The sequence below is a fragment of the Psittacula echo genome (assembly GCF_963264785.1).
Source record: "Psittacula echo genome assembly, chromosome: 9".
Classification (NCBI taxonomy): Eukaryota; Metazoa; Chordata; class Aves; order Psittaciformes; family Psittacidae; genus Psittacula; species Psittacula echo.
In genome coordinates, this window is record NC_137745.1 from 20,454,449 (window position 1) to 20,731,604 (window position 277,156).

Consider the following 277,156-nt stretch of genomic DNA (forward strand, 5'->3'; position numbering starts at 1 on the left):
CCCCAGCGAACGGGGCACGCCAGGCTCCAACTGCTGACTAAAGTCTTTGAGAGGTGGAGGTGTTTTGGACACCCCCAGCAGCCGCCAGTGCCTCCCCTCAGCCCCACGAGCTGCAGGAACAGGCAGGGCACAGGTTTTGTCAGTCACAAAAACATCACACGAAGCCTGGTTGCTTTTCTACCTTGATTTACTCTCAGCTCTGACAACCTCTGTCTCTTGGCGGCTCTGACACTGCCGGCCGTGTCTAATGCTGTTGATTTGATAATGTATCTAATCTGGCCTTCCTGAAAACACCCAGTATCTCAGAGCTGCTGTTCTCCTACTTGAACCATCTTCCTTCCTTGTCTTCTTTCTATCTGTCCCAGCTGGGACCAATCTGTCCGGGAAATAGTCCAATTTGCTTCCATCTGATGGGAGCAGATCCCAGCTCTGTTCCCTTCATCTACTCTGGAGTTAAAATCAGCCTGGGTCATTATTCTGAAATCCTTCATTTTCCTCCTCTGCATTTTTGCTGCTGCTTTTCTCCCTCAGCAGAGGCATCGGTGGAAATACCCCTGAACACCTCTTCCTTTGGGGTTTTCAAAGAGCAGCCACCACCCACTTGGTGCCACATGGACATGGGAGGTCTGGACAAGATATCCCTTGCTTTTTAGATCCTCCTGTGGTCTGGGGAGGAGCACCAATGTCCTGTGTTAGATACAACTTTAACAGGTCTGGCCCAGGCCTAAATATCTCAGCAGGCACCCACTGAGGGCCAGGGGCACTTGCCAGATGCAGAGACCCTCGAGCCTGCAGCGTGGTGCCTTCCATCACACACTTCCTGCAGGTGCTGGTCACTGAGTGGGGACACAAGGTCTCTGTTACATGGTGGTGTGTTGCTGAAGGACCTCTTGGTCCATCCACACTCTCTAAACAGGACAGAAAAGGACAGGACAGGGCCTGTCTGAGCTCGCTGTCATCCTGGATGCATGCACCCATGTGCAGCTGAAATGTTCCCAATGAGTGCAAGGGGCCTCTGCACTTTGGTTGCTGTGCTGCGGGCAGAGGACAGGCTCTCGCATCCAAAACGGTCACTGAGCTTTTTCTAACTCAATAGTGGTGAAAAGTGAATCTCTGCTGAATTGTCTAATTTATGGATCCACCAAGTTAATTAAGCATGATTGATAAGCCACTGTCAGAATGAACCATAGCTCAGGCTTATCGTGTGGTCCCCGTTTGTGTGTTTAAAGACTGATAGGAGAGGCAAGAAAAAAATCCAGACAAAAAGATAAGGCTGAAGATGCATGGTGATGTCTTGGAAATTTAATTTAGCAGGGAAAATATCCCTTTTAAAACCGCAGTATTAACTGCTCTTAAGTGAGAGCCATTTGGCCTTCACGTGCTGTAGATGAATTCAGCCAGGTTGCGTCAGAGCTCTGGGGTGCTCGGTGTGTGCCGGCAGCCAGGCTTCTTCCCGGGTGCGCTGGGTGCATAAAATCCACATGATCGCTTTGCATGGGGCTTGTCAACAGAGGCTGCAGCTGGGTTATGAATCACATTAATCTGTTATGTGAGCTGGTTTCACACCAATGTCTCTGGAGGGAAAATGCTGAAAAGCTGGGGGAGGGAGAAGAGGGGACATCAGACACAACCACCCTGGTTCCGGATGGAAATGTTTCTCCCTCTCCACCAGCTAATGAGTAGTCCTAATTTAATAGAATGAAGTGGCCAACATGAAATGTGCATGTTTTGTTTTCACATCCGAGGCTAACATGGCCACAAGTCATAGTCTGAAGTGACTGGGGGTGTTTTCAGTCACACAATCTGACATTTCGCCAAAAGGTCTCTTTTGTCTCTTTTCTGACGTGTGAAAACAAGGGATGCTATTTCTTGTGTGCTGTAAAGCAAAACTGACTTACAGAGTCTGAAGGAGCCATTAAATGGAGGAAACTGAAGAAGGAAAGAAAAATCAAGACCTTTTCCTTCCGGTAATCACAAATACTGGAACTCTAGGGACACTTAATGGAAAATATTTTAGGAAGCACTGGAAAAACTGCCATGGAAATTTCCCAGCCATCATATTGTATCCTACATCCTTTACTGGGATAATTGTGAGAAAAATCAAAGAATCAGGGCATAATTTGGTATTTTTCTTTATTTTGTATTTATTTATTCAGTTGCCATTACTAACAATAAAAATGAAATTACCCACCCCTCGCTCTGAATTCCCTTGACGCTTAGTTAAAGTACACAATTATGTAAAACAGGCAGACTCCCACTGCATGTTATCCTAAGCAGCAAAAGCAGAAACCAAACATAAGCCCCTCCATGGAGACAAATTACTCACCCATCAAAGGAATTACTCACTGTGGACAAGAAGACTTTTACAAGGTTGATTTTTAAGTGTGCAGATGAATGCTGCAGCTGGTAAGAATTCATGAGTCAATGAATCTGCAGCAATGGAAAAGATAAGGAGACGGATTATCTTTTTTTGTTCTAAGTGGAAAGGGTTGTGTTCTGTGCTGCTTGGAAATGCAATGCCCTTTGCTCTTCCTTTCTCAGATCAGGAAGGTGTTCACTCCTGTGTTTAGCTCTAAGCTCACAATTAGCCCTCCTGAAATTAAAAGAATGATTCTTTTTCTTTCCCAGGGTTGCATTGTTTGACATCTTGCAAAGACAACTGCTCTCTGCAAGAGAGCAATGACAGCCAAGCTACAATAGATGCCTTTTTCTCTCTCAGCACTCTGCCCTTTCTCTCCTCCCATGCACAGAGGCAGGGGTCTGTGGCCCACCCTGCAGTGTGGCCAATGTGCGGCTGTTGGCATTTGCCAGCATCAGGATTGATTAACGTGCTGTTGAAAACCATCCCCTCCTGGTCCTGAGCAGCCAGCCTGGCCCCTCAGCTCTTCTCAGCAAATTGTGACTCTGGCCTTGCAGCAGGCAGCTCCCCACAGCAGCCTTCCTGCAATCCTGGTAAACAACGTATGTGAGGATGAGCTGGGGAGGCTGCTTTAAAGGCACTTGCTGCTTTCAAATCCTGGCTCTCGCACCGTGCAGGCCTGCTGTTTTGGCAAGCAGAGCTCACCTGTTGGCAGCTGAGCAGAGGCTGAAATTCAGCGTGTGCGGTGATGGCTGCAGGGTACCGCAGAGTCCCTCTGGGTGAGGGTGATGAGATGCAGCAGCAGCAGAGCACACCTGGGCATCTGGCTGTGTACCTCATGCTGGAGCCTATCCTGTGGCTTGCAGGCGATATTCACAATGTCTGTGTCTGGCACCTTTACTAAGTGCTATGTAGACGTAATGATAACCAAAGCTGTGCTGGGACCTGCTTCCTCGGTTACTTGGCGTTTCCTAAATCCATTCATTCTTCAGTTGCTTCTTCTGAGCTTCCCTCCCCCCTTCCTCTGCAGGCTGTGTCCATGGAGGATGTGCACATGAAAGGAGCGAAGCATTGGCCCCTTAGGGAGGAAGTCGACATTGGCTTTTTTTGTCTGATTGTGGAAAAAAAAGCTCCAGCCAGGAGCTGTTCTGATTAAGTTTTGGTGTAAAACAGATGCAAAGTTTCATGCAACAAGTGGCACAGTGAAACTGATGTATTTTTACATGCTGTCTTTCTCCTTCTCTTGCATGGGATCAGAGTGATTAGATCTGAAGATGATTAAGTGTGAGACCCCAGCACAATAACAACAGTATTGGCCACCAGTTTCCTAATGATTGTCTGGGAGCTGGAGTGCAATATTCCTTTGAAATACAGGCCACAAACAAGCTCTTCCCATATTTTTACTCCCTTTCTATCTTAGAATGAATGAAAACCAGGTTTGCTGTAGTGCCAGATCTGGAATCAGTTAACTCCAAAACCTTACATGAACATTCAGCTGCAAGAGTTCCAAGCAAGGAGAAAGCTAGCGAGTGAAGGAGGTTGGACAATTACACTCATTTGCCTGCCTTGTTTTCATCGAAATAATTTAGGCAGGGCCAACTGTGTTACTTGGATTCTCTAAGGTATAATTTAGGCATGAGATGTTTACAATCAACCTCATTTGCATCAACCGTGAGGAAAACATGGGATCTATTGGATATTTCAACTGCTGGGTTAATTACTAGTTTAACCACTAATATTTATTCAACCTTCTGCATCTCAACAGCCACTGGCCCAGATCCTGCCCCTCTCGCTGCAGTGCTGATGCCGCAGATTTCATACAAGTGGGAGGATTGCGGGACAGGCCCTGTGGGTGCAGGTCTAGCTTTGCAAAGCAGAATCAGTGCCAGAGGTGGGTGTCTAACTGAAAGCCCTAGAAATGTTAGGTCTGCTGGTAGCAAGACACGCTTCTTTTTTGCAGCCCGAGAAATGAGCTTAAACAAAGACACTGTTTACCCCGGGCCAAGCTCTGTCATCCCTGCTAGCAATGACTATTGAACTGCTTAGCAAACAGCTTGATAAAATCAGTGGGATTGTGAGATAGGAAACCTCTGTGTGTGTGAGGAGCTCAGGGACTGGCCCCCAGACTCTCTTGTGAGCACTGCACAGAGAAGTCTAAACACTGCTAAGCAAGGCTAAAATGAGCAATGCAATTGATTGACAGTTTTGATTGAAAACAGAAGTAAGTTTTGCTTCTTTTTTTAAACCCAGGCTTAAATAGACATCACTTAGAAGAAGGACATCGATCGAAAGATAAACCCAGTGCATGAGTGGACCCTGAAGGTGAAAAGAACCATTACGTAGGTTAAAGGAGCCTGCCCTTGTGGGACAAACTGTTCTCTGTGCAAAAGGACAGAGAGCACTGGGAGGGAGATATGAAGATTACGAGGTCAGATTCCAGGTTATGGAAACCTCAGTGGCTCGCTCTGTTTTGGGCATCTCTGAGTGGGTTGCAGGCAACAGCCTAATCAGTGCCGGCTGTGATAGTTTTGGTGCTATTGCACCTCTTCTCCAGGAACTGGCCCAAATGTGTCAGCTAATTCGTATACGCCAGCAGCTTCCTGGGTGGGAAGAAATGTTGGGTATTTAGCTGCCTGGCCTGAAAGGGCTTGCTGGCAGTGAGGAGAAATGCCCCGTATTTCATCGCGCACCCAAAGTCACCAAGTGAAATGCCTGTTTTCCCACCATGAACCCTGACAGACCCTCGGTCACCTCCCCTGGGTGGTGGGGGTGGCCAAGGCTCTCTCTGGGGATGCCAGGCTTGGCCCTGAGCACTTCGGGGCCTCGTGGAGAAGGAGAGAGACAAAACCAGGTCTGGCCCCAGGTATATGTTCTGCTGCTGATCACAGGAGGGAGAACTCAGGTTTGGGTCAGGGAGGACACCAAAGCTGAGGGAACCCACATCTGACCTGACAATGTGAGCGAACCAGGTTTGTCTCTGTTCAGTCCCCACTGAACAAACCCTCCCAACACCTTGTCCCCAGAGGCAGAGGAGCTCAGTGCCCAGGCTGTTGCCTTCCGTGCAGAGCTGGTGCCTGCAGCTCGTTAGTCCTCATTATTGTTAAAGCTCATTATTGCTCTCCCTTCAGGTGAATGCTGTGCAGGGTTGCTGCTATTTCCCTTGCCTTTCCAGGGCTGGGCAGGCCATTTAATTTAATGAAGCTATTGCTCTGCACCTTGTGTAAGCGACTGCATCACTTCCATTGAACTCAGGTAAGATGGCAGAGTTATCTGTATGATTCCTTTTGGCCCTGTGGGGCAGAACAAGCTGAGAAAAGGGAGCTGCCTGTGATAGCCACAACCCCTGAAATACACTGCACATCTAGGTACAAGGTGGTAAGTGATGTGAAAATAGCTGAAAGGCTACTGCTTGGATAGACGGATGGAACAGCTGATGTTCAAGTAACAAATGTACCCCAATCCCTAACTCTGTGGTGTTTACATTTTACAACAGAGTGTTGAGAGGTCATTTTAACTAGTTAGCCTGCTTAGTTACTTTTTCCACTTTCCTCAGCCCTATCAGCAGGTTGCTCTGTTCCTTTTTGCATTGCTACTACTTCTGCTCAGTTTCAGGACCACATTTGCTGGTGGGGGAAGCACTTTGAGTGCCTGTTTTACTGGGTCATCCAGAGAGTCCAAGGAAAAAGCTGGTTTCACTTGTATCAAGATTCATGTGATTGTTTCCATTGGTACCCAGTTTTGTAACTTTGTGTATTTTACATCATTGAGTTTGTGCTGAGCTCCGACGCAGGTACATACATACGCACAGCAGCGCACAGATTGCACAGCGTCTTTGCAGGCTAACCTGAAAGTGCCTGGTAGCTCTGCTTTTCTGATACAAAATTCAAAATGCTGCTGGTACAAGACATTTAAACGTGCTTGCGCACACATCTTTTTCACACATGTATGTGTATGTGTGTGACTTTTAACTTTTGGCTTATCTCTAAGATTGATGAATGTGTTGACTGCATGTGAGTGATGTGCAAACCTTTGAGACTGTTGGGGTCACCAGGGAAATGTCAAGAACGAGATCACACTGTTTACAATATGTCCAAAAATCTACAATGCCAGACGACACCTCACAAGTGACGTTGTAATGAGAGACAGCTATTAGAGTCAATGTAAAACACACGCTGCTGGATGCTGCATGTCAGAGATGGATCTCAGAATTGCAGATAGCAGGCCATTCGAAGACATAGGGATGAAAACATTCCAGGTTTCCTAGTGAAAAGTATTGGGCACATACATTTGTAACTAATGCCTGACAGTAAGTTACTCTGAGAGGCTGACCATGCACCTCTGTTGGAATGCCAGGACGCAGTGCAAGAGCTGGATCTGCCATGTGGAAAGCAGCAAGGTCGAGGAGGGTCTTGTATGTGATGTGTCCTGCCTTGCCCTGGCATGGGTGCTCTGTGGGCAGGGTGACTGCAGGTAGGTCACTGGCGGGGACTGTAGGGGCTGGAGTTCAAGTGGGGACAGTGGACGAGATGAAGGCTATGGTGCTGGAGGATGGGATCGATGGGCCAGGGCTGGGTAAAGAGCAAGGACGATCCCTGATGGTTACCCTGGTGCAGGTGCCTTGCTCGGTTTACTTCTGGGTGTGATAATAACTGCTCAGGAAGGTTTTGGAGATGGTGCTGTCAAGGGCTATCAGAACAAGGCTTGTGGCTGGGGCTGGCTGGTGTTACAAGTCTGAGTTAAAACCAGCAGAGGGTCAGGCCAGCAAAGGCTGTGGGTCAGTGTGACAGATGGGTGCAGAAGCTACGGGATGGCACAAAGGGCTGTGTCTGGCAAGGGCTGGACATGTGGCCCAAGGGCATAGTGATGAGAGGTGACTTGAAGCTGGGGCTGACCTTAGCAGAAGCCCATGGATTCACATGAACCCTGGATCTGGCAGCATTTCCAATCCTCTTCAATCCCCTTGTAAAAGGGGATTGAGGATGGAGGATGGAGTCAGGAGGTGCCACATGGGGTATACAGAGGTTTACTGGTGACAGGCCATGCCAAGCTGAGGGCACAGCTGGAGCTGGGCTGGAGCCAGTGGAGAGATGCTTACAGCTGGACACACCAAATACAGAGGTGACTCAGAGCTCAGTGCAGCACCATATAACTTTTAGGGCAATATGAGATTTTAACCAAAATTCTTAAGATTGTATTAAGATGTACAAAGCAAACAATACTTTTACAATCAACCATGTTTAACCCTTTGACTTCAAAGCACATAATGAGCATCAACACTGAAGCTTCAACAAGCCCACTGAACATGAGAGAGAAGAACACTCAGTGAAACTGCTGAGGTAAGTCAAATTGGTTGGAATTAACAAGGGTAGTGTGGACTGTAATAATATATTTACAGCCTGGTGATTGTTCTCTGGGAAAGAAGGAAAGAAGCTTAAAATCCTATTTAGTTTAAGCTGTATTTTAACTCAGGCAGTTCTTCAGTAGTACACAGTTAATGTAGTCTGTCAAATCCCGCTGACATATTTTGGCAATAGATTTTTCCTCTAATTGAAAGCAATTGTTGTGTTGTAAGTTTTCCCCCTTTCTCATTTGTTTTGCTTAACGAGTAGTGGTGGCCTGTCTGCTTAAGCACGTATTGAGCAACTGCTCACTGGAAAGTTAGCATATTGCAAAGAGTGCAGCACGATCCTGCCTGACTTCATAAGGAGAAATTTCCTCCAGGCTTTGGCAGAGGATGTTTGAACAAAGCTGGTAGGCTCAGCCTTGCTGGTTGTTATTGCAGGGCTTTGGTGGTTGGGTCAGCTATGGCCTTCATGTGTGACTCCTGGGGTAAAACCAGGCTCGTTTCCAATGCAGCCATGCTTTGTTTTGAACAACCAGCATGGCCCCCGCTGTGAATCCCACAAGGGGATGCTCTGCTTTATGTTGCCTTCACTTCCTTTGCTCAGAGCCAAATGCTGCATCCTACACTGCTGGAATGCAGTCAAGATGCACAGCCTGTGCGGACGAGACGTGGCCAGCCCCTGTTGTGTCAGATGCTGCTGCTACTCCAGCAGGAGCTGTCATGTTGTCATGGGATGGGCCTGTGCACTGGGGACTTGTATCCTCCCTCTGCTGTACTCTAGGGAATGTGTCTGTGCTGTTCTTGTAGGACACCAGTCAGGTGCTCAGTCTTGAAACACCTTTTACTTGATGCCCCTCTGAAGCTTGAAGAGGTGTCATGTACCTCATTTTCCTTGGATTTCAGAGCAGGACTGGATGAAACCCTCCTTTACCTCGTAGTCACACCAAGTCTGATCAGCCACCAGAAACCCCTTCAGGCTGGTGCTGGCTAGGACCTGGCTGAAGAAGGGACCTTGTTCTGCCATACATGCCTGCACCCATGCCTACCTGTGATGTCCTAAGGTCTGTATTGTTACAAGGGACAGGTATGGATGGGAGACGGTTAGTGTAGTGAGCTAGAGTTCAAAGGGGACTCACTTCCTCCCTTCTCTATACTCCAGGGAATGCGTCTGGCTGTCCCTGTAGGGCGTCAGTCAGATGCTCGTGTCTTCATCTGACCACTCGCCCCAGCATGTGCTGAATTTCCTGCACCACAGAGCTGGAGATGCATTTTCCTTCACCAGCCATGGGTCCAACCCTGACTGGTGTAAAGCTGGGAGGACTGAGGGCTGAGCCCTTCCTAGGTCTCTAAGGAAAATAAAAGCAATAAGTCGCCAGGGAGATCTGTGGGAACAGGGAACCTGCTGGTTCTGCATTCCTGCTGAGGGCCTGAAACGTGAAAGCTCTCCTTTCCATCTGGGTCAAACCTCAGCACAGGCTGCAAAAGACACTTGTTTTGTTGCCTTGTGATAAACCTCCTACTCTGGAAAATCCTGCCATTATTGTGTCTGAACTTTCACCAGCACCGAATCTGTCATTAACCTAGAAGGAGACCTTTTCATGCTCACATCCTCTATCTGCACAGCTCCTCTCTGGAGGCAAATCCCTCATGGTGAGCGCGTCAGCTGGCTGCATGCTGCAGACAAGGTTATGACTGCATTACATACTCTGAGGCAGCAATGGGAAAGGTTCATCTTTGAAAGTGAAAAGGGGGGAAAAAAGCATGATTTTACTCAGAAAGTGCCTCGGGTCCCCATAAATCCCTCTCATCCTTGTTCAGAGCAGGGCTGGAGGCCAGCAGCAGGGTGGCAGTGGAGCATGCTGTGCCCATGCAATTCGTTCCACAGCCATTTGCAGCAGAGCTGGAGACCACAATGGAGCATGTGTTTAGACTAAGAGACATTTAGGAAGCGACCTTGTCTTAATCTTTCTGCTAAGCACCTAGCAGACTCCCAGTGTGCTAAATCATTAGTGGTAATGGTAATGATGGTCTGGCCTCCTCCACCATGAGCAGTGCCTGCAATACAGATTGACAGCAATAAAATAGGAACTTGGTCCACACTCATCCAAAAGTATACAGAGGATTGTTAATCAGTCTATTTCCAAGCCCTATGTTATTTCTGAGTGCCCTGAAGTGCCTCACTGAGCACTTTGATGCATCCAGCTTGATGACACAAGACACTAACAAATGACTGGATAAAGGCAGGGTGGCAGGCAGCACTGGAGTTCATCAGATGAGTGGGGTGATCAGCGAATGGCTTTTGTTAGGCCAATGATTTCTCTATGTCCAAGTGTTTCTTGGCTCCTTTTCATCTCTGCTTGTGTTTTCCTGGTGCATGGCTCCCCTTTGTTCAGAAACACCGCTCCAGAGAGAGCCCTGTCCTGGATGGCTTTGGGCTGAGACAGGGGAGACCCATCGGGTCCAGTAGGCTTTTGCCAGTCTCTTTCCGTCTTCTCTCAGATAACTGCTAGCTGTCTCTCTCAGCATGGGGAAAAGGCAGTAGTTGGACCCCTGCTCTGATCCAGCAGAGGTACTCAATGGCCACTTTTCATCAGCGCAGGTTTCTGAGAAGGAAAGCGAGCTGCCAAAAGAATTCAAAACACGTGTCTGCTAAGCATTTGTGAATGCACCTTGAGGTCTCCTGCCAACCTGCCCTGCAATCATACAGAAAATGACCCAAATAGCCCACTTAGAGGTGAAGAGTGAAGGAGAGGGAAAGAGGAGGACTGGCTGCTTCGTCAGAGCAGAGGCACCTTGCGACCTGCTGCTGCCCTGGGGTGACTTTTCCTCTGGTGGGTGCCCAGAAGCTCCTCTGTGGTGCCTGGTTCCCAGCAGCTCATCTCTGCAAGGTGGCCGTGGGGGGCAGAGAGGAGCAGTGCTCAGTGCACCAGCCTCCCCAGCGCGCTCAGCGTCACCAGCAAAGACATGGAGCACGCTGCGCTTCTTCCAGGTACCCACTCCAGAGCAGCGCCCCGCATTCCAGGCCCGCAGGCAGCACCTCCCCTCCAGTGCACGCTGAGCGCTGCCGAGCCAAACCCGGCCACCTCCGGCGCCAAGGTGAGCTCCCTTCCCACTGCACAGAGCGCTTTCCGGTGGGTACCTTGCAGATAAACCCCGCTAAATAAGCAGATGTTTATGCTCCCTGTATTAAAGCAGTTAGATCCTGGGTTTTGACAGTGTTGAGTCAATATAACCTGAGTAATGGCATGAGTAACTCATGTTTCCCCTAAAGGGAAACTGTTCTCGTGTAAATATATTTATTAATAATTAAAATGTTTTTGAGTTCTTGTGCACACAGCCCCTCTCCCCCCACAGAGACGTCTGAAAGGCTGTTATCTTTAAACCTGCTGAAGAGCCAAATGGGAAGAGATTCTGGCAGGGAGCGATGGTCTATGGCAGGAGGTGTGTGGTTTAATTTTGACCTTTTTTTAAATTCCTGAACAAAAAATAATGGTGAGATCTGTGTATGAGAGATTTAAAACCCGCCACTACTCCATTAGGAGCATTACCCTGAAATACTCATTGGGGCTTCTAACAGCCCAGATAATAGGGGTGGGGAATAATTTCTGGAAAATTCAAAGCATCTTACCAGAAAATTGTTTCCTAACGACAACAGCAGTAAAATCTTTGTCAAATAACCCTTCAATACCACAAATATTTTGCCTTTAATTGTATCAGTGCAGATAACTGTGGGCATAGGAAATGGGAGTCAGAGCTCCTAGGGGATTTCCTCTGACAAAGCACTGGGTACTTTTGGGTAAGTCACATTTTTCAATGTTCTTTGGCCTATTTTTTTTTTTTAACACAGTATAATCTGGAACCTAATTTGATGTGCCTTAAAAGGCTGATTTTACATGGAAGATGCTCAGCTATCAGAGTAAGCAGCAATAAGAAATCCTAAAATAGGCAGATTAAGAGTTTGGGCTCATGGAGGTTTATTTCTGTGCAATTAAAGACATGATCACATTTAAAAATTGCTAATTTGTAGTTTAAAAACCCCAACAAGCGGGAGTCCCACATTTGAAACCAGTCAGTAAGTCTATTAATTAAGGGTCTGATTAGCACAGACAATGAGTGGCATAGAACGAGAGCCCAGCGTTTAACGCAGCTCAGGTTTTCAGTGGACATGGGGTGGCCAAGGCAGTTGTGTATTAATTACTGATCGGAAGAGGGAGAGGAGTCACGAAGGGGGAGAAGGAAATTGGCAGGTGTAGAAATGAGATTAGACAACAAGAGGATTTTTTCTTTCCAGAGCAGCAGTCGTGCAGAGTCCTCATCAGCCTTGATAGCAAGTTTGTATGGACGAAGATCCATGCCACTGGAAAGGCATGGCAGTAAGGCACAGCGGGGGGACAAGAAGCAGGAGGACAGTGTTCCAGGGCTTGCCTGTGGAGTGTTTCCAGGAGTCATGACCAAATACCAGCCTCAATTTCCCACCCGTATTTTAAATGCTGCTGGCTGTTTGTGGATGGCAAGGTGTCTTCAGGCTCAACCTTTACCAGGGGACCTGTGCCATTATAAGGATGTACTTCTGCAGCTGCATGATGAAATCAAGCCCACGAGCTTCTCCTTTGCCTTCCTCCACCATGTGGGTGCTCCAGCCCAGTCTCTGCTCTTAGTGGAAACTGAGGCTTGAGACAAAGATGCTGTATCTGTATCCTATAACGGCTCCACTTGACTGCCTGCTCTACCATTGCTTCAGATTAAAGCATCCACACAGTACTGAAAGTACATGACCAGGGTATCTGCTGTGTGCTGGAGCCCACCTGTGCCCGCGGGGTCCAAGGGGTCAGATCCCTTCTGGGTGCACTTGAAGGCCACAGCTGCGCTCTCTGTCACGATAGCGTGGCAGGAGGTGAGGGCTAGTCCGGGGAAAGATCTCAGGGCTCTTTGCTTAGCCTGCAAGGCCGTGAGCTGTGTGGGCAGGCAAAGCACCAGCTACAGGGAGCGTGGCCCCGGGCTGTGTCCTGTGCCAGGATGAAACTCACTTTCTCTATATCATCTCAACCTGCAGTGCTCCTCAGCCTCTCAGCGCGTTCCCCTCCATGACGAGGGAGTACGTTCCCATGCCCGCCGAGGAGGGAAGAGCTGCAGCTGATGTGAACTGACACCTTCACCCACACAGGTGGAGCGTTCCCACGCCGACAAGGGCGGGTGGATCTGCGGCTCCGCGCTCTTGGGCGGTTCTCCCTGCGGTGGATTCCCGTAGGTGGAATTTGGGAAAATCATCGCTTCTTTATGTCTTTTTTTTTTTTTCCCTCCACAGTTAAAGAAGAGCCCGTTGGAGGGCAGAGCAGATGCACAGTCCTCGGGTGAGCCGCGCTTTTGGCAGAGCTGCTCTAGGGGTGGAGCCCGGCGCCGGCCGCGCTTTGCCGCCGGCCCGTTCCCTGGGGAGCCGTTTCTGTCCCCCGGGAGGGCGGTGGGGCCGGGGCGACCCTGGGGCCGAGCTGACACCCCCGACATCCGCCGCTACCCTCAAAGGCGCATCCCGCGAAGAGCGCGGCCGCCCAGACGGGACGGGCCCGGTAGCCCACGGCCGTGTCTGTGCTAGGGAAAAGGCGGGGGGACACCCCGTGGGATACCCCCTTGACACCCCCTTTACGTGCTTTGCGTGTTTGCCCTCTGTACGTGCTGCCTGCTCCGGCGCTGCGGAGTCTCCCCGCTCCGGCTGGCTGTGCTGTACTGCCGCTGGAAAGGTGAGTCCTGCACCCTGTCCCGTCCCGTCCCAACCCCCGCCTCCTCCCGCCGGCCCGTTCTGCGCGAAAACGCGAAGGAGGCGGTGGAAAACCCGCAGGAGGCGCGGCCGAGGCGGGGACCGCCGCCCCGCCCGGTGCTGCCCGGTGCGCGGTCAGTTCCCCGCGCTCGCACGACGGGCCAGCACCGGGATCTAGCGAGTACCGGCGAGGGGGCGGGGGTGGGCAGGCGGAGGGAGGGAGGGAGGCGCGATCGCGCCCCGCCGCCCCCCGCCGCGCACCCGCCGCGCACCCGCCGCGGCCGCCACTTCCCGCGGGCGTCGCTCGGCGGCGGGCGCTGCCTCCGCAGGAAGCGGCCCCGCGGCCCGGCCCCTATTGCCGCTCGGCAAAGGGCTCATGCACTCTGCGGCGCGAGCGGTGGGATGGCTCCGGCTCCGGGCCCTGAGCCGCGACCCCCTGCGCTGCTGCCGCTGCTGCTGCTGCTCCTGCTGCTGCTGCCTGGCCGAGCTGCCGGCCTGGAGGTGCAACGCAAGTTCCTCTCGCCCACCCCCACCAACAACTTCGCCCTGGACGGTCCCGGCTCCCGCGTCTACCTGGCGGCCGTGAACCGGCTCTTCCAGCTGTCTGGGGGCGAGCTGGCGCTGGAGGCGGAGGCGGCGGTGGGGCCGGTGCTGGACAGCCCCCTCTGCCACGCACCGCAGCTGCCGCAGGCCTCCTGCGAGCACCCCAAGGTGCTCACCAACAACTACAACAAGATCCTGCAGCCCGACCCCGAGCAGGGTGTCCTCGTCGTCTGCGGCTCCATCTACCAGGGCCTCTGCCAGCTGCGCAGCATGGCCAACATCTCGGCGGTGGCCGTGCGCTTCCCGCCGGGCGGCAGCGACCCAGTCACCGTCTTCCCCAGCATGCTGAACGTGGCGGCCAACCACCCCAACGCCTCCACCGTGGGGCTGGTGCTGCGCCGCGGTGGCGGCGGCGGGGCGCGGCTGCTGGTGGCCGCTACCTACACCGGCTTCGGCAGCCCCTTCTTCCCCCGCAACCGCAGCCTGGAGGACCACCGCTTCGAGAACACGCCAGAAATCGCCATCCGTGCCCTCAACGCCCGCGGAGACCTGGCCAAGCTCTTCACCTTCGACATCAACCCCTCCGACGACAACATCTTCAAGATCAAGCAGGGCGCCAAGGCGCGGCACAAGCTAAGCTTCGTCCGCGCCTTCCTGCAGCGCGGGGCTGCGCCGCCCGCCCGGCGCCCCTACGCGTACCTGGCGCTCAACAGCGAGGCAAACGCGGGCGACAAGGAGAGCCCCTCGCACAGCCTCCTGGCCCGCATCTGCCTGGGCGAGGCGGCCGAGACCACACTCAACGGCAGCGGCGAGACCAAGAAGCTGACCGAGTCCTACATCCAGCTGGGGCTGCGCTGCGGCGGCGTCAGCGACGCCTTCACCCGCCTCGTCTCCGTCTTTCCGGCGCGGGCTGCCTGGAGCAGCCCCGCGGCCCCGGGCCCGGCCCCGCCGCCCCCCGAAGAGCTGCTCTTCGGTGTCTTCGAGCGGGCCGGGGCCGGCGGCGGTGGGGGGCGGCCGCAGTCCGCGCTCTGCGTCTTCCGCTTCGCCGAAATCGAGGAGACGATCCGAGCTGCCCGCAACTCCTGCTTCGTCAGCCCGGCCGCCGGCATGGTCACTGTGCTGGACAGCGTGGTGCAGGGAACCGGCCCGGCCTGCGAGAAGAGGAACATACAGGTATGGGCACCTGCAGGCGAGGGGAGGGGGGACTGGGCGTCCCGGGTAGGGAGACTGCGGGAGGCAGCGGCCCCTTCCCGTCCGGTCCCGTCCCGTTCCTGCTGCTACCGCGCCGCTTCCCTGGGTGGGAGCGCGTCCAGCGACCGAGTGCTCTCCGGTCCCCGTTCCCCGCTCCCCGCTCCGCTCTCTCCGTCCCCCGCGCCGCTTCGTGCTCTCACCGGTCACATCGTCAAAGCCGGGCCGCGGGCTCGTACCGAGCAGAGAACGTGTGTGTGTGCGCTGTGGGGGAGCTCACCCCCCCCGCCGGGGCCGCTGTTGTTCCCACGCCCCGATCCCGGTCACTCGCGGGACGTCTCCCGCGCGGCGCACCGCGCCTGGGACCCCGCCGATCCCTCCGCGGCCGGCCGAGCACACATCGCTGCTTTATTCACCAGCTGCCTTGTTCTGCCGCGTTCAGAGCAGAAGTTTTGCCATTGTTGCCGTTTGTTACCAAGTGACCGTAAACGTGAGATAAAGGCGCCGCTTTTCCCTTTCACTGAAGATACGCGGTCCTTAGGGGGGAAAAAAAGAAGGGAAAAGGGGCTGCTTCAGCTGTGCATTTTTCCCTTCCTCTGGGAAGGAGGCATAACTCAACTCCGTCAAAGATCGTAAAAACATCTGTTTGGTCTTAAAGGCGAGACAGAGTGTTTGAGCTCAGGCTTCCCCGCGCAGTGGCAGCGACACAGAGAAAGGTTTACCATGGTAACCCGAGTGCTCTGTGTGGCATCTCTACACTATGTTCAAATACGTAGCCTTAATGCAGTGGTTCATAGACCTACTCCAGTAAGGTTGAATAGTCTTTCCCCAGTGGCAAAGTGCAAGCTGCCTGACAGCCAGGAAATCTGATAGTTGTCCTGGCTCTTGAGTTAACTCCACAAAGACTTGGGGCATTAAACAAGGGGTGCCCAGTCCTGAAGTCTTGGCATGGTGACTGCTCTCAGAGGCGTCAGGAATGCTGTTTGCAGGACAGGGGGATACCCGCAGTTCTTGTTGGCTGAAACTCCGCACCCTGCAAGTTAGCCCTCAGCCCCGGCAGGGTTGAGCTTCTTTCTACCAGGCAGGTCAAGAGGAGACATTGTGGCTGGGGGTTCTGGAAGGAGCTTTGAGTTACCAGCCTAGCTGTGAGTGCACGTCAATGACAGAAGGACACTCAAGAGAGTAAGGAAAATAATCATGACTAACACCAGCCTATTCATGTTGAAGATACTAAGTGCTATATCCAGTAAGCTATTTAGACAGCTAATTCCCTAAGGACCCCAGGGAGACTCAGTGCAGAAGTGAGATTTCACTCCATCTTTGGGTCTGGCCCATCATGCTGTTGTGCTGTGGAGTGTGCTTGGGGTCCTTATTTCTGTGTGCTCCTGGTAAGATGAGGAAGGTGACCAGAAGTGTGTTGTCAGCTGATGCCACAAAGGCAGCCTGTGGAGGACAGGGGTGAGTGCTAGGTGATACAAGGTTTGAGGAGCCTCACCAGTGCTGTTGGAGTCAGTGGAAACCCTCTGTATTTACCACTGCAGCGAGACAAGGCTGTGAGAAAACCTGTTTACATAAGACAGCAGAATGGCTGGATGGGGAAAACCGTGTTCTAGTCCTGACTGACACTGCTGCTGTGTTGCTGACCTTGAGCCCGTCCTTCAACCCTAGATGCCTCAGTTGCCTGATTTGCTGCATTGCATTTATTACTATTATTCAGAAACACATGTAGCGTAAGATTGCATTTGTAAAGCTGCTTTGCGATCCTTTGATATTAAGTACAGCAGGATATAAATGAAGCATACCATTAATATTTGCTCATGCCTAATATTTCTATGCTTCTCATTTATTTGAAGTATATTCCTCTAAAACCGCTGACCAAGGCTGTTGGGAAGCCTTCCTACCAGTCAGAAGGAGAGCCTTTCAGGTTTTTTGCCTTTTACTTAATCATTAGAATTGCCAGGAAGTTAACAAGCTGTTTCATTTCCAAGTCCCCGAGTGGCAGTGTCAAGAGAAGAGTTCTAATATTGTGTTTCTTTGTACTGTGAAAACCTCACATCAATTTCCACCTTCAAGACAATGAAATACTCTAGTACACTTTGTGTCCAGCCCTGGGAACACAGCAGGAAAATGTATTAAAGCAGCAGCTGCTTTGGTGGAGCAGATCAGTGTGTAGCTGCCTTCCTGTTCTGAGCTCCACTTCTCCACTCGCTAGTGGATTTCCTGGTTGTCTTCAGCCGATGCATCACTGATGGTTGCTCTGGTATTATCAAAAGTGTGCTTTATTGGTTCTGCCTGTGGACTGGGTGGTTGGGTTTTAAGCTCCTTTCGGAAGAAAAAATAAAAACCTAATGATGGCCTGATTCATTCTGAGCTTGCTGGGATGAAGTAGTTGGTTGTTACAAACAGGGAGTGCAGGCTGTTAGGCGTAATGTGGTGTGAAAGGAAAATCATTGCCCCCTTGTGTGCTCTTCTGTCTAATTGAATGCTCCTCTCCTGCAGCACTCGGTTGTGACTCAGTCAGGGAGCTGCAGCACTCACTGCCAGTGATGGGTTTTGGGAGGGTGCCCTCAGCATGCCACCGTCCCCATGGCACTGCTATGGCAGTGCTCGCTGATGAGGGTGCAGGCTCGTTACTCCTCGGCATCATAACACGAGGCTGGCACTGGTAGGAGGGGCTTTGCTCCAGTGCAAGGAGCTCTCTGAGGCAGTTGTGGTCAGTGTGGTGGCAGCCACTTGTTCTGCTCTCGCCGTGAGCACATGGGACTGGCCGTGCAGGGGCTGCGGAGGGTGGCTGGGTCTCCTCTGGCTGGGAGGGGAGCCTGGGTGGCTGGTTGGCCTGTGTCCCCGAGGCTCGGCAAGGGCAGTCACCGGCTCAGCCTGGAAATGGGCCCGTCGCTTTGATGGAAGCACTAACTTGCCGTTAAGCACATGCTTAACAGCTTTGAGAGATGTGGCCAAAATGTGCAGAGGAGGATGGTCTGGATCAGGAGTGGAGACTGGTTGGTTGTTCTCCTTGCGTACTGCTGAAAAGTCACTTACCAAGGAGGTGAATTTGCAGTAGCAGCTTAGGGGAAGGAGGATGTACTGGGGAAGGATTTAGTTTGATTGGGTTCTTGTACTGAAAGTGAGTGGGTGAGCTCTAGGATTGCTTTCCCTCAACAGAAATAGCTTTTTATAATGAATTTTGTGTCAAATACTGGGCTGTCTTTGTAACTCCTGCAGCTAAAATGAAATACTTGCATGGAGTCACTGCTGCGTTTTGCCCACTCGAAGCCTGGGTGGAATTTGGACTCGAGCCCCCAGGAAAGAAAAGGAGTATGAGCTCTCTGTAGCAGACTGTCTTTAACATTGGAAGCAATGCGCTGACAGAGCTTATCAAATCCCAAGGGCACTGAGCGGGTTTACTTCATATTTGAACTGTTCTGCCCCAGCAGGATTAAGGCCCAGTAGGTTTGAAGGTCATGTAGGCTGCGTGGCTGGAGCGTGGTGCAGCTGCAGTATCCACAGCCCTTGCAAAAGCTGAGCAGGCAGGACCCTGTGTCCCTGCCCGCTAGCCCGGGAGGAGTGTGTGGGTGTCCCAGCACCTTCCCCCCCCAATGACACTGAATGTAAAGGTCTGGCTGTTCCTGTGTTGTAGGCAGCCACGCTGCATCACAGCCACATCCCTGCGGAGTGACCCCCCCCAGTACCCTCTCACCACAGCCCCATCTCTGAACCTGATGCGCAGGCACCATTGTGCTGCCCCAACCAGCAGTTGCCTTTTTGGCCAACAACGAGGATGGCTGCCGGGGGATCCCAGCCCTGTTCTCCAGCCCCAGCTGCAGCACGAGGATGAGAGAATGTGGATGTCCAGGCACCTCTGCAAACCTCCCCGCTCTGGGTGTCCGAGCGGTGGCTGACGTGGGGGTCTGAGTTTAACACAGGACAAAATGCACCATGTCATGAACAAGCATGCTTGAGGATGTGCTGAGCTGGTGACCCCATCCCACACGCGAGCTGCGCCCGACTCCTTGTCTGCTGTGGTTTCTATGTCGAGCCCCACGCTGTCTTTCTAAAACCTCCCAGAGAGGTAACTAGGGAAAGTAGACTTTTATTCATTAGACTTCGATTTGCTTGCCAAGGATCTGCATCTCTCTTGGGAAATGTTTTGGGGTCTGCAACTCAAAAAAGGCTGAAAATCCGTTTTGTTTCCTATGCTGAAAAACATAGGGACGGCGGCATGGGATAATCATGCGTTTCAGCGTTAATTCTCGTTTCTGGCTCTTGTGGCTTCATGTCAGATCCTGCATGCTCATTGAGCACAGTGTTTTGTGGTGTAATGATGAGATACCCACCAGTGAGCTTTACTATACCGGGTTGTTAAATAAAATGAACTCCTTGAGTAGGCTGTATAAACAATCTCAGTATATATGTATGCCTGGGCATAGAAATGTGGTTTGCAACTAGGTAGAAAATGTTCCCAAAGAAAAAAACCTCATATACACGTGGGAATATGACAAAGCATCTACTTACTGTCCAAATATACTGTGGCATCTCCGTGGGACTGGGTTTTATAGGAACTGAGTTACTTTGAAGTGCTGGTTTATACCAATTTAGAAATTCCAAACATGAAAACAAATGTGCCTCTAACATTACATCTTCTCAAATAAATCTGGAGGATTAGCCACAGAAAGGAAACTGGGAATTTACACTTAATTTCTGCATTAAAGATGGGGCAGGAGTTCTTGTAGCTGACTTCATTTCTGCTTTTCACAGAACGTGATGTGTTTGGAGTTGCTAGCATGCATCTGAAGGTGCAAATGCTGTTACTGCAAAGCTGCACCGCGTTGTGGCATTGCTATAATCTGTTTTGCTTCTGGATGTTGTACGAGCAGTGGGAGTTGGTGTTTCTCCGAGCCGCTGTCCGAGGGGAGCCTGGGGTGCCCCATATGAGGGGTTCAAGCCACAGCCTGAGCCTTGCCGGACTCTGCAAGACTTTGGGCCCCAACCCAAGTGCTGCGTGCCTGCCCTGTCGCTCACCTGGTATTAGTGGGTCGTGGCCAACTGTTGGGTGTATTTCCTTGGGAATTAACATGGAAGCACAGCCTTCTGCCTGCAGCCACGGCACAGGCAGGCAGCTTCGAGCGGAGAGCAGGAGCCGTGTGAACCTCGTCCTTCCTGGGAAGGCAGGCTCAGCTCTGGGCTGCCATGCCTGGGGCCTTCCCGGTGCTGAGGGCTGGTGCCCTGTGCGGAGCCAGGGAGTCTCCCAGGGAGCAGGTCGGTGCCCCCAAGCCAAAGGTGGGTGGTGGGAACACACCTTACAGGCCCCGGGGCTCGCCCCTGCTTTGCATCTCAAGCTCAAACAGGTCCTAGATTGCAAAGGGAAATTCGGTCAAAGTGGCAAAAGTTTCAGTGCCTGGAAACCAGAAGTTGTGCTGCTGTAGGTGGGAGAATGGAAAGTGGCTCCTGGCGCTGGCAGAGCGCCTGCCAGCTCCGGATGGTGCTGGCTGAGCACTAGGTCCTCCTGCAGGGGGAACTGAGCTCTCCCTTGGGTGTCTGTACAGCCAGGACTGCAGCCGGCTGCACAGATCTTGTCATTCTTGGGAGCTATATGGTCAAGCTGACCTGATCCAGTGAGCTCACCGGATCTCCTGTAACCGAGTAATGGTTTAGGTGGAAAACAGGAAAAGGATCATTTTGGCCAAGTCTAGTGTTGCCCGTGGAAGGTACCTGGCAGCTGGGAGGAAGCTGGAGCATTCTGGAGAGGTGCTCATGTGTTCACACAGAAGCAATTGTATCTCAGGAGCAGGCCCTTCACTCAGCAGGTTTTAACCACTTTTGTTTGTGTAGCCCCAGATGTTTTCCAGGACAGATGTTTCCACACGTGAACACGAAGCTGCTCCATGGGAGCCCCGACAGGAGCCGACAGGAGCCGCAGGGTCTCAGTGGGTGGAAGTGAAGGGATTTGCCAGCTCTTTTCTGAGTTTTCAAAGTTTGTTTTATAGTGACTCAGAGAGAAGATTTGGGCTCAGGGCACCTGGAGAGGTGAATAAGGCACATAGAGATCTTGAGGGGTGCCTGGGGATGCTGTGAAAACAGTGCTGTGCCTTGTAAATCCCAATAGGCACCTATTCAAACTCACAAGCGACTGCTCCGTGGTGATACTCTGGTGTGATGACCTCTTCCAGTAAGTTGTTGGAAACACAATAGGTCTGAGCCCCTGGCTGTGGTAATTTAATGCAAACACCGGGCAAGCTGGAGCCCGCAGCGGTTGGAAGCAATCAATTACAACCACCTGAGCACCACCACACGCTACCTACAGCAGCGTGGCTGCTCCTCCTGGCTCGGGCTCGTGCCTGGCACCCGTGGGGACAGCGTGTGCAGGAGTGTGACCACTCACAACACTCAGGAGCTGATGGATGCAGGTCGGTGTTCCTGACCTGGGCCAGAAATGGCTCCGTGGCCATGGGCACATGGCTGATGCCCAGAGGTGTTACTGCCTGTGCTGTGTGTGCCCCGTGTGCGAAGAGCAGCCCGGCTGTGCCTGTGGTGCTGCTGCAGCCCCGTGCGCTCTCAGGTCTGTTTGGAAACCCTTGGTACTTGCACCAATCTGCGCTGGGGAAGTGTTTCTGCAGCGTTTCACAGGGGCAAGTAGGTGGTCAGAGAATGCCTGATAGGTGCCTTGTCGTTGATTAGATGGTTGGGAGCATCAGCGTTTGAACTGAGGTCCGCAGCACACATACCTAGGGGCCTGGCATGGGGGTGTGAATGACCCTGCATCTGCAGGAGGGATCCTCTTTGCTTGTCTGTTTGGTTTTCTTTTTGTGTTGTTTTGTTTTGTTTGGTTTGGTTTTTTTTCTGGGTTGGTAAATAAGTGATTGCAAGTCCTTATTTTCCAGTTGGGCTCTAACATCTTGCAGCAAGCGGAGGAGGTGGCAGACTTTCTATGGCAATCTCCCCCTTGGAGAGACTGGTAGAATTTATTGACATTTTTGAGCAGAGGGAGCAGTCCTGATTCCTAACATCTGGATAGCAGCTCTGCTAGCAGGCAGCGCTCTGGCGCACCACAGAACAGCTTCAGGACATATCAAACAGCCTGGAGGAGCCCGTTAGATGAGGTGTGCTGATGAGCAGGGCTGGTACCAAAGTCCGTGCTGATTTTCTCTCATTACCTGCCAGGTGTCAGCAGGTCTTGTCAAGTGCGGGGAGTGTATGCTGGCTCCTCCTGCAGATCTGTGCTGGGGGTTGGGACTAGGACATCCCCAGGGATATGGAGGACGCAGGCAACATGGCATCCTACAGCACCAACAGTGCAGTAGTGACCACTCTGCTCTGTGGTCTGAGCAGAGCTGATCTGCTGTTGCCAGCCCCTGTACCTTCCTCTCCAGTTCAGGATGCATTGTTTTTTGGAGGAAGGGACCTACAGATAGTCCCAGGCTTGTAGACAAGGGACAAGAGGCACATAGGCTTGAGGTGTTTCTGTGGTGGGCAATGGGATAGCGGCTGACTTGGGTATTCAGGGTTTTCTCCATATTGGGGGTCTCATTTGGCTGTGCCGTCCTCTGAAGGCATGGCTGGAGTCACACTCCCTGGGTTTGCTGCCATGCTCCTGAGGTTGCTGCTGCGTGGGTGAATGGCAGCCATGGGTGTTGCAGGGCCCAGAGGGAGCTTGGGGCTAGTGGTGGGGCAGGTTGAGTCCAGGCACAAACCCCAGCTCAAGTCTCGGGGCTCAGTGAAGCTGCAGGCTTGTGTTTTGATCTGCTGCACCAAACCCACAGTGGTGGCTGTGCCAGCCAGCAGGACACGGCTGATGGAGGGCAGCAGCGCTCTGGGTGGCTGGGACCAGCTGCTGAAACAAGGCTGCCCAGTTTTTGGGCCTGAACCATTGGAGGGTCTTTGCTTTGACGAGATGCCTGCAGCTTACATATTGCGAGTGGCCCTGGAATACGAATCTTTAGATTCTAATCCAGATGCAAAATTGCCTAAAAGTCTGGATTTTGCAAACATGTACCTCAATTATTTGAAGGAAATTTGGAACTTGTATTTCCATTTCTATCTTATCTCTGTTTAAAGTATTGTGCTGCTTCACACTGCTCCTTTCCGGAGCAAAAGCCCTTCGGCTATTAGATTTTCATCCCACTGTCTGCTGACTGCTGCCAGCATTCAATGGGTTGTGAGCTGCTAGTGGCCAAAAGCCATCTCTGGTGGATCGCCTAATTAAAAGGGGCTATTGAAAACCTGGCATAGTCTAGAAAGTGGCTGTGTGTAGAGTGACCTTTTTAGGAAGAGCTGGGAAAACTACAGTATAATGATGGCACTCGATGAAGAAGGGGAGATGTGAAGGGTGAGTGGATTTTAATGCAATATGAAATAGTTTCCAAGGTTGTTTGACTTGTGAGTCCCTGTCATCCTTCATTACATCTTGTAGAGTCAGATGTCAGCTGCAGGCAGTACAAAGGCACCAGGCTGGTGTGTTCTTACATGTGGTTCCTTGGAGAGCGGTGGACCCAAGTCTGGGAACCAGCTCACGCAAGGAACGGGCTCAGGTCGGGCTTTCAGCAGTCAGTGGCAGGTCATCACATGGAATGGAAACTGTGGTAAAGTCTCTGCTTGAGGGAACAAACACCCGCATCTGGAGAGCAGTGGATACAGGTGATTTCTCCCTCACACATCCTCATTTGGTCTTAATCGCGTACATTCCTGGGGTGAGCAGAATGGTGGGAGGCCGGGATGGGTGTTCCTGTGCATTCCTCCTGGGATCCCACCTGCTCCAGCCGCCTTGGTGCACTGAGGCTCCGTGGCTGCAGGAAGGCTATTTGGGCTCTGTCAAATAAGCTGCTGAAGAAAGGTTTGAAGCTCCGGGGAGGAGCTAGGGTTGCAGTGTTGTGTCCCTGGGATCTCCAAGCTGTAGTGTCAGGTTTTGCTGAGCTTTGCAGCAAGCTGCAAATCTGAGTGGATCTTTGCAAACAGCTTTGGAAACATCAGTTTCTACAAATCTTGGATAAAAATATAAAATGGTAGAGAAATGAAAGGTTTCCATACTTGAACCAAGTAAGAGAGGCCTCAGTTGCTGACTCCAGTAAGACCATTGATTTTTAACAAATTTTGAAATTATTCAAATTATTCAGTTATTGTGATCCGAATTTCCTAGCTGGGGGGGATGAGGTGGGGAGAGAGGACCTCCAAATGTCCCTTCTGCTCAGTTAGTGAGGAAAAAAGGCTTATTTTTAACATTTCCATGCCAAGCTACAGCAGTGGGCTGGGTGCTGGGAGCATTGGTGGTGTTTCTGGATGTTGGCGCCAAAGCTGGTGTGCAGGTGATGTGCATGGTGGTACCCATGGGGACGCCTCTGTAGTGTGGGGCAGCACTGGCATTCAGGGGTGGGGTTTACTAAGGATGCATAAAAGAATAGTAGAGTTCTGCTCATTACCTCAGAGCTTAATTGATTTGGCAGAACTAATGAGGAAAATACAGGAAAACATTTACTATAAACTCCTGCTAAATAAAGCAGATTTGAAGTGACACATGCAAAAGACCGGTTGTGTTCGGTAAGATGTTGTTACTTTAATGGATGCTTTTTTCAGCCCAGGATCACACACATAAGTCTTCGGAGCACTCTGAGCATGTGAAGTGCTAAGTGTTAGGAGCAGCAATAACAAGAAATAACCCCTGAAGACTGAGGAGCCAAACTCACTGTTCACCCAGGGCTCCTCCCTGTGGGAAGGAGTTTGAATAGTTTGAGGTTGGTTACTGAAGCCAAAGCTCAACATCATAAATGAGAAACACAGCTTGAGCGGTGAAAGGGGGTTCTTCCAAGGAAAGAGAAACTAAGAAAAAACAGCCTGAATAAATCAGGCATCTTCCTCAGCAGTTTCAGAAGGACGTGTTAGTTGGGCTTTCAGTGTGGCGTGGGTGTCCCAGGATGAGGCATGCTTGGCTTATCCACTCTTTTCTTGTCCCTGGGGAGCGGGGCAGAGGAGCTGCATTTCCAGTGGGGGCAAATTTAAAGGACATACAAGCTCTTGCTGCTTAAATGCTTGCTGTTTTGACTATGACAACCCCTTTGGAGCCTGTTGTTTGTTAATCCCTCTGGCTGCCCATTCCTGGGGGATTTGATTGTATAATCTGAAGTATTGTATTTAATGCAGGATGAAGGCTAACATAATAAGCTTGACCAGCCTTCCTGGCGGCATGAAGGATGTGCAGTTTCAGTTAAAAGACTGCTGCTTTTCTGTATTCCTGTGCTCTGAGCAGTGCCCGTGCACTCGCATGTGCTGCCTTGGCTCCCTGCAGGGCAAAGCGCTGGTGTGTGCCCGACCCTGGCTTGAGCAGAGCAAGGATGGGGATCCTGTGTGCCAGGGCTGCTGGGCTGGGGGCAGGTGTTCTGGGGGTTGGGCTGTGCAAAGCAGATCCTGCAGGGCTCCTGTTGAAATTGCCCTCAGCTTCCTTTGCCAGTAGCTCGGGCTCAGGGTAAGCACATGGGTAGGGGTTTGAAGAGTGATGGATGGCTGTGAGTCTGGCCGGTTCCTGCAGGAGGAGGTGGCAGAGGAGATCAAGGGGGTAATCACAGTCTAGGTGCAGGCGTCCAACCTCGGTATCACTGCTGGAGCTGAGGGTGGAGCCTCTGGGGACACCTCGGAGCTCTTGCATCCTCCCTAACACCCTGAGGGAAGTGTTACAGATACCCCCTCCCCTTTCCTCCTGCACCTGCAGGACACAGCAGAGGGTGGATGGCCACAGGGAGCCTGTGCATGTTCGAATCGTTGGGCTTTACCCTCACCGTAGCATTGCCTTCAGCCCAGCTGTTCCCTGGTGTTGTCCCAGTCCTTCCCTCTGAGATGGGTTCTGCGGGCAGCACGTCCATATGTGAGGTCTGGCGGGGCTGCCGCTGCTGGAACAGCAGCCAAAGCTTGGGTTTCGTCTGAGATGAGGCACATCGCGGAAAGCATCTTCCGGTGTGCCAAACCCCTCACCTCTGGTGGTTTGAGGTCTGCGGCTGCAGTGGAGGTGAACTTTGCCGCTGGTGCTTCAACACAGCAGCTTGGCCTGACCAGGCTTGGCACTGGAGGTTTGGCAGGAGGTCTGTGCTTTCCAGACTCAACGAAAAGTTTCTCATTTGCTTTCAGGGGCTGGTGGGCTCAGCCTGTGGGTTCAGCTCTGGCCCTGAGTCTGGCTTCAGGCATGTGGTCTGCCAAGCCTGTCGCCTGTAATGGGTGAGCATCTCGACCATCACCGAGAAGTCAGAAATCAGTGCAGGGAAGGACAAGTGGCATGGGCACCCAGGGCTGCCGGGCACCTCGTGCTTTTGACTCTGCAGTTTCTTGTGCAGCACAGAGGAGGTCTAGGGAGGCAAAAAGTCCCAGGAGAACCACTTGTCTGCAGAGCTCTCACTGCACCCGGCCTTCCCCAGTGGCCGTGGTCCTGGGCTCGCCAGTCTGGAGTAGAGAGAGGGAAGAATGTGTTTTATAGGATGTTGAGGAAAAGCTCTCCTGTAAAATAGAAGTGAAGATAAGAGGCTGAAAACCTGCCAGGCATCAGGAGCTTTTTGGCACGGGGTGACATAGCGATGGAGGGAGCAGTGGGTGTGCCGACAGGGCTGTTTCTCAATGTGTGGCTGATGTGCTTTGGGGCTGGTGCTGCTGGCTGTGTTGTGGTGGATGTGCCTGTGACAGGGGAGAAGTTTGACAAGGAATCTGGACATAGCTTTTCATTAGCAATTATTCCTCTTCAGCAAGACATTAACTTTCCCGATTCAGGGCTGGAGGTGATAGTCCCAGCTGCCATCCATCCATGAAGGGGTAAGGTACATGGGACTGCACATGGATCACTGTGGTTTCCCAGGGCATGGACCAACACGGAGATCTGCAGGACAGGTTCTGATGGCTGCTGCTGAGCAGCTCTTGCACACTCAAGAAAGCATCAGCTCCTGTGGATGCTGACGGGTCCCCCACCATCAGTGGGACAGAGCTGATTTACCCCCAGGACTCTGCACTTGCTGTGTTGAGCTGCGTCTGGCCACTGCCATGGAGGGGCTTGGGCAGGCCATGGTCTGTGTTGCCACGGGGCCAGACAGGTTGGGCAGCCCGTTGCTAGTGTCACTGGTGGCTCACAGCTCACCATGAACCAGAACAGGCGCTATTCAAATGTTCAAAACAGAGCAAAACCACCACTTCCTCGCTCAAGGAACTTGTGGTCTAAGGAAGCAGTGAGAGCAGCGTGCAAACCTCATTTTAAGCCTTTTTTTTAAGGACGTCTCATGTGCTGTGGGGGTGCTGATTGCTTCGTTCTTGAGAAAGATTCAGCAAGATTCATTTCATTAGAGGTTCTCAGCCCGAGTGCCTCGACTGGCCAAGAGTGCGCGTTGATTTGCCTCCCATTGCCTTGAAGATACGATGGGAAGTTAAAAGAGCTCTGTGATAATGCCTGCCCTTGCAGCAGCACTACAATTAGAGACCGCTTACGTCTCAAGTGCCTTAACAGTAGAGGCCTCTTCTGAGGATGACATTTTCCTCCAGGCATCCCAAAGAGCCAGTTTCTGACGGCTCTGGTGATGAAGCTGCAGCAGATAAATGCGTGATTGTGTGTACAAACTGCCGGCAGCCACGGCGCTCGGCAGGTCCGGGCTCTGCCTGCATTGGGCTCACGCTCAGGCTGGGCTCTGCTCAACACAGGGAGGACTTGTGCTCCCTGTTTCCATAATGCAGCCGTGCTGCCCTGCCACCAGCTCTCACTCTGCCATGCAATGGTTCCTGTGAATTTTATCCTCTCCCTTCTTTTTTGCTTTGAGTCTATGTCCTGCTGTTGTTTTTTGGGCAGTATCTGAATTATTTTGGCTATTCTCTCTGAAAGCCGAGGTTTCCCTGAGTCATACCTAAATGGTAATAAAAGCCTCTGATGGTTTATGTTGAGGAAGACAGGAGATAAAACTAGAGTCCTTCTACCACAGCCTTTAATGGCCTGGAAATGTCAGTTGTGTGGGAGCAACTGCCAAATTTTGAGCTTATGAAGATGATGGCTAATTCCCACAAATCAACAAGTTTGGAGCAGATTATCGGATGCTGGCTGTGTCATTTTCCCAGGACTCCAGGCATGCTAAGAGCCAGCACTTTAATCCGCTCTGATACGATGCATGAAAGGGGCTGGACTCCCTTTGCACTCTGTGCTGCTCCGGGAAGCTTTCAGCCCCGCTGCACTGGAGTCAGAAAAGCCTTGCTGGAAGCACAAGGTGCAGGGCTTTTGAACTGCAGCCTGCTTTCAGTTCAGAAATAAACTCCACCTTTGCTAAAGAACTATTTTTAAGGTCACAAACACAGGATGCAGAAATCAGTCCGTTTCATGGTTTTCCTGAGTGCTGCCTCACCACTCCTCTTCCTCCTTCTGTTTCCAGCAGACTTCCTTCCCGAGGGGACATCCTGCACGGCTGCCTTTGGGGTGCAGCTCCCGCCTCTGGGAGCTGCAATGGAAATTCTGGGAAATCACTTTTTCTGCTCCTTTTAGGCCTGGGATAAAGAACTGAACTCGTGCTGTGGAAACAGCCGAACTCCTGAGCTCTGATGCAGCTGGAAATCTCTCTCTGTCCCACTTGGTTTGTGCAGTCACAGCTGGGGGTTGATCTGACCAACTCTGCTGTCAGATGTGGCTCCTTGGTTTGAATTCATTGGTGTCCCTGGTGAAATGGTGCAGAATGGCATTCAAGGCCAGGTTGGATGAGGCCTTGGGTGCCATGGTTTAGTGTGAGATGTCCCTGCCCATGGCAGGGGGGTTGGAACTGGATGATCTTAAGGTTCTTTCCAACCCTAACTGTTCTATGATTCTATGATTCTAAATCCTCCCTGTGAGCGGGGGAACACAGTGCGGCCACAGAGCTGCTCTGCCTGTGCTGGCTGCGGGATGTCTCAAGCTTGTGCCTGAGGCCTGAAAGTGCCAGCCAAATGTTTTGCTACAGAAGGATTTGAATCTAGACTCGCCCCATATTTCTGTGAGTTCCGGAGTGTCCAGAGCATGTAGCAGAAAAGTAGCGGCAATACAGTAAATGCCCATGGGGTTGCTTTAAAATGCAGACGATAGAAAGAGATTGGTTTTGAAAGAAAACGCGTTTATGCTTTCCCCACTTCAGGGTAGAATCATAGAATCATAGAATAGTTAGGGTTGGAAAGGACCTTAAGATCATCCAGTTCCAACCCCCCTGCCATGGGCAGGGACACCTCACACTAAACCATGGCACCCAAGGCCTCATCCAACCTGGCCTTGAACACTGCCAAGGATGGAGTATTCACAACCTCCCTGGGCAACCCATTCCAGTGCCTCAGCACCCTCACAGTAAAGAATTTCTTCCTTATATCCAATCTAAACATCTCCTGTTTAAGTTTGAACTCGTTACCCCTTGTCCTGTCACTACAGTCCCTAATGAAGGGTCCATCCCCTGCATCCCTATAGCCCCCTTCAGATACTGGAAGGCTGCTCTGAGGTCTCCATGCAGCCTTCTCTTCTCCAGGCTGAACAGCCCCAACTTTCTCAGCCTGTCTTCATATGGGAGGTGCTCCAGTCCCTGATCATCCTCATGGCTTCCTCTGGACTTGTTCCAACAGTTCCATGTCCTTTTTATGTTGAGGACACCAGAACTGCACACAATGCTCCAAGTGAAGTCTCACGAGAGCAGAGTAGAGGGGCAGGATCATTTCCTTCGACCTGCTGGTCACGCTCCTCTTGATGCAGCCCAGGATACAGTTGGCTTTCTGGGCTGTGAGCACACACTGAAGCCGGCTCATGTTCATTTTCTCATCGACCAACACCCCCAAGTCCTTCTCCACAGGGCTGCTCTGCCCAACCTGTAGCTCTGCTGGGATTGCTCCGACCCAGGTGTAGGACCTTGCACTTGGCATGGTTAAACTTCATCAGGTTGGCATCAGCCCACCTCACAAGCGTGTCAAGGTCCCTCTGGATGGCATCCCTTCCCTCTGGTGTATCAACGGAACCACACAGCTTGGTGTCATCGGCAAACTTGCTGAGGGCGCACTCAATCCCACTGTCCATGTCACCGACAAAGATGTTGAACAAGACTGGTCTCAACACCGATCCCTGAGGGACACCACTCATTACCAGTCTCCAGCCGGACATCGAGCCATTGACCACAACTCTTTGCGTGCGGCCATCCAGCCAGTTCTTTATCCACCGAGTGGTCCACCCATCAAATTGATGTCTCTCCTATTTAGAGACAAAGATGTCATGTGGGACAGTGTCAAAGGCTTTGCGCAAGTCCAGGTAGATGACGTCAACTGCTCTACCCCTGTCCATCAGTTCCATAGCCCCATCATAGAAGGCCACCAAAATGGTCAGGCAGGATTTCCCCTTAGTGAAGCCATGCTGGCTGTCACCAACCACCTTGTTGTTTTTCACGTGCCTTAGCATGCCTTCCAGGAGATTCTGCTCCAAGATTTTGCCAGGCACAGAGGTGAGACTGACTGATTCCTAGTTCCCTGGGTCATCCATTTTCCCATTGTTGAAAATAGGGGTTATATTTCCCTTTTTCCAGGCATCGGGAACTTCACCTGACTGTCATGATTTTTCAAATACGATGAGCAGTGGCTTAGCTACTTCATTTGTGAGCTCCTTCCGGACCCATGGATGGGTTTCATCAGGTCCCATGGACTTGTGTACGTTCAGGTTTTTAAGATGGCCTCTAACCAGATTCTCTCATACAGTGGGCCTAGGGTCATCATTCTCACAGTCCCTTTGTCCACCTTCCACTACTGTAGGGTAGTTTCATTTAAGATAGAGCAAGATTTAACCCATTCCACAAGGAGAAAGCCTTTAATTGTGTTTTCCCAAGCTGTGGTGATTGCCTGCTGTCTGCAGAAGGATGTGACTTGGCAGTATCCTGTTTACTGTAACGTGACAGAATGAAGATGTCCCCTCAGTGTTGTGGTGTACAGAGAGCAGAGCAAAGTGTGTTACCCCACCCTGGGACCCGAGAGAGAGAAACACCATATGTCTCCTGCTGCCTGCCATCGGAAGAGCTGATGTCATTTAAAGAAAGGTGTTTCAGAGGAAGGATGTAAGCGGGTCAAATAAAGCTTAGCCAGTGTTAGAATAGTTACATCCTGTTTACCATGGAAAACACTTGGTGCTGATATTGGCTCTGAAATGCATGATTTATAAGCAGGCAGGCGCGGCAGATAAGGAACTTCCCGTGATCTTGCCCCCTGTGAGAAGAAAGATCTGTGTCTGCTGGCACACCAGTGCCTGTATCGGCTCCGTGGGCAGTTGCTGCAAGAGGAGGTGCTGAGCATCTCTCGGGCTCCCAGGTGGGCCCTGATGTGCCTGAGTTTCCCAGGGGAGGGAGGCTTGTGAGCTTCAGGTGGTTAATACTGGTGAGGGGTAATGAAGAGGGACTAGAGATAATCATTCCCAAGGCAAATAAATAAACCAAGTGCATGTCTGAGGGTCTAGCTGTGAAAGGGACCATTAAATCAGAAACATGAATGGCTTGCTGTGCCCTCTGTATGGTATAAAATAGTTGTGTGGCCCAATTACGGGGGAAAACAGACACACTTAAGAATTTGGGCTGTGATTTTATTTTTTTAATAGGGTGAAATGCCATAAAACTGCAAAATGCATTTAGCAAAGTCCCTTCCATCCACAACACTTGATCCTTTTGTCTTGGTCCCATGTGAACCAGGCTGAAGCTCTGAGCATGTTACCTCCTGCTTGGCACTTGCTTTAGCAGAGGAAGTTTTTCAAATCAGTCTTTGTTGCTCCATGTTTGACGCGATCAGCAGCAGCAGCAGTGGCGCGGGTCTGGTGTCTGCTGGGGCGCAGGGACTGAGAACAGGGTGGTTTTGTGGAGAGGACCCAGTCTGGTGTTTCCGGCAGCATGCTTGCAGCAGGGAAATAAGCCCTGGGTGTGTCTGCAGCATCGTGCTGCCCCTGGGCAGGGGTATAAGCTCTTCTGCAGCACAGGGGAATTTGCTGTGCATGCCATTGCGCAGAGGGTGCTGTGGATGGTGGCCTGTGGGGGCTCCTTTCCTCCCACCTCTTCACTCATGGAGACACAAACCAGTTGCTGCACATGCAGTTTGGGTTTTAGCAAGTTTCCTCCCCATGGTTGCCCAGGGATGTGTTCTCTAGTGTGGGGCACCAACCCCACACATGTCATGGCCAGGAGGGCTGGAAGTGCACCCCAGCCCAGGGTCCATGCAGAGGGGTGATCCTGCCTGGGTTTCACACTCTCGCTGTGAAGCCTGAAGATTTGCCTAATCTTCTAAACCGTATGGAGAGAGGGAAGAGTTGAAGATTTAGTCTGGTTCCATTAATGAAATAATAATGATAATAAGGGAATTAAAATACAGGCCCTTGTGCACTCAGTCCTTGGAGGAGAGACTATGCTAAACAGGCTGGTTGTCAACTTTGGCTTGGTGGAAGCACGTGGTCCAGTTTCTTAACAGATACAGCCTCAAATCCCTGCATTTGTTCTGCTTAAATTAGCACTTCTGATGATTATTTTGGAAGGAATATCCATGTTAGGGCTGAGTTCAGTAAGGCGTGAAATGTGCTTAGTTTTAGGGATGTGGGTTGCAGCCCACCAGTGGTCTTTTGTCTAGAGCTTTGTGTAACCACTTCCTGCAGTCAAGGCCTGAATTTGGTGTGGTCCGGGCAGTCTGCAGGTACCTGCACATCATCCCTGCAGCCGCATGCCCACACTGCAAAGGGTGACAGCCCAGTTGTGGCTTCTCTTAAGATGAGCCTGAAATGACAGTGTAGATGATGTGGTAATGGCCCTTGAAACGTGCCCATCATTTGAACGGCTTCAGCTGTACCCACAGCTCTTCATAAAAGCTGCTGCAGGAGTGACAGCGGGTAAATTGTCGGCAGTGAGACTGTTGTGATGTTCAGACATTGAATCCATTCGCATCGTCTGAGCAGAATTTACAAGGGGAGTCTTGAAGGATTCAGGGCAAGAATGGTCATAAATCTTGGGTGCGTCTCAGCAGGGTAGGAGGAATATGAGGCATCATTCCCGTTTCCAAATGCTGTGGTCATGCAGCAATTGTGCTAATTAATTTAGCACGGTATGGTGAAGTCTGTTGGTTTGCTTCGGGCCAAAGGAGCCAGACGCCTGCCCAGAGACAAGGCTCACAGGTGAGGAGTCCTTAGCAATTGTTCTCTGCCTTTGCCCTTTGGCACCGGCTAGCAAATGGACACGGGTGCCTTGGTACCAGCCTCTGCCCCAGGGCTGAGGGTGGATGGGGTTGGTGGCTTTAGTGTTTCTGGGCAGTTTTGCAGCTGCTGCTCTTCCTTCCATGTCCAACAGTGCAGTGCCGCCTCCTGCCTGACAGCTGCTCCATCCCATTCTGTCCCAGTGGAAGACCAGTGGAAATTTTGCTGTTGACTGCAGTAGCAGCAAGACCAGAGCCAGGTTTTACAGTCCGGAGAGTCGCCAGCACGCTTCCCCCTCCTCCCGTTGGCTCTGGCCTCAGTTACTTCCTCACTCACTTGCAGGGAAATAACATTTTGAGCTTTTATTGGAAAAACCTTTTGCTTCACCTTTTGTTTATAGAATAGAATAGAATAGAATAGAACAGAACATAATAGAATAGTGTGGGTTGGAAAGGACCTTAAGATCATCCAGTTCCAACCCCCCTGCCATGGGCAGGGACACCTCACACTAAACCATGCCACCCAAGGCTTTGTCCAACCTGGCCTTGAACGCTGCCCAGGGATGGAGCATTCACAACCTCCCTTGTTCCAACAGTTCCATGTCCTTTTTATGTTGAGGACACCAGAACTGTGCACAATACTCCAAGTGAGGTCTCACGAGAAGGAAGCTTCTTTGAGAAGGCAGGAGCTGGAGATGGTGTCTGGTCTGCAGCTGAGCACAGCTCCACACGCTCCTGATCCCTGATCCCGAGCGCTGACCTGCAGGAAGGGAGAACCCCGCAGCACTGGGCAGTGTGTGGGACCAGGGCAGGTGGCCCCTGGGAGGGCTCCCGCTTTGGGGGCCGAGAAACCTCCCCTGCAGGCAGCCCTGTGCTGGAGAACAGGACTCTGTTTTGGTGGGAGAGGGGACAAGGAGCCCCCTTGTCTCCTTTCAGCATTGCGCCAGGCTTTTGTGTTGAGGTCTGAGAGTGCTGCTACAGTACATGGGCCTTTGGCTGGAGGATGCCCTTCTAGAGTGCTCCAGCAGTAATCCCCACACTGCCCTGATCCTGCCCCGTAGCATGGGCAAGGGCGGAGCTTTTCCAACAGCTCATCTCCAGCAAAGCCTGGTCTGGATTTGGCTCTGAGGTAGATCTGGGAAGCACAAAGGAGGGTCTATCACAGCTCTTGCTCCTGAATTAACCAGTTACATCTTCCTGTTCCCATGGCTTGGTGGTGAGGAGCCTTCCCTGGGCACAGCAGTGCTGTCAGCTCTGTGCACAGGAAGCCTGGGGCAGTGGTGGTGATGGGGACCCCTTGGTGCCTGCTGCACCCGCTGACACGTGTGTCTCCCGGCAGCTGCAGCCGGAGCAGTTGGACTGTGGAGCAGCTCACCTGCAGCACCCGCTGGCCATCGTCAACCCCGTCACAGCGACCCCCGTGTTCACCTACAGCGGCCTCACAGCCGTGGCCGTGGCCAGTGTCAACAACTACACCGTGGTGTTCCTGGGCACCGCCAGCGGAGGACTCCTGAAGGCAAGTGAAGCCCGGCAGCCACAGCCTGGGGAGGCAGGGCTGGGGGCCGGGCCGGGCCGGGCAGCGGCGGGCGGTGGGCTCTCCTCGGGGCTGTGCAGGGAACATCGCATCCTGTCGGGTTTGTCTGAGCACCCGCTCGCGTTCGGCAATGAAGAAGTAATTGGATGCTGCCGTAACGTGAACAGTGATGCCTGCCGCCTGGCCACCGGTGGCCGTTAATTACTGTTCAAGGCTGTCATGAGAGCAGGATGTTCTTGATGAACTCTATGCTGGTAATGTTATTGTGCAGCATTTAAGTATTGACAGCACTTCTAATAAGTTCTCCCCCGAGCTGATGGGTTTTGAAGGCTCCATGTGGACTGGGGGGAATCACCAAGAGATGCTTCATCTCAGCTGAGTCCAAAGCAGGTGTGAATCCGTGCGTCTGATAGAGTGTCTGTTTTAAACAACGTGCTAAAGGCAATGTAAGGCACTGCAACACCCTGGCTACAGAGCCAAGATGCAAGGCCAGGGTTTCAGCAACTTTAGTCCTTGAAGTTTGCCAAAGAAAGTTTTGATTCCAACATGCCACAACAGTTTGGTGTGCTCTCAGCATCAAAAGTCCATAGAGGGGTGGGGAGAAAAGTGCCCTGGAGCAGAGACATGGCTGATACCTGCTTTGTCCCAGCCTGGGGTGAGTGGTGCATATCGTGAAATATTGGATTGAAATGCTTGGAAAGAAGAAAACTGATCCAATCTCTTCCCTTGAGCCCAAGCGCTCCTGGCAGAAATGTGGGAGCGATCACAAAGAAACCCCCAGCTTTGGTTTCTGCCTGCAGGGGCAGGTAATGCAGCGGGGTGGGAGGGCGCTGGCACCCCGACTGGGTGCAGGGCGGCGGACACACATGCCACACGCAGCGCAGCCCCTGTTCACACAGCGTTAACAGCTCCGCTTCCATTATTATCTCACAGAAAGCAGCCTTATCTGCTGCGCCTCCATTAGGGAGAGGCTCCTGGCTACCCTTTGCTGGGATAATTTGCTCAGATAGCTCTAATCTAATTCTACAACACAGCTGCATAACCAGAAGCCTTTTTACCTCCGGGGCTCCTTGTTATTTGGCATGGGATACAAGATACTTTGCGTGAGTTATCATTCAGATTTGCTGCCTGAGAAAAAACAGCAAAGGAGCAGGAATAGAGCTCAACCAGCTCCTGCCAGCAGTAATTATGGCTGCCAGGGGTAAATATAGGGGATTAATCAGATAGGCTGCAGACGGGCATTGCGTGCAGGCCATTATCAGTGCCACGTCCAGCATGAGAGGAAAAACAGCACTTAGGCAGCAGTGGCCAGGGCATGGTGTGCCAGGGTGTGATGTCCTGGAAGGAGATGGGGGTGGGAAGGGTTTATTCTGGCGAGTCCCCACATGTCTGGAAGTCTGTGGACAAGGTGCTGTGGTGGGGTCACCCAGAGCTTCAGAGCTTCACTGCTCTCGCCAGTGCAGCATGTGTCCTCCCGCAAGAGGACTGCTGGTCTCTGCCCCTCTGCGCTGCTGCTGTGGCTCTCTCCTGGGCCGTAGCCCACAGAGATCCAGGGCAAGTGCCAGCGCAGTGAAAGTGTAGGGTAAATAAGCCCTGAAGGCAGAGGGACCTGGGGACAGGTGCCTAGAAACAGCCAAACATAGAGCAGAGCTCAGCGTGAAGGGAGAGGGTGTGGTCACAGAGCTACAGCGAAGGACACTGGGACTTTGATCATGGGCATCTTGGGTTATCTCAGGCAAATTATTTAGCTTCTGGATAGCCAGTTTCTAAGTGGGGATCATGATAGTTCCTTTCTTTTTCTGCATAGTAGCTTGCAGTGCCTGCATATGGTTCTTAGCAGAGCAAAGCGCTCTGCTTTGAGCTTGGGTTATCTTACTAGGATGTGTTGGTGCTGCTCTAGTGTGAGAATTAATTAATCCTATGTTAATTAATTAATCCAGACTTTAGAGAGCAGAAGCATGCTTGGTCCTTACAATTGCTGCCTTCCCTTGCTGGTAAGGATGTAGGAATTTTCCTCACGCCCTTTCTGGTTCAAACTGAAAAGTGACTGTCACACGAAATTGTGTAGCCCTGTTGTTATTTCCTCTCAGCAATGCCACATTTAATTTGCTGAGTTTTCAAGTCAAATGCCAAGACATTCAGATCTAAAAGGCAGGCTGATGCTTTGCAGCCTCTTCCATCAGTGCCAGCGCTTCAGCTGGTGATTCATGAGGCAAGGTAGGATTTGGCTGTCCTGCGGCAGCTGCCATGGTCTTTGGGATTAGCAGGGATGAAAGCTTCTTTTTGCCAGGAATGACAACACTTACTTTTCAGATAGGCAGGGAGCAGGGGATGCCATGTTGCACAGCCCCGTTGCTGATTTATTGTCCCTGTTTTTTATTAAGCTTGGAAATGCAGTGTTCTTTGTAACAGAAACGCACGTATGTACATGACAAGGGCTGGAGGCTGGTGCCACTTCCATTAGGGCAGGGCAGCACTGCCGCTGGAAGCAGCCGTGCAGTGCCAGAGCTGCAGGGTGCAAGTTTTCCAGCCAGCCTCTCGGACAGAGGCCTTTGCACAGACGGAGCAAGGGCTGCCGCGCTGGTCGTCACCCAGCTCCTGGCCATGGCTGGGGCTTTCTAGACCGCTTAGTGCCTTCCCTGTGGCACAGAGCTGGCTTTTCAGTAAAGCTCCCTGTGTACAGCCTGCAAACTGTGTGTAGAGATTTACAGTGCTTGAAAACGTGGAACACCAATGGATAACACTTTGATTCTTGTTTATAACCAAGGAAAAATAATCTCCTCCCCATAGTGTTTGAAAAATGGTCTCACTGAGTGGCTTCCTCTCACTACAGATTAATCTGGACAGTACCATGAAGGTTATTAGCAGGAGATCCATTTCAGTGGCTTACGGAGAGCCGGTCCACCCTATCATGCAGTTCGACCCATCTGATTCTACCTACCTCTATCTGATGACCTCCTATCAGGTGAGAGCTTCAGTCTCCAGCAGAACAGTCCTTTGAGCACCTCATTTGGTTTAGTGTTCAGCACTCAGCTGGGAGCAGGAAGGGACACTAAAATTTGCTTTCACAGGAACGGGCAGAGTCAGGAAGCTCAGAGCTTTGGGGTGTCAAAGGGCTTTGGGAGGTACCTGTGCCTGTTGTTCTTCTGTGCAGCGTGGGGGTCACAGCGAGCTGACTGGCTTGTCTGGCTTGGCCCTCTTTGTGGTAGCCAGAAGGGTGAAAGCTGTCGAAACTGACCCCACTTAGAGGAGTGCAGAAACAAACAGGGGTTGTTCCTGTATAGGAAGCTGAGAATACGGTGCAGTCTTTAAGAAGGCTTTTAGGGGATCCTACAGACAAAAAGTCTGCCTGTCAGACATGATCCTGGTGGAGGTTTCTGCTCAGCCTGGCGGGCAGGAGGGCTGGATGAGAGAAGGGCTCTCTGTGGAGACTGGGAATGCTGCAGCAGGTAGGAACAGACTGCCTCATCTCCATGAGGTGAGCAGATGAGAGCTGAGCACTCCAGGCACTTGTGGTTTGTCCTGAATTACATTTTAATCTGCCAAACAGATGCAGAACCACAAACGTTATACGTTGCATTTTTGTTTTTCAAGCCCTACCTCCCTGCAGACTGGTCATTACCATTTCACAGAGCCCTTCCGGGGATGCCTCTTTAGCTGATGTTTCAGACTGTCTCAGCTCAGCTCCTGGCTGGGCTGTGCACCTCCTTCAGGCTTGATCAAACACGCAGCGCAGCACTTGTGATGCTCTCCTCTGTCTTTTTCTTTTCCAATAAACCAGATGAGTTAATTTTTCTTTGGTGCAATTAGCATCATAGAATCACAGCATCAGCCATCCTGGGAAGCTCCCCAGGAGCAAAATGGGGTTGGGTTTGGGAGGCTGAGCACAGCAGGGCTGGGGAGCAGGAAGGTGCTGTGGGTACAATGGGGTCAGGCTAAGGAGCGCATGGTTCGTGGTGCACTTGCCTGGTGGGAGCTCAGAGCTCTCAGCACTTCACATTGTCAGTACCAAATGGCTCAGTTTTCCTTCTCAAGTATTTAGGCTTTGCTCCAACTTTTCCTGCCGAGCAAGTCCCCAGAGGTTTCTGATTTCTTTACAAACGAAGGTTTCCAGAGTGGTGTTGCTTTCTGGTCATTATGTAAATAGCCAGATAGCATTCAGCTCTGTCTAGAAGGGAGCTTTCTGCACATCTGTGTGAGAGCATTTCACAGGGAGGGACAAGCTGTGAAAGCTTCTCTGATGCATCGGAAAGGTGTGGTGTGGCTCTCTATAGCCTGTCCATCACACAGCTATGGCCAAGGTGCTGGCTGAAAAGGAGCAGCTCAGCTCAGCGTAGCACAGTGCTGCTGCACACCCTGCGGCAGCAGGGCCTGTCCCTTGGGCATCCTGCCCTGGGGCACCGGCAGCGGGAGCTCCACGAGGGGTGGTCGTTACACAGAGCACCCACCTCTGAGCAGTGTGGGGTGGAGGACGGCAGTGCCAGGGTCTGCTCCTTGTCTGTCCTGTAAGGCTTGGTCCAGGCTGACAGGTAAAGCCCCCTGAGATGCTGGTGGCTCCTCACTCACATGTGGCCCGAATGGCTCATCCCTGGTCAGGTTTCTGTGGTAGTGTAAAGCAGTTGAAAGCAGTTGTGCTGTTGTTGTGCAGATGACACGGGTGAAGGTGGCTGCCTGCAACCAGTACTCAACATGCATGGAGTGCCTGGCTGCTGCAGATGCTTACTGCGGGTGGTGCACGATGGAGACCAGGTAGGATTGGTTGTGTCCCAGTGCTCTTTGATGTGTCCCTTGGTCCTCAAGCCTAGGCAAGAATTTCTGGTGCCTTTTGTATTTCCACACAGTCACACTGCCATTAGTTTTCATCTGTTCCTTATGAAATACATCCTTTTAAAAACAATTGCATCTGGTCTGAAACAGTCAGGATACTTCAGAGCCAGGATTTCAGTGTAGCTGCATTATTATGCTGTAGTCAGCTGTCAGTGCACAGAATATCTTGCAAGCGTCCAACCATGGGACTGAGAGAGCCAACACCCTGTTAGAGACCATCTTTTGCCCTTGCAGTTATCATTTATGAGTAGGAGACACTGCACACTCAAAAGGGGATTTACAGAATTAGACTCCACATTTACAAATTGGAGGTTGGACAAATTGTCACCTTCTCCTCTGCAGTTCTGGGTTCAGCCTGGCCTGTTCTTGCTTACCCTGAGTCCTGGTGCTCTGCTGATGCTGGTGGGAATACATGCTTTTATCATGGCAACCAGACACTTTAAATATAGCAACAAAGCTTTAGGCTTAGCTGCATGGATGGCGGGAAGGGATGTAGGCACAGGATTGTCTCAGGATCTTCCCTCATGAGGAAGTCAACATTTTTATCACCTGTTTTAAACATAATCAACCCCGCATTGTTCCCCTGCAGGTGTTCTCTGCAGCACGAGTGCACCAACTTCACAGGGGCCAACTTCTGGGCAAGCACAAGTGAAGGAGTGCAACAGTGCCCTTCAATGACCATCTTGGAGCCCGAGATTAATATCGACAAAGAGAACCCGGTGCGTTTGATGTGAATACCAGATTAATCCCATGCAGTGTCCTGTAGAGTCATCACCTGCTCTCAGGGCTGATAAATATCCATCCTCCTCCAGCACAGCAACACAGCTCCACACAGCTCGGGTGTGGGTTGTGGGGGTGCTGAGCTCTGGTGTGTGCTACCGAGCCAAGCCAAGGTTCTTGAGTGCCTGGAGGTGACCTCCTGTGCCTCAACAGCCCAGAGGCCCCAGGACACCGGCTGTGGAGCCTGTTGGTGAACAGCATCTAATGCTCCTGCGCTGCACAGTGCAGAGATGCGCAAAATGTCAAAATACAGAGCATTAGCTGCAGACAGCTAAATAAGCTCATCTCTTGGGTTGAATTGTTGCTATTTTTAACAATATCTGAATTATATTTCAAGTGTTTTCATCAAAATATTTTTCATTTAAAGACAGACTCTCTCCTAATGGCAAAAATCTCTCTGTTCCAAAGCTCTCTGCCAGTCCTAGCATGGGGCAATCACTCCTAAGCAGGCAGCTGGGGCAAAGCCCAGACCAGAGCTGGAGAGAGGGATCCCACAGGACCTTTGCACCAGTCCAGCTCCACTTTTGCCATGCAGGAGTGCTGGGCTGAGATCCCCCAGGACTCACCCACCGGCAGCAGGGAAGCCAGGGCTGTGCGCTCTCTGGGCCCCCCTCCTCAAAAGCATTCCCTTTCTGCAAAACTTCCCTCCCTTCCCCTTGGAGGCTGACGGCAGAAAGAAATCCCCACAGCCGCTCGGTCCCTGTGTGTGGTGGAGGATGCTGGCTTGTGGCTGGCCTCCCACAGCCTCCCAGCAGCTTCACCAGCTCCACACCTCCCATCACGTGTCCCTGGTCTGGACTGGTGCAATCTGGGAGGTTCAGGCACTCAGAAGCAGGGGTTAATTTTGTTCTGCTCTTCCTCCTCTTTCTTCTCCCTCCGCAGAGTGTTGGGAGGCAGCGGATGAGGAGCCCAGCCCAGGGACAGAGCGGTTTGTGCAGGCAGCGTGGGTCGAGCAGAGCCTGGGCACTGGGGAGGGCTTAGCCTTTGGGTCCTGCCTCCTCTGAGTGGTCTCCTGAGGAAGCCCTGGACCGTGTTTTCATGCCAGCTACAGTTGTTGGAGCGCATGGTGACAGAGCTCTTACTGTCAAAGCAAGCTTTTGTATGCAGATGGCTTTGAGAGTTCAAAGTGCACCAAATGAAAGAAAATGCTGCCTGAGGACTTGTTTTGCTGTCACTAGCCTAGGAAAAGCTTGGAAAACACTGACAAATTCTAATTATAATTTTCTGTGATAACTGATTTATTTTTTCTCCCATATAGGTCCTGATAATACAAATAAATGGGACTATCCCAAACCTGAATGGAACAAATATTTCATGTGACTATGGAAACAACATCCACACGGTAGCCAGAGTTGCTGGAGATTATGTAAACCAATTTATTTATTGCAGTTTACTTCCACGTGAGAAATATCCAGCATTTCCAGAGGACCAAGGTTTGTAGGGGAAAACAAGCTCAGCTCATTCTCATCACTTCTGTGGATGTAATTTTTCATAGGCTTTTTTTCTTTCTCTGATTGTACGTGCAGATAACACGTACAGGGAAAAAAAGACCCAAGCTGCTTCTGTTTTATAGGGCATATGACTTTAAAGCGTAGGAGTTCCACCGTCTTTAACATGAATTGACAGTATGTCAAATCTATCAATTTTGTTCTAAGCATCAGAATTAAAAAGCCAGTTCATATACTTATTTTATTAAGATTATCTGGTTAGAGCTTCTGCTTTACATTTTGTAAGTACTAAACCAAAAACGTTTTGTCCCTGGGGAAATAATGTTGCTACTTACATTGATATTTTCAATTGTTTATGTTTAATTTCCCCCCTGAACATGTGCTACCTTTCAGGAGAGGTTCTGGAGGAAGAGCAAATGTGTACCTAAAGGCAGCTCAGAAACTCTTAATCCCTTTTATGTGATCAAAAGCCAGACTGAGGTTCTCTAGGATGCCCCAGTTTTCAGATGATACCAAATAGGATGTCCATCTTGAGACTCCTTGGAGCTGCATTACGAGGTGACATGCACCAGCAGATGTGGTTAAAGTCAACCAAGCATTGATGGTCAAGCTGACCAGATCTGATACTGGCATTTAGTGATGGAGACAGCCCCATTCTGTAGCTCCTTCTGAGAAGGGCGATGCTTCATTCCAGACTTGAGTGCTTGTCAAATTTCCATCTTTCAAGCCTGGAGTGAATGCTCTATTGAAGATGGCTGACTTCAGTAGGAGAAGAATTAGCCAGCCCTTTTGAAAATCCCACTTTTCATAGGCAAGTTTATAAAGCTGCATTGTTTTTCTCCCTAGCTATCCAAAGAATGGGGGATCATTAACTGTTCTGTATTGTTGGTTACAGCAATGTCCAAATGAATTTCTGGAATCCAATGGGCTGATTTATTGTACATATTCTGAAAGAGGCATTGTCTCTTGTGCCTGGTGCTTATATGGCAAAATTGCAAAGAAAAAGAAAAAAATTAAGCAATTTTGGGGGATGGGGAGTCAGTGTTAAGTAGCCAAAAAAGGGATTTCCACTCTTCTCTGCGAGTTTGTTGTCATGGGGAAAGTGAGCGGGGTTTTAAAACATGATAACTAACATGTTTTAATTACCACATTTTTTTTTAAATATCATTTAGCACCAACTGTAAGCGAAGGCAATAATGAACTCTGCTAATTAACACTTGCACCACACGCTGGAATTTTCTGCTGAAAGTCGCGATGTTCTTTTCTGGTGAGGGTGATGTAAAGAGTTGATTTAAGAGGGAAGAGCTGGAAGTCAGAGGGCAAAAGATGAATGGTCGAAGCTCAGAAATGCAGCTCGGAGGACGCCCTGGAGAAAACAAATCAGATTTAGCCATTGTTTTCCCAAGGGTCTGTCTTGTCTTCTAAGCGTGAGCATGAGTGAGAGGCTCTTGCAACCCAATATTCTTTGGCTTGTTTCTTTCAGACCACGTGGTTGTCGAAACTGCTCTCCGGGTCAACAGCAAAAACATTATCCGGGCCAATTTCACCATCTACGATTGCAAAAGAACTGGAAACATTTATCCGAAGAGAGCGTAAGTGCCCAGGGTGTGTGGGCAGCGGCTGCACGGCACCGGCGCAATGGAGGTGGATGGAGCGGTTGAGGCCGGACGAGGGTCCCCCCATGGGTGTTAATGGGGGAGTGCAGCCCCCTGGCAGGGGCCTGGGCAGGATTTGGCAGGAGCATTGGGGCTGCACTGCCAGGGATTTACACAGGAGGGTCCTCGCGCCGCCTCGAGCCATCTGGAAGTGTTGGGTTTTCTTGAATGTGAATCATATTTTTATATCCAGCTTGTTCTGTTAACCCTTCGGCAGCGGAGCCGGGCTCCCGGCAGTCCCTGCAGCGGCTGGGGGGTGGTGAGGGAGGGAGGGACGTGTTCCCTCTGCTCTCACCCCTTCCAGCCTTGGGTGGGAGCAGCCATGTACCCCCCATCAGCACAGGGGGCTGAGGGGAGCCAGCTGCAGACATTCATCCACTTTTCAGGAGTGCAACCATGGAGCCTGCCTGCAGGGATGCCCATGTCTTGCCCATCAGCCATCCCATGCCCTGTGCAAACCATGGGCAGAGCCTTCATCAGGCACAGTTGCCTGGCTCCCTGGAGAAGTGGACAAGGGAAAAGAGGGTTTCGGGGAGAAGAGCATATTTTGCTAAGCAGGGGAGGCAGCTCCCAGTCAGCTGGGGCCTGGGGCAGGCGGTGATGACTCCAGAGCCTTCTTCGAGGTCGCACAGGGAACGCGGGACTTGCCCCAGCTCCCAGGGAGAAGAGGAGAGGAAAACCCAGCCCCTGCCATGGGTTTTTCTGGGCACCATTAGAGACTGAACACTGTGTGAAGATCGATCTCATGGCTGAGGTTTGGCTTCCACAAGCAGCCCAAGACCTGCTCTTCTCACTGCACCTTTGCTGTTTCAGGTGCACCAGCTGCCTCTCGACTAGGTGGAAGTGTCACTGGTGCCCCTCCACCTATGCCTGTGTTTCCAACCACTCGCAATGTGACGATGCACTGCAGATGAAAGTAAGGCCACTCAGACTTTGCTGCTCTGGGACACCTTTTGCGGTCGGGTGCTGTTGCTGTGGTTTTCCTTATCCCGGGGATGGGGCAGATGGGTTTGGTGGATGTGGGGCAGCTCTGAGGACAGTGCTGCTTTGCTGCCTGGCTGTGGGCTGCCTCACAGTCTGAAACGCAGTGATACACATCACACTGGCAGAGGCTCAGCCGATGGAGAGCTGAAGGGTCACTTTGGGTGTTGCTCTGTGTGCGCCATGTTTGCAGCACTCCCTGGCAGTGCAGGAGAGTGTGGGGCTGAGGCTGGGCTTGGGCCGTCGTACCTCGAGGTCACCAGCCTGAGCCTCACTTCACCTAATGACCCTGGGGATCTTCAGGCACTGGTGCTCAGCACGGTCCCACTGCTCCTCCTGGCAGCCTCTGAGTCTCCTCCAGCAGCGGCTGGCACGGGCTGGCCACAGCTTGTCCTGGACACCTTTCTCTGCTGGTGCACAGGAGGGGGATGCATGCAGGGCAGGGAAGCTGCGGCAGTGCTGTGCTGTGCCTTGCCGGGAGGCATGTCTGTGTGAGGAGGCTGTCAGCCTGGCTAAAGCATTCAGCTGTCCCGGTACCTTCAGCAGCTCTGTCCCTTGGCTCTTCATCACCTCTCATGTCTGGAGCAATGCCACTGCTTCTCCGCTTCCTGGACAGCTGGGTTTGAGTAACACACCAAGCGTAGCAATACCTTACAGTCCATTTGGCTTTGGCTAGGCTGTTGTGGTACATTAATAATTTGCTGGAGCACCACTGGTGGTGCTCATCTAAAGGATAAAATGGCCGCTTTCCAAATTACACCTTTAATAACCCCGAGGCTCAGTGTGTTCCTGCTTCAGAAATTTAAGTTGAAGTTAATTTAAATAAAATTGGCTTTTTAGCAGTCAGTCTGACATAGATCTAAGCCAAGCTTTTACACTGTAAATTCAATATCCCTTTAGCACTGGTGCTCTGCTCATCTCAGCTCTTCCAGCGTTCCCCATGCCCATCACTGGCACGGATCGGCCCATGTCAGATGTCTCACCCTTGCCCCCTGGGCTGACCCCAAGGCTGGCCCTGGCATCCGCTCCCTCTGGTTTGGGGAAGCACCCTCCACTTTGTCAACTTCCCAGGTTTCAGAAAGCATCTGGTGTTTTCTCTTGCTGTCTGGATGGGTGCTGGGCACTTGAAAACCCTTCCTCATGGCTGCTCCTGGTGAGGGACCCATGTGCTGAGGCTCTGCAGTGTCTGCCCAGTGCCAGGACAAGGAGCTATGCAGGCTCTGGTGATGCTGGGCTCTGGGGGTGCCAGGCTTTGGGGCTTCACATGAGCTGTGGGTCTCGTGCTGCGTGTGCTCCAGGGCCAGCAGCATCAGGGCCACAGGAGGGGCTGGGGACCACCATGGATTAGGAATAGCTGCTTTTCTGCCCAGAGAGAGGACGTGAGGGTCATAAACAAAGGTCTCAAGGAGCCCTGGCTACAGGTAATGAAGAGCTGCACCCAGCCCTCCCATTCCACTCCCATCACCTTGAGCAGACAGCAAGATCCAGGGTTCCCCTCTGGCAGGGATAACTGTGCCTATCTTTGCTTTCTTGCCTCTGATCTCCTCCTCCAGAGATTCAGTTAGGTTGAATGCTGCACCTGGCTTAGGCGCATTCCTGTTTCATCTCTGCCTTTCTTAGCTCTTCCCGCTGGTTTGGTGAGCAGCCGCAGGGAGAGGTGCTCTGTAGCCCTGGAAACATGGTGCCTGGTCCTGCAGTCTGAGCTTTCTGTAAACACACGGTTGCTGGCTGCACCTGAAAACTGGTCCACGAGGAAGCCAGCACCGTACCGGCTTCATCCACAGCATTTTAAACGTTCAGACCCTTTGCCCTGATCCAGACATGAATAATATAATCAGCTCTATTTCTAGCTGCTGATGAACAGCAGGAGAAGGGGCTGCAAGACGACAAGTTAATCAGTCCTCTAAAGTGTATTTATCTAGCAAGCTATGCCAGCTGCTGTGACATGTGAAGACACACCAGGCCATAGGAGCTTTTACATGAATTTTCAGTTGTGACCCTGCTGGTTTTATTTTAACTCTTTTGATTCTCCGAGAGGAGGCTTGTGACTGAAATCTCTCTCCAGTGCTTTGCTTTGTTGTTTTACTTCTCTTATCGTGTGCATCTTTGTTATTTAATCTCCTTGTTCAGGCAGCACCAGCTGTGCTTGGTTAAGATGAGTGTCCTGATAGAAACAAAGCGTGTTTTCCAGAGGAAAATAGGCACTTCCAGATAGCTCCCTGAGCCCTAGCTAAGTCTGGGGGAAGGCAAGAGAGAAGCCTCATGCTCATTGCATGTCCAGCACCAAGGATGTGTCCTGCGGCATCTCGGTGCTAGGAGGGCAGGGCTACCTCTCAGCAGAGCAGCAGCAGCACTGCCATCAGCAGAGTCACAGTGGGGTAACCTTTAATGCAAGTGAGAAGGAAATCTTGCCTGCTGCAAATCATTCTGCATAATGGACCAAATATTTTGTTGTCTTTTACCCCAATGGCTCCACTGTCAGAGGCATTCATCTGAATATACCCTAGGGCAACAGAGAATCTGGCTTCATTTTTGCTGTAGTTTTGTAGTGTGATTTACATCTCATGAGAGAACAGGATGGGCTTGTCATACAGACTTGAATTCTGAGTCAGCTCCAGTATCTGAGCCATCAATTTAAAGTGAGAACAAAAGCAGGGGGACAGATGACCTTTTAAAATCATTTTTCAGCTTCATTTAGGCCTTTAATTTCAGCTGTCTTACTGGTGCAGTCCCCCTGCTGAAGACCCCATAGCTCATTGTACCCTTTCCCCCGCACGCAGATGTGAGCACACGCAGACCCTGCTCACTTCTGCAATGACACTGTGAGGGAGGGACACCCCTGGGCAGGGAAATCTCTGCAGGGGCTTGCAGGAGTGTGTGTTGTGGTGTGTGAGACATCAGCTGCCACCCGGCAGAAGAGGTCACCCTTGCAAATTCACCCTCATAGGCTGCAGTGCCTCCAGCCCTGTCTTCTGATGTTTAAATGCATGTAATGATGGAGCTGCTGAGGAGTGCGTTCACCTGTGAGTACATGTTTTCCAAGGCAAGAAGATGAAGCGCAGCTGGGCATCTGCTCCCCACTGCCCAGGGCCGGGAGCTGCCGATGTCCCAAGCTGGCACAGGCGCCCGGCAGGAGTGAGAGGGGAATTCCTGCTGTGCTGCCCCTGTGGCTGCTGGCCATGGCTATGGATGAGCCCTCCTGGAAACCCAGCCACTGCCATGGCTGTCTGACATGCAGAGAGGTGGATTTTAAGGCAGTGCTATGCTGGGCTGGACTTGGAGCCCTTCTCGAGGAAGGAAGGCTCCATGTGGCATTACTGCTCATTGCATCATGGTGCCATTTTGGTATTTCACTTCCTGGGATTTCAGTGTGATCTGACTTTACAGATGCAGTGAAATTAATCTTATCAAGGGCCCTGGTGTGTCGTCTTGCCTTGTCATTAGGGATGCTAAGCATGCACCCAGCCAACCTCTCTTTTTTTCTCTTATATGTAACAGAAGAAGATTGACTGCCCGCGGATTGTCCCTGCCTTTCTGGAGCCCGTGCCCACGGGAGTGCCTCAGGACATGATGATCACACTGGCTAATGCAACTTTCTCTAAGGTAAATGAGTTCCCAGAGAGATGGGAAGGTTTAGGTGAGCCCAGGCACGCTGGGCATGAGCACCAAAGGGGTTTCAAGTACGAGCTGCTTTCTGCCTGGGGAGCGGGTGATGGGGCCTGTTCCGGTTTGCGTTAGCATCTGGAATCTCTGTACTGACAAAAGACGCTGCTGGAAAGCAGCCACCCTGACGGTGAAGTGAGGTTTGTGCGGCAAAGCTGAAGGGAGACGCTGTTTGTGTCCAGGCATTCTCCAGGGATCTCCCACAGTTTGCGATGGCTTTTCCTATTTCCTGGTAAAAGGAGGTTCTTTTACCCCTTGTAAAACAGTCACTAGAGCAAAATGTTTAGGGGAAATAAAGTTCCTGGTTCCCTTGTGTGTGTTTGCTCGCCACAGAACGTGCCAGTGTTGTGCTCTCCCTGCACTTATGAATGAAGGACAAAGGCTCAGAGAGCCCTGTGCTGGCTCAGCCACTGCTTGGAGCGCAGCATGGAAACACGTTTTAGCTTAACTTCTGCTTGTCACTGCAGAGATCTTTTGGTGAAAAAGCCTTCCTGTGGAATTTTCTGGCATGCAAATTGTGGGAGTGGACATCAAATGGTGCCTTTGGATGTGCATTGCGCTCCAGGAGGAAACAGAAGGAATTTGGGACAGGGAGGCTGGGCACTGGGGAAATACTCAGCTAAGCTCTGGCACTTGTAGAAAGCCACCCTGTGTGATTTTGGGTCAAGTCTTCAGCCCTGCTCGCTGTGCCCTGTGGAGGGTACCTGTACACTGGACAGCCCTGCAGCTCCTCTGGAGGGGATGGAGAAGGTTGGGAATGCTGTGCTGGGGCAGTGGGGATGCTGCCAGGTGCTGCGGAGGCACCACTTCCACCAGACCTCCTGCCCTTTGGCACAGGGGCAGAATGGAGCTCCCCCCGGCTGGGGCTGCTGTCTCCTGCATGGGTCTGGACTCTGGAAGGGAGGATGTGCCTGCCACAATCAGCAAAAAAGGGCGAGAAATCCTTCTTCCTCTGTGGATGCTGGAGGTGCTGAAGAGGAAGCAATACCGCATGTAACCCAGCAGGAAATGAAGTCAGCAGGAAAGGGGCCGAGGCACTGTTCCCAAGGCGGCTGGAGGGGCAGCTCTGACAGGCCGGCTTCCTCCCGGCACCGTCCACAAGCTGTCCCAGGGCATGGAGCAGGATTCCTTCTCCTTTCCTTCCCACAGGAGCTCACGAGCGCTGCCAGAGCTCAGAGCATCTGGGACACGTGTCCTGTGTCCTGGCACCCTGTGTGCTGTGGGGACACTGCCCGGCTGCAGAGCAGCAGCTACTGGGGCACAAGCAATGCACTGGGGGAGGCTTCAGTTTGCCTTCAGGCTCTGTGTGTGTGTTCACTGGGCCAGCAGCTGCCTGCCAGGACTCTGGTGCTTGCTTTCATGTCCTTTATCAGATCTGTCAGCTTTCAAAGGGTGGTTAGACCTCAGTAGTGGTGGAGCATCAACCTGCTTGGAGATAGGATTTTTTCCGGCAGGATGGGGGCACAGCAATGACTCAGGGCAGGATATCATCCTTGTGTTATCAGGAAAACAGTGCAGAAAATCTGCCTTTGAACCTACTCCCAGCTGGGTCCTCATTTGAGTTAGAGATCTGCTCTGTGCAGTTATTGGGAGGAGGAGGAAGGCGGCTTTGAGCCCAAATGATGGACTGATTTGGTCTGGTTTGCGGTAGAGGCGGCTTGGGACCACATTGGCTTTTGGTCTGAGTTGCAGCATAAGCTTTAAACACCCCCGTCCAGTGAAACCTGGGTACCTCATAGCTGGGATTCTGAGAGCATAGCCCAGCCAGGCACATCCCCTGGTCTGTGAGTGCCACGGGTCAGGCACATCTGCATGTGCTGCGTGTCCCTGGCTCCAGGAGCGGCTGCCCCACGCCTGGTTATGACACTTCACAGCAGCACAGCAGGTGAGAGCAAGGGACAGGGTTTAGCTCCACGTGCGATGCTCAGCCTGCAGCAGTTTTGTGTATAGGTGTGTACCAGAGCAGGATTAATTAGACACAGATCCCAGCCCCGTTTCCAGTATCGGGTTCTGATCTATTTGAGTTGAGCACGGTTCAGGTGCTGATGGCAGAAACAAGGTGAAACATGGTGCCTGCCCTCTTGATTGATGAGATGAAGAACAGCACAAAAGTTCTGCTCTTGTCTTCCCTCTCCCAGGAGACAGCCCTGGAATGCCACTTTGGGACCGACAGAACGTTTGAAGCCCGATGGGTGAACTCCTCCGCTGTGGAGTGCGTACACGTGCTGGTGAGTCAGGGGTGCGGCCGTCACCCCATATCCCCTGCGGCTGTCACCCCATATCCCCCACGGAGTGGGGAGGTCTTGCCCCCAAACTCCCACCCGCAGCTGGACGCTGCCTCCCCTTCTCCCTACCTCCACTTCCAGGTGAAATAAGTGCAAACTGGGTTCTCTTTGTGTGTGCTGGTGCTGGAGGGGTGTTCACAGTGCTGAGTGTCCGCTCTGTGGGTATCTGCAGTGGCTCCAGCCCCGGCTCCGCTGGGGTTTGGAGATTGCTGCTTGTTTACCTTTCTAAACAGGCAGAGTTCAGCTCAGGCAAAAAATTTGGCCACCTTTCAGCGTTGCTATTTCTGTAGCTTTTATTCTGAGCTAGGAATTGGCCTGAGAAAATGTGCAGGCACTCACGAAGAGCAGCGTGCGGTTGTGGGAGGGCAAACTGCACCTCTGAAATGCAGCAGTCGTTTGGGCTTCCACCCATGGGAATACTGCGAGTAAAGCAGGAGAGGAGCACTTTCCCACCATGTCACCTGCAAACCTCCATGCTGTAGCTCGGCCCTGGCCAGTCTGTTAGCTTTCCTGTCTGTTCCTACTCAAAATAGCAGCAAGGCCGGGCTCTGCTCCCTGCGGTGTGTGCTGTGCCCAGCGCCCTTCACTGGGACCTCAGCAGAAGCATTAAACCAGAGAACAGCCTTCCCTCTCTTTTTGCTAAAGATGAGACCCTCCTGTACTTAGCAGCGTGGTCAGAGGAGCCTCATGAGGAATGTTAATCCGTATAGTGTGCACATGGAGCCCCCCATTCTACTAGATTTCCTCAGCATTTGTTGTTCTTTCCCTATGTGCAGCTCCACACACCAGAAAAAAGCCATCTCTTCCCAGTGAACCTGCAGCTGAAGGACAGACCAGACAGATTCATCGACAGTCCAGAGATGATGACAGGTCTGAGTTGAAACTATTTTTATTCTGCTCTCATCTGGTCAGCTTGAATGACTCCGAAATCCTGGCAAAGTTTATGGGCTCAGGAGACAGCCCATGGCTCATCTGGGCACAGCTTGGTTCTTCCTGTGCCCAGAGATCAGATGGGAACCCCTGGACACCCAGGTGAAGTTCACAGGCAGTCGAGCTGGAGCTCTGGGACACAGGGAGGTGTGGGGGTCGCCAGCATTGACAGACATTCCTCCCAGAGGACATAGGGATGCGGGAGGCTCTGCCCGGAACGTGGCAGCAAGGCTCAGCCCTCTGGAAAAATTCAGCCTTTTCTCTGTTCCTCCTGTGCTGAGGACGCAGCCTCTGAACACAGCTCACCCCTGGCCAGCGGTTGTGCAAACAGGCGCCTCCCTGCCCGGCCCAAGACAGGGAGTCAAGCCCAGCTGGGTGTTGTTGGTGTCACACCTTAACTGGGTGCTCATGGTGATGCACCAAGCTGGGTGCCGGCTGGGGGCAGCAGCCTGGGGCTCTTTTCCCCCTCAGGAGTGTCAGCAACTGTAGCAGAAGGAACTGATTTACCCTAGGTGCAAATGTGAACTAGCTGCCCAAGGGAAGCTTTTCTTCAGAGGACAGCTGTAATAAATAGGGAGACATTAACACCATCTGCTATTGACCCAGGATAAAAAGGTTTCCCCATAGTAAATCGCAGTGTATAAAGGAGGCTTATCTCACAGAGCATTCCACATTGGTGAAACAGCCTCTGGAATGCCAGCATGGGCAGGCATCAGACATGACTTCCTTGCAGGAGGAAGAGGGTGGCCGTATTTGTGAGATCCAGAGGTAACCCCAAGGCAAGGGGTGGGAGATTAGAGCAGAGCCTGTTGTGATGTGTGAGAGCCTCAGTTCTCCGTGTGGGTGGTGCTGGAAGCAGGAACAGCAGCGGAAGGAGTGCGGGAGGACCCCCCCTCCTCCTGCGTGGAGAAGGAACTCGCTTACACAGGCTCTGCTTGCATCAGTCTGAAATTGCCAGAATATTTGGAGATCCCATGGGACCATTGCATGGCTCCGGCTCCTCCTCGCCTTGATCAGATTGGTGAGAGTGAAATAGAGAGGCTGTCTCGTGAGCAGAGAGAGAGATCTGCTGGGCCCATTGTGAATGTGTGCATCTTTCATACTTCGCTAGTGGAATCACTGTTATTAGTGTTTATTACTTCAATATTTATTAGCATTCATTGTAGACTGTGTTCTGGTAGCCACCGAAAGAACCCCGGCTCGTTGCTGTGGGGTGGAAAACCAACCAGTGCAACTCACTGGGTGGACTCAAGGCAAGGTGAAATAAACTCATTTTTTTGTGGAGATTGGGAGAGTCCCTCGGTGCCGGTGACGTTTCATTAGCGCGAGGACAGGCTGGCTGCTGAGGGCTGAGGGTTCATTAGTGGCTTATGAAGTATCTTGAGATCCTTCTGTGAACAGAAGTGCAAAATGGGGCTGTTTCTTTGTTTTATGTTCTCCTGCAAAGTCTCCTCTGGGGAGCGGGGTGTGAAAACAATGTTTCCTGAGTGTTTCTGGCTGTTTACCTCAGCGGATGCCCGCACTCCAGCGGCAGAAGTCTTTAGGCTGGAGAGGAAATGTAACCTCGGGCACCAGCTAATGAAGAGGTGAAAGCCATGTAGGAAAAAGATGTGGAAGCTGAGCTGAGCAGATCTGAAGGGAGAAGTCAATGAAAGGGGCCCGTGGTCACCAGGGGGAAGGGAAGGAACTGTAAACACTGTACAAAGCTCTGCAGCCATCCAATTTCTGTCAGAGTGTGGAAGCAATGTGATTGCTTTGCTAACAGGATGGAGCCAGCTTTGCCAAGCATCTTCCCATGTGGATGCTGAGAGTTGGAAACATGTAGCATAAATTGACAAAAGGTTCCGAGTTTGGGTGTTGTTTGTTTTTCAAGGGGAAGAAAAAGGAAAAGAAAGTGCTAAATTACATTGCAGTGAGAACAAGCACCCAGTCCTTCTGGGAAATCTTCAGGATGGCAGCCAAGAGCTGCCTCATCTCGCTGTATGTGCAAGCTGCTCTAGAATACACTGGATTTCAGATGTTACTTGAATTAACATGGCTGGGGGGGGACATAGTAGGGGGTATGTTTGACTGCCTCAAGCTAAGCAAAGCCTCAGGCCCAGGAGTTGACACTTACTGTTGTCTCTGGTGGTTTAGTGGAGGTGTACAACTGCGCGACCGGGAGTGCCGACTGTTCCCAGTGCCTGGGGAGGGAGGACCTGGGGCACCGCTGCGTCTGGAGCGAGAGCAGCTCCAGCTGCCGCCTGCACAGCGACAGCCCCCAGCTCTCAGACGCCTGCCCTGCTCCGGAGATTAAGAAGGTGAGACCTGGATGGGACGTGGAGGGCACGAGACGGGTGTGCAGGGGCTGACACCGGCTGTGCCGGCCCCCTGGGGCAGGGGAGGGACCGCGCTTCGTCCCTGGTGGTGGACGGGGTCAAGGCCAGCACTGAGTTATTCACTCAGTTTCTATGCCGTTGAGTCACCCAATGCCAAGGACATCTTGCTGGTGACAAGATCTAGTCTTCATCATGTTAGGGGGAAAAGAGGCAGCACAATTGCAATGTCCTAGAGCTCCTGGGGTTGGTAAAAGCAAGAATAATTTGTAGGGTTGGTGAAGGATTCTTACCAGGAACAGCATTTAATGGAGCGTACCTGAAATGTGAACATAAGCACTATCTCCAGGCATGCTGCTGTGCACTTCTGCCGAGATGAAGAGTGGCAGAGGGACCTTTTGCATTATCATTTTGAAATGAGTTTTATTTAAATTATAGTTGAATGAACAGTTGGTGGGGGCATTTGGACCTGGGGTACTGCTTAGAGGTATGGAATGAGCCAACACATTTGTTCCTGACAAGCAGCACAGAAAATATATAGAGCAAATCTTAAAATGAGCTAGTTAGGAAAGGAGAAGCTGGAGAGTCAAAATCGCTAATGTGAACGTCAAAATGGGCAAGGATATGGGATTTCTGTGTGTAGGAGTAGCTGCTCAAAATCCGGGTGCTGTAACACAGTCTGGAGGGACCGCAGGGTCTCCATCGCCTGCCTGTCTCCTCTCCTCATGGCAAGAGGGGCCTGTCCTGCCCCAGCACGCACCAAGTGTTATCAGCGCCTCGCCAGAAAATAATGGAAGGAAACCAGGGTTCAGGTGGCAGAGGGCCATGGGGCTCTGCCGCTGTTTCCTTAGCTAACAGCAGCTGGTAAATCCAAACCTTCCGGAGTCACGCAAGCAGAGGGGCCCTCGCAAAGCCCTCCTGGAGGGGGCAATGCAGTGGGTGAAGGAGGGCAGGAGCCTGGGGGTGGGTCCTGAGCATCCCTGGCCGGCCACTGCAGTAAAGCATTGTGCTGGCTTTGTATGCCTGTACCTTTGCAAAGGGATCAGACATTTCTGAGTTGGAGGGGCTTGTCTCACCCACTGAACAATGCCGTCACGCTGCTCGATGATGCCCCTCATGCGCTGGAGCAGCATCACACCAGCACTGTCCCCTCACAGCAGTGGGGTGGAACACCAGTACTGTAGGAGATGGATGGGGGACAGCCTTCTTCCACAGTGCGGCTGCAGTGCTGGTGGCCTGGCCGTGCTCCACGCCTCAGGACAGTTTTTGTCTTATTCTTGTCCTGAAGGGTCTTGCTCTGTTCAGAACAACCCTTAGAAATGTGATGACAGGACTCTTCCACACTAGCATCCCTCCTCTGGGTTTGTTTCTGCCCCAACTCCATTCCAAGCCATGGTGTGGAAGGAGTGATATTTCACCCCAGATGTGTCTGCAGCTGGAGCAATCCCCTGACCAAACCCAGCACAGAAGTGCGGTGGCTCCTCGTCAGCAAAGCTGCAGCAAAGGGAGCATGGTGCTGGGGGGAGCAGGAGCGTGAGGAGCAATTCTGTCTTCTTCACGGGGGTCGAGTGGGACGTGGGCACAGGCACAGGGGTGAAGGCAAGAAGCTTCCTGGTGATTCTCCTCTGACCTGTGCCTGGTGCCGCAGATCGAGCCTCTGCATGGGCCGCTGGAGGGGGGCACCCTGCTGACCATCCGCGGGAGGAACCTGGGCCGACGCTTCAGTGACGTCGTGGGCGCCGTGCGGATCGGCAGCGTGCCCTGCGCGCCACTGCCCGCCAGATATGTCGTGTCTGAGGCGTGAGTGTCAGGGTAGCTGCGGGGCCCCTGTCCCCTTTGTGTCCCCTGCCCTTGCTGTCCGGCCCCATCGCTCGCCCTGCTCCTGCCCGGGCGCTGCACCCTGGGCAGGATGGGGATGGGGACCTGCTCCAGGTGGGATGTGGTGCCCTCTGCCAGGCTCAGTGCCGTGGGGTGGCCCCTGTGCCACCAGCAGCACTGCCAGCCTCCCCTTCCCCATGCGCAGGATCGTGTGCCAGACCGGAGAGGCACAGGAGGCGTTTTCGGATGTGGTGACAGTGAACGTGAGCCGGGAAGGGAAGTCCAGGGAGCGGTACTCCTATGTGGTGAGTAGCTGCCTCCTGGATGTTTCTTTGGTGATTCCTGCACCCCTTAAAACAAGCCCATAGCCCCTGCACCCCCAGCTGGCTTTGAAGGAGGATTTGCGACAAACATGTCATGGTCCTCAAGGAGCAGCAGATGCGTCTCCTCACTCGTGGTTACCTGGGAGAGGTCTGGCACATCCAGGCAGGACTGCAGCTGTGGTGTCGTCAGGCACAACCTCAGCCCCATTTCGGCTCCTGCAGAGGTTTTTCCCTCATCCTGGCTGTATCACCCTGTCTCCTGCTATCGACAGGAGATAACTTTTCTTCCTCGTCCTTTGCTAAAGTGCCATTACAACCTGTGAGATTTTTTAAGGCTTTCAAAGTCTCCTTGCTCTGTGTAAGTTAAGTTGTATACCATGGACTCACACATGGACTCCTGCTATTTAGAACTGATTTGTTTTGCTGTAGAGATTGTCTTATTTTTTGCATGCATTCCCAGCATTTCCAGACATCCATGTTCACATCTAGAGTGTCCCAGTGATCCAGCAGTCTGGAGCAAGGTGCCGGGGGGTACAGCCCAGTGACAGACCTTGGGTTCGGGGTCTCTGGTGCGTTGTCACAAGGGTGTGTGCTGACTGGGCACATCACTCGTTGCTGGGCAATCGTCTGGTTGATAAAGTGGAGAAAAGGCTCCAAGAGTGGGAAAGGGCTGGGTGCTCCTTCACAGGCTTTCTCCATGCAAGGAAAAGCCCTTTCAGGAAGCACCTGTAGAAGCAGCAGTGATAAGCAAAGCAACAGGAACAAAAGCCGGTTCCTGAACTGAAACCGGGTCTCTGACAGCTCTGTGCTGGCAGCTCCTGGCAGGCTAAAGGAGAAGGCTGTCCTCCTGGGAGTGAGGAGCCAGTTTCTGCTGGGGAGGCACAGCACAAAGCTGTCTTGTGTCTGTGTATCTCAGCAAAGCTTGGAGAAGAGGTGGGAGAGTGCCCTGCTTTGTGCACATGTGTGGGGAGTGAAGCTGCACGATGCGTAGCTGGTGGTGTGTGCCACACCAAAAGTGGCTCCCACCCCCTTTACAAACTAAGCAACACTCTTTAGTTCTCTTGATTCTCCTCTCGCATATGATGGCATTAAGATGGAGTAGACTACGCCATGCAAGGCTGGTCTCACTGATGCCTGAGCACTGATAGCAATTTATCTGATTTAAAAGACTTTCAGAACTGCCCTTCCAAAGAAGGTTCTTTGTAAAATACCAAATATTGCCTGTGTGCTACAGCTTTGAAGGTCCCCATTAGATGTATCCAGAAGACAGAATTCAGCTGTAATTCTGCTGAGGAGGAGAGGAAAGCGTGATCAACAGACCTCTCCAGAGCATTATAGCAGGCTATGGATGAGCTGAATTTGCCAAAGTGGCGCTGGAGGCAATCGGTGCTGGCAGCACTCAGAGTGCAGTAGCCCTGGCTCTTGCCAAAGGGAAGAGCTGAAGGGCTTTGGGGAACATGAATAATCCTCTCTGCTGTTGTTGTAAGTGCACATTTGAATGCACAGGTTAGGGGCCAAGGGCAGGAGACAGCTGCCTGCAGGCACTCAGAAACACAGATTAACAAAATGAATCCTGTGGAAATGGGTAATGATCAGAAACAACAGAGGAAATGGCTGTAGAGGAGTAAAGCGGTCTGAGTATAGGACAAGGGCAAAGGTAGCTCTTAATAAGGATGTTTGTGGCTGGGATTGACAGGAAAGGGCATCTGCACCCGGTGGACTGGAGCAGCTTATCCCTCCTCAGAACGCCGTGGTGGTTTTGCTCGGTGGCTGCAGCAAGGAGGAGGGGAGCAGCTTCGGCCGGCCCCAGCCTCTGCCTTGCAGTGCTTGACAGGGAATTACCAACTGCCTTATGGAAGCGCCTTGACATAACTCTTCGCTTTTCCCTCGGTGTCCTGCTCACACCCGAGCAGGGCGGTTGCCCAGCAGACTCTCCTGGGGAGCGTGGGGTAGCCGCCGCGAGGGCTCAGCGCTGCATTAGTTATCAAAGCCTCCAGCTCATGAATCTCAGGAAGATTTGCAGGGGCTGCAGAGGCAGATAACACACATGCTAATTTCTGCTGCAAATGGTGAGAGGCAAAGTAACTTCCTATAACCTCCAGAGATTCAGATCTGAAGCTTCCTTAAGGAGGAGTTTGATATTCAATTATGTAGAGCCAGGTGGCTGCCTTCACAGATCTCAAGGCCAACACCCAGCGGGGCTTTAGCAGTATCTTCATATTCAGGAAGAAATGGATCTGGAAGGGCAGAGATGGTGGGAGCTGGGATGAGTGAGAAATTTCTTTTTCTGAGCTGTCGCCATCTCTGGACCTTCTGTTGGAAATCTGGAGGGACTGGTGGGTCTGGGGTCCAGTTGGGCTCATGTCTCATTTATTGCCACAATTTAGGGACCACAGAGAGTCACAGAGGTTTTACATGATCTCACTCCTCAGCACTTGTACTTCTCCCCTTGTTCTGAAACCCTGCCAGTGAAAGCTTTTGCTGTGCTGCTGTATTAGAGCCTGACAGTACTGGATGCTTAAATTTACCGAAGCAATTCCCATGTTCAGTGTGGAGTATCCAGCTGTGAATTTGCCAGGCCAGAAATCAGATGTCCCCTTTGTTTTTAGCTTCCTGTTGTGCAGTCTATAGCTCCCCTCAATGGCCCGAAGGCAGGAGGAACCAGAGTGACCATCAGAGGCAGCAGGCTGGATGTCGGCTCCGAGCTCCGTGTGCTGGTCAATACCTCCAGGCAGTGCACTGACCTCAGGTGGGACTGGGTCTGGGGGCTGGCGCTGACCTAGTGACAAGAGCCAAGTGTTAGGAAGGGTGGCATTGTCCCCAAGGAGGTCAGGAAGAGCTGGGGGGTTGGTGGGGACGCAGGGGGACCACTGCATGCTGCTGCTAAGCCTTGGAACCAGTGCAGCATCCCCAGCAGCCCACTTGGCTGCTGCCTCCATTTCCAGCACCCGTCAGGCTGGTGTTCCCAGAGCAGTGAAGAAAACTCTCCTCCTGTATGTTCCTCTCGTGTCAGTGGTTAGAATTAGGAGTGTGCTCTTTCCCTTTGGCTGGATGGAAACTCAGTCTGGCAGCCTGGGGTGATGAAGGCTGAGATTGCTCGTTAGTAGGCAATTGTAGTTAACAGGGATTGGCGTGTGACTGGGAACTCCTTCTTGCCCATGTCTCCCATCTGCCTTGCTCCTGAGGGGGTGCTCAGGTCCACGGGGCCAGGCTCCGGTGCTCTGCCTGCCCTGGCTCCTTGCAGCTTACCTGGCTTTCCCCATGCAGCCGCAATACCAGCACCATCACCTGCACTATGCCCTCTGCGGAGCTCACTACGGCCGTGCGAGTCTGCGTTCAGTTCGAGAACAAGTCTTGTGCCAGCTACAACATCACCTTCAAGTATGAGAAGAACCCAATTATATCAGACATCAACCCCAAGAAGAGCCAGATCAGGTAAGGTGCCTCCCCCAGCAGACAGCCGAGCTGCCAGGACTTGAGCTTTCCTTTGTGACCTTTGTTGAGATCAGTCCCTTAATTTTTGCTGACTGAAAAGTGAACAGGGCTCTCCCATCAAAGCCTGGACCTAATTGGAGTACCTGGTGTAGGCTGGTGCAGGCAACGCGGGCTTGCCCTGCCTGTGCTTCGAGCCATCCAGATACAGAGTAGATCCTGAGCAAACCCTGTGTCAGGAGACCCTGAAACACAACCAGGAGGCAGGGTATGGTACTGGGGCCCCAGCCACACTATTGTAGCATCCTGACTTCCATTTCAGAGCTGGCACATAACCTGCATCTACCTGCAAAAGAGAGGGTCAGCTCTAGGCTGGCAGGAGAGGGGCTTTCTCAGCCCTTGTACCAGTTGGTAGCTTGCAGATAGGTACAAAAGGGCACCAGAGTGCTCTCAGGGTGCTCCAGTGTGCCCCAGCAGGAGCAGAAGAGATCTCGCACACCAGGGCTCTCCGTAGCTCATTTCAGTGCATTTAGGACATGGTAACTGCACTGTGCACATCTGGTGGGTGCTTTAGGGGGGTTCAGGTGGGGCTGTATGAGACCCTGAGGATTTTTCTTGGCAGTAAAACTGTTGGAGGATAAGCTGAGATTTGTAATTTTGGATTTCAGCTTTCCTCGGTCATGGTATTTCATTTTCAAAGCATGTTGCTTTTAATTTCTTGTCTCTCTGTGGAGCTCTCAGGCTCATGTTCCTTTGGATACCGTGGTGAAATCCCACCTTCCTTGGCTGTGCAGCCTGGGAAACCCAGGGCTGACGAAGAAACCCAAGAGCCCAGTGCCCGATCCTGCAGGACCATGGTGAAGGCAGTGCTCTTGTGACTCTGATGGACTGATCCCCTTGGAGCAAAGCTGTGTCTCGGCATTCCCAAGTGCAGCGCCAAAGATATGGGCTGTGGGAAAGTTAATGACAAGGCACAGCAGTGACTCAGCCAACCTCAGCTCCTCGTAGGCTTGTGAACTGCGCTGAGTGGTGGGAGCGGTATCTGAACACAGAGACAGTGGAAGAATGTCAGTGCCCACATTCACAAAGGAAACCACCAGGGTATTTCTCTGTCACCTTGGTCTGCTTTCTTAGTATTTACAGCAAAATTGCATTCCACTGGGAGCATGACAGCAGTCTCACTCATCAGACTACTTGGTGGCTCATGTAGCCTGACTGCTCTGGTGCCTTGCTGGGCTGTTGAGCATGAGGGGTCATTAACTTGTGTAAAAATTTAGCTAGATCTGATTTCTCTTGCCATGCTGCTAAAATAATCAGTGTAAGCAGAGTTTAAATCAGGACACAAGTGGTAAACTTGTCTGCAGGTGTGACAGGCCCTCAATTAGAAACTCGGATCATAAATGCGTAGTAATACCCCCAGATTTTGGAGAACCTTGGGTTCAAAGTCACTGTGTCTGGAGTGGTCCTCAGATAATAGCATTTGTAAGTCCTGACTTCTGTGGCAGATGCTCTGAATAGGTCAGATGTGATGCGAAGGAAGGGGAAGGTAAATCCAGGTTGTAGTTTCTGCTGTCCAGGGCAGAAATGCAGTGCCAGTTCTCCATCCATTGCCCTGCCTAGCAGAGCATCAGGGTCCTCTCGTCACTGTCATTAGTTGACTGCACATTGAGAGGCCCATGTTTCACATTCCCCAGGCAGCAGATCCAAAACACAAAACAACTTTCACATTCTGATCTAAATCAGAAGTGTCTGGGAGATGCAGGATCCCTCTCAGCCTTAAAGGGGGCTCTTCCCTCTCCAGGATTTACAGTTCTCTGCAGGTTCCTGTGGGGACCTTGAGGGAATATCTCCTGGCCCTTGCTTTGAGGGGTTGCAGGTTCACCTTTTACACCATCAGTGGCCTGGGCAACCTGCTGTGTGCCCCAGCAGGCAGAGGCAGGCTGCTCCTCTGGGGAGTGGGAGTGAGGGGGCAGCTTTCTGCTGCTGGAAGAGGTCCCCACTTTCCACCATAGCAGCCACTGCTCCTCCTTCCTTCCCCGATGTCTTGGTAGCAGTGTGGATGCTTGCCATGAGTAGGAAGAAGACTCTGGCTAACGGGCTACGTTTTCTGCTCACGCACCTGGAAAACATCCCTGGGAAAATGGCAGCAGGGAGACCCAGCCATTGCCCCTCGCTGCTGGGTTGTCTCTGCAGTGACCCTCTCTTTCTTCCCTTCTCCTCAAAGCGGGGGCAGGATCATCACCCTGGAAGGAAGAGGCTTTGAACTGGTCCAGAACGTGTCCATGGTGGTCCGAGGCATCGGCAGAGAGCCAACGGTGGGTGTCCCCCCTGGGTATTGCCCAGTAACCGGGGTGTGAAGCTAAGGCCTTAGCACCTGCTACAAACTGGGCTGGGAGCAGGGCTAGGTGGGAGCACTCAGGATGTCGGGGTTTGATGTGTGTGCTCTCTCCTGCTGTCAGAGCTGCAAGGTTCGCACCGACACCATCATCACCTGCCCCTCTCCTGCTGCCTCCAACATCACTGTGGGGAGCAAGCCTGCACCCGTCGATTTCTATCTCAATGGTCGCCTCTACACTGATGACCGTCCAGCTCTGGATGAGGAGATGTACCCCGAGGAGGCCTTGCACATCAGCAAGTTCAGCCTGGAGTACTATGCTGACCCCCAGTTCTTCACAGCCAAGAAGGAGAAGTGGATCAAGCACCATCCTGGCGAGCCCTTAACCCTGGTTATACATGTGAGAGCATGGCTTTAACAGCTCTGCTTCTTTCGGGGTGTTGCATGCTCCCCCCGCTGGGAAGCTCCTCAGTCCCAAGCACCAGCACTGTCACTGTCCACACAGGCAGGAGAGAGACAGGGGATGGATGAGGATGGGAGAGCCAAGAATGATGCAGGAGCTGGCAGTTCTTGCTCAGTCCACTGCACCTGCATCTCTTCACCAGGAGACACTGCCTGACCTGAGGACGCCCTTTGAGGCATGGTGGCAGAGCTCTGCCTTTGGAGGATGTAGTAGCAAGAAGCTAAATAAAACATTGGATGTATGAAAGAGAATGGTAATGCACTGGCCTGAAATCAGGCAGGTGCTCCAGAAGGTCCTGACAATAGGTATTTATTCTTGCAGAAACAGGTCATACATTCTTCTCTTTTGGCTACTGAATTCAGCTGAGTTAACAGGGAAGTCAGGGTACAGCAATTGAGTGGCTTGGACAATGTGCAACAGTAATTCAAAGGCCATTGTTCACCGCAGGATATCCTCACTGCTTGCAACGTGCTTCAGAAACTCACTCCCCTGTTCTCAGGCTCTGCAGACACATCCCCTGGCTATCTCCTCTGTACATCCTTCCCCTCTCCCAGGTGGGCGCTTAGATCCTTATCTTTGGTGCACAGCAGAGCAGATCAAAAGCAGATTTTTCCAGGTTCCATGAGGGGCTTGCTCGTCCTGTGCCCCATGCTGAGTGAGGAATGGGAAACAGGAAAACGGGGAATGGCCCAGTTCTGGGTTTCCTGTGGAAGGCTGGAAAAATGTCCTTGGTGATGGAGAGTCCTCCCAGGTCTCAAAACCAGCAGGGAATACAGAAAGTAAGGCAGGAAAATCCATTGCAATTGTGACTGCTGCTCTAAAGACTGACATCCTGGTTCTATTTTTGTCATTAGAAAGAACCTGACAGCCTGGGCCTGGAAAGCAACGAGTACCAAGTGAAGATTGGCCTTATCTCATGTGAGATCCAGATTGTTTCAGACAAAGTCATCCACTGCTCTGTCAACGAGTCACTGAGCACCTCGGACAGGCAGCTACCGGTGACGGTGAGTCCCGGAGCCTCCGCACTCTGGGCACAGGCACAGGGGTCCCTGTGCAAACCCGGCCGGGCACGGGGGGGGGGAACACTGCCCCCATGGGAGGGGGACAAAGCACCTCGTCTGGCTGCTCGCTGCTGGGATGCAGGAGCAGCCTGTGCTGAGGCTGCCCCCAGTCATGGAGAGGGGCTGACGACTCCGCATCATGGGCAGTGAGGAGCTGGGCTGTGAGCTGGGGGGATTTTGTCAGCTCTTGTGTAAGGTGCTGTGAGCTCCCGGGCACGCGGGGGATCGTCACTTGCTGTAATTGTCTTTCCACCCCTCATGAGACACGTTTGGGGATTTCCATGCAGCTTTCATCCAGCTGGCCTCCTACAGCCAGCACAGGGGCTACAAGTGGATGTGAGGGTTCACCCTCCCCAGGCTGCAGTAAACCGCTGGAGATGGGTCCCTACTTGTGGCTGGGGAGGACAGGAGGAGTGCACAGGGCTGGAAGGTTTTGTGTTGCTTCCCAGGGAGTGCCATTTGTCACCGTGAAGTGTTTGGTGTTCAGGGCTCTTGTTCCTCTTTGTGTCTGCAGAATTCACAATGCTTTGTTAGTGTCCTTCCCACCGAGGGCTGGACTTACCTGCTCTTCTTGCCCTCAGTTTCCCTCATGTCATCTGCAGCTCATTGCCACACAGGGATGTGACTTTGCCTCTTCATATCTGGAAAGAAAATGCCTTCATCTTCATGGTCTGAGACCCTGCACCCCCCTCCGTGTTTAACTGTGAATGGGTGGGAGCCTGCGGCATGGCAGGGTGAAGGAGGAGGAGGAGGAGGAAGGCTGTGAGGGAGTTGCAGAGGCTGTGGGCTTGTGCTGCCTGGAAGAATGGCATGAAAATGCACCACCAGTTCAGTGACAGGCTCGTCCAGTTTACTGATTACAAGCTGTGGTGTATGAAATTCTGTTGCAAACTGGGAACATGGAAAGGCAGAAGTAGCAGAATTTCCCAAGTCATTTTAATGGAAATTTTAAATAGGGTAATTTTGTTTTTAGTTAGAACTGAGAAACAGGAAAATCCCTTTGGGGAAGAAAAGGAATTTATGAGTTTGCTAGTCTTGGTTTGACATAAAACATTACAGGCAATACCCTAGTAGCTCCTTAGGAAGCAGGAGAATGATACCCAGCCCTAAAGTATCACATAGCTGTTCAGAGTGTACCAGCAGTGAGAGTGCAGCTGAATAATCAACTCTTATTCACGTCTGTGCAGACATATCAGACCTTCATACATGGTTGGAGCTATCTCCTGCTTGCCCCTTCATAGCAGCAGCTGCCTTTATAACACTTGGAGCAGCTTTGATTGCACAGCACAGTGATCCCTACCTGACCTGCAGCCAGGGCAGCAGCCAGGGGCCGCAGATGCAAATTCTTCTGGGGAGCTGAGATGCCTATTGCTGTGACTGCCCAATCTGATCTTGTTTAGATGATAAAGTGCCCATCTGCAGTGGTAAGAACATGGGAAAACAGCCCTTGAAAATGTGTCCCAGTGGTGATCTGTATTGTGACTGTGATTTTGGGTATGGTGATTCTGTGAAGGTCCATGTTAGCAAGTTGCACAGGGCAATAGGAGCTGTCTGTAGGGAAAAGGAGCTGGTGATGAAGATGGGGCTCCTGAGCCTCCCTGTGTTTTGGAAGTCACTTTCAAGCAGCTCTTTTGGGAGTGCAAGAAGTGAGCTGGAGCTTAGTTTTGGTCTGGGTTTGCTGGAGGCACCACCCCAGAAGCCACCAGTGCCAGAGCCCATCTGGGGCTGGTACAAGGGCACATTGGGGCTTGGAGCTGGGGGAGCCAGGCCATGTGTCCAGCACTGGTGGCTGGAGGTGCTGAAGGTTCCCCTGACTTCAGGTGCTGGCAGCCAGTGCTGCCCACATGGGGCTTTCCTTCTTCTCTTGCCCATGGAGGCAGCAGCTCTGGGCAGAGCTCCAGCCTTGTCTGGATGTCTTTGGCTGGCAGCACTGGTGCCCTCACCAGCGCTCCTGAGAGCAAGAGCTGGGATTTCCCGGCAGGTATGGAGCTGTGTGCTACACAGTGCCTGATGCGTGGATGTGGTGGGAAGAACTTTGTCCCAGCTGCTGAGAGCTGGCTTTAATGACAGTGCACCTTTCTGGGAGGTGCTCCATGACACAGATGTAATCAAAAACTGATTCCATCTCTTCCTGACCTCATTTCAGTTTGGGGGGTTTTTTTGGGTTTTTTGGGTTTTTTTTCTCAAGTTTTTCTTGCTTCTCATTCCTCGAGAGAAGTGAAACTCACATTTCCGGAAGCAAAAGACTTGCATGGTCATGAGTTCTCCTTATCAGATGATGCTGTTGCACCCTTTCATCCCAGGGATCTAAAGAGCCATTTATAAACAGCACCAAATAAACTCAGCAGCCTGCCTGTGGTGCGTGTTGGCCTCCTCCCTTCTGCTGATCAGGAGACCGAAGGACTGAGCTCAAGTGATTTGTGCTTGGTGTCACAAGAAGTATGGGTTGGGAGCAGAGCCAGCACTTCTGACACCCAGTCCACTGCTTTAGCCACAAGATCGTTACTCGTCTCTGATCCCATTATTATTTATTTTTATTCTCTTACTTTATTTCAAAAGTAAAACTTTAAAAAAAACAAAACTTTCCCTTACTTGTATTTCAAAGACCTGAAAGTTTCTTTTCCTTCCTTCTCCTGTGTGGCAGCAGTTCTGGTTTTGGAGGAGATCAAAGGCCTTTCAGAGGCGTAACAAAGTCAGATGTTTAGTGCAAGTGGTTTTCTAGTAAAAGCAGTCTAGGCAGCACTCTATGGTACGGTGAGCTCTCTAAGGAAAGGTTGTCTTGTGTTCTGGGGTGGGTTCGGTGGGGCTGTGACATGGGTCCCTGTGGTGGCCTTAGGACAGGCAAAGGTCTGCTGAGTGCTGCCCTGTGGTCCCTCCTTGCTCAACCTCTGAGCTGCTTGGCAACGTGCTGCTCAGCTCCTGCTTTTCCTCCCTCCCTCCCTCTTCCTTTCTAGATCCAAGTTGGAAAGTTCAACTACACAATTGCAATGCTGCACCTTGGGGGAGGAGAGACCGCAATCATCGTCTCCATTGTCATCTGCAGCATCTTGCTGGTTCTGTCTGTTGTAGGTAAGGGAACAAAACAATGAGTTTCTAGGCTGTGCTGGGTTTTTTTCTCTGCATGTAGAGGGGTGAAGATGGCTCACTCACATGTTAAGAAACCTCTGAGTGCTGCAGTTGTGCAGCATCTGAAACTGGTCTGGGCACAAGTATCACTCTTCTTTGTATGGATCAAGCCAGTACCCAGGATCAAAGCTTCCTGCAGCATGGAGCATTTGCTGGCTGAATCCATAGCTCAACTCTGTTACTTGAGCCAGTGATATTTATAAACTTACCCTTTTCCCACAAACACTTTGTAGCTATGATAATACAAAATAGAGTGCGAGAAACTGGTCTTGGACTCATCGTGATGTGAGCAGGGCTTACTCACAGGCATGACTGTCCCAGGCCATCCCAAAGGTCCACCTAGCCCAAGGTCCTGTCATCACTAACAGCCAGCGACAGGCACCTGGCAAAGAGTATGAAGAACAGAGCTAGCATCCATAGCTGCAGACCTGGAGCAGACACAACAGCTTGCCCAGCTCACTGAGAGCTGTGCAACACACCTATGTCCTCTGGCTCAAGCAGCTCCTCATCGCGTGCCCAGCAAACCCTGTGCAGCAGGAATGTGCCAGTTCACAGCAAATGAGGTGTTTCTAATAGGATTTAATTTGTTTTTAATAAAGGTTCTAATGCACAGTATTTATTAAATGCACCACCTGTCATTAGAAACATATTTCTGGTGGCACAGGAAGACTGTCAGACATGAACACTGTAATACAGGTGGTAAACATCTTAAAATCTGTATTCATTAATCAGCTGGAATACATTAATATACAGTTGAGCTGAATGCAGACAGCCCAGACCTAAACTGAAGATGGCAGCTACAGCACAATCATTAAATTCCAGCTGGTTTTACTTATTTACAGATAATCGACTACTGCCTGATCGGATACCAGTCTTGTTGTAGGTGTTAAACCAACACTGGGTTTAGCTTTCTGCATCCATGTCAGCAGAGGACCGCTCTGATCCTAGCTGCAGCTGCTCCTAAGCCCTACTCCAACAGGCTTGTTCCCTTCCTCTTTTCCAGCTCTCTTTGTGTTTTGCACAAAGAGCCGCAGAGCCGAGCGCTACTGGCAGAAAACCCTGCTCCAGATGGAGGAGATGGAGTCACAGATCCGGGAGGAAATCCGCAAAGGTAAGTCACCATGCTGGGTGCCAAGGAGGAGCCAGAACTGGGAGGGAGATGTCGGAATAGCAGCTTGAAGACGTTCACCTTCTACTCAGTAGAAGTTTCTAGAATTATTTATAGGAGAATTTCTGTCATTACCTTTGGGCTTCGGCAGGGTTTGTAAATGAGGCTCAGAGGCTGGACGCGTGACTCTGCTGCTGTCTTGCTGCCTGACTTGGGCAAGCAGGGTTAATGGCCCTTGGCCATGTCAGAGGGTTGCTTGAAGGCCACACTGATTGGTGTGCTCTATGGTTGGGTGCAACAGAAATTGCAGCACGCTGCTGCTAGAGCAGTGGGAGAAGCCACCCAGCATCTGCCTCTGTCCCCGTGGTGCGTGGCTGCAGCACAGGCTGGGGTCCTGCAGGACCAGCGACGGGGCTGTGTTCCTGCAGGCAGGGCTGGCATTCCCTCTGTTGGTGCTGTGGGATGTGCTGTGGAGTGCTGATGGTTAAACCCTGACATCGATCTGGTGCTCACTGAGAAAACCTGCGGCAGCCCGCTCTAGGGAAAGGCTGGAGGAGGCAGAGCTGAGATGTGCCACGTATCTCGGTGCCAGCCTGCTGCTGCCTCAGCTGTTGGCATTTCAGAGCTCTCACCATCTGCGGGTCTCTTTGTGTAAGGTTTTGCGGAGCTGCAGACAGACATGACAGACCTGACCAAGGAGTTAAACCGCAGCCAGGGGATCCCGTTCCTGGAGTACAAGCACTTTGTCACCCGGACATTCTTCCCCAAAGTAAGGCAGTACCGGGTTTCACTGACACCTGATCGCTCCCAGGTCCTTCCTAACCAGATCAGGGCTCTGCTTCCCCTCTGCTATAGGTTTATTACTGTGTAACAAAACAATTCCACTGTTGTATATTTAGTTGTCACGTATTTCAGCCTCAGTTATCATCAAAACTGGAGCCACAGCTCCTGGGTGTGATGCTCGCACATGGCAGGAGGCCTGCGGTGGCTCTGGCTCACCCACTGTATGCTGTTGGACACCCTCTGTGACAAAAGCAGAAGGGACTGGAGACTCCCCCTCGTCCCCAGGGGCTCCAGTGTCACCCCACTCTGTTCGGCTGAGGCTGAATGGTGTATCTGCCATCGGCATTCAGAGAGAAGGGGCTGTTTGTTCCCTGCAGTGTGCCACCAAGCATTCCCTGCTGCTCTGCTGGTCCTCAGGGGCTCATTGAATGCCCCATCTCCCCCTTTCTCTCCTCTCTGTCAAAGGCTGGGTGCCTGGTGCTCCCAGTGGGCACCCCATCAGCGCCCAGTCCCAGTCTGTCTACCCAGAGTCCTCCTCTGGGGCCACACCAGACGCGCCGGTGCCGTAATTCCTGTCATGGGCTGCTCGGCTGCGTCGCTGCGCGCCCTTAACAGCGGCTGTATTTCACCCCTGAGGCAGTTACATTTCAGTGGTGAGGAGTGAGATGATGATTTATGACTGCGGAGTGTTTCATTAGGAGTTATTACTCAGGTTTTTCAGTTATCCAATCTCTACATATCTGCACACTGGAGTCTTCAAGGCTCAGGCTGCTATACGAATGTTAGAGATTTATGCATTTTTCCCATCTGTTTCAAAAGTTACATATGTTAAAACACCCAGTACTCCTCTATTTTGACTTAAGTCTTCTATAATGCTTTCTCTTCTGGGGTTTTTCTAGCTGTCAAATTAGTCTATTTGCAGTCTCCCTACCCTAACAGCCTTGTGTCTGCACACACGTCTGCCTCCCCCAACTCTTGTGGTGTTTGCTTGTTCAAGAGGCTCTTGCAAAGTGTTTAAAGGCTTTGCAAACCATACCAGTGCAGAATGGGTGGTCCTCAGTCCCAATTACATGTCTTTGTCTTGTTCCCTTGCGGTGCACGGCAAGCGAGGATGTCCCCGGCCGGGTGCAGAGCCCTCCCCTAACGCTGTGCTTGGTTGCAGTGTTCCTCACTCTACGAGGAGTGCTACATCCTGCCATCCCAGCAGCTCAGCTCCCAGGTGGGCTCCCAGGTCCAGGAAACTCATCCGCTCCTGGTGGGGGAATGGAAAGTGAGTAACCCACTAACAGAACAAATGCTTTCGAGTGGTTGCTAACTGTAGCCGCGTGTGTTGACAATGCTGGGTATCTTCTTGTGGTGCATGGGAGATGCTTGATCACTCAAAACAATTAACACATACCAGCATTGGATCAGCTTCGGCTGTTTGGAGAAGGCACCTCTGTGGATGTGCTCTCGCATGAAGGAGCGTTGTCCTGAGATCCTCCCCAGCTCTGATGTGGTCTTTTCTCCCTGGGTGTATCGTACTGTGTGTCAGTACTGGGCATAGTTCATCATAAGTCAGATTCCTCCCAAGCAGCACTTGGTTAAAGCTGCTGTTGTCCCAGAGCTGGGTTTCATGTGGACAAGAAGTAGGAATTGAAGGATCAGACGTTGGAAGGGAAATCTGCTTAAAGCAGCTCCAAGTAGATGATGTTGCTGAGGGCCTTGTCCAGCTGTGTCAAGTGTTTTCAAGTATGGAAGTTCCACAGCCTCTTGGGGCCCTGTTCCAGTGTCCAACCACCTTAAAAGTGAAAACTTCCTTCCTTATATTTAATCAGTGTTCTATGCTCCATCTGCTGTCCCTTCCCTCTTGTCCTAGCCCTGTGCCAGCAGAGAAGAGTCTGGCTCTGTCTTCTCTGCCCTCCTATGGGGCAGCTGAAGACTGCAGTAAGATCTCCAATTAGAACTTTTCCTGAAGGCTGTCCAAACCCAGCCCTCTTCACCTCTCCTTGTACACCCAGTAATTGTTTTAGCAGCCCCCAGCTGCTCTTGCTCCACTTTGCCAACATCCTTGTTGTAGTGGGGAGCCCAGAACTGGCCACGGTACTTCAGGTAGCCTCCCAAGTGCTGAGCAGAGAGGAATGGACACTGCCACTGGCAAAGCCCCTGAGCAAGCTGCTTCTGATACAGCTGTGTATCACACATAGTTGTGCCCTCTCCAGGAAAGCAAGCTGCTAGCTTGTGGCAAGCAGAGGGAGTAAGGGGTCTTCAGCTCAGTACCTCCACCTTCAGCAGGGACACCCTTGCAGTCAGGATGGATAAAAGCTGGAGGAAAACAACAACCAGGGGCTTTCTCACTCTGCTTTCTCATTTTTTCTTTAGATCCCTGAAAACTGCAGACCCAATATGGAAGAAGGAATCTCACTGTTCTCCACCTTACTCAACAACAAGCACTTCCTCATTGTGTTTGTCCATGCTCTCGAGCAACAGAAGGACTTCGCTGTTAGAGACAGGTATGAGCTTCAGAACAGAAGACCTGGCAGCCATAGGAAACTGATTTATGCCTAACCTGTGAGCAATCCAGCCCATGGCTGGAGCGTGCACTTCAGCTGAAGGTTGAGTCGCGCTTGCCTCCCACGTTTCTATTAGAAACGGATGGCCATAAACCTCTCTTATCCTGAAAAGCACCAAAAGGTACAATGAGCAACTCGTTCATGAAGGTATCCCTGAACACTTGGTTTACCAGTAAAAGAGTGGGAGCTGATCCAAGGTCGTGCAGCACTGAAAGAGGGTTTGAAGTTTTGACACCATTGAGAAGGCTGATGAAAATTGCCTGGAATACTGCCTTTGTGTTTTGGGTATTTTTAAGCCAGTCAGCAGTTTAGTCTTGTTGGATTGGTGCTTGAGGCGTACATATTTCTGTGTTTCAGATGTAACCTGGCCTCCCTGCTTACTATTGCATTGCATGGGAAACTGGAGTATTACACCAGCATCATGAAGGACCTCTTGGTGGATCTAATAGATGCTTCAGCTTCCAAAAACCCCAAGCTGATGCTGAGGAGAACGGAATCAGTGGTGGAGAAGATGCTCACCAACTGGATGTCCATCTGCATGTACAGCTATCTCAGAGTAAGAGATCCACTGCTGCTGTGGATGTGAGCTCAGCGCTGTGTGCAGTGGTAGTGAGGGATGTGTGGGGCAGCTGAGGACCTAAAGATCTCAAGTGGCAAACACTGCCACTTGAATGGTCGTTAGTGGTTGACAAACTCCAGTGTATTGAAAGGTTCAAGTGTGGAAAAGCAACCTTAAGTTCAGTTGCTTCTCCCCTTCTGCCTGGGGATTTGGTGAGACCAGACTTTGCGGTGGCCTTTGCTAAGGCCAGAGCACGAAGCAGCATTTTCGCCATGCTTGAGAAGAGAGCCGTAGGGAGTTGAAAAGTAACTAGAATGGGATGAGGTTTTGGAAACCGTTCCAGCTATTTGTTGTTTGCTTTGCCCAGCTCCTGCAGCCATGCTGCTGGCTGCCAGCCCATTCAGCATTGTCAGGAGGGATGGTGGTGCCGGGGCCGGGGCTGCTCCATGCCGGTGCCCGTTGGCATATGGGGCTTCTCACACAGATGTCCTGGTGTTCCACACCAACCAGACGGATCTTAGCAGGAGAAGGGGGATGTCTATCCCAGAAGCTTGACTGTCTTCCGGTGGTAACAAAAAGGAATGGATTTGGCATCTCGGAGCACATCAACAGTCCATCTGCTCAGTGCTTTATCTCCAATGTTTGCCAGTTCTGGTTGGAATTTCCCAGAAGAATTGAGCAATAACTTAATTGATTCCATGGCAGTTAATTGGAGGACACCCCATTATACCCACAGGGGAGAGCCTTGAAAAAGCCTTTGAAAAATCTCTTTTCCCAAAGTGTTTGCTATAGCCACAGAAGCAATACTGTATTGTCCTCGTACATATCATAATGTCTTCTGATCCCAGCTGATGATCACTTTCTGTCCTAAAGCCCATGGTTTTGTCGTTCATAATCTTTCATTTTAGCTCACATAATTAGCCAGAATAATGAAAGAAAAGTTACAGGAGCAAATGAGTGTGGCTGTGCCGATGCAGCACGACCCAGCCTGTAAGAGCAGAAAAGAGTGAATTAGTGAGGGGGTTTTTAATCTTCAGTTTTTCTGCCTGTAGTTAAACCACTGGAGAAAAAAAAAGTGCTGATCTCTCCTTCCAGAGAGTGGAGACCACATGTGAGGCGTCTGATCCAACTGCAGTGTGTGCTAAAAATGGACATTGTGCAAGAAGGCTCTCAGGGAAAAGGAAAGACAAAAAAAAGAGGAAAAAGTCGAGTCCTGTCTTGTGGGCTCGAGGCTTGGGCACGCAGTGCAGCTCGGAGGTGGTGAGGAGCAATGGGCACGCAGTGCAGCTCGAAGGTGGTGAGGAGCAATGGGCACGCAGTGCAGCTCGAAGGTGGTGAGGAGCAATGGGCACGCAGTGCAGCTCGAAGGTGGTGAGGAGCAATGGGCACGCAGTGCAGCTCGAAGGTGGTGAGGAGCAATGGGCACGCAGTGCAGCTCGGAGGTGGTGAGGAGCAATGGGCACGCAGTGCAGCTCGAAGGTGGTGAGGAGCAATGGGCACGCAGTGCAGCTCGAAGGTGGTGAGGAGCAATGGGCACGCAGTGCAGCTCGGAGGTGGTGAGGAGCAATGGGCACACAGTGCAGCTCAGTCCTGGTGAGGAGCAATGGGCACGCAGTGCAGCTCAGTCCTGGTGAGGAGCAATGGGCACGCAGTGCAGCTCAGTCCTGGTGAGGAGCAATGGGCTCAGAGGTGGTGAGGAGCTCTGGCCTCCCCGGGCACCTCCTTGTACCTGGATGGTTTCAGCTCAGGGCTGTGATTTAAATACTAGCAATAGCCAAATCCCTCCCATGTGCCTTGTGTTCCTCTGGATCAAACTCTGTTGCCTTCAGAGAGGCCTTTCCTGGTTAGAAAGAAAGGCTGCCCGCCTGCCTGTAGCACTGGCCTGTCAGCTGTGTGACGATGGGTCTGGTTTTCATTCCTGAATTATCCCCATTAATCACAACCTCTATTTGAAACAGCTGCTGCAAAGGTCCCTGCCATTGTGCAGTGGAAAAATTCCAAGTGCTTGTATTTTCCCTTGTAAGTCAACGCTACATGCTCAAAACATTTGTTTCGTGTTAATGCTCTGCCTAACAGTCCGTCCATTTGTGTTTTGGGGAGAATGATTTGAAGGAGCTGTCTTCAGCTGGGAAGGAGTTGCAGGCCACAGTCACTCGTGGTCTGAACATGTGGAGGGCACCTGAAGGTGATGGAGTCACCACTCTGGCAGGGAGCTTTGGCTCTGTGTGGGCAGGAGATGTGATGAAAACCTAGCGGGAGGCTGCTTGGGGCCGGAGTCAAAGGAAACTTGCAGCCTCTGCACAGTCGATGCAAACCCCTGTTTCTGTAGAAGTGAGTGAGAACTGTAGATAAAACAGTTCATGTCTCTACTTGCTGCTACAGCTTTGGTGGAAAATGCTGGAAGAAAAAGCCTTCCTCATGAGACACTGTGACACCACTGTGCCTGGCTCCTAACAGGATCAGGGCACTGGGAACTGAAGGAAAATTGACATCCTGGAATTCAGGTCTGGGTCCACGCTTCCCAAAGTTTCACGTGTGGGATGGAGCTGAGGCTTGGTTCTTCACAGAAAGCAAATAGATAATGATCCCAAAATTAGCAGGCACTTGGGGTAAGGAGCTGTTCTCTGTGCTTTTCCCACCCCAGCCTCACCAAGACACTTTGGAAATGGCTGTAATGTGTTCCTGGGAGGACATCTCTAATGACTTGTCAGCCTCGTTAATAGGGCAGTAACATGTGAATCTAGTCTGGGCTCTAAACTTTTTTTTCCCAAGCATATAAAACCCAAGCCCTCCCACGCTCATGTGCATGAAACAGTTCAAGTGATGCCAGCCTGAACTGTGCTTCCCATTACTGCAAAGTTATTTCAGTGCCCTGGGTAGCTTTAAGAGCTCATAACAGTTCAGTCAGAAATGAAAATGAAGTCTCATTAAAATACATTCACAATAGGAGGAAAAAAGGCCCCAGACTGTGTTTTTTTAAGTATTTTTTTGTCCTGAATCAGCACTGATCTCTTCAAGTTCAACTTCCTTTCTCTCAACCAGCCAAATCCAAAGACAGTTTTGATTCGTTTCCAGATGAGTTTTCCGAACAATGCTGGAGGTTTCCAAGTTTGCCATTTTATCTCTAGTCCCTGCCTGCCAGCCCTTCTTTTCCCTCTTTGAAATCTGCTGTCTGATTAGCACTGTTGCACATTTCCATAACATCCCACAGTTCCTGAGCCTGAAAGCCAAAAACCCAAGCACAAATAGGATCTCGCCAGCAGAGTGTTGTCATTTCCCACCCTGCCAGGCCGGGGCTGCTCCTGCTCCCGCACGTTGCGTGGGTCCTGCGTGCCCTGGCTGCCCCGTCCCGCACAGCTTTACCCGACCAGAGCAGCCTGAGCTGGGTTCAAGCCATGGAGAGCTCCTGTATCAGCAGGACAATGTTTTTGGAGGCAGCCGCGTAGCTGTTGGCAGCCCCCTCACATCTCTCTGTGGCCAGAGCTGCGGCCGGGGCTGGAGCTTCCCACGCTGGGACAGGGCAGGCTCCAAAACCCGGTGCTCAGTTCAGTCTTGGGTTCGTTCCTGCTGCCTGCTCACACACATGGGGCAGAAACAGCGTTCCTGTCGGTAGCAGGGTCATCACTGGGGTCTGTCAGCACTCCTTGTGTAGGGTCAGCTTGACAGGGCTCCGCATTCACTCTATGGGGAAGGCAGGTACTGCATCCTGAGGATGTCCCCTTGGGGATACTGGTGTCATCATCTCCTTCTTATCTCGTGCCTTTCTGTCAGAAACTAACTCTTCTGTATGTCTTCTGACACTTTCTCCACTCCTTATCTCCTCCTTATCCCCGTGACTTCACATCTTTCTTTGCTCTCTGGAAGCCATGCCTTCCTCCATTTCCAGGCTGGCAGCTCTGCTGCAGCACCCATTTCATGCTGTGTGCTCAGGGGTATTGCAAGAAGTCATTAAACCCCAAGGGGCTTCCCTGTGGTCATAAAAGAAGTTGTTCTCAGAAAACGAAGCGGGTGCCCCGTTGGCACAGATGGTGTGTGCCCACCTACCACACTGCCAGGGGCTTACTGCGCCGAATGCAGCCACATCCAAATTGACATCCAACTAATTGCTTTAGCAATTATAGGGCAATTAGAATAAAAGAATCACTGTCTTAATTAAGAAGCAGATTGAACAGGATTTAGCAGCTCCTAGCTGAGAAATACCAAAATCATTCGGTATCTGTTGTCTTGAGTAGGATTTCAGATGGCAGCAATGCTTGTGCGGGGTGTGTGGTGCTCAGAAAGTGTATAAATGTGCAATAATTTGCACTTGCCTTGTTGGAAGGAAATTGCACATGAACACTGGGGAGAATGGGATGTACTCCAGTACCAAAAGGTTTCTTAAGAAAATACCTTATGTTTTACTTGTACATCAGCACAGCAGACAGAAGTGGATCAGAAACCTGGCATAAAACCATGTATCTGAACAGCATCGCAAATAGCTGGTCCGTGTTCTGTTTTTGTTTTCCTTGCAGCAGTGTCACAATTCACCTCTCTCCTGTAAGATGAAGTTTGATGAATGTAAGGAGTTAAATGGTGTGTTTGCTTGCTGTCGCATGGGAACAGCTTGTTGACCCTGATCCTTTCTGCCTTGCTGTGATCAGGGCTCTGCTGTGGTATGAGAAGTATGAACACCAGTTCCCAGGGCCACAAGCACATGCAGTGGGCTCACTTCCATCGACTTCAGTGGCAGACCAGGGAGTGCGAAGAGGGGTTCTGCTGATGTCTCCATGACAAAGCTGGGCACCAAGTATCTCTGCAGGCCTGGATTCTGTGCACATCAGCCCCATCCTTGCCTTGCTGAGTGCAGTACCTTGTGCAGTCTGTGTCCTGTCAGACTGCAACAAACATCTCCGTACCGGCTTATGCCAGATTCTCCCTGAGGTTCCTGTGTAATTTCACATGTAAATTAATGCACATTTGTGTTTGCTGAGCGCCGTGCATGCACATCCCCACTCCACACAGCTACACACGTGCTCCCTCCTGAGATGTACCGAGCACTCTGCCTGTGAGGCAGCGGGTACTAACGCCCTGCCTTGCGGGATGAGCCGCAGCATTTGGATGGGGCATGTTGATGTGATAATCACAGTTCACCCTCCCAAACACAGCCTGTGGCTGTCATCAGCTCTTGTCTCCTCTTCCTCATCGGTGCTGTCATGATACCACGAGTCTGAAAACTTATGAGCAGCCTCAGAGAGATGCTGGGGGGAGCTGGAGGGCCGATGGGTTCCCAGTGCCTGGGCTGGACCGGTCCTATCCCCAGCGTGCAGAGGCACTGTCAGTGTCCATGCACAGCCTGTCCCCACCACGCTGCTGGAAGGAGTCACCACCACCAGCTCCGTTCGCTCACTGAGTCTTCCCTCCTTCCCCCAGGAGACAGTTGGCGAACCCTTCTTCCTCCTGATCTGTGCAATCAAACAGCAGATTAACAAAGGCTCCATCGACGCCATTACAGGGAAGGCCAGGTACACCCTGAACGAGGAGTGGCTCCTGAGGGAGAACATCGAGGCAAAGCCAAGGGTGAGTTCCTAGACCTGGCTCTGATGGGGGCAATTGTGCATGGGGCCGGTGTGGTACCCATCCAGGTGTGATAGACATGTAAATCATATCCCTGCATGGGCGCCCTGCCGCTGCCTAAGCTCGCAACTGCAGAACAAGGCTCTTGACTGTGTTTTCGTGTCTATCCCTTGGTGGGGCACTGAAGTGTCTTGGATGGTGGAAGGAGGTGACAAAATTTGTTCTGCCATATTCAGAATGTAAAAGCAACAGGTTTATCGGTCCTGGCAAAAGAGCATCTTCACTAGCAGTGGGGAAGTGCTGGCTGTAGACCTGGCTCCTGGGGTGAGGGTTCTGCCCAGATCACAGGAGCGGTGCTGAGAGTGGCTCTGCGGAATGTCTCCTGCGGGACCAGGGCAGCCGAGGGCTGTGCATGTGAAGGGCTCAGGTCCCTCCAGTGCCTGACACAGGATTCTGCAGACACCTTTCCAGAGTGTCGGTCAAATCCTGCTTTCAGTTACCTGGCATAAATCTGGAGCAGCTTCGCTGCAGTTAGGAGGTTACCCCAGATGTGCATCACCATAACTCAGAGCAGGTTCGAGCTTCCACATCCTCTGCAGCTTCCTGTTATGAATTGACCTGTAAATGTATAGAGCAAAGCCAGGGGGTGAGCAGTGGGTGCAGGGTGTTGGCGCTCTCAGCAGAAGTAACTTCATGAGTGTGAGCAGGGGAAGTGCAGCTGCTTCCCACTTGGCAAAAAGAGCAAGATCAGTGTGAACAGGGTGTCTGGAGAAGGGGCAGCAACTGCAGGGGATGTGCAATGGCAGTCCCTGCATTGCTGGTAGCCTCTGATTCAAAACCCACCTGCACAGTATCAAGTGTGAAATGACATCTTCATTTAATGCTGTGGAGAAAATTGGACTTCACCTGCGCATTCACAGTGTCCATAGTCGGGGTGCTGACTGTGCTGATACTGAGATGCAGCATTTGCAGATAACCCTCACTTGTACCAGGGTCCTTCTGGGAGGCAGCTCTGCCTGAGCACGAGCAATGCTCCTGGTACCTGAGCTCCTGCCCCGGGCTGCCCAGGGCACTGGGATTGCGTTCACCACTCAAGGATGGCACAGGGTTTCTCTCAAGGAAGCAGAGGACACAAGCAGAGCAGAGCTGGGGCTGTTACGGGGTGAAGCCTGGCAGCGTGAGGGGAGGTGTCAGTGTCAGTCCCCATGTCCTGGCTCCAGGCCGGCAGCCCCGGGGATGTAACTCAGCCTCTCTGGAGGGTGAAGCGTGGATGGTGGCATTTGTTCAGCCATTTCCAGCAGTGCAGGGCACGAGAGGAGCCATGCGGGCGTCCTCAGGACCCGGCAGACCTGGGCAGGACACCCCTAACTCAGCCTCTGCCTGCAGAACCTCAACGTCTCCTTCCAAGGCTGCGGCATGGACTCCCTGAGCGTCAGGGCCATGGACACAGACACGCTCAGCCAAGTGAAGGAGAAGATTCTGGAGGCCTTCTGCAAGAACGTCCCCTATTCCCAGTGGCCAAGGGTGGAAGATGTTGACCTTGGTAAGAACCAGATGCGTTGGACCAGACAGTCCTTAAAACAAGGGAAGGCACCTGCCATTGCACGCTAGCTCTTGTGTCTGTCTGAGAGTGGTGAAGCTGCACTGACCAGGAGGCAGATGTCATGTTTTAAGTTAGGACAGCAGATCTCAGGGCAGCCTTTCCTGTGGATGGTCTTCAGGAATGTGGGGTGGGAGCAATACTGGTGGACAGAAATAATGGGGCACATAACTGGAAAGAAGCTTTAGGAAAGCCCAAGTGGAGTAGAGGGATGCTTGGACTGGCAGCCCTTAAAGCCTACAGTCTGGACTCCAGACCCTCTAAGCACCCCTGAGCCTGGAGATGGTTTGTTAATACATGTCTCTCCATAAGCAGCCATAACTGAGCCCATGGGCTCCTGTCTGGCCATAGATTCAGACCTGTCATTTGTCTACCCAGAGGCCAACCCCTCCCAAAAAAAGGGGTGTGTGTCCTTCAGGCTGGTGTCTCACTTCTCCCTTCCCTGTGCTCAGAGTGGTTCGCCACCAGCACCGACAGCTACATCCTGCGGGACCTTGATGACACTTCGGTGGTGGAGGATGGCAGGAAGAAACTCAACACATTAGCACATTACAAGGTAAATCTGCTGGGAAGCTTTGGTTCCTCAGAGCCTGACTGGCCTTGGGGGCGAGCTGTGGTTCCCCCTTCCAATACAGGATCGTCAGGAACAGGCAGGGAGGTTGCCATAGCTCCAAGAGAGCTTCCAGGGAATAGACATCTGCCCTGGCGAGAAGCTCGTTAATATTGCAACACACTGAAACTAATTAAACACTCTTCATGCAAAACAAGTTATTACTGACAACAGAAAGAGGAGGGGGAAAAGCTCCTATTCCCAGCGGCCACCAGCTTGGCTGATTAGTATCACTCTGCTCTCGATCTGTGCTCCTGCTGAAGTCACTGGCACAATTGTCACTGTGTGCTCTCAGAGCAGGGGCCAGGGATGCATCGAGGAGCAGAGGCCAAAAGCGTGCAGAAATGTGGCAAAGCAAATTGTTTTCTTGACCATTTTTCCTTTTGAAATTAAATGAAACCAGAAATTTGGGTATGATTTCCGTATCCCCTGTTGCGCCTGGGAGCATATTCCTCCCTGGTCTGTAACAGTGCATGGAAAATCGAACCGGAGCTGGGTACTTATTAATATGATTATCAGAGTAGTAGCCGTGCTCAGAGCCCCGCTGCTGGCACAGTGCCACACCGCACCAGGGCCAGAGCCATGGCACTGGGAGGTGGCACCAGCCCACAGGTCCTGGCAGCAGCCAAGTTCCTTCTGCCCTTTGGGGGAGAGGCCAACAGCATCTGCACAGCATCGCACTCCCTCCTCTTGAACTACTTGGTGTCAACATCCAAAAATGTATCTTGGGGGGCAGGGGCAGGGCAGGCACAAGGGTGTTCGTGGCAGAGCAGGAGCTGCACCAGTGTCCCCCAGCTCTCAAAATCTCCCTGGGGCTGTACCCAGCTCCCTGGGAGGCACCATTAAGGCCCCATCATCAACATCTGCTCTTCCCTTCTTCTGCAGATCCCTGAAGGGGCATCACTGGCCATGAGTTTGTCAGACAAGAAGGACACTACACTGAGCAGAGGTAATGTCTCACTTCTCTTCCCCTGCTGCTGGTGACCAGGCAGAAACACTTGTAGGTTTAGAGGAGGGGTGTCTCTGGCCAGGAATGCTGAGAGCCAGGTCCTTGCCTGGAACGTGGGAGACAAAACATCACCTGAACAAGGAGTTTCGACCCCCATCTCCAGGCCACCTGCACAGAGCCCGTCCCTGCAGTGAGACTTCACTAGAGCAAGGAGCTGCTCTGGCTGGAGCTGCCCTGATGCCAAGGCTGGGAGACAGCCCCGGGCACATGGGGTTGTGGGGCACTGTGGGGTGCAGTGGGGCACCGCAGGGCAGGATGATGCAGGGGTGCCCCTGTGCTCATCCTGATCTTGTGCCCTCCTGTGTCCCTCTTAAAACACCCCCTGGAAGACCTCAAGTCCTCCTCAAAGGACTTCCCGAGGTACTCGCCACGTGCCCCAGAAGGCAACAAACAACCCCAAAACAAAGCAAAATGCTGAGATCACTTGGGGTGGGAATGCCAGCTCAGTGCTGGGGCTTTGGGGAATAAGAAAACACCTCCTGATGCAGAGGGTATCTGTGGAAGCGTGTTTAAGCTTGGGTGCCCCCGGCTGAGCCGCTTTGTTTCTCTCTTCTTCACAGTGAAGGATCTGGACACGGAGAAATACTTCCACTTGGTGAGTAGAGGTTGCCCTCTGCTACCAGGCTGGCTGCTGGGGAGATGTCCCCCTGGAAGGCAGCAGCCTGGGAAGTGCTGGGGGCAAAGAGCTGACCAGTCAGGCTCTCCTGCACTTAAAATCTGTGGGTCCTGTTTTTTCAGCGTATGTGATGAAAGAGGAGAAAATCTTCTCGGCCTCGCTGATATAAACACAATTCATCTCTGTGGGCTGGAACATCAGATGTGAGGAAATAGCTGGATCAGGGCTTGTTAGTTTTCTTCAGAGGGGCAAAAAGAGGTGCAGAAAGCTTATCTCTAGGCAAGCTTCAGTACTATGGGGCATAATAAAAACCACTGGGATGGCACAACCAGTGTTGTGCCTGTGCTGTAGCTGTCAGCAGCCTCCGAGAGCTGTGCAGCGCCGTGCTGCCGGTAGCACCCCACGCAGCCATGGTCAAGGCATCTACCGGGAGCTCCTGGCGCAGCGCCGGCTTCCACAGGCCGGGAGATTGATGAGCTCCTGGCTGTGCTCCGTGCTGAAGGACCAAGGGCTGAACGATGCTGAAAGCTGTTGTGAAAGAAGTGTTACGGACAGCAGCAATGCCTCATAGCCTGATGCTTTTTTTTCTCTGCCAAAGTTTCCGTGCTGGGATGGAGTGCAAATAGACAGTGCATGCGCACACATGTGCACTCAGCAAGGGGGGAGAAGGGACGGGAAACCAAATGTGCACATGTGAAACGATGCCAAGATGGCCTTAAATGGCTTGCTAGGTCATTACAGAGCAGTAATTAACTGACCTGACCAGTGGAATATTTGGTTTTGTTTTCAAAAAGGCCAGGGTGGGAATACTGCCTGATGGTTCTTGCGCTTTTCCCAAACCTAAGAAAAGCTGGTTTCTGCAGAAGCCTTGTGCACTGCTCCTGGGAGCCCAAACTGCAGCAGCCTGGGAGCAGGAAGGCCAGCAGACTAACATGCAAAGTGAGATTGATTGTTTCATTTTCTTTGTCTAGCTTGAGTGAGGCAATAAAAAGTGCAAGAGAAACAAACATCAGAAAAAAGGGGTATAATGGATCACTTTTTTAAAGCCATGTAAAGGTATATTTATAACACAGTAACTGCTTTTTAATTGAATTTTATATGCAGTCGAAATTCTATACTTAAATGAAAATCCAGTGTGACACTTCCATGGAGGAGCGCTCTGAACATGTGTTTTGTATTGGAGCAGGTTCTCCCAACCGATGAGTCGGTTGAACATAAGAAGTCCCACAGGCAGAGCCATAGGAAGAAAGTCCTCCCCGAGATCTACCTGACGAGGCTGCTCTCCACAAAGGTAGGAGATGGATGCCTTTGCTCAGGGCAAGGGGTTGCTGTCTGTTTGGAGCGAGAAGCCTGCTCTAGGGAGGGAGTGCAGCAGGGCTGGTTGCTCCAGAGGGGCAGTGGATGCTGGAGCATGGTCAGTGGGGCTGCCGGGCACAGCTGGCTCCTTGGGCTCCCTCCAGCTTTCCAGCTCACCCTCGGAGCAGCAGCACTGTGGGAAGCCCCACAAGAGCTCCCCGGGCTGGTCTGGGGTCTGTGCCTGTGGAAGGGATGCTGACCACCTCCGGGCTCGTGATGCACTGTTTAGATCTGAAGCCCTTTCCCCAGTGAGGAATCCTGCTGGGGAAGGAGATGGAGATGCTCAGCTTTGGGAGCAGGGGAATGTCTGTGCGATCTTAATTCAGATTTGAACTTCCCCACTCTCTGCGAGTGCTCAGCTCCAACAGTTGGGCTCCCAGCCCATCTTTAATCCCAGCATGATGCTTCACTGGAGCAGAGATCACAAGAATGGCCAGCAGTCTCTAGTCTTTTTTGTATTTACTGTGCAGAACAATCACAGATGTGAGATCCTAGCAGTAAGAAAGAAAATCTCAATGCCAAAAGAAATTAAACCCAAATGCAAGCTAATTATATCGCTCTGCACAAATAAACCTTTCCCTCCCTCCTTCGGCATCCTCTTTCTCTGCTGCCAGTTGGATAAATGAGAAAAGGATTTCCCCTTGTGCACAGCAGTGGCAGCCCCTCCTGCTGCTTCCTGGGCTCGGATGCTTTCCCTGGGCTCCATTGGGTGCTTGTCTCGCAGGGCACGCTGCAGAAGTTCCTGGACGACTTGTTCAAAGCCATTCTAAGCATCCGAGATGACAAACCACCTGTGGCTGTGAAGTACTTCTTTGACTTCCTAGAGGAGCAAGCAGAGAAAAGAGGGATCACAGACCCTGACACTATGCACATCTGGAAGACCAACAGGTCTGGAGGAGGAAATCTCTTCTTTCTTTCCTTCCTTCCTTCCATCTCTCCAGAGCAGCAGCTGCAAAGCCTTGGTGTCCTAATCACTAGGTTGCTAAAAGTAGAAGAGGGACTTGGAAAGCAGGAGGGGGGCGGGGGGTGGGGTGGCGAAAGATGAGGTCAGGCTTGGAGAGCTCTGACCACAGAGCTCAGGGGAAAGGCGAGCTGGAAGAGGAGGCATAGGCAGCTAAAGGGCAAACTGGCACACTAATATAAACAATTAAAGGGAAAACAGGAGAGGGACTGGACGATGGGAGACAGCACTGGTGTTAGCTCCGGGCAGTGGAGATCTGAGACAAAACCACGTCAGGCTTTAAAGCATCATGGAGATTTTAAAACCAGCAGATTTGGCTCCCTTTCATTTGCTCTCTGGCCCTTCAGCCCTCGGGGCACTTTTGTCTCTGTAACCAAGCTGAGACCCCAGGGCATTCACAGGCACTGGCGCTGTGGCAGTAGCGTGCTGGGGCTCTGCAGCCGGGAGCAGTGCTGAGGGACATGATGAGCACCAGGAATGGGATGGGGGAACCGAAGGGGAGGGGGATTGGAGCAGGAGGAAACCAGAAGATTTGACTGGTAGAGCTAGGAGCCTGGAGGGAGTGTCCAGGAGAGGCTCAGCGCCTCTGGGGGTGCAGGGACAGTGACTGCTTCCAGCCTAACATGAACTTTGAAACCAAGTCTGGCTGGGATAGCAGGCACACAGACACAAGCACCGAGTTACACCTTTGCCTGCCCTTCATTACCTGTAATTGCCAGGACAGCAGGGACTTCCAGTGGCTTTCATTCCTCAGCTGCTGAGGAGGGATGGTAGGAAGGGCAAGCAATACCCTGAACCTGTGGCCAAGTGAGCAGTGAAATAGTTGGAGGAGAAAATAATGAGTGAGCAGAAAAAGAGACACATGAAATGCGTTTCATGGGCCAGGCTCACCGTCAGAACCAGGTGATGGTTACTGTCAGGGAAGACTGAAAGGAGCTGACACCATTGCTACAGAAATCAGCGAGTGGGGAAGCCTGCTCCAGCAGCCCCATGCAGGCAAACCTGCCCATGCCCTGCCTGGATACCAATGGCTGCTGAAGGAACAAGGGTCTGTGCATCCCTGGACAGCCTGTACGTGGAGGTTTCTTTCTGTGCCACGTCCTTCAGCCTGAAGAGATAACTCTTGAGGAAGAAGACCTGTGCCTGCCCCTCACGTTAGGCACTGGGCCATATGCTACCAGGATGTGATTAAATAGCAGAACCCAGCTCCTCATTCTTTTTTCTCTCTGCTATTCACTTTCTATCATCATCTTTCCTGCATTTCCTCCCCTCTCCCTCTGGAGGCCAACCATTCACCTGGTGTGTGTTCCCGGCTTGTTTCCTTCACAGCCTACCTCTGAGGTTTTGGGTCAACATCCTGAAGAACCCCCAGTTCGTCTTCGACATTGACAAGACAGACCACATCGATGCCTGTCTCTCTGTGATAGCCCAGGCTTTCATTGATGCCTGCTCCCTGTCTGACCTGCAGCTGGGCAAGGTACTGTCCTGAGAAGACGTGTGGCTCCTCTGTCCTGCGGGCAGGCAGGACACACACCAGTGCGGGTGGGAAGGGACTGTCAGGTCTCCCAGCCCAGACTCCCACAGCAGTAGGGCTGGTAGGGAGACACTTGCTCAGGTTCATGCTGGTTTTGGCTGTCTCCAAGGGTGAGTTCTCCCCCTCACTCCACTTTAGTTAACACCATGCGTCAGCACTGGGAAGCACTTGGCAGGCACTGCCGCAGCCCCGGAGGTGTTGGTGCTCCCCTCCAGTGGCAGCATCTCCATCACACACTGCCCACCCCAGGCAGGCTGGCAGAGCCCAGCAGGCTGGTGCTAGGAAGCCAAACCTGCCCTGAGCACGTGTGAGGCTGCGCAGGCCGTGTCTCCTCTCCCACCACTGGGATCCCATGCACCATCCTGTGTGGGATGTTCTGCTCTCCCACTGCTCTCCCACCGGCTCAGCCAAGAGCAGTGTTGACATTCGAAACTTCCTGACATAAATAAGTTTTATTAGGAAGTGCTGTACCTCCCCCCTCATGTCCCCCCCCAGGGGCTGGCGGTGCAGCGTGTGACGTCGATGGGACCCTATAGAGGTGGGGCAGGAGGCAGGCGCTGCTGAGGGCAGCAGGAAGCCTTCACTCCAGGCTGACGCTGCAGGAAGATCTAATGAGGGCTTGATTCTTTGTTTGTTTGGATTTGGGTCTTTTTTCTGGTGTGTTACGAAACACCTACAATTTGTCCTTGTCAGGCCGTGGGTGAGGGGAAGAGAGGTCAGCCCAAGTCAGACAGCAGATGGAAACAGTTTTCAGGAATACAATAGCATAACTGAAGGAATTGTTGAGTAATGTGGGAAGAATAAATCCTCAGCATAAAAATCAGCTCGCATACACACGCAGTGTATCGCTGAATGCTTTCCAGGCTGGATTCTTCCCCTGGGTTCAGCGTGTTGCTCTTGATACTGCAAATGTGAGAGCAGACTCGGACTCCACACATCTACAGCACACAAGCAGTTAATAAACCAGCACCCATCTCCATAATACAGACAAACCAGACACAATTAAAAAATAACTTAAAAAAGAGGAGCATGGGGGTTTTTTTTGTGTGTTTCCAAGGGGAAGAAAAAAAACTACATAGTGAGCAGGCTCTGTAGCTTGGCTGTATTCCTGCAATGCCTTGTCACTGGGTTTGAAAATAAACTGCTGTGGGATCTGGTGCCACAGCCTGGTGCCCATTTCCAATTTCCCCTGCAGCATCAGCCAAGCTCCATATTGCAGCAGCAGATTGCAGTTACCCCGGGCTTCCTTATTTACTGCCCGATACAGCTGAAATGCTGCCTCCTCATGTGAGCCCTGCCGAGCTTGTCTCCTCCCAAGGTCCTCCTTCCCCTGTCCACCTGCCAGAGCATCAGGAGCAGTCCCGCATCCCATGTCAGGGCAGGGGGACACGGTGATCTCACTCCCCTCTGTGCCGCTGAGCCAGGGACTGTTTCCCTTTGGGATGCAGCGCTGGGCCAGTCAGCCAAGTTCATTCCAGGGTAATGATGTCAGCAGGGCAGGACTGCCTTGAGGTTAAAATCATTCATGCTCGTGTTTGAGAGGAGCACAAGAGGGGTTGTGCCTTCACTGGTACAACCCAATTGTGTGGCTGGGAGGTTAAGACTGCTTTGTCCAAGCTGGCATTAATCAAGAGAACTCAGTATTTGCCATTAATTACTTTATGCACACTCAATATAGGCCAAGCAGGCTGGGTTAGCCAATGCAAAATAAATCAAAGCTACATGAAAAATCCAAGAGCAACATTTCAACTGACAAAGTTCAGCTTGTAAGAGAGCTTTGTTCTTCAGTTTACATCAAGCTGGCTGCTCAAGAGACCCGGGTAAATGCATGCAGAAACCCTTCCTTTGTTACCAGTTTCCACAGTCAGAGCCACAGAGCAGAAGTGTTTTATCTAACACAGTTGTGCTGCACTCATCTGCAGAACATTACCTGGCAGCAGGCCATCCTGCCTGACCTTGTGCATACTTTTTAGCCTGCCCTTGCTGCCAATTAAACCACCATCATATAGACCACCTTCACTGGCAGTACAGCTAACAAATGTTGAGCTCATGCTAGGAAGAAGGGCTGGGGGACAGTGCTGTGGCTCCACAGGTCGGGGGTACCTGTCTACAGCACCTTGATGTGTTCGAGGAAGCGCCTCTCTCATTAGCTGTGTTGTGGTTTGGTGCCATCCCACCACACTCCTGCCTGTGTAAAGCCAGGACTAAAGACGTAGCTGTTTCCTGAAAGCAGCCTGTAGCTGAAGTCCACATCTGATGGGCCAGACAGGATAGGAAGTGTTCAGCCAGGAACAACACAGTGTCTGATTTCAGTATCTCGCCCTTGCACTAGGACTCCCCGACCAATAAACTGCTGTATGCCAAGGAGATCCCTGAGTACAGGAAGATAGTGCAGCGATACTACAAGCAAATCCACGACATGCCGCCACTCAGCGAGCAGGAGATGAATGCTCACCTGGCCGAGGAGTCACGGGTAAGGCATGGGGCACGCAGGCTGCAGCCAGCTACTGCTTAGGTGCTTCAAGGAGCAACAAGCAAAGAGTATTTTGCCTCAAACTTCCATGCACAAACTTCATCTGACCTAATTCCAAGCATCTTCAGTTACTGCCAGAGCTGCAGTAAACACCCACGAGTTAGCTTGAACCGAACTAGCTTTGGCACCACTGGGAGCTGAAAGCAAAATTCAGTGCCAGAGAGCCAGGAAGCTTGGAACAGGATCCCTGCAGTCCCACAGCCCTGGCCAGCTGCCCCCAGGCACCAGCTGCCAGGGCCAGCACAGTCCCAGGGCCCTGCTGGCAGGGTCCGCATGCAGGATGCCGGCAGCGCGCTCCAGATCCATAGCCTGCCAGCGATGCGCTACAGCTTCCTCGGAATCAATCCACCTCCAGCGGCACTTCAGCCTCAGGCACCGAGCAGGTTTCTCCCTTGGCATACCTCTGCCCAGCTGTTGCGCTGCCCTATCCATTGAAATGGCTTTGAGCACAGGCAGGTAAACTGAGCTGTGGAGCGTGGACTCTAAGGCTGGCTTCAGAAAGACTGAGATAATTTCTGATGTGAGGAAATGCACTTCCCCTAACGGAGTAAATCAAAAGTCTGGTTGCACCAATGCAACAACAACAAAAATACCCAGACAAAAACCTTCTTTGAGTTTAGCTAATGCCTGCTGATGGGACTTGAACTCACTTGCTGCGTCACATTAATACTCCTCCCCTCTTTGCTTTGTCTTTATAAAGAAATACCGGAACGAATTCAACACCAACGTTGCCATGGCCGAGATCTACAAATATGCCAAGCGCTACCGCTCCCAGGTAAGCGAGTTCAGCCACACTCGGCCCCGGCATACCCATGGAGGGAATACCAAGTGGTGTGCGTTAACCAAGTAGCCAGAAGCCTGCATCCAGCCCACTGCAAAGGGATTACTGTTTCTGGCATAATCCTATGCACACACAGATGCACCTGCCTCCTAGCCTTTGACTGACAGCTTCTTGAAAGAGAAATCCAGCTATTCCTGGCTGGTTTAACAGCATGTGGCTGGGCTGGACTGCAGCAGGGTCCTGAGGTGTAGACCCGCAGATGCTTTCTGGAAGGCGGAGCATGCTGATGCAGTCCACACTCAAATAACTTCCCATCCCTGGCCCTGGCTGCTCCCGACCCTCTGCACCGTGGGCTGGCTCCATACCACGAGCTTTACTGTCACGGTGGATTTTGGTTTCTCTCCCACCCCCTGCTCAGGGACTCAGCTCTGCCCTAAAGCAGCCAGAGGGTGCTGGGGCTGTGGGCTCTTCTCATCAGGGGTCCAGCTGGTGCTGGGGTTCTGCAGGTTCTGCCTGCACGGTCTCAGCACCCTCCTGTCCTTGTCTCCTGCAGATCGTGGCTGCCCTGGATGCCAACCCCACGACGAAGCGCACCCAGCTCCAGCACAAGTTTGAGCAAGTGATTGCGCTCATGGAAGATAACATCTACGAGTGCTGCAGCGAAGCCTAGGCTGACTGCAGCCCTGGAAGTGACCTTCTCCGCAGTGCAGTGCCGTAGGGAACCTGCCTTCAGCCGCAGATATGCTGTGGATCGCCTCTGCAAGGGCCATTCTCAAACCAGCCTTGCGGTGGGGGTGGGCCTGGCCTGCGGCTGAACGGCTCCTCACCCAGCAAGAAGCCACAAGACACCTTTCCGAGCGGCTCAAACCCCCTCTGGTCTGCCCTGTGGCACCCATGATTTATTTGCTGTTGCCAGCCAGAAATGGAGACGTGATCCTTGTGGAAAGCTCAGTTCACCATTTCCCTCTGATCAGCACCTGAACAGTCAGCGGCTCCCTGCATCCCTGTTTGTGATTCCTCAGAACAGAGATGGGGCTGCAGAAGCCATAACAATTACACAAAGCAGAAGGGTAACCTCAGGGAGCAGAGACAGCAAAGGCCATCAGAGCAACGCCTGCGCTCCCTACCACACCATCCCTCCAACATCCTTGTTTTTCCAGCACCAGGGACTCTATCAGCTGATCACTATCTGCTGCATTCTGTGTATTTTTGTGCCTTTTAATTTTTGTACTGTATGTGTAAACATAACCACTCCTCCATCTGAGACTTGGGCAACATGGGGAACTCGGGGCTAAGACAAAGAAGTTGCTTCCCAAGTAGCTGGGGCATGGTGAAAGCACTTTAACCCCTAATGGAGACAGCTGTTATGCAGCATGTTCCATGTTAGACAATGTGGGAAGGGCTGTTCCCCCTTCCTCAGGTTCCCCGACCTGCGTGCACAGTGAGCTGGAGCTGGATAGTATCATGCCAAAAGGGGTCAGCTCCTGCTGACACCCTCCATGAGTGAGCTTGAGCCACACGCAGGGCAGAACACAAGGTAGCACCTTCCTCCCTCTGCCCCATGTGCTCCAGCATCTCCCTGCAATCATCCCTGAAAACAAGGTCAGTGCTACAGAGGTGTCTTCCTGACGCAGCTTGTTCTGCTCGCTTCAGAGCCAGCCCGCCATGGCTGAGATCTGAGAGCAGCAAAGACAGTGCAGTTCTGCTTCGTGTCCAGTCTTTTTTTAGCTGATAAAGGTAAATAGACTGGACCCCATCCTTGGCAGCATGATGCTCAGGAGGCCAGCACAGCAGCTCCAGCACCCCAGACTGCAAACAAAGGTGGAAGGTGACCCGCACTTATACTGGGGCCAGCAGGCAGGGTCTCTCTGAGCAGACAGCTTGTCCAAAACCCAGACACTTCACTGCTGTCCTGCAGCATCTGCGCTGGGGCAGAGCCCCCATCTTGGTGACCTGTTCTCCTTCCTGCAGGTAACACCATCCTTTCTGCAGCCAGGGGAGCAGTGACCTCTTTGGTCTCCTCCAGCATTGCAGATGCCCCTCTGTAGAGGCTGGACCACAGCAAACGCCACATGAAGCCAGCATTTGCATGCAGGCAAAGGCAACCTGCCCATGAAAGATAACCCAGACGTAGCCACCGTGTTTCCAAACTGCCAAATAGAACATTAAAAGTTACTACCTCACTCCAGGCAAAGTCGAAGGTGAGCCTCCGCTACCCATCAGTTGGCGAGGATGCAACCCGGTGTTAGATGACTTTGGTCCACCAAACTCCTCCTGGGTGACTCACTGCCATGGACAGGTGGCCTCTATCCCATCGTTCCCGGTAATGCCACAGTTGTCAGGAATTGGAACACCAGAACTGTGTGTGTGTATATAGATATCTATTTTAAAACAAAGGATAGACTTTATTCAGTATGCTAAAGGGGGGGAGGGAGGGACGGGGGTGGGAAAGGGGGAGAACAGAGGTTTTTTTTTAAAGAACTACAAAAAAAGTGCATACACTGTGGAGGTTTCACTGTCTTTGCTGAGGATGTGGCTTCGGAATAGAAACTCTAAGAATGTAGCTGGGCTACATTTTATTTTGAAAGTGATTTCACACAAAAAACCCTTGATTTTTTTTTTCCTTTTAGAAACTGTGAATAGCTGCCAGAGACACAGGCAGGCCCAGCACTGACTGGGGGGGGAAGGGGGGGGCAGGAGCACCAGGGTAGCAGAGAACGTTGAGCTTGGCTGGAGGTGGGGAAGGGCTCATGGAGTGATAGCCCCATGCTGTTGCAAGGACAGGATGCAGGGGAGCTGACAGTGTGATTTGCCTCCAGGCGATGTGACTGGGCCGTGTGCTGGGGCTATTGCTTTATTATTTAATTTTTTTCCAAAGCAAAAAAAAAAAAAACAAAAAAAAAAAACCCAAGAAAAAAAGAAAAAAAAAGAAAAAGAAAAAGTAGTTGCTACAACCCATGTAAAAGGAACAACTTTTCCAGGGCAGAAGCTTGAGGGTTTGTAGTGTTGCCTTGAACCCCAAGCCCTTTGTAACATGTTTTTAAACTTTGGCACGTGTTGTGGGTGTAGTGCCCTTACCTGCTGTGTAGTGGAAGTGGCAGACTCTTGGAAAAGCCTATCTTTGTAATAAAACAAGGTGCTGAAACCTGCCTAGTGAAGTTCCTGCCCCTGAGCATGCGGAGGACATACAACATTGGGGAAGACACCCGCTGGGGTGTGTACAGAGAGCTTTGTATGTCCAAGATGTACCATGCAAGCTGATAGCCAGCTTGCTTCCACGCGAGGTGGGGTTTACCCCCTCTGCCCTGCAGAGCCCTGACTGCCTGCAGAGCACATTGCAGCTCCTGCTGCCCAGTGACACAGCTCCCGCCAGGACACAGTGAGAGCCATGCAAGGACACAACCGGCACCTGAACTCACACAGAGCCCAGTAACACCACAGCAGTGCCCATGATCACACACACAGAGCCCAGTAACACCACAGCAGTGCCCATGATCACACACACAGAGCCCAGTAACACCACAGCAGTGCCCATGATCACACACACAGAGCCCAGTAACACCACAGCAGTGCCCAGGGCCAGGCACCCTCACCTCTATCAAGTGCTCTCAGCCCACAAGACTGTGCCTTCTCACAGCCCAAAGGAGCCCAGGTGCCTGTTCTGTGCCGCCACCACCACTCCTCAAAGCTTCTGGGTTCAGCACCATGACACCAGCCCGTAGGTCCTATTAGCCATGGTATTTCTAAATCCTCTCTTTTCCGCCTCCCCCAGTAAAAGCTGCTCTTTCCAGACACCAGAGGGATTTTCCTTTCCCACTAGAAAGTTGATTCTTGAAGCTAAAGCAGAAGCTAAATCCAGCTGTTAAACGATTTGGCCTCTGCCAAAGCAAGCACCTCGTGTTTCACACCAAGAGCCTGGTGAGAGGACACAGCTCCCATACAGGATGTTTCCATGCAGCGAGAAGTGCCTGGCGAGGCTGATCCACACCGGAGGGGCAGGGGAGCTCTGCTCCGTTACTGCTGCGGCATCTCCCACCCTGTCCCTGTGGGCAACAAGAGTTTCAGCTCCATTAAAGATGGATCAACATGGCCAAGGCTGAAGTTTAAAGAGAAGTTAGTTTGCTCAGCTCTTGCTTAAGCCCCAGAGCAAGGCCAGGAGCCTTGGAGGGCATTGGCAAGGCCAGCTGAAGATTAGCAAAATCCTCTTTAGGAAGAGAGTTTTACTTCCACTGATTTTCTCCTGCCCAGGAGGACTATAACCCCTTCCATTATCAGGCTGACCTTCAGAAAGGCTCTGTTCCATACAGAGCAAGAGAAATTCAGGCACCTGAAGCTACTAAATGAAAGTGTTCATCTTCAGGAGCCAGTAAAACAGGTTTAGAGGCAGGAACTGTACCACCGATAGGTAACAAGAGCACAAGCAATGCTGCAGTCTTCAGCAGACATCCCAAACTCCTTTTTTTGAACCCTAAAGCACTTCTACCTTCCTCATGCCATGGTTAGAGCACAGGCAGCTGCCCCCACACTGGGGACCCTTGCCCATGGCACGCACCCAGCCCTGCTGCACTCCTGTAATCCCAGCTCAGCCAGGCATTAGCACAAGGGCAGGCAAGAGGGCAGAGGGCCAGGCACCCAGCCCGCACAGGCAGCACTGGCCATGCCTGAGCTTCACAGTACCTGGGGTGTCCCTGTGCTGTGTCCTGTGGGTCCCAGGGCCCTCACATGGGCCGTTACCTGCACTGGGGCTCACCACCAGCCTGCACACACAGAACACCCAAAGCCCAGCACTTCCTGGCACTGCAGCCCAGAGCTGGGGACATGGAGACAGGCAGGGCACCTCTCCATGAGAGCAGGCATGGCAGGCAGCACAGTGCCACATAGAATGAGGCCAGGAGATGGGAGTGCAGCAGCAGAGACCCACAAGCAGGGCAGCAGTCATAGAATCATAGAATAGTTAGGGTTGGAAAGGACATGATCTTTTGAGGTCCCTTCCAATCTCTAACATACTGTGATACTGTGACCTTAAGATCATCCAGTTCCAACCCCCCTGCCATGGGCAGGGACACTCCACACTAAACCATGCCACCCAAGGCCTCATCCAACCTGGCCTTGAACACTGCCAAGGATGGAGCATTCACAACCTCCCTGGGCAATCCATTCCAGTGCCTCACCACCCTCACAGTAAAGAATTTCTTCCTTAGATCCAATCTAAACTTCCCTCGTTTCCGTTTGAACCCATTACCCCTTGTTCTGTCACTACAGTCCCTGATGAAGAGTCCATCCCCAGCATCCTTGTAGGCCCCCTTCAGATCCTGGAAGGCTGCTCTGAGGTCTCCACGCAGCCTTCTCTTCTCCAAGCTGAACAGCCCCAACTTTCTCAGCCTGTCTTCATACGGGAATGAATGATGGGAATGAAGCAGCTTTATTAGCAAGACATGAACACAGAGTTAAGGCCTATCGTGGGAATAAACCCAACACAGACCCCAAGGGCTTGAGCCAAGCTGGGCTCCAATGGAAGCAGGGCTGTCCAGGACATACTATGAGGCCTTCTTGCCCTTCGGGAGGGCCGCTGCCTTCCTCAGGCTGGCCTGCCGCTGGCCAGCTCCTGTCTTCACCCGAGGCTTCCTCACCTTGCCTTCAGCCTCCTTCACCTTGGGCACTTCTGGCTGGGCCCCCTTAGGTGCTCCCGCCTGGGGCCCCTTGCGCGCTCCCGCCTGGGGCCCCTTGGGGACCTTCCTCTTGCTCTTTCCCACTGTGGTCTTCTGTGGCCACTTTGGCCTGGTGCCCGCAGGGTTGTCACCACTGTCCTCGTCTGCCTCCTCAGCAGCTGCAGCCATGGAGGGCCCTGAAAGCCTCTTGCCACGGCCCTGGGGGCAGCCGACAGCTCGCAGGGGCTTCGCTCTATCGCTCCTGGGCTCTGCTGCTGCCGGTGGGGGGGCCTGGAGAGGAGAGAGCACCTCCAGCTACTGCCACTAGCCCCCACACACACCACGCCATGCTCACCTTTGTGGTCTTCACCCTCGACTTCTGCTTCACCCCTGTCAGCTTCTCTTCCACTGCTGTCAGCTTCTCCTCCACGGCACCTGCAGGACAGGCAGAGGATGAGCCCAGGCAGGAGCCTTTCCTGGGGCCGGGGCACCCCGAGTTCTTTTGGCACCAGCAGCCCTTTACCTTGCTGCTGCACACCCACCACGGTGGCCCAGCCGGCCTGCCTGGCCCCACGCTGAGCTGGCTTCCAGGGCTTTCCTCTGCCAGGATCTGCCCAGCCTGGACACTGCTGCTCCTTCTTGAACATCCTGGGGCCTAACTGGAGACGAGAGAGGGGTGGAAGCAGGGCTGGTCTCCACCTCGGCCCCAGCACCGCTGCAGTGGGACCAGCATCCCCCTGCTTACCAGGAAGGTGCCAGTAGTCCCTGTGGCAGTGGAGTTGGAGGGACGCATCAGGACCCCACTGTTCAGTCCCTTGTTCAGAGCCAACTTCAGCCAGTACGTGAGGCGGCAGGGGCCCACTGCGGGGTAGTTGGTCAGGATGAACTTCTTGATGGCTGAGATGGAGGCACCCTTCTTCCTATCCTTGGTCTGCAGCGCCTCGATGACCATCTGCAGGGTTGAGGGGAGCAGAGCCCTCCGGTGCTGGGCCAGTAAACCTGGGAGCTTGGCTGTGCCATCAGCCTCCAGCGCTGGGTCAGTAAAACCTGGGAGCTGGGTGGTGCCGGCAGCTTCATCTGCTGGGAGCTCGGCTGTGCCAGCAGCCTCCAGTGCTGGGCTGGTAAAACCTGGGAACTGAGTGGCTCTGGCAGCTTCATCTGCTGGGATCCCAGCTGTGCCAGCAGCCTCCAGCGCTCGGTTGGTAAAACCTGGGAGCTGGGCTGTGCCAGCAGCTTCAGCTGCTGGGAAGAGAGACACCTCATGGAACCTGGACCCCGAGGGCTGCAAAGCCCCCCAGAAGCTGATCCCCAGCCCCACCAGGACCCCACAGCAGTCTGCAAACCCCTTACCCTGCTGACGATTCATGGCAGCACACACCAGCCCAAAGACCCTGTTCCCAGGCAGCTCCACTCAGGACACCTCCACCCTTGCTCAAAGGCTCACCCCATTCACTCCCAGCTAATTTATAAGAGCAGCACCCTACCTGCAGGTGCTGTTAAGGAGCTGCTGATTACTGCGGTGAGGAGGTGGCTGAGTGCCTTCTGCAAAGCCTTGCAAGGGGCCAAGGGGAGCGGGGGCCTGTCTGAGTAGAGGGTTTGGAGAGGGCAGGAGATGGGGGATCATGGGGTGATGACCCCGAACACACATGGCAAAGGGGCCTACATCGTGCTTGGAGGGTGGCGGGGAGCTGGGATTGGAGCTTGCTGATGGCACTCGCTGTGGGGTGAAGAGAGCCAGCCGGGGCCCACGCAGGACCCATTCCCAGTGCACTGCTGTGATGTGCTGGCTCCTTTTACCTGGAGAGCCTGATAACAGGAGAGGGGGGAAACAGTCCCACAGATGAGAGGAGGAAAACAGCAAGTTGCTTTGCTGGCCAGTGAGTGCAGGAGGAGCAATGTTCCCAGAGAGCCCCAGGGATGCGCTCACCACCAGCACCTCACTCGACTTTGGCTGCCAAATCCCATTGTGCTTGGGGGGGAATTCTCCCATGCCCACACAGGGCAGCCTCTCCATGTCCCTCCACGTTCCCTCTGTGCTGGCTCCCGGCACAGCAACCACCTGCAGCCACAGACAACATCATCCCATGGGCCAGGTATGAGCTGAGCCCTTGGCTCTTCAGGGTCCCCAAGGCACCCAGGGCACTTCTGTGTCATGGCAACATTAAAAACAGGTCCTGTGATCCCATGGACACTTTCCCTGCTGTTCCAGTGGGGCAGGATACTTGTGGTGCTCTCAAGGTGAGCCTGAGTAATTCACCGATTGCACTTTGGTGCAGGAACAGTGCCAGTGTCCCCACCTCGGGGACCGCTGTGGTCCTCCACAGCACCGTGTCAGTCCCTTCTTTATGCGAGAGTCACAGGGCTTCCATCCTCATCGTGGGTCAAAGCCGGGGGGAGCTGCAAGCCAGGATTAGGTGACACCGGCCTGGTCACAGCCCGCCTCGTGGACATGTTACTGTGCAAACGTACGTGCAAAGCGCTGCCCAGACGGACCTTTGTCAAGATCTGCACCCACCTGCTGAGCCGAGTGACCTGGCAGGGGACAGAGGTGCCAGCGGGAGCAAGGAGCTGGGAGAGGCACCTGCGTGCCCAGCTCTCCTGGGCCAGCACCACCAGCACGTTCGCTGCTCCATTTCCAGTCCATTTCCAAATTCCCAGGAAGGGGACAGCGGGTACACAGGAGGGCTGCAGGGCCTGGTGCCAGTCAGGGTTGGGTGCATCTCCAACCATCTCCTCCTCCTGCATCTGGCTGTCACCTCTCTGGCAGCTTCATGATGCCTCCAGCGTCCACCTGGGCTGGCAGGGGGATCCCAAACCCTCGCTTGCCCCTACCAGCAGCAGCAGCAGCCATAGGGCTGGGCATGGTGTGGCGCAATAGCCCACAGGCCTGGAGCCAGGCCATGCACTGGGGCTGGTCCTGTGGCAATGAGAAAGCCAAGGTGCCAGCACTGCCTCATGAACAACAAATAAACCCCCAATCCTTCCTCCTCTTCCCTCCAAAACCAGCTCCCAGATTTGAGGTACATGCATCAGGCATCAGCCTAAACACTGAATTATTCATAAACCTCTAATCTTCAGATTTCACTGAATATGCAGAAGTATTGATAAAAAAAATAAATAATGAGAGAATTGTACTTGCAAATTGCTCTTTATTAAAGGTTTAACTTGCATTGGCTCTATATGTTCCATATTAGACCTTGCAAAGCTGCATAGGATTAGAAATCAGAGAGGATAATAATGTACAAAAATAGTTTCAAATGTTGATAACACTGAACAGCGAGAAAAACATCTTATTTGTATAACTGAGCTAAAAATAAAAATGAAGAACACTGCTACAATTGCAATATGCCATCTTGTAGTGCTCAAAACATATGTCGACATCTCTGAGCCATATGCTCCCATGTCTTGCTGCTACAGCGCGGAGGGAAGCTTAGCGGCGCGCCCGTGGATCCTCAAAAGCACAAGCACTGGCCAAAACCTCCTACTTGGGCTGGTGCCAAACTGCGCGCGGAGGAGCGGGAGGAGCGTGGAGCGGGACAGAGTGCCCGCGGAGGAGCGGTGGGACCAAGGGAGGGTTGTGCTGGGGATACCCAGCAGGGATGTGCCGAGGGTGCAAACACCGGGCGCGTGTGGCTGCGCCGGGCGCCTGCAGGAGCAAGCACAGAGCCCTCCCCGGGCACATCTGGCTGCAGACACACATGGCTGTGCCCTGCTGTGCTGTGCCGTGCTCTGCTCTGCCGTGCCGTGCTGTGCCGGCAGGCCCCTCCGTGCTCCCGCTTGCTGGGCAGGATCCGCAGCCATCACCTCTGCGGCATAAAGGGGCCCGACCGCACCGCAACGTGCCCTGTCCCGGCTGCGGGGTGACGGAGCCTCCCAGGGCTCCTGCCATGCCGGAGGTGGGGCAGGGCTGGAGCGGGGAGCACCGGGCAGGGCTGGGGGCACCTCGCAGCAGCCGAACCTGCCGCGGGCAGCGGGGCCGAGCGGCTGGGCAGCACCGGCCGGGCCGTCACGGTGGGACCAGGGAGGCGAGGGCAGCTCGGGCCGTGCACCGCAGGCGTCGGAACCGGGGTCTGCCCTCGGAGCAGGGCGCGAGCGCTCAGCGAGGGAACAGAAAGGCGGATTTACGCCAGCGGAGCTAAAGCCTTTGCATTTTAATTACAAAACGTGTGTACACATTTACAGCCTTGTGCCCAGGGTTCCTAGTGCAGGAGAGAGGAGCCCACCCGCAGGGCCCGCGGCGGTGCAGCGGGGACGGGCGGTGGCGGGGGCAGGTTCGTGCTCCCGGGGCGGCGACGCGCACCCCGAGGACCGGCCGCTCCGCGGGGCCTACGCGGGGGAGACCTGGCTGGTGGAGACGGAGGAGGTCTCTGTCTTGCCCGCAGACGTGTCCTCGTCGCCCAGCGGGTTCTTGCCGCAGCAGAGGGTTGTGATCATGCAGTTACGGAACTGAAAGAGAGGGAAGCCTGGGGTGAGGCAGGCGGGCGCCGCGAAGCTGCCTCGGAGCCCAGCAGAGCTGTTTGGAAGCCCCCTCGCTGATGGAGTGTCCTTCCCCACTGCCTGCTGCCTGCCCTGCCTGCTGCTCCAGGCCAGCGTGCACACAAGCCCCCACAGTGACACAGTGCGTGGCTCATTTCAGGTGGAAGAGGCCATGAGATCCATGCAACACTGAACTGCCCAGTTGCCCTCCAGCATGCTAGAACAAGATCACCTGGAAACAAACCCCCTTCCCAGCCCACTGACACCTCAAGGTGCCATAACTCTCTGCAAGCTGTTATAAAATGAAAACAAGAAGGGAGGTTGCCTGGCTCCTGGCCGGTTACCTGTTTGTTCATGACGATGTAAATCACAGGGTTGTAGATGGAGGAGCTCTTGGCAAAGAAAGCCGGGATGGTCATGAAGATAGGCCCAAAGTCTGACCCCTGGTTGGTGAAGATGTAGAAAGCGACGCTGGCGTAGGGGAGCCAGCATATCAGGAAGGCGATGACCATGATGATGACCATGCGGGTCACTTCTTTCTCTGCCTTCTGGGTGGTGGCAGACTCCTGCTGCTGGGCGGCAGCCTGCGGGCAAGAGGGAAGGAAAACATGGTGGAGCTGGGGGGTGCTGCACCAGCACAGGATGTAGGGTCAGGGCTTGGGGTGGTTGAGCTGCACATCTGGCATCTGATGTTTCCCCCTTTGTGGGCAGCCAGACTGGCACCAAGGGTCCTTTCTGTCACCAGCCTGGTGCCTGGCATGGGCCCCCTCCCAGCACTCAGTGGCCCTGAACCCCCACCAGTGGCAGGTACCCACCTCCTTGACAGTGCAAACCAGGTTCCCGTAGCAGAAGAAAATGATCATCAGCGGGATCATGAAGTGAACCACAAACATGTAGATGACGAAAGATTCATTGTTGATCTCTGGCTTCAGAGTGTAATAGTCAATCCCGCACGAGCACTGCATGCCCTCGGGGATGTACCTGCGAGGAGAGCAGGGCAGATCAGCGCCCAGCGGAGAGCGGCCGAGCCGGCACCAGGCTCCCGCAGCCCCAGCCCTGCTGCCCCTACCTGGACCAGCCGAACAGCGGGGGAGCGGCGCACGCCAGCGCCATGATCCAGGAGAAGGCAACACCCATGATGGCGTGGTTCTCCCCGAAGCGGAAGTTGCTCATGGGCTTGCAGACCACCACGTATCTTTCGATGGCCAGGACAACCAGTGACCAGAGAGCGATTTCACCTGCACCACGGAGAGAGGGACAGGGTCACGGGGGCTTTGAGCAGCAGCAGAAACACTGATGGCAGCACGAGGCCCCATCGGGCTGTTGTTCCCAAGGAAGACCCCTGGCAGCAGGTAAATCTCCACCAATGGCTGGGAAAGAGGGATGAACTGAGGCCAAGTGCAGATGCAGTAGGAAGGCATGAGAAGACACCTCCTCACTGCACTGCTTAACCACAGTAACCACTTCACTGTGGTTATTTTGTGGCTGGATGCTACTATGCATCCCAGACAGCACTTGCAAGCCTACGGTCCCACTCCGAGATACAGCAAGTGCCCATCATCCCAGGATTTTCCCTTGCTGTGCACAGCTTCCCAGGAAACTTGTGCCCCAAGGACCAAACCAGAACCACTTCAGGCTATGGCTGAAGCCAGAGCTGAATGGAGGAGAACATTTTTAGACACAGTTTTTATTTAACATCTGCTACAGTCCAGGCCTGGCTGGCACAGGGGAAGAGGCAGCTTTGCCAGCCTGCACCACCACGCATGGCATCAGAGCCCATGGCAGACTCAGCTCCACAAAACAGGAAGAACAAATCTGTCACCTCTCAAGTCAGAAAGCAAGCCAGAGAGATGTGCAAATCCAGCAACTGCTAAATCTGCTGCTGGTCGGCTGCTTTTCATTGCTGAGCTGTTGTTCTCTGGGTACCGAGCAGCTGGCTACCAAAACATGGTAAAAAAAGTGTGCCATTTGTCACTTTCTTCACCTCCCACCCCGAATCCTGTGTTCCCGAGAACATCTGGGTGTGTTCCCTCCCCCTCCTAAAATCCAGGGCCATTTCTAGCAGGAGATGTTTTGGTATCAGGGAAACTTACCACCCAGCGTGGCAAAGAAGCCTTCGATGTAGCATCCCGTTACTCCAAAGACAAAGTACCCATTCATCGAAGTGTACATGGTGGTCGTGAAGCCACCAAAGACCATGAAGAGGTCGGCGATTGCCAGGTTCAGAAGGATGTAGTTTAGAGGTGTCCGGAGCTTCTTGTGCTGTATGGTGACGTACAGCGTGAGGAAGTTGATAGGGAAGCCAAGCAGGATCAGCATGAACATGTAGGCAGCCAGTGCTGAGAACTTCCAGGGCTCAGCCAGGTAGTACTGGGGGTATTCGAAGGGGCTCCGCACCACCCCGGTCTTGTTGGACATGGGCACGTAGAAGTCTTGGCCTTCGGTCCCGTTCATGGCTGCGGTTCCGGGGGTGCCTCGTGCTCTTACTCGGGGGTTCTGTGGTGTGCAGGAGGTTCACCTCTCGAGTGGGGCTCCCGCCACCTCTCAGCCTTCACCGTCACCCCGAGGAGAAGCGGCCCCTCTTATAAAGTGCCCCCCAGGGTAAGCTCTGGGCACTGGAGTCAGCGCGATTAGGGCTTACAGAATTATTAATCATAATCATCTGGGGTAATTGGCTTTTCTGGGAGGGTATTAAGGGGACACCTGTCTCTGGCCTGTGCTGCCATTGTTGGGGACCCTGGTTCATGGGCATATACAGGGGTAGCTCTGCACCACAGCTTTCGTTTGGGGGGACCCAAACCGGGCAGCAGCTCCACTCACAGAGCCTCGCTCCTCATCACAGCTGTGCTCCCCCGGGAGCAAGGGTTTGGGGTGGGCCCCGCACCCATGGGAGTCCTTGCACATCATGATCCAGAGCTGGACATCCACAGCTCAATGCTGCCATTGCCCAGGGGGACATGTGCCACCCACACTGCCAAGGCCTTCAGCCCACCCTCCACTGGCACTCGTGTGCACTGCCCATCCGTATGAAATGCCTTGGTTTCCCCACAGGGAGGTGCTGGGAATGGGCTGCATCACCATCAGGTTGCCAGGGGATGGCAAGGCAGATGGGAATCCTTCTCTTGGCTCCTCGACTGAGCTTTCAGGGCTCTCCAACAAGTAGAAGCTCCTTTCCATCCCCCACTAACAGGAGGGAAGTTTGAGGTTCAAAACCCCACAACTGTGGGTTGCAGATGGTGGCTGGGTAGGGCAGGGTGCTGTGGCAGGCTCCATCACTGACAGAAGGGTGTCCTAGGCCCCTTCTTACAAGGGGAAGTGGGTCAGTGACTCTCCAGAGTCCCCACAGGAAACCATCCCCACCAGAACTGCCATTTCCTGCGGGAGGCTGCACAAGGCAGCTCTCAGGCTGCACGAGCATCACCGGCCCTGCTTCCATGTGCTCGCAGCCACGTCTTTTTCTGCTACAGGATTTGGCTGGGGAGGTTGGAACACCAGGGTGAAGCACTGACCCCACTGGCAGGTTTCCAGTGGTATCAACCTTCTGAGACTGGTTTGCACATGGTTTGGGTCCTGCCACTTACATTGGTAACAACAAATATGTAAACTAGTCCATCTGTCCTGGACAGGCATCATTCTGCACCGGTGCTGAGACGGCTGCTGGACAAGGGCACTGAAGGGAGGTTCTGAGCTTAAGTCACACTCAGCTTCATTTGGCCCTTGACAAAAATCTTTGGTCTTTCCAGAACCTTGCAGGATCACCAAATCCCACAGGGGAAGCAGTCATCGGAGCATCCCATGTCCTCCATGTCTCTCTGCCTCCCCACTCAGTGCACTTGATTGTGCTTGAGACGTTCTTTGTGCCAATCAGTGACTGAGTCTGACATTATCTTCTCTTTGTTTTTCAGAGGCAGTGGGACACATGCAGCAGGGAACACAACGAAGCTGACCAGAGGCGATGAGTGCTGCATCCAGCACGGGAGGCTGTGCCGGTGCTGCTGGAGCTCACAGGCACGAGGTGGGCAGAAGCTCTTGTCCTCTTGGCCTGAACAGATTTCTTTCAGTCCTGGCCTAGTTTTACGGTGTTCCCTGTGGGTTAGGCTAGCGCATGCAGAAGGTTTAAAGGAACAAAGCGCAAAGCACTGTGCTCTCTTTAAGGAAGAAACCAAGCTGGAAACCTTCACTCCAAGTGGGGAAGGTCTGAAGGAGCTGAAATGCTGGCACCATAGATAAAGGAAGACCTGGCTGGCTGCAGCCAAGGCAGGCCATGATCACTCTGGGAAGCCCCAAAGGCCTTCCTTCACGTTACATGAAAACACCCCCCACTTGTCCTAAGTTCCTCTCAATTAACTTTTCACACTTGTCGCCAAGGCCACAGAGTGCCACCACGGAACTGCAAGTGCAGCTGTTTGCACCCTACCTTGGCCTACAAGAAGGATTAAAGGTTTATCTTCCAGTGCACAAATGTGCTACCTTAAGCTCTGATGCAATAAGCCACTGCCGAGGTCAGCAGCTGCTGCTGGGTGCTTAGCGCTGTGCATCACTGCGGAGCAGAGGGACAGTGAAGAGCAATGGCCCTGGTGGGACTTGTACATCCAGGGACTCATTATCATGGGGCAGCTGAGAGTCTGAGTGGCCTGGGGCAGCCTGGAGCTAGATACACCTTCAGGACATGAGATGTGCCAAGTGTGGCTGTGTCTGGAAAAGCTCAATGCACTTTTCAGACCTGGACCATACTCACAGAGTTGTTTGAAGGACAGAAAGCAGCTTCCTCGCTCTATCCGCTTTGTCTCGGTGTCACAACAAACCCTCTCTATTTATTTGTATAATTCTTCCTTCCCACTACTGTGCAAAGCCAGCTCAGTGCTGGGGAACGAGCAAATTCCTCTCTGGCTCCCGTCTCCAACAGCATTGTTTATCCATGGCAATAGCAAAGTCTTCACTGCAAACAGTGACAGATGACTCAATAAGCAGGCGAGCCCTAATTAGAACAGAATGTTTTGAAGTGGTAAATTAAGCAAACTTAGTCAGGAACCCCCAAGGGACTGGGAATCCTGCAGTGCCATGGCAGGGTGGCACGTTCAGGAGGAACTCAAGCAGCCACAGCCACACCACCAGTCTCACATGCAGAGCCCTGTCCCTGTGTAGCTGCTTCACCAGCACCCACCCACCTCAGCGGGCAGCTCCAGACAGCGAGGCAGGATCCAGACAAAGGGAAACTGCACCAGGCAGGATGTTGTAACACCACCACAAAGCCTTGGTGACACAGGCACAATAGAGACTGGATTCAAGTCAAGAGACCTGTCGCTCCCTGCTCCCATCCAGCCCAGGCAGTTCCTGCTGCAGAACCACTCAGTGGCTGTCCTGGGGAGCCCCAACCCCTCAGGTTTGTGTCTGAGCCAGTGCTGACAAACACCAGTGCTTTGCCTACAGCTGAGACCAGAGCTTGCCTACTTCCCCACTGTTCCCCAAGCAACAGGCCAGAGCTGGGCAAGAAGCAGGGAGGGGATGGAGCTGGGAGAGCTGGGCAAGGGGCATTCCACACCAGATAAGGAAAAATTTGAAGGAAAAAAGAGGCTTATAAAAGGTGGAAGTGGGGACAGGCAGCCTGGGAAGAATACAGGGATGTTGTGCGGGAGCTAGGGACCAGGTTAGGAAGGCTAAGGCCCAGCTAGAATTAAACGTGGCTAGGGATGTTAAGGATAACAGGAAGGGATTCTATAGGTAAGTAGTGAATAAAAGACAGACTAGGGACAACGTAGGCCCCCTCTGGAAGCTATCGGGAGAACTGGCTGCCCGGGATTTGGAGAAGGCTGGGGTTCTTAATGACTTCTTTGCCTCAGCCTTCACTGGCAAAGGCTCTGACTGCACCACCCAAGTCTTGGAAGGCAGATGCAGGGACTGTGAGAATGAAGACCCCAGGCCCACTGTAGGAGAGGATCTGGTTCAAGACCATCTTAAAAACCTAAACATACACAAGCCCACGGGACCTGATGAAATCCATCCGCAGGTCCTGAAGGAGCTGGCAACGTGATCTTAAGAGCTCTAAACTCTACAACTGTCCTTGCCTAAATGAAATAGAAAGAAAATACCGTGTTCACACCCAGAAGCCGCAGCGTTACAGCACATTCCCAGACCGAGACTAGTGAAAAATAGTCCTGTTTATTTGGAGATTTGTCAATAACAGGTACAGAGTAAGGAGCAAATCAAGTCCTAATACAAGTTGGAATCAAAATAACAATTACTTCAAGACTGACCTTGACCCTAGAAACATTCTGGTAAAATTCTGTGGCACTTCAGCTGCTCTGGGAAATGGAGAGGACATTCACAAACAACAGACATCGGCAGTTAAAAAAGTTACATTTCTTCAACTCAGTTCCACTCTGGTGGACAAACTGAAACAAGGACTTAGCGAAGTCTTTAGGAAAGCTCTGTGAGTGTCAGGAGTGTTCTGCCAAGCCAAGAGGGCAGTCTGTCAGCTGAGGTATGAGACTGTTTTTCTTCATTGGTTTGACTCATGTATTCTTCGTCTACAGAAAGGACAACAATTATGCTGGAGTACGAGCAGCTCATAGTCTTCTGTGTGAAACATCTGTTAATGAGGAGCAGATTTAGGGACAAGTTAGCCTGCGACTTGCTCAAAGAAAATGCAAACCGAGTTCAGTGGCTTCTTTATGGCACCAACATTCTGAAGCTACCCTACAAGAGAACCGGTCTTCTTACTTCCAGCTGTTTGAGCGTGCTATGACCCGGAACAGAGCAGCAGGCACTTCACAGAGCACTGCCAATGCTGCTCAAGAGCACAAACCAGTTAATTACTTTTGTAGAAGAAAGGAAAAAAATCAGACAGTTTCTGTGTAAGCAAACGTGACTGAATTCCAGTGTTTCAAAAAGCCATTCCTGAGAGGGCAAGGAGAGGGACTAAACCACAAGGTAACTTAGTTACTGACTGATTTTCCTTGCTACAGCAGGCTGAAAGTCAGAGAGACAGAGCAAAGAAAGAACTATAAATCAGCATTTGTTGTTCAGCCAAGGTTTGCTCAAGAGGCTCTGACTTACTGTCAGTGCAACTTCTCAAATTCAGCTACCTCAAAGTTTTCAGCTGCTCCTCTGTGCATCACACAGCTTGACTTTTGGTTTTCATTGCCTTCTTTGTCTACATCATTCAGGAACTTGTTGAATACATTTTAAAGCATGAAGTTTCAACGATTGGAATTGTTATAGCTGTAGGGTTCTGGGGTTTTTTTTAAACCTCTCCATGAAACCGTACCTGAAAGCATGATGAACACAGGGTGATGGAGGCACCTGGCAGCAGGGAGCGGTAGTACTGCCACCGCAGTGGCTTTGGCCAGCGTTTAATGAGGACATCCCTGCGGCTCATGGACCGGAGAACAGCACGATTTACCACCACTGGAACGAATTCTGAGCCGCCTTGCTTAAGGAGAGCAGATTCAGAAGGAATTACTGTTACCAACTGCAAAGCCCTTTGAGGATTAATAAGCTGTTGCAAGCAGCAAAGTAAAATTCAGTAGAAAAAGCTAATATAGAATTGGCCTGGGTCTAGTCCCACCAGACTCGCTGAGCGCTATCAATACCTTCAGCGACAGCAGCATCCACCCACAGCGAGCTCCTGTGATTCATTTTAACACACCTTGTAAATAACACCCATGCCCAGAGCCTTTATTAAAACCTCACAGCAAGGACTGATTTACAGGTACACTGCAGAGACACAGAATTCCCTGGAGACAGCCCCACTCTATCACTGTATAGCGATAAAACCAAGTTCCAGGAACATTTAAGATCTTTGCTGGTTTTGTGGGGTTGTTTATTTAAGAGAGCAATTAACTGGTGGATAAAGAACTGGCTGGATGGCCACACGCAAAGAGTTGTGGTCAATGGCTCGATGTCCGGCTGGAGACCGGTAACAAGTGGTGTCCCTCAGGGATCGGTGTTGGGACCGCTGTTGTTCAACATCTTTGTCGGTGACATGGACAGTGGGATTGAGTGCGCCCTCAGCAAGTTTGCCGATGACACCAAGCTGTGTGGTTCCGTTGATACGCTGGGGGGAAGGGATGCCATCCAGAGGGACCTTGACACGCTTGTGAGGTGGGCTGATGCCAACCTGATGAAGTTTAACCATGCCAAGTGCAAGGTCCTACACCTGGGTCAGAGCAATCCCAGCAGAGCTACAGGTTGGGCAAAGAAGAGATTCAGAGCAGCCCTGCGGAGAAGGACTTGGGGGTGTTGGTCGATGAGAAAATGAACATGAGCCAGCTTCAGTGTGCGCTCGCAGCCCAGAAAGCCAACCGTATCCTGGGCTGCATCAAGAGGAGCGTGACCAGCAGGTCGAAGGAGGTGATCCTGCCCCTCTACTCTGCTCTCATGAGACCTCACTTGGAGCATTGTGTGCAGTTCTGGTGTCCTCAACATAAAAAGGACATGGAACTGTTGGAACAAGTCCAGAGGAAGCCATGAGGATGATCAGGGGCTGGAGCACCTCCCATATGAAGACAGGCTGAGAAAGTTGGGGCTGTTCAGCCTGGAGAAGAGAAGGCTGCATGGAGACCTCAGAGCAGCCTTCCAGTATCTGAAGGGGGGAGTATAGGGATGTGGGGGAGGGACTCTTCATTAGGGACTGTAGTGCTAGGACAAGGGGTAATGGGTTAAAACTTAAACAGGGGAAGTTCAGATAGGATATAAGGAAGAAGTTCTTTACTTTAAGGGTGGTGAGGCACTGGAATGGGTTGCCCAGGGAAGTTGTGAATGATCCATCCCTGGTGGCGTTCAAGGCCAGGTTGGATAGAGCCTTGGGTGCCATGGTTTAGTGTGAGGTGCCCCTGCCCATGGCAGGGGGGTTGGAACTGGATGATCTTAAGGTCCTTTCCAACCCTAACTATTCTATGATTCTGTTCTATGATTCTAACCGGTAAATCCCTTTCCCTGTACAGCACTGTCTCTCTCTTCCCATCCCCGCTTTGTGTCTCTCTCTAACACATTCACACCAGAAGAGTGGCAGGAACTGTAAGCTACGTTTTTTTATTCATTTCTGTTGGCAGCAGGAAATAAGCAGCTGTAAGACACAGGTAAAGCTCTTACCTCAAAACTCAGCTTTGCTGTAAAGGGGTCATCATCTTCAATATCTGTATTGTCATCAAGCCTCAAGCTCTCTGCATCTAGATGCATTTCTTAAGGACTGTCTTCACAGTAGCCAACACCCACAGAACAAATATGAGCGAACCAGCAGGACTGGTGTCCTCCTTGTTCCAGAGTATTCTCGAACTGCTACAGGGCCTAGATTATTACAGAAAGCACTGGAGAAGGGCTGGATGTGACTCACAGTGGCTGGGAAAACTGATCATTGCAGCTGCTGCAAAACAACAGAGCTGACCACAACCAAGCCTGACGCCAGCTCTGCCTTCTTCCCTCTCTTCCCCATCCTGAACACAAAGCAGCCTGTTTAAACTACATTTTGAGCAGCTGGAGTCAGAGATGGTGTTTCCTTGGACATTACTCTGCACATAATATTACATGGCCCCCACAGCAATTGGTAGCTCTGGATGCCAAAGCAGTCCAAAACGGATTCCAGCAGGAATGGTATCAAAGGAAGTCCATGCTGGCTTTCCTGGGCTAAGAGAAGGCAGCCTCTAAAATGAGCTGTTATTGGAGTGAATAACACACTTGAGATTCTCCCCATTCTTCACAGAAATCAGTCAGAACAGGTAAAGCATGGCATTCCATTGTTTAAAAAGTAGTTAATGTGATTAGAAACAAATCATCCTGATGAAAAAGCTTTATGAAATACTGGGTTTAGTTCAGACACCTCTTTGGTGGTTGTACTAACTTGAAGAGGAAACAACGTAATTGCACTCACATCAGTGATCTGACAAAAAGGAATTCAAAATTGTTGTTTTTCCCCTAAGAGAAGGACTGGAAACCAATCTTAATCAAAAGGATACTGTTGCTCATCATCTCTTGCCATTTATTCTCCCTTTTATTCAATCTTGGAGCTTCAAGATCAATGAGAGCTACAGCTTCTTCATCTGTGATGCCATCTTCCAAATAGAACTCAACCAGGTGCAGCACTTCTAAAGGGGTGTGAAAAGCAGGAGTTCAGACAGTGCCTCCCATAAGATACTGTGCCCATTCAGAGATGAACACCCTTGGCTTCTACAATGGTGGTGCTCTGCCCACATGTTCTTATGAAGCAAGTTAAAGGCAATAAAACAAACAAAACCCCCTCAAGTTCCCAAAGGATTGCATCTGTGTTAATGAAACACTTTGCACATGCAGTGTCTCAGAGCAAAGCAACGCTTTACTGCTGCTGCTGTCCTGCAACAAAATCCAGCAACCCCTGGGACAAGAGGCAGCCACACAATCAATTCTAACATCAAAAGGGAAGATTTGCTTGTCCAACTAACATTGCAGAGAAGAAATTGAGTACTAGTCAATTCTGTTCAGTTAACATTTATCTACTTGAAAAGCACAACCACATGTGATATTCCAACGCACCATAGGAGGAAGCGGAGAAGATAAAAGGTTGTCTGCAGTTAACACAGACATTCCCCAGGTTGTTCAGCAAAGGGTTGTTGGTAGAGCACCTGTAACACAAGGGTAGAAGCTCCTGCAAAGACACATACAGAGCACAGTGATCATAAACAGATCAGCATATCCTGAACTCTGTTTTCAATTAAATATGGGTTCCTTAGGCTTAACGCCACTGATACATCATCATTAATCTGGAGAAATGCTGCTGTGAAATCAGATCCCTTAACATCTGAAAATGCTTTCCCTTTTTAATAAAGCAGGAAGTTTTCACATTAAAAATAGCCATATCTACCATTGTAACAATTGTCACCTTGACTTTGCAACCTCAGAAGCAGAACTCTGCATCAAATACACAGTGACAAAAGAAGTTGAAGACTGCCAAAACAAAGTTTTTTGCTCTAAGGCTTGGTCAAATTTAAGTTCTTCAATTAATTCACCGCTCCTCCAAGAGCGCAGTTATTTTAGACAGTTCTTAAGATTGTGTTTCTATTATTTCAGGGGGGCAGGTGCATGTTCTCTTGCACAATACAATTTATTTTTACCGGGTACTCCAGGAGACATGGCTGTATAGAACACTGCAGAAAGTCAGGCTTCAGTTAAAGAAGAAAAGGTGCTAAAATAAGACTTAAGGAAGGAAGGTTATTCAAGGGATAGGGGAAGGAGGGAAGGATTGCCAGGAGTGGGACAAATGAAAGTGACCTCCAGCTGGAGAGAGAGATCGAGACTGTGGAGTAATTGCATGTGGATCAGACAGAAAAGGCTCAAAAGAATTAATAGGCAGAGAGGAAGGTAGATGCCAGACAGGAGAGGGAGGATGGAAGCTGCCCATAAAGAAAGGGCTGATTTTAATTTGTTCTCAGGAGCAAAAGGAAGTCTGACCTGAGGAATAACAATAAAAGGACTGTTTCCAGCAGAAATATAATTGTATCACAGAGCTATGCTTAATATATTTCAGACTTCTTTTGTGGATACAGCAACTCAGATGCTTGGACGAGGCTGCATACTAACAATTAACATGAAACATATTACAACTTACTTCACTGTCATGGAATGGCTTGGATCGGATTGTCAGGCTGCCCAGCTCAATTGATTTCTGGAACCTAGCTGGGATATGCAGTCCCTGTAACTTGTCATAGGCATGACGAGCCAGTTTGTACGCACCAAGAGCTTTACTCTGTTTTGCCAGGGCAAATAATGTATTGCTATAATTTAATTAAGGAATAAAAATGAAAACAGCATTTAAGAAGAACTGCAGTACTCTTTCTGATCAGAGCAGTTGTGCACTGGTGCTTGGAACAGAAGAAATCCACTTACATAGCTCCATTTAAAAACAAGAGTGAAAGGACTATCACAATGTCTGCAGGCAATTATTAGCAAGGTAAGGAGCTGACCCTCCGTAAACACTGCTTTGGTTGAACATGCTGGCTCCATTTACAAAATCTCAGTAGTTTTAGATGGAATGGATTTCCCCCCAGCCTAAACAAATAAATACCTTACAGCACCAGCAACCCCACTGACACCAACTAAATACCCATGATCTTATTGGAACTAAAGCATATGCTCCATATCATTGACCCCAGGTTGTCTTTCCCTTTCATCAGTGCGTAACAGTAACTGCTGTTTGGAAAGTTACTGATCACAGGGCATGTTACAAATGTATAATTTCCATAAAGCCTTTCATAAGTGAGAAGGTGATGAAACGGAAAGCTAACATCCCATCCAAAACCAGAAATGGAGTGAAACCAAGAAAATCTGGCCTGCCCATGGCATTCAGTGACCTTTCTTGCCATCTTTTACAGACAAGTGGCTTTCCATGGGGCTCACTTCTGAAGTGCTCTCCAGAGATGCAATATGCACTAACAAAGCTGTGCAAATGTGAGCTTGACAGACACTACACAGTGATATCAGCCTCATGGGAAGCAAAAGCTCCTGGTTTTCCCCCCTCCTTCTGTCTCAGTTCAGTCTCCTTGCAACAACACCGTCAAGACTCAGAGCCAACATCCTGCTGCAGTGACTGGTATCCTAGAACTTGCTTCTCTGACAAAGGTGATACACCAGACTGGGTGGGTGGTTTGAGAATCACATTAGTTGATTTGTACAGCTCTCCAAAACTATTTTAAAAATGGTTATGCAGTTAAGCACACAACAGTCTGGAGATGCTGATCATTTCCTTAGGGACAAACGCCAGTTTCCATGAACTATAGCCAACAGCTGAAACAGAAGATATCCTGTAGGAAATCTCTGCATTGTGGCTCAACATCAATCATACCTTTCATGTATCTCACAAAATAACTTCTACATCTTTTTCTGTATTGGAAGGATACACTTTTGAGATCCCCAAAGGAGTCTCCTTTGTTAAACTGTGCAGTAGGAACCTGGAAATATTGAAGAGGGTTTCAGGCAACTGGAAACTGAATGGCTCCTCCTGCAGTATTAAAAATACAGACACGTATTTCTAAGCTGGAAAACCAACAACTCACATCACTAAGCATCCCTGCACTGGGCATCTCAAGTACGGCATTTCTTCATACAGTTTAAGAAGAAGAGGTACTGACAGAACATAGCATGTGGATTTTGCACGTCTTTATCATCAAACCTCATGCAGAAAAAGAGAGAAAGAGATTCATGTTGCTAAAACAGAATCTTTAACAGGCTATTTCAAACAGAGGGCAGACTGGCCAGCAGCATGGAGTATCCATAACTGTCAGGTCTGAAGCAGTCTGACTAGCAAAGACCTCCATACCACAGCACCAGCTCTTGGGCAAGGGCACAGATCAAGTGTTCTCAATGTTCTACACAAAGAGTTTTTTTACCAACAGTATCAGCAACACTGCTGTAACTGCTGGAAGTAGCAGGAGCTCCTCACTCATGATGACTGCTTATCATTTTGGAGTAGTCTGCACACACCAGGTAGCCTGCGTAGGTCCAGAGGCTCAGGCCGCTGTAGAACCAAATGGATACAACTAGCAAAAAAGGGCTGGGGGTGGAAGCCAGTCATCATCACCTCATCTGCTCACATGAGACAAGCCCAGATCTGCTAAGCTGCACCGCAGGCTCTAGGAACTAAGACAACAGAAGTTCTTGTGCAGCACAGCAGAAGGCTGTATAGTAAAATAAAGTTAAAGAAATAAGTAAGTAAGTATACACTATCACTAATCTACACTCAATATTTAATTGCCTGAAAAGTCATTCAATATTCCTGGTTATTTCTGGACTCCCTAAAGAAGAATGGCCAGGAAGCATAAACAGAAAACGTCTAAAGCGAGTGTCTTACAGTGTATCTGTGAATAGCATGATAGGCATGGTAAACTTCTGCCAAATGCTGGAAGTGATGAAACTTCTGCAACATTTCAGTCTTCTGCTGTTCATTCTCTGTGGGAGGCAAAGGCATCAGTGTAAGTCTCCAAGGTGAGCATGTGAGACTCAGCTGGAATACAACAGCATACTATGGTTTAGGTGCCAGCACTTCTGAGAGAGGCATGTACCAGTTCACACGTGTCCCACCTCCCTGTGCAAACCACACATTGTACAGACTTGCCATTTTTCTGGGCAAATTTCTGGTCTAAAGCAAGTGTGGTAAAGCACAAAACAGTTGAGGTGACAGTTTTAACACAGCTAAAGGCTATAGCTTAAAAGAGAAAATGGCAGGTCTGCATCACTGAAACCTCATCCATAACTACAGACTTTATTCATAAACATTTGTTTCATAAATGCTAAATACACTACTAAGCCATTTGGAAATACTTGCATCTCTACAAAATACCTGAGGGGTAACAGATGCACACTAGAGTGCAACAACTGAACTAGAAACAGAAAGGTACTTATAGCACCAGGCCAAAGGCGGTGTTACCAATCTTCTGTGTTAATTATTACTAAATTCCACTTGCTGTTACTGGCTGCACCTTTCTCCCAGTGAAATACATTCAGAAGACAAGAGAATAGCTAATGAACAGTCAGTTTTATCTCTGTAGGCAGAAATAATTTGCAAAGTATCTCTCCAACCTCTGTTCAAATACTACATGTATTTTGCACTCCCAAATCATCTTTGATTTACTAGTATGTTCACCCTCCAACCATGTCCCTAGATAAAGTGTGCTGTGGGAAGGTTCCTGATGGTACACAGTCCCAGGAGACACAATCTGGATTTCTGCTCAGGAGACCTGTGCATGCTGCTCTTGCTGCTTGGCTTATTTGTTTTAAATGAGCACATGGGAAAACCAAGGGACTACAGAAACAGCACAAGCCAGAGTTAGACACACATTAAAAAACCAAAACAAAGCCACACAACAGTGAGGCAGTCACAGCAAAGCTACCACAATACAGTAATTGTTTGTTTACATGCACAAGGAGGTAACAAGAAGAACAGAAACTTCCTTTCAGTTACTTACCTTGGGCTATATCTAAACACTGCATGGAAAGCATCCAGTAATAATAGGCGGCATCGTTGAAGCGGTTCTCCAGCACAGCGTTGTCTGTCAGCTGCTCCAGCACCCGCACCGCCTCATGCTGCCTGCCAGCCTTGTGGAATGCTACCAGGGAGCCCAAACAGAGGATTTTACAGTGTGATTATATCAATTAACTGAAATTAATGCTTTTAAATTAAGAGCAGTCTATTCAGCCAGTATCGCAGAGTCTATCCAGGGCAGGATGAAAAGGATTATATGCTGGTATTTTTCTCCTTGAAAGCAGCGACACTAATGGAACATGAGAAACATCTGTAGCTATTTTGTGGCTTTTGCACTGGCTCCGCAGCTCTCGAGCTCATGGGTTTCATACAATGCTGGTTCTTTTTTTAAATACAGAAATAGCAAAAATGCTACCATGATTAGATCTCTGTACGAGCAATCTTGACACTGCAAATCACAACTTCATCCAAAACTACAGTAAATTAATATTTGAAGTTAGTGCTCTGGCTTGTAACACTGGGTATTTTGAAAGAGTGCTGCATTTATGATGTCTTTCTGTCATTTATTAACAGCATTTCTTTATCTGATGCTCAGAAGCCAGTATAAAGTAGATCCTGAATTCTGCGTAAACATGCATTTGGCAGAGTCTTCATACAGGGTTAATGGGGATGGAGAAAACCAACCCCCCCAAAACTTACCCCCACAGCACAACTGCCTCCTGACTTCAGCTAGCTCACCTATAGCCAATTCTGATGTAGCTCCACAGTGATCTCAAGCTCACCCAGTTCTGAAGCATTTGTATTTGCTGAGCCACAGCAGCCCAGTACTCTATGGAACAAACTGGGAACTGCAGGCCTGTATTCAGAGTCCTATGTGCACGCTCCCAGACTGCCCTAAACCCAGGAGCTCACAGATCTGGCATGGAGACACACAAGCTAGTTCAGACCATGCCTGGCACATTCACTGCCTTGGCCCTTACAAGCAAATGAAGTTCTACACTTGGATCTGTGCTGGCTCTGGGAACAGCAGATGCAACAGTCACATGGAGCTGCACCTGAGAAAAGGAATCAAACTAAAAACGTGCTGGCTCCACATAGAGCTTGCTTCAACATCTCCTCATCCCTGGAATGGTTTATGAATTAAATGTGAAGCCTGTCCACATGATGGAAGGTTGACAGTTATCTTTAACAGTAACTTTAAAAGCTTAACAAAACAGACAAATTCTTAGAGAAATAGGAAAATTCTACTTGTACAAACCGAATGTTACTTAAATATAAAGTAAACCCAGGCTTTCCATGCAGGTTTGTAAGGCGGCCACCATATTTTTAGTTCTGTTGTTATGAAACTATTAAAGACTGCTCAGATTGTATGCCAAATACTGTTACCACTTGCCACACTCAGTTACATGAGATGGAAAATGTGGACCTGTACTTGGATGCCATAATTTCTGACAGATTCATCATATTTTCTTATTAAATAAGGAGACTTCTCACTACCTTAAGACCAATATGAAACCATGGACTATATTTGGTTTTCAATCTCAGTGGTAAGAAACTCTAGGGCAGACTGCATGCTCTGTACTAGGCAAGTATGGAGCAGATTTCGAGTGACCAGTGACCTGTCAGTGACAATCTCACCTTTTTGGGCTTCTTCAAATCTATCGTTCTCTGCAAGCCACTGAGCATAAGGGACATAGACATCATCTTTGAATTCAGGGTGCTTTTCACACAAAGCAAATGCCTGAGGTGAATAACAAATTCATTTTTAGAATACGTCATGGTTTAAACGGTTAAAGGGTTTAGAATGTTCCATGGGATCAATCAATTTAGCTGTAGGTAAACTCACAATACAAATGCATACACAGAATTGAGAGTGCATTCCAGATTTCCTCCCATATGAAACTGATGTATTTCAAAATAAAAAGCAATCGCCAACAAAGGATGAGCAGCAAAGCAGAGTCACAGCCTGGTTATGGCAACAGGGGAACTTGAAAGCGCTCATCTACAGAATGTAGCGGATTTCACAGCAAGAGGCAAATATTTTTATTTTGACAGACTGGATCTTCTAAAGAAATGGACCTCACACTCTAAACTCAGCCCAGATTCACTTCCTGAACCCATGAGCGAGGGAGGGAAAGGCCAAGTCTACAATTTCCCAAAGCACCCGTATAATTGGGGAAGGGGGTTGTGAATTCCAGTGGCACTTTCAAAACACTTCCTTAGGAACCCAGACCTACAGAAAGCTTCATGTGAAGAAACAAGAAGAAAATTAATGGTGACCCACCCTGTGAGGGGGGTGTTACCAGCAGACCCAGGGTTTTATGGGAAAATCCAGTAAAGTCCAAACTTTATCTAATCAGAAGCATAAATCCAGTTATAGAGTGGGGTCCACACCAACACCCGACACGTTCATCAGATCTAAATCACATGTCAGGTGTGTCCAAATTACAAACAGCACAGTTCAAAGCAGAATTCCCCATGATACAATTACTATTTTTTCTTTCTAGTGGGCTAGAAGCAGCCCATGGATTATCACAGGAAGTGGGCAACGGTAACTCACAGGCAAAAAAGGTGCTCAGATGCGAGACCAATTATACAGCCAGGAAACTAAACAACTAGAAAAGCAAGAGCAAAAACCAAACCCACCACTGAACACTGGCATGAAAATTAACTTAAATACTCTGTATCCCATTCACAGCAGTCTCCCTCCCTCCCTGCCTGCTACTCCCTTTACTACAGTGCTGGAGGAGCCAGACACTTCTTGCAGCCAGCAACAATAAGCAGAGGAATCGAGGGCTCTCTTACTTCTTCCCAGTGGTGAGTCTCCACGTGGAGATGGACCAGTGCTTTCAGGTCACCAACCTTCATGTAGGTTTCCGCTGCATAGCCAGGATTAGCAAGTTTCTTAAAATAGAAGGCACATTTCAACAAAGGCTCACGCTCAGCTTTATCCAGTTTTCGAGCAATTTCAATTAACCTGGACCCAGTAAAAAGAAGCAGATGTTCATGTCCTGCCTTGGTTTGCCTTTTATTATTTATATTATTCTTAATTATTGTTTATATTATTAACTTCACCTTTAATCAGTTATTATTTAATAAATAGCACAACAGTAGTACCATGCAATGCTGTTTAAACAGTTTTCAGCTAACAGTCCAAATTCTTATTTTTCCTTTCACAAACTCAAACCCCTTTCCTTTAACCTTCACTCATACGTGCAATTCCACGTCTCAGACTCTGCAGAGTCATGAAGACGACAGAGGGAAGGAGTAGGTCCTACATGACTAAGTGACATGGGACACACTTCCTCCCTAACCTAAGAAAAGACTGCTGAACAAACAGTTGTGCCACACAGCCCAGCTGAGGCAAGGGAAGGCCAAGTGATCTGTCCAAGCTCTTAGGCAACTTGGCAAACAACCCAGTGTCACCTACTGCAAATCAAGGAGATACTATGCTGCAGTTGTCTTCTCTACCCACGAGGTGATCATCCTTAACAGCTTAAACCAGAGAAATAGGCTATTGCATGTAAGCGCTGCTGTGGTGATTACTCTGAAAAGCTTAAGGCATGCATATTTTAGAAGACAGCCTCATACTACAGATGAATCTCTTCATACCCTTTCCTGTTGCAATGCATTTGCTTTCATTATATATTTATGTCCTTGCCATCTAAACATATGTAACTTTAAAACATTTTTAATTGTAGATGTACTTCAAGTACTCAATTTGATATAAACAAAGCACACAGCAAACAAGTTTTGTCTTATTTTAAAATTATGCAGAACTCAGATCTATCTGAAGTTTCATACTATATTATCTCTCAGATGGAACTAGAACCTACATATCGACCCAGCCGTGGTCCCCACTGATTTCTATGGCCTTCACGTGCTCGCCTGCAGAGAGGTACATCTCCACTGCTGCTTTGGGTTCATTGATATTCTTGGCCCAGTCTGCTTGTTTTTTTATGAGCATCTTTGTGTCTTTGGGGTCTCCAGATCCCAGGAAATCCTGCAATAGTGCAATACAGAAGTTTGCGTTACCTTCTGCTCACAAACATGGTCACAGCTGAGACTCTAAAATACATAAAGGCTTTTTCAAAGAATGCATTTATGCCTCCTAAGAAAAGCAAGACTGCACACAGCACAGCATGAACTGATCCAGCCTTCAGCAGCCAATCATCAAGGCTCAGTGTTTGGTAGGAAGCAATGGCAAGTCTCCCAGTTAGACAGCTTTCAATTAAAAAAAGAAGTGGAGATTCTGGGAGGGCCAGGAGAAGGACGAGGCAGGAAATGTGTCCCAACTTGGTTCCTTGGGAAGCTCACTCTGTTGAGCCTGTTGAAGTGGATGCAAACTGTCATTTCTGCATGCTTTTCAGGAACATGCCTTTCCAAAACAAAATACTATTCATGTCAAAACATGTAATAGATCAATTCCAAGTACAGATTTTCTTTCGCAAGCCAAGAAGGTATCTCTTCAGTCTCAAAGACTGGCCCAGCCCTACCCCATGCTTGGTTAACAGCAGTATACCCACTTCATTCAATGTCAGCAGCAGGATGCCCAGCCACAGATCAATGAAAGGCTGGAATTTTGTTTTCTGCAAAGACGCTTGATAATTATTTTAGACTGTATCAAAGAAGCTCTTTTATATAAGGACAGAATGACAGCTGCTCAGAAGTGACAGTGACTCAACTACCGCTTGGACTTCTGCAAGGAATGCGAGCACCAGCCATCATACTGGGGTGATCATTCTAGCAGCTTGCTTGTTCAGCTTCCCATGCCAATAGCAAAGCCCTGGCAGCATTCGGTTCACATCACCAGGAAAAAAAAACCAACTAAGTAGTTCAACAGCAGAAGCTGGATTTAGGGCAATTTTGTCTGTTAGCAGAACAGGCTACTACCCATTAAAGCAGCTTCCAGCAACTGAAAAGTGAGAACAGCAGAGAAATGAAAAGGTGAGAAGAGAGTGGAAAATTACCTTTTCTACTGTGTTCCTGGTAAATTCTGACTGAGGTTTAAAACACAAAAGAACCCCAACAAACAGGCAAAATAACCCCACAGAAAGCTGCGACACAGCACAGATCTGTTCCAGGACCACAATGCAGCAGTCTCCCTGCTGCAGGCAGTTGACGGGTACAGAACTGTTCCCCATCCCTGTCAGCTCTTCACTGAGCTCCACGCAGGGTTTTGCTCTAGCACTATCTGCTGCTACACAGGCCTCATTCTATAAAGACATCATGTTAATCCTTGAACATGAAAAACTGAAGTGAAAGAATCAAGTTAAACAACATCTTTGACACAACTTGCTTTCTACCTTAGATCACCAAAGGAAGTCCAAAATCAAACCCAGCTCCTTTAAAGGATAAAGAGGTTTTTGTGAGTTCTCAGGAGTCTGGGATCTGGTACTGCGCTAACAAGCCAATGATCAGGTATCAACGGACTTCTTGACCTCTGCCCCCAGCCTGGTCTCTCTAGCCAGAGCTAATCAATGTCCAGCACCTGGAATCAGGCTCTGTAAAAATCCCTTTGCATAGTTGTGGAACCATTAAAAGCAACACCACCACCCCTTCCCCTCATCTTTCCTTGGAAACATAACTGGTAAACAGGGGGGTTTACATATCCTTCCATGTACTGTGCACAAGAAGCTTCCTTCACACACTGTGAACTACCTTTAATTTCCTCTGCATGGAGTTACTCTCAAGGATAGGGACACAAGACCTTTTGCTCTCTGCTAGTTAAATATAGACATGACTACAGCCAAGAATTAAAAGAGTCTTATGAAGACTTATGGGAAAATTTTCATCTATGAATTACATTTATGTTCAAGAGGAGCCAAAACACTGAAGCTAACAAAGACTCATCAGCCAAAAATAGTGGAAGTCAGACTTACATCAGCAAAGCTCCAAAGTATTTATATTAAGCTCTTGGAAGAAAAAGATCTCTCTGTAGCCCAGTTTATGGAATCTCTGCTAGAACAGCTTAAATGCACATCACGGTCAAGTCTTTGCCCTGTATGGGGCAGAATAAGGCTCTGACAAGTGACAAATGAGACTAACCAGTGCATGCATTCTTAGGGATTTTGATAAGAAAACACCATGGAGGACTTAAAAGCCAAGTAATGCTTACTTATCAGTATATCAAAACATTGGTTTTAAAATCCATACTCAATTTATTTCTACATGGAAACAGAGTTTAAAAAAAGAAAACAAAAGGCCAAGACATATCGAATCATTGGAAGAAAATTCTCCAGTAAAAAAATACACTAGGTTAGATCCTTCGGTAGCATCCCCCTTTGAAAGCAGTTACAGACACATTAATATTTCTGCATTTAAGTATTCAGTTGCAGACCATTACCTTTGCGTGGTCAAACATGCGCAGGTCAGAATACATCTCGAGAGCGAGGCTTTCATGTCCACTCTTCCTATACAACTTCGCTGCCTCGTGGAATTTTCCCTGGTAGGCATAAACATCTGCTAGGAATAACTCGTTGTTGTCTTCTCCGAGCTTCTTCCGCTCCTGGCAAAATGAAATACAGCAGAGATGTAGAAAATAGTCTAGATGGCCAGCATCTAGGTGAGAAATAGCCATTGAGGAATTGGATTTTCAGGCTTAGATTTTAACTGTTAATGAAAAGCAGTAACAGGGTATCATAATTATGCCTCTCCTATATTTCTGGCGAATTTATAATTAAAGGATTACATCCCTTCTTAATTAAAATTAGGAAGAGCAAAATTAAATGTCACTATACAAACTAAAGTGATGAAAAATCACTTCTCTTGATTTCACACAGGAAAACGAACACATGCTGTCATCATGCTCAGCTATTTTAAAGGCAGCCTCTGATGGGTTCCTTCTTTTCTCCTGGAGAAGCTCACTTGCGTATCATTTGGTTGAATTAACACTATGAAAGTGGGATGACAAACATGACAATAACTGCTAGCCATAAGCAGACTTAGAAAGTCTGTTAACCTGCCTCTGAATCAGAAAGTGTCCCCACTGCTGTCCCCCCATGCACGAGCTTGTGATGTCGGGCAGGCAGCAGTGGCACGTGCTCTCCTGCTAACTGCAGCTGCTGACTGCGGGCCTGGGAAGGGACCAGAGAGGCAGCACATGTGCAGTGCCACAGGGAAACCTCTCATGTGAACCAGACCCACAGGGGCACACTGGCTTCAAGGCACCAGTGTCATATAGGCGTGTGTGTGTTTTAATATATATGCTTTATCCTGTCTCTTGGAAACACATAACTCCCTGCCTTGGATAAGACTATTACTACTGTTAGCCCACCTCATATGGAAATACGTAGATGTGAATTGAATTTAAAGAAAATTGCACAAAAGGAGAGAAAGCATTCCACGAGCATACAAATTCAGTTCTCTACTGCCAAAGGAGACTCAGCCATAGCTCTGCTGATCACATTCACTGACTGGGCTGATACTGGATGGGTGCTGAAAGTTCCCTTTAAAAGCTTTGTTATAAGAATAATCAGAGGAATTGTTACACCAATTTTTAAAGACTTCACAGGATCTTGCCAGACACAGAGATCTGGCATTTATGTATCCTGCTGTCATCAACCAGAAAAAAAGTGTGTCATTACTGAGAGAAAACCATCACATCAATGGAACATGTGTGCTTAGTTACACCTTTACAAGCCTTAAGAGGAATCCAATATACCACAAGCAAGAGTAAGCAATGATGTAGAACTCTTACTTCAGGAAGAGCATTTTCAAGTCTGAAAGTAAGTCTGTGCCTGTTTGCAAAGAGAATCTTTCTCATTAAACAGAATACAACATGACAAATCCAGAATATAACATGACAAATCCAGAATATCCACAGACACAGATCTAGAGAAGCATACGTGGAAAAGAAAGGTTGGTAGTAGTGACAGAATGCTCTCCTCTACCTAGCTACCCTTTAAAAACAACACAAGACTTTGCCTCATGTTAGACACCAAGAGCAGTCAACTGCAGCCAACTGTCATTTCGACATAACCAGGCCAGCTCTGCAGAACTGGAAGACAACGAATGTATTCTTTCAGAGAAGGTGCAAATCTAATTATCATGAGAAAGAGGAATTCCTTTTATGCCATCTCAACACTGATCTTTAAACTAAGCATTATCATGCAGTCTTTGTATAAGGACAAGGGTGATACCACGTCTTTTAATGTGCTCAGGACAGACAGTTATTGTCTAGTGAATTTCTATCAAGAAGTGTGAAAAGAGTTAAGAACTAGTTATTAGAGCACAGTACGGAAGTAAAAAATCCTAAATTCTGTTTCCAGTTGTCACAGACTTGTCATGAGATGTTGAGTTTGTCATTTTACTTCTCTGGGCCTGTTTCTGGCTCTGCAAAGAGGAGATAATAGTAATTACCTACTTCCAGGGGGTAAGGAAAGGCTTAATTAACTCATGTTTATAAAGTATGCTGTACTAAGCTCTGGTAGTGCAGTAGTATTCTACCAATTATTAGTTGAAAATTGAATGTTTCTCCAGTTTTCCTGAAGACAGTTTCAGAAGTTCTCATCTCACACCCCCATTTCTTCCCCATGAAGTTTCAGCCCTGTGACTGGAATTTGTGTCACCTCTGCTCATTGGGATTTTTCACTCTAAACACATCTCCAACAGTCAGAAGCACTCTCTGAACAGAACTCCCTCCAAAACAGAAAGCACTGATTTTGGCACAGCACTCAGTGTAAGGATATATGCAGTCTTTAACGCTCCCTTACCTCTATGCTGCTGATCAATTCTAAATATCGAAGGTCTCGTACTCTAGTAAATGCCTATTGAAAAGAAGAATGAAAGAAATTGACTTGAAAGGCCAGAAGAATCAAAATCTTGTTATGCATAAATCCAGTGTCATCAGGCCTGACAGAATCATGCTGGGCTTTGTGTCTGTGCAGTCCCTAACCCGAGGGGCTCTCGTAACAACTGTGGCCCTGAGGCATCACAGTAAATAAGACCAGGGCAGAATCCAAACAGCTTAGCACTGAAAATAAACAGCAAAGGCAGGGACTAGTAGGAGCACATCAGTCCCCTAAGAAACACAAAATGCCATTTAAAATATTACGATACTTTTATTCTGGTTATTCTATAGCTTTTCCATTTTGATGTGAAGCATGATACAGGCAAAGAAAATCTAAAGAAACGACTACAAGGTAGAACATACAAATGACGGCATTGCCAAAGCATATTGCATGTGCTTAGGGCTTTTATACCTTTCTGAACACCCAGTATGGAGGTGGCTCAGGGAGAGGAAGGGAAATAAAAAGAGGTAAGACAGAAGTACTGCAAGGCACTATAATACCTTTTGCAAATGGAGATAAATGTGCAACCCAAAGTCTCAAGTGGTGAAGTCACGTGTGAGCTCCAGCGGCTTAGCACTTATTCCTGACATGCATCAAAACCCAGAATTTTAACTCTTTAGACTGCACGCTCAAGACTTCCAACCAAACTAATGCCTGAGAGGGCACAGCACATTCTGCTTACACCAGATCGGACTAGGAGCTAGGAGAGCCTTTAATGTCAAGAAGCTGCTTTTGTTCAAGTTAATCCGCTCTAATTCTAAGAGGGCAATACTTTGAAATCCCAAGGAGGCACTGAAAACTTCTTTTCAAGAATATCTATTTGCATAAGGCCATCCATGAAAATGAAATGATTCTGATGCCTCCACTTCAGAAAAAAGAAAAATACAGTGTTTAATTTCCTTCCTAAAAAATCAGTTATTAAAAGATACCTATTGCTACAGGCCACCCCCTGCATATTATTAGAATGTTTTGTTTTTCACACAACATTCATTTTATTGAAATCAGTTCACCCCCTCTTATTTGAGAAAAGGTGGTGAAAGAAAACAGGCAAGTATTTCATGCTGGAGAAAATTCCATTCTTCAGTATATGCCCATTTACGGACCACTCCCCAAAACAAGGCACTGCAGAGAGAAAATGACTAAAACAATGACATTACATCATCACTGCCTTCAGATAACATTAACGTATAGCTAGAATATGAAAGAATACGAAAGCTCCACATTTGAACGGAGGCTATGTTAAATACTAGGGGAAAATAGGGGAAAACAAGAGTAAGTTCCCAGCACTGGGGAAGGAGGGAGTCAGCCGAGGCGTTCTGTGGTGCCACCCGGTGGTCAGCAGCACCACCGAACAACCTCCCACTTCTCAAAGTCATTAATGCATCTTCCAGCAGTAGATGAAAGAAACCATTTTCTTTGCATTTAACACTCTGATTTAGAACATGGCATTTATCTAGAGAGATAAATTAGACTTCAGTTTAAAACCTCATCTCAAGATCCTAATTATATATATCGAACCAACATATTCTTTGGTATGTGTAGTAACATACATGCTAAAGACAAGCAAGATAGTAACCGAGGAACCACACTTTGTACTCCAGCCATAAACCATACATCATATACACACACTATATATATTCCCTTATATATAGGTATATATTATATATATTTACTTATTTCTGCTAAGCAAATAATGCTTTACCTTTTTAGCAGTTTCAAACTCCAGCCCTTCCAAGGCTTCCATGGCCAGCTCTTTCCAGTCAGTATCAGTCACTCCTAAACATGCAATTTGATAGGCTTCTTTAAACATTTTTCGTTCCAGGTATTGATACATGGGTGCAGACTGGGGATTTCCATTGAAAAACACATATTAGAAAAAAACACTGAGATGTATTAGTGAAGTTCTTACATAATTGGGAAAAAAAATATTCTAATCACAAGCATTACAAGCTCCACAGAGAATACAGATATAGGGTTTGTGTCACAGACAACAACATTCTAGGGTGATTATTACTGTGTCTTTAGACAAGCTGGGTTAATTGTATTCCAAACTCCTCCATCTTGAAATCTTCAGTTCCTTGCGTATTAGGAAGTAGTTAAGAATGCGAATCCTTCTGTGCATTGTACATGCTAAATATCATGTACAAAGAGCTGCTTTTTTTAATGCCACGGAAGCAGAGCAAAGGAGGGGGTATTTTGCTCTCGAAGCTAAAAGCATGAGAAGGGGCACAACAGCTTGGAGTGAAGCACTCCTGGAAATACTCAGACACAGCAGGAAGAGGTATCATGAGGAAGTAATCCTGCTGTGCCAACCCTGATGACAAAGCAGTTTTACCAAGACTGTGACTGTTAAGCCCAAAACACACTGACCTCGAGGACCTGCCCTAGAAATGAACTAAAGAGAGAAACTGCCAGCTGCAGGCTGCCACAGACTGAGGCTCAGGATCTGCAGCTTGAGCCCTCTAAGTGACATGGGAGACTGCCTGTAACTCTGGGCTTGCACCTAAAGGCAGTATATGCAAATCCATTTCTGTTATTTTTAATTTACCTGAAAATTGTGTACTTTTTGGTCCTCCCTCCCTCCAAAAGACTAGCTTTGAAAAAGCTGCCTCGGTGATGCTTCCCAGGAATTGTGTGGCATACTGGTGCCTAGAGCATACCAAGGCAGGCAGAGTGTGGCTGGCCTGGCTGATCCATGGCTGTGAGCCACACTGCACAGCCCAGAGCCTAACCAAGGACCTGCTCAGCGATGCACTGGTGCGAGCAGGTGACTAGAACAATGGTGTGAATAAAAGCACAGGGCACTTCAGCTTTTCCATTGCCTCCATTTCAAATCCTGCCCACACCTGACTGCACAAGGCACAATCTTTTTTCCTTTTCCTTTTTCTGTTTTGTTTCTTGGACTGGTTTAGACTCTTTCAGTGCTTCCCATAATGCAGGAAATGGTGTTCTGAGGAAGGCAGTCTCTAAATTTACAATGTCAAGACTAACCACATAGTATATATTCAAACATACAGCTTAAATGTTGCCTAAACACATTTCAGTGAAGCAACAATAAGACAGTGTGTGATGTACTCATAAGAAAAAATGAAATTACAATTGAGAAAAGGTACATAGAGAGACTACAGTAAAAATCCAGGCAGCAGGGTAACACCCACACCATATCTTCACCTTTGCTTTCAGACTATGTGCATTTGCAAGTGGGAAGGGAGAATTAGGAACATGATCAACAAGAGCAAAAAGGAAGTTAGCTTAATTAATGCCAAATAAAAATACCATTTGGATCATGCAATATAATTTAAATAATGATGAAGAAAGTGTGAACTGCAATCATTTTGGTAATGGAATATGAGTAAGTCTCAGAAAAGCTTCTTCACTTCTTAAACAGTGATGTTTATGAAATGTAAAGCAGCACTTAATGAGATTAAAGGATTACCTGCGGAACTTCAACAGCTGACATAGAAAAAGCATGAAGATAGAAGATCTTGGAGCCGTTGTAACCCACAACAAAGCCTTGAAGTTTTTGCTGATGGACAGGGAAGTTACTAGCTTTGATATTGAGGTAACCCCCTCCAGAAAAGCAAAGCATATCCTCACACTGTGTATTCCAAGCCACGCTATTTGCATTTGGTTCCTAAAGAGCAAAGGAACTGATGATTACAACAGGTGCAGTCACATCTTTCCTAAGAAACAGGCATCTTTCAGCCAGAACATTTGACCTACTATAGCTTGGATGTGTACACACACACAATTATTATTTACATGTGTAATATTCTAAAGCCTGATTTACAGGGACATATTTTACATTTTAATAAACAGCTGTAATTGTCTTGCCTTTGATTTGTATTTACTTATGATCTCTACTATCAAACTGTAGCACGTAATATCAAATTCCACAATAATACACTGTTAGCTAGCACTTTCAGTTGACCATTTTTCTGCCTGTTACAAAAAGAAAGTTCCAGACCCTGTCTTTGGAGCACTTCATGCTTTCTCTGAAAATACTTCACCAACATTAATGAGTGAGCCCTTAGAGTGACTGCGAAACTGCAGTGGAGAGAGAATTATCATTATTCACTTTATACTCATGGAATACACAACAAAGAGGTTTAGGCTTTAATGCCATTCATATTAATAATAAAGCCAAAATGCTCATTAACTGTAATGCTTCAGTGGGAATCAGGACAGAGTGCTAAATTACACTGAAAAGGTCACGTGCTTAAGTGCCCTTTATTCAGCTGTTGCTCACATATATCTCCTGTCTTCTAATTCCTTATCCACCACCTCTTTTTAAGGTGGTTTCAATAGTGAAATAGATCACAGTTAAATGCTACAACATGTGATTAATGGCTTAAATAACAGATATAATTCCTGCACAGCAACACTTTTGGTATGTTCTGTGCTCCAAATGACTTCTTGCTCCCCCAGCACCCCCCTTTTATTTCAATTTGAATTTTACCTGAAACAACAGCTCCTTGGTGTGAATGTCATACACCAGGCAGGTATCGTTCTCATCCACCACTGCCAGCTTGTTGCGGGATGCGCTCATATCCAGGCAGCGCACAGCCGTGGACTGCTTCAGCAGCACGATCGCGAACACGTTGTCGACAAAGATCTTCAGAATCTAGACATGTGAAACCAGAGTGAGTCCTTCCACTTTTGTTTCTACCAACTTCAGTGCTGTTTAAAGTGTGCAACTGCATTTCTTTTCAGAGATGAACTGCATTAAAATTAAGGAAATGACTTCAGTTTGAGGTATCTTGGGAAGACTTCCTTCCACATCGTACTCTAGGTTGCAAGCCTATACAGATAAATGATACACTACATATCCTGGTTTCTTTTAATGCTCCACTAGTTAAACAATTATATTAATGCAATGCTACAGGAATATATAGCATAGGTACAGAAGACAAAGAGGATCCCAACTTCCTCTCAGTCCCTGTTCTCTGTATCACTACCTCAGGGCTCCAGTTTGAAATTTTCAGCTGCAAATTGGCTTGTGAAAGAGACACCGGTGTCACCCTGGAGCACCCACACCTTCCCAAAGGTCAGCAGAAGTGTATATACCCCCTTCCAACCCCCCCCCCAAAGACAAACTCGCTCTCAGCTCACCAAGAACTCTTTTTTTTGTCAGTTGTTCCTAACAACATATGGGCTTCAGACAAAATTAAGTATGTTTACATTAATTTTACAGCCAGAAAATGTGAAAGATAAAGGAAATCAGGTTTTAATCACAAGAAGAGACTGTCAAGTGACATTCTAGAGCCTCCTGCTCCTAAGACCTTCCCTCTACAGCACAGATTTTATTTGCAGTGAAAAGACACCCATGAGAAGTTACGTGTTACCTGACCATTCTTTAGACCAACTAAAAGCCCTTCTCTTCCTGGTGGTCCTCCAATAACTTTAATGTAACGAATGAGAGATTCCATCAGCCATTCTCGCTCTTTAATGCCTCTAAAGGAGAGACACTGCAGTCTTTTCTCCTAAAGACAGAGTAACATACAAAACACTGCATGAAGGTAAAGATGAAAACCTTGCATCTTTGCTACCTATACTATACATGCTATATATATATGTATACACATACATTATAGCCACACTAGCATGTGTGCCTACTTTTACATACAAAAATCATAAAGTCAAATAGTCAGTTTAACAGTGTGAAGTTTTGAAGGTTTTCCAGTGCTGTAAACAAACGAACACCACCTCCCCCCTCCACGTTGCTAGTAGTTCATTCCCACTTCAAAGTTCCCCTGGAGTATGTGCTAATTTATCAAATGACTAGAGAGTGTTTTGCTGCAGCAGAGCAGCCTGTGTGTGCCACAGCTCCTGCTTGGAGCACGCTAGCACTGTACACTGCAACAGCACTGCACAGCGGTACCCTGGGGAAAAGCTGTCACAGACCAAGCAGCACCAGCAACTGGGACAGCTTCCCTAGAGTACGAATGCACCCCAAGACGACTTTAGGTTGTAAGGCACGTACCTGGCACAAAATAATGTGCTCTGAACACACAACCAGCAAGTTGCATTCAAATTTTTTCGCTATCTTCTCTTTCACTCGGTAATACATATCTGAAGAATCATCTGAGTATAATTCGTAAATCAAGATTTTCTCTGGCATCTGGATTGCTAATCTGTTTTTGTAGATTGCAATTTTCTTTACAAGCTCTCTGCCTTTTATTCTAACTAGAGAGAAGAAAAAAAACCAAACCACAAAAACAATACAGTATAGACTGAAATGAAAATAATGGATACAGAAATCAGAAAAATTACTGGTACCTTAAAATTGAATCTTCCTAAAGCACTTTTAAAATTAAAAGCAGATTCCTGCTCAGAGAAGTCTGTTGTTATACATCTATGTAATCTACTATCCCCATCACAATTTATCACCCTTTATTATTTGTCAACAGCACATTCTGGTGCCATACTTTGACTCCTTGCCATAAAAAGCCATGGATATGAAGAAACAAAATTAGCACAAATCCTTGGGGCTGCAAGGGAGAGGAAGAAAAAAAAAGAAGAGCTAAATATGATGTACAGTATCTCCTTCACAGAGATTAAAACCTTATCTTAAAAGCCTCTGCCCCTCCCACTGTCCTTTCAAATCCCCATATCTTTCATTAAGCTTGTCAGCGCTGATGCTCCAGAATCCAAGTTTGCACTGTCATCCTGCAAACAGTATTCCTCAGTTTTACTGTCAAAGTGACAACAATCTGTCTGGTACATGCAGCATGTATTCCAAGGGGACAGGTATTAATTAAAACAAAACAGACTGAGAGTGAAGCTTTGGCCTGACTGCAAGTGTGAAACTACCTTTTTGTTCAGTGATGAGGTGCTGGACAATAACATCAGTCATGCTGTCTCTGTAAGCGTAGCGATCTTTATAAAGGCCATGAACAGTGCTGAAAATCAACTGATAGAAGGATATTGTTCCATCCTGGCACCCTACTGCCTGCACACAAGAAGAAAATAATTTTAGTTAATTGGTACGTGTAGGTGAGAATTGGCAAAATGTGTAGTTTTTATACGAACATTATGTTCCTTTTCCTGCATAGATTGATACCAGCTGCAGCCTACTGATACTTAAACAGTGCTGAAAGTGCAATGCAGAAGGAGGACTGATCTCCTCACAGGCCATGGAGACCACCATGCTGAGAGGGTGGGGTTTGATTCAGTTCTATTGTATTTGGGTTTTGGTTGGGTTTTGAGGGGGGGTGGTGTGGACTGGATTTTATGGGGGATGGGGAATGGTGTTTAATTCACTCTCTATCTCCTCACATTTATACAACGACACAAAGTGCAGCATTTATGGCTAACAGATGCCTTGTAGGCATTTTCCACAAGGTGTAATTCCAGAAACTCAAACGGATCTGAACATTTTCTTCCCATCGTGGAATTAGATTTGGTCAACCTACAAGTTATTAGGTGCCATTTTCCCATTTCAGTCACAGTTCCAGGACCTCGCTAGACTCTGCTCTGGTTCTACAGCCTGAATAACAATATCTAGACTAAGCTCCTGAGTTCAAGATTTATGATCTTACCTTACATGACAAACTGTCTATGAAAACACCAGAGAAATGTTCCGACTCACCACATAGTTGGAGTCTGGTTTAACTCTGCATGTCCACACCCAGCTGCTTTGCTCTCCTATGGTACCAAGACGCACACCATCCTTCGTGAACAGGGAGACTTGCTTATCAGAACCTCCCAATAAGATATACTCTCCTTTGGTAAAATAGCTAACACAGCAAGGGTCAAAATTGAGCATTCTGTCCTTTCCAATCTACACAGGGAAAATAATGAAAAGCATTAACAAAAGGATCATTTCTTATTTTCCCAAGGCAACAAGTGCTGTCACTGCTACCTGTCTTCTCATCTCTGGCTATGCACAGAACACCACTGGCTGTATTAAGATTCCCAAAGGCAGTTCTAAAATACATCCAAGAATCTTCCCAGTCCCCAACCAGTCTACTCAGAAAGCAAGCACCTCACAAAACCCACTTTAACCAGTTTCAAAAAAATATAAAGACGCCCTCTCCAGACCAGTAAAACATATCACAAAAGTCAGCAAAGTTGCAAGGGCTTTGACACAGGAATTGTAAGACAGCAGCTGAGCTGCCATGGAAGAAACAAGGGCTGAAGGAAAAGATGGTTAAAAAAAGCAGACTCCTAAAAGGTTGGGAAAACAGAAAACATTTACTGGAGCTAATAAAGCAATTTGAATGCAGAACACAAAACAGAATCAGAAAAACCCTGCCCCTCTTGAATGCACTTACTGAAACATACCTGTTTGCCACTGAGCTGGTAAAAGGAAAGTTTCTGACCCCAGTCTGCCACAGCTAAAATATCATTGCGTTCATCTCTAATGAACAAAAGAGAGATATGTAGTAATTCTACTGTGATTTACTAAAAAATTTCTTGGAGCAACAGAACTAAGTAATAGAGTAACAGAATTTACTTCATATTACTCTTTAAAACAACCCAAAACCTGAAAGGACAGCAGATACATCTTGCCGTTTAAAACTGATGGAGACAGCCTGGGGACACAAAAGAACACTCAAGTCTCCTTCACAGAACAACTGCAAGGATTGAGGCACAACTTCACACACAGGGCACAAGCCCTGGTACAGTGAAGCTAATGAACGGTCCCTCACACAGGTGAAGCACCCAGGCCTGGATTCAGATCTCAGCTACTGTAGTACAAAGCCACCATAACACCAGTCAGTGCAGCTGAGCAAGAGTCAGCTACAGCTGCCAGTGTAAGACAGGGTAACAAAAATAACCAAAATTGTTCCTGTGGAACTAACAGCAGAGCAAGCAAAGGCTTCAGGTCTCAAACTTGTGAACTTTGGGACTCTGACATGATCTGTTCAGCCTGGAACAAACCATGAGTTACCTTCTCCACAGCTTCTTGCCTAGGAAGAAGGGAGGTGGTAATCTGAATGCTCTGCTGCAAGTAATGCCCTTAGTCATAAACCTAAGGAAAAGCTAACTTTAGTAGGCACGTCCCTCTGCTCAGTGCATGATGCACGCATCTGTGGTAGTTCCTATGTATGTGCTATCTCATAATGAACACATACTAGCAGGATAAATTAAAACCAGGCAACTATTAATCTAGAATATCCTAACTTTTGCGTATCTGATTTTGTACCCTGCATAATACACTTTGCCCTTGGTCCTTTTTGTAAATTATTGTTCTAGATAATATAGATACATATGTTCCTTTGAAGTTTCACTCACAAGATTAAATCCACAGAGGCTTCTTCTCTCTCTGTCTGACTACCCTGGCGACTACCATGCCTGGATTTCAGTACCGGTATCTCCTTTGAACAGCTGGGAACTGACTCCTCTTGTTCATCTGCTCTGCGCCAAAAATTCTGCCACCTACTGCAAGAGCAATCTTTACTCATGCATTTGGAACAATATTCCTTCTGAATTGAAGCAAAAAAACCAGCTCCCCTCTCCATGCCCCTATATCCAAACAGAACACCACCACTCAAAAAAATCCAACCAACCTAAGCCAATACAGGAGACAGGCTTCTTGAGGCTTGGGAGAACCTTCTTACTCTCTGCAACTCCCTGAAAGGACAATGGAGCCAGGAGGTAGCTAGTCTCTTCTCTCAAGTGACATGACAAGAGGAAATGGCCTTAAGCTGTGCCAGAGGAGGTTTAGGTTGTATATTAGGAACAATTTCTTGACCAAAAGGGTTGGCAAGCATTGGAACAGGCTGCCCAGGGTAGTGGTGGAGTCACTGTCCCTATAGTCATTTAAAAGATGTGTAGATGTGGCCCTTGTGGACTTGGTTTAGTGGGGGAATTGGCAGTGCTGAGTTAATGGTTGGTCTTTTCCAACCTAAATGATTCTATGATTTAAACAGAACTTGTTCGTACTTTCTCCACGCAATTGAAGACTGGCAGCAAAGCCAAAACCCCAATACATAATCACTTAGAAAAAAAGGTAACCTACATGGCATTAATCTGTTTCAGCAGGGATAAAAGTCAAGCCTTTCTGCAATCAATAAGCCAGGGATTACCTATTCAGCATGAAAAAGGAAGGATGAAATGATTTACCTGGATGGATTCCAACAAATTGACCATATTGGAGATGAAGTACCCCCTGCACGCTCTATTTTAACTTTCTCTTCACCATTCTTATTCCGTATGCTGACAACGCCATTGAACATCCCCAGAGCAAGGTACTGGCCATCATTTGTCCAGCTGGTAAAACACACATTTACTGAAGAGCAAACTACTATAAACAAGCAGCAGGAAGGTAGGATGCACAACATACTCAAATAGGGAGGATTGAAATACACTTCTAAGAGGGAGTTCTGGGAGGTAGCCAGTAATCCCACAGTTTGTTTATGCATCTAAATCCACATTTATGGCAACAGCATGCACTACAGCAAGAACATTTTATAATATACACAGAATTAAAATATATGTAGAAATAAAAAAAGAAAAAATTAAATCTATCATCTGCCTTCAATACTTCTAACATGTGCTAAGTAACAGACACATTTTGGGGAATGACAGTGCTGGCAGTAGACCAGACTGCTTTAAAAGCCATGTTTAGAACACCCATCAGATAAAACCGCACAGTACAGGACAGAGGAGACCTGAGCTCTGTTCTTGTCTCTGCTGCAGTCAGATGGATGACTATACAAATTAATGAACCCTCGCTTCAGTTTCCCCATAATCATTAATATCTCCTTCTGCTGAAAATACAACAACACAGAAGATGAATGGCTCTACAAGCCAAAAGTATAATTATTTTTCCTCTAACTTCACATTACTGCTATTTCACAAGGTGACTAACAGAGGGAGAGAGAAGGCACCTGCTCTAGACCAGAACACCTCTCTGATACTTTCAGAATTCAGTTATAAAGAGCACCAAATAAAAACCAAAATAAAAACCAAACCCCTTTGCTATGAAAATAGAAAGGGTGCAGGGAGGGGAGAGGTGGCACGGTCAGTCTCTGTGAAGACTACACCAGAAAGAACAAATCATCTCTGATAAACATTAATCATATTCCTACTGGAGTATTATAAACACTGCCCAGGTATTTCACTGCTGAGAATGGCAAAGCAGCAACACATGATGGTACTGAGCAGCCAGGCAGCAGAGCCTGGCCCGCTGCTGGGCGCTGGCTCTGCATAAGCTGAACTGTCTCACTTGAACTTTTTTTTCCTTTAAGCTCGCATATTAATTTGAATGGTTTGCATTGAAACTAACTTAAATGACCTAGGTAATCCTTAAAACTTACCTACAGCAAGTAATCTTACTGCTGGTCTTATGTTTAGAGACTGACTTCTGCTCAGGAGACCACAAGCCTTGATTAAAGCAAACAAAAAGCCAAAGTAAACGGCAAATGACCAGTGTTCAGACTGGAAACTAACATTGTCAGAAAACTCAGCTGGGACTTCCCAGGGACCAAAGTCTCATCCACTGCTAGAAGGACATTCATATACATAGTATTTATCAGTAAAAAAAAAATCCATTTAAATAACACAGTGAGCATCTCTGCAAAAAATCATAGTATCAAAGTAGTACATTTTATCCCATGGATCCTCACTACATAGCCCTTTCCAAAGGAGTTTAAGTGATTTAAATAAGTATCTAATATTACTTTAGGTAGCTTTGTATCTCATCTCTTCTGGATATAAAGAACTGTACGCACCTGTAGGTAGCTTTGCTATACAACTTTAATAGAATTTACTGGCTTAATGGGAAAATTGGAGGAAGAAGACATACCAAAATCACTGGAAGAACAGGATGCCAACTGATGAGTAAGAGGATTGTATGAAACACACTGAATAGAGTCATTATGCCTAGAATGAAGTTACAATCATATTTCAATAAATCATTCTTAAATGTCCCCTTTGCTGACTTTCAGCTATCTTGCTGAAAGGTTCACCAGATGCTAGAAATAACTTGATCAGTTTATATTACATCAAATTAATCTGCTATTACTGTAAACTAGATCAGTAATAAACCTTACAAAAATTGTCACTAAGTGGCAGGATTCACTGTATTTCATCAAGATCATCTAAAAATGTACAGAGATAGGGGTTTGTGAAACATGATTGAAGGTTATATCCAAATTCTAAACCAAATATGCCTGCCTATGCTCCCAGCAGTCCACTGGCTTGTGCATACAACTAGCGATGCACACACACATTCAGAAACAGAATTTGAAGATGTCATTTAAGAGGGATGATGTAAAAACAAAGCCAGAAGATGGAGTATATCAAAAGCTTTTAATTTGCTTTTTTTGTTTAATTTGCTCTTTGAACCAGCTTTATATTAATTTTGTTTGTTTTACAAGAACAGTCACTTTCTGCTTAACTTTATTCTGATCTGCAGAGAGTTTCCCCAGTACTCTGCCGGCCCTCTAAATCCAGAGGCTTTTCCAGACTTCTCACCCTCTTTTAAGCCTTTAATTGCTTTCCTGGCTTGTTCAGATACTTTGACTGCTCTTTTCCTCCTCCCTTTCCTATTACCCCCTGGCATTCTCTCTGACCTTAGTCAACCTTCCTCCAGATCTAACAGTACACACTCCGACAGCAAAAGAGCATAATCAAAGTGTGCTTTTGAGAGGCACAGAATTGGAAGGCGTCACTTACGTGTATTTCAGAATTCCTTCTAACTTTGAAGTCCAAATTATCACACTTTTATCAGCAGAGCCAGATGCGAAGCGTTTGCCTAGGAATTAGATATCATTTAAATCCCACGCATACAAGAATCACTTTCACTCCAAACATTCAATCAAAGAGAGAGCAAGAAGTTCTTGAACTTGACAAGGCTCATGTAATAAAGGGCCTAACACTGCAAGTGTCTTGATGTGACTGCACTCCTCCAGCTACATGGAACTCCGGTGACTTTACTTTGCTATTCCCACAGAGCAGGCCGTGCTAAAGCCCAGCCAGGCAAGGAAGCAGCCAGATTTTTCAATGCTGCCAGTCACAGGGTGCACATTTATGTTAACAGGGTCAAGGGAAAACCAGTCCATTTCCACAGGTACCTATGAAAGCTTAAACAGCAGGATCTGAGAGGAAGTCCTCTGAATCCACACAGTAAGTCCCCACAGAATGAGAACTGGAAGCAGAATAAGGCCTGTAGTGAGCATGGTAGCATGTGGGGGATCAGAAGGTTGGGATAACCAGAGGCAGGTCGGGTGCTAGAGAAAGGATCTCTGGGACAAGGCTTCTCCTCACATTACCCACAAATATTAACTTCGCCACCACTGAAGTAAAAGGAGGAAGAAAGTGGGGACTGCAGTTCTTGGATTAACAGGTAGCCTCACATGTACCAGTAAGGTACTTCTGCAGGTCAATCTCTCCATTACAAAACAAACAAACCACCAACACTCACAGGTGTGTTCAGAAGAGTCAGTGAAACCACCCTGGTTTCTCTGTCTAGCAACTGGCACTACAGACATGCACTGTACAAACCAGACTAGCAAAGCCCTTCAAGTGGTATTTACCATCTTTGGCATAAGCCACACAGTATACAGTGTCCTTATGTCCTTTCAAAGGCTGGATTAAGGTTCCATCAGAAGTATCATATACCTATTTAAGCAAAGGGAAAAAAAAAAACCAAAGCCAGACATTCAAACAAAAAGACATACATAAAAAAATATCCCAGCAAGGGCTAAGCTAAAATTACTGAAGGCCAAAAGGGTTATACACCTTCTTCTGTGTTCTTTTTTACATAGCATACAGTCCATGCAAGACAAACTGGCTTAAAGTGCAGAAGCTTTCCTTAATGCAATACTTCTCAGAATGAGAGAAAACTCAGTGTTAGAAAACTACATGCACAGAAGATTCCAAACACCTCATCTGCCCAGCATGCTTTACTCCTTCCTTCTTTCTCTTCATTAGATGCTTAAATGTAATAGATTAGCAGAAAGGACCCTAACTCAATATCCTGTTCCGTGAGCACTGTGAGAACTGCAGCCCACTGCCCTGTACCCCTGATCTCTATGTTGTGCCACCCCCACCCCACCTGAAAGCTTTGCAGGGCCTATGAGCAGCACAGCCCTGAGCAGCTCCTCCTGATGGGTCAGCCACGGGCAGGCAGAACCAGGGAAGCACAAAAAGCTCCAGCTGAAGCTTCTCACAAAGCCAGGCCATCAATTGGAGTTTCTTTTCACGGCTTTGCGTGAAACTTGTAACAAGGCAGTGTTTGCAAGCCACGCCGCTGTGCTACGTGTGGGTTAATGGATTCCAAACCACCGGGTGAGGTGTGAGTGGATGAGATGAGGAAAGTAATTTTAATCGCATTACTTTCGGAAATAGAGCTTAAAACTTAGTAAGAAACATTGAAAAGCTTCAAAACACTTTACAGTTAGCTTGCACTAATATGTATGCAGATAAGAGCATGGACTAGCAGAGATAAGAGGATTTTTGATAGGCTATGTTCATAAGTTCATGTGAAAGAAATCATGTGCATAAAACTATAACTGTAAGAGGAAAAAGTTTCCCTACCAGCAGTCTATTTCCAGCAGCAATTATCAACTGAGTCCCATCCGGTTTGAATGCAAGGTCATAAATACTAAAGGAAGAAGAAAAAACAAATCCCCCCCCGGAAAACTCCCTGTTAGTAGACAGAAAACAGATTTTCTTTCACGCCGAAGAATGCCGCACAACAAACACCGGTAACTGCGTACTCCAGAGGACAGCGGAGCCTCACAAAACTCCCCAAACAGAAGGAACCCCGGGACGGTCTCCCCGTGCCCCGAAGAGCCCAAGCACTGCCCGCCCCCGGCCCCAGCGCCCCGGGGGCAGACCCTCACACGCACGGGCGAGGGCTGCTGCCCTGCGGTTCAACAGGAGCTGAGAAAGGCAAAAACAACCCCGAAAAGGGGCAGCGTTACTGAGCACCGGTATCGAGCAGCAGGAGCGCAGCGCTGCTGCCGCGGGGGCCTGCGCGGGAGGAGAACCGCTGCCTGCAGGAGGACGCTCAGCCCAGGCCTTCCGCAGCCCGCGCGGTGGGAGCGGGGCAAAGCAGCGGCCGGTACCGCCCAGCCCAGTGCGACCTCAACCAGCAGCCCCAAGCCGCGGACCCCACCGCACACCCAGCGGGGAAAGCTCCCTGCGCTGCCCCGATGGCCCGGCCGCGGCTCGCCTGCTCCCCGCCCACAGCCCCATCGGGACGCGACTCCTCACAAGCCGCCTGTGTGCGCAGCGGACCGCGGCGGCCCGGCCAACCCCCAGGGCCGCTCACCAGTGCTCGGCCTTGTCGCGCCAGGTGAGCACGGCCCGCATCACCCCGGCCGAACCGGGCCGGGCCGGGCCGCCCCTCCTTAATGGTCACTTGTTTACATCCGCCCCGCTGGCGCTACGGGCAACGCTCATGCGCCTGGGGACCCGCCGGCCCGCCGTAGAGGCAGGGGGCGCCCGCCAGCGGGGCCGGGACGCGCTTGCGCAGGGCACGACGCGGGAGCGGCGGCAAGTCACTTGATGGTGGCGGCAGCTGCGGCGGGGTGGAGGCAGAGCGGAGCGGAGCGGAAGCGAGCTTCACTGCGCCCCAGCGGGGCGGGGGAGGCGGCGGCAGGTGACCCCGTGGGGCGGGATGGGCCCGGGGCCTTGTGGGGACAGGGCCTAAATTCGCCGCTTCCCAGAGCCGCCGCGCTCGGGGCAGGGACCGACCCGTGCGTCTGCTTCCCCGTGCAGCCTCCCGGGCGGCAGCCGAGACGCAGCAGCTGCGGAGCGTCCTAGCGCCAGCGGCGGAGATGGGGTTTGTAGAGCAACCGCCGGCGGCCGGGCCCAGCGCCGTGCCCGTCGGCTGGCAGAGGGTGACGAGGCGCAGGCAGGCGGGCAGGACGGCGGGGAGGACCGACGTGTGCTTCATCAGGTGAGGAAGGTCCCGGCGCAATCCCCGCCGTCCCGTCCCGGTAACACGGGAGGGCTCGCGGGTGTGTGAGTGCGTGCCGGGGTCCCGGGAGGAAGCGCACAGCGCGGGGCGGGCTGTCGGTAAAGCCGCTGTGCGGAGCTGCTCCGGTCCCGGCGCCACCTCTCTGCTGCCTCTATCCTTTGTTTGGGTTGCTGAGATGCTGCAGTAGGTGCGAAGTGAGAGCCAGGCGTGAAGGGGGGTGTCCCTCATTCCCTTTTCTCTCCTACCACAGCCCTGACGGAAATAAGCTGCGATCCAAAAGGGCCCTTGCGGAGTACTTCAGGAAAACTGGGGAGACATCGCTGAAAGTGGAAGATTTTGATTTTACAGCCCCTAATGGGAGGAGGAGGAGATGTCTGAGGGTGAAAAGCTACAGCACAAAAGCCACGAGAAGTGATTCAGAGAATGAGGATCCTCACAGTCAAGTGCAAGGCCTGCAAAATGATGCAGAGGATGGAATTCAAAGTGTTCAGGCTGGGAATGAGCACCTGGGAGATGCTCCATGCACTTTGGAAAGCCAAGAGTTGACCGGGAAAGGCATGAGCCCAGAGGACTGTTTGAAAACCAAACAGAAGGGGGCAGGTTTAAAACGTGTTCAGAATAGGAAAGCTGGGAAGAGCTCAGAAGAGAGGGATCGGGATAGCGCCCAGAACAAAAGGCAGAGAAGAGCAGGGAGCAAACAGGAAGCGAGCTGCGTACAGAGCAAGAGGCTCTGTATACAGACAGACACGTGTGGGGCAGGCAGGCGGGGTGTGGAGGAGCAGGGTACAGACCCTGCGGGTGCAGGGACAGCTTGGCTGCGGCCACGGTCGGGCACACAGCTGAGTGTGGTGCCAGCTTGCTCGCAGAGGGGGCTGCAGGGCCTGGCAGAGGAGGAACTTGCAGAGACAGCATCTAAGGACACATCTGTGCAGTGTGAGGAGAAAACCAGCGGGCTGGGAGCAAGGAAAGAGACAGGTGGAGGGAATCCAAGTAACCAGGATTCTAAACCTGAGACTGAAACGGCTGCTGATGCTTTGCAGCTGTGTGACAAGAGCAGCTTCACTGCCTTTAAAGTGCTGCCAGGTACGTGTGTGGATTGAGCAGAACATGGGCTTAACATTCTGTTAGGGGTTTTACCCAAGCGAGGAGAGTTTTCTCTTCCAGGTCAGGCTGCTTCAACATCTGAATCTGTCTCATTTCTTTATCCAACAGCATTTGACTTAATGCAGATTTATTCACAACTGGAACTTACTCTATTGATCTCTTTAGCGATATAATACAATAGTGCTCATTACCTTCATTGCACCAACTCTTAATGTCATTGCACAGTTGGTCAGTTTGGTTCTTAGAAAAGGCTCTTTCTGACTTGTTTTGTGTGCTGGAGTGTGTGGGCAATGTTTAATACCTTGGCTGTAGTTTGAGCCTGTTTCTTCAGACTGCAGCAAAGTCTTCTCTTGTGAAGACTTTTCAGAGACTTGAATTGCAGAGGAGTACCGGAGTGAATCTAAAGCATATTTATGTTCTGGACACCTACAAGAAATCCTTGTCTTTGCATCACAACATAAAGTGGAAATGGTGCATGAGACAGGACACCAAAATGCTTGGGTTCTTTTTTCCTTTTTAATGCTGAGGTATTATCTCTTTACAGAAGAGTTTATCCCACGGACACAAGTGGATAGGAGGAAAACAAGTCCATATTTTTCAAGTAAATACAGTAAAGAAGGTATACTCATGATATTTCTTATAGGGGGAGGGATAGGATGGCTCAAGATCAGGGGATGCTATGGGAAATTTCTTCAGGTTTAGGCCGGCTGTGCTCAGGTGGCATCAGAGAACTCATCTTGGCACAACTGAGCTTGTCCTGTTTAACACCTTGGTGATTTGTATCTTGCAAACAGCTCTGAAGGCTGGTGTCAAACACCTCCATCTGCATATTGTGCCCCCACAAAGATGAATCTGCTTCAAGAGGTCTTCATTGGGGTTTATTATTTTCATTTAAGTAGGTAACCCCATCCTTTACTGTCCAATAAATCATCCTGTGTTGCTTCTGTATACAGCTCCCAGCCCACCTAGAAGGAAGGCCCTCAGAAAATGGACTCCTCCACGTTCTCCTTTTAATCTGATCCAAGAAACACTTTTCCACGATCCATGGAAACTTCTCATTGCAACCATATTTCTCAATAAAACTTCAGGTAACTAGACTAATACAATTTGCTGTTGTATAAATGGTGGGGAGGTGTTACAGGGTCAGAACAGCTGCCATTTTTAATAGCATTAATGAAAGAATAAATGTGTATTAACTTGTGTCAGTGTAAAAAGCAGTAATCTGTAAATCATAGCTCTTGCCTCTGAAGAAGCTCACTTCAGAAAGCATACACAGATGATGAATAAAAGAATGACCTGCACAGCCCTCTGCTCATGGGGTTTCTCCACTAGGTAAAATGGCAATTCCTGTGCTCTGGGAGTTCCTTAAGAAATATCCTTCTCCTGAAATAACCAGGACTGCAGACTGGAAAGAGATGTCAGAGCTGATCAAGCCTCTTGGCCTCTATGAGCTCAGAGCAAAAACGATCATCAAGTTCTCAGGTAGGATTTCCCAGGTTTGCCAGTGGAATGGTCTAAATTACGAGTGAGGCAAACAGCACTTTCAAACAGTGCTCTCTGATTTTTCCCTTCTCTTGGGCAAATATTGGTGGTGGTTTGTTTTTTGCAACGTTGGTCTTACATGTGCAGAGCTGCCGCTCCTGCTGTCTCAACTGTGAGAATGAAATAACATACCTAGAGACCTTGAGTGCAAAAAGATGCGAATGCCTGCAAGAGTGACTTTGTGTTCTGCAGGTGGCTCTGCTCTGTTTTGCATCAGGTGACATCCAGAAGGCCCTTCCAGCAGGAATTCTGCTATGATTCTGATATTTTCTGTACTTAGAATAAAAGTATTCCTCTGTGGGTTCTGAGGAGAGAGATATAATTAAAACTCCCCCACGGTGATTTGTTTAAGAGGTGTTTAAGCTGTGCCCCATGGGGATTCATCGCCTGCTGTCACCAGGAGAGAGCCAAAACTTGTGTTTTCCATCTAAAATGTTCCAAAGCAGAGCCAAGTAACAGTAGCAGAGAATGAGGATTTTGTTCAGAGCTGCTTTGGCAGCTGCCTGCAGGCAGTGGAGCCTGTACCTGTGCGTTGCAGATGAGTACCTGAGCAAGCAGTGGAAGTACCCCATTGAGCTGCACGGCATTGGCAAGTATGGGAACGACTCCTACAGGATCTTCTGTGTCAACGAGTGGAAGGAGGTGGGTGTGCAGCTGCGCTGCTGGCTCCAGGCTCTGTCCTTTGCCTCTGTACTGATGGCTCCACCAGGTTAAAAAAGATGGTGATTTCCCTACCTTCAGTAGGTTGAGTTCACAGAATGTCCCTTTTACAAGTCTGAACCTCTAAAATCATGTCACCTTCATGGTTTTTTTTCTGTAATTTTCCACTCTCACTGTGTTCTTTTTCTTTGATGTGGGGGGTGAGGATCTCTTCCCTGCTCCAGCTACGAACCAGGTTCCTTATGCTTCCTGCCAGCCTGATCCTGGCATCCATCTGTGATCAGCACTGGTGGGGTCTCTGCTGTGCTGAGGTTCTCTTATGGCAGATGTCTGTGAGGGGCTGTTTTACTTTCCAGTGTAGGACCCCACTCCCAGTTCACATGGGGTGCGTAGTTTCAGGGCTGACCAAGTGCTGTATTCCTTGGTTGGCAGAGGCTGGCAGCCTGGCATGGGTTTACTGCTCCTGTGAGGCATGGAGGGGGTCCCAAGGGAGGGGAAATCCAACAGAGCAATGAGGTGGTTCAAGAGAAGGTCTTTTACTCAATGCTGAGCCTTTTTATGGTGTTCTAGGTACAGCCACAGGACCACAAGCTAAACGTGTACCACACATGGCTCTGGGAGAACCGGGACAGACTGAGCATAGGCTGAGGCACTGGGAAGGGAAGGCACAGTGCCCACCTCCTTGTCTTCACAGCCTTACGTGCTCTGTGCAGTGGGTTACTCTGACCAAGTTCTTGGATCAAGTATTTATCTGTGTGTTGCACCCGGCTTGGGTCATTGTTATGATGTCATGTTTCAAATCTCTGGGTTTTAATAAACGTGTCCCAGTTTTTGTAGTGCCTGTTCACGGTGTCTCCTGGGCCCAGCCGCAGCCCCGATGCACGGTGCCTTTGGGTGACAGTGGCCTTGGGGTCTTTTCCAGCTCTCACTGCCAGCAAGTGCGCAGTCCTGGCTGGGGGGTCCCCAGCTCTGGTCCCGCTGCGCAAGTGGAGGCTGGCGATGGCAGAGGTGCTCAGGGGCCGGTGTGGAGGGGAAGGGTGGGCAGGAGAAAGCAGCGATGTGCGGCAGCGCAGCCGCGTTCCGGGCGTGCGAACCCGGGGCTGCCGGTCCCACGCTGAGAGCCGGTCCCACGCCCGGCGGTTGAGCAGCCTCTCCGCCAGGGGGCGCCCGGCGGGATTGGCTGGAGCTGCGGGTGCTCGGGCAGGTCCTGGCAGCTTCGTCCCAAGCGCACGGTACCGGGCGCGGGGCAGCACCGATCCGCTGTACCGGGACGGTCCCGCCGGACAGAGCCCGCCCGGTGCCAGCCCCCGCTGGCGGCCCGAGGTCCCGCGCGGCTCCGCGGGGCCTACATGCCCGCTCTGCGCAGCCGCTGCGCCGCGTGAGGCTGGCAGGACCTTCCGCGTATCCCATCAGGCTCTGCGCGCGGCCCCGCCTCTCTCTCTCGGCGGGGCCTGCCGCGAAAGGCGCAATACCGCTCCCGGTGAGTTCTCATCCGCCGCCATCCGCTGCCCCCACGGGTCCGCTCCCCTCCCCTCCACCATCCGCCTTCCCCGCGGTGCGGGCCCCTAGGGCCGGGACCTCCGTGGCGGGCCTTGGCGAGGCGGTGACCGGGTAACGGGGGCTCCGCCTTGGCGTGAGCTGGGGCCTGACCGGGGTCGCGGTTCGGGCCCGGCCCGGGCGAAACCGCAGCGCTCTCTCGGCAAAGCGGCGCCGGAGCGTGTGCGCCAAACCCGGCACGTTCAGCGGCAGCGCCGCGAGCTCCGGCCCGTGCCCGTCAGACGGCGCAGACCCCCCTGCGCTGCCCCTGCATGTGACGGGTTTGGCGCACACGCTCCGGCTCCGCTCTGCTGAGGGGGAGCTGAAGCAGCACCGCTTGCTCAGGGTGGGGAGGGGTACGTGAATAGGGCCGCGGGCAACCTCCCAGGATCGCATCTGGAGAGCTCTCAGTGCTCTGCCAGCTTCGGAGGCGGGAGGCAGAGGCACTGCAGGCGAACACCCATTCCCTCGCTAGCCTCCGGAGTGGCCCGCGAGTGGAAGGCAGTCTGCGACACGCGCTGTAGGCCGGCAGTGCGTAACCTCTGTGCGGGGCCGCCCTGCTGACACCGGTCCCGTTTGCCTTAGGCACCATGCCTGCCCTCAGGCCTCTCGTGAAACCTAAGATCGTCAAGAAGAGGACCAAGAAGTTCATCCGGCATCAGTCTGATCGCTATGTCAAGATCAAGGTAAAATCTCACTGGGGAAGCTCGTGAGGATGTGAATTCTGGGACGGCTGGGCACAGCTGCCTCGGGATTGGTGGTGAATTAAGGCATGAAAGGTGCAGGGCTGTGCTGTCATGGCCTGGCACGGTGGATCAGACAGGCTGGAGCTGTCACCTGGAGGCTGTTGCCTTCATGTTGCTCTCAGAACTGCTCCCTGCAGTAAATGTTTTCTGCTTTTCTCCAGCGCAACTGGCGCAAACCGAGGGGCATTGATAACAGAGTTCGCCGGCGCTTCAAGGGCCAGATCCTGATGCCCAACATCGGTTATGGCAGCAACAAGAAGACCAAGCACATGCTGCCCACTGGCTTCAGGAAGTTCCTGGTCCACAACGTCAAGGAGCTGGAGGTGCTCATGATGAGCAACAAGTAAGTCTGCGGGGGAAAGGCAGCGCAATCGGGGGACGTGGACACGAGGGAAGCTGTTGCTTTCAAGAGCATGAAGGTTGTCTCAGTTTCCCCAGCAGCACACCTGTGGGGTCCTGGGTTGTGAACTCCTCCTTTGGTCACAGAATCCAAGGTTGGAAGGGACCTCAGGGATCATCTGTGCAGTCTTTCTAGGTGAAGCACAGTGTCACAGAGGTGGCAAACAGCTCAATACGTGCACCACTGATAAAGCAGCAATTGGAGAGCTCTGGCTTCATGTGCCTGTTCAGGCACAGGCCTGAGTCCACGTGTGGCACTTTCAGAACAAAGTAAAAAGAGTAATAATTAACACTTAAACACTGCCTCTTACTGGCTGTTTGTTCACCAGAGGAAGAGCAGAAGGGTCTCGCTGTGCTGAGCTCCTGCCTCAGGCTGTGATGGTCGGGCTTGATGATGGTGTGGTTCAGCTCCCGTGTTGTGACACTTCTGTTTTCTGCTGCATCCTGCTGCTGCCAGCGGGATGGCTCTGAAACACTTTGCTTTGCCTTGGCTGCTGTGGGAGCTGAGCCTGATGTACTCTGTGTTCCAAACAGGTCGTACTGCGCAGAGATTGCTCACAACGTGTCTTCCAAGAACCGGAAAATAATCGTGGAGAGGGCGGCCCAGCTCGCCATCAAGATCACCAACCCCAACGCCAGGCTGCGCAGCGAGGAGAACGAATAGAGCAGCCTCTGCCTCCAAGATGTATTTAATAAAGTGTAAAACAGACTGGGGCGGGTGTTGTGAATGGCCGGAGGGAAGGGCTGGGGCTGGGGGCAGCGAGTGGCTCTGCTGTACCACTGGCTCATGTGTGTCGCTGTGGCAGCAAATGGTGAGTTCAGGAGGACACACAGCTCCGCAAGCACAGGTTTATTTTTTATACCATTCAAACAATGGGCGTTCTTTCACACACGCTATAAATATTCTTCACACCAACCACTCTGTCATAAACGGAGAAATGAAAGGTCACTGCAGCTCCAGGGCCGCAGGCACTGTGTCATGGTGGCCTTTCCACACCCTGTCTTTTAAGGCCACTTAGTTCCTCTGTGCAATGTGGGGTTTGGCCACAACAGCCACACAATTAAGTTTTCAAGTGACAGAGGGTTAGTGGGGCTGCTCATGAGCTTGCACCTTTGGCTGTTGTCACCCCTCTTCTGTGACACTTAAATACTGAGCACCAGCTCTCCTGCTGCTGTTTGTGGCACGAAGTCAGCACAGATCTGTGCCTTTGTGGCTAGTCACAACACAAACACTGAGCTACTCGAGGGGGAAAGACAAGGCAGTGTTAAATGCAAAGTCAAGCCTAGTGCAAGTTTTTTACTATAACACAAACTATCTTGCTCCAAAGATGGCTGGTTGAGGTATTTGCAGCCAAATGCAAGGAACACAAGCTGCCAGTGCCATGGTGGAGCTGAGGCTGGGCAGGTAACCCCACGCAGCACCTGCAGCGTGGCTCCTGCACATCTCCCATTGAAGCAGGGCCTGTGGCTGTGGTGCTCATTGGTAATTACAGACATGACTGCTGGTTCTCAGCCCTGTTGTCTAGTGAAACAATACATTCTTCAGGCAGTTTGGGGTAGAAAGTGCATGTGCAGTGGTTAAAAAAAACCATTTAAAACTATTTGTCCTGCAGGAAGGTAATATTTCAGGAAGTTTTCATTTCCCAGGGAACCATGCTCAATTTCAATTGCTTTGTACACCCCTTAAAAACACGAGGATATTCCTCTCCTCAGCCCTCCCCTGTGTAAGGACCGTTCAGTTCCCTCCTCTCATGTCTCTCTGCAGTCAGCGAGGTGTCTGGTGCTGCTGGGACCAGACACTTACTCTTGTCAGTGCTAGTGACTTACAAGTGGCTGCTGCAGCAGAGCCCAGCTCGATGGTGTTCCGTGTCTTCAACCTCCTCGTCCCATCAGGGTATCTGTTGGGTTAGTGCACAGCGAGGGCAAGAAGGTGGCGGAGTAAATGGGCAGACCTTAGCTCATGTCCATTGACTCGGAAGTGGGGAGGGAGGTAGAATCCTTCTGAATGCTCTCAAAGAGCGATGCCATTTCAGGACTGGATCTGATCTGAGATGAAAACTCAGCCATCACTGGACTTTTCTCTACTTCAGGGATGGTCAGGAGAGCAGCCACGGCTCTCATGGCGGATCGCTTCAGTTCGTCCTGTTTCTCAAACTCCTGCTTCACAGAACCGGCTTTAACCTACAAACCCAAAGCAGTTTTCATTTAGAAAAGGTGGTGCAGGCAGGAGGAAGAGGACACGCAGCAGAGACAGAGCCAAGCAGAGCACTGTCCCACCAGAGGAGTGGGGATCAGCTGCTCACCAGCAGGTATGGGCAGCCAGCAGCAGAGGCTCGTGCAAAACCCACCCCGGTGCATCCCACTCCTTGGTCTCACCTTTGTGGAGCAGGTTGCCCGGAGTGGCTCAACCAGTCTTTCAAGCCGCTGCAGCACGGCGCTGGGGCAGAGCGTGGACAGCCGAGCCAGCATGATGAAAGTCAGCATCTACACCAGGATGAAGGAGAAAACTGCCTTACTTGGCTGCACCGGCTGGCCCCAGGCCTGCAGTGAGGATCCACTGCTGGGGCTGTGTGGCCACTCTCCCTGCAGCAACGTGTAGCACCCACAGGGCTGTGAGTCCGTGTGCATTTGTGCAAGGGGGGTTAGTGAGACCTTTGGGTGCATCAGACACGCAGGCACTGGCAGCCAGCGCACTGGAGTTGCCCGTCTGGGCTGGGGTCCCCGGCATGCATCCAGCTGTGGGGCCATCAATGACAATGCTAGCTCTTTGTTAATAGAGTGTCACTGCCACACTGAGAAAGTGACAAATCACAAGTTTTAAGGCAGAAGAAACTTATTTTAGACTTCATTAAGTCTCCTATAAACCCAGCTACACCGGGGTTGTGTTTTCAAGGCCACCAGGGTCAAGCTAGAGCTGAACAGTCCCAGATGAAGGCTGTGGCAATTGCACAGAACAGGAACTGGCATGGCAGGAGCACTCCATGCTGTGGTGACACACCAGCTCAGTTCGAGCCCAGATCCTAGAGAAGGAATTACACGAGGGACATGCCTGCCCTCCCACAGCTCGGGCACAGCACCTACCCGAACGTCATAGTGATCCTTTAGTCCATCCTCCACATGGTTCAGGTACTCGTAGATATCCAGTCGGTCGAGGCAGCTTTCCAGCAGCGTGTACATGCATTCAAAAGCAGCCTTCCTCACATCAAGGCCATCATCCACTGTGTGCTTGAATGGCCCCATTTCTACCTTAACAAGACAGAAACCCATCCGTCACCAGGCAGCAGAGGGGCAAGAGCCTCGCTGGGCTTCACGCACTGTGTCTGCCTTGCTGCACCCAGAAGATTGTGGCCGTACCTCCCGGATGAGCTCCCGTCGGACCTTTGTTTCGTTGTACAGGCTGGGGAGAACGGCAGGGAGCAGATCGCGGATTAGAGACGGTTTGTTGTGAGCAGCAGAATTAAACAAGGCTAAAGCCACGCGTCGAACATTCAGGTCCGGGTCCTGGAGAGTTTTTAAGAAGTCACCTGTGGGACAAGACCGCACCAGTCAGTCCTGCTGCAGCGATGAAGAAGTGTTTAAAAGTAATCACAGCGTGTCCGAAAGAGTCTGGTTATGAAAACACCTCGGCTAAAGTAACTCCAGAGGCACAGCCTAGCACAGATATCACAGTATCGCAGTATGCTAGAGAGTGGAAGGGACCTCAAAAGATCATCTAGTCCAATCCCCCTGCCGGAGCAGGAACACCTAGATAAGGTTACATAGGAATGTGTCCAGGAGGGTTTTGAATGTCTCCAGAGAAGGAGACTCCACAACCCCCCTGGCCAGCCTGTTCCAGTGTTCCTTCATTTGGGATATGGTGAATGGAAGAGACACCACTTCCCTGCATTTGGCCATAAAACATGCCCCATGATTCCAGCTGCCTCATCCTGAAATCAAACCAGAAGCTTTGGTATTCAAGGAAGCTGGGGTATGGTTTTTTTTCTTAAGGAACTTACACTCCCTAAAAACCTGTCGCCAGTGGAACATGCCTGAGAGCACGGCATGAGAGCATTCAATGAGGACCCATGTGACAGTGTTGCTCTTTAATCCCAAAAGCAGATAAACGCAGATAAGAAATAACTGGATTAGATGAGGTTCACATAGGTGTGAAAAATCCCAGGGCTGCAGTGACACCTAACCTCTCACATTCCCAGGTCACTGCCCTACCTATGCAGCCTTTCAGGAGAGCATCAATGGGCTGAGGTTGGTCTGCAATTGTGAATTTGACTGCAGTCACCACTGTGCTCCGGGCATGGGGAGAGCCTGCAGTGAGGATGGAGAGAAAAAACAGTGAAGGATCAAGAGGCAAAATCACTGCTGTGACTCTGTAGTGCACATTCTGCTCTCAGTCACATCACACATGCATTGAAGAGACAGGAGAACTAGATTTGTCCTAACAACCTCCTTGTTTAAACCCTTCTCCCACACGCTCTCCATGTGCAGCCCATCTGCTAACACCCTCCTGCCCCCCATGCAAACCAGTGCTTCTCCAACCCCCCTGCAGAGACCCCTCTTGTTGCTTTCTCTCCTCTGCAGACTGGCTTTGCTCCCTGTTGTACCCACCAGCAGTTTACAAGGGGGATCCCCCGCTCTCCCACCGCCCTGCCCTTACCTGATGGCAGCTGGTTTTTCAGCCGGGGCAGCAGCTCAGAGGGATTCACCAGAGTCAGCTTCCCCAAGCACTCGGCCACCACATTGCGTGTCCCCTCCTCTGTGCACTCACAGTGCTTGAAAAGGAGAGCCCAGATATCCTCCACGTAGGGTTTGAGGCTGTCAGCCGGGGAGGCACTGATCACTTCTTTCAGAGAGTGCAGCAGGAGGTACTGCCTCTTGGGCTGGCTTCCAATCTCTTTCAGCATGAACGGAAGATACTCCTTAAGATTCCCAACGCTGACGTTCCCCAGCGCGTAGGAAGCGGCGGATTTCACCTCTTCGCTGCTGGATGTGAATGCTTCCAGGATGACAGTTTTGAGCTCCCGCTGAGCACTGAGGTTGGTGGTGCGCCCCATCTCTGCCAGCGAGAGGAAAGCCAGCACCTTCACCGCACAGCTGGACTTGGGGGTCTTTACATCCTGGATAAAGCGGTTCACTGTCGCAGGGGCTTCCTTGGGGCAGGCTGAGGACAGGGCTGCCACACACTTCGCAACAGAGTAATAGGCCTGTTTGTGTAGCGTTGGAGCCGCAGCTGCACCGGAGCAGTAAATGGGCGCAGTCAGCTGCTTCAGCAGCTCCGCGTACCCCACGGGGGCCGCCTTCGCCAGCACCAGAGCGTGGAAGAAGTCTATGATGGCATTCAGAGCCCCTCCCTGAAGCAAAGGCGAATGGATGAGCTGCAGGATTTCAGCAAGAACTGAGCTGCTGATCTTAGAGATGCAGGAGGGATAAACCTGAGCCAAAGTAGTAAGGAACATGACAGCCACCTGGGAAACATGCATGTCATTCTCAGTGATTAAAGCAGGGAGCTCCATCAGGACAGACTCTATCATGGCAGGCTTGAGGCTGTCACTATAGTTCTTCACCAGGATGTCTAGGGCAGTCAGGGTGCTCAGCTTCAAGGCACGTTGATTCTTTCTCAAGAAGGAAGCTAGAATGGGGAAACCTTCCCCTAGGATGGGTCTCAAATCTATCTTAAGTGGAGAACTAGCAATTAAGGTTAATGCCTTGACTGTTGTCAATCTGGTGATTTCATTTTTGAGCCTCTCTAGAAATACCTTCAAGGTTGGCTGGAGATCAGTGCTTAAATGGTCTCCCAGGTTGTAAATAATCTGTCCCATGCAGGAGATGGCACGCTCCTTCACCTCCTGGTCGATGTCAGCTGCCTTCAGCCGCTTCAGAGTACCAGGGAAAAGGTCCTTCACGTAAGGCTTGGCATCAAAAGTGCAGGATTTGTCCAATGGCCTGATAACTTTCACAAGTTGCTGAGTAACCAGCAGGGCTTCGGAAGTGATCTTATAAAAGGGGTCTCCGATACAGGTCACAACAGGAGGTAGCAGGCTTTTGATATGAGGATGGAATACCTCCGGCTGATGGTTGCAAAGAAGAACGTGAAGGAAGGACAGTGTGTCGATCCTCATGTTGGAGGAGCTGGATTTATCGGCCAAGGAGAAAACAATTCCTGCTCGGAAGAGATGAGAAGGACTGCGTCTTATTGCAGCAAGCGGTTTTATCACACCCCCGCACAAGGACACAACTGGAATTGGTTTTATTTCTTTCTTTCTTTCCTCTCACCACCCAAGAGATGCATGCCCAGAGAGAGGGCTACTCTCCTTGCTGACTTCCTGCTTTCCAGGACCTGGCAGTTCAGACATAACTGGTCTCTGCAGCAGTCCTGGGTGGCTGCAAACACTTCTTAGAAAGGTAATTTACAAAGCTACCCCGGGCCGAGTGGAGAAGGGACGGTTCATCAAGTGCAAGGAAGTATGAGAGAATGGCATGAAACTAAGGCTGGGAAAGCCTAGTCCCAACAGCAGGCACTCCAGGCAGCGGGAACGCCCCTTCCTGAGCTTTTCATTTTCCCTATTCCACTGTCAGAAGTCTTCTAGAAGCTGGGGCTGTGTGTTCAGCTGGTTTTATATCTGTTAGCACTGTTCGGAACACAACTGTGGCCCCTTACACACAGACTGCCTTTGCAGAAGGGAGGTACTTCCAAGTCCAATTTCTGTGGCACATATTTCCCAGAAGACTTAATGGGAAGCATTTACAACAGAGCTGCTTGCCCCACCTGAGGTCGTGCCTGACTCTTGATTTGAATGGGTTTTTCCAAAGAGGGAGGTGCACGGATCTGGCCTGGGGATAAGCACAGGAGAATGTTTCTATATGCACTATACAGTCACTCCAAAAGCAGAGGCAGGACCTAAGTATTGGAGCCCCTCAGCAGTGGAATGCTGCATGAGCCTACAGGCAGGAGAGCTCAGGGAAAAACGTGGTGCTGCAAATTAAATAAGCAGCCAATACAAACTGGGTTTTTTAAATGCCACTGCATTTTGTAAAAGAGAACATCACTCATTACTGACCCCAGCAGCAACAGCTTAACTCCAGTGAGTTTTAGCTCTCCTAAAAGCACCTCTTCAGGGGACTGTGGAAATGGACTTGATATTCCTATCCTGGCATTCAGTGGTAGGCAGAGGCCAGGATTGGTCTGGGAGCTGTTTGGCACATCAACAAAGCAGAACTTGATGTGGATGTCCTGATGCTGAACAGCACATACAGGAATCAAACTGGAACACGCAGGCAAGGAGCATATGTGGTAGCATTGGCCAACTCTGCTCCTTCACCCCCTAGTCCACCAAGCTTACCAGGAACGAGTGCAGGGACATGATCTGCCAGGCACCCGGGAAGGACATTGGCCAATTCTGTCAGGAGGCTGAAACAACCCTGTCGAGATTTGATGCTCTTTTCTTTGAGCTGCTTGTGCAAGGCCTTGACAATGTTGGGGACCTGCAGTTTGAAAAAGAAATCCAGAAACACACACATCAGTCACTCGGCTTCCAGTGCACAGAGCAGCTCATTCAGCTGTGCCAGTGGCACTAACAGCATGAGGACAAGCGGGAGCGCAGCATGGAACAGTGCACCCCATCACTGGAGCACGGGCTGGGCTGGAATACCAGGTAGGACACAGGAGGGGACACTATTCTTCTTTTCCATGTTCTACAGACAGACTAAGCAGCCCTTCCTGAAGCCAAGGTTATCCCCTAACACAGAAGCTTAAGGAACCACAACAAAATGATCAGACCAGGACACACTGCTAAAGGAGCTCAGAATTTTGTGATTCCTTCATTCTCTGCTGTTTAAGGATCTAGCCCCATCCCTGTATTGAAACCTGACAGCGATTCAGTGAAATCAAAATCACAGGGCTGAGGTGCAAGTTGTTTAAATGAACACCTTATAATGAATGATGTAATTTCATTTTGGAAGGGATTTTAATCCTCCTGCTTCAGGGACTTGCCAGTCAGTGATAGGCAGCATTAGCCAGAAAAAGCTGCTCTCGTGGTCATGCTACTCTATAACGACATAGTTACTTCCAATGTTTCTTTTGTTTTCTGAAATGACACATGTGGAGCACAGTGTTAGCAAGGACCCTGGGACAGGCAGAGTCCTGATCAGCACGTGTGCCTAAATTATGCCAAATGCAATTACTCCAGCATTGTTCCGAATTAAAGCAGTGTGTCAGAGAAAGTGCTTCCACTATTGTCTGAGCAGCAGTGATGTACAGACTGTGTATGGCCACAGCCAGCTCCCCTGGAAGGCACTAGCTGTTCTCCTGTGATGAATATGCATGCATGCCCTCCTGCACCTGCTGACGAGACCCAAACCTCACTGAGTTTCCCATGGCTTCCTCCAGTCTATTTCTACAGCTTATTCAACAAGTTTCCTAGCTACCTTCTCATGCTTAACTACTGGCTTTATTCATTGGTGGCACAGTACCTACTTCTCTTTATTCTGACTGAATCCAGCCACCAGCTTCTCACTCACCTGGTTCTGAAGCATCCTCAGAGGAACATCATCTTTGCCAGATGCATCGGCCGCATGCAGCCAGCTCTGGATGGGCAGCGTTTGCCTCAGCAAGGAGATGTAAGCACTGAAGATGTCAGCTTTGACATTCTCCTCCCTCTCTTTGAATCTGCTTATCAAGACCGGCGAAAGGGTTTTGTAGAAGTCCTGCAGGAGGTCATGCCTGCTGCTGACAATGGCCTCCAGGCACTTGGCTGCAGACCTGCGGACCTTCCAGCTGATGTCATCATCATCGCTGTACTCATCATCGCTTTCTGGAGAGAAGGGAAAACAAGGAGCACTGTTATAGGAGACCCGTTATGAGCTTGAGGATCGCCTGACCCTCAGAGCTGCCCTCTCCAGTGACCAGACACCCGATGCCAGTAAGTCACACGTATCTGGGAACACGGAATGGTCCAGAATGGCCCGTCCCTACAGGCGTCACTACCAGCCAATATGAGCCGGGGCTGCTCTGCAGCAGATTCTTCATTTCCAAGTAAGAGCTGACAGAGAATGAACCTGAATGTTGCAGCCCTCACTGGCTGCTTCAGCTCAGGCACTGAGGCTTTTGTTGTGAAGGGAGAATGAGGTTCCCATATTTTAACACCAGAAACGTGTAAATATTTGTCTTAGCAATTCCTGAATGGCACAACACAGTGTAACGATTTACTGTGTTATTGACAGAACATTCAACATGTTCTCCAGGAAGCAGGCCAGGATTTTACCCCATTAGTATGAAAGCAAACAAAAACGCTTTTTTCCAAGAAACTTGTTCTAACTTTTGCTCTTAGAAGCTATAAATAGAGACATTATGAAATATCATCTATAACTACCAGGTATTAAAGGTACCCCTTTAGGGAGAAATGTTAACCCAGTGTTCTGCAGAGCACAGTCATCCTCACAAGCAGGCACCTTGCTCTTCATCCTCCCCATTTTCAGTTTCCATCATCTCTTCCTCCTCCTCATTATCATAGTTGTAGTTTGGGTCAAAGGTGATGTACTTCAAACATAACCCCATCACATTAGGGATGTGAGGGTCCATCTCCTTTGGGCACCTGTCACGACAAATGAAAATCCTAAGAGTTAAGAAATAAAAGACTGAGCTATTTTAAATATCCAAATAACGTATTTAACCTCAAAAGGATCCCAAAATGCTTCACGAACTACATGAACATTTTGCTAACATGAGTTAAAGTGGAGCTGCTCCTTCCTGCAAGAGCACGTTCCCTGGGGAGGATGAAATGACTTCTGTAAGGAAAAAAAGATAAACTGCCTTCACCACATGGGCAAATCCTCCCCCCACGGGCAAAAACCTCAGCACTCTGCAGGGCTCCCTTAACAAGTCAAGCAGGAAATGTCTGACCAAAGAACGGGAGAGCTGCAGGTCAACAGCAGAGCTGAGCCCCCTTCCTGTCCTCCAGGCATTAGGAGACCCGCAGATCCCTCTTGCTGAGGAATCCTTCAGGGACAAGGAAAACTCCCATTCCTGCAGAACCATTTCAGAAACACCCCCTCACACGCTGAGGCAAACCAGCTCATAACTCAAGCCCAACTCTGCACATGAAGAAGGTATTTAATTTGTGAACTGCTTTTGCCAACAGGTACACACATAGAAAGGAACTCCACCCTGGATGCTGAACATATGGAATTCTCACTAGGAGGACATGTTGCACAGCATGGTGCATGGCTGTTCCTCGAGGGCACACACCTTCTCACAAAAGACTCAAAGGCCTGAAAGCAATACTCTCTCAGCTCATCATCTTCCACGTTACAGTACCGAACAATCAGAGGAATTATCTTCTCCAGATGTTCTCCTGGGAAAGACAGAGTAAGCAGCAGTGAAAAACCATTCCAGCCTTCACTCATGAGAGCTGACAGCTCACACATCTGCCACTTCCCTCGTGTGCCGGGCAGAGCATTCCTCCTCAGCACCGCCAGGGCGAGGAGCCAGCAGCCCACCAACAGCCAGCCCTGCAGGGGTTTTCAGCAGAAGAACCCTGGTCCCTGCCTTCAGCCCCCTGCTGGCATTTCAGACATGGAAAGAGCTGCCATTAGAGATCTAGGACCTAATCTCAGCTCTGGCAGGTCTTTAGACACATAATACAATACGTTGCCCTCCGTTTCTCCTCTCATTTAAAATGCGGTGAATCCACTGACCTAATTCAGGGAGGGAAGCACTGCAAGACCTTGAGATGAAATCACTACAGAAGGGCAGCCAGAGGATTACTTGGTGCCTCCTTCCTTCCAAGTGGAGATCAGAAAGCCAGGTCAGAACCACAGAAGGAATCACAAAGCACAAGCCAATAATACGTTAGCAATAGCGTGAGCAGACTTATTTTACCACTAAAAGGAGCAGCTCTACGACAGATGCATGATTCCCAGCATCATTTCATCATTACCTATGCGATGACCAGCCTGCCTGCTGATGCTAGCAACACACTGAATGTATGTCCTCGTAGTAGAAGTAGACTCGTTCCTCTTCAGCTCAGCAAGCAAATGCTCAGTGAGCTCTGAGAAGATGCTTCCGCTGCAGGTCAAGACAAGATGTCCCAAGGCAATGATGGCCCTTTTCCGTACTGCCAGCCTGGGGCTTGTCAGCTGGGGCAGGAGGCAGTTCAGGATGGAGGAATGGAAAGAGTAGAGTGTTCCCCCTAGTCTACAATCAACAAAATAAGGCAGAAGTTAAAAGTCAAAGCCTCAGAGGAAAAGCCCTTTTGCCAGCAAAAAACCATAGAACTGTTTCAGCCCTGAAGAACCTGTGGATGTTGTGGGGAGGGAGGTTTGGCACCCTGGTCTGAACATTCACTTGCTCGCATTTGACACACAGGGAAAGGTTACTTGTCTCCATCATGGAGGAGCTTGATTTTGCCCGTGTCCTTCTGGATGACCGGGGGTTTGTCAATCATTTCCTGCATGCAGTTGACAGATGACACTGTCACTCTGACTCATGTAACCAGAGAAAGAGGCATCCAGGAGAAAAAATGCATGTGCAAACCGATCAGAGGGCTAAAATAAACTTCCCTGCTTTGCCCTCTCCCTCCCTACATGTGTTTGAACTGAGCCTCTGTGGGATCCATCACCAATGTTACTGCCACTCCCAAGCACAGAAGGGCTCAGCATGTCATCCCTCATCCCTGCTAAGGAATCTGCTCTGCTGAGATATTCCCCAGTGGCAGCCAACCCAAACCTTTAAGTCCTCGTAGTAGGATTAGGGAAATAGAGAAATCAAAAGCAAACACAGCCCCCTGCAGAAGGTAATCCTTTAGTACCTGCTCAGCATATCTGACAGGATGTCAAGGGCCTCCAGCTGCACGGACACATCCTCCTGCTTGCCAATGGCTCCTGTCAGCTGGGCTGTGATCTTTTTGCACACATTTGCTGTCATAGTGGAGCCTGCAAGAGGGAGATTTTTTTCCCCACTGTCAATTCAAAATAAGTCTTTTTACTGCTAAGAACCATTCGATTCCTTCTACATTAGGAAGGGAAATCACCCCTGGGAGACCTAACCAGCACAGCAGTCAGGTTTTGTTTGAGATGGTGGATACATGCTGCACATACTCCCCCTGTGGTACCATGCAGTAACTATCTGGAAGAAGCTTCTCAGGCAGCGTCTTTTACCCTAAAGCACTTTGGCTGTCTCCCAGTCAGCTCCCAGGCCCATCAATGCAGGGAGCAGGGCTGGGTGAGAAGGTTCTGGCATGGTTTTCACATTTTTAACTTGAAAATGTTCAGTTTCAACAAACCAAGGTTTTCTCCATAGGAAGAGCAGTCTTGACAGAAACTGTTTCTCAGCTCCATGCTGAAAGTTAAGGATAGCGCTGCATAAATCTGTCTCAAAATAGTATTTAACCCAGGTTCAAGAATGTGTTGAGACTACAACTGCAGTCTAAAACCTCCATCTCCCGCAGTCCAGACTGACATCTAGGTATCAGTTTAGTCTTCACGCTGGGCTGTGCCTGTCCCAACAGTGGGTTTTATTGTGTGGTTTTCCCAGTTTGTTCAGTGCAAATTATAAGGAGCTTCCAATTCCATAAAGCTTTCAAAGGAAGGGACAATTGCTTCCCAAGCCATTCTGAACAGCCTCCGTGATGCAACAGAGCCAAGAAGAAGTGGAATGTCCCTGGAATATCATGAGCTGCTGAACAGCACTGCAAGAGGAGACTGCCTCAGACGTATGCTGCTTTGTAGTCATTGTTTCAAACCTTCCCTTTGCTCCAGCAGCACCACAGCAACAGCAACCACATGGACTGGGGTTCAGGGTGAGGAAAGCATGTGCGGAGATGTTCAACCTCTCCATTTTGCAGCAAACCCACACTGCTTTTGCTGCCTCCCACCCACACAGCATCAATCCTAACCCTTCAGGAGCTGACTTATCTCTTGCTGCCCTAAACCAGCTGCAGTTCATGTGATCTATGTTAAATAAGGAATTCTGAAAGGATGGCTCACAAGAGCTGAATGTTCTGCAGAAATGCAGAGAGCAGTTCAGCAAGCCCCTGCATGCTGATCCTACTTCTCCTCTCCACCTAAAATCCAGCAGCCCAGCAGCACTGCCACAGCCACCCACCACGAAGGAACAACAGATACATCAGCTGGCTACGGAGGAAATGGAAGTCTCCAGGAGCAGTCAGGAGCCCTGGTCTAGCTGAGCTGCAGACAGGAGGTGGTGCAGTGCTGGCACTGCTGGGATCACACAGGGTAGTGCATTGCTGACATAAGGACCTGCCAGAACAGCGCTACCGTGACATATACAGGATGCTGTAGGATTGCTGTAGACAAAAATGGATTTCTCCAAGAACTCAGATGCCGTTTCAAACTTCAGTATCCCCCAGGTGACCAGGTCAAGTTTTCATTTCATCCCATCTTTAGTCACATTGGTGCCTCAGCTCCTACTCTCTCTCCTTATTTCACTAGCTTTCCTCTAGCAGGTGCATAAGGAATCTGTAACTTCCAGGCTCTGAACTACCTCTTTTCCTCTGTTTCCCAAAGGTCGCGATTCCTGTTGTCTCAGTGAGACAAACAGGGACAGACATTTTACCTGTAGAAGTTGGTGGCAGCTCAGAGATAACTGTTTTCAGTCCAATGCTGGAGATATCTCGCAGCTGCTCCTTGTCTGACAACATGTTTGTGCACAGCGTATCCACGATGGTTTCCACCTGATACTCCTTCACCTTGCCAACCAGCGGGCCCAGACTGCGGAAGGAGAAGAGAAGCCAGTCAGAACAAAGAGAAAGAGGGATGCTTTAACCATCAGAAGGGATGCTCAGGCTCACTCCTCCTGAAAGGCAGCTCAGCCCCAAGTCCAGTAATGCAAAGGGTATGGAACACCTATGCACAGGTAGCTGTCTCCCTGCTGGTACAGCACTATTACCCCTGACAGCATGCTGAACCCAGAGTTCACTAAGCAAACTCACGCAGCCTGTTCTGTGTAAGAATACTTCTAAACTTTACAATCAGGACAACAACAACAACCATTTAGAGTCTGAAATACAAGAATTAGAGAAGAAATACTAAATACTGAGACCTTGTGCGAGTAGTGTTCAATCTCACAGCTCATTATGCAGAAAAGAATGGATAGCTGTCCCTGCCTTATTGGCAGACACTGTGGCACACAGAACCTGAGGAACTCACCTAAACTGCAAACAAACCCACAGAACCAGAAACAGGACAATTTTTCGTATGGATTTCAAATTTGTGGAATTTTGGGGGATGAAGTATGATTTCAGCTTTCCTCTGAAGAAATAAGATCATAGTTTTAGATGATAAAAATGAACTGCAAGACCTCTCAGTAGTTTCCTAACTTACTCCTGAATCCTGATGTGGGCTGAACAGATCCACACTTGGGCCTAATCCACCTGCCAGTGTCCTTCAGACCACATTTCTCCTTCTTAGAGATCCTTGCACCTGGCTGGGAATAACTGACTGGACATTAACTGCTAATTCAACCACAGATAAACAGACCATGACATTTGTACTCTGTTCGGTGCCCAACCATTTGCTTTAATGAACAGAATAAACAAACCCAAAGCAAGCAGAGACAGGAACAGGGCCAGGAGAAGTCAGGACAGTAGGAATTAAAAAGAAAGGGCCAGAGGTCACAGGGAGAGTACAGGGACAGAAGCAGTATATGGATAAAAGAAGGGAATGTGAATAAGATCCACAGTAGGAAGCAATACAGGAACCCAAGGTTGTCTTTAAGTGGCCCACCTTTCTGGAGCCCTGTGGTGAACTGACCCATTCAATTGCATTTCTAGAATGAACACTGGGGGAAAGAGACAGGAAAGAACATGTCAGCGGTGGGATCACTTCATCAAGTGATTCAGTAGTAAAGGAACCTTCTGCCTTTTCCAGTTGGGTTTAAAAAAATATTGAAACTGTCAACAGCAAAGCAGCAGCACAGGCTGCACTGGGACTCAGCACAGGGAAAGAACCCATGTGCAATATAAACGTTAATGAAAATGCCCTTGAAGAGTAGGATTTGGACCTCAAATTCATATGCCATTTTTGAAAGGCTATAAGTGTTCAGTACCATCTCTATCAAAGACAGGACCACTGGGAAATTCAGCACTGGATTTCAAAGGAGAGAAACTTCATGGCCCCAGATTTTAAACTGGACTTCCCTCCAAAGAAATAAAATCTTAGTCATGCTACTTGTAATATGGCAAGATTCATAATATAAACACTGAGCTGTTTCCAAAACCCCCTACCGCCTCACCAGGGAGACATGTATGCTCACTGGTTGTACCAGCAGAGAAAGAGACTGCTTGCCCAGCATGAGAGACACCCTGCAAAGGGAGCTCTCAGCAAGCTGCCAGTGCTGCAGGGCTGGGCTCCACTCACAAACACTCTCTGCAGCCTGAGACAGCTCTGTTACTGCCAGGGAGGATGGGAACTGCTGCCAAGGCTCTTACCACTTGACAGCGAGGTTCTGTACTTCCCCATTTTTATCCTCCAGCAACTTCAAAAGCATCTTCACAACTTTTTTTTCGCTGTCTTCATCCAGTTTTATTGAATCTTTCTGCAGTTCCATCATCAGGTCGTTGGTGGCCATAAACCTGAAAGAACATACAGCAGAAGTGGATTGCCTGATCCACAGACACATGAGCATTTCCTTCCCATCACTTTGGACAAATGAAAACACACTTTCAAAAAGTAACTTACACTCCTTTACACAATCCAGTCCAGTCTGAAGAATAAGGCACAAAGAATTTACTATCCTACAAGTGTAAAACTCAGACAGAGGCAGCTGGTGAAAAGGTTCAGCTACACAATATGTGAAAATGAAAAACGTAGGTTCTCGCCTCTCCATAAGATACATGGCAGCGATGGGGTAACCTAAAACTCTACAACTGGCACCCAGCTGTTGTTTTTCCCAGTCACTAAATCAAGCTGGTTAATTCTGCTAGCAAAAAATCAGGGTGGGTTTTCTCACCAATTGCCCAGCCTAGGAAAACCAGTCTGGAGTCTATGAATGTGCCTGGCTCTGCTCTTTTTGGCATACCTAGCACTGATAGTACGACCCCACACATGGAAAAGGCCTATCAAGTTCAGAAACAAAGGATAAAGTAAAGACTCCATGCAAACTATACCTTAGAAGTCCCCTGGGCTGTATTTAGATTGTTACGAGCAAAACCAAGCAAGTATTCATCACTGCAGCTCAGAAGGAAAAACACCCAGCTGACTGTTAGCCAACGTAATGTTCCAACAGGGACAATGTCAAAATGGGTACTAGGAAGTTCAGGGAAGTATTTGTGTTCCTGGGAGCAAGAAATGTAAAAGATACTACCGGAGAAGCCTGAGGTTCTGAGAAACCTCTGTGTGGTTATTGTGTATCAGCTGCTTTCCAATGTTAGCTCCAGCACCGGGATGGACGTCTAAAAGGACCCCCAGAGAAGCAATTCCCTCTCGCTTGCCAAACAACCCCTCCATTCTAAATCAGGCTCTGATGTAATTCTCTCAGCATGCAAGAGCCCTCATGTACCAGGGCAACATTCGTGTCCTCCATCTGCAGCCTGTTCTGGAGCAGCAGGTATCAGGTACATCTGGAGGGAAGGGACTGCTGTGGCGGCAACAGCCTAAAATCCAGGATGGGAAAAACACACGATCTGATTCTGATTCTGCATAAGCCACTAAAGCTGCACGTGCAGCTCAACCTCTGTCTGCAACAACCATAACCAATTATGGCCACAGGCTGAGCTGAGTCTTCCAGGGCAACACATCCCACTCTTGACTCACTCACTACCTGCTGCCATCCTGCCCACGGGACCTCGGACACTGCCACATGGATCCATCCAGGACAGGGGAGCACATGAAACCTGGACCTGCAACTGCCCGTGCAGCTGAAGACAGACAATGGACTCAGGTCTGACTGTGTGCCGGGAGGAAATGGCCCTGGAACACCCCTGTGATATGCCCTGTGTTGGGCACATCTTGTTTGGAGTATTAACCATAAACCCTTTGAACAAACACTGCAACTACTCCATCACTGACCAGTTTAAAAAGTGCCTGTTCTAACAGCAGAAAAACAGCAGCAGCCTCTGCAAAAATCAACCTATTTGGGGATACTGCTACTCCCTCTCTTCTCAGAGACCTCAAAATACCAAGTCTGGCACAAACGGTAACTTCCAGGTTGATGCAGAGAGAGCGATGTGCTCACGGGTGAAATCCATCACACTTGCTCATTTCAACAATTATTTAGGGAATGTTTTAGGGATCAAACCCTAAGGTCATTTTTTCTGCTGATGCAGACTAAAAAAATCTCAGTCCTGCCACAGGAGTGCTCACCGCCTGCCTACGAACAGCTCTGAGGCGATCTGAGGACAGCCAAAACCTGCAGCACCCACCCCCGGGGAGCCGGTGGCTCCGGGCCTCAGCCTTCTTCATGCTCTGACCTAACAGAAAAACAAGCTAAGAAGCATTTCGGCGTTTCTGCTGCCATGTTCTTCACCTGCAGAGCAAACACGGGTCTGAAGCCTGCCTGTCAACACTCTTATTCCCCCTCTCACTGTGTTCCTTCACTTTCATTACGCAGGGATCCAGGCACGGGAGGGGAACGTTTTTTATCCTGCGCTGCCCGCTCAGCCAGAACAACGCAGCCGGCTTGGAACGGTGTCAATAAACCGGACCAACACCTCCTGCACGCCCCGATCGCACCCGGCACTGCCCGCTCCTTGCGCCCAGGGACCCCAGCGCCCGAGGACCCCGCACCGGGAAGGGGCCCTCCCGTGGGAACCCCCCCCGCGCCGGCCCCGGGAGGCTGCCGCCGGCCCGTCCCGGCCTGGCCTTGGTGCCGGTCGGCGGAGCCCGCACCTGAAGTCCTTGTCGGTGGAGGTCATCTTCTCCAGCAGGCTGGAGATGTGGTACGACGCGCTGGCCATCGCGGCGGCCGGCGGGAAGATGGCGCCGGGCCGGGGTCCCCGCTCCCCTCAGGGCCGCATCGGCCGGGCGCCCCCCTGAGGCTGGAGTGGCCCCGCCGGCCGGGAGCGGGGCGGAGCGGCGGAGGGCTGTGACCGCGGGCCCGGCCGGTGCCTGCCCCCGGCAGGCGGGACAGGGCAGACAACCCCGGCCAGACCCCGCGCTCCGGCCCGGCCCCGCGGGAGCGCCTCGGGGCACTCAGGGTCCCGGAGGAGGCGGTGCGGTCCGGGTGTTCGGGCCGTGGCACAGCCGGTGCGTTGCCGCCGGTCGCCGCTGCCCGCCCGCCGGTGGAGCCCCGCGGAACGCCGGAACCCCGGCGTGGCGGAACCTCGTGGCACGGGCGGGCGGGGCGCGGCGGGGCCGTTCGGGTGTGGGACCGCCGTGCCACGTCTGAGCTGCGCCGCCGGGAGCTCCACGGGTTCGCCGCCGTCGCCGCAGCCATGGTAGGCCCGGGCCGGGGGGCGAAGGGGGTCGCGGGGCAGAGGGGGGGCTCCGGTGCCCGTCAGAGCGATGGCGGGCGGAGAACCGGCGGTGTCCGCGGTGCTCGGGCCGAGCAGGCGGGCCCGGCCTCCCGGGCACGGCACAAGGTTTGTCTCTGCTCACCCGCAGGTCTCGGTCATTAACACGGTGGACACCTCGCACGAGGACATGATCGTAAGTGCCGAACCGGTGCCCCCCCGCCCTTCGGGACGTGCGCGCCGGGATGCGGCTCCCGTGAGGAGCGCGATCGGGAATTCGGGCAGCGCCGGTTCGTTCCGTACGGACACGGCCACGCGGCTACCGGGGAACGGCGCGAAGCTGCGGTTGTCCCGCCCAGGTTCGCTTGTGCCCGCTTCTATAGACCACCACGCGTGCGTGTAGTGAACGGGACGGAACTGGGGCAGGTGACACTGCGACCTTTCCTCCGCCCCGCACGGGTGTGTGAGCGCCCGGAAACGGCCGCGTACAGCAAGATCCGAGTAATGTGCAGGAGCGAGGAGCCCGCTTAGGGAACAAAGTGCCAAATGTAAATACGAGGCGTCGGTATCCTCACACCCGCTTCATGTGTTAACAAACAAAAACATGTAACTGCTGCAGGCTCTGCAGCCGGTGGCACAGATTTCCTGTCCTCCCCTGAAAACACTGCACATCCCTGCTCCGGATTCCTCAGATTTCACCTGTGTAACCTTTGCGTGGTAAAAGCAGCAGCTCAGTGACTTGCCTAGCTCATCTGGGCTGTTGAACCCATCCTCTCTGACCTGCTGGGCTGGGACCCACCACGCTGGGGAACCCCATCTGTTCGCCATTCTCACCCCTATGTCTCAGATGTAGTCAGGTCATTTAACAGAGCAGCATCGCCTGCGCTGACAGCAGGTTTCCTGTCCCCTGCAGCACGATGCTCAGATGGATTACTATGGCACCCGGTTGGCGACCTGCTCTTCAGACAGATCTGTGAAGATCTTCGATGTTCGGAATGGAGGGCAGATCCTCATTGCGGACCTGAGAGGGTAAAGTGTCGGAAAGGGGAGATTTTAACTGTGGAAGTGTTTCATGTTTTGTCACTTTGCTGTTTGGCAATGTAAGATGAGGGTAAATTCCTCCAAGTTAATAATGACTCTGGTGGTTGTTGCTGAACAAAAGACAAAGTCAGGCTCTCCCCAGTAACGTTGTTGGTTGCAGGCATGAAGGTCCCGTGTGGCAGGTTGCGTGGGCTCACCCAATGTATGGAAATATCCTGGCCTCCTGCTCCTACGACAGGAAGGTTATCGTCTGGAAAGAGGAAAATGGCACTTGGGAAAAGACCTATGAATACACAGGGCATGACTCCTCAGGTATGAGGGGTCTGGAGCTGTGAGTGAGACTGGGGATGTGAGAGGAGTGGGGTGAGATTGGAATAAATCTGTTGGTGTTAAGGAGGAAAGTCTCTGTCAGTGGGGATAAATTAGTGGAGAGTCAGTAAATCTGTTCCATGTACACAGGACATTTATGTCAGGTCGTGTAGCTGCAAAACCTCCAGTCCTGGTTCATCCCTTGTCTGCCTAGGAGTTGTTTTACAGATAAATCAGCTTTCAGATAAACAAGACAGTTGGGTACTGAATTCTTGGGGGAAATCCTCTGTGTGTCTACTGCAGGGAGAAAGAAAGGAGGATTTTGGCATGCTGTTTTGTTGTGCAATGGAGACTGTTTTGTCCAGATGATTGGTCCTTGAGGTACAGATCTAAGAAGGCTCCAGCTTTGTTGTGTTACTGATCTAAATGACTACTGATCTACTGACTCCAAATACTGCTTGCCAGTCAGTTTTTGTTCTGGAGTCAGCAATGCTCTTTGCTGTTGCAGGGGGTAGTCAGTCTTTAATCTCTCATTAAGGTGCTCTTTTGGTGTTCTAATTCTAAAAGGGTGCCAAAAATAAAAGCAGTTTTCTGTCATTCAGTAAAATTCATTGACTGGCTTTGCTGAAATTCAGGAATGTCAAGACTGTTATTCCTAGCTCTTCAAGCTGCTCACTTTCAGTAGCTGTAGTCTTAGTGTATGGTGTAGTCAGTTTTAGGGAGTGACCTTAGTGTAATACTGCTTGTCCCTTCCCAGTGAACTCTGTCTGCTGGGCGCCGCATGACTATGGGTTAATCCTGGCCTGCGGGAGCTCTGATGGGGCCATCTCCTTACTGAGCTACACGGGTGATGGACAGTGGGAGGTCAAAAAGATCAGCAATGCACACACGGTGAGTCTGTCCCTTCAAGCAGCACAGAGTCCTTGGAGCCACACATAAACACTGAGCTGAGGCCTCAAAGAACTGTAGAGTAGATAAATACTGAACTGCAATGGAATGATGTGAAACAGTTTCCGGAATTGGGACAACTTGCTTTAAATTACTCCAGAGTGGGAAGGTATACAATGCAGTCACTAAAATGCAGTAGAAAACCAGAGGTGTAAAGGTTACTAAACAACACTGATAATACCTGTTTATTAAGCATTAACATTAAATACAGTGCTGGAAGTTACCTGGTAGGAAATGGCTTTGGTCCTAAGAACATCTGTGCCAACTAACTGTGAATAAACTGGAGCTGGGAAAATGCAGGGCTCATGCTTATCCCAAAATAGTGGGGATTTTTGCTTAAGCAGAACTTCATAAGCTGATGGCAGCATAAGCTGTCAGTAAGGGGAAATGGGGCTCCAGATAAAAGGTTCCTGCATTCCTGAATCTTTGAAACTGTGTGTGTCTGGTGTCTTTCCAGTTTCTGTCTCTGTGCCCACTGTTTATATATCCAAGATGATATTTGCACATAGAACAGTTGATGATATTTGCACATAGAACTTGGTGACCTGAGGGGTTCTGAGTAAGTGCCTTACTGAGATAGGCCATATCTGGATGTCTTGTTCATCCCGTGTCTATCCAGCATTGTGCAAGACTCCTGCTTTCTCAAGATGGCTTATTCCACCCCAGGCAGAGAGTATGTGAGGTGTCCTTCACCCCCTCAGCAGCTTTTTTTTTAGTGTGTTTAAGCAACTGCTAATAGAGTCATTTTTTTATCAACTAGATTGGCTGTAATGCAGTTAGCTGGGCTCCTGCTGTTGTCCCGGGAAGCCTTATAGAGCAACCGTCTGGTCAGAAACCAAACTACATCAAAAGATTTGCATCTGGTGGCTGTGACAACCTTGTCAAGATCTGGAAGTAAGTGCTCTGTTGCCAGGCTTCAGAACTCACAAAAGCTGATACTCTTGATAGTCTCTTCAAGTCCCTGTTAGTATCTCAAGATTTTCAGCATCTCTGCTTTCATCTTTGAATTACTGTCTTAGAGAAGTGATTTAAAATTAGAAACAACTTAGTGATGTGCAGTCTCTCACATGGTTACAGCAATTTGTGTCAGCCCTGCTTCATCTTAACTTGGAAAGTGGTTTTCTGATTGTCTTTGATTGCTGCTGTCACTTGGGCAATATAGCAGATTTCTGTGCGATAACTGAAGATCAAACACTCTTTGCCTGGGCTGCTTTCTGTCCTCTGGAAGGGATTTTGTCTGTTTAAGTCATAGAGCTTTTGGAGGAGAGTGAGGAACACTTGTGCTTTGTATTATCTGGATAAACCTGGAGTCTGAAAACCGAAGCCTTCCAGAACAGGGGATGAGAATTGTGACGGCTGCTGCTGCCTTCCTGACTGTGTAGCTGTGTTTTCAGGGAGGAAGATGGCCAGTGGAAAGAAGAGCAGAAGCTGGAGGCTCACAGTGACTGGGTTCGAGATGTAGCCTGGGCTCCATCCATAGGTTTGCCCACAAGCACCATTGCTAGCTGCTCACAGGTGAGGCTTCCCTTGAGGTGACAGAGGTAGGCTCAGTGCCCTTGCTCCCTGGAACATGTCCTCTGGACAATCCTTTGCTGTTATCTGGGTCTGTGCACAAGAACCTTCGGGTTCTCTTTCCTCCCAAACTCGGAAGCCCAGTAGAAACATTTATGTTTATGTGTGTGGCTCTGTACCAAAGACTGTCTTTTATTCTGAAAATCATGAGCAGAATGATCTCACATTGAGGAAAACCTTCAAACTAACATCATATTTTAATGTCTCTGGATCAAAACCACTGAACTTCCAGCTACATATACTACTTTCTAGTAACTGGCATTCTTAATCAGCCCTGATGTCCTCAACCTTTACCTTGACTGTGGTGTTTGCTGCTAATCATTCTGTAAATGTTGTTTTCCTATTAAGAAGACTACTGAGTAAGCTGCTACCTTGCTGTCACGTGGCTGGAAAGAAAAATTCATGCTGGGGAAAAAAATCAGCTGTTACATAGATATTTTGTGAGCATTTCTGGTATTTGCAAGTCATCCTTGGTACGCAGCTTTCTCACCAGAGTGCCGTACTCCTGTCTTGCTTGTAGCTGTAGTAAGAAACCAGCCCCTTTGTTGAGCAAAAACCCCTGTAGACACATCAGGGGCTCATATCAGAGCTGTGGGTTGGAAGCATAGCTCCAAGTGCCATCGAGGTGGGGTCTTCTGTGTTGTACCTGGTGGTCCCACCAACCCAGTCTGCTTCTCTAGGATGGCAGAGTGTTCATCTGGACATGTGACGATGCCTCTGGAAATTCCTGGTCACCGAAGCTGCTGCACAAGTTCAATGATGTTGTCTGGCATGTGAGTTGGTCCATTACTGCCAACATCCTTGCAGTGTCTGGAGGAGACAATAAGGTGAGTAACTCTGCCTTGGCTTGTGCTCATGCATGCCGTGTTTTCGGAAGAGCTGAGATGAGACAGGCAGTTGTCACGTCTGGTTGAGACAGGACTTTGCTGCAAGGGTGGCATTTTCCTTTTGATTTATCAAGAGGGGAGGAAGACCCTGACCTTCAGCAAACCACATGTACTGCATTGTTAGTATTTAAATGCAGGCTTCACTTCCTTTGGAAGGGTACTAACAGAACTCACATACTCTCCCCTTACCACTGGATGATTACTCAGTAGACAGCAACAAATAACTGATACTTAGAGCAGTGCTGCAGTGCTTGATTTCTGTAGTTGTAGACTGTCACCAAGCCGGTGCTGTGGTGGTTGTGAGGAACAGACTGTACTTTAAGGCTGAAACTTCTTCCTGGTCTCATTTTGAGGTGACGCTGTGGAAGGAGTCGGTGGATGGACTGTGGGCGTGCATCAGCGATGTCAACAAGGGCCAAGGCGGGGTGTCTGCCGCTGCAGAGGGGCAGCAAAACGAGCAGTGACGTCCCAGCTGCAGCACGTGGTCGCTCTGATCCGCAGCGTTTCTTGAACCGGATGAGAACTGATTTTATCTAAACTGGACGTGAACACGGGAAACAATTACCTGATCTTAGGAGCACTCTGTAACTATTCCTGGGAGGCTACAATATGTTGATTATCGGCCTGAATTGACATTCCCTTAAATTTAAGGTAAAGAGCAAAGTACTGTGCCTTATACTACTCCTTGATGCTGTGGAAGTTGTACCCTGCTTTTTGGGTTTACGGATCAGATTTAAGTGGATGTGGTGTAGTCAGACTTCAAGCTCCTGGGCAGGAACAGGAGGCAGCTGTCAAGAGTGGTGAGATGCAAGCTGCTTTGTGCAAGGGGACAAATACTCTGTCCCTGCAGAGGCCAGAACTTTGCTTCAGGTGAGGGAAGGGCTGGTGGAGTTCTTATCGTTGGATGGCAGCGTGCTGGCCAGCCCTGCTAACAGGGAAGTGGTGCTTGATCCTCCTGAAAATAATATGCTTGGATAGGTGAAAATCTCTGTGCTTTCCTCAAGGTGAAAAGGAGTAGTGGAACGCACATGTCTTGCTTTATAATGTTCTCAAACTTGGTTATTTAACCAACATCAATAAATCAGACCGTAATTTGAAGATCAGGGGGTTTTTTTAGCCACACTTGTGTACTGTACCTCAGGTTTGTTGTTGAGATACCAAGAGAATAAAGCCCTATTGGTTAAGCTGAGTGTGCTGCATTCAATAAGCCGGCTGCGGTCTGCCTCTGCGCAAGTGCTGGTGACGGTGTGCTCGGTAGTGGCTGTGCCAGGCTGGGGCAGTGTCAGTCTCTAGCACGGTGACGCTGTGTATAGTGTAAGAAAACCCAAGGCTTTCAATTAAACTTGGCCCCATTGCACCCCACGGGTCCATCCTTGCCACCCCCAGGTCCCCAGCACTTGTGCCGAGGTGACACCAGGTGGCAGCAGGTGACCAGCATGGGGAGATGCTGCAGCACCCGTGTTCCTGTTTTGTGTTCAGAGCTGGGTGCACTCGGGGTCAAATTATCTCCTTCCATAACATGTCCAGACTTTGAAGTTTAAGGGCAAGCCACCCCTGAAAGGAGTTAAATCATTAACTTGTTTTGCAAGAGCCTTGGTCTGGCCCTGCAAGCAAACCCCGCTCTGTGCGTGGGCACACTGTCACCAGCTCACAAAGGCTGTTTCTGAGCTCTGGCTCAGGGCAGGGATAATGTGAGGGACCTGAAAGGAGAAAACTTGGGGGCACTGGGCCAGAGCAGCACTGCCAGGAGCAGTGTCAGTGCCTGCACCTTGTACCTGGGGGGATGGAGGAGATGGGGGTGATGCATGTGGGATCCCTTGTCCCTTCAGAGAAGGGCAGTCAGACCTTCCATCCCACAGAGCTCAGCAAACCCGTGCAGCATCCTTGTCTCCTCAACAGACCCCCGCAGCACCCACTCCCCTGATAGCATCTCCCATTCACACAGGCAGAGCACCGTGGCCAGGAGGGCTCCTGCTCATCTCCCAGCGGGGCTTGAGAGCCCCAACCCTGGGCTGGGTTAGTGGGACACACGCCTGGCCACGAGCTACCTGGGACTGTGACCTGTCCCCCCGCTTGGTGTGGGGTGCAGCTGGGTTTGCAGCCGAGAGGCGGCTCTGGGTGGAGGCTCGCGGTGCTGGCACGGAGCACATGGGATCAACAGCCTCTTCCTGTTGTGCAAGCACAGCACAGCCCACGTAGGGAATTTTTGGGAGATTTGTCAGGGCTTTTGTGTTTCCAGATAATATTTGTTTGCTTGTTTCGGGTCTTCCTTTCGCAAGAGAGGGATTTAAATAGCACAGGCTCAGAGGGAACGCGGAACTTGCCTCGTCTTTCCTGAAGAGCTGTGTCCCACTCGAGGGATCCCCGTGCCTGCCCCAGCTCCACTCCCGGCCCCGCTGCCTCCGGAGCTGGGCTTCTGGCACAAACACGATTCATGGCTTCGCCGCAGTCCGCTCCTGTCCTGCCCTGAGGTGCCAGCTCAGCAGGGGCCTGCTCATCCATGTGCTGGGCTTTGGGCACAGAGCCCCTGCCTTGGGGCAGCTGAGCTCACCCCACTTGTGTGCAGGACCCGCGTAGGCTCTGGGCTGAGGTTCTGCCAGGCAAGGCTGAGACATGAGCTCCCCTCTGCTCCGAAACCACTTCCACTGCCACTTCCCCCCTCCCTGCTCCTCAGCTCCAGCTTGGTCCTGTCCTGGTTGATCCTGGGATGTGCAGGGGCAGTGGAGCTCTGTTCTCTAACCAGTGCCTTCTGGCCAGACCACATTTACTTGACCTCAGGTGTTTTGGCGGGTGGGGGGTGCTCTCCTGCCACCCCTCCTGCTCCCGACGTGCCAGGGGTGCACTTGCAAAAGGCCTTCAGCTCAGGAGAGGAGTCCAGTGCTGGAGCAGGAATGAACAGACGGAGCAGGAGGGAACAACCTCCCGCAAACCCCTCTGCTTTGCCAGGCTGTGGTCCCAGCTCATCCCAGGGCCTCCTCTGCTGGAATCTGGGCACTGGAACCCAGCGCTTGTCCCTGGACCTTGCTGCAGCCACGGGACTCTGCTCCCCATGGGTTTGCCTTTGGTGCCAGCCAACGGAGCAGCTCAGGGGCAGCTCCAGTGTTCCTGGGTGCCATCGCATACCCAACCCTTCGCCCTGTGGACCAGGGGAGGCTGGCGTGTGACAAAGCACCCCGGGCTGGCAGGCAGCGTGCGCAGGGAGCCAGCTCTGGGCCCGGGCATTGAAACCCACATGGGATCACGGCCACGTCCGCAGGGCTCTCACAGGGAGCTGGGGTGAAGGGGAACTGGCGCGAGGAGTCCCCCTCCCTCCAAAGCTGTGGTTTCATTGGAGCGTTTTGGAGGAGGACATGGTGGTTCCATGAGCTTTCCCAATGGGAAAAGCCTCCCGGCGCCACTGGATTGGTTTCTGCCGTGGCTTCTTTTGCTCCGTGTCTCATTACGGGTGAGTTGGTGTTCTGGGTATTCTTAGATGCCACTCGGCACAGCACAACTGCTCGGGACAGCACAATTAAAGCGGCTGTGCTGGCAGTGGGATGGTGCCAAGCTGGAGCTCTCAGCTTGAAATCTTCCTGCAGAGGGATGAACAATGCTGGTGCTCCATCCCAGTGTCCTGGTGAGGGCATGGCCACACCAGGAGGGACAGGGTTCCTCTGGATACCCACTGGGAGTGGTGCAGCGGCTCAGTGAGCACAGCCAGGGCAGGTTCCTGGGGTTTGGTTTCCTTTGAGACTCCTTGTGCTGCTGCTCTCCATGAAGGTGGGAGCTATAGACCCTCTGGGCTGGCACAATGGGGACCAGCGCATCAAGGCTTGTCCTGCTGCATCCTCCTCTGTGCCCTCAGTGCATCCGAGGTGCATCCCTCCTCCATCCCCACGGCAGGAGTCCCTCATCCCAGTGCCCAGCCATGCCTCGACAGGTTGGGCAGAGGCTGCCTGAGCCAGCAAAGAGCATTTCCCTTCAGGCTGAGAGATAAACCTAAAAATAACCTTGTTATCTTCCACTTGATTCAAGTCAACATCAGGCCCGGCTATTAATAGCTGCGTGTGTCTGGGTGGATCGATGCCGGGAGGAGGCCTCCTGCGGAGGCTGCGAGGGCGATCGCAGGAATGGGGTCACTGTTCCCGAGGGGGCCTGGCCCTGCAGCACAGGGGGCTCTGCTCTGGGCTGCAAAGTGGCTCCTTTGCCGCGGCTGTGGGGCCGGGCTGTGCCCCAGGGGAGCTGTGTGCTGCGGGGTGAGGAGCCCCTGTCCCGCTGCAGAGCAGGTCCCAGAAACAGCCCGGGATCAACTGAATGAACCTTGTGCCATGCCCCCTCGCTGCAGGACCCCAGTGGCTGATGCAGGGCCCTACCCGGTCCCCTGCTGCCCTGGGTGTCACCCAGTGCTGGCACACCCTGCGCTGACACCCTGTGTGCTGACATGCCTTGTCCTAACATGCCATGTGCTGACACCCATGTGTTGACACCCCATGCGCTGACATGGCTTGTGCTGACACCGCACATGCTGACACCCCATGCACCAGCACACTGTCCTGACACCGGCAGGGCAGGGGGTCAGAGCAGCCGGGCACCGTGCCAGTGGCTTCGCCGCCTCCAGTGCACTTGAAGACTGGTGCTGCAGGCGAGGGGTGAGCCCCAGCCTGGGGCTGTTTCAGGGCTGAGGCTGCACCAAGTTTGCAGCAAGGGCAGGGCAGGGAGCCCACGGCATCCCCGGAGCCTCGGCCTGGCCCCGCCAGCGCCTGTGTTCACATCTTGAGCGTTGGAATTAGCCACCGACATCAAAGGGGAGCAGGAAAAAGAGAGGCAGAGGCTTTGTTTACTTGAATCAAAAATAATTTGTGGCAATGCATCTTCTTCCAAGGCAAACAGAGCCGGAGCCTCTCTGCGCTAATTTGGGAAGCTGAATGGGAGTTAAATAAAGACATGGATCTCTGACAGGGAAACAACCCATCGCTGGAGCTAAAATAGAGCTGGTGGAGGCCGGACAGTGAGAGCCCAAGGTGCTGGGGAAGGGCAGGAGGTGGGTGCAGCACAGGGCTGGTAACGTCTCTCGTGCCAAGCCCTGTGCTGCAGCCAAGGCCAGAGCCTGGCAGCAGGGCAGGGCTGGGTGCCTGCATGGGGGGGTTGTGTCCTTTGTGACCCGAGCTGTTCTATGTGAGTGTGCATCTGCCCGCTCTGCCTCAAACCTTTGCTGGGGAGCCCAATGGGCCATTGAGTCATACACAACCCCCCAGGAGCCAATGTGCTTGGCCAGGACTGCAGGAGATGAAGCATCACCCCCTGTCACCCATCTCTCATGACACCCTGAATGACCGGCCCTGTTCCCAGCATGGGCACTGGCACTGGAACCATGTCACCAGGGATGGGGCGCTGCGGATTTGCTGGGATGCTCTGGTGCAGCTCTGGGAGCATTCTCCAGCAGGGAGGACTCTGCTGCGCTCACCTGTGCTCTGTGCTCTGTGCGAGGCACAGGCATGTCACAGCCAGGAGAAACTGATTGTCAGTATTAGCCAGCAAAGCCTGAAATGATCTAAGATTGGAGAACAGGGAGCACGGCGCTGGAGCTTGGAACCTCAGGAAGCATGGTGCTGGAGCTCGGGACCGCAGGGGCCAAGCTGCTCGGGTTGAGTGCCCGGCTGGAGCTGCTGGAGCAAATACAAAGGAAAACAAGTGCAAGTGCGAACTCCAGAGCAAACAAAGTCACCCACAGCCTGAAGGCTGCAGCTCTGCTCCTGACAGTGCCGCTGGCTCCGGGGGCCTGGCACAAGTCTTGTGCCAAAGAAAGCCTCTGCATCTGTCTGCGCCAGGTGCTTAAACAACCAGGTAGAAAGTGTGACCAGTGCAAGGGGACTAAGCCAGAGTTTCTCTTTAGTGAGGTGCCGAAGGGTGAGGTGCTCCAGCAGCACCAGTGCAGGCTCCAGTGCTGCCCTTGCCACTGGGGTGAATGTAGGCTGATACTGTCAGTGTCACAGAACATGGAGGTTTCCTGCCCCCAAGGGTAATCCTTTAACTGAGAACATGGGCTGAAGAGAGACCCTCCACCAAGTGCAGGTAATTGCTAACAGTTGTGGGGTGCCAGCCCTGATGCAGGGAGGGAGGGGGCCAGAGTGCTTCAGCATTCCCTTCCTATCCAGGTAAATTGGCAGCACTTCAAAAAGAAATAAAAAAAGATGCTGAGGAGGATTCTGGCTCTGCTCTTGGAGAGCCTCTTGAAAGCTGGGTCGTGGCACCCCACTGCAGGGTGTGAGCAAGCACAGCCAGGACCAGCAACGCATCCTGCGGGATGCTGCGGGGCAGCCAGTGGAGCAGGAGCTGGCCAGAACCCAGAGCTGCTGCTGGGGGGCAGTGGCTCAGCTCTGCCCAGGATAGAGACTCCCGGGGAAGCCTCCGCCGGCTCCAGTATCCGGGGGTGCAGAGCGGGGGGGTTTCGGTTCGAGTCGTTCCCCGGAGGGGGCGAGCGCAGCCCGGTCCCCGCGGAGCTGCACAGCGGGAGGCGGTGGCGCATCCATCGGGTCAGGCTCCTGCGGGACGCGGCGGCACCGGCACGGGGGGGGCCTCGCAAGCCGCAGCTGAGGGCTCCCGCCCAGCGCCGCAGGGTCGGGAACGCGCCCAGCGCAGGGGGGAGGCTGCGGGGTTCGCTCCGCGCGTCACCATCCAGGGGGGTTCTCCCCAGCGCGGCCCTGCTGTGAGGGCGGGGGTGGCCCCCGGGAGCCCGGGCAGGGCGGGGGGGCTGCCCCGTGCCTTGCCCCGCTCCGGGCGCCTCCCCAGGCACTTCCTCAGGGAGCTGAAGGTTTGAGCCCCGGCCACCGGCACCCTCGAACCCCGACCTTGCTCCTGCCCGTCCGGGCCCCGGCTACGAGCGAATGCTGGGGGTACACGGGCAGCTGCCCCCTCCCGCTGGGCTGGGAAAGCTTCGTTTCCTTGGGCATGCGATAACCGATGAGCAGGTAACAGGCACGGCTGGAGGAGGTTCGGGTTTTACCCGCGGGGCTGTCAAGCGGCGGTCAGGCTCCTGCTTGTCCCCAGCCTACTCCCATGGAAAGGCTGCGCCCCACAGCCATGCTGAGGGCAGCGGGGGCATCTCTGCTGCCTGCCCCGAGCTCGGCATGGCCGCGCATCGCTGTGGCTCGTTGTGGTGCAGAAGCTTCTCCATGGGGTTTTGGATGGGGAAGGAGCACAGGAGGTCTCCAGAACACTCCCTGGCATTGGAAGGGCGGAGGATGCCACAGGCTGCTGCTGGGGGGCCTCTGAGGACCCTGGTGGGAAAGGTCCTACAGCCTCATGAGCCGCTAGGGACCCAGAGCCTGTGCCTGGAGCAGGGGTGACACACAGCCAGGCGTTCCCTGGGATGGATCCTGCTGAAATCCTGGCATAGGCATTTGGGGAAGGCCGAGCCTCCTGCCCTGTCAGGGCTCCCTGCATCCTGCTGGGGTGTCTGCTCTTGTTTTCATTTGTTTTGCTCATTTGCTGCGTTGTTATTTTGTTCTAAAAGAGCTTTATGAGGTTGCTTTGGATGTGACCCGCTGGGAGGAAGCAGGGCCACCTCTCTGCTCTCCCCGGCTTAAGGACTTTCTTTCCCCCCTTTATGTGAGCGCTTGGATATCCTTAGAATTTGTTTTTACCACAGGGTTGTTTTCATGGTGAAATGGAAATATTTCCCATGGGTGCTGTAAAATGCAGTGCTGAGGAGGCTGAGAACAGCCCTGCTGAGCCCCTGGGTGCTGGAGCACTGTGCTGGGCAGAGGGTGCGCGCTCCAGAGGGACACGGTGGTCCACGGGGACCCTCGCTGGTGGTTAACCCTCCCTGCACCACAGCACATGGCTGTGCTGCATTTGCGGCAGAGATGTCCCCTTTCCTGGTGTGAGCCTTGTTGGTGGGGTGGGAACACAGGGAATTCCATGGGACCATTCCTCATGGCACAGAGCACACAAGCTCAGGGCCAGCGGCAGCAAGGGCGGGGGGGGTTGAAGCCCCTGGTATCCCCCCAAGCCGGGAAGGAGAAAGCCTGGAGCTGATGAGCAGGATGAAGACAAAGGGCCACAGCTCCAGAGTTGGGTCTGCCAAGCCCCAGCCTCTCTCCCCAGTGTGTGCCAGGGGCTGCCTCCATGGGGGCTGGATGTGTCCAGGTAGGATGTGGCTGTTGGCTGGAACCCACTGGCAGTGCTGCTCCTGGGGAAAGCTCTCCTGGTAACATCTCTCTGTGTGTGAACCAACTGCCCTGTTAGCGGTGAAGTTCAGCCCCACTCACCCTGTTGACTCATCATTTTCCCTTTCATCTTCTCTCAGATGTAGCTTATTATGCAGGGCTATAAATAGGGTTTGCTCCTGATCACATGTGCCCTGCTATTACGGTTCCTCGTCCATCATGACGTGAGCAGGGGTACGTGGGGCTGTAGTGCGCCAGTGGGGATGGGGAAAGGGAAGGGGAAGGGGGGGGCTTCTCTGGGGCTTCCACCTCCTTTCATTTTTGATGGCAACAGATTGTGGGTGCCTCTGGCTAAATCTCATTGCAGATCCCTTTCTGCTTCTCACCTGCATCACTTCTGTCCTCCAAGTGCTGACCCCAAGATCCTGCTGCCATGTGCCACTGACCGGCTCCTGCTGTCCTGGGGCTGGGGAATAGAGCCACCCAGGCTGTGATCTTGCTCCACTGTGTGAGTGGCACATCCCTGTCCCTGGGCATGGGGATGACGCAACCACTTGGCATCCTGCGCTTTGGTTGCATCTCAACAGGATCAAACCTATTTCCTGAGTGCAGCTTCAGAGCCCTGTAAGTGTGACAGGGATGACAGGGCTGCCCCCAGACCACCCCAGGAGCTTTATTCCCTGTGTAGGAGCTGTCAGGCTATGATCAAGTGCCCCTGCGGCCACCTCCGGTGAGGAGGTGCTAGGCAGGCTGGCCTGGCACAGCCACACTCCTGGGAGTGGTGGCACATCACTCAAAGGGTTCAATATAAATAGAGGAGAGGCTGAAACTGAAAGCTGAATCGTGTGTGCAGTGCGAGATGGGAGCAGGTAAACAGAGGTGGCTGCTGCACCCACCAAATGGGTCCCTCCTCAGTGACATGCCGAGTGTCCCACAAGCGTGGCCCAGTGACATGGATACACCCAGTGTGGCTCAGGCTGAGGAGAGGGATGAAGGTGCCGGCAGAGCTCGCAGCCTTGCTGAGGTGGCAGAGTCAGCAGGGATGATGGGGATGTTCAGCATCCTCCTCCTCCATCTAAATCCACCCCTGCAAAGTTACGGATGTGGAAGATCCTGGCAGGGATTGAGCTGAGCCCTGCGCGAGTCTGGAGGTACCCAGGATGCTCACTAGGGCAGTGGGATCTGCAGGTTTGGGGCTGGGGGCTGGCGATGCAGCTCCCACCCCTGGGGCACAGCCAAGTCAGTGTGGACCTGGGAACCACTCTCAGCTGGGGGCTGGTGAGGTTACCCTGCAAATGGAAGTCAAGTATTTGCAGCATTCACATTAGTGCTGTCACCTCCTGGGCTGGGAAACCTCTGGCACCAGCTCCATGTGGCAAGCTGGTGGCTAAGACAAGGGGGGGGGGGGGGCACAAAATTACAAAAATGAAATACAGAAACCTTTCGAATCAGTTTTAAGCAATGCTCAGTGTGATGGCTTTGTAACAGTAGCAATGGAAAATTACTGAGGTGCACCATTCACAGAGAAAAAGAATAGAGTACAGCTAGAGAACATCCTGAGAGTCCTTGTATAAGATAAACCATCGTAGTCAATGTAGTTTTAGGCCCTTATGACCTTAGTACAAAATGAGTGTAAGAAAAACAGGCTAGAAGAACAGGACGCAAGGATAAGGAGTATCTGGGAATGGCAGGTGCCAGGATGGGCTGCAGCTAAGCTAACTGGTAAGTAGAAGGACAGGAGGATTGCGGTGTCTGTGGTGTTAACGAACCAATTAAGCTGGTATAAGCATCTACTGCACGTGCTTCAAAGGCTGCCAGAAGTGCTGAAGATTGTTGGAAGAAGTAAACGACCCTCAGAGACCAGCACCACGTTTTTGTAGGCAGGCGGGGAACTTTCTGGAAAATGATGTAATCCATAGGAAGCCTCATGAATATGTATGTATGCCCAGTGGCTATATGAGGACCCTGGCCGGCCTCTGCCTTTGAGGGACATCAGTTCCCTGCCTGTTTTCAGGGCCAGGCTGCACTGGGTGAAGGCGCTGATGTGCACCGCCAGGGTTTTAAGGCCAGGAAGAATGATCTCCATTAAGTGGATCTGCCCCATAATAGGGACTATTGTGACTCTCACATTCCCCAGTCACCATTTGGGTGGTTAATTACCCTTGTTTTGAGTAAACAGATAATTGTGTTTTATTGAAGGGTGGGTGTTGAAGAGACAAAAGATAGAAGAGACCGGGACACCGGTTCTGCTTCCCTCATTGGCAGTGGCTCCTCCTGGCCCTGCCATGCAGGATGAGGAGGGATGGCTGGTGCCAGGTCTCTTGCATGGAGCTGTATCTCCAGACCATGGGCTACTGCTGCAGCTCTGCCCTCAGCATCCTCCAGCGCTGCAAGGAGCCTGCGTCCATGGATCCGGGATCATTTCTGATGAGCTGACTTGGTGAATAAGGAATTGATCCCTCGCCAGCAGGGCTTGCGTCACTGGCTGGCGTGAGGGAAATGTGACAGGAACAGCCAGTGTTTGTTAAGGAGCTGGCACTGGAAGGAAAGCACCCTGGTGAGAGCTCTGGGGAAGCGGTTGGGACCGGGGAGCCTGGGTTTCCCAGGAAACTTTAGGCAGCAAGATCTGGGCAGCCTCAGCCTGGTGGAAGCAGAAAACTTTATTTCCCTGATTACTGCTGGGCTGTGGTTTCAGTTTCCCTTTGCATCGGTAGGCAGAGACGTAACGGTTTTAACACGGGCTGAGGTGTTGCAAACTACTCCAGTGATAAAGCGCCTGTCAGGGCAGGGATGTGTGAGCTCATGCTGTGATGTCCCCAGGTCTCCATTTCCGAAGCTCTCAGTGGTAAGAAAGGCAGGAAAATGACAGAAACACAAGCCCCCACTTTGAAGAACTTCTCTGTTCACCTAAAACAAAGGAGAGAAAGAGGACGTTCCCCGTCTTCCCAGGGGCAGTCCGCAGCAGTGAGAAGCTGCCCAAGCAGAGGTGTGGGATTTGGGACCCTGGAGGTGGGTGAGGAAGCCTCTCCTGGGGGTTGCTCGCACATCACCCGATGCAGCCTGGCTCTGCCTGCGATGCTCATCGGCTGCAGCTCTCCCGCACGGCACCGGGCACAGCGGGCATGAGCTCTGCCCTGAAGCCCCAGATGGGGCAAACGGAGCTGGGGCTGCTCCGAGGGGAAATGACCCTCACTGAGCAGCAGGGAGCGTGTCCCCGCAGGGTGATGGACATTGCAGGTACCAGCAGAGGTGCTGCACAGGCGTCATGAAGCAGCATGAGGAGAGCCTCCTGTCACCCTTGTGAGGACGGGAAACTCAGCACGAGCACCGCTTAGCTGCTGGGCTTCTGTGTCCCCACAGCACAGCGCCAGCCACTGTGATGAGGGAACCAAAACGCTGCGGCCAGGAGGATTTTGCAGGCTCCTTCATTAACCTTGGCCCAGATACCACTTTAATAATCCCTACCCAGATTGCCCAGATCAGGGCAGCATTTGCCTCATCTTTGAGATGAGAGAAAATCATCAGGATGTTTGTCCGGGTCCCTTCAGCAGCTCTGTGACTCCACTGGCAGATCTGCCCTGGGAAGGGGGGAGCAGCCTTCGCTCCATGCCGGACACAGCTCATGTTCCCATCTCTAGCAGGGCTGCGTGCCAGTCCTCCCTGCTCGGGATCAGCCCACCACATCCTGGATGTGAGGCCAGTGACAGCCGCTGGCAGGCCTGGCCTTATGCGGTGTTTACTTTTTAAGCAGCTCAATGCAAACACAAACTGAACAGCTTCCTCAGGACGCTTTAAGTGTTTCATTATTCCTGCCGAGGAACCAAGGACGAGTTAGTGTGGGGCTCACAGCCTCCGTGCAGCTGTGGCTGTTTGCACTGGATGAGGCTTCAGTTCTTCTCCTTAATCCTGGGTTTGATTACTGAGCCCTCACTAATAACTGCTTTATGCTGGGCTCACATATAATCCGCAGCAGAGCTCTGTTACTCCTCCCTTGGGGGATGGAGAGGATCTTTGCAGCTCTTCCGTGACCCGCTGCATCCTCTTCCCCCACGATGATGCCTGGCCCCCACCAGCCCTCCCCTGGGCAGAGGCACCACAAATATGCCCCCCAGTCCTCCGACCCTCCCGCTGCCTCGCTGGGGGAGCCTTGGCCTCGTGGTGCCAGGCAGCTGCGGAGCAGCGGGAGGCCAGCGGGACCTCACGGTGCTGGAGCACACACTGTTCCCACTGCCAGTGACTCGGGAGGAAGGAATTTAACTCAGAATTTCCTCCTGAGGAGCTCCAGCCCCTGCTCTGGGCAGAGCCTCTGGGGGAGGGATTCTGGCCGGCGGGGATGCAGAGGGGGGGCTGTGGAAGGTGCTCGGCCAGCCTGGGTGCCCCTATTCCCTCTGTTCTGCTAACGGCTCCCACGCAGGTTCCTGCAGCCCTGGCCACGAGGCTGGCTCAGCGATGGAGAGGTTTGAACTCGCCGTGGCTCAGGCAGCCCCTTCGGGGCCCCAGAGGTGCTTGTATGAGCAGTGGCAGTGCCAGTGCTGCTGGGGAGGCACGCGAGGCATCTGCAGCCTCCCAGGCACGCCAAGGGCTCCCTGCGAGGTCCAGGCTTCCACCCTCCCAGGGCTGCTGGGCCTCTTGAGCCCAATGCAAGGGGTGCAAGGCCAATCTTCCTCTGTGCCTCGTGGCTGCTCGTGGCACCTCATGGCCTGAGCCACCCTCCCATGTGCCCAGTCAGCACGTGAGTCACTGTTGCCCAAAAGCAAGGGCTGGTTGCCAGGCTGGAAGTCGTGACCTGTCTGCAGGAGCAGTTCTCTCTGTTACTTGCTTCAGAGCTGTGATGTTCTGCTTTTGCTTGCTGCTGTTTTGGCTCCGCAGTGGTCTGGGTACCAGGAACAGAGGGTGTAATCAGCGCATTCAGCATCACTTGCTTGTCATGGATATTGGAACCCTTTGCAGATTTCTGTGTAAAAAGTAGGTCAGCATAAACTCTCTCTTTGGAAAGGGGAGAAGCACAGAGAATTAATTAACTTGCTTGGTGTTGCACAGCCAGGCAATGGCAGTGCAGCTGATACCCGGATAGACTCCACAACTCATTAAAGTTGTAAAGTAGGTATGCTTTATTCAGCGCTGAGGCGCATGGGGGATCGCTCCTCCAAAGGCATGCACCCCTTTCCTTTGCTATTCAGTTTGTTTATATTACATAGAATGATTACATAAACATGAGGTTGCTTCACACCTCATACATATGGAAAATCTATTCCCATCTAGTATTATAATTAGTTTTCTGGCATTCATCCCATTGATGCGCTTGTGCAGTGCCTCCTGGTGGTGGTCGTTCGGGGGTCGTGAGGATGAAGGCCTGAAGTTCCTCTTCATCACAGTGAGTAACCTCTTGTTTTCACGCAGACTCAGTAGGGTTTCGGCTCCTATCCAAACCTCAGGTTTGGTACAAGCCAGTTTTATGTATCTTAAAGCAGAAACTTGTCAAGCTTGTAAATTTTGTTACTCTGGTTATCTTTTGTTCCTTTTCTTTCTATGGATACTATTTAAACAAGAATGTCTTTTAAATGTTCATCACACAAGCTATGAATCTTATCTACTACAATTCTGCCTAGCAGCTGTAACTCCTACAATTCTGCTTCACAAATCTAGCAACTTTAACTCCTACGGTTCTGCTTCACCAAGCACAATGATTGCTTAAACAAGCAGGCACAATGTTAACCCTTTATTCCCAGGTATCACTAATGGAAAGCGTCCCCCAGTCCCAGTGAAAGTGGGGGCTCTCACGGCAGGATGCTCCTTCTCCCTGTTGGGCACCAGCATCACCATGATGCTCCTTGTTTGCTGTCCCAAAGCAGGCTTCATCCAGCAGGTCCCAAGTGCAGCCTGGTCATCTGCTGGCTGAGTGATAAAGCTCCTGTTCTCACAGCTCCCTTCCTTGCAGCCCTGCAGATCACTGTCACTGATGTTCGCAGCCGGTGCCTGTTTCAAAGCAGCAGAGCTGGCAGTGATGTAATCCAGCACTAAAAATAGCCCAAAGAAGAGTCCCTGGAGCAGCAGGAGAAACTGCAGCGAAGGGATAGATGGGAGGGCTGCATTCACAATACCTTATGTTCCCAATTAATGCTGATTCAGTCTGTCCTCTTGGCGTTGCCTGGAGCAGTGGTGCTCCAGGGGCGGTGGGCCAGGAGCACTTGCTGCTGCTGGAGACCCAACACAGCATGTTCATCCCAGCTGGGAGAGAGCACCACTCCTCCTCATCATCCTTCCCAGCTCTTGTATGGATCTCCTGGTTCACACTGTTAGCCATGGAGAGCTGATGAGGAGCAGCTGATCCTGTTCCTCCATGGTGCCCATCACAGGAGGCTGAGCTGCCTGGAGCACACTCACGACCTGGCACTCCCAGCCGCTGCTGGCATGCCCTGGAACACTGCGGCTCTGCATGGGCACACTGCTCCTTGGGACAACTCCACACAAGGGGAGGATTTTGCTCTCCGTGAATAAGGACGATTTATTCTCAGGGAAGCTCCTTGTTTAGGAGAACCTGGTAGAGTTTTTCCCTTCAAGGTGAGATGAAAAGTCTCATCTGCAAAGGTAGAAGGCACATGGGCGTATGTTCTGACTTCTGCAGCATCCCCTCTTCCCTGGAGTAAGGGGCAGACTGGTTAATGAATACTCAGAGGGAAGCTACCAGGAGGAGCAGGGAAGGGGAAGAAACAGGAAGAACACATCCAAGCTCCTCCACAGGAGGCAGAAGAAGAGTGCAACAGGGGCTGCCTTCAGGGACAGACTGGAGGGGGGGAAAGGCAAAGGAAAGGAGAAAAGGAAAGGGTAAAGAAGGGAGGTTTTGGTTCCTGCAGCAGGAGATTAGTCCAGGAGCATCTGCAGTTAGTTGGCTCCTTGGCGGGGCATGGGGTTGCCAGTGAGCCAGGGCCATCACAGCCAGAGCCATGCTCGGTTTCGGAAGCAGGTACCACGCAGTGCCTGGCACCTCTGTGGTGGTGTGGGTGGTGAGGGGTCACAAGCCCTCTCCTTTCTGCCCAAGAGGCACCCTGGATGTGTGAAGTACAGACAGTCCCCTTCCAGCCGCTGTTTTTGCCAGCCTTTATTTCTCTCCCTTGACTTAATGGTGCAAAATCTTGTAAGCATTACATGACATCTGTTGAACGGGGACAAGGAGTTTTCTGTAGCCAGTTCTTCCCCTGGGGCACTCAATGAGGGATGTCTGCAGCTGCCAAGCCAACGCTTCTGACCTTCTCTTGCCTGCAAATGCCTCCCAAAGGGTCTGCTAGGACTGGCCCTGATCCCACAACAATGCAGTGGGAGTGGTGTTTCGGGTGTCTCTGGGCAAGACCAGGCTGGGCAAAGCAGGCGCTGAGGTGAAAATGGCAATCGAAGGGTGGGGGTGGCAGGTTGGAAGCAGCTGAAGGACAAGATGACTTATTTTGATTGATATTTATATCTGAGCTTGCTTTCCCTGCCCTGAATAGTCTGCAGTGCTGCGCTGCACTGAGCAACGCCGGTGACATTTGGGCGATGCCAGGCTCAGGGTAGGTGTGGTGGGGTGTGGGACACAGGCCACCAGCCAAACCCCACCATCACCAGGCTTGCGAACTTCCCAAAATGTTCCCTGGAGGAGTTTCAGCTCCGAGTCCTGATCCTCTCTGCACGATGCGGAGCTGGGGCTGTTCTGCCGAAGGCAAAACCATGAAACTGTGACCACAGAGAGAGCAGAGAGCAGAGCAGTGCCTTGGGGCAAGCACAAGGGCTTCATGGCAGGCCTGGGTGCCCCAGCAGAGACTGAGGGTCTGTGGGCAAAGGCTGGGGTGAAAAGCGCAGTCCCAGACACAGGAGTCTGGCCCTAAGCACCACCATGATAAACGTAATTATTCCACAATAATAACACAAATAGAGGTAATTATTCCAGACTGCTGGAATGGCCCTTGTGCTGCTGCCCAGCCCGGTGGGATGGGGAGAGAACTGGGGGATTTATTGAGCAGGGAGCACCTGGGGGATGCTCAGGAAAAGGAGGCTCAGATGGGAAGCTGCAGGAGCAGGGCACAGGGCAGAGACGGGGCTGCAGCACCTACGAGCACCGGAGGAAGCCGAAACCGCCACCAGTGCTTTCCAGCCTCGGCTCTGGCTGACCGTCACCCCCGGAGCATGGCAGCGCTGCATGGGGCAGGAGTGAGGAGAGACCCAGCCCCGTGCACTGGGGCTTCCCCTGGCTCAGAGCCTGCAGGGGGGCTGTGAGCTGCCCCCCGCACACCCCACCAGCCCAGCAGGTCCCCACCGCACTCTCCCATGGAAGACCATGGATGGGCGGTGCCACGGCTCCGTACCACGGGTGTTAGCACCGGGAGGCGGGCTCCTGCAGGCTCTGCCCTGCCCCATAGGAAAACTTAGACAGGATTGTATGGAAAAACCCTTCTGACCTTTCCTAACCTTTGGGCGCTTGCTACCTGTGTATTGTTCTTTTTGTGTGTGCTTTGGCGAGTGGTTGTTTTATCCCACAATAGCACATGAACTCTGCCCTGGCTGCAGTTCACGAGGTCAGAGGATCCTGCTGGGGGGATCACAGCCTCAGCAGACAGGGCTGATGGAGGGAAGGGAGAGAGGGGACACAGCAGAAACTGGAGTTTTGGTATCGGAAACCCAACCTGGATCTCTGTTGGCATTGCACGGACTCTGCCTCCAAGGCTCTGTAACACTGGGCGGGCCAGCAGGCTGGCTGGGGCTGGGGGCCATCTGAGCCCCCCAGGCTGGGTCTGGGAAGAGCCCTTGCCTCAGAAGAGGCTGAGGGTCTCCCCGGGGCAGCCGGGGGGTGGTCTGCGGGTGCTCTGGATCAGAAGCAGCTCTTTGCTGCCCTCTTCCCTGCTCCCCAGCTGCAGGGCAGGATGAGGGGCAGGATGCGGGTACACACGAGCACACATGGGCTGTCCAGGGCTCCTGCAGGGACGCGGCAAGGGTGAGCTGGCTGTGGCACCAGCCCTGGCCATGGATACCCCGCAGCCCCCACACAGCGCACCGCGGGTACCATGTGCTCCTGCTCCCCTGGAGCCTGGCCGGTGCAGTACACCTCAAACCATCAGTTACAGGTGGCTTTGGTGTGGTCCTGGGTCTGGTCAGGTCAGTCAGACCGACTGTGGGGTGGAGGAAATCCTTTTAATTGATCAGAGCCTTCTGCAGGAGGGTCCCTCACCCCCTGGCTGGTCCAGCCCCAGCTTTCAGCTCTTAGGAAACCCCGGAACCAGCTTCCGGCCCGGTAAACAAAGTCCAGTTGTTTTTCCTCTGTGACTCACCCATCAATCTGTAATTGCTCAGGAGTAATAGAAAGTGCCTGGCAAGGAACAGGCATGCCCTGCTGGGCTCAGGCTGTGCTGCTGCCCCACACAAAGCCCCATCCTTGCCCTTCTTCCTCCAGCTCCCTTCTCATAATTATTATTTTTGACCTTGAGAGCTCTGAGGATACAGCATGGAATCCATTTCCTTGCAAGACATCTTTAAAGCACGACATTTCCCTGCTACTTCATTACATTAAGTGCTGTCCTCCTTTAGTGGCCTGGCTTTTTGAGTTCTGAATCAGACACATGGCCTGATGAAATGTTTTGCAAGTAAATAATAACTGGAACCATGTGCTTTATTTGAACTACCACAGCCATGGCAGCAGGCAGGCGGAGCAAAGGACTGAGACAGGGGGTGAGGACTACGCAGTTACAAACTTGTACTGGGTGGGAACTGGGCTGATTTGGTGGGAAGAGGTGGAATTTGGGGTTTACATTGTTTGATTCAGGTGTCAGTTTCCACAGAAATGAAAATTTGCAGCCATCATCAAGGCAAGAATAGCACTGGGCCGGGGAACTCCATAACAGCCCCTCTGCTCCCAGGAAAAGGAACAGTTCCTGCATCCGAGCAGGGAAGATGAGAAAAATGAATATACATGTGTGGGTGACGGGTAGAAATAGTTAACGACATGGATCCAGGTGTTGTCGCCCTGGTCCGGCTTAAGCTTTGGGAATGGTGAAGAAAACACCAGGTGTTAATGCCCTGCTGGGGCCTAAGCCTTGGGAGCTGTAAAGAGAACAATGAAGGGTAAAGATCAGTTAGCAAAACAAAGCAGGCAAGATAAAGCAGGATGTGCATCTCAAAGACAGACCAAACAGTGTGAATATTTGTAACCCTTAGTAGTTTTGCTAAACTGGGAGGATAAGGGAATAAAAGAGTGGGAAGTTACTGCATAGCACTTAGTAGACTATAAAAGGGATGCGAGACGCGAAATAAAGGTCTTCAGATTTCATCAGAGCTGAAGTCCGTCTTTGATGCGCCACGTACACAAGCTTTATGCTCAAGGGTGTTTCCTCTGGATCAGGGATTCGACACAGCTCAAGGGAGAAGTTTGCCCTGCTGCTTCCTATATTGTACCAGTTCTGTAAATAACGGGAAGTGCTTACTCCTTTAAACTGTCAGTCGGGCTCTTTTCATTAGCTCTTAAAAATGTGTATACAGATGTACATGCGGACACACAGTGCACACAGGGGAGAGGAAGGTGTTTGTGGGGTGTTTATTGCCTATTTATGTTGTGAATGATTTTGGTAGTGGAATAAACAGGCTCCTTCCTGATCATCTGCGTGTCAGATCCTCACTGGCTTCTCCTTCGTCCTGGCGAGGAGGAGGGCTGAGAGGCATTGCAAGTGCAGGGACTCCTGCAGCCGGGTGTCTCACATTCACCAGCCGCACACCATTGCTCAGGCTGACACGTTCTCGAGCACTGATGTGGGGTCACCCAGAGTGCCCGGCAGCCCCAGGACCAGCCTTGTCCCCGTCCTGGGAGCGCAGTTAGCTGCAGGCTCACCCCAGAGCCGACGGGATGGGGGCTGGAGGTTCAAGAAGTGTCCCTAAGCCGTGTGTGGGCAAGGGCAGTGCAGGGGTGACAGGCTTGCCAAGCTGAGCTCGACAGTGACGTCTTGGTACAGGCATGAACTGTACTGGGGACGCTGCTGGGGGTGGAGGCGGCCGGTGACTCGCCTGCAGCCACTGCCCTGCTCGTTAAGAGGAGTGGAAAGAAGCGCAGCGAGGAGCAAGTCTTGAGGCAACCTAATGCTGCTGTGAGCATGGGGGAATATTCCCAGCCTCCAGAGGCTCGGTGCAGGCACCCACTGAGGAGGGGTCCCATGGGGGCACCTCAGCTTCCCTATCCTCGTGGCTGGGGGAGCACACAACTGCCTTGGGCTTGCAAAGGGAGGTTAAAACCAGCAGCATGTGTCAATAATCTCCAGCTGTAGCTGCCAGGCTCTTGAGTAAATGACAGGCTTGCCCTCTCATGATCAGCCCAAAGAGGCATGGATTTCAAACAAAGCTTTCAAATATCCAAGGAAAGTCACCAGTTTGAAATGGTGAGAGACACATACAAAACCAGATTTTGAAATGAAGATAATCACGATGGCGCCAGCCAGATAAATGGCGAGGCTCTCAACAGGCAGCTCTGCTTGGCTTCGACCCGCAGCCTCATGGACAAGAGAGGCGTGTTTTAAGCAGTGAGAACCAAGGGGTATAATTGTTTCTTACACAAGACTGTACATGTGCTTGTACTTTAGAGCAAGGAGAAATCAGAGCTCTCTCACCCTCTGAGTCTTGTAGGTGAACCGATGCTCACCTCCCAGAGCAGGGAGCTGTTCCCGAGCCAGGCAGGCACGGGCCCACGCAGGGATGGCAATGGGGAGCAGAGACAGGAGGTCTGTGTGGGGTGCTCAGATGCAGCCCATGGCAGAAAGGCTGGGTCCCTTCTGGGAACAAAGGATGCCTTTCGCTGGGTGTGTTGTGCAGCAGGATTGCGGTGGCTTGTGTGGCTTTTAGCTCTCTGACCTTTATTTAAATGAAATACAGAGTAATTTGTATCTAAGTGGAGTTGTTCTGTCTCATTAATGTGATTAAATAGATGGCAGAGCGTTACTAAGTTCATTGTCAGAGAGACTGTTGCTTAGTAATTTAAACTGCAATAATCTCATTATTCAGTCCTGTTTCCTCACAAGGATGCTGGCTCTGTCCTTGCAGGCACTTGAGGAGCTTGCTGCAAACCCCGACAACCGCAGTGGCATCTAAAACTTTAAACCACAGGCTCCAAGCGGGCCCTGAGGGTGAAGCTGAGTCGGGGCAGCCCCCAGCGCTTGCGGCTGCGTTTGACTGAGGGAGATTTGTGGTGGTACAGAAACAGAAATGCAGCACTGACAGGTGAGCTCGGCACACGGCCTGTGAGCCTCCTCTGCGGCAATGGATTCACACCTGCTCTTCCTCTGCCTCCTCAGCCAGGGCCACGTCCCGGCACAAACCGAGACAAACTGTTTTCAATCAGCAGCGAGTTAAAGAGAGCCCTGTCCACGGCTGCTGCTGCCTACAAGTCAAGGAGGTGAACTCCGAAGGTTGTACAGGGCACAGGGAGAGGAAACTCCGCTCACACCAGGCAGGGCTGGCACCAGGATGAGGGCACCTGGGGCCTCCAGCTTGGCCGGAGCCACTTGCCTCCCGAAGGCAGAAGCCTGTGATCACATCCCGGAGTCAGAGGCCGTGCCCTGCGATCACCTCACAAGGCTGAGGCAGGTCCCGCACGGAGGCTGGGAGCCACCGAGCGGCTGCTTCCCCCCGGTGCTGCCTCCCGTGCCCGGCTCCCCGGGCAGGGGCTCTCAGCTCCGCTGCTCCCCACGACCGGGCCGGTGCCGCCCGGACCCGCTGCGCGCCGCCCTCCCCGGCTGCCCTAGCAACAGCGGCGCTGGCGGCAGCCCAATCAGCGCGCTGCGCTGCGGGCCGAGCCAATGGAGAGGCGGGCTGGAGGGCGGGGCAGGCTGGGGTGGGGGTGGGCCGGCCACGCGCCGCGCCGCCATTTTGACGTCTGAGGAACAAAAGAGGCGAAGCCGTCGCTGCTGCCGGGCTGACACCAGGTAACGGACGTGTCCCGTCGTTCCCCGCCCGCCATCGTTACCCCGGTGTCCCCCGGGCCGGCCGGCCCCCAGCGGGTACCGGGCGCTGCCGCCGGTGTGTGCGGAGCCGCGGGCTCTGCCCCTGCAGGGCCCAGCCCCGCCCGCTGCGGGATCTCGGTGCCGGGCCTGGGGGAGCCGGGCGGCTCCCCGGGGGGGGGTGTTCGGCGGCGGCGGGTCAGCGGGGAAGGCCGGTCCTGGTCTGGCATCACTCGGGGTACGGGTTGTGCGGGATAGGGGAAGCAGACACACAGCGGTCACGGCGCATCCCCGTCTGCATCGGTCTTCCTGCCGAGCTTTGGTCCCGCCGCGGGGGGGGTTACCGGGCGGGGGATGGTTCGGCGGCGCGGGGGCTGCGGCTCTGCGGCCGTGTCCGGATGACCCCGGGGCTGGTGGTCGTCCCTTGCCGTTACTCAGCAGTTCTCGGCTGCCTGCATTATGAAGTGCCGGGGTGATGGATGTGCTGCGGGGCTGAGGGAGGCTTCATGCACTCCGTAATGACACAAAATGCAATAAGAAAAGGTGTTCGGCGATGTGTTGCATAATGGGACGCGCTGCTCACGAATACCCCTCTCTGTGAAACTGAAATGCCGGGTGATGTGATGTTAGGAGCTGGTTTGAGCGTCGCAGATGTATAATATACGTGTTTAACGTGGCTGAGGGCCCTCAGGCTCTCAAACAAAACCACGGCGGAGGCTTTGGGAATCGGCATTCCGTTTAAGAAAATAAATGTTATCGCTGTTGATAGAGTAACCGGCTGTTGGTAGCTACACCCTGATATGTCCTGGCCTTAATTCCACTGTGAAAAGTACTTGATATCTTTATTGGTATGTGCTGGAATTTAATTGCCTTCGACTTGTAGCCTCTTTATTTTTTTGACACAGTGCCTTCTGTGCCCCATATACTCGAATGTTTTCAAAATGCATTCTGTGCCCATATGCTTTTGTATACTCATGAACATCTAAGGGGGAAGTTCTGTGTCAAATGTTGCAATCAGAATTGAATATTTGGTTCTGCAACATTAAAGCTAATGTGAGGTAAAACTTTTTAGTCAGCAGGAATGGTCATTACTCAACGTGTAACACTGAAATGAGCGTAGAACAGTTCAAATTTGACATCTGAGAATGACAAGTTCAGGGTTATTTTGTCTTTTTAGACATCTGAGGATTGGCATCTTTGCTCATAACCTTGCTTATGTAAGAGAAAAGCTTTTTGTAAAATTCTTTAATTTGCATATTTTCAGGGCTTACAATGAAATTAAAGGCTGGAAACGGGGGTTTACGTACATGTGCATCCCCACACAAATATGTGCACTTTAGAAAAGGGGCGATTGATTTGTTTACGTGTGGCCTGTTTAGGCTAACAACATTTTCCAGCTTGTTGTTAGAATCTTTTCTTGCCTGAAGTGTGTCGCTGAGGGAGGAAGAAGCCAGTGATTCAAGTGCCAGAATTAAGGAAAAAAAACCTTCAAAAAAGAGTTTCAGGTGCTCAGGAGTGCTCCTGGGTAAGGGTTGGTTGCAGCCATCCCTGTGTGCCTGTTTGTGGCACTTTCAGAGCTTAAACTTGGCTGTGTAGCTTTTAATAAATCTGTGCATTTAGTTAATTGAAAATCTGGTTTTCTGTCTTCACTGTTTATTCCTTTCTGAAGAAATTAGCTGTTGTCTGTGGTACTTTGGTTGTACAAGTAATCTAAGCTTTATGTTGCTGTTTCCTCTTGAGGAAAGGTAGATCAGAGCGGTTGCACCCATGTGGTACGGTAGCTTGGGAAGGAGCTGGAAGGCTGCATAGTGGTCAGTCCTGTGAATGGTGGGCCTTGTGCTCTCAAATTCTTTCCCTGCCAGTTGCTTGCAGGGAAGACTTCACATTTGTCAGGCATGTGGCTTTGAAAAAACAGGATGAGAAAAGGTCTCAGAAACTCCTTGCTGCCTGTCAGCAGATGGGCCTCTAGCCCGTTCACTGGTGTGCTGGTACTTTGGTTATTCTCTGATCAGCTGGGGAGTGTGAAGGGGTATTTGTGGGCTGGTTTTTCTTTTAAAGGGTAGAGGAAGGATGTAAACCTGGAGGCACTGAGACTGTCTCAGTCTGTCAGCTGTAGTGCTAAGGACACAAATATCTGCCCTTTGGTTTAGGCGTAGGTGGAGGCAGAGAAGTGTGTGCTGCCAGATTGATGGTGGAAGACTGACTTCACTGGTGACATAAATTCCACAAGGATATTATATATCTAAAGAGGTAAATTAAGTAGAAGTAACTCTTGGAAAAATCTTTTAATTCTTTACTGTCTGAATCCTGTGGTGAATTGATTCAGATAAGGTCTGGGGGAATTCTGGAGTAGCAGATATTAAATATAGGTTACTTTTGATGATTCTCATCTGGTGGTGTTTGAGAGTCAGGAGACAGCTGAGGTGTTCCTCTGGGAGGTCAGGAGTGCTGCTCCCGCAGCCGAGTCCGTGTCTGCCCAAGGTTGGGAGCAGTTCCAGATCCAGGATAGGCAACACAAGTGTGTTGTCAGCAATGCTTCTGATGCTGTCCTGCCCGGGGAATTGTGCTTCGGGTGGGAAGGGCTGGGGCAAAGGTAGGGCTCTGAACTGAAGCACTATTTGATGTGGGTTTTAATGTGAAGCTGAGGTGTAGCTTCTTCCTGTTTGATGTAGTTCATTGATTTCCTTAACATTTCTGCACCAGTGCTCAAGCACAGAACTTGTTTAATGAGTAGAACCCTATTCTGAAAGTTCAGTTACTGCATCAAAAGATTGAAGGGGCAGAAATTTAGTTGTGATTAAAAATGTTAACCTGTATGCACTCTGCTGTTCTGCCTGTGCCCAAAAGTGTGCAGGTAAGAGCTGAGTGCACTGGAGTTTGAAGCTTTATTAGGCTAGCATCTTATATTCATAGTAATTCTTGTGCATCTGGTGAGCATTGGCCATAACGGAAAGCTATCATGGGCTGGATCTGAAAGCTATCAGGTTTTTACACTGGTGTGTGGAAAAAGCTTGCTGCCTCTCATTCACTTCATCCACTTATCAGTTGTTGAATTTGCTGATGCTTAAGCCTGTCCTTGTTGGCAGGAGCTGCGGTTGGTCTCCAGGCAACGCTGGGCTCTGAGCATCTCTGCCTGCTCCAGAGAGGAAAATTTTCCATTGCGGGGAGAGGATTTTTCCTCCCGCTAATTCTTTTATCTGGCTTTGTATTGCCCAAGGCTATTGTATTTTTGAAACAATACAGGGACAGTTTTCAAATATAAAGAGGCTACATTTTAGGGTTTTCAGGTATAACTGCAGATGTGTTTCTATAGCTTTTGTTAGAAATACTCACTAGAATGTTATTTTTGGGCCTTTCTTAATAACTGTGTTTCAGAGTAATTCTTTCCCCCTTTTGCAAAAACCTGTATGCTACAGTATGATGTGCTGTAAGTAGCTAGAAATTTCTCTCCCTGCAAAATCTGAAGTACTGGAAGACATAGTGGAAGCAAAATTGCTTGTTCAAATGAAGGCCTGATGTTGGTTATGTTTAATCAGGTGTTTAGGAGCTTGAAATCATCACTGAAATCTTTTGCAGCTTCTTTACTTGTGTAGCACCAAGTCTTTGAGGTCTCACTGTCTCTGTGGGGGCAATATGATGGCAAGTTGAGGTTTTGTTTGGTTTTTTATGGTGACATCAATTAGATGAATGTTCTCAGTTTCACCTCTCTTCTTTGTAAGAAGGAAGTACATGACATCATCTTGATGTCTCAGTTGTTGGTTCTTTCAGGAAGTTGACTCAATTTAACTGGAGATAGGAGGGTAAATCAGTGGTGAATGTGTTCATGTTGATCTATAACTGGTGGTGTAACTGGGAATCTGGTCAAGCTAACTCAGGAAAGGAATGGATCTGGTGTAAAAGAGCCAGTCAATTTCCTGACATCTGTGAATGTTAAGGATATAGTTCTAGATGGAGAGGGAACAAAATGGTTTGGAGAATCATTTTGGAGTTCATGGAGATAGTCTCTCATGGATGAGCGGTAAATGCAGTAAATGTTGATTGAGCTGCAGTGACTGGTGTCTGGTGAGAGGTCTTGCAGTTCCTCCAGTGAAACAACACCTTTCCTGCATTTAAATGTAAGTGCTGAATGGTGATTTCTTGTTTAAAGTGCAAATAATGTATTAAGTTCACTATGCACAATTTGCTTCCTAAAACAAACTGTCTTTCAGAAGCTTGACTTGTTGAATTTTTACTTTTCTCCTAACTGCTGGTTTTAGAGATACAGAGTTGGAAGATGAGCACAGGGGGAATGGAGGGGCTGTGTTGCAAGGTTTGGTAGAGAAAGTGGTACTCATCCTGTCTGAGTCTTCCTTTTTGGTCAGTGACTGTTTCGCTGATGACAGTTGTGCAAACCAGACTTGCTTGTGCTGTAGATTGACTGCCTGCTATAAAATTTGCCTGTAAAGCAAGAGCTGTGTTTAGGGGAATGAGACTGACTGTGGTTGTGTCCATTACAAAAGCAGCGGCTCTTCTGCAGTGAATGCAGCATCTCAGCCTGCAGGGTGCTGAAAGCAGAGCAGCCGATCCCCTGCAGAGCTGCCTTTCACAGGTTACTGACATGGATAAGAGTTTTCTCAAGTGGTTTTGTCACTGCTGTTTGAATATGTAAACTGTATAAGATTAAAATGAATTAATTCTTTGACAGTGATTATTCTGGTGAGCCTGTAATTGGCCCCAGATGGTGTATGTGAGATCACTGAGTGGTGAAACATGAAATACAGAAATAATTCTTGGGATTGTTTTTTGGCTTGTTTGGTTGTTGTTTTTTTTTTTTTTCCCCTCAAGTGTTTTTGGATGACTGCAGGTAAGCTTTTACAAAAGGTTCTTGTCCCTATTACTAGGGAGAAACTGTGGGTTTACCATGGGAAATTCACGACTTTCCCCTTGGTTTTGTTGTTCCATTTCTGAGTCTGTCTTGTAAGACTCCCTTCCTGTCCTTACTTGGTCTTATCCACTCTACTGCAGTTTAACAGGAAGCACAGTGAAATGATTCTTTAGTGTTTCAGGGTGAGCATCCAGGTATTTTCATAACTTTTTAGGGAAACCATGTAGAGGTCACTGCATCAGGTACGCTCTTTCTTTTAAGGTGAGAGTCTGGTTTGTGTTCTCTGATTTGAGATGTGTTTTCAGTAGTTTGGAATGTTTTGAAACAAATACAGTTGAAAAAGATACATTAAATGTATCTCATGAGCTTGAGCTGCTTTGGAACAAAAACTTCCCATCTGTCATCAGAAGTAAAGGCTTGGAACCTACACTTGAAGAATTATAGTTAAAAATGTGATGGGCATTTGAAGTCTGGTGAAGTCTGCTTCTTGGGGTACTTGACCATTTTCAACAAGAAGGGACTAAACTTCTTCATTATAAGTATGTTGACTTCAAATGCGGTTGTCTGTATGGATGAATGTACACATGAATGAAATATGTAATTGTGTGTTTGGGGCACTATTCTTCCTGTAATAGTTTATTTACTGTTGATCTTTGCTTTGTGCTCCTGGAAATTTTTGGTCAAAGAGTTAAACTGGATTGTAGGATTTGGGCATCTGAGCTTAAATTTAACAATCTCATCCTGTGGGCTGCTAATGTTTATAGTCTAAAACATGTTAGGGATTGGGATTTCTGAAGGGAATACAGGTAAAGTCTTTCTGTAGTTCAGTGATGTGTCCTTTGAACAGGACTTCACAGTTCTTCTCTTGAGCAGCTTTTCGTATGTGGTGAGTTGCTCACAGCTCAAGGGCCAGTCACAAAGATACCGGGTTCTTTTTATTGAGAGGCTAGAAATACAGTTCCCAGACTGCTAAATTCATGGTAACAAGCTTTGGATGTATTATAATCTTGGTGCTAGAATTTTTGGCGTTTTTGGTATATTGAATAACACTTCCATGTGTGTAATCCACACAATTTAGCTGTTGCTGTCATATTTTTGGGAGATTAAAGGCTGAATGCTATTTTGGTTTCTCCATGACAAAGGGCAGTATTGTCTTTTTATAGCAACTGGTGGTTTTAGCTGCTGGTGCCAAATACTGTTTTAAGATGGATCAGTTTCTAAATAGGAAGTATAAGTAGCTTAGTTTTCGTGGTTTGAGTTCCTTAGTTTCCATGGCATTTTTACTTGGAAAAGAAGCTAGTTCTTAAATTACACATTCCTTGGAAAAACTGCATGGCTCAGGACTGCATGTTCTTTTCTGGCTGAGTATGCTTAGTAACCTGTAACTTGGCTTTATTTTAGTTCTAGAGAGATAAAATAGCTTTACTTGAGAGGTAAAGCTGGCATTTCTCCAGAGCTTTGTGTATGTGGTTGTTGAGTTTGCAAATGGTGTCGGGAAAGCTGAAAGCTGTTGTATTTTGGGGCATCTCTGAATACTAGTTTTATTGAACATGTAACCTCCTGACTGAGGTTTCGGGAATTGCAGCAGAGGCACTGCTCTGCAGGTTCTCTTAAGCAAAAACTGGAAGCTCTTGGTTACTCTCCCTGCTTTCCTAAGCACAAGGATTGGGGCACTGGATTCCTCCTAGGAGTGCAGAGCTGGTTTAAGGACGATGGGGATAATTGTGCATGAAGAACAACACTGGAACATTATGCAGCTTCAGGTTGTTTGTAGTTTGCTCCCTTCGTAGGTTATTCCTAATGTTCTGCAATTCTTCATTTCATCTGTTAAAGCTATATTCAAAAGTCTTTCTGGTATTTGCTACAAGAGGTGGCTCTGCAGCTGTGGTGTTAAATTTACAGGTGCAAATACATGTCTTAACCTGTGTGGTAGTGTTAATTTCCCATAGTAACTACTACTGTGTTTGGTTTATAATTAAAGGAGTCAAAACTAGAACTCCATGTTTAGAGAGTAAAAGGAGATAACTTACACATGCTGCTGGCTTAAAAAAATGGGTTTGTGCTGAGATTGCATCTTTCTATACACTTTTGAGCATCTCAGTGCACTGTCATTTCTATATTACAGATGAAATTCTTAGGTTATAGAAAAGGCCTGATGATCTTGTTACAGAAAAGGGCTCTCAAGGTGCTGGCCTGTACTTTGAGTTCAGAGCAGGATCTGGAATGTAGCACCTGGGAGGCCTTTGCCATGGTAGCCAGTGGTGTTCTGCACTCCCTTTCTGTGGAGAGGAGGGAAAAGACCCAGAGAAGCAGTACCTTCAGGTGTGACATACCTGACCTGAGGCCCTCAGAAGATTTCAGGGTGGTGGTCTGCAGTTTTAAACTGCCCAGAGATTTATAAAAACCATTTGGTAGTTCTGAAGATCTGTTAAATGCTTACAGAAATGTTGGAACACTTTTTATAAAACCTAAGTGCTCTTTCAGCCAAGTGTGGCTTGTCCTGTGCCACTGATAGGTGAGCTCTGGCACACAGCACAGAGTTTTCTTAAAGTCTAATGCCTGTGGATTTTGTTCAGTTTTACTGTATGAACTTGTTCCAGTGAGTTCCTGTAACTGGTGTGGAGGAAGGCTGGGGCTGCTGCTTGGATGAACTGATGAACGGGTGTTTCCCACCTTGTAATGAGCATCTCTTGTTGGTGAGAATCTTTGGTCCTCAGCCTAATGTTACAATAGGATCGGGTCTCTACCTTGTTAGGCAGGCCTGCTGCCCAGCAGCTCTGCAGCATTCCCAAAGAACGTGACAAACGTATTTTGTAGAAACTTTGTGTGTGAGTTCATATGTAATTCTGGGTTCCTACGGTCAGTCTGGTTTGTGTGATTAAGTGAATTAATTCAAGAGATTTCTTTTTCCTTTCTATCTGGATCAGTTTTCATTTTTCCAAGCTACAGCAATGTGGTGCTGCAGTTACCAGCCATTTAATAATGATAGATTAATAAAAAGAGAAGTGCATCAGAACTTCCAACTGGTTTCTTTGGCCTTGCGCAAGTTCAACAAGAGCAAGTTTTTTGGCTTTTAGTATTTGTAGGTGATATGATGGTAGATGCATCCCTACAGTGCCCGACTCCATCACCCTCATGATTTACCAGTGGAAGCTACAGCTAAAGTGATCCTGCTTGGAAGGGGAATGCAGGTGTAGCCTCAACGTGTAGGTGTGGACAAGCTTGCAAGTGTTCCTGCTGAGTATTTTTACAAAGCCTGATGCTTACTCATCTCTGGGTAAAGTCACGTGGAGATAATTTAATGATGGCTACATTGATCTGCTGCAGCAGAGCTTAAATAACCCTGACTTGTATAGCAACTTACAGCTCAGCATCCTCTTTTTTTCTTTCCATTACAACCACTTGGTTTAAAGTTACACTTAATGGAAAAGGGTTTTTTTTCCCCACTCTAGTCTGTCTTTTAAAGAAAGCTCCATGGAGTAGTTTTCTGAAATACTTCATGGGTCTGGGGGTTTCCAGACTGCCCATACTTGTCAGTGACTGTTACAGACACCTGCAGCATGTTGGTGCCTTGTGTCACGTTTTGTCCTTGTCCGTGGGGGAAACCGAAGATGAGAGAACCAAAAGCAATGTGCTCACCTGAATGGTGTATTCCTCCCAGTGTGATGGGGGCACTGCTCCTTTTGCTCCTGATGCTGAAAGCTCTGAAGTCTGCTGGATCACATTGGCATTACTTTCTGTTCAGGGGAAGCTTTTTGTTTACAAGGCAGGGGAAAAAACATCTGAGGATCGATAATGTCAGTACAGCTTTGTACTGTAGATAAACGTTTGTCTTCAAATGAGTTACCAAAGAGTGTTTGCTTCTTGTAATCATGCAGAGTTTAAGGCTGCTCTTTAGGCTTTTCCCAAACCTGCAGGATTTTTATGAGCACGTTCTTACATGGGCTCTGCATTTCTAGGTTAATCAGATAAAAAATTAGAAACCTCCAGTTATTGCTTTAACAGAATTAAATTATTACCATGCAAGATACAAAAGGCTGCAAAAGCATCCTAGTATGGGACTTGCATTATATTTAGTGGTATAATGAATCCTCAAAGCGGGGAATTTGTTAAAACCGTTGTGATGGATGAATGCAGAAGTTTGGGATTTTTGGTTTGGGGTGTTGTTTTTTTTTTCCCCATTAAGATGTAAAAAATCTGTTGTACAGGGTTTGCTCCCTAATCTGTATGTGGCTCATCTGTAAAATGAGATTTTTTCTTCCTGGTGCTGTTTTAAAGCAGCTGACTGGGCAGCAGAAGTTTTGAGTATCTCTGTTCTAGTCTTCAGGCTCGCGTCTTCTGATGTCCTTTCTCAGCTGATGCTCATTTCTTCCTGAGTATTCCAAGGGTTGAATCAACTCTCTCTTTGGCTTCTCTAATGGGTCACTGATACCTCTTATTTTTTTTTTTTTTCCTTCCTGTTGGCTGGCTGTGCCATTCCTCTGTTTCCTTGGGACTTCCAGAAGGGACTTTGCTCTGGTTTAGTGGGGCTGTGGTGTCCTATAGCAGCTCTGCAGGTACCTGGCCTACCAGCTTCCTCTTTGCACTACCCACTGAACTGAGGAAAGGGCAGGCAGAAAGCTTTGCTGCTTGCTATTTCTGTCGTTGGGAAGCTGATTTATGGCTATTTGGAGCTGCAGAACTGACCTCCCAAAATAAAATGTCTGTGCTTGGGAGAGCCCTGTTCTAACTGATGGGTTAGGAGGGCAGCTCTGCATCAGTTACTCTGCTGTTGCAGAGTTTTGGGTAGAGGTGTTATTTTTGAGACGGTTATGAAGGAAAGAGCTGCTGCTTAGTTGAGAGCTCTGTGCTCTCCAGAGGAGCTGTTCTTTAATGCAATTACATGTGGGACAAGAATCTGTAATGACATGAAATATCTTCCAAAGGATGCTGTCACCTGAGATAAGTGTTAAAAGTCTGACAACATGAGTTCATTGTGCTGTTGTTTTGATGGTCATTGTCTCATGTGAGTGAGAATATGATGTCTCTGCATGTCGCTTCTGTTTTACAGACTTGGGTTTTAAACACCTTCTGATGCTTATTGTATGAATGTCATTGCTCAAGCTTCTGTTATTGTGTCTGGGGTGTTTTTTGTTCACTTCAGGTTATGGCAGATTTTTCTCTGAATGCTTGCTGTTGATATGTCCTTTGAACAAAAGATACTGGCCAAAGGCCCTTAAAAGCACGTGGGGGGAAAAAGGCAGGTACACTGAGCCTGCATTTGAGATCTGGAGAATTGCCTAAAACCAGCTGTTCTGGGCTCTTTGTTGCCTCAAGTGTTGGAAACAGCTGGGTGTAGAATGAGAGGAAAGGCAGTGAGTGGCATTGTGCCTGCACTGATCGCACCTGTGCTGCTGAGGCTCTTGGGCTTAGGTCAGAGGGTTTATTTCTAAGGAAGTGCAACAAGTTTGCCATACTTGCGGGGTTGTTTATGGAAGTGAGGTATTTGTAAATGAAACAGCGAAGCATTTCTGATGGACATTACAGTTGTGCTCCAGGTATGGTGGTTAATCTGTATGGCACAATTCCCAATATGAGTAGAGCCAGAAGAACAAACAGATCCTGCTTGTGGTGATGTTAAAACACACAGAGAAAAAACCCTAAAGATCTCACTAAACACTTTTTTTTTTGCAAGTGAGAATAACTTTGTTAGATGAAAGCAAACTGAATTTGTTGATAAACAGGGCTTCTTGTCTTGAAAGGCTAAAATACTCAATTGTTCAAAGTACAAGCTAAAACCTCAGGATTCATTAAAGTCTAAGTTATTGACAAGACTGGGGGCTTGCTTCTGCCCTGAGCACTTTTGCTCTGTTCAAATCATGTGTTACAGGTTCAATAAGAAGGCAGCAAATGGCTTTGCACGAATCAGAAACTGGGTTAAAGGCCCCATAGCAAGGAAGCCCTTGCTGATGCTGTTGAGTCCTTGTGCACAGTTCTGTCCGCAGAGCTGTGTTAATACAGCTTCAGCAGGGGCACACACTACACAGATCTCATACTAGAAGTAACACGTGGGAGCTGTGCTGTGGTTTCCAAAGATAAACCCCAAGGAGAGCTCACTAATGCAGGCACAGTAAATGCCTTCAGTTGTCAGAGTTTTGCCCTTTGTCTCTGGTAGGTTCGCATTTGCCTTGTGGTCATGCAGACTGAATACGCTGCGTTTGACTATGTATAGATGCTTCCAACATTTCTCTCTTAGAAAAACAGCCCTGCCTAAACATTTCATAACTGATATTTTTATAACATCAGGGCTATAAAAAACTTTCTTTGTTATCCCTCAAATGGGAAGTGACCCTGTGTGAGGTGCTGCCAGGTCTGACTTCTTCAGGAAACGGAGGAGTAGTGTGAGTGGTCCTGCCCAGCTCTGTGCCTGGCAGGAGCGCCTGGTGCTGCTCCAGCACTGGGGTGTATGTGCAGGCAAACGGCTCTCTGGGGATGAGCTGGGTAAACAAGGGGGGGTGCGTTGGTGCACTAACAGTGTTTGAGGTTAGGGGATGTTGCAAGGTACTTTCTCAGTTTGAATTGATGCAGCTGCCAGTCAGTGTCTCTGCCTCAGGGGTAATGAGGAGGGCAGCCACAGGATGGTAATACTGGTCTTGGAAAGAGTAGCTGCTGTGATGCTGTTGAAGTGGCTGTGCCAGGGTGAAGCTCTGTCACCACAAGACCATGCACACATGTAACTGTGCCTCTGAGTGAAAGCTGGCACTCTTCTGGCTTTCCCTGGGAAATTCCAGAAGACTGGAGGCATTGTTGGCTCTAAGAAAACCCAATGAAAACTCCTGAGGCTTATAAAATTACTGGTGTGTTATACAAACACAGATTGATGCTGAAAGTTTCTCTAATAGAAAATGGAAGCAACTCTCAGGCAGAGCTTACTTGTGAACTGATGTGGCTTGCTAAGTACACATTGGCTGGCAAGTCATATAATTGTAGAATTCCAGACTGGTTTGGGTTGGAAGGGAACTTAAAGCTCATCCAGTTCCAAGCCCCTGCCATGGGCAGGAACACCTTCCACTAGAGCAGCTTGCTCCAAGCCCCATCCAGCCTGGCCTTGAAGTCGACTTCCAGTCAAGTCTTGTGCATGGAACGGGTGCTCCTGCGTGGAGGCACAGAGCAGATGTAACTCCAGAGCCTTCTGACTGCGGTGCCTGCAGAGGTGGGTGCACTGCGTGGGGCATGTGGTCAGGCCAGGGCACGTGGCTGTCCCTGCTCTCTGTGCAGTGTGGCTCTGCTTGGTTGCAGTTAAATAGGTTTCTAAATGGAACGGCTGGTGTCCGGGGTGGGAGTGGGAAGTTTTTGCCTGTGTGTCTCGAAGCTGTTGAGCTGTGGATGTTGAGGTGGGTGAGAAGCTTCTCTGGGAATGCAGTAGCTGAAATGACGATTGAAGCTCAGTGATTTTGCTCTCAACTTAAAATACAAATAGTGTATCAGGAGTGTTGTTTCCAGGAAATACTTTTGAAGCTTGAATTTTACATACTCTTGCAGAGGTGGCCTGAGCTGCTTCTGTATTAAAAAACCCCAAAGCCCCAACAACCCGGTTACTTTTTACCAAATATGGCTCTGAAAGGCAGGAATTAAACCCAAGTCCAGGGCAGTGGTTGGTGTGTGTGGGTGAAACTCCACTGCCCTGTTGCCCGTGGCTGCAGGTCAACATTCCAGGAGTTCAGCTGATCGATCTGTTTTTCTGTAAGCAGTTTAATTGTTTAATGCAGTTAATGCCCTTACGTGCAGCGCACGCCGTGGGTGCCCACAGGTCCCTGCTCTTCCAGTTAACCGAAAGCTGGTCAAGATCTAAGGAGGGCAAATAAAAATAGACCTGTGACCTAGAACACTTTGTAGTCTCTGTGAATTAAGTGCATTATTGTTCACATAATGATCTTGAGACAAAATAAGTATGAGCTTGTTTTTAGCTGCAGAAAGTTAATGATTAAAGCTTGGGTCTAAAATTAGAGCAACTTGACTCTAAAACTTTACTGGAAGGTGGCAGCCGGGCAGTGGTGTTGGGGTTTGGCCCTGCTCTCATGAGTGCGTGCTGCCGTGTGGAATGGGGGGCAGCGGCACAGCCCGCTCCTGGAAAAGGGCTTCTTGGCGTTACTTTTCCATGCGGAAAGTCACCACCCGTGTACGACGTGAAACGTGTGAGCGTCGTCGTGAGTCAGCCGGTGTCCGGCCTGGCCCCGCGGCTCTCTGCGGCTGCGGCCGCTGTCCGGACCGGGAGACCGCGCATGCGGTGTCACGGCGGGTTTCCGCAGGCTGTGCGCGCCCGAGGAGCGCCGCGAGCTCGGTGCGCGGCCGCGGGCCGGCCTGCAGCGGGACATGTCCACAGCACTGGAGCGGTGCTCACCGCGCACTCTGACCCGCGCATGCGCGGCCGGTTGGGTGGGGCAAGCGTCCCCCGGGGCTGTCCGCCACGCCCCGCGGAGCCTCCTATTGGCCGCGGCGCTCCGGGGGCGTGGTCGCAGCGCGACTTATCTGTGTGCGCCCCGCGCTGCGCCGTAGTCGGCCGCCTGCGGATAGCGGGTAGTGATCGGCCGCGCTCGGCTCCGTTCGGCTCGGCGGAGCGTTGACGGGCGGTTTCGGTACCGGCACAGCGTGCGGCGGCACTGACGGCCCCGCGCTCTCTTGTGTTTGCTTTAACAGACTGTTGGATCGGCATAAACAGCGTCAGGTCTCGGAGGCTGCTGGCTCTGAACTGCTTTCACGACTGTCGCCGCCTTCTGTCTAATGTACTACAAGGATGAGCCCAGCATTTGGAGCCATGGAAGTGGAGCACTATTCCAAGGGAGTTCTGCTCGAGCCTTTTGTCCACCAGGTTGGAGGGCACTCCTGTGTCCTCCGGTTTAATGACAAAACCATCTGTAAGCCCCTTATCCAGAGGGAACACCAGTTCTATGAGACTCTCCCAACAGAAATGCGTAAATTCACTCCGCAGTATGAGGGTAAGTATCCAAGCCTTAGGATGGGGTTGGGCTTTTTCTTCCTGTAAACACAAGTGTGCTGTGCTCTCTGTTTCCTCTGAAATCTCTTCTGTGTGGAAGAGATTTTAGGGTTTTCTTTTCATGTATTTTGATGTTGTCCGAGGCAGGCTGTGGAGATGCAGGGTGGAAAGGCTTGCCAAGTTGGTGCTTGGGCTGACTAACAGCTTTAGAGTAGAGCAGCTCTGCTGGTGATAACCCATGTATCTGCCTTAGGCATAGGTAAGCAGCTGAACAGCTTGTGAATGTTTCCAGTAATTCCCTGTTGCTTTCTTCTTTTCTTTGTTTTTTTTTTTCCTTTTCCCCACCACTGATGTAATGTTTGTGTACAGGATTTGGAGAGATTGGTTGGCATGTTTTGTGTAAACTTTGTCGTGCTCTCCCTTGTTTCAGGATTTTTCTTCTGACTCTCGTTTTGATTGCAATAAACACACGTCAGTAAGGTGCCTTGTTGAATGTTTGCAGTGTTGTTCCTGCCATTAAGGAAATGAAAATTCATGCCATTTAGGTAGGGAAGGATCAAGTAGCTGTGATGAAGCTGAGTCAGATGTTATGAAGGAGTGGAAATTCCAGTTCTCCTAAGAATTGCGCTAGTTAACAGAAACTCTTGTCTTTCTCTTGGCTATTCCATCAACTGCCACCTGGTGATTAATAAATAATGTGGCTGAAGCACTTCTTTTAAATGGAGTTGCTTTTTAAGGCGCATTGATTTGAACAACCATAAGGGTGATGCATACTGCGTGAAGGTAGCAGAAGACTTCAGAGGAGATCTGTCACAGTTAACACTCCCTGCACGCTTACAGAGACTTTTGGCACGCCTGACTGCAAGTTCTGTTGGACTGGAAGAAAATGGCATCTTTGATACTTCTCAAGATGTAACAGAACAACTGTACTAGTGTATATATAGGCTTTTGGGGAGTGTGGGGAGGGATTTAGGGGTAAGGGGCCTTTTGGTCCATCTCTGTTACTTTTTCCAGGATAAAGCCAAAGGCTGTTTGCTGCCTGGATCCCCCCTCTTTCCTGCTGTCCTTCCTCTGTGGCAGCAGGACCATGAGTTGCTGCTGCTGCGCTCCTGGCCCAGCTCCAGCAGTCTCAGAGCTAGCACCCCAGCTCAGAAGTGCCAGTCTCTCACCAGGAGCAATCCCGTAGCTAGTGATGAGCTGCAGGAGCTGTGCTTACTGATGTGAGAATACAGAGGGAGACTGAAAGGGAAATTAAACCCAGCTCAGGGCATTGTTATGGCTTCTTCATTAACCACGGAAACTTGCATCTGTCAGAGCGCTCCACTGAGGCTCTTGAAGTGCAGTGCTCTGGAGACTCATGAGGGGAGGGTGATGGAAAATGCTTTCAAGGTTCACCATGTTTCTGTACCACTGACAGGTCTGTTTTGTATTTCATTTTTGTTACTTATTTCACAAGACTGCTGCGTAACCAGTATCAATAAAATATATCCCAAAAAGGACGTAAAAACTATGTATAATTCAACGTGGTGACTCTGAGTGGAAGCTGTGGGACTAGTTTCTGTTGTAATGTGATGTTTTCCCTGTTTTGCTCTACTTGCAAGTCTTTCCTTTACCCTGGGGATCTGTTAACCAGATCTTGTTTGGATAAGTGCTTTTTGCTTTGCTGTCACACAAAACTTAAAGCTTTTTGTGTGAGATGTTTTCGTGAAGGTCACTTCTCACTACAAGATGTTAACAGATGTTTTACATCTCACTTAGGGTTAGACCAGTCAGGTTTTTTAGATTAATAAAAACATTTATTAATTGAAATTGTCTCCTGTTATTATTTGATTCTTACTTGGCTGCATCAGAGAGAGAAAAGAACCTTTTGCATTATTGTTTTGTCAATATAATGAATTGTCTTTTGTAAGGTGTCATTTTTGTCTAGATCTTTTGATATTTGTTAGGTTGGCAGATGAGGTTTGGCCTGGGGCAAGATAGAAACTAAGGACCAGGGTAAGAATAAACCCCAAAAGTTGCCATATTCTCAGTGTAAACTCCTGTACTCTAAAAGCCTTTCTTACCGCTTCAGCAATTCCTGATGGTCTCTGTGCTTTCTCTCTCCAGGTGTGGTGTCGGTGAGCTTTGAAGAGGATGAAGATGGAAACTTGTGTCTAATAGCGTATCCACTGAATGGGGACCATGATAACTTAGAAAACTTAGATAATTCTGACTGTGAACCCAAAAGCAAACTGTTGCGGTGGACTAACAAAAAGACAGTGTTGTTAGAAAATGAGAAGATATCCAAGGAATGGGTCCGGCAGCACAGGAAAGAGGAAAAAATGAAAAGGTCAGTTTGAGGGAACTGGAATGTGGAGTCTCGGAGCATAACGATTTTTGCTGTGAAGTTAGGATCTGGTATCCAGAGAATTCCAGGGAATTCTCTAGAACCCTTTAACTTTCATTTTTGGTTCTTCTCTTGTTTCTTCTGTTTTTCCTGACCTCTGCAGAGCAGATGGGTTCAGTGGTGAAACAGCCCCGTTGTGCTGGGTCTGTGCATTTTGTATTGCTTTATTTTGCTGTGGCCAATTAAAAAAGGTTAAATTTGAAGCTTCTGGGGAAAAAAAAAAAGGGGGTGGAGGGGAACCCCCACACACCTGCAAAGCACAATAGGGGTGAAAACCAGGTCAGAAATACACATGTGGGAATCCTGCTTTATCCCTGTTAACATTTTTCCCTTTATTCAATTACATGAATTGTGCTCACTGCAGAGGGTGAGCTGTGCTGTGTGTGTGCTGGAAACAGTGACCTTAGCAAAGGATAAATCTTACAGCTCCTTCTTGCATTACTGCAAGAAGTAATGCAAGTAATGGCAGTAATTCACGCAGGCAGTAATTCACATAGGTGGAGAGTGTAGCATTACATGTTTTGCAATGTATTTGTCTATATGCTAATTTATATTAACATGGCAGTAGCTTTATAAAGGTTGAAATATTATTGATGGGCTACTTGTCCACTTATACAGAAAGCAAAATAAAGCTGATGCTGTTAGTGCTGGTCAGCAATGTAGTTTGTAAAGTTAAACCCACTGACAACCTGTTTAAAGTGCTTTTTTCCTGCTTGACCTCTGATTTGCTGCTTCATTCTGTTTTCTAGTCACAAATTGGAGGAAGAATTCGAGTGGCTGAAGAAATCTGAAGTCTTGTATTATACTGTAGAGAAAAAAGGGAATGTCAGTTCACAGTTTAAGCACCATAATCCTTGGAGCATGAAATGCCACCAGCAGCAGTTACAGCGGATGAAGGAAAATGCAAAGCACCGGAATCAATATAGTATCCTTTCCTGAAAATACCTCAGGACAGTGAGCAGGGCTCTGGTTTCTATGCCTTGTATGTGCCAGGTAAAGTACAGAGCAGGCTCAACAGCAGCACGGAGACTCTCTGAAGCTGTGATTGATTTGATTTTGTGGCTATTCCAGCATGTCATAAAGTAGCTGGGTTAGGAAGTTCAGATGCTTAAGTCAGACCTACATGTTGTGGATTAGTCAGTGCGCAGCTCTTACAGCTTGCTGTGGTTTGAATCTTCCACAGAGAACAGAAACTGCTGAAGAGCTTTTTAACTGCAGTGCTTCAGAGGTTGCATGAAAATGCTTCACTGTTTGTTAATGATGCTAAAGCACACAAAATCCTCATTCCCCCCCATGAAAAGTCTCATGCTAGACAGGAAATATTTTGTAATTCCAGATCAGATGCCAGACTATATTTCCATATAATTCTGGTTACTTTTTTCCTCATGCAATGTGGAAATTAGCTTGTCTTCTTTAGAGACCAGTGAAACTATAGCTAGATACCCCTTCTGCTTTATGGCAGTTTTATGTGACTGTAATTTGTGATAGGCTTCTGCACACTGGGCATGTTTTGGGTGTGCTTGAAGTTAAGACTGTGGCACTGTGATAATGGTTTCAAAGCCTGTACTTGTAGTTGTGAGGATTGTTCCTTAACTAAGCAGAATTCATCCTGCTGGAAAACCTGACATCTCGATACGAAGTACCGTGTGTGTTGGACCTTAAGATGGGCACCCGGCAGCATGGAGATGATGCCTCAGAGGAGAAGAAGGCCAATCAGATCCGCAAGTGTCAGCAGAGTACATCAGCTGTTATTGGAGTACGAGTCTGTGGCATGCAGGTAAGAGGAAAACCAGTTATGTGCAGGGCAGCAGGCTTGCCCTCACTTCTGCTAGCGGGGTTTTAGCTTACGTAGCCATCCATGTGTTACTGTCTTGTGTGCTCGTTTCCTTCAGCAACGGGTGTGAGGCTTTTGAGTGTCACCCGGTGAAGGTGGCAGCATCCGCAGGAGCACCCTGTAGCACATGCTCTGCACCACTGGATGCATTCTCTGAGCACAACAGCAGCACTTCGAAGCTCTGTAGTGAAATTACCGATGAGCTGATGTTTCAGGATAGCACAGGAGCCAGCTGGAAAGGGGGGTCTGGCAGTGCCTGCGTGTTGAATACAGCATGTGGCAATTTGCCAGCATTGTTAAGAAGCAGCTAGTGCTGTCTCTGGCTTTGAAGAGCCGCAGATCTTTCACTGCTTCCAGTAGGCTTGTTGCAAAGTGCAGATGAGAAGTGGCTTGGTCAGTGTGGGGAGGCTCGTGGTCAAATAAGGAGACAGTCATGTGGACTTTCACCTGAGTGTTTTGTTTACCTGTGTCTGTATTCCTAGAGCGAGAGATTGAAAACAACTTGTTTGTGTTTGAGGCTTTTCTGAAGCCTCTTTCCTCCCATCCAGTAGATTCCAGGAATGCCAGCAGTGTTTGCTGGGACTTGTTCCACATCATGGCTGTTGGCATGTTTGGTGTTCAGCTCACTGTTTAACTTCAGGGAAAAGCATGAGGCTGAAGTGGAAGCGTGGGTGCTGTGCTTCCAGCCCCACTGTGCTGGGATGTGATCAGGGCCTGGTGGTTGTTCACCCTCCAGTACAGACCTGTGCTGGGAAACAAAGAGGAGCTTTGGAGGCACCTGCAATCCCTGCTCACCCCAGCTGCTGAGGTGTTACTGAGCTGTGTGGGGCACAGACCATTCTGCTGTAGGAAGGAATGTTCCTGGGCACAGCGGCTGATGGGCACACCTCAGTTTTACATGGGAGTGTTTGCTGTCCTGTAGAGCCTGGTGTTCTGGGAATGACTGGTGTACTGTGAGCAGGGCAGGACCTGAGCTCGGTGGGCAGCTGTGCTACAAGTTGTAGCCTGACTTGGGTGATCTTGGCTGCAGCTTTCCTAATGGCATTTAAACTCATTCTGACATTCCCAGTGGAAAAGCCCAGATCTTAAACTGAAGGAATTTTCCATTTCCTCTGTTCCTCCGAGTTCCAGAACTGCTGGATCTGTTGTTAGCAGTTGCTGTAGCTGTGCAAGAGTAATATTTAAATGAGTAGTAGCACGTCATCCTGTAAAAGCTTTCTGTGGCATGACTTGTCTTTTGGTTTTCTTCTTCTTCCTCAAGGCTTAGAGTCTATCCCCAGCAATTCACCTGTTCCTGTTCTCTTGTGTTTGTGTGTGCAGGTCTACCAGGCAGGCACCGGACAGCTGATGTTCATGAATAAATACCACGGAAGGAAGCTCTCGGTGCAAGGGTTTAAAGAAGCACTTTACCAGTTCTTTCATAACGGCAAATACCTGCGCAGGGAACTCTTTGAGTCTGTTATTAAAAAGCTGACTGAACTCAAGTCTGTCCTGGAGAAGCAGGAGTCGTACCGCTTCTACTCCAGCTCCTTGCTCATCATCTATGATGGGAAGGAGAGGCAGGAGGTTGCTGTCGACTCGGACCCAGAGGACTTGGAGGACCTTTCGGAGGAGTCTTCGGACGAGTCGGCGGGAGCATACGCCTACAAGCCGAGCACCAGCACTGTTGATGTGCGGATGATAGACTTTGCCCATACCACCTGCAAGTACTATGGTGAAGACAGCGTGGTGCACGAAGGCCAGGACACAGGTTACGTTTTTGGACTTCAGAATTTAATAGATATTATTAAAGAAATAAGAGACGACAGTAGCGAATAAACTGTGGATGCACGTCAGTAGAAAGCACTATTGTGACTCTTTGTATTCCAGAATTATTGGCCACTTTCTGGTGGTAGGAATCTTTACAGGCTCTGCAGGGATGGTCCCCTCAGGGTCAGACTTGTTCAGAGGGCATTTACTTACATTGGTGCTGGACCTAGCACTGGCAAAACTTGGTATCCTTATTTATTTTAACTTTCTTAAACATTCCATATTTGATTACTCAGATACCTCTGTTATCCCTGTGTGTATACGTTCCAATAAAATTCTTTTTGTTCGTTGTAAGTGATGCTTCTGTTGTTGCTGGTGACTGAGGAGGATGTGGAGCTTGGCTCTTTCTGGTGCTGTAATGCTAAAGCAGCCGTTAGCCAGCAAGTCTGCCCTGCCTTGTGAGACCACGTGGAACAGCACCTCTGCTCTGGGCATCCTGTCATAGTAAGGGGCAGCACATCCAGGAGCGCCAACAAGCACCGGTCCTTTGCGAGGAGGCCAAGGCAGCAGGGCCTGTGTGGACAGGGAAGGATGTGAGGGACCCAGCACAGGAGATTGGATGAGAGACCTTCAGGGTCCCAGCCATAGTGGTAACAACTGACGAGTGGGAACTTGTCTCTTAAAACATATCCCAACAGTGGCACAGGGTGTCCAGAGAAGCTGTGGCTGCCCCATCCCTGGCAGTGTTCAAGGCCAGGTTGGACACAGGGGCTTGGAGCACCCTGCTCTAGTGGAAGGGGTCCCTGCCCGTGGCAGGGGTTTGGAACTGGAGGAGCTTTGTTTGTCCCTTCCAACCCAAACCATTCTGTGATTCTATTTCCTGTTTCAGGCTCTCCCACCATGGAGCCTGTTTCTAGAGAGCTGTTGATGTTTTCCAATCTAAGCTGAGCTGAAATATGTGTAAAACTCCTCAGGATTAGCTGCAGCAGCAGCACCTGGGGCAGAGCTTGGAAGGTCCCGAGCCACTTAGTGCCTTCCTTGGGACAAATAAACAGGAAGGAAGTGTCGGAAAGTGAGAGGACAGTGAGTAACTGAAATAACAGTAACACCAAGCCATGGGCTCTTCTAAAAGGAGCGTGTGTTTGTCCAACTACAGATAAATGCCTCCTCCCATTGTGAGATAAGAACACAGGGTGTGGAGGAGCGTCTGGGGATGTTGCTGCCTGTTCAGGTGCCCAGGATGGAGCAGGAGCAGGCGGTTGATGCTTCTCTAGTGGCTGGTGGGGCCAGAGCCTCTCCCGCTCCGCTCTGGAGAGCAGGATGCAACAGGAGCACTGTGAAGGGAAGGGACACCCCCCCTGCTTGGCTGCAGCTTCAGTTTCGTATTCCCTGGCTGCTGCTACCGAGTTCTGATCAAAGTCTCCCTGATTGCTGTTGGGTGGTGCTCTTGCACTTGTGAAGAGGTTTCTTTACCTTTGCTCTTGGAGCACTAGTGTTTGGTTGCTTTTCTTTTGTTTATTCCATAGTGTTTGGGCACAAACCCATGTCAGAATTAAAGGGTTATTTTCACATGGTGCAGCCATCTCACTGCTCCGTGCCTGCACACGGTGGGGTTCTCCATCGGGTGGGTTTGCTGGTCCTTCTTGCTGCTGTTTGAGTGTCCTGTGCTGGGTGCCCCATAGCTGCTCCTGGCGCTGGCTGCAGACACCCTTGGGGCTCTTTGTTCTTTTGTTCTTGGCACCATCACTTGCCAAGTGCTTTGGGCAGCGCTCCCTGCCTGCTGCCCCTGAGATGTGGGGCTTGGTGCTTGGTGCAGGCTGAGGGGACGCAGGTGCTTGTAGTGGGGTTTGCCTTTGGTTCTCCTGGCTGGGGCACGATGCCCTCTGCTAATGAGCTAACAGGAGCCTGTCACTGGTGCTGCATCTGAATGAGCCTATGCAGATTCATCAGATGCACAGTTTGACTTTGTAGGCTGAAATTAGCAGGGATAAAGTCCTCTAATGCACTTGTGTTACGTAGGAGCTCCGGAGGGAATTCATAATAATCCGATGAGAACAATCGCATTTGCTCTGATGCAAGCTGCCTCCAGAACAAGTCCTCTTTGTTTGCTGCCTGCAGGCAAGGAGCTGCCTTCTCAGAAATGCTGCCAGCAGTGTAAGCTTGGGCCTAGACCTGCCCCAGGCTGGTGCGGTGTCAGCAGCCAGCCCAGAGCAATTGGGGTGCAGCTATAGGTATAGACAAAGCTCCTCCAGTTCCAACCCCTGCCACGGGCAGGGACTCCTTCCACTGGAGCAGCTTGCTCCAAGCCCCTGTGTCCAACCTGGCCTTGAACACTGCCAGGGATGGGGCAGCCACAGCTTCTCTGGGCACCATGTGCCAGCGCCTCAGCACCCTCACAGGGAAGAGCTTCTGCCTAAGAGCTCATCTCAGTCTCCCCTCTGGCAGGTTAAAGCCATTCCCCTTGTCCTGCCCCTGCAGGCCCTTGTCCCAAGCCCCTCTCCAGAGGAGACTTCAATAATGTTTATATTAATTACTATATAATCGGTTAATCCCCAGGTGGAGCTGGTGCTGCTGTAGGGCAGGGCACAAACCTGCCCCTGGCCTGTGCTGCCACAATCCCTTTGCCAATATTGGCCCAAGGATTATCACAGGCGGTGCCATCACCTCAGAGCAGCACACGGTGTTTGGGAACTTCCCAGGCCTGCAGCAGAGCGAGGGGGCCAGGACCGGAATGGCCTTCTTTGACAGTTGCTTTAAAAGCTGTGAGAGCAAAATGTCAGGGGGAAAAGTCCCTGCTGCTCACACGTTGGTGTAAGCCATGGGTCACCCAGCCCGGGCCATGTCCTCAGGGGTTAAAGAGGGGTGACCCAGGCGAGTCCCTCTGACTGACACATTGCCTCACGAGGCTCAGGACCAGGTTTGTTTTCTTTCTGTGCTGCTCTGCACAAATCCCTCCGAGCAGTTCCTTGTGCGTGGGCAAAGGCAGTTGTGTAACTGCCAGCCTGGGGCACGCTGCCCATCACTGCTGCTCTCAGACGGCAGGACTGGGACCAGCGGGCCCCGGGCCTGGGGAGGGTTGTGTGGGTGCCGAGGGGCTGAGAGCTGCCCCTCTTCCAGGGTGCACGGAGCGATGGATAACAGGAGAGCAGCGGCCGGGCTGGGAAGAGGCTCGAGGGCTTTGCTGCTCCTGCTCTGCCGCTGCTGCTGCAGTGGCACCAGGCTGACCCGGGGTGCAGGAGGTGATGTCCCTGCCCAGGGCTGGCAGCGCGGTGGGGATGAGGCAGCCCTTCAGAGAGAGAACCTCGGGCAGGCTCTGGAGCCCCGGGAGCCTCTGCCTCTGCAGAGCGCGTTTCCGCACGAAGCCTGCGGGGCTCCCGCAGCTCTGCTGCTCCCTGCGCTCTGCCTCTGGCACCGGGCAGGCGGACGGGAACCCCTCTCTGCGGCCGCTGCTCTGTGCAGGACACGCACGTCCTGCGGCTCCCCTGTGTCTGGTCCCCTCCCTGGTCGCTTCCTGACGTTCGGACAGGACCCACCTTTTCCTGCCAGCCCGGCCCAGCGGGGCCATGGCCCGGGGAGGCTGCAGCGGGACCTGACCCTGCCCTGGGGGCTCTGCTGGGCGAGCGGCAGCGCCTGGTCCAGCCTGGCTGGGCCCTGGCCGCCGGTTGCCCACAGCCTCCCTTTCCTTCGGCCTCAGGCTCGCGAGGAGCTCATCTTATGTAAACCGGCCGCTTTTAGCCCCAGACTGGGGGTGCTGCCAGGAATCGCCAGGGGTCGGCTGGCCAGAGATGAAACGTATTCCTGCGGCCGGCTCCGGCTTTCCCGGTGGATGGAGCTCCGCTTTGATGGCGCTGGGGACCTGCCGGGGCGTTTCGATAGGTGCCCCCGACCTCGCATTGCGGCTGGGCAGGAGCCATAAGAGGCAAAGGACAGCCCGTGCCACCCCCCAGGGCACGAGACACCTCTGTCCTTGTCCTGGGCTGCTGCCCCTTGAGGAGCCGCTGGATTCCTTTCCCGAGCTGGGTCCTTGCCAGCAGGGATGGACACAAAAGTGGCTTCTATGGAGCAAGAGCACAACATTTCCCCATGGCCGGGCAGCAGCATCCACACAGGGCAGAGGCCCAGTGTCACTGTGACCCCTGCCCAAGGGAGTGCAGCGCGCCCCGCTCGTCACATGGCCCCGGCGCTGCGGAGTGCTCAGCATCGGGCACGTCCCGCTGCCCCCCGGCCCTGCTCCGGACACGGGGGCTCCCTGTGGAGCCGGGTGTCCTGTGCTGCCACTTGGCCACGCTGCAGCGATGCCCCAGCCTGGAGCCAGGGCAGGGCAGAGGGGACCGGGAACGGCTGCAGTCCCGGCGGGGAGCCGCCTTCCCTCAATTGTATGGAAATGAGATTGGCCAAGGGGCCTCCTGCAGCCGCCTCTCGCCCGTCCTTCCCTCGCAGCCCGTGTGAGGGCAGAGCAAATCCCTATACCCAGTGGGGTGCCTGGAGCCAGGCCCCGCCGTGCGCTCCAGCGGGATCCCCATCCCGGCACCCCTCAGGCACCCGCCAGGCCTCGTGCACCCTCCCTCCTCCCAGGGCACCGCTCAGGCTCGGGGTGCTGCGGGGACACGTCCCTGTCCCCTCGCCCCATGGCCAATGTGGGCAGCAAAGGGCGGCGCTGCCGGTGCCGAGGCGGGGGCTGGCCGGGGGCTCTCCAGGTCAGGCTGCGACCGGGGAGTTAATGAAGAACAGGGCGCTGCCGAGCGGAGCCAAAGAGCTTGTTTGTCCCAACGGAGCGGGGCCGGCTGCGCTGGGTGCTGCTCCCCTTCCCGTGCAGCGCCTCCGTCCTCCGGCAGCATCCCCCCCGCTCACCCGCCCCAGCCCTCCCGACCTTCTGTGTTCTCGGTTTCCAGGAAGCGCAGCTTTGGCAGGGACCGGCGGCTCCTTCCCCGCCGCGGGAGGGGCCCGGGCCCCCGTCAGCCCCGCGGGTTGCGCAAGGAGCCCCGCGGGAGCCTCGGCCCCGGGCAGGTGGAGCAGAGCGGGTCCGGAGCCGCCACCTCTCCCCCGTGCATCGGGACCGCAGGGAGCGGCCATGGGCAGAGCAGCCGCTCACCGGAGCGTCCCGGCAAGGGTCAGCGGCAGAGCTCCCCTGGGCCGCAGATGGAGCTGGAGGGGTGGGATCTGTAAGCGATAGGTGGGGAAGGGGGACTCTGACCCAGCTCCGCTCGGGGCAGGGACCTCTCTGCCCCGGCCGGGCTGAGCTCAGCCCCGTGCCCTGCGCTGCTCATCCGCGGTGCGCGGCGGCCCCGGCACCTCCCGGTGCCTTTTGCCCAGCGAGGGCCGGTGGAAGCACAGTCGTATTTGTACACCTAAAAGTAGCAGGATCGATCCCGCGGCTGTTTTGCAAGGTGCTGAGCACCCGGCGCTGTCAGCTGTGTCAGGAACGTGGCGCTGGCGAGGGGGTGCTGCACTCACGGTGCTGTTGTGCAACGCTTCCCTCCGCGGCCCCGGAGCGAGGCGGGGGGGGGGGTGGAATGGAGCTGCTGGAGCTTTGGCAGGGGCTGCAGCGCACAAACCGAGCCCCTCAGCGCTCCCGGGCAGCCTGCGGGGAAGGGGTGATGTTGTCTGGGGTCTGCAGCTTCAGAAGTCACCCGGCAGTGATGCAGCGAGGATGCAGCTCCGGGATGCGTCACCCGGCGCTTGCAATCCATAGAATCCCACAATCCATAGAATCCCACAATCCACAGAATCCCACAATCCCAGCCTGGGTTGGGTTGAAGGGACCTTGAAACTCATCCATTGCCAACCCCTGCCACGGGCAGGGACACCTTCCACTAGAGCAGGTTGCTCCAAGCCCCTGTGTCCAACCTGGCCTTGAACACTGCCAGGGATGGGGCAGCCACAGCTTCTCTGGGCACCCTGTGCCAGCGCCTCAGCACCCTCACAGGGAAGAGCTTCTGCCTAAGAGCTCATCTCAGTCTCCCCTCTGGCAGGTTAAAGCCATTCCCCTTGGCCTGTCCCTGCAGGCCTTTGGCAAAGCCGCTGCTGCCCCCTGCCGGGCGGGAGGAGAAGCGTGGCACGGCCAGGGGCGTGGCGGGCATGTGACGTATCGAGCGGGGGGCGGAGCCTTGCTGCGGGCAGCTCCGCCGCGCCGGCAGGGGGCGGTACGTGTTGGCGGTTGGGGGCGTGGCGTGGCGGTGACGCGAGGGGCGTGTCCCGCGGAGGTTGGGGCGTGTCCCGCCGGTCCGGGCCGCTCTGCTGCGCGCCGGAGGAGCCGGTGTCGCCGCTGCCATGTACCGGGCCCTGTACAGCTTCCGCTCGGCAGAGCCCAACTCGCTGCCCTTCGCCGCCGGAGAGACGTTCCTGCTGCTGGAGCGCAGCAACCAGCACTGGTGGCTCGTCACCCGCGCCGGCTCCGGCGAGACGGGCTACGCGCCGGCCTCCTACCTCCAGCGGCTGCAGGTGCGCGGGGCCGGGGCGCGGTGGGGCCCGGGGCCGAGCAGCTCCGGGCGGGCGGCGGTGCCTGCGGGCCGGTTTGCGGTGGCGCCTCTCGGAGCAGCCCCGTGCGCTGCCCGCGCCCCCCTCGGTCCCTTCTCTGCCTCTTCTGGAGCCGCCGGGTTCGGCCGAGGGAAGCGGGGTGTGCGGACGGGGTTACTCCTGCAGCACCCGACCCGCGTGCGGCACCGTGTTCCTGCTGGGGCAGGGCCGGGGCTTGAAGGGAGGCAGGAGACGTGTCCTGTGGGTGCCGCCCCCGGAGAACACCAGCGCTGCGGGGCAGGGGAGAGCTCCGGGGGGGACACGGGCTGGGTGAGGGTCCCGGGCAGCAGCGCGCAGGTCGAGGCTGCTTCACTCCGGCAGAGCTGGGAGAGGAAGGCAGGGAAATGCCGAGGTGCTGCGCGGGGAGGTGGGGGGGCCCTGCTCCCGGAGCGCGCCCGATCCCGGGTAACGCTGGGATCTCCCACCAGCAGCCCCGGTGGTGTCAGCAGCGCTGGTGCGGTCACCTCCGTGCCGGCCGCTCAGCCGCGGGGGCTTCCATTGCCCCCCAGCACCAAGGGGTGATCGTGCCCCTTCCACCAGCGCATGGGGACACCGATACTAAACCCAGACCATCCCGGGGCTGGGAGGCACCACGGCAGCTGCCCGCGCCTGCAGTGGCAGAAGTCACAGCCAGGCCGGTGATGCTGGTGATTGCAGAAGCTCCGAGGGGGCTGCTGCAGCCCTCGCTGGGTAGGAGCAGGGAGCACCTTTCGGGTGCTGCAGCAGTGGGCGAGAGCCCAGCACCCATGCAGTCATGGGAGAGAGGTTGGTTACGGCTTGTGCAGTGCAGGGGCTGTGTAGTCGGGGCTTCTGAGGGACAACATGGCCCCTGAAGTTAAAGCAGATCTTTCATGTAAGGCTAATTCACTGGAGGGGTTGTGCTTTTGGGCCTTGGAATAGCGGTGGGGGCCGTGTGCTGAAACCCTTTGTGAATGAGGAACTGCACACAAATGCTGTGAATGTTACAAATGGGGAGTCTGGCTGGAAGGGGTGGCAAATCCTGTGTTCCAGTGAGCTGCTGCTGCTCCTTCAGGTGCCAATGAAGTTGTGATCAGCAGCCCCTCAGCCTCTAAGTGTGGGGTGAGCTTTGCAGAGCACTCCAGTGCCACCAGTGTGACCTGGGGAGCCTCTACTGGTGTTAGGGCACTGCTGGGTGTCTGAGCTGGCTGCTTGGTCCAGGAGCTGCCCTTCCTGCAAGCCTGCAGCCTGGGCTGACCGAAGGGGACACGTTATGCGTCAGTAAGCCCTTAAGCTATTTACAGGAGCTGTTACAGAGCGAGGATCGCACTGAACTGCTGGGTTTTAAGCCCCGCGGTGGCGCAGCTCCAGGCTGCTGCTCCTCAGTTTCCCCTCTGCAGTCCCCTGCTCTCTCTGCCTGTGTGATGTGACGTCTTCTCGCGGCTGCCGTGGGTGCAGGAGCCTCCTCCCAGCTGCCTCTGGAGCTGCCTTCCTGCATCTCTCCACCGTGCTCCTACCGGCTTCAGAAGCTTGTACATGAAGAGCGTTTCTGCCCTGACTACATTCATTTCTCAGGTCGTGTTTTGCAGCAGCCTTACGGCAGCGTGCAGCAGACTCCTGACCACCCAACAGGAATGCATTCACATCAAAGCAGTGCCGCTCGTTGCTTTGTGAGCCCTCTCTAGTCCAGATGTAACTTTCTCAAATGCCTTTAGAGCTGGTAGCAGGAAACAGAGGAGCTTTCCCTGCATCTGCTCATCACTTCTGGCTGTTAAATTTCTGGCACCTGAACTTGCCTGATGGTGCATGAGGCAGCAGGATCTCATTTGCTGCTCTGCAGTTGCCGTAATGCTCTGTGTCTGTGACTCTCTGCTGTTCCTGCCAGCTCTGAAGAGCTGCTCTGAGGTCAAAACCTGCTTTTATTTATGGGAGAAGGCACCTCCTGGCTGGGAGCTTGCTGGAGACTTTGCTGCATGTCCGGCATGAGGGCAAGCAGTTTGTCACCCAGTTTTGGGTGCTGGCACTAATTGGTGTCAGCGGTTTGGGAGGCAGTAAATGCTGCCCCGGTCACAACAGGGGGAGACCACAGCTGATGGTGGTTGGTGCTTGGCAGGGAGGGAAGGGGGTCAACAGGAGTCCCCCTTGCAGGGGTGAGCTGTGGCTTTCTCGGCAGCGTGGGCTGGTTCAGGTGAGCAGGAGGTTGCAAACCTGTGCAGCAGCAGCAGGTCCCTGTGAGGAGGCTCAGGGAACGGGTTTGGGCTGCTGTTGGTGCTGCCCTTGGCTCTCCATTGCATCAGCTTCCTTACTCGCTCCTCTTGATTCTCAGCGGGTTTTGCTCACTGTTCACAGATATGGGAAATTCACGCCTTGGCTTCTGTGGAGGAAGAAATAATTCCTATTTATTACTTAAAGCTTGTTCTTGGCTGATGCCTTTTCATCACAAATGTGGCAGGATTTTGTACTGCAATCCTTGTGGCTCAATGTTGCTGTTAAAAGGGGGTTAGTTGTGTGTGTGTGTGAAAACAGCCAACAGATCCTTCTTAGAAACACATAATGCCTCTAAGAAACAAATTAGGGCTGAGCCAGGGCACCAGAAGGTGCAGATGATGTGAAGTTAATTAGAAGTCAATTAGAAGCACCCAACTTCAGTTGATGTTCCTGCTGATTTTACTCTTCTGTAGTTCTCATTGAGTTCCACTGTGGGGTTTTAAGAGCCATTCCAAGTTGGGAGCCACTCTGGGATAGGTACTGAAGCCATCAGGCAGGGAGAGGGAAGGATGAGGCAGCAGCGTGAGCTGCTCACTGGAAGGCCAAATCCTGCTGCGGCGAGGCTGATGGCACAAGCGCCATTCCTGCTGGGTGGAAGGTGCCATCAGCACCAGGCTGGGCTTTAGTCTCCAGCTTGGTGCTGATGCTTAAGAGATGTACAAGTGGCAGAGAAATAGAGGCTACACTGGAGCTTAGCGTGTCCTCTGGAGTCAGCCGCTCCAGGAGACCTTCCGAAGCTTTATGTGCACTGTAAACCACTCAGTTTTGAAAGCTTCCATAGGAGCAGGGGGCCCCTTGGTGTCAGGGAGGCACAAATGCTGAGTCTAGCAAACAATAAGTGTCCTCCCTTTGGGCTGAACAGCCTGTATGTCGCTATGTCTTCACCAGGCACCACGGCTGGTCTTGTCTCCTTTCTGGTCTGCGCTGCCCCAGGCTGTGTTCTGTCAGGGGCAGTGTTATTGCACTGAGGGACCTGCAGCCGTACAGCGCTGTGCTGGTAAACGCCAGGGGTGCAAAAAAAAGAGCTGAGGGGCGGGGGGATGTTTCCCGGTGAAGTGGCAATGGGTTAGCACGCTGGCTGCTGCACGTCAGCTGCATTCAGCCATTAGGAGATAGCTTTGAAATGAATGTTAATAGTCTTTTCAAAGTGACTTCAAATCTATTTGGAATAACAAAGAACTTGTTTGCAGCTTGGGGTTAGAGCCTCTGCTCAGCCAAGGGCCTCTCTGATGGGTCACCCTTTGCCGCTGTACCTCTGGGGGAGCGGCAAAGGGCTGTCTGGGTGGGGAGCTGCAGATGCTGATGGCCCAGAAGCTTTGAACCGTCTGGTGAGAAAATGGACCCAGCCGGGAGCGCATTTTGAGGATGCTCTCGTTGCTGTTCACTGTATCTGCCACAGGAATAAACAGGCTGGGATAAAAATACGAGTCAGCTCGGTGCAGCCTAGCAACAACCGAAACCCTCCTGCAGGCTGAGCCCTGCGCAGCACAGGTAGCACCGGGTGGGCGGGCAGGCGCAGGAGCGGTGCCTCCCTCCCGCGCCCCCCGGCTCCTGTGGAGGAGATAGCTCAGTTCACTGCCTCGCTATAGAGCTCCTTGGTTTTAATCCGGTTGCTTTTCTGCCAGGGTAGCAAATGTACTGGTTCGGTGATGCTAGTGTGGAGATGATGATGGTCGTGAACACGGCTTTGGTTGTGCAGTGTCAATGAAACAATCAGATACTCCCATCGCAAATCCCCAGTCGCTGGAAAATGAGCCTTGGCAATTGTGCTTTGCTGTAAGAGTTCCTCCCTCCAACTACGCAAAACCCAGCTTTAACCCTGGTGCTCCTGAGCCCTGGCAGAGCTCCTCTGGTTGTTCCTGGATGGAAGGCGATGGTCATGGTACAGACTGTCTCCTGTGCTGGAGCCTGCATCGCTGCCTGTCGTCGGCTGCAGGTTTGATGGTGCTGTCAATGGGCGTGAGAGCTCAGCTGCAATACTCACGGATCCTGAATAAGCGCTTAGGCTAAAATTAAAGCTTTATTTTGGAGGCAGAGCAGCTGGGAGCGCGCTGCAGCTGAGGCCGCTTCACACATGCGAGAAACTCGGAGAATGAAGCATTCTCCTGCGAGCTGTCGCAGTAGCAGATACTATCATGCCAGAGCTGCTTTGGGGTGAAGTTTTGTTCTTGAGGCTGAGTTACACTCAGGGGAATTACAGCCATTTCTGATTACTGTAGCTAAAGCCACAAGTTCTGCAGTCTTTCACAGTTGAGGACGATTAAAGTGGAAATACGCTAATGATCTGTAGCGTCTGGTTTTGCTTGGCTCTGAAGACACGTTCTCGCTTTTACTCTGATGAAAAATAAGTAGGCTTTTTGATATCTTGTAAACACTGTCCTCGACAGCCATCTATGAGCAGTGCTGGTGATCGGGGCTTACTGCAGCTGTGCAATGGCTGGGTATGGAGATGTCCAAGAGCCTACATCTGCTCTTGAGCAGCGTGGGTGTGCTTGCCTGCTCATGGGAAAGTAGGTTGTATAGCACAGGTCTGTCTCTCTACAATAACAGTGCGAACAGCAAGTCAAGGTGGCGGATGTGCTACACACCAGCTCTGCTAAGGGTGTCCCACCTCCAGCCATCACTGTCTTCTGCTGCCTCCAGATTAGTCCATTGCTGTCCTTGCCTTGAACAGGGCACCAGCAGCTCAGCAGAAGGTTGGCAGATGGCTTTGAACATGAAGGGTGCATGTGCCTGGGCTTGTGTTTGGGCACCTCTTCTCACGATCCCACTCTTGTTTTTCCTTCCAGGGTTTCCAGCATCCCAGCAGGTGACCTCTCAGTAGGGAAAAAACCCAAACAAAACCAGAGGAGAGGTTTGTATTGAAAGCAATAAACCAGAAAGTTCATGGAAATAGGTTTTTCTGAGATTATTGCTGTGTGTAATACAGAGAATTTGTACAGAGAACACATGAGAATACAGAGCTGGGATACGAGAAATGCTTGTCCTTGGAGAACAGGGTGCAGGTGTTAGTGATGCTTGAAAACAGCACGCAAGAGAAGAGTAACCTCTGTGCTCAGAGCAGCCTCTGCACTGGCAGTGGCTTTGACAACAGCAAACCATATCGTGGTCACTGGCTGACCTGAGAAGGTCCCTTGCAAGGTCTGGGGCATATTTAATCCCTTGGGGAGGGTCAGATCCCGTGGTGTAAAATGGGTATTTACATCCATGGAAACCAGGTGTGCGTCTGTGGAGGTGGCTGTGAGGAGAGCTCTGGTCCTGAAGCAGAAGCAGCCACCTCTTTGTCTTCCCTACTCGTGTAGCTCAGATGTGCATGAAAACAAACAGAATTTTAAAGAGCATCCCAGCCTCCCCCTCCCATGAAGGATTTAAACACTCATTCCCAGCCAGGATTATGTATTCAGCAGATGAGCTGTCAGTCTGGGCACTGGGAAAAGGATAAATTCCAGAAGTAGTTTCTAAGGAGGGAAGGACAAGCAGCCACAGTGTGTTACTGTAGCATTAGCTAGTCCACAAGGATGCTGACATCCTACCTGACCAGTGCTAAAAGCAGAATCTGACAAGGCTGTGCCTGCAGGCTGCTGTGCTAACGGGTGCTACCTCGTGATGGGGAGGAGGTCCCGTTCCCAGGGCTGGCTGGTGAGTGGAGATGACACAGCAGAGCCATGGGCCCTGAAGAGATAATTGCTGTCAATGCTGGGGCTGCTCCTGCTGATGGGCTGTGAGAGCAGTTTGGTCCCTTTGCTGTGGCATAGAGAAGTGGAGGCCAGTGCTGCTGGAGGAACCCGGTTCATGCTGCTCCTGTGAGTTGGCATCTGGAACTGCAAGGGTTTGTTGTATTCAGAGGAGAAATTCTCACCTGAAATGACAAGTCCATTGAGGTCCTTGGAGACCCTCCTGTGAGCCCTGGCCATGCTCATTGCCCTCTGGGCCTGAGCCAAAGCAGGAGCTGTGGTGGGTCCTGGTCCTGCCTCTGGAGGAGCATCCCTTTGCTTCCCCAGCCAGTGGCTCACAAACAGAGTTTTGACCTGTACAGAAAGGACTTGTCAAGCCTGATTTGCCTTGGTCTTCATCACATGGCAAAGCCTTTGATTTTAAACAAGGGTTCTGAAGCCTGTCACATGGGAAGTGGCACAGGACACAATTCACAGGACTGAGCTGTTCCTCCCCGCTCCCCTCCATCCCCCATCGCGCTGTTGCTGCAGGGATGTTGAGCATTATTCTGGGCAAAGCTCTGTTGATGCGAACAGAGGAACAGAGCTGTCCCAAAGACAAGACCCAGCACCCTGCAGCAGGAGAGCGGGGTTGGCTTCATTTCAGCTCTTCTGTATCCGCACCTTGCCATGCAGAGCTGTTCACTTCCCTTGCAAGGGAGCGAAGCTCTAATATTCCTTGTCCCCTTTAGCATCAGGCTTCAGCAGGAAGGGGAAGTAACGTTTTGGCAGCGTGGGCTTTCTGGAATGAGGTGAGAGGTTCATGGGTTTGTTTTTCCTGGTTGGTTGGTTGCTGAAGTTGTTGAGGAGAAGCTATCTCTCCCTTCCTCCTTGGGTGCAGCTCACTTCTTGGTTACTGCATTGTGAAGCTTGTGTCCTTCCTCCTGTCCATCGGGCACAGCTCAAGGGACAGTGCTGCCCAGTTGCAAGTGTAGTGAGCCCATTCCTCCGACTTGGGCCGCCTTTCCTGCTGGGGAGGTGTGCCTGTGGGTAGGTGTCCAGCTTTGCTGTCGTGCTGGTGGAGTCTGATCTGCACGGCTTCGTCCCTCTTTCCTGCTCAAGCAGGGGTGGTTGGTGACAGCGCTCTGCGAGAGGCTGAGGTTTGTGCCATGATCTGGAGCTGCCACCGCAGGCTGATGTTTTAGTTTGTTCAGCTGCTCAAGAGCTTTCATTACAAAAAGAATGGAGCTGTCGGGCTGAGCATGCTTCGATAATGCCGGGCTATGGGGCGTTCCTGCTAAATCACTGTTCCGAGGTCGGGTTGGATCTCTGGTAAGTCAGCGCTAGTAATTATTTCTTGGTTTGTTTTTCTCTTACAAGTGGGGATAGTGTCTTGTACCATGGAAACCTGAGGGCAGGCCCCAGATCCAAACCTTCCATTATAGTGAATAGAAACAAGGAGATGAGAGAGGAGATGTGAGTGCGGGTCTATTTCTGCAGCTCTTGCCTCAAGGAGGAGGGAGTCGCCTGGAAGCTGGGGTCCTGTCCTGATGAAAAGGCCTCCAGTGCCTGTCCATGAGGTTTGTGCCTGGGGCCATATCTACAGAGCTGCTGCTATTGTGGTTGGGGTGGCAGCTCCCATGGTTCCCGCTCCCAATCCAGCGCCCTCGAGCTCGCTGGCCAGGCTGAGCTCAGCCTCAGAGCCGTGTCCTCCTGCTCCCGAGGTGGAGGAAAGCCCTGGTGGCCACGCAGGTGACTTCCACCCCTCACAGCTGGAAGAAGGCAGCGGTGCCGGGCAGGGCCCCGCTGGGATGAGCAGGTCCCCATCAGTGGAGCTCAGCGCAGTGTCTGGGCTGCAGTGGCTGCACAGAGAACTGTGGCAGCTCCTGTAAAGCACACATGGCTGCCTAAGGAGATGAGGTGGAAGCTCCTCACCGAGCAGACACACACAAACCTCCGTGGCCTCTCAGTCTGATGTGGTGACAGCTCCTTTCTGGGGGAACTTGGTGAATTCTGTGGTTTTGCAGGCTGCTTGAACACAGCCTTTTTCCCTGGCCTCCTGAGGACATCCCTGTGTTTGCAGAGGGATGCAGGGGCACCCTGGCTTGACCATCAAGTGTGCTGTGCAGGTCATCAGTCACTCCAGGAGGCAGGTCTAGAGCCCATTTCCCTCCATGCCCAGGCTTGGCTGTCCCTGAGGAGTATTTGGGGAGAAGCTCAAGTATTGGAGAAACCCACGTTCTTCAGTTTGTAAAGAATAATTGTGTGAAAACCCAGCACCTCAAGTAAGAAGGATGTTCATAACAGTCATTATGCACTTAGTGCCGAAGCTGAGGGTTTCCTGAGCTGGCAGAATCGGTGTTTGCAGCTGAAGACATTTTCCATTTGACATCAAGAAGCCAATGTCCCTTGAAGTGCTGGGTTCTAAGTAATGAAGATTTTGGCTGGCCTAGAATTGCCTTTACTGACTTAAGCTGAAAAATGCATTCCTTTTAATTTGGTTTTGGACTTGAGTTCATGTGTCTGTGTTCCACGAGCCTGATGACCAGAGGGAGCAGTCATCCTCTGCTGACCCCCGTGGCAGGGGTTGGAACTGGATGAGCTTTAAGGTCCCTTCCAACCCAAGCCAGTCTGGGATTCTGTGACCTCAAAGTTATATCGAGCTCTGGTCACTTTAAAAGCTTTTGAACACCTTTAATACACTACTAAAGGCTGAGCAGGAAAGTTCTCCCAGCAAAGCCCCTGTTGGCAGCGTTTGGTGACTCTTTGGATGTGAGGATTTGTTCCGCTGGAGGTGGGCTGGGAACATTCCCTGAAATACAGCAGCCTGCTCTGGCTGATGCGGCCGAGTGAGGCGGATGGTGATGGAGTGGATGTGGTGTGTGATGAGAGGGATGCACTGATCAATGCTGTGACGAGGTGAGCTGGGTGCAAGGTCTGTGCGTGAGCAGTGAACAGCCCAGCTAATGCAGGAGTCTTGTTCACTGCCCTGGGAAGTGCGGAAAACAGGATTAGGCTGTTCTGCTGCCTGTGGCACAATGTCCTAAGAGGATGTTACCCCCCTGTTCCCATTTCTTGGTCCTTTATGGGCAGCCTGTGCTGCTTTAAGCTGCCACAGGAGATGGGATTATAACCCGCAGCTAGAGCAGTTGGCTGTTTTCCCCTACAGACAGTGTGGGACACCAGTGAATTGCTTTTCTTCACAGCTCGCCTCTCACTCCTGTATGGTGAACTGTCAGCACATCCAGCTGAACCGTGTAGTCTTTTTTTAACATCCAAACCCCACTAAACAACCCCCAGAATTTGTTCTTGAGCTGAATCTGGCGATAACAGCGAGTCAGCCTCACCGCTCTGATAAACAGAGCTCAACGTGCAATTCTCAAGGTGCTTTTGTATGGCAGTGCTGCTGTCAGCCTGCCTGCGTTTGCAGCTCAGAACCATCATGTGCTGTCCACTCCCACTGCCTGCCAGTCAGAAAGAGCTCGGGAGGCTCTTGGGGCTGTAGCTCTCAGTGTTCTGCGGGTTTTTGGCTTTATGATCATGCATGTAACAGTTGTAGTTGTAAGACACTGCTATAAATCTCAGTGGTATCTGTGTTTATTTTTGTGCATGAGTTAGCATCAGCTTTATCATTGTCACGGCAACACTCATTGCGTTGCCTCCCTGGTGCTGGTGAGTATTTGGGTGCTGGTTGCTCCGGCAGAAATAGCTGCTTTACCAGGACTGAGCGTGCTTGCAGGGGCAGCTTTCACCTAACAGGCGCGTTGGCAAACTCGGGTGTTTTGTGTATGGCCAACGAGCATGATCTGCCTCTAGAGTGCAGCCTGTTTCAGCCCCTCTGCACCCCCCCGGCTGCCCTGCACCCTCGACAGTGTTGAGATGGCTTTGCTGTAATGAGCTGCTCACCTGACCTCGTGTCACTTTTGTGTAGAGCACTAAGCCAAAAGCATGACGAGCATCCGCTGTTTGATAGGGCTACTCTGAAATACGCAGCTGCCAAAACCCATGGGGGAGTGAGGGAGATGTCTCTTTTCTTTCAGAGGTGTTTCTTCCCACCTTGGCTATCTCATGGCTCTCCTGCAAGCAACTGAGCATTCAAGGGTTACCTTTACTGGGATCCTGGCTGTCATACTTGTTTAAATCCCTAAAGAGTACTTTGTACCCAGGTTAAAGTGATGAAGGCTGCTGGCAGCTGGAGGGAGGCCGCTGGGATGGATGTACTGTTCTACTTGAGTGGAAACTTGTCTGGGATTCCCATGTGGAATCCCCAGCCCAGCACACGGGAACTGTCTGGGATGACCTGAAAATATCTGGGAGGTGGTTGTTGGGTATCCCAGGGTTTCCTAGCACTGATATTCCACATACCTGTGCCTGAGACCCAGGGGGGGCTGTGGGCAGAAGAGAAATTGCTGGCAAGATCCGTATTATGGGAACATTATAGAGAAATGATGGGTTTTTGGGGCGCCTACTTTGGAGGAGCTTTGTAAGTGTGCTTCCTCTCCTGGGTCCCTGGCCTGAAACATGCCATTACATTACAGCCCCTCCAGCTCCAACCCCTGCCACGGGCAGGGACCCCTTCCACTAGAGCAGGGTGCTCCAAGCCCCTGTGTCCAACCTGGCCTTGAACACTGCCAGGGATGGGGCAGCCACAGCTTCTCTGGGCACCCTGTGCCAGCGCCTCAGCACCCTCACAGGGCAGAGGTTTTGTGTATCCAACCACCGCTCGTGCCGGTGCTGTCCCTGGTGCATCTCTTGCCAGGAGCTCGGGCTTGTGCCCCAGCTTCGTTTGCACAACCAAAGCCCTTCCCTGGCCGCCCCTTCTCTTGCCCCCCCTCCGGTGCCGCTCAAGCGGAAACCCCGCACAGCAGCAGGGATTCAGACCCGCTCCTGCGCTGCCTCTTTGTCAGAGGAGCTCAGCCGCGGCTTTGTTTGCTCGCTGCCGAGTCGGAGATGCTGCAGGTCTGTTCCCATCTGTTTGCTCAGTAACCAGGACACTTGCTCGCTGTTTTACTTGTGGTTCTGTCGTGCGGTTTCAAGTGCTCTGAGGCACAGTATCTTTGTGCTGACAAGAACAAGTTCATGCCTATCTGAGCCAACAGCCTGGGGGCTGGAAATTTCTGATTGGGGCTGCAAAAAGAAGAGAAGGGAGCGGAATCTCCCTCAGCAGTGCAGAAACCAAACCTCAGGCCATTTGGCTGAGCTGTGTGGTTCAGAAGGGGAAACTTGTACCTGGTACAATCTCTGCTGTGAAAGGCGAGTTGATGTTTGTAAATGGATCATTTACCTCTGGAAGGGTACAGCATGTGGACGGGCTGGTGGTGGCTGGGGATGGGCACAGTGTGACCCGAGAGGTGGCATTGGGCTGCGATTTGGGTAACAAAAGCCAGGCTGTGCCTGTGCACGCTGCTGGATAAATACCCCGGTTCCAGCGGTGCCGGTGCAGCTGTGTGCCAGCCGAGCTGTCCCTGCAGACAAGACTTGGTCTGTCTCTTGTTGTGTTGTGGGAGCTGGAGCAAGGGCATGAGGGTGGGAGCCAGCCCTGCCTGGGCACTGCCGGGGCTGCACAAGGCGCTGCAAACACGAGGGCACTGACTCCGGCACGTGCAGAAGAGCAAATGCCTTTGAGCACTAGAAACTGGGGAGGCAGCTGGGAAAACCGCCCTGTTTTCTTGGTTGACCCCCTGCGGATGCGGAGCTGAGCCTGCCACACGCTGATGGGCCACTGTTGTAAATGGGGAGGCTCAGCCCCTCCGCGCTGTCAGCACGTTTGTGTGGAGAGCGCTGTTCTGGAAGGGGTGATTATTCTGGACCGTTGAGCAGGTTCTTCCGTGTGAGTGCGTTCAAACAGCACCGGCGGAACGGGAGGGGGACTCCAAAGAGGGATGGGGACAAGCCTTTGATAGCCCCAGAGAGACACCATGCTGCCCGCACGAGGACACCGGCAGTGCTGGCTGGAGCGCTGGGGTCTCATCAGCCCATGTGCAGAGACACGTCCCGTGCTCGTGTGCTGTCTCTGGGGAGACCCTCTTGTGGCGGTGATGGTGATGCTGGTGTGAGCTGAGGTGATGGCTGTGCCCACGCTGGCCATGCTTAGGGACGCAGGAGGCATCCCAGAAGGATGCTGCTGAACAGCCTGGCTTTGGCCATGGGAAAGGCATCCTTCCTGCTGGCCTCAGGATGGGATGCAGAGCACCCCAGGCAGTGCTGAGCTCTAGAGCTGCCCTCATCAGGGGCAGGAGGAAATTGGCAGCAGGCTCTGGGGAAGCCCTTTGTTTGCTGGTGTTATTAGCAAGGAGAGAGGAAGTAATGATTTATTGATGCTTCTGTGATTCTCCTACGCTGGGCTGTGAAGGAAGAAATTCTGTTTCCCAGCTGATGTTCCCGCCTCTAATTGAGCTGTGACTTGCTCCTGCCGGCAGCTCACCTGTAGGGTGCTGGCGCTGCCCTGGTTCTCCAGCACCCTGCCCCATCAGCACATCCAGGGTCACTGCTCTGCTCCCACAGAGCCTGGTCCTCACAGGCTGTTCATAGCTCCCAGCACTCCTGTGCTGCAGGGTTCGATTGGATTAAAGCAGGAATCTCTGCAGGGTGGCAGCTGCTCCCTCTGGGGTGATGTGCCACGTCAATGGGGGCCATACCTCACTGAATAGCCCTCAGTTTTCCCAGTGTGCTGGGCAGAAGGTGCTGTTCTGTTGCTGCTCATGGTGCTGTGCCACCTGCACCAACCAAGGAGACCCTGTGCCCACCCCTGGGGCATGTATGGCTGGTTCCCTGCCACCGGCACTCCCTTATCCCAGCCTTCTGGGGCTTGCTGTTTGGCTGTGCCAGTGGTGAGCTGGAAACTGGTGAAGGATACAGCAGCGCTGGGGCTCTGCCAGCCCCCTCCATGTGGTTCCCAGCCCAGCTTCAGTAAACCCTGCTGAATGCCAGGGCTTTACTTGGTGCGTCTCCTCTGACAGCAGCGATGCCCTTTCCATGTGCTCCCTGCCTCTGTGTGAGCCTCAGTCAGTGGCGATGAGCAGAGCTTCATCTCTGCATTCTGGAGCATGGAAGAGAGCAGGGTCCTGCAGTGAGAGCTGACTGCTGAGCACCAGCCTCTGATGCAGAGCTCACAGGCTCTGCCCCGTTACCGTGCTGCTGGCTTAGAATCACAGACTCCCAGCTTGGTTTGGGTTGGAAGGGACCTTAAAGCTCATCCAGCTCCAACCCCTGCCACGGGCAGGGACCCCTTCCACTGGAGCAGGGTGCTCCAAGCCCCTGTGTCCAACCTGGCCTTGAACACTGCCAGGGATGGGGCAGCCACAGCTTCTCTGGGCACCCTGTGCCAGCGCCTCAGCACCCTCACAGGGAAGAGCTTCTGCCTAAGAGCTCAGCTCAGTTTCCAGCTCTGGCCCCTAATGCTGGGTGTCCTGCAAACCCCCAGTGCTGAGACCCTGCTCCCAGCCGGCTCCGCTGAGCAAGGGGGGAGATGATTTACAGTCAGCATCAGCCACATCATAAACTGCAAGTGGCAAGTTAATGCTTTTTATTCCAGCCCTTGTGACAGGGCCCCATTAATAGGGGGTTGGGGAGTGGGAACAAAGAAAGGAGTGCAGCAGCTAAAAGGCGGTTGTCACAGCGCGGCTGCATTAGTGTGAAAGAGCTGTTTTATCAGGAAAGAAGCACCCTCTCCGTAACAAATGGCATCAGGCAGGCTGCAGCCCCTGGATTCCTGTGGGATGTGGATGATGTCTTGGTGCTCTGAGCAGTGCTGCCATTCCCCTGGGAGCAGAGCACTGGAGACTTCTGCTGCTGCTGCTCCCCAGAGGAAGCGTGCAGCTTGTCCTCATTTTCTCAGAAAATGGGATCCGTGCTCAGAAATAACTTGCCTTTCCTTCCAGCGCGCCTCTAAATGTGTTCCAATGCTCTTTGCTCCGTTTCCTTGCTTAGGTCTGTGGTTGGAGGTGATGAAATGCTCCCTACGCCATGTGGGGCTCTTGGGGGCTTCATCCTGAAGTTGGGTTCTGAGCATTGGGTTTTGCCCTGGATCCGATACCTTGAATTCGGGCTGTATTGTTAACATTGTCCCAGTTGCTTTCTCCCATCTCTCTTTCTTGGAAAACAAACCAACAAAAAAACCCTGTCCTAAATTTTTCCTGTCCAAGGCTGAGTTTTGCAGGGGGCTGCTCATCCCGCCCTGGGGGGGTTGGTTTTCCCCCCAGCCTGCAGTAGCTGTTAATTCACGTTTGTCATTAGTCAGGCTATAAATAATACATTGCCCGTTACCAGCGGCTGGGCTGGGGGTGCTGTGGAGGCCGGTGCCTCTGCCCCGTGGGGAGGGCTCGCCTGCTGCAGCCTCCTAAGGCCAATTAAGGTGCATCCTTGATGAGATTCCCACCACTCCTTGGCTGGGTAGATGGATGCTGTGGTGCAGGGAGGGGGGCACAGCAAGTGAGGATGAAGAGGGTTTCAGGGCTCAACCAGCTGGGGTCTGAATGCTCCACTCCTCCCTGCACTCATGGGCTGAGGCTGCTGGCGCCGGTACCCAGCGATGGTGCAGAGACCCGTAGCAGCCTGTGGGAGACCTGTGGGTCTGCTGGAGCCGGGGCAGACTCAGCACCTGTCCCTTGCCCTCAGTCCCATCAAGGTGTTTTCTTCTGGAGGCTTGTCAGCAGTTGATGGAGCACCTCCCGTATGAAGACAGGCTGAGAAAGTTGGGGCTGTTCAGCCTGGAGAAGAGAAGGCTGCGTGGAGACCTCATAGCAGCCTTCCAGTATCTGAAGGGGGCCTACAGGGATGCTGGGGATGGACTCTTCATCAGGGACTGTAGTGACAGGACAAGGGGTAATGGGTTAAAACTGAAACAGGGGAAGTTTAGATTGGATCTAAGGAAGAAATTCTTTACTGTGAGGGTGCTGAGGCACTGGAATGGGTTGCCCAGGGAGGTTGTGAATGCTCCATCCTTGGCGGTGTTCAAGGCCAGGTTGGATGAGGCCTTGGGTGCCATGGTTTAGTGTGAGGTGTCCCTGCCCATGGCAGGGGGGTTGGAACTGGATGATCTTAAGGTCCTTTCCAACCCTAACTATTCTATGATTCTAAAGCCTTGAGGAGTGTCCCAGCTGTGGGAGCCTGCTTTTCCTTCCTGTGCCCCTTCACTCCCGCTCTCCCAGCCCAGGGAACGGTGTCTTTGTTGTTCTTGCTTCGAGGCTGGTGTTCATTTCAGCTGCAGTAAGCAGAGCTAAAACGGCTGGCAGGAAGGATAAATGTTGCTATGACAGCTTCGGTGGAGATTTGGAAAAGGCACTTCAAGTTGCAAAACAACCATCAAGAAAAAAGCAAGCAAAAGCGCAAACCCAGAGCCAGCAGACCCCGGAGGCTGCCAGATTGGGGTCTAACATCCACAGCTGTGCCTTTGCTCCCCAGCAGGGCAGCAAGAGCAGAAATAGTTGAGCTTGGGGTAAGGTGGGCTTTGCAGTGGGATCTTGAAACCTCCCTGCAGTGGGCTGAATATTCAAGGCTGCTGCATGGTCCCGAGGCTCTGTCCCTGGTCTTCCTGCAGGGATAATTGGACTGTGGTGCTTGTAACAGTGACTTTCTTTTCCAACCATCAACCTTGAACAGGCAGACTCAGTTTGAAGCATGGGTTCAAATGTATTTCCTCTGTAAGAAGGAGGGAAAAGTGGGATGTTGCTGGGATGGGGCTCTGGCTCTGAGAGCTGTTTCTAGGCCATTGTCTGATGCAGGGCTGGCTCTGGGGGTTTGCCATGGCCTTTCCTGCCCTAAGCTCTGGTGCCACAGGGCCACAGCAGTGTGCAAGCAGTGCAGTAAAGTGGGATGTTGGGTTATTTTCTCAGGTGCTGGAGCAAGATGTGGTTCTCCAGTCTATTGACCGCGCCATTGAGGCTGTGCACAATGCGGCCATGAAGAATGGAGGGAAGTACAACCTGGAGCAGAGGGATGTCCTCCAGTGAGTACAATGGGTGCCTGGGAGAGTGAGCGGATGGAGGGTGGTCAGCGTGTGATGCTTGTGTCTGTGTCTTGGGTATCAAGCGGGATGCCGTTGATCTGAGTCCCTGTGCTGCAAGTGCTGCTGCATTCGGTGTCCCAGTGTTTTTGCTGGCAGCCAGTGCTGCTCCTCCTGTCAAAGAGCACCCGGCAAAGCAGAGCTTTGGTCTGGCCCCTCTATCCCTGTGCATGTAAAGAGGAAACTCTCAGCTGTGTTATGGGCTTGGAGGAGAAATCCAAAACCTTTCTGGATGCATTTTCTCCTCTCTACCAGGCAGCAATTGCAGAGGCTGTTGGCAGATACCGCGAGGTCCTTAATGTGTGCTCAGATAATTGCTTGTGAGGAGCATTTTGTTTTTCTCTGGCACCTCGGGCTGTGCTGGGGCGCGCTGGTTTCATCTCGGTTGGACAGCGAGTCTGAAGTGCCGGCAGTTCCTGACGCTGGCGATGCAATATGTGACTCTCCCCCGAGGAAGAGGCATTTTTAATCCAGCAAACCGATGAATAAATCATGGGCTCTGGCAAAGCCTCTTCCTTCCTCCCCCAGAAGTGCTTCCTTGGTTGTTAATGAAACCAGAGTTGGTGTTTTAAGTACTGTAACCCATTCTGGTACATATATATATAGCCCAAGTGCTATAAACCATTAAAAATATCACTTGAACGTTGCAGCAAGGTCATTCCCTTTCACTTTGCTCTTCCTGATGTGGCTGCTGTGTTCCAGGAAGCTGATCCATCACCGGAAGGAGACGGTGTCCCGCAAAGGGCACTCCCCCAGCCCGCAGGGGATGGTCATGACACAGTCCTCCAGCGACCACCACCTGGACGTGGCTCGGCAGCCCAACGGCGTGTGCCGGACCGGGTACGAGCGGCACCACAGCCTGCCCAACACCGAGGTGGAGGAGGACGATGAGGGTCTCTATCAGGTAACAGCGCCTGGGCACTTTCTTGGTTCCTCTGGTGGCAGGGCATGGCTTGTCCTGTTGAACAGAAGGACTTTGCAGCTGAAGTCACAAATCGGTGTTTGTGCTGCCGTTACTGCAGCGCGAACTGATGCTGTCCCTTTGTAAGAGGTCAAGGATGGTCCCTCTGCCATTTACACTGGCGATGCTTTTTGGGATGCTGGAGGGTCTGTGGTTTTACAGTGACACATGAGATCCACGTTAACATTGCATGACTGTCTCTTGACAGAAGAGTTGCAAGCCCACTGGAGCTTGAAGGACGGTTTTGAGGTGAGCAGCAGAGCTCCCTTGAGCACCTGGCATGGCTTCGCTTCCCCTTTGTTAGGTCTGCACAACAAGATCTTTGGTCCTGCAGCATTTCATCTCCTGCGGTTGCCTATTTTTACTACTCAAAAATATAAAACCCCAAAGATGCTGCTTGGTCCAAGTGTTGCTCGTCATGATGAATTAAAGGTGAACTGCAGGAAACATGGTTTAGAGCAGGTTGTTTTATCTCAGTGGCACACAGTCCCAAGGTCTCTGCGTGGTGTCAATGAGGCTTCAGAGAAGTATCCCAGGATGGATGGCAGCAGCTGGGGATGAGTTGATGTGGCTGATGACACTGTGTAGGTGTAGCTAGATGTCAGGGGTAAGGGCACCAAGCGAGGATGAGCACAGAGGTAGTTTTCCCCTACAGCTGAATGTGTGCACTGTGGTTTTTCTTCATGTCCCTGGGATAAGTGGTTGGAGGCATGGTGATGAGGTGTGACACACGCTGTCAGTCCCAGATGAGGCTTGTTTTACACTTGGAGAGCTGTGGGTCTGCCGAGGTGAAAGCTCTGGCTCAGGCACAGCACCAATCCCTGCTGACTCCACTTTGCTCTCTCATTTCGTTTTCCTTTCTGGGCAGCTCTGTTCTCACACCTGTGCATGGTGGGCAAAGCGAATGAAACTCCTTACAGCCCATTCCCAGTGCCGATTCCCTGTTGGGGGAGGATGTTTTCTTCCCTTCCTTCCCCTTCCTCTGGGGGGTTTTGGTGTTGTTCATCCTTCCCTCAGCCCCACACCTTGGCTGGGATGTGGGATGAGGGAGGGGATGGCCATTGGTTGTCCCTGGTGGCTCCTGACCATGCAGGGGCTCACAGCTTGGGCAGCACCAGCACAGGGAAGTTCATGTGATGCTTCAGGCTCTCGTCGGGGTGCTCGGACTGTGGTGCATGGCTCTGATGCTGGCGGGGCTCTGGGCTAACATTAGCTCACAGATATTAACGTAAGCACCAGCCTGCAATAGCTGGGTTAATCTTGCGTGGTCAATTTGCAAGGGCTCCTGAAGCCATGGAAATGCTCTGGGGCAGCCCAGCCTCAGCTCTCTCCAACACTGCCATGTGCCTGCTCGGAGCTACGGGGCTAAATCCTGCTGACCTGGGAGCCCCAAGCATGCTGGGACCCCCCTGCTCTGCAGAGAGGGCTCTGCCTTGAGCACAGCTGAGCTTTGGGACCAGCCTTTCTTCCAGCCATGTGGTGCAGCGGCCCCTCCCGAGCTGTTTCGGCCTCTCTCAGCTGTGCAGTCTCTTTTTGGACCCACACGGATCATTTTTAGGGCTGGATGCACGTATCATGTAGCACTTTACCCTGAGAACAATGCGGGGTGGATTGACAGGACCAGGAGAGCTCAGGCTGGGTGCCTGCAGTGGTACCTCGTACTAACCCACCAGCTGAAGGGGCTTGTAAAGAGGTGACCTATTACGTGACACAGTAGAAGGTTGGGTGTGTTGGGTGTGGGTGGGAGGAAGGGGCTGAGAGGTCCCTTTGTAATAGCCTTGGTTCGCTGTGCACCCTCCTGTGTCTTCACTTGCCCGATGGGGTCCAGGCATGGGCTGTGGACGCTGTGTTGTCAGCTTCTGGCATTGCATCTTGAACGTGACATCCTGAAGATGTCTGTCTTGCAGGAATAGCTTTGCTCCCGTTCCAGAGGAGATTTCTGCCCTTCCCAGACCCAGGAATAAAAGAAATATATTTTCATCCTCCTCGTTCTGAGCTGTTTCAGATGGAGCCCTTCCAGGGCCTCAGCCCTTCACTGCAGGGCTGGCAGCATGACAGGTCTCAGCAAAACTCCTCTGCCGGGGCTAAAACCCCTGCAAGGCTGGCACTGTGCGGTGGCCCGAGTGTTGATACTCTGCTCCCCCACCTTGCATTGCTGCTGCACGCAGCGGGGTGTTGCTGGTCAGGGTTATCCCTGAGGTTACACCTCGCCGGAGTAGTCCTGGGTGAAAGTGGTGCTGGTGATCATGGTGTTTGGATCCCGCGGGAAAGGGTGAGTGTGGGAATCTGCATCTGGAGGCAGGTTCCTGCTGCTTTGGTACCCCCTGACTTACAGGAGAAACCCCAGCTGTGGAGAGCTAGCACAACCCCTGGCAAAAGCTTCTCCCAGTGCATCTTGCTCTAGGATTGCTCGGAGGGTCTAGCCCTGTTTTCTCCCTGCATGAGCAGAAATAGCTCTGGAAGCATGGAAAAGGCATTTACATGGCTCCAGCCCTTGGCTTTGTCTTTCTGCAAGGGTGTTTGTGGCTGATGTAATGGATCTCTCCAGAAGAGTGCCTAAATACGTGCTCTGTTCACAGCCTCTGCGGGGCTATTGAGGGGAATGTGGAGGCACAGTGAGTGTGTGGGATTGCGTGTGGAATAAAGGAGGAGTAAACACTTGACAGGTCTACACAACGTGTGTGCTGCGTGCTGCTGAACACAGCAATTAAACAAGGGCTGCTTTGCCTGTCACAGGGAGGGGATGAAGCCAGCTTGAGTCCTGCTTTGTTCTTCTAGGAAGCCGCCTATTAATATCTGTCCTCCTGAGAAAACTTCCCCGAGTGATGAGAGCTGTAAGGACAAATGCACACACGCCGAAAGGAGGTTTCATAACCCAGAACGTCTCTATTGCCTCCCTCCTCTGACTGCTCTGCATCTTCCCTCACAGATCCCGGCGCAGCCCCGGCGCTCTGCTCCCGTCACCCCCCCGCCTCCGGAGAAGCGCAGGAGCGCGCAGGCTCACCCTGGGAAAAGTAAGGACAAGGCAATTCCCGAACCTCGGGCACAGATGGACACGGGGCGATGGAGCAGTCACAGAGCCCGAGTGCTTTTGCTTTGTGCTTAGAAGAGCATCCTTTTATATATCCATATACATCTCCATATATATATCCTAAATTCCCATAAGTTTTATATTCTTACATGTATATACACACGTATCTCCTAAATCCCTATAGGTTTTTATGCTAATGACCATGAGCTGATGGCCAGTGCTCCTCAAACCCTTCTGCTGTGGGAGGGTCTGGGCAGTCTGGTGCCTGTGGATAGGCGCATCAGTGCATCACCCTGGTGCTCTGGTGCCAGTGCCCTGTGGAGCATCTGCCTGCTGACGTGGTTGGCCTGGCCAGCACACAACCATGGTGGTTTAAGGTCCTTGCAGGTGTTTTTCTCCCACAGCCACCATGGCCATCCTCCAGCCAGGCAGAGGCCCTTCCCTGGCAGTGCAGTGTGGCAGCTCGCCTGGGGAGCTCACTGGGAGGTCTCTTAGGACAGGCTCTAGCTTTGCTTTTGCCTCCCAGTCTGTCGGGTGCTTTCTTTGTGCAATTCTCAGGTGGGATTTCCATGAAATCAGTGGCTGGTGCCAGCGAGGAGCAGCATTAATAGCAGGGACACAGCTGCCCATGTGCTGCCTATAGGCAGGGAGCAGATAGTCAGGAGCACTTGAGAGCAGGACCACGGGGTGGGGCAGGAGCTTCTCCATCGTCAGTGCAGTTGGGCTGATGGAGGCAGTGGTCATCCTGCCAAGTTGCTGTCACTAACCCAGGCTCTGCTGTGCTGTGACAGTCTCAGCGTCACTCAGCCCATCTCAAGCTCATTCATGTGCCTGTGTGAGGAGCAGGCAGAGCTGCTGACTTGCAGGTAGTTAATTGAAACCTGGGGCTGGCACCAGCTTGCTTGTGGGTACTTATTGGTGTTGAGCCATGTTTTTCACTATGGAGGTAGGAGTTCGCAAAGGTCAGCTTCCTTCAGCTCGTTATCTCGAGCTAATGAAGCACGGTGGGAGCGGTGACTCATGAGAACTTGGAGGAGGAGGAGGAGGAAAAAAGAGGGATGCTGAGCCCCTGTAAGAGGGAAGGGCCCTGTTTGTCTGCCTGGCCTGTGCTTTCCTTAGGGTAGGGTGGTGGATGGAGGAGTGGAGGGCTCGCAAAGGTGTTTCCCATATCGCTGGTACTTCCTTTGGAGAGGGAGCTCCTTTCCCTGAGAGCTGGGAGAGCCCCAGAGTGCTCTTCTTCTCCTCTTCCAGCACTTGCATCAGCTGCTCATGTGAAGCTCTAGGTGAAGGTAAGCCAGGGTTTGCCCAAGTAACTGTTTTCTTAGGGAAGGACTCAAATACATTTTCCCCCCCCCATCAGGAAACTAATGGCTAAGGTTTACTAAAACTATGTATTAGACCAGGTTAAAGGAAAGAAAAATCTTAGCATCCCTTTGCTTGTAGTGGATCTCTTCCCTTGGCAGGTGGGGCAGGTACCACTGCTGGAGCTGCTCAGGACTAGAGCCTGCAGAAGCACAGTAGAGCAGATAAGGTGGAGGCTTGTGAAAGCGGTGGGTGCCAGCAGGGTTCACGATCAGATGCTGGAGGTGATGAGAGGGAGAGCCCGGAGGTGGTGTCTGCTTCCCTGTCAGTGCCAGCCATGGCTGTGGTCAGCGAGGTGTGTGGGAAACCTTCCAGGTCCTGCAGCTCCCGAGCACCATCCTTCAGAAGTGAGGGCTGAGATCCCAAGCACAGGAACAGGCCCTTGCTAAGCCAGGGGGAAAAGACTTTTCTGTCCCTTAGTCGGGTCCCTCCTTCCCTTTCCCTGCCTAAAACAGGAAGCCCTTTGAAGGGTATTCATCTCAACAGAGCACTTCTCCCCTTTCTAAAGAGGTGATTGTGTGGGAATGCTCCAGAAAGAACGGGTCCAATTTTGCTTTGAGATAAGTGAGGCAGGAAGAGGAGTTAAACTGCTCTGGCCCGTGCACAATGAGCCATTTAATGGCCTGCACTGTAGCAATGTGTGTTTTCTCTGTTCCTTTGGTGCTGTCGCTGAGGCGGTTTTCCTTGTTTCCTTTCAGGCGCTGTTGAAATTATCTCTGGGTCAGCTTCGAGTGCCTCCTCCGTGAGCACCACGTCCCTGGACACCTTGTACACCGCTTCTTCTGCGTCAGAGACCGCGCTGCCCACGGCCGCCTCCAGCCCTGCCACCACCCCGCCGCCCGTGCCCAGCCGCAGCGTCCACACCACCATCACGCGCAACTTGGACACCGGCTCCGTGGCCCACTCCCGCCACGGCTCCTCCTCCAAGGACGGCACCAGCAAATCCCCCCAGTCCAAGAGGGCTGCCCCGGCGCCGCCGGCTGAGGGGGGGTCCCACCGGTCCCACGCTGTGGATGGGGAGAAGGCTGCTCAGGTGAAGAAAGCTGCCCTGGCGCCCACTGTGGGCCTGGACGCCTTCAGCACCCTCTGCCTGGAGGATAAGAAGGCGGCAGAGTCATTGGCACTGGAGCCCAGCGCTCTGGCGGTGTCCGTGCCCAAGACGATAGGTGCTGAACTGATCGAGCTGGTGCGCAGGAACACGCACCTCAGCTACGAGCTGTCCCGTGTGGCCATCGGCGTGGTCATCGGCCACATCCAGACCTCCGTCCCGGCCACCAGCAGCATCATGGAGCAGATCCTCATCTCTGTGGTGGAGAGTAAGGTAATGCCAGGGGCTGCTGCGGCCTGGCACCAGGCAGAGAGCTCAGTGAGCGCTCCTGATGTCTGGAATGGGAAGTGTGGTGAGATCCCAAAGAAAGGGAAGGTGCTAGATGGGTGTAAACATACTGCCAAGGGAAGCAGGTTTAGTGGCCCAAGAGCAGCATTATCCACCTGGTGTTATACACGGGGCTGTGCTGTGGCTGGAGCAGTTTGCTGCCCAGAGAAGGGAGAACTCCCAGGGCAACCCCACGGAAAAGTGCCTGGAGAGCTGCTGTATGGTTTACCATGGGCTCCTCTGGAGGAAAACTGCAGGTGGATGTGTGTACCCATGGCACTGGTGATCCACTGTGTGCCTGGTGAAGTGGGGAGGGAAGGGCAGGAAGAGCTTGGCAGGATGGTGCTGGGCTTGCAGAGCAGTGGGGGTGCGTTGAGGCTCCCAGGGTGCCTGGAGAAGGAACAAAACCCCTGCAGCAGTTTGTTCTGCTGGGCTGGAAGGAGGGAGCCGTTTGAAGCAGAACATGACGCAAAGAGGCATCGTTAGAAAGACCAAAACCTCCTCCTGCTCCTGGGTTCTTCAGCAGCTTCCTGGCAAGAGCCATATGATGAGGCTGCAGGTTCCAGCAGCTGCCAAGATGTTTAATAAGCAGAGACCTGACCCCTGTTGGGGGGGTGCGGAGAGTGGTGCTGAGGGTGCGCTGAGGTGGTGCGTGGTGTAGTTACACCAGCTGGGCTGAAGAGCTTGTTAATGGATTGATCTCATCCTAGCCCATTAGGAGCTTGGTGCTCAGTGGAGTTGTAAAGGCTGCAGATGAAGGATTGGAGGAAGTAGATTAGTGATAAGAGGCTGAATGGAGTGATCGTTAAAACGATCATTAAAATGCTCCTCCAAAAGCCCTAGGTTGCTAAATGCAATAAGAAGAAAGGGGTGTAGCTTTGAGTGAGCTTTCGTGGGTTCTTTAACATCCTCAGAAGACAGCTTTAACATCCTCCAGCAGGATGGTGGCAGCTTGGATTTCAAGGCTGTCTGACCGTGCACCAGTTCTGGCACCTATTTAGATTCATTCACTGCATTAGCTGTGCAAGGGAAGGAGGTGGGTAGAGCCCCGGGAGTACGAGAGCTGCAGTAACACGTGGCTTAAACTCGCTGGGTTTCTGCTGCCAGCTCTTGGCTGAATGAGGTCAGCTGCCAGTCCCGAGACAACAGGGAGAGGAAACGGGCACCCGCGGTCCCGACCCCACTTAACCAGCGCTTTGCTGTCGTGCAGAACCTGAGCGCGGGGCTGCCCTCGGGGCAGATCTGCCACGACGAGCAGCGCCTGGAGGTGATCTTTGCAGACCTGGCCAGGCACAAGGACGATGCTCAGCAGCGCAGCTGGGCGCTCTACGAGGACGAGAACGTCATCTGCTGCTACCTGGAGGAGCTGCTCCGCATCCTGGTGAGCAAATCTCTCTCTTTGTAGGCAGAGCAGAGCAGATGCTCCCAGTGAAGTTCTGTTTCCTGCCCTCCTTGGCCCTGTGTTGCCATCGGATCTGTTGTTTGAGGCCACAGGTTTCTGATGAATCCTTTGCCACTGACGTGAAGCCCTGCCCTCCTGTGTGCGGGGTGAGCTGCTTTCCACTGTCCTGAGCTGCTTTCCACTCCACCTTACCAGGCTGTTCTGAAGGGTGTTCTAGAGCTGCTCTCGTGGCAGCCGTGGTATTTACCTGTCACAGGAGAACGTAAACCCACACCTCCCAAAGATCCCGACCTCCCACAGAAACCCTGGAAGTCTGATTCTGCCGATCTGCGTACAGGGAATGTGATGATACAGGAGCTGCCACTCAGTGCAGCAACATGGTCTGTGTTACGGGTGCTCGTGTGGGGTTTGCTCTGGCACCTATTGTGTATCCCTTCCCAGCTCTGACACAAGCAGAACAGCTCTTTTTTGGTGTAATAAGTGCCAGTGTCTGTCACTGAGCGTGGGCTGCCTTCTGTGGGCCTGCGGGGCAAGGCAGAGGGGGATCTTGTGTGACCTTTCCTCATAATTCAGGGCTGGGAGGAGATGCACAATACTTCTCAGGATGGCAACAGTGATGGAGCTGCCCTGTGACTGCAGGATGCACTCATCCAGTGCTGCTCAGGTCATGGGTTTTTCAGATGTTCAGCCCAAACGTGCTGTGTGGCAGAGACACTTCTCAGGAATTCACTTTGATGCAGAGTCTGCAGGGTGGAGGTTCCTGAGCTGCCTTTGTGCTCTGCCTTCAGTTCCTCTGGGAGGTGGTTGGGCTACTGAGATGTGAAAGCAGCTGGCCTCCCTCCAGGTCCTTGCTGCTTGATGTGCCCCTGGGCTGACCTGTTCATTCCTGCTTCCAGACAGATGCAGACCCAGAAGTGTGCAAGAAAATGTGCAAGAAGAATGAGTTTGAGTCCGTCCTGTCCCTTGTGGCCTATTACCAGATGGTAAGGTGGTAGAAGGCATCGAATCTCCCCTGGGATTGCAGGGGCAGGGCCAGGCTTGCTGTGCTGCACAGGGGTGAGACCTCTGCCTGGACAGGGTGGTTCTGTGAAGCAGCAGGAGCTGCAGCACATCGCCCGCGTGTTGGCTGGTGTCAGTGCTGTGCGTGCAGGTTGTGTGGGAGAGAAGAGGGTGCCAGAGACTTCGCAGCGGTCGCTGCACTATGGAAGGTGAAGTTTGCTGCTCTCATTAGCTCTGCTGAGGGACAGGATCGGCATCGCTGGTATCCAGAGGAAGGATTTCTGAGGATGCCCTGGGAAAGCTGACAGGCTGTGCCTGCTGCTTCTTTAATTGATGCACTCCTGTGCATTAGTAAATAGCTTTGCGTAGGAAAGTAGGTTGTGAGTAGAAGCCTTGGGAGTGAGGAAGGAAATCAGTATTCAGTGGAAGAAATGGAAGTTTTGCCTTCTGTGCCTGTGTGATGTTGCTTTGCTCCTCATCTTCCTGGAATGTGCTGTTGTAGGACTCTGTGGGGGTTAGAAACTTGTCCCCATCATGTCCATAAGTCCCCAGCTACAGCATGTCAAGCCTTGTGGTGTTTGGCTTTCATCTGGCACTAGCTCATGATAGCTTCTGGGTTCACTGTCCCCCTGGGAGGGTCTGTGGCTTCCTGACAATGGGAACTTCCAGCCAGTTATGTCTCTGCCTTAGTGTGAGCCCTCCTCTGGGACATTGCCTCATCCAGTGATTGCCTCTGCAGGAGCACAGGGTGCCGTTGCGGCTGCTGCTGCTCAAGTGCTTTGGAGCCATGTGCAACTTGGATGCTGCGGTCATCTCGACGCTCGTGAACTCAGTGCTGCCCATGGAGCTGGCCCGGGACATGCAGACTCACACTCAAGGTGAGCCAGGGCTGCTGAACCCCGCTCCCTAGGAACGTGTCTGTCATTAGGCGACCTCCAGCAGCACTGGTGGCCCCTTGTAGCCTGACTGCTCCACGTGCCAGTGCCTGGGGGAGAAGGGCATCTGGTTTAAAGTTATTTGGGTTCCTGCAGCTCTAAGGGGAGAATGCATGGGAGGGAGTGCTTCAGTCCTGCAGTACAAGGCCCTCTGGCTCTTGAACATGCCATTAACGATGATCTTGTAGATGTCTTAAAGCACATTTTGAGCTATTCCAGTTTTGTTTCATGCTGCTGACAAGAGACTCTTGCACATCTTAAGGAAAATCTCTGCAGCTTTTCTCAGCACTTTACGCCATGTCTTTGCAGTGTTTCTTGCTGGTGAATGAGAGGTGTGCTGGGTAAAGAAAGGACCCTCTCTCCACCACTGCACCGAGGGGGGATTGTCAAATATGGGGAGTGTTTGGGGGCAGGGTGAAGCACTGGTGGTGTGGTGCAGGACTGGCACCACCACACCGATGCTTTCCCTTTGTGCTGCTGCTGCTGATCGGTTCTATGCAGTGAGCTGATCACAAGGTTCATGTTTTATCTGGTTATGCATGAGAAGCTTCTTCCCTAGGCTGAGGTTTCACTGCCCTAACAGCAGGTAATACTTGGTTATGGGACTATGACTGTGCTTCTGTGGTGACATTACTCCCGATTTAGCGCTGCCAAAAATAAGCTTCATCATGCATCCATCACTAATTCATAAAGATTGTCTCTGGGTGAGGGTTCTCTGCACCATGCTCAAAAAGGTCTCAGTGCCTTGCCCTGCTCCCTTGTGCAGCAGGGCTCCTGCTTGGTCTCCGTGCTGTCCAGGGCTGTATCCTCCCAGATGGCACAGGGAGCTCAAGCTCTTGGTGTGATGGAGCAGCGAGATCTGACCTGGGTGACTTCTGCACATAGCACTAGTGGCTGAAGCAGGGCTATCTCCAGGCAAGTGTTAGCTCTGCTTTGGAGACCTCAAGAGCATTGCAGTGAGAAGTGGCTCTGCTGTGTCCTTCGAGCTGCCACCCTGCAGCAGCTCTTCTTTCCTGAGCTTCATCTCAACATGGTGGATTCTTTCCCTCCTTGCTGTAATACGCAGGCAGTGCAGTTGAAGGGTGAAAAGCTGCTCTCCCTTTGCTGACAGACAGCCTTTGGTTACAGGCGCCTCCCAGACTGGTGTCCTGAACCCGTGCTGCCTGCCTGTGCTGGGTTTATGTTTGCACACATCATCTCTGTGCCCTCCAGCCCTCTTGGCCTTCACAGCAAGGCTGCAGCGAAGGAACCATCCTCAACCCAAACATGTCTGTCCTTCAGAGGTGTTTTAGGGCATTAGTAGTTCCCTCCTACCGCCCTGGTGCTTAGTGCTCCATGTCCTGCCAGCAAATGGCAAGTGTGAAAACATGACCTTGAATCCAGACTGGCTTGAGCTTATTTTGGTACTAAAACCTGGGGAATAGCAGCTGATCCGTGACATGCTGCGGAATCACTAATCCCTTCTGCGGTGGCAGGGGCCAGAGCGGTTGGTGCCAGCACTCAGCAGCCAGGGAGTGCTGAGCTGGCTGCAGCAGCTCTGGGATCCCTCCTGGCTTGTTACTGAAGAGCAGCCGCGGCAGCAGCTCTGTGCTGCGTGCTGGTGCCTTTGATGAGCAGGCACCTTGCCCTGGGGCTGCTGCAGGTGCGCTGGCTGCTGGCCACTTCTGCTGCCAGATGCTTGGGTCTGTTTGTCCTGGACAGCCCTTCCCTCTGCTGCGCTTCCCTGCACATCTGTCAGGGTTAGAGGAGCTTAGAATAAGCCTCAGCAGAGCAGAATTAGCCAGGACGACTCCAAAAAAACCAGATAATCCAGTCTGGAACCGGGACTTTCTCCCGTGCTGCAGCTCAGGGTACGTGCAAGTCAGCTGCTGGGTTCTGCTCGCTTCAGCTGCAGACCATCGTGTTTGCTCCTAGGACCTGGCTTGTGCACTGCTGTGGTTAGAGGTGGGAACAAGGTCTTTGAAGGCTCTGAGAAATACCTCTCATAGGCAATAGCAGCTTCCTCACCAGTACCTCAGCAGACTTCGGAAGTGCAGGCTGGGGAGCCAAGAGCTGCATCTGTCCTGCCTTCCACAGTCACTTAAAGTGGCATCGCTTGAGGAGTGCTCAGCAGAGTCCTACTAATGCAGCCACTGGTGCTGCTCTGGAAGGAACAGAAAAAACTGTGCTTTACGTGGCAATTACTCTGTTCTTCTGCATGGGGCGTCTTGGATGTGTCTTGCTGCAGCTGGGACACTCCAAAAACTGCTGAGCGAGTGCACCAGGTTAATGTGGATTTGTCCCGAGTTCAGCTTTCTGGCTGCTTTCAGCACCCTTTCCTTGGCATCCTTAGACAAATAGGACAGGATTTCCCATCTAGTCATGGAGTCTGCTGCCAGCCGAGATGAATGGACTTCGGCTCATGGCAGATGGACCAAGGATGTGTAGAGCTACCTTGCCCCTCCCATCTCTAGTTAATCTCTTCCTCCTTATTTGCTGCAACCACATGTAGATCACTGGCTTCTGGTTCTCAGATCATTATTTCACTGCTCCTGATGTGATGACAGAAAATGTTTTGTTCATGCAAGCCTTGCTAGGAGCAGGAGCAGCAGGTCCCTGTGTCTGCCTGCTGCAGCATCCTGCTGCTGATACCCAGCTCCTGAAGCCATGGAGGGAAGAATGAAGAAATCATGTGCTAAACAGTTTGTCAGATTCTTTTTCTGCTGCAGTGAGCTTTGGCATCGCTCATCTCATAGCTGAGAGCTTCTTATGTAAGTGTGAGTTATATTTCAGTCACTGAATATCCTCCCTCTCTGTTTACCAAGAGTAAACAGCAGTTTCCAGCTTCCCTTTGCTGCCACATGGTCTAGAGTGTTCTTCTACAAACTCTTAATCTTGTTAATGCTGTAGTATCTCTGTTTAAGCCCCAAATGATCTATTTTTGCTCAAAGTATTTGCTATTTGAAAACTCCGGCATCTTGTGGAGCTCTGACACAGTGTCTGTGTCCTGTGCTTGTAGAGGCTTTGCTCACAGAGCTGGCTCTCCACGGGCACGAGGCTGGAACCAATCACTACCATTTCCCTCCTCGTGCTAACAACGCACCTGAGAGCTGCCAAGTGCTGCATGTCCTTTGGCCAAGTCCAGGAGCAAGGTGGTGATGGTGAAGGCATCAGCCTGAGCAGTCACAACCAGACTGCAGTGTGCAGGTGCTTAGAGATGGATCAGTCTGTGCACAGACATTGGGAACCAGCTTGTGTCATGCTGGAAGCAGAATTGTTGGGAGAAGCATCGTACATCGAAGGGACTTTTTTTCTCCTTTAATGAAAAGTGGCTTTGGTCAGTTCTTTATAAATACACCCTCAGTCTCCTTGTAGCAAGAGCCCCTGGGTTCCTGCTGCAGATGGAGCTGAACTTTATTTAGGCACTGTGTGCGGTAACCTACCTTATAAAAATGATGCTCCTTTTCCTTCCATCTTTGGACTTGGTGAACTGGCCGGAGGCGACATTTGGTGATGACACAGATCCTAGTCCATGATTTTGTTTTTCCTCCTATAAGTATCTATTGAGATGAATCTGTTAGTTCAGATTCAGGAAGGGCACTGGCTGTGCGTCTGTGGAGCATCCATGGAGAGCTGCTGCCAGGGAAAACTGCTGGACCAGGAGGCTGTGAGATGTGTCAGTGCTGGAGATACACACGTGGCCCCGCTGCGAGCAGTGATCTGCATCCCCAGAGACCTTTTGTACCTGCAGGCAGAGCTGTGGCAGCAGATAGAGCCGTGCGGGGGGGTGACAGGCAGCGGGGCTGGCTGGGGGTGGCGTTGGTGGGAACAGGCAGTATTTCACAGTGGCCAGATGGATGCTTTTTCTGGGTTCAGCAATTGCATAACTACGGGATGTGTCCTGAGACTGTGCAGGGGAGGCCTTTAATTATTCACATCGAGTTTGCCCAGATCCTCGCAAGTGGAGGGGAAATAAAAGAGGATTCTTGTTGTGATTATTTTGCGGTTGGTTTGGAAGCGCGTGGCACAGGAGGGGTGCTTGAACAGGGGGTGCTTGAGGTGTGCTTGAGCAAGGGCAAAACACCCTTAACAGCTCGGTAAGCACGGGGTGAGGAGCAGTCCAACCAGTGCTGAATGTCTGTGTTAGATGTGTGACGCCCCAGCTGCAGCTGGGGAGCAGTGGTTCATCCTCAGGAGCACTAACGCAGGACCTTCACCTTGCAGATCATCAGAAGATGTGCTACTCTGCGCTGGTGCTGGCCATGATGTTCTCCATGGGGGAGCCCCTGCCCTATCATCACTATGGTAAGAGCGGCTTATGCTTAGGGCTGAGTGGGACAGCAGAGCTGATGTGAGACATCTGGGAGGTGCCAGCAGATAGGGGAAGGGGCCCTTCCTGATGGCCAAGGAGGGGACAGCTGGGGAAAGCCAGCACCAGCAGGGCAAGGGTAGGGTCTGCTCTTCATCAGTAGAGCCTGGTTGCTGAAACACTAGGCTGAGGTGCCAGATTTCCAGAGAGGACAGCACAGGCCCAGGTCAGAGCAGAAGGACTAATGCCATGCTGCAGAGGAGATGGATTTGTCCATCACTGTGACTAAGTGGCACCTTGTATTACCTCTGCCCTGTGTGAAAACACCCCCCACCAGACGTCTGTTCTGCTGCTGAGGCCGAGCCCACATCGCTCCATGAGCCCCCACTAAAGCTGTCAGCTGTGTGATGTGGCCTCTTCCCGGTCTCCCTCCTAACAGGACATTGCAGCCCTGTGTGCCTCAGGGAAAGCAGAGATGATTAAGGGTGTTGTGGTCAATAAAGTGCCAGCATTGTGCTGGATCTGCCTGTTTCATCCTCTGCCCATTCCAGCTCTCAGCCAGGAAGCCCTGCCTGATTCTTTCCCCGGCCATGCTGTGTTCCCGTACCTGGGACACTGGGCTCCCTTCTCCTGGAAATGCAGCAGAGATCTTCATAAAGCACCTCCTCAGCAGCTTCACCCTCACAGCCCAGTACATCCATATGAGTTTTAAGCTGGTGCAGTGGAGTCTGAGGCATGAGCCCCCACACCTCCTGCTTTCCTCTCCTTGCATAACCCTGGCAGTTATTTCCTGTAGGACTTATTTGCATGAGCTCCTGAGCCTTCCTAATAGCAACGGTGAAGACTGGGTTAGTACTAATGGTGGGGATGACTACTGGTTTAAAATAGATGGATGAAACCAGTGGTCAGGAATACAAACCTCTTCCTCCTGATGCCTTCACTGGCAGCAATGATGCTGCAGCAGCAGCATTTGGTGTTTTATTCACTCTGAAATGCTGCCAGTGGGGGACCAAATCTCAGTGTTCCCCTGCCTTGAGGGCAGTTCTGAGCCATTTGTCCCTCACACAAAGACACTTCAGTGGCCTGCATCGTGCACTTGCAGGTTGTTCCTTCCCTAGATGCTGATGCTGGCACTACATGGGTGAGTTTTGTGCATAAAAGCCCAGAGAAGTGGCTTGCACACTCCCCTGTTGCTTGGTTTGTGTTCCCAGTGCTGTAAATGTGTCTTTCTCCTGGTGCAGAACATCTCAACTCTCAGTTTGTGCAGTTCCTGCTGGATGTGATTGAGGACGGGCTGCCCTCAGACACCACCGACCAGCTGCCTGACTTATTTGTCAACGTCCTGCTGGCCTTCAACCTCCACATTCCAGGTCAGTTGGTGCTGCTCTGCCCTGGCAGGATTCCAGTGCTTTGGAGCTGGGGTGTGAAGAATGGGGAGGGAGAATCTCCCTGGTGCTGATACTCAGCCCAGCTGCCCCAGGCTCGGGCACTGCGCTGTCTAAAGGTCTCGGCAAACCTGCTGCTGCCTCTTGCAGCTCCTTGAATGCCCGTGTGCTGGGCCCAGGCTCCTCAGCATTGGCCTGAGCCGTGTTCTCTCCTGGTTGCTCAGCCACGTCGTGGGGCTGAGAGTTCTCCTACCCCTGACAGCCTGTGGCTCCCCAAAGCTCTCCGGAGCTCTGGTGCAGAACAGGAGCCCTCCACTCTCTATTTTAGTTACTGTGGCCTTGAGGAAACAAAGGGATGAGCTGAGCAGGTTTCTTCCTTAGTTCCAGAGCACAGTGTGATCATGACCACAATAAGCAAGCACTCAAATGTAAAGACCTTCACAGAAAAACTGCTGCTGCTGCTGAACAGAGGAGGTGAGTGTTTGGGGCACTGGGGGTAGGGGTGCAGCTGATGGAGGCTTGGGGAGCCCTGTGCTCACTAAGGGTGGCTGTGTTGGGGATGCAGGGAGCTGAGGAGCTGGGGGGTTGTGAGGTGAGACCTGTGCTGCTGAGGGTGGAGCTGCGCAAGGGAGCGAGTGATGCTGGTGGCACATGGGGCGAGGGGAGGCTCTGGCTGGCAGGTCCGTGTGCGCCTGGGTCGGTCGGATCAGCCCATCTCGTGTTGTGGATGGTTACAACGTGGACGAGCTCTTGTCTGGGAGCGAAGCTGGTCCTGAGCCCTCCTGTGCTTGGGCAGACAGGACCCCTTGGCGCTGGCAATCGCCTGCCCCGGGGGACAGATCCAGAGGGAGGTTTTGCCTTTTGAAACACTGCCTGCAGCAGCCCTTCCCATGTCGGAATGGCTTGGCAGAGGCTTAGCTTTGTGTCTGCTCCAGGTAGGGTGAAACCCACGGAACGTGCAGAGCTTTAGCAAAGCAGATTGCTGGAAAGCTGGAGGTCTCTGCAGGAGAAGTGGTGCCAGGCGGTGCTGCCTGTGCTGCACGCCGCTCTTGTGCTTTCTAATACCTTCTGGAGCACAGGGGCTTTGCTGCCTGAGATTTATTTTGTTGATTTGCTGGTAAAAACTCATCCTGTGATGCTTGCAGCTCATCTTAGCCTGGCTTTAGTTCTCTTTGGGGTTGCAAATCACTATCTCCACACTCTGTCAGCTTAAGGGCAGCCAGCATCTCAGTGCTGTTCTGTCTGGCCTCTTCCCAAAGCCTTTGTTTAGCCCTTTCCCTGCCAGATTCCCTGCAGGGATCACCTTACTGCAAGGGGCTGGTAGAAGAAAGAGGGGCCCACAGCCTAATGAAGATGCTTCTCCTTTGCCTGCCTTCCTGACAACTGCTGGGGGGCTTCAGTGTCCAGAGCCCCTCTTGGGGTCTGCAGGGATGTGCTCTGGAAGAGAACAGGATGTGGTGGCTCATTTAAACTCGGGAGTGTTTCTTCCTTCTGGGATGGTACGAGCCTGGTCCCTGTGGGGAAAGCTCATGTCTGGTACAGGCTCTGATGGGCTTTTCAGAGGGGTCATTGGACCAGATCTAATGAACCAGGGGGAAAAGGGGTGGGAGCTGTTGAGCTGAAGGGGGCACAGGGAGGTGATGTGCTAATGAGCTCTCACCTGGGGAGGTGGGTGAAGCACCAGCAGTGATTGATGCTGCTGGGTTTGCTCTGGGCTCTGTACCCCGCAGAGCTCCATCCCTCCCGTTGGGCAGCTCTGTGCGAGGCGCTGAGCTCTGCCTGCACGAGGCACCGTGGGCACCAGGGCCGGGGCTGGCTTCTCTCCAGGCTCTGGGATCCAGGGAGGGGATGGGGCTGCTCCGAGGGGGCAGCAGGAGCCCGTGGCTCAGCACGGACCCTCTGCCTTCCCAGATGATCCGGTTTGTATCTTCAAGCATCAGCCTCAGCCCCCACACTCGGTGCTGAAGTTCCTGCAGGACATCTTTGCCAGCAAGGACACAGCCAGCATCTTCTACCACACGGACATGATGGTGCTGATCGACATTCTGGTGCGGCAGATCGCTGATCTCTCCCCAGGAGACAAGGTGCTCGCAGTAACCCCAGGCACCGGGGCAGGGAGCTGAGTCCCAAAGCAACTGTGCGTCTCCTGGTCCTCTGTGGGGGCCAGCTGGGGCAGGCAGGAGCAGGGTCCTGGTATGGGCATGATGCTTCTGGGTGCTCAGATCAGTCTCGGAGGCTGAGGAGGAAGGGGGGTGTTATCCTGCCCAGCACACGGCAGTGGAGACACATGTTTAAGGAAAGATCTGCCAGGCCTTTGGTGCTCTGCACCCTTTTGCAGGGACATTTGGGAACAGGGACCCTGTGTGAGTAGTTGGAAGTAAGAGGGATCCCTATATGCAAGAGGGAGGGATGTGCATGTCTGAGAGCGGGTGAGGGGCAGCACCAGGCTGCTGGGGGAAAAGCAGGGTTTTCCACAGCTACTCATGAGCCTTAAGGAAAAGCAGGTGCCTCTGGAGTCACTCCCTGACTGGTGGAGGAGCAGCAGCAGCTGCTGTGCTTGTTTATCTCACTTTAAATCCTTCATTGTGCTCTGTGTTTTGTCTCTCCTCCCACTTGGCAGCTGAGGATGGAGTATCTGTCTCTGATGCACGCCATCATCCGCTCCACGGCCTATCTGCAGCACCAGCACCGCCTCTCCGACCTGCAGGGCATCCTGCAGCGCATCCTGGGCGAGGAGGAGGAGGACCAGCAGTGCCAGATGGACAAACTCATCATCCTGGAGATCTATAAGGAGTTCCCAGAAATCTCTCCTGGTACCAGCTAACCGCCCCTCGGCTTGGACTGGAGCCTGAACCACTTGGATCAACGACGTCTCTTGTTGACACTTCCTCCCCATTCCCTTCCACTACAGCTCATACCTTGTACCCCTCCCTGCGAGGCCTAAGGTTGGGACAGTGTTCACCAGCCCTTTAGCAAGGCCAGCGGCAGAAAGGGCCCGGGGTGCCCCAGGGCTGGTGCTCGGGGAGGCTGGAGCACGGCGGGCGCTGGTGGTGCTCGGGCAGCTGGTGATGGTGGGAAGGGCAGTGAGTGTGAGGGACGTGGCAGTGGGGGTGTTTGGCTGCGCTGCTGTCCCGAGGTCCCGAAGAGAAAGGCCTTTGCCTTAGAGCATCACTTCTTTTCCATGTGCATCTCTCCCTGCAGTGACCAAGTGGAGTCTGCTGGTGCTTGGAAGAAGCTTCCGTAACATCTGTTCTGTTTGCTGCTGTAGTGCCAATGTGCTGCCGCCCTGCCAAGGGGGAGCAGCCCGCTCGCTGTCTGACGCCTCGTGTAGTGAGCCTTCCCCCTCCCGTCCCGCAGTGTTGCCTCTGGGCAGCAGCACACCCAGGGCCAGCAGATCTTACCCCAGCAGCTGCTTTTTCAATCTGCTTTCTATAGTGCTGTTTAACCGAGGTCCTTGCACCCTGCGGCAGCCTCCAGTGACGACCACGCGGGTGCCGCTGCCCTGGGGAGGCCGCTGGCCCTGGCACAGCTCAAAGCCGTGTCCTGCCAAGCAAAGGCTGCTGCTTGCCCCCTCTCTGGCAGCGTGGCCCCGGGTGGGCAGCGTGGCCCTGCATGGGCAGACACGCTCTGCTCTGTGGGTTTTGCTTCGTTGCAGCTCTGCCTCACTGCCCGCCCCCCGTGTGGCAGCGCTCAGAGGCAGTGTCAGCCTCGTGTCCAGTAGCTGTTTGTGACCGTGCACGAGTGTGGGGAACCCTTATTTATATTCCCTCTAGGTTTCTAGCAAGCGGGATTAACCTGTCTCCCTGTTACAGGTATTCACATGCACTAATGTGGGTCTCTTAGCTATTCATGTGCGCAGTCTGGTCAAGCCCTGTCCCTAGCTCTTCCTTTACAGTACCCAGTGTAGGAGCTATTGGAAAGTGGAACTGGAAATGCTGGGCACTGTTGTTTTAGCTTGAGGCAATCCCTGAGCTCTGCTCTGCAGCCTGGGCTGCAGCACTGGGGCAGGGATGCTCAGGAGCAGAGGGGTTGGCCTGGCACTAGGGGGGTGAGGCCCTGCTGAAGGCAGCCTGGCAGTGCCCAAGCTCAGTAACACCCTCGTAGAGAAACCTCTTTTTCCCCTGTAAAAATGTATGAATGTCAAAACGGATCCTGTATTTTCTTAAACACTCAGTGTAACACGCAGAGGAATAAAATGTCTTTAACTGGAGCTGTGTGAAAGTAGCCCTGCCTGCCTCTGCCAGGGGACCAACGTGGAGGGGTGCCTGCAGCCCCCAAAGGCAATGCTGCGGGTGCTGATCTCGAACAGGAGCCAGTGGGCAGGAGTAGGGCTGTACATGCTGGGGGCAGGCTGTGACCCAGACATGCAGCTACCAGCAGGAATGGAGCCAGGGCTGTGTCCCAGATCCCATATCTCTTGTGTCAGGGTGCACCCATGGGGAACACTGTACATGAAGGCTGCCAGTGCTCATGGGTGTTCATCCTGTGGGGCTCTCCTGTGCCCCCTTGCTTGGCTGCACATCCCGTGGGCTCACCTCGGCTTGCTCTGGGTGCTGCTTGTGCTTGCGTTGGCTCGTACCCGGCTGCAGTGATGGGATGTGTCTGGGACTTGCCCTCAGTGGCACTGCCCAGGCTTTGCTGCACCAGGCTGGGGTGAGCCCAGGAGCGGGCAGGATCCGTGGCCCTGGGAGCCAGGAGCATGGCCTGGCAAAGCCTCCTGTGTCAGTGCCCTGATGGGGCAGAGCTGGTGGCTCCTTCTGCATCCCTGCGGGTGCTCAGCCCTGTCCCAGTGCATGGTGTGACCCCTCCTGCACCCTGGCTGAGCTGCGCCTGCTCCCGGGAAAGGCGCGATGCAGGGAGCTGAACCTCAGCGTTATCCCTGAGGATACTTGGTGGCTCCTGCTCTGCGTGTGGGTGACAGGCACAGCTCACACGCTGCGCTTCTGTTAGCTGTAATAAGCCTTTATTAAAGCAGTATCTCCTCGTATGGATGTGTTTTGTTGTGCAGCAGTGAGGGGTGCTGGGGATGCTTGGGGGGAGTGATGTGCTGGCTGTGACCCCCACCTCCGCTTTATTGTCTGGAATGATTCAATTACAACTATTTTGTGGCAGCAATACCCTGATGATTTTCTCCTCCTCCGCGGAGCTGTCAGCCGGGTAATTACAACAAATACACTTGAAAGCCTCCACCATGTTTTAAAAGTCTCGCCCCTCTCCTGATTGGGTTTCTTGATGGCAAATCCCCACTTTGAGGAGGTGGGATGTAGGATCCAGCCGGCGCCGGGGGCTCGTGTGAAGCCGGCACGTTCCTGCCACACGGGTGCTTCAATCACAAAATGTGCTCAGCCCAGGGGCAAGGACGAGCGCGGCCCCCCCTGCCCGCTCTGCCCACCCTGGCTGCCCGGGTGACGGAGGTGGAAGGGAGACACCAGCTCTGCAGGGGAAGCCCGAGGCTCTGGCGCTGAGGATGGTGTAAGGTGGCTGGGGACCAGCCGGGCGTGCTGCAGACCCCGCTTTGTGCTCTCTTAGTTGTCACACTGGGAGCGGGAGCCGCTTGCAGGCGAGCCCAGCCCAGCGAGCAGCAGCAGCGCTTCCCGCCCCCGTGCTTACACTGATGGTAACTGATAGGGGACCATCTGTCACCATCGGTAGGACCGGAGCTGCGGGAGAGCCGGCGGTGGCCGCGGTCGGTGGGGGAGCACAGGCACACGGGGCACTGGGCGGAGGCGCAGCGCCGGTGATGCCAGGACTCGGCGCTGCCGTAGCCGCATGTGGGATGCTGCGGCCCCGTCCGGGGCGGAGGACACCCCTCGAGGTCCCCAGCCCTGCTGTGCCCGGCGGTCAGCGAGGAGCCCGGTGTGAGTCTGTGCTGTTAACACCGGGGGGCCGGCGGTGCCCAGCCCGGCTGCGGTGCTGGCATGTGGGGTCCCCTGCTCCCCAGCCAACCCATCCCAGACCACAGCCCACCCAGCACTGTGACGGGGGGGCTCCTGCAGCCCCCGCGGGGCTGCGATGTGCATGGAGGCACGGTGTGGCCGGTGTGCTCCCCCACCTCCCAGATTGGCTCTATTTCCCTCCCTGCCCTGGCTCTTCCTTCCCCAGCCGCCATGCCTCGGGCTCTGCTCTTCTTCCCAGGACACAACCGAGGGTATTTCCTCTGCTGAACACTGATGAGGACCTAAACCCCCGTTATTCCTAAACCTATTACAAGCTTCAGTGGATTAGGCTGTGATATTAGTTGATTGAGATCAAGCCAACAGCAAAGTTGGAGGCTGATTGCACTAATGAACGATCCCAATGCAAGGGCCCCAAACTGAACTTCCCTTGGAAAATCAGGTTTTATTTTTCATGGATGCTGGAAGAAAAAGCTGCAGCTTGGAGCCCTCAGGAGGAGGACGGGGGGTGCTGGCTGAGGAGGAGCTCCCCATGACCCAGCTTCAGCATCAGCTTGAGCCCAGAACCCCCCCGTGTGCTGGGCTGCACCCCCAGAGCGCGAGCAGCAGCTCAGGAAGGGGATCCTGCCCCTCTGCTGCGCTCTGGGGAGACCTTAGAGCAGCTCCAGTGCCTGAAGCGGCTACAGGAAACCTGGAGAGGGGCTTGGGACAAGGGCCTGTAGGGACAGGACAAGGGGAATGGCTTTAACCTGCCCGAGGGGAGACTGAGATGAGCTCTTAGGCAGAAGCTCTTCCCTGTGAGGTTGCTGAGGCACTGGCACAGGGTGCCCAGAGAAGCTGTGGCTGCCCCATCCCTGGCAGTGTTCAAGGCCAGGTTGGACACAGGGGCTTGGAGCAAGCTGCTCCAGTGGAAGGGGTCCCTGCCCGTGGCAGGGGTTGGAGCTGGAGGAGCTTTAAGGTCTCTTCCAACCCAAACCATTCTGGTGCTGGTTCTGCCGGCACTGGGCACCAACCCCGCGGTCTCCTCTCGGCCGCTGCTGAAGCCGCCTGGCCCGAGGGTGCCGTAGCGCAGGGACGCTGCAGCCGGTGCCGATGCCCGCAGCAGACCGGTCGCGGCGAGGCGGAGGCGCGGCGCTGCCCGCCCTCCTCAAGATGGCGGCGCGGGGCGGGCGGGGGCGCGGGGCGGGGCGGCGGGAGCCATGTTGGGGCTGCGGGAGGAGCCGCCGCCACCCCCGGCAGCCGCGGCGGCGGCGCGGAGCGGAGCGGGGCGGGGGGCGGCAGCGAGCCCAGCCGCCGAGCGCCGGGCCGGGGCGGCGGCCGCCGAGCCACCATGGCGGCGGAGGAGCCGGTGCCCGCCCCGAGCCGCCGCTGCCACCGCCGCCACCGCCGCCATCCTCCTCCTCCTCCGCTGCTGCTGCCGCTGCTGCTGCTCCCTTTGTTCCCCCCCGCGCTGGGGGCCGCCGCGCCGCCGGCCCGCGGGGGCTGCCCCTCCGCAGAGCCGTGCTGGGCTCCACCGGCGCCCCGCTGCCCGCCCCGCGCCGCCGCGCCGCGCCCGTCCCCATCCCCGTGCCCATCCCCGGGGCGTCGGGGCCGGCGCGCAGCCCCCAACCGGCACCCGCTGTTCCCGCAGTACAACTACCAGGCGGAGGTGGCGGAGAACCAGCCGGCGGGCACGGCGGTGGTGGCGGTGGCCGCGCAGGACCCCGACGGCGGCGAGGCGGGGCGGCTCGTGTACTCCATGGACGCGCTGATGAACAGCCGGTCCCGGGAGCTCTTCAGCATCGACCCGCGGGCCGGGCTCATCACCACCACGCAGGCCCTGGACCGCGAGAGCATGGAGCTCCACTACTTCCGCGTGACGGCCGCCGACCACGGCGCGCCCCGGCTCTCCGCCACCACCATGGTGGCCATCGCTGTGGCCGACCGCAACGACCACGACCCCGTCTTCGAGCAGGGCGAGTACCGGGAGACCATCCGGGAGAACGTGGAGGAGGGGTACCCCATCCTGCAGCTGCGGGCCACCGACGTTGACTCCCCACCCAACGCCAACATCCGCTACCGCTTCGTCAATGAGCGGGCGGCACACGCCGTCTTTGAGATCGACCCGCGCTCTGGGCTCATCACCACCAGTGGGCCCGTGGACAGGGAGAAGATGGAGCGGTATTCCTTGGTGGTGGAGGCCAACGACCAGGGCAGGGAGCCGGGGCCCCGCTCTGCCACGGTCAAGGTCTACATCACGGTGCTTGATGAGAACGACAACACGCCTCAGTTCAGCGAGAAGCGCTACATCGTGCAGGTGAGGGAGGACATACGGCCCCACACCGAGATCCTGCGCGTCACCGCCACCGACCTGGACAAGGACAACAACGCGCTGGTCCACTACAACATCATCAGCGGGAACAGCCGGGGGCAGTTCTCCATTGACAGCGTCACTGGGGAGATCCAGGTGGTGGCCCCGCTGGATTTTGAGGTGGAGCGGGAGTACGCCTTGAGGATCCGGGCGCAGGACGCGGGGCGCCCTCCCCTCTCCAACAACACCGGCATGGCCAGCATCCAGGTGGTGGACATCAATGACCATGCCCCCATCTTTGTCAGCACGCCTTTCCAGATCTCCGTCCTGGAGAACGCTCCCCTCGGCCACTCCGTCATCCACATCCAGGCAGTGGACGCGGACTACGGCGAGAACTCGCGCCTGGAGTACAAACTGACAGGGGTCTCGGCTGACACACCCTTCGTGGTGAACAGTGCCACGGGGTGGATCACGGTCAGCGGGCCCTTGGACCGCGAGTCGGTCGAGCACTACTTTTTTGGGGTAGAGGCTCGGGACCACGGCTCCCCGTCTTTATCCGCCTCCGCCAGCGTCACCATTACCGTCATGGATGTCAACGATAACCGCCCCGAGTTCACCCAGAAGGAGTACTTCATCCGCCTGAATGAGGATGCAGCCGTGGGGACCAGCGTCCTCAGTGTCACGGCAATCGACCGGGACGTGAACAGTGCCATCACCTACCAGATCACGGGAGGCAACACACGGAACCGCTTCTCCATCAGCACGCAGGGCGGGACGGGGCTCATCACGCTGTCTCTGCCGCTGGACTACAAGCAGGAGAGGCGCTACGTGCTCACTGTGACGGCCTCCGATCGCACCCTGCGTGACAACTGCCATGTTCACATCAACATCACCGATGCCAACACGCACCGGCCTGTGTTCCAGAGTGCCCACTACTCTGTGAGCATCAACGAGGACCGGCCCGTGGGCAGCACCGTGGTGGTGATCAGCGCCACGGATGATGACGTGGGGGAAAACGCCCGCATCACTTACTATCTAGAAGACAATGTCCCTCAGTTCCGCATTGATCCAGACTCCGGGGCCATCACTCTCCAGGCAGAACTGGACTACGAGGACCAGGTCACGTACACGTTGGCTATCACTGCCAAGGACAACGGGATCCCCCAGAAAGCAGACACCACCTATGTTGAAATCATGGTGAACGATGTAAATGACAACGCCCCCCAGTTCGTGAGCCCTCACTACCAGGGCATGATCTCTGAGGACGCGCCTCCCTTCACCAGCGTGCTCCAGATCTCTGCCACTGACCGGGATGCCCACACCAACGGTCGAGTGCAGTACACCTTCCAGAACGGGGAGGATGGGGATGGAGACTTCACCATCGAGCCCACCTCAGGCATCATTCGCACCGTCCGCAGGCTGGACCGCGAGAACGTTCCTGTCTACGAGCTGACAGCGTACGCTGTGGACAGGGGCATCCCTCCTCAGCGCACTCCTGTCCACATCCAGGTTACCATTCAGGATGTGAATGACAATGCCCCTGTCTTCCCTGCCGAAGAGTTTGAGGTCCTGGTAAAGGAGAACAGCATTGTAGGCTCTGTTGTGGCCCAAATCACAGCCGTTGACCCGGATGAGGGACCCAATGCCCAGATCATGTACCAAATTGTGGAAGGCAACATCCCAGAGATATTCCAGATGGACATCTTTTCTGGGGAGCTCACAGCCTTGATAGACCTGGATTATGAGACAAAACCTGAGTACGTGATTGTAGTGCAGGCCACCTCTGCCCCTCTGGTCAGCAGAGCCACGGTCCACATCAAACTCATTGACCAGAACGACAACAGCCCCGTTCTCAAGAACTTCCAGATCCTGTTCAATAACTACGTGTCCAATAAGTCCAACACCTTCCCCTCGGGGGTCATAGGGAAGGTCCCAGCTTATGACCCAGACGCATCCGACCGCCTCTTCTACACCTTTGAGCGGGGAAATGAGCTGCACTTGTTGATTGTCAATCAATCGAGCGGGGAGCTGAGGCTGAGCCGTAAGCTGGACAACAACCGGCCGCTCGTGGCCTCCATGCTGGTCACTGTCACAGGTAGGGAGTGAAAACCATCCCATCATTAAACCCTGAGTGCTGAACCTTCCAGGGGGCCTGTTCTGCATCGGGGGGGGGTGGGCTGGGGGCTGGCAGCAAGATTTGGATTGGAAGCCCCTTCCAATGGGGGATGATCCTGGAGGGGCTGGGAAGCAGTGGGAGCTGCCGGGGAGCACTGTGTGAGGGGGCTGAGGCCAGAGGTGGTCTGCAAGAACAAAGCACCATTGCTGAGCTGTGAGGATCGCGTGTAGCTGCTGCCAAGGCACCTTTGAGGCTGGTGTCGCCAGCAAGGCTGTGGTGTGGCCGCAGGGTGCTGGCGGTGTGCCATGGTGACCAAGCTGCCGGCCTGGGGGCTGCCAACACCACTTGTGTCCCAGGCCTGGTGGCTCTTGTCCCTTCTGGGACCGGCTGTGCTGGGGAGGGAGCCCCTCAGAAACACCCGTGTGCTGGCAGCAAACGGTTCTGTCCCGGTTCTGGCTGTGGCGCGTGCCGGCACCGGCGCTTTGTGCTGCAGCCTCAGACCTGGCACCACCTTCCTGCAGCCACCTGAGTGCTGCGAGGGGCAGCTGTAACCAACCCCACAGCTCCGTGCTTAGAGCTCTCGTGTCGTGTGTGTTGCTGGAGTATCCCAGTGTGGGTATGAGTGATGGCTTTGGGGGGCTTTGGGGTCCCCTTCAGATGCACTGGGGGGCTGTGTGTGGGCAGGTGGGGTTGGGACCTGCAGCTCCCCATTGCCTGATGCCTTCACATCAGCCTTTCTTTGCTCGCGGATGCGTGATCTGAGATGGAGGCGTCCGTCCGTCCATCACTGAACCGAGGAGCCGCTCTGGGGCAGGGCAGGAGCCCTCCCGGGAGGGGTCAGCACTGAGTTACCTGGGGAGCCTTAAGCCGTGGAACTCCCCTGACCTCGGCTTCCAGCTGCCCTCCCCTTTCCCTCTCTATGCGGCTCATTCAGCAAGGGGAGGATTCCCTTCCAAAGGTGGAGCGAGGCTGAAGGAGCAGACGTGCTCGAGGCAATCTTGGCTTGGGAAGAATCCAGACTGGGCACTGGCTTGGGGCTCTTTGGGGGTTAATTGTAACTGCAGGGCTGGCTGAGACACGCACTTGCCCATTGCAGGAGATGGCGTGGTTTGACCCCTCCAGCCCCTGCCCAGTGTGCTCAGGCAAGCCCTGCCTCCTCGCACACTTAACCCTGCACAAAGGCAGGAGACAATCGCATCCTGAAGTCCTGCGTCGAGGGGGCCTTGCAGTTAGAGTGTCGTCATCTTCCAATGGGAAGGGCGGCTGGGAGAGGTGTGCTGGTGATGGGGGAGAAGATGGAAGGGGAAGAGCTGTCCTGGGGAGGGAAGCGAAACACCAGGAAAGGGGCCTTTTGTTGGCCCTGGTGCTGCTGGGGAGGTGGAGGCTGCTTTGGTGGCTGCCGTTATTGTTTGCAGCCCCTGTGCAGCCAGCAGCACTGTGGCCCTGTGCTGGCTGCAGGGGGGCTTTGCAGGGCTGGTGGCCAGGACATCAGAGCCAGCTGCATTGTTTGCCCAGCACAGCCCCGCACAGCATCGCGCCGGAGCACCTTCCTCCTGCAGGAAGGCAACAATAGCACCATGGAGGGTGCCCCAAGGAGGGGGCAGCTTCTGTGCCTGCCTGTGAGCTTTATGGTCCCTTTGAGGGAGGCTGGATCTGCCTAAGGTGCAGGGCAAGGGGCCTGTCAGCAGTGTGTGTTCTCAGCTCAGCCCCTTGCTGGAAGCAGGGAAGACTTGGGCCAGATGGGGCTTGGAGCACCCTGTTCTAGTGGAAGGTGTCCCTGACCGTTGGCAGTGGTTGGAGCTGGATGAGCTTTAAGGTCCCTTCAACACAAACCAGTTGGGATTCCATGGTCACAAACCAGTTAATTTCCAGAGGGACTGAAAACCTCAAGACTGAGCCCAGTTCTTTGCAGGTGCATAGGCACCTATGGCTGTTAAAAGGGGCTCTTGGCCACTCAGGATGCTAGGCAGAGGTGGCGGGGCTGTGTCTGTGGTGGCAGCACACTGAAATCAGGGCATTGTAGGAAGCTGCCATCGTGTTGTCTTTAAACCATCCCAGCCTGGTTTCGCTTGGCCAGGCTGGTGGCAAGGGGGAGGCTCAGCTTTGGCTGTTGCCTTGGCCCTGCTCCCCTCAAGCTCTCTGTGCACAGCTCAAAGGCTTGCCCTGAGGAGGGGACCCGCGTGTCGCAGTTATCCCACCTGAACCCCAGCCTGGCAGGGAGGACCCACCCAGAGCATGTCTGTCCTGGCTCCTGGGGCTGAGCACATCAGAGCTGTCTTTTCAAGCCAGGTGGGGGTCCCAGGGCTGCCCTGGCCTTTCACTACCTGTGTGCCTCTCGTCCCATGAGGAGCTCACTCTTAGGAACATCCTCTCCTGTTGGGTCCATCACAGCTGGAGGTGCTGACCACAGAGTTTGGGTGCGAGACTCAAGGCTTTCCAGTCCTGGCTAGGGCACAGTTTTGGAGTGGTCTTGGTTACTGTATTTTAGCCCCAGTCTTTGAGCTGCCAGGAGGGTGACATTGGTGCTCTGTGCTGGCTGAGGGGAGTGATTTACGTTTGAGATCTCTTAACCTGTCAAGTGCCATCAGCCTTGAGAGGTCTGCCCAAGGCCTTCGGAAGCACTGGGCACTGCTCACCGTCCCGTGCCTGTCTCCTCCTTTCCCAGCTTTTCCTCTGGGGATGTTTCACTGCTCCTTGGCTGCAAAGGTGAGTGCTGCCCTGCCTGTCCCAGAGGCCATCGCCACCCCTGGGTGTCCCGGGCGGAGCAGTGGCTGTCACTGTCGGATGCAGGCTCTGCTGGAGCTGTTGGAGCCGCGCTGCTGCCTGCCCCATCCCTGGAGCTCCCTGCAAGGCTGGAGGCCAAGGTGTTTGCTGCAGGCGATGGGGAGCCTCTGCCAGCGGCGCAGGGGCTCTCAGGGTGGGAGCATTGGCTGGAGCCCGTGCCTGGTGCTGCCAAGGGTCTGGAGAGCTTCTGGCAGCGCAGGGGGACAGAGGAGGTGGGCTCCTGCCCTGGCAGACCCAGGACACCGTTGGGCAGCGGGCGGCATCCCTGCTGTCCCCAAGAGGCCTCCAACACAGGCCCGGAGCTCCAGTCCCAGGCTGGCAGACAGCTCCCAGGAGGAGTCTGCTGCCTGTCCCCTGCTGTCCAGAGCTCTTCCTTCTGCAGCTTCCCTGCTTCTGAAGCTGGTTGCTGTCAGTTGTGGAAGTGCAAAAACGATGCCTCGGTGCTGCCCGGCCCCTCGTATCCCTTCTCCCTGCTCCTTTCTCTGTAGGCACGTTTCCGGGGCTCCTTGCTCTGCTACATGAATATTGGCCAGACACCAGCTCTCTGGCCACAGGATTTAATGAGAAAGGCTGAGCATTCGTGATGACAATGCCTCCCACGGGGGTCAGTGCCTCCAGCCAGCTTTGGGTTTGCCTTTGGTAGCTTCCTCCTGCCATTTGCAGCAGGTCATTCTCTAACTATCTGCTTCTCCTTGCACGGAGCCAGCCCTGGGTGTGCTGCTGCGGTGGGACAGGGTGGTACAGGGGAGCTTACCAAGGATGGCTGTGGGGCCGGGGCTGGCTCCACGTTGCTGTGGGGAATGGGGAAAGGGGTGCTCGGTGCCATGGGCTGGGCAATGCCAGGGGTGCTGGGTACCCTGCCGCCCACCTTCCCCAGGCACAGCCTCCTTGAACTGGGAGGCGTTGCTGGCCTCTGGCCTGCTCCAGCACTCAGCATTGTGCCAGCCAAGGCCTAATGGGAGCCATAAATCAGGCAGATGTCTGCCTGCCTATTGCTGGGCGCTTGGCAGCCCCTGGGGAGGGCGAGAGCTGTCCCCTGGGCCTCCCGGCTGCTTCCATGTGAAGCAGGAGCTCAGGGAGCACAGGAAGGGGTCACTGGGCTGAGCCGAGCTCTGACTTGCCTTGGCCAGAGGCAAAGTGCAAGGAGGGTACAAAGGGAGAGGAGATGGAGCAGGACATGCACAGCTTCCTGCGGAGGAGGGAGCTGCTCTCAGGGTGCTGGTGTCCCGGGGTGCTGCCTCGCCAGGCTCTGGGAGTGTGGGAGCATCTCCTGCCAAGTGCAGCTGAGCCAGGCTTGTGGCTCTCCCCATGCTCCGGCCTCCCCAGGCCTGGATCAGCCTCTTGCAGAGAGGAGGTGCCTCAGGGATGCAGGTGACGATGCTGGTTCCTTGTGCTGAGCCCGGACAGCACAGAGCTCTTTGGTAACTGCTCCCGTGCTGCCCTGCATTGTGAGAGCCAGCGCACCACCGACGGGTGGTTTCTCACCTTGCTTCCATACAGGTCAGGAGCAAGGTGATTTCAGAGAGAAGCGACCTCCCTTCCTCCGGGAGATCAGCTCCTGGGTGACTGTGCCAGCACCGCTGCTCCCCAGCCCTTATCTTCAGAGCTCCAGCCCTGGTGCTTGCATGGGAATTTGCGGGGTCACCAGAAAGCTGTCACCTTCTGAAGAGTAGAAGAGAGAGAGGGGAAAAAAGGGAGATATTTCAGTCTTTAAATCCTCCTGCTCTGTGAGCTTCAAAAGGGCTGGGGGAATCAAAGGCTTTGCAGCGCAGCAGCCACGGGAAGAGAGGAATAGCAAAGGCAGCTTTGCTCATGAGGCTCGGAGGGGGGATCCTCCATGGCAGCAGGATCCGCTGGGCTTCTGGGAGCTGGGTAGGTGGGTGAGATGAAGCAGGGGAATGGCTGAGCTGCTGCCATGGGGCTGTGCCGTGTCCCATGTCCTGTGCTGTGTCCCTGCAGCCTGACTGCCAGCACATGAGTGTGCCTGACGTGGGGCTGGGATGCTGCTCAGGGTCACGGTCCAGGGAGAAAGCAGGCTCCAAGTGTGCTGCCGTGCTCGGGAGACGGCTCCTGTGGTGCAGGGTCCCAGGAGGAGGGAGCTGGTTTCCAAGGAAAATGAAGATGAAAGAGAATTAAACAAACCGGAGATGGGCTGAGGAAGGAAGAGATGCGGAGCAGATGGCGAGAAGGGGGGAAGCAGGGAAACAGGCACAAAAGCCTTGGAGACCCCGGAGGAGAGGGGAAGCAAACGGCAGGAGGAGAGTGCAGGGAAAGGCACGTGGGGCAGGCAGACGGGGTGCAGCGGGGAAGCAAAGCACCCCAGGCCCTGGCATTGGCTCCTGTGTTTGCCCAGCCTCCTGCTGGGACCTCTTCTGCCCGTGTCTCTTGAGCACCTTTGTTCTGAGCACTCAGTTTGCTGCCGAGATGCAGCACAGGCAGGAGACCCGAGAGACCTGAGAGTTGTCTCAGTGGAGAGGCTGAAGGGAAGCAGAAGGTGCAGCCGCACCGGCCGCTCCCCCTCCATCCCCGGCGGCATGCTGCTGGCCCCCAGAGCTGTGGCCCCACTCTTCCTTAGCCAAGGACTTGGGCCTTTTGAGTGCCCCGGGGTGGGAGGGAGGAGACCCTGCAGGCAGCAGGCCAAGACCTGCAGCGTGTCCCTGTTCCCTCCCGCAGATGGGATCCACAGTGTGACGGCCCAGTGCGTCCTGCGGGTGATCATCATCACGGAGGACATGCTGGCCAACAGCATCACGGTGCGGCTGGAGAACATGTGGCAGGAGCGCTTCCTCTCCCCGCTGCTGGCCACCTTCCTGGAAGGGGTGGCCACGGTGCTCGCGACGCCCAAGGAGGACATCTTCATCTTCAACATCCAGAACGACACGGACGTGGGTGGCACGGTGCTCAACGTCAGCTTCTCGGCGCTGGCGCCGCGGGGCGGGCGCTACCTCAGCTCGGAGGAGCTGCAGGAGCAGCTGTACATGAAGCGCATGGCGCTGACGGGCGCCTCCATGCTGGAGGTGCTGCCCTTCGACGACAACGTCTGCCTGCGGGAGCCCTGCCAGAACTACATGAAGTGCATCTCCGTCCTCAAGTTCGACAGCTCGGCCCCCTTCATCGCCTCCCCCTCCACCCTGTTCCGGCCCATCCACCCCATCGCCGGCCTGCGCTGCCGCTGCCCGCAGGGCTTCACCGGGGACTACTGCGAGACGGAGATCAACCTCTGCTACTCCAACCCCTGCCGCAACGGCGGGAGCTGCACCCGCAAGGAGGGGGGGTACACGTGCGTCTGCCGCCAGCACTTCATGGGTGAGTGCCGGGGGCACGGCCGGCGCGTCCCTCGCTGTGACTGTCACCATGGCGGGGTGCTCTGCCCCGCAGGGTGGTGGGGCCCCTCTTTGTCTTCAGAGGCCCTCCCGGCTCTGCTCCCGGCTCTCCGTGTTTCCATGGCGCTGGACGTGCAGGGCTGAGGTTGCCATAGAAATCTGTCTTGTAGGGAGGTGGGATGGAGGGCTCGGGGGACCCTGGTGCCACCTCCCAGCCTTTCTCCCAGAGCAGGACCAGGTTGGACCCTGCCAGGGACACAGGAGGCTCCTTGGCCCTGCCCCATGCTAGTGCTGAGCTCTGGGGCCATCAGAGGTGCTGGTCTCAGCCTGTGCCAGCCTTCAGCTGGCCTGCAGAGGTGTGAAGCCTGTGCTGGCCCCATGTGCACTGGGGGAGCTGCTGCCCTCCCAGAACAGAAGGGGAGGCTGGGCCCAGCTGCCCCACCAGGCAGGATCTGATCCATGTGGATCTGGTCCCAGCCATGCTGTAATCCCTGGACCAGACAGTGTCTTTTTGCCACAAGTCCCCAGCAGGCTGTGGAGACCCATGCCTGGCCGTTGGGGACGGTGGGCTGTGGCTGCTGGGGGGAGTACAGCAGCAGATGGCTGCCTCGGAGCTGCTCTCCCATCGCGGTTCCTGGTGAGATAACAGAGTCAGTGGTAATTAACCCCCGGCATCTGAAGCATGAACAGCCATTAGCAGAAGGGTTAATGAGCTCGTTTCCCTGTCACTTCATGCTGTCTCCTCATCCTCCTTTCATGCCATTGAGCAAGTAATGGGAGCAGGGCCCTGGGGTGTAGGACTGTGGCTGAGGCTGAGCAGTTCTCTGTGTGCTGTATGGGAACAGGGGCTGGCCAGAAGCCTGCACTGCTGAGCTGGCTTGGGACATCCCTGGTGCCTACACAGCGAGGTGCAGGGGTATTTGGTGTCCTCACCTGGCTGGTTTCCTCTTGGCTTTTGCTCCTGTGTCAGAGCCTGCAGGGTTAGGTTAGGATGGGTGAGACTTCCATAGCTCTTGGCAGGGGAGCTCAGTGGTCCTGGGCTGTGCCCACACCCCAGAGCCAGGGCTGTGATGCCTGTCCCAGGCTGGTACAGTGGCTGTGCCCAAAGAGGCACTCTCAGCATTGCCGGGACTTCCCTGGCTTGTCCTTGCCTCTCCATCCTTAGGACCGTGCACCCCAGCTGTGGCCAGTCCCTTCCTGTCCCATTCCCATCCTGTCCTGGGTCCAAACTTTCCCCTTCAGCCGGAGCTGGCCACTTCAGCCCAGTGGCTCGTGCTGCAGGGCTGGCAGCACTGGCTTGTCTGGGGGAGCCTTGGGTGACACCCGGGTTGTCACATCCCTCACTGGCTCCAGCTGCCCCAGACCCTTGCAGAAACAGGGGCAGGGGGTATCACAGTATCACACAATATCGCAGTATGTTAGAGATTGGAAGGGACCTCAGAAGATCATCTAGTCCAATCCCCCTGCCAGAGCAGGAACACCTAGATAAGGTTACACAGGAATGTGCCCAGGCGGGTCTTGAATGTCTCCAGAGAAGGAGACTCCACAACCTCCCTGGGCAGCCTGTTCCAGTGTTCTGTCACCCTCACTGAGAAGAAGTTTCTTCTCAAGTTTAAGTGGAACCTCTTGTGTTCCAGTTTATACCCATTACCCCTTGTCTTATCATTGTTTGCCATTGAGAAGAGCCTGGCTCCATCCTCGTGACACTCCCCCTTTATATATTTATATACATTAATAAGGTCACCCCTCAGTCTCCTCTTCTCCAAACTATAGAGACCCAGCTCCCTAAGCCTTTCCTCATAAGGGAGATGCTCCACTCCCTTCATCATCTTAGTCGCCCTGCGCTGGACTCTCTCCAGCAGGTCCCTGTCCTTCTTGAACTGAGGGGCCCAGAACTGGACCACCCAGAACTGGGTGGTGGGTGCGAGGCCCGCACTGGGGCAGGGGGTGCTGGATGCTCGCTGTGTCCCCAGCTCCGTCTCTCCCCGCAGGTGACAACTGTGAAGTGGACAGTCGCTCTGGGCGCTGCGCTCCCGGCGTGTGCCGCAACGGCGGCACCTGCACCAACGGCCCCGATGGCGGCTTCCGCTGCCAGTGCCCGGCGGGCGGCTTCGAGAGCCCCTTCTGCGAGGTGTCCACGCGCTCCTTCCCGCCGCGCTCCTTCGTCATGTTCCGGGGCCTGCGCCAGCGTTTCCACCTCACCCTCGCGCTCTCGTGAGTCCTCTCTTCCCCCCCCGGTCACCTCGCCCTGCTCTGGTGCCTTTGGTGCACGCTGGGCCTGGCCAGCGCCTGGCAGATGCTCCCCACGCCCCTGTGTTAGGAGCTTTGCCTCAGCTCGGGGCTGCCCTGGCTCTTTCAGCCAAAGGGCTCTGAATCTGCACCGGCCCCCCCCTGCTGTCCACTCATCCCTTCCCTGCTGCCAGCTCTCTGCCTCCATGCCAGGTCCCTGTGCTCCCACAGCACCCATTGGGTCAAGCTCCCAGCCCCTTCCCAACTCAGTTTGTACCCAGGGCCGGATCCGGATCTCCCCCTGTCCCTGTGCCGGGTGCATGCATGGGCAGCAGGGATCCCCGCGTGCTCCTGGCGCATGCTCTGCCCTCCTGCTTCCTCCTTGCCCCAGGTTCAGCACCGTGGAGCCCAGCGGCCTCCTGCTCTACAATGGGCGCCTGAATGAGCGGCACGACTTCCTGGCGGTGGAGATCATCCAGGGGCAGGTCCAGCTCAAGTATTCCACAGGTAGGCTTGGGGTGACCCCAAATCCCTGCCATGGGGTTTGTGCTGTGGGAGCTGTGAGGAGGCCATCGCAGAGCAGGGGAAGAAGGGTGCTGCCCTGGATGGAGCCTGTGTTGAGGAAAACGGGGCTGAGAGAGGTGTTGGTGAGTGTCAGTGGATGGCCCAGGGGATGGGTGTCTGTCCCAGGACCCTCCCTGCACTTAGGAATGCAAGCGCAGCAGTGGACTTGGGAGCACAAACCAGGACAAACCCTTTTGGTGTCTTTGCTGCTGTTCTGCCCCGTTCTGTCACTGTGAGCTTCACCTCCTGCCTTGCTGTGAGCCAGTGTGGAGAGGAGGACCCTCTGGGGAGGGCGGCTGCTATCCCGTTGTTCTCATCTCTGCTCCTTTGTGCCCATACTGTGCCCCTCCTGCACCCGTCCTGCCTGCCCCCAGGGGTGAAAGGTTCAGCTGCCAGGAGTACTGGGTCCTTGTGTTAACAATGGAGGCTTCCTTCCCATCCTGGGCCCTGCTCTCCTCCCCTGTCCCCTGCACACAGCACTGGGTGGCCACTCTGCCACTGCTGCAATTGGGCTGACTGGCGGGAGGGCGGATGCAGGGTGCCAGGACACGCTGGCGGGCAGCCTGGACATGGGAGCCATCCCGGATGCTGGCTGCTGGTCCCAGGGCTGTGACTCCCCCACCCCACTCCTGCTGTAAGGCCACAGCGAGCAGAGGCCGCTGCGCTCAGCTGTCTCCCTGAAGCCCTTCTCCATCCCTGCATGAAGCTGTGGGCATCACTGTGGGCTTGGTGCCTGTGGGAGAGCTCAGCTCACATCATCTCTGTCTGCAGGGGAGTCCAGCACGGTGGTGAGCCCCTACCTGCCAGGAGGTGTGAGTGATGGGCAGTGGCACACGCTGCAGCTCCGCTACTATAACAAGGTGTGTGTGCCCCGGCTGTCCCCACATGTGCACGGTGTGAGTGCACTCCCTGCAAGGTGTGAGTGAGCAGCTCTGGCTCTCCTGTTCTCTGGCTCTGCCCTGGAGAGAAGGCAGAGGTGGTTTTGAGCCCTTGGGGATGGGTGCAGGGGAGCAGGCAGCCAAGTGCAGTGGGCGATTGACGCTCGGGTCGACCCTTGGGGCTGTAGGAGTCACCCAGTGTCACACGCCTCACACAGTGTGCGTGCCCATGTCCATCTCTGGCACTGTGTGCTGGCTTGGGCTCCTTCTGCTTCACTCACACCTCCAGCAGAGCAGTGAGAACCGGGCTGTGCTCAGGTCCCTTCCTTGCTGTGGTGGGAGCCCTGGTGCCTGGGTCTGGGTGTGTTGCTAATGCCCTGCCTTGGGTTTCAGCCCAAGGTCAGCGCGCTGGGGGTGGTGCAGGGCCCCTCCAAGGACAAGGTGGCCATCGTGACAGTGGACGAGTGTGACGCCTCCGTGGCCCTGCAGTTCGGCAGTGAGATTGGGAACTACTCCTGCGCCGCAGAGGGGGTGCAGACCAGCTCCAAGAAGTGAGTTCCTTGGGGGCAGCTGGGCACTGCTGCAGTGGGGACACTGTTGTGGTGGGGACACTGCTGCTGTGTCGCATCTGGGACCTTGGCTCTGTGTGCCTGTCGCTGAGGGTGTCTGCTTCCCAGCCCTTGCACTGGGGAGCGCTGGCCTGCCTGGGGTCACTGTGGATCTTACAGCCCTGGGCTTCTGTCCTTGGTAGGTCCCTGGACCTCACGGGTCCCTTGCTCCTCGGAGGGGTCCCCAACCTGCCGGAAAACTTCCCCGTCACTCACCGGGACTTTGTGGGATGCATGAGAGACCTGTACATCGACAGCAAACGCATTGACCTGGCCTCCTACATCGCCAACAACGGCACTGCTGCAGGTACCAGCACCTCTGCTCCTGCCAACCCCTGTCCTGGGAACTGCCTTTCACTGCTGGGCTGTAACAGCATCATGGCAGCACAGCTGGAGCTGAGCAGCTTCCCATTGGAAAATGGGGCCTCCAGATCCCCCTGATGCCCAGTCCCCACCCCAGCTAATGTCCTGGGAATGTCCCCTGATCCCAAACACAGAGCCTGCATGTCTAGCCTGGCATAAGGAGCAGCAACAGCCTTGATCCCCATCCCTGAAGCAGGCAGGGCCTGTGCAGAGAGGCTGAGCAGCCAGGCTTGCCCCTCTGGCAGCCTGGAAAGGGCTGATGGGCAGTGCTGCCTCTCCATGTGGGCCAGGGAGAGATGGTGAGCAGGTAGAGTCTGACGTGGGTGACCTTGATTCCTGCAGGCTGCCATGCCAAGCACACCTTCTGTGACTCCAGCCCCTGCAAGAACGGCGGCACCTGCTCTGTCAGCTGGGGGACCTTCTCCTGCCTCTGCCCCGTGGGCTTTGGGGGCAAAGATTGTCGCTACCGTGAGTGCACGGGCAGGGGGGTGCGTGCAGGGCTGTGCGGGGGCTGCTGTGGAAGCAGAGTAAGGGGTTCATGTGAGATGAACTAGCTCTGCTGTCCTGCATGTAGTGCTCATCCCTCCTCCTCACCTCCACTTTCCTTTCCAGCCATGCACCATGCCCACTACTTCCAGGGCAACAGTGTCCTGACCTGGGACTTCAAGACAGATGTGAAGATCTCAGTGCCGTGGTACCTGGGGCTGGCGTTTCGGACGCGCCAGCCGGATGGGGTGCTTCTGCAGGCCCACGCTGGCCAGTACACCACGCTGCTCTGCCAGGTACGGCCTCAGCCACAGCACTGTGCTCCAGCCCAGGAGAGCAGGACCCTGCCCACCCTGCTGACCCCAGCCCTAGCAGAGGGTGGTTGTGGAGGGGTGCTCAGCAGGGCTGGGTTTCCCTCCTCGTGCTCAGAGGGAGGGTAGGCTGGATGCAACTGGAGTTGGCAATGCCTTGGCTCACCGCTGTCGTTCCCTCCCTGCAGCTGGCTGGGGGGCTGCTCTCCTTCGTGGTGAGCAGGGGCTCCGGGCGCAGCACCAGCCTCCTCCTGGACCAGCAGCAGCTCAGCGATGGGCGATGGCACGACCTGCAGCTGGAGCTGCGCGATGTCCGCAGCGGGCGAGACCTGCGCTATGTCATCACCCTCACCCTCGACTTTGGGCTCTACCAGGTAGGTGCTGCCTGAGACCGCAGCACCAGGACAGGAACTGCGGGATGCTTGGCATAAACAGGCCCCTGCACCCTCAGAGAGGGCTGGGGCAGAGCTAATACCACTCGTCCCGTGTTACTGCCTTCCTTCTGCAGGACACGGTGGTTGTTGGAAATGAGCTGCATGGCCTGAAGGTGAAACACCTGCACGTGGGGGGAGTCCTGGGCTCTGGCGAGGTGCAGAATGGGCTGAGGGGCTGCATACAGGTGAGTCCATGCTCTGAGCCTTTCCCTTCTGTTGGGTCTCTTACATGGAGGGGTGGAAACATGGATCCGTCTCGCTGGTGACACTCCCTCTGAGCATTCAAAGCTCTGAGGTGCCATGGGGTTGTCATAAAGCTACACAACAGGGTGATGGGGGTTGGCTGCCCCTGTGGGTCTGTGGCGGGCAGGAGAACTGTAGCCTGGTGTGTCTGTCCTGCCTCCCCTGTGACTCTGTCACCTGCATTGCAGGGTGTGCGACTGGGTGACAGTGTCACCGGGATGGTGCTGCCCAAGCCCAGCCATGCCCTGCGGGTGGAGGCTGGCTGCAGCGTGCCGAGCCCCTGCGACTCCAGCCCCTGCCCAGCCAACAGCATCTGCAAGGACGAGTGGCAGAGCTATTCCTGCATCTGCCAGCCAGGTAGGGTCTGCAGCACCCTGCCACCCCTTCGCTCTGCACACCTGTCTGTGTGCTCCTTCCTCCCCATGGCTCCCTCCTGGCCTGTCACTGCTCTCCTGTCCCTCACCTGAGCAAGACACATCCCTGTCAAACACTCATCAACTCTTCTGGAGGGCAGAGTCCCTCCTGAGTCCCTCAATCCACTCCTTGGTGCCCTGGCCCCTCTCAGGGGGAAGGTGCCTGTTTACACGGTGCTCTCTGTCCCCACCTCAGGGTACTACGGGGGGGACTGTGTGGATGTGTGTCACCTCAACCCCTGCAAGAACAAGTCCGTGTGTCGCCGCAAGCCAGGCTCGCCCCTGGGCTATGTGTGCGAGTGTGGCGAGAACTTCTTTGGGCAGTACTGTGAGCACAGGTGAGATGTGGGGCACGGGGCAGGGCCATGGCTCTGTGACCAGGGACCTCTCGGTGCCACCCTGCTCCTTGGAGCAGCTGGGCTGATGGGGAGGAGGCCAGGGGGGGTTGGTTGCTGTAACAGAGGAACTATTTCTCTCCCCAGGATGGACCAGCAGTGTCCGAAGGGCTGGTGGGGGAACCCCACGTGTGGGCCCTGTAACTGTGATGTGAACAAGGGCTTTGACCCCGACTGCAATAAAACCAACGGGCAGTGCCACTGCAAGGTGAGGGGCGCTGGGGATGTGGGGATGTAGGGACTGGAGCCCTGCTTGTCCTTGATGCTGTTCTTTGTGCCTTCCAAAGGCCTGGTGGCTGCCCAGGCCCTGCTTTGTGTGCTCAGTTCTGGGCTCAGTCCCTGCTCAGCTCCTCTGGGGCTCTCCTGCCCCGGCTCAGTGACAGTGGGGGCAGCTCAGGAGAGCCTGGCCCTCCTCTACCCTGGCTCCAGCGGCTCCCCAGGCACTGGCCTTGCCTGCTGTCCGCAGGGGTTGTCTGATGGCTGCCCCTGTCCCCGCCAGGACTTCCACTACCGCCCCAAAGGCAGCGATACCTGCCTGCCCTGCGACTGCTACCCCGTGGGCTCCACCTCACGCTCCTGCGACAGGGAGTCGGGCCGGTGCCACTGCCGGCCCGGGGTCATCGGCCGCCAGTGCAATGGCTGCGACAGCCCCTTCGCCGAGGTGACACCCAGTGGGTGCGAGGGTGAGTGTGGGGACTGGGTGCGTGGGGTTTGGTGTCAGTGAGCACCCCTGTGACAGCCCCTTGCCTGTGTGTCCCCACAGTGCTTTATGACGGCTGCCCCAAAAGCCTCAAGGCGGGTGTGTGGTGGCCCCAGACCAAGTTTGGCTTCTCAGCTGCGGTGCTGTGTCCCAAAGGCTCCTTGGGTGAGTAGGGGATGCGGTAGGGAGGGAGCAGCCTGGCCGTGCTGCCGGGGGCTGTAGCAGCCCCAGCAGTGTCTCTCTGTGCTGTCCCAGTCCCATTTAGCTGGGCTTGAGGGCTGGGAGAAGGAAGTTGAAGAAGAAAATACCGCAGCCTGGGGGGAGCAGAGGGGGCTGGGAACAGGCTGTGGGGTCTGTCACCCACCTCAGGACTGTGCTGTTCCCTTGGCCTTGGTCCCCACCTTCTCCCTGCTGGTTTTTGGTTTTGGAGGGCTTGAGGCTGGGGTCAGACATCTCAGTGCCTGCAGGGCCTTGCTGCAGCTCCACTGCCCCCAGCCTCGGTGTGTGCTGCCAGGGGAGCAGGGCACAGCGTGCGTTAGGTGAGTGTCTGGGTAGGAGTCGGAGTCCCAGGCTGGAGGAGGCCGTCCCGGGTGACAGCAAGGGCACAAGCAGGGATCTGGGGCTGTAGGGCAGTGCTAGCCCCTGGGGACAATACAAACGCTGTCCTTCTCCAGCCGCTCGCCCCGGGAGGAGGCAGGTTCGGCTCCTAACTGTTGTCGCTTCTCTCCCTGGTTCTCTCGCCCTCCGTGCTCAGGCTTGAGGGGTGCAGGTAAGGTTGTTCCCATCTCCTTCCCCCTGTGCTGTAAGGGCTGTGCCATGTGGCTTTCCCCCCTGCTTCCTGCCTGGCACCCTGCTCACCCCTGTGCTTTCCCCACCGCTTCTGGAACTGCCGAGTGTCTTCCCAACGCTTTGCCTGGCCTCACTGCTCCTCCGTGCTGTTCCCTGCTCCCAGCACACTAACCAGCACAAACCTGGCTGCAGCTGCATGCAGCCCCTGCCACCCTCTGCTCTGAGCCTGCAGCGCTCTGCTCCCGCTGCGATGAGTCCTGCTCTGCTGGGCTGGTACCTGCTTGCTTAGGCTGGGAGGGAAGGAGCTGGCGATGAGCAATGGGTGGTGAGGCCAAGGAGGAATGGCCACGGGGTGGAGGAAAGGGGTTGCTTTTTGAGCAGCAGCAGGAACATGCACATGTTCGACATGCACAGCACAAGGTCCAGTGCCCTCTGCCCACTGGCAAGGGAGATAGAGGGACCTGGAGGCTGGATCCTGCCCAGGTCTGCAGCTGAGCTGATCTCTGTTCCCTGCTGATGAATGTCCTTGCTGGGGGAGGGCTGGCAGTGGGAAGGTGTCTGTTCTCCCTGCTCCCTGCTCCAATGGTCCCTGGGCTTCTGCAGCTGAGGAAGCGTGGTTGGGGAGGACAGGTAGGAGCTGGAGGTGGTGGCAAGGGGCACGCTGATCACTGGGGCTTTTCTGAGCAGCAACCAGAGTGTGCTCCACGCTCCCCCTCCCCGTCCAGGCCATGCTGCTGTCCTCCCCCAGGCATGGTCCTGGGTGGGCTCCTGTGCCCTGGTGCCATCCCCAGGAGGTTCTGGTCCGAGTCCTGCCAGGTACACTGGGGTTCCTCATGCTCCGAGTGTGCATGGTGTTGCTCCCAGCCCATGACACTGCTCTGTGTGCTGGCTTTAGCAGTGCTTTGGTGGTAGTCAATAGCTGACCCCGTTCATTGCTGGTGTCTCCATTGCTGTGTGGCAGCACTTGGGCCCCAGCCAGGGCTCATCTGTGGGGTGGGTTTGCCAGCTCCACAGCAGGCCTCTTGTCCTCCTCTGGTGATGTTGCCCTGTAGAGAAGCAGGACCTCAACAGGCATTGCAGGCTGTCAGCAGGGGATGCCTGGAGCTGCATGGGCTTCACAAATTTGGAGTATGATGTGCCTTGGGGACACAGACACATCCTCAGAGGGACCAGGGGCTTCTCCAGCCCGAGCCTTGCCAAGGCGCTTACTCCTCTGCAATTGTGTGTGATGCAGCCCAGAGGCCTGCACAGGAACCCAGCTCCTGCAGCGAGCAGCTTGCCGAGGTGATGCAGACCAAGGGTGAATGGGGTGGACTGGTGCAAAGCAGGAGGATGGCCCTGAGGTGCTGGTGCTACTCGTTGGGATTAGGTGGTGCAGAGAGTCCCTGTGGTGGGGGATGCAGAAGGAAGGCATCTATCCTGTGCTGAACTTCCAACATGCCCTTCCTCCTGGCTCTAGGTGCAGCCGTCAGACACTGTGATGAGGAGAAGGGCTGGCTGGAGCCAGATCTCTTCAACTGCACGTCACCTGCCTTCAAGGAGCTCTCCATGCTGGTAATCCTCTCTCTGCTCTGCAGCCCTGGTGGAGCAGGAGCTCTATGAGCAAGGTTTCAAAGAGCTCAGCTTTCCTTGGGCACCTGGAGTAGGAGAGGGCCTTGCCACAGTGCTCAGCACCTTTCTCCTCTGTCCCAAACCCATCATGTGGGAGCACTGAGCTGAGCTGAACTTCCCTTGGTTTCATCTAATCTGGGAGTCCCTGTCAGAAATGACCTGTGTCCTGTCCCCGTATTTGAGAGGAACACAAATACTCCCTGAAGGCAGTTGAGCAGGGCTGGCCTGTTTGCAGCTGGTGGGTGCCTGTTCTATGGGACATCTCTAGCTCCCAGACTCTGCCAGTGACAAATCCCTTTGAAATATCCAGGCAAGTTTATTGAACCCGTGCACCAATTGTAACTGAAACCAGGAGAGTTGCAGGGAGCAAGCACTAGAGGCTTGCCCTGTCCCTTCATCTCCTTGGCCCCAGTGGTGTACAGCACTGGATTAGCTGGGCCAGTGCCTCCCTGGTGTGTTGCTGAAGATGCTCCCTGTTCTGGTGACCACCACTGAGAGTATCTGTGGCTTCAGAAATCCCTGGGTCCAGCATCCCAGTTTCCCAGTGAGAAACCTGCTAAATGGTTGAATCCTTTCCTTTCACCCCACTGGCAGCTGGAGGGTTTGGAGAGGAACAAGACTGAGCTCAACACAATTGAAGCCAAGAAGCTGGCCCACCGGCTCCGGGCTGTGACTGACCACATGGACCACTACTTTGGGAATGATGTGCACATCACCTTCCGCCTGCTGTCCCGCCTCATGGCCTTTGAGAGCCAGCAGCGCGGCTTCGGCCTGACAGCCACGCAGGATGCCCACTTCAATGAGGTGAGGCCTTCCACAGACCACAGTGGCTTCTGCTGCTGCTTCTCTTCAACAGCCACGCTGAGCCTGGGTCTCTGGGGGGGTTCAGGATGTGACACCGCATCAAGAGCACTGCGCTCTCCGGTGCCACACAGACACTGTCGCACGGCAGTGACAGCTGTGGAGGTCAACTCTGTGGTTGGGACTGGAGCACAGGGTGCATGAAGAGTAACAGAGTTGGGTTTGTTCAACCTCGGAAGGCACAGGGAGGTCTTATTGCTGCCTGCAAGCCCCTCGTGGCAGTGGTGCAGGGAAGATGTCTCTGTAGAGTGCTGGTTGATGAGTGTTGAGGATGGGGGTCTGCCGTAGCAGAAAGTCCCCCATTCCCCAAGCCCGTGTGCAGGAAGCTGGGCAGGAGCAGAGCCCTGCAGCCTGGGGGTGGCCAGGAGGGGCCCAAGGGCAGCAGTTCCCTCCCTCCCTGTCCCTGCAGAACCTGCTGCGCGCTGGCAGCGCAGTGCTGGCGCTGGAGAACCGGGAGCACTGGGCCATGCTGCCGCACAGCGAGCATGGCAGCGCCAGCCTCATGGAGCAGCTGCGGGACTACTCGGGCACGCTGGCCAGCAACATGAAGCTCACCTACCTCAACCCTGTCGGCGTCGTCACCCCCAACATCAGTGAGTAGGAGCTGGCTGCTGGTGGGGCCTGGCTGGGGGGGTGCAGAGCTGCTCCTCCATCACAGCCCTGCCCTTCTCAGTGCTCTTCATCTCTGCGAGGGCTCTCTTGAACACGGGAGGTGTTTGTGAGAGACATCCTGGTCCCATCCCTGCCTGCAGTAGCTCACGCACCACCAAGAGCCCACAGGGCCAGGAGTGTGCTGCCCACTCCCAGTTACCTCCCAGTCTCAAGTGAAAAAGCTCTGTGGCAGAAGGAGTCTGCCCTATGGCAGAGCAAGGATCTGGGGTGGGAAGGAGCCCTGTGGGTGCTGGGATTTCATGTCCTGCCCAAACATGAGATGTATCCACAACCCAGCCTACGGCTCATACGGTGCCTTTGACGATGACTTCAAACGCGGGGTGCCCTGGAGCACGGTTGTCTCCAGGTGGCCATCCTGGAGCTGCCTTCCCTCCCCTGCTGCAGTGCTGAGCATCGACCGCATGGAGAATCGCTCCCACGTGCGCCGGCGCTACCCTCGCTACCACAGCAGCCTCTTCCGGGGCCAGCCCGCCTGGGACCCCCACACACACGTCGTGCTGCCGCTGTCGGTGCTCAGCCCCCCGAAAGCCGAAGGTGAGACTGTGAGCATCACTTGAGGGGCAGTGCGGAGGGCATGGCGGGTAGGGAAGGTGTAGAGTCATGGGACAGTTTGGGCTGGAAAAGTTATAGAATCATGGAATGGTTTGCATTGGAAGGGACCTTTAAGGGTCATTTAGTCTGCATGTACCCTGCTGAGACCTGGCTCTGCCAGAGGTCCACAAGCCACCTCTGAGGGCTCAGAGCTTCTGATCTCACCCATCCCAAAGGCTCCTGCCAGCCTCACACGTTGCCTTCAGAGCAGCCTCTGTGTGTGTGTGTGTGTGTGTGTGTTCTCACCACTTGGTTGTGTCCTCAGCTGCCCCCACAGCAGTGCCCACAGCAGCTGGGGGCGAAGGGAACTACACGGTGGAGAGCTCCTCCCCAGGGCAGGTGCTGCCAGAGCCCGAGCCTGCTCTCACCGTCATCATCCTCATCATGTACCGCACGCTGGGGGGGCTGCTGCCTGCACGCTACCAGGTGGATCGCCGCAGCGTCAGGTACATCCTCCATTGCCCTCTGCGAGCACCAGTGCAAAGGGGCTACGGGGCTCTGCCCTGCTCCCCTGGCAGTGGCTGGGGTTTGGTTCCAGGCAGTTGGCCCTGTGGTGCTCTGCCTGTTCCCACCTTGGTGTTGCTCGGCCCCATGTTTCCTGACCCCTTGCTGCGGGCTGGGCAGAGCTGTTGCATCCAGGGTGCCCGGGACTCCCTGAAGGTGACATGTCCAGGCACACTGATGGCAGAGCTCCGTTGCTTCTTGCAGGCTCCCCAAGAATCCTGTGATGAACTCCCCCATCGTGAGTGTGTCCGTGTTCAGCAATCACACCTTCCTGCGGGGGCCCCTGGACACCCCTCTCGTGCTGGAATTTCACCTGCTGGAGACGGCCAACAGGAGCAAACCTCTCTGTGTCCAGTGGAACCACTCAAACCCGTGAGTTGGGCATGGCGGGGCCACTCTTTGAGCTGCTTTCCCCAGGCACCTGCCTCCGCAGTCCCCGAGTTTCCCTGGCCATGACAGGCTGTGCCTGGGCAGCACTGGGACGTGGGGGTTCTGCCCTCTGCCAGGAGGTTCATTCCTGCTGGGACGGCACAGTAGGATCACTGCAGAGCTCTGGCTCCAGTACTTTAGCTGTAAGAGCACAGTTGTATCTGCTGGTGGAAAATCCTTGCTATTCACCCCTCTTCTCTGCAGTTTGTTGCCCGCACACCCTGCTCATCTGTGTTCTCTCCTCTCTGCTCTTTGGTGGCTGCAGGACCAACCCCTCCGGCTTCTGGACAGCCAGGGACTGTGAGCTCGTGTACCGAAACACCACACATGTGCACTGCCAGTGCTCCCAGTTTGGCACCTTTGGGGTTCTGATGGACAGCTCGCACAGAGAGGTAATCCCGGCCTGCGGGGCTGGGGAGGGGGCTATTAGCCACTGAGGCCCACAGTAAGCAGGCACAGGCAGAAAATTCCCTGTGGGACACAAGTAGAGTTTGGGAGCTCAGCAGTCTTCCCATGCCTCCCCCTAACACCACTGCTTCCCTTTGGTTCTCTGCTGCTGCAGCAACTGGAAGGTGACCTGGAGACATTGGCAATTGTCACCTATTCCTTGGTGTCTCTCTCCTTGGTGGCTCTGCTGCTGACCTTCTCCTTCCTGACCTGCCTCAAAGGCCTCAAGTCCAACACACGTGGCATCCACTCCAACATATCAGTCACCCTCTTCTTCTCTGAGCTGCTCTTTCTCCTGGGCATCAACCGCACTGAGAACCAGGTCTGTGTCTTGAGCAAGCACATGTGGTGGGGACAAGGTGTGGTTGGTGCAGTTACCATTGGCACCATGGGACCATCTCCGAATGGCTTTTGTCTCCCCAGTTTCTTTGCACTGTGATTGCCATCCTCCTCCACTGCTTCTTCCTCTCCACCTTCGCCTGGCTCTTCGTCCAGGGCCTCCACGTCTACCGCATGCAGACGGAAGCTCGCAACGTCAACTTTGGGGCCATGCGCTTCTACTACGCCATCGGCTGGGGGGTGCCCGCCATCATCACTGGTACGAGCTGCTCATCCTGCAGCCATCAGTGCTCAGCAGCCTCCTGACCCCCTGGTGCTACCCTGCTCACTTACCCTATGGGGAGAGCTGAGGGTGGGCTTGCCACAGTCAGCAGTGCTGTGGTGCTCAGCTGGGGACCACATATCAAGGGCTGTTGTCTTGCCAATGGGGACAAGTAATTCCTCAGCACATCTCCCCATGGATTCTTCGGTGGGCATGGGGCTCCTGTGGTTGCAAGGCTTGTGGTTACGGTCTCCTGGCTTCCCAAGCCTGTGTGCTTGGGTGACCTGTTGCTGGCAGTGAATGCCCATGGGCTGGGCAGAGAGAGAGCCCTTTGTGGCTTTCAGTGGTGGGATGCGACATGGCTTGGACAAGTCCAAGGCTGCTGGATCTGCACCTGACCTTTCCCTTCCTCCCATAGGGCTGGCTGTTGGCCTGGATCCCGAGGGCTATGGGAACCCTGACTTCTGCTGGATTTCCATTCATGATAAGCTGGTCTGGAGCTTTGCAGGCCCCATTACTGTCGTCATTGTGGTAAAACCCTGTCCTGTTTCCCCCACAGCCCTCTCCTGCCTCCCTTCCGCACACCACGGGCACTCACCCCTTCCTTGGCTGCCCACTGCCTGCCCTGTTCTCTGTACAACCCTTCCTCAGGCAGAGCCTTCTCTCTATCCCTTCTCACTTCAGTCAAACCAGGGGAGGCCATGGCTCAGGCGTGAAGGGGAAAGGAGGGGACACTCACATGGGCCTGGCAGAGCTGGGGTCTGCCCATGCTCTGTGCTGGGAATGTCAGGTCAGAGCCAGCCCTTGGCACCGCTTCTAATCAGTGCCAACACTTTCAGATGAATGGGGTCA

The 277,156-nt window shown here is 52.3% G+C and overlaps 10 protein-coding genes across 26 annotated transcripts in view; 7 read left to right on the forward strand and 3 right to left on the reverse strand.

The window, feature by feature from the left end:
- Positions 1 to 13,857: 13,857 nt before the first annotated feature.
- On the forward strand, positions 13,858 to 88,522 carry PLXND1 (plexin D1; the record flags this gene model as incomplete). Its single annotated transcript, XM_080625508.1, has 36 exons — positions 13,858 to 15,171; positions 34,661 to 34,837; positions 37,689 to 37,820; positions 39,504 to 39,604; positions 40,272 to 40,401; positions 41,721 to 41,895; positions 43,394 to 43,502; positions 44,379 to 44,481; positions 48,045 to 48,149; positions 50,348 to 50,437; positions 51,271 to 51,364; positions 53,561 to 53,724; positions 55,388 to 55,539; positions 55,763 to 55,862; positions 58,490 to 58,629; positions 59,148 to 59,315; positions 61,537 to 61,627; positions 61,772 to 62,047; positions 62,965 to 63,114; positions 66,126 to 66,240; positions 67,301 to 67,408; positions 68,062 to 68,174; positions 69,351 to 69,458; positions 70,550 to 70,680; positions 71,098 to 71,296; positions 76,709 to 76,855; positions 78,239 to 78,395; positions 78,905 to 79,008; positions 79,948 to 80,011; positions 80,632 to 80,666; positions 81,874 to 81,978; positions 82,768 to 82,931; positions 84,334 to 84,481; positions 86,871 to 87,011; positions 87,772 to 87,846; positions 88,406 to 88,522. The coding sequence occupies 36 exons, from the start codon at positions 13,858 to 13,860 to the stop codon at positions 88,520 to 88,522; spliced, it is 5,802 nt and encodes a 1,933-aa protein (XP_080481634.1).
- A 9,304-nt stretch (positions 88,523 to 97,826) lies between these two features.
- Positions 97,827 to 100,430, reverse strand: RHO (rhodopsin; the record flags this gene model as incomplete). The annotated part of the gene is made up of 5 exons (XM_080625692.1): positions 97,827 to 97,946; positions 98,321 to 98,560; positions 98,792 to 98,957; positions 99,046 to 99,214; positions 100,070 to 100,430. 5 exons carry the CDS (start codon positions 100,428 to 100,430, stop codon positions 97,827 to 97,829), a joined length of 1,056 nt encoding a protein of 351 aa, XP_080481818.1.
- A 3,706-nt stretch (positions 100,431 to 104,136) lies between these two features.
- Positions 104,137 to 137,155, reverse strand: IFT122 (intraflagellar transport 122). 11 transcript variants are annotated; one of them, XM_080625731.1, is made up of 29 exons: positions 136,945 to 137,155; positions 136,206 to 136,272; positions 135,203 to 135,287; positions 134,343 to 134,421; positions 133,471 to 133,547; positions 132,983 to 133,049; positions 131,787 to 131,933; positions 130,002 to 130,077; positions 129,307 to 129,498; positions 128,529 to 128,667; positions 127,699 to 127,901; positions 127,061 to 127,198; positions 126,175 to 126,339; positions 125,152 to 125,349; positions 123,418 to 123,558; positions 121,638 to 121,691; positions 119,270 to 119,431; positions 116,760 to 116,926; positions 115,729 to 115,900; positions 114,562 to 114,664; positions 112,907 to 113,047; positions 111,793 to 111,890; positions 110,843 to 110,943; positions 109,555 to 109,720; positions 108,483 to 108,594; positions 107,930 to 108,058; positions 107,070 to 107,146; positions 105,244 to 105,408; positions 104,137 to 104,565 (listed from the first exon to the last, which is right to left on the reverse strand). In XM_080625731.1, exons 1-29 carry the CDS (start codon positions 136,983 to 136,985, stop codon positions 104,476 to 104,478), a joined length of 3,552 nt encoding a protein of 1,183 aa, XP_080481857.1. In that variant the 5' UTR covers positions 136,986 to 137,155; the 3' UTR covers positions 104,137 to 104,475. The 11 variants fall into 11 exon arrangements, with proteins under 11 accessions (XP_080481857.1, XP_080481862.1, XP_080481863.1 ...); XM_080625736.1 differs by lacking the exon at positions 135,203 to 135,287; XM_080625734.1 differs by lacking the exon at positions 104,137 to 104,565 and having other exon boundaries at positions 105,245 to 105,404.
- MBD4 (methyl-CpG binding domain 4, DNA glycosylase) lies at positions 136,356 to 141,737 on the forward strand (the record flags this gene model as incomplete). Its single annotated transcript, XM_080625169.1, has 9 exons — positions 136,356 to 136,375; positions 136,427 to 136,968; positions 137,394 to 137,574; positions 137,846 to 138,678; positions 139,244 to 139,318; positions 139,653 to 139,787; positions 140,032 to 140,181; positions 140,780 to 140,883; positions 141,472 to 141,737. The coding sequence occupies 9 exons, from the start codon at positions 136,356 to 136,358 to the stop codon at positions 141,547 to 141,549; spliced, it is 2,118 nt and encodes a 705-aa protein (XP_080481295.1). The 3' UTR covers positions 141,550 to 141,737.
- A 487-nt stretch (positions 141,738 to 142,224) lies between these two features.
- RPL32 (ribosomal protein L32) lies at positions 142,225 to 144,291 on the forward strand. The gene is made up of 4 exons (XM_080625745.1): positions 142,225 to 142,381; positions 143,023 to 143,123; positions 143,345 to 143,526; positions 144,117 to 144,291. Exons 2-4 carry the CDS (start codon positions 143,028 to 143,030, stop codon positions 144,244 to 144,246), a joined length of 408 nt encoding a protein of 135 aa, XP_080481871.1. The 5' UTR covers positions 142,225 to 142,381; positions 143,023 to 143,027; the 3' UTR covers positions 144,247 to 144,291.
- Positions 144,292 to 144,446: 155 nt separating this feature from the next.
- Positions 144,447 to 161,556, reverse strand: LOC308225178 (cullin-associated NEDD8-dissociated protein 1-like). Of its 3 annotated transcripts, XM_080625730.1 has the most exons (16): positions 161,418 to 161,556; positions 159,020 to 159,163; positions 158,316 to 158,370; positions 157,147 to 157,301; positions 155,381 to 155,504; positions 154,511 to 154,767; positions 153,820 to 153,925; positions 153,024 to 153,166; positions 152,094 to 152,386; positions 150,917 to 151,058; positions 148,234 to 149,736; positions 147,789 to 147,884; positions 146,937 to 147,106; positions 146,664 to 146,828; positions 145,959 to 146,066; positions 144,447 to 145,763 (listed from the first exon to the last, which is right to left on the reverse strand). In XM_080625730.1, the coding sequence occupies exons 2-16, from the start codon at positions 159,048 to 159,050 to the stop codon at positions 145,536 to 145,538; spliced, it is 3,576 nt and encodes a 1,191-aa protein (XP_080481856.1). In that variant the 5' UTR covers positions 159,051 to 159,163; positions 161,418 to 161,556; the 3' UTR covers positions 144,447 to 145,535. The 3 variants fall into 3 exon arrangements, 2 of the variants coding, with proteins under 2 accessions (XP_080481856.1, XP_080481855.1); XM_080625729.1 differs by lacking the exon at positions 158,316 to 158,370; XR_013957681.1 differs by lacking the exons at positions 144,447 to 145,763; positions 158,316 to 158,370 and having other exon boundaries at positions 145,963 to 146,066; positions 146,664 to 146,824.
- Positions 161,557 to 161,863: 307 nt separating this feature from the next.
- SEC13 (SEC13 homolog, nuclear pore and COPII coat complex component) lies at positions 161,864 to 167,921 on the forward strand. 2 transcript variants are annotated; one of them, XM_080625744.1, is made up of 9 exons: positions 161,864 to 161,965; positions 162,132 to 162,339; positions 162,894 to 163,009; positions 163,182 to 163,333; positions 164,088 to 164,221; positions 165,039 to 165,172; positions 165,673 to 165,793; positions 166,531 to 166,677; positions 167,091 to 167,921. In XM_080625744.1, exons 3-9 carry the CDS (start codon positions 162,906 to 162,908, stop codon positions 167,199 to 167,201), a joined length of 903 nt encoding a protein of 300 aa, XP_080481870.1. In that variant the 5' UTR covers positions 161,864 to 161,965; positions 162,132 to 162,339; positions 162,894 to 162,905; the 3' UTR covers positions 167,202 to 167,921. The 2 variants fall into 2 exon arrangements, with proteins under 2 accessions (XP_080481870.1, XP_080481869.1); XM_080625743.1 differs by having other exon boundaries at positions 161,893 to 161,965; positions 162,132 to 162,176.
- Positions 167,922 to 187,723: 19,802 nt separating this feature from the next.
- On the forward strand, positions 187,724 to 207,980 carry IP6K2 (inositol hexakisphosphate kinase 2). Of its 3 annotated transcripts, XM_080625785.1 has the most exons (6): positions 187,724 to 187,810; positions 201,366 to 201,664; positions 203,770 to 203,992; positions 204,799 to 204,974; positions 205,651 to 205,826; positions 207,204 to 207,980. In XM_080625785.1, the coding sequence occupies exons 2-6, from the start codon at positions 201,463 to 201,465 to the stop codon at positions 207,699 to 207,701; spliced, it is 1,275 nt and encodes a 424-aa protein (XP_080481911.1). In that variant the 5' UTR covers positions 187,724 to 187,810; positions 201,366 to 201,462; the 3' UTR covers positions 207,702 to 207,980. The 3 variants fall into 3 exon arrangements, with proteins under 3 accessions (XP_080481911.1, XP_080481910.1, XP_080481912.1); XM_080625784.1 differs by lacking the exon at positions 187,724 to 187,810 and having other exon boundaries at positions 201,232 to 201,664; XM_080625786.1 differs by lacking the exons at positions 187,724 to 187,810; positions 201,366 to 201,664 and adding an exon at positions 202,639 to 203,080.
- Positions 207,981 to 213,865: 5,885 nt separating this feature from the next.
- Positions 213,866 to 249,978, forward strand: NCKIPSD (NCK interacting protein with SH3 domain). The gene is made up of 13 exons (XM_080625522.1): positions 213,866 to 214,073; positions 229,861 to 229,973; positions 230,733 to 230,934; positions 233,921 to 234,005; positions 236,083 to 236,705; positions 237,970 to 238,140; positions 239,058 to 239,144; positions 239,900 to 240,038; positions 244,299 to 244,379; positions 245,625 to 245,753; positions 246,150 to 246,242; positions 247,680 to 247,852; positions 248,389 to 249,978. Exons 1-13 carry the CDS (start codon positions 213,903 to 213,905, stop codon positions 248,590 to 248,592), a joined length of 2,271 nt encoding a protein of 756 aa, XP_080481648.1. The 5' UTR covers positions 213,866 to 213,902; the 3' UTR covers positions 248,593 to 249,978.
- A 2,959-nt stretch (positions 249,979 to 252,937) lies between these two features.
- CELSR3 (cadherin EGF LAG seven-pass G-type receptor 3) overlaps positions 252,938 to 277,156 on the forward strand; it is a 31,248-nt gene continuing 7,029 nt past the window's right edge. For both annotated transcript variants that reach the window (XR_013957604.1, XM_080625227.1), the window contains exons 1-27: positions 252,938 to 256,047; positions 261,526 to 262,158; positions 264,167 to 264,389; positions 264,796 to 264,911; positions 265,740 to 265,828; positions 266,240 to 266,397; positions 266,598 to 266,761; positions 267,160 to 267,285; positions 267,430 to 267,599; positions 267,803 to 267,988; positions 268,123 to 268,233; positions 268,480 to 268,648; positions 268,901 to 269,042; positions 269,187 to 269,307; positions 269,599 to 269,782; positions 269,863 to 269,964; positions 272,048 to 272,142; positions 272,794 to 273,003; positions 273,470 to 273,653; positions 274,117 to 274,266; positions 274,589 to 274,769; positions 275,032 to 275,199; positions 275,522 to 275,648; positions 275,819 to 276,025; positions 276,127 to 276,301; positions 276,723 to 276,835; positions 277,144 to 277,156. The exon at positions 277,144 to 277,156 is cut by the window's right edge and continues 67 nt beyond it. Coding sequence is in view for 1 of the 2 variants with exons in the window: in XM_080625227.1 (XP_080481353.1) it covers positions 252,993 to 256,047; positions 261,526 to 262,158; positions 264,167 to 264,389; positions 264,796 to 264,911; positions 265,740 to 265,828; positions 266,240 to 266,397; positions 266,598 to 266,761; positions 267,160 to 267,285; positions 267,430 to 267,599; positions 267,803 to 267,988; positions 268,123 to 268,233; positions 268,480 to 268,648; positions 268,901 to 269,042; positions 269,187 to 269,307; positions 269,599 to 269,782; positions 269,863 to 269,964; positions 272,048 to 272,142; positions 272,794 to 273,003; positions 273,470 to 273,653; positions 274,117 to 274,266; positions 274,589 to 274,769; positions 275,032 to 275,199; positions 275,522 to 275,648; positions 275,819 to 276,025; positions 276,127 to 276,301; positions 276,723 to 276,835; positions 277,144 to 277,156 (7,372 nt within the window). In the remaining variant the exon portion in view is untranslated. The remainder of the gene's footprint in view (positions 256,048 to 261,525; positions 262,159 to 264,166; positions 264,390 to 264,795; positions 264,912 to 265,739; positions 265,829 to 266,239; positions 266,398 to 266,597; positions 266,762 to 267,159; positions 267,286 to 267,429; positions 267,600 to 267,802; positions 267,989 to 268,122; positions 268,234 to 268,479; positions 268,649 to 268,900; positions 269,043 to 269,186; positions 269,308 to 269,598; positions 269,783 to 269,862; positions 269,965 to 272,047; positions 272,143 to 272,793; positions 273,004 to 273,469; positions 273,654 to 274,116; positions 274,267 to 274,588; positions 274,770 to 275,031; positions 275,200 to 275,521; positions 275,649 to 275,818; positions 276,026 to 276,126; positions 276,302 to 276,722; positions 276,836 to 277,143) is intronic.

Bases quoted from the DNA above. Each gene is read 5' to 3' on its own strand.
- NCKIPSD (XM_080625522.1), top strand. From the start codon at position 213,903: ATGTACCGGGCCCTGTACAGCTTCCGCTCGGCAGAGCCCAACTCGCTG. The intron at 238,141-239,057 runs GTGAGCAAATCT...TCCTGCTTCCAG, and splicing joins AGGAGCTGCTCCGCATCCTG to ACAGATGCAGACCCAGAAGT. The intron at 240,039-244,298 runs GTGAGCCAGGGC...TTCACCTTGCAG, and splicing joins CATGCAGACTCACACTCAAG to ATCATCAGAAGATGTGCTAC.
- RPL32 (XM_080625745.1), top strand. From the start codon at position 143,028: ATGCCTGCCCTCAGGCCTCTCGTGAAACCTAAGATCGTCAAGAAGAGG. The intron at 143,124-143,344 runs GTAAAATCTCAC...GCTTTTCTCCAG, and splicing joins ATCGCTATGTCAAGATCAAG to CGCAACTGGCGCAAACCGAG. The intron at 143,527-144,116 runs GTAAGTCTGCGG...TGTTCCAAACAG, and splicing joins GTGCTCATGATGAGCAACAA to GTCGTACTGCGCAGAGATTG.
- IFT122 (XM_080625731.1), bottom strand. From the start codon at position 136,985: ATGCGGGCCGTGCTCACCTGGCGCGACAAGGCCGAGCACTG. The intron at 136,273-136,944 runs GTGAGCGGCCCT...TTCTTCCTTTAG, and splicing joins CGCGACAAGGCCGAGCACTG to TATTTATGACCTTGCATTCA. The intron at 119,432-121,637 runs GTAAGGGAGCGT...TCATTTTGCCAG, and splicing joins AATTGATCAGCAGCATAGAG to GAGCGGAAGAAGCTCGGAGA.
- LOC308225178 (XM_080625729.1), bottom strand. From the start codon at position 161,485: ATGGCCAGCGCGTCGTACCACATCTCCAGCCTGCTGGAGAAGATGACC. The intron at 154,768-155,380 runs GTACTAAAGGAT...TGTTGATTGTAG, and splicing joins CTGTCAGATATGCTGAGCAG to ACTAGGGGGAACACTCTACT. The intron at 146,067-146,663 runs GTAGGTGCTGTG...ATCCTGGTGTAG, and splicing joins AGGATCACTATGACGTTCGG to ATGCTGACTTTCATCATGCT.
- IP6K2 (XM_080625785.1), top strand. From the start codon at position 201,463: ATGAGCCCAGCATTTGGAGCCATGGAAGTGGAGCACTATTCCAAGGGA. The intron at 204,975-205,650 runs GTATCCTTTCCT...TTAACTAAGCAG, and splicing joins AAAGCACCGGAATCAATATA to AATTCATCCTGCTGGAAAAC. The intron at 205,827-207,203 runs GTAAGAGGAAAA...TTGTGTGTGCAG, and splicing joins TACGAGTCTGTGGCATGCAG to GTCTACCAGGCAGGCACCGG.
- SEC13 (XM_080625743.1), top strand. The intron at 165,173-165,672 runs GTAAGTGCTCTG...CTGTGTTTTCAG, and splicing joins AACCTTGTCAAGATCTGGAA to GGAGGAAGATGGCCAGTGGA. The intron at 166,678-167,090 runs GTGAGTAACTCT...TCTCATTTTGAG, and splicing joins TGTCTGGAGGAGACAATAAG to GTGACGCTGTGGAAGGAGTC.